The sequence below is a fragment of the Coturnix japonica genome, chromosome 1 (assembly GCF_001577835.2).
Source record: "Coturnix japonica isolate 7356 chromosome 1, Coturnix japonica 2.1, whole genome shotgun sequence".
NCBI classification, from domain to species: Eukaryota; Metazoa; Chordata; class Aves; order Galliformes; family Phasianidae; genus Coturnix; species Coturnix japonica.
The window spans coordinates 50067400-50272325 of NC_029516.1; the positions used below are offsets into that span (position 1 = coordinate 50067400).

A 204926-nucleotide genomic window follows, 5' to 3' on the forward strand; every position below is an offset into this window, starting at 1 on the left:
CTCATTACAAGGACTTGATTTCACACATGGTCCCTCAAACAATATCTGCCTTGGTAAAAGATACTCACAGGATATGTGTTAATTCTTCTTTGTCATTATTATTGTCTTCTATAAGCTATATGTTGTCTTGCGTATATTACTTTTTTTAGCAAAACAACAACAATAACAACAACAACAACAAAAGTGCAGTGACACAACCTTCACCAGGAAAATAAAGCCGAGGCAGTCTCGGAATAGGTGCATTTTAGGAGTAGACCATCTTATCACACTCTCTGCAGGATGCACATCAGTGACTCCTGAATAATTTGATCAATTCTGCAGCCAGCACAAGTCCCTGCTCTTGCCTACCTGATCACAGGAATAAATGAAAGACGTGGCTCTTCAAAAGAGCATCCAATGGCAAAACACTATGAATAGTTACTGAGACCCAAGAAAATCAGTGGAAGTTTTTCCTGCTAAATGCAGTACTTCTATCTTGAAGATTATCAACAGAGATTTCTTTGTTAAAACAACTAGGTAACTTAGTAGTTCAAGTGCAATTATTATTACTTTTTCATTTAGATCCTTTATAAAACCTTGCAGTTTATTCCTCCTGGTACACGGCACCAAGCGTACCAGGTGCAACCAAGCAACTAATACTAGCCAAAAAGTTTTCCTTCAAAGAAGCACCTTTTCTACCTGTGATCAGGCTGTGGCCTGAGGTTGTTCTTTAGCTTAGTCTGACATTTTCATTTTGCAGAAAAATAAAAGATTGGAAAAACTCTGTTTACCTGTTCAGAGCCTTGTGGCATTGCCTAAAAATATCCTGGTCAACATGCAGTTTTTCTCCACAGAAAACCAAAGCAGAAAGATGCCAAATACTACTTTAGGGAATGTACCAATTAGCAAAGAGTTCTGAAATAAGGAGGCTGTGGCACGAATGCAGAGAAGCTGATTGTTGGCTTCCCCTGTCTTCATTTGCTTGGTTATTACATGCGTTCTGCTGCCAGCTGGCTCCCATTTGGGCAACGCACGAGCTGCCTCTTGGTGGAAGCAAGGCAGCCTGCAAGCACTGGTGCGTGCTGGGGTCTCGCCTGCACTTGCATGAAAAACATCTGGATGTATGCACAGGCTGGAAGCTACAAAACTCCTTCCAGGTTCTGGAGTCTGGGTGTAGCCCAATTTAATTGGAAAGTAAAGACACAGTTATTTAAAAATCTTAGTTTCTATTCATATTATTTTAAGAGCTGCAATTAAATGTCAAATTGTCTTCCAACAAACAAAGGTTGCTGAAAATTGCTGTGGTGCATTTATCCAGGTACAACTCCTACAAAGAAAGCTGCTGCCTTTTATATCAGCAGCAGCTTACTAAATGATTAAAATTGTCCATATATAAATTGTTATATTATCAGCCTTTTCCATACAAAGTCAGAACAAACATATACCAAAAAAATGTCAGAGGAATTTCTAGAATCAGTTTACCCCAAAGCTTCTTAATTCACCTCCTTTGAGTGCTTGCTCAGTTATACATTTCTTAATTATATGATGCAAATTGGAAATCCCGTTGGAGCTCAGCCTTTCCACCAAATCTTGCCCTGAAGTATTTTGCCATTGTTGCAGATAATCTGTCTAACTAGGACATTCCTCCCTCCCAATAATGTGATGCCTAAGCCATATAGAATAATTAATATTGTATGTTAGTAATCACTGAAACATTCCTATGGACAAAGACTGCTGCTTCAGGACTAACTTTTAAACAAAATCTAGCAAAACTGAGTTATAACTACCAGCCATGACTAAGGAGCAATGCAGATGCAAAACACCTGAAAACAAAGGTAAAAATCAGCCTCTTTCTTATTTCAACCCCTCTAATGAGCTGCATGAGAGATAGTGTGTGCCAGGTACAAATGTTTTTCCCAGTACATTTGCTTGCATGAGACCTGTATCTTGTGCAGGGACAGAAACTCCTAGGGCCGTGCAAGATTTCCAGTGCAAGAAAAATGCCATCATTAGGCACTACAAGGATCACTGAAAATAGTTTTTCATACTCGTCTTCCTAGAACCAATTTTCAGTACGTTTTTGCAATCTCTCCAGACCTGTTTATGTGTGGCAAAATAATTTTATGCTGTTTCATTTAAGGGATATAGGAGCATACGATACATTGAAGAAGAGCAAAGAAGGGACACTATCCTACTGCTGAAGCATGAGTACACCTACTGTTGGTCCTTTGGTATACAGAATTCCTCAGAAAACCTGGATACAGCTCTTTGCTGAGCCTTCAGACTTCAGTAACTTCAAACAATTCCTTAAAGTGTTGAGATTTTTTAATGCAGAGAGGAAAGAGCAAAAAAACCCTTCAAAAATCGAACAAAACAAAACAAACAATACAATCACAATGTAGCCAAAAACTCAGAACCAAAACTACAAAGAACACCAAAACCAAAGCAAAGCAGCAGAATAAAAAGCCAGTTTCCCCATAAAGCAACCCCCCACAAAACAAAAACAAGACCCCAAAAGAAAAAATGAAAATAAAAAACAACCCCCAAAACAAAACAAGGAAAACAACCCAAGCAAAATCACATACGAATAAACAAAAAACAACCAAGCCCTCCAAAGCACAACAACAAAAGCCCTAGAAAAACCCCCAAATCTTCCAAAGAACCCGATATCCCCCAAAAACAAAGAAAACAAAATGAGAAAACCTGTCAAGAAACACAGAAACAAAACCCACAAAAAGCAACCACCCAAAAGACAAAAAAGCACCCCCAAAAACAAAATTAGAAATCCCCACATTTCCCCGCCAAAACACCCCACTAAACAAACAAACAAACAAAGAAAACCCAGGTTTATTTACTTCTGCGACTGAAGGCGGTTTTTTTTTATTAAGAGCTAATTGGAGTGTGGATTTAAATCCCTGAATAAAACTGCTTCCCGTTTTCTTCCACTTTGGCAATGACACACGTTCATAGAAAGATGATAGCTGTTGGTTTACCAGCAATTATTTTTCTTTAATTTAGGTCTCAAGAAAGGTGTTGTTTCAAACTTCAGTATGTATAGAAACTGTTTTACAATAATATTGTAATACTCTGAAAAAATGCACTTCTAGTCAGTCAAGGAAGGCATCTTCCCACTATCACTTTGTTCCTATAGAATTTCAAAATTGCAATAGACAGTTCATTATTTGATGTACCAACCTATCACAACTTGGAAAATACCTGACTTCTCGCATTTTCAATTGGTTCAGCACTGTCATCCAGTTCTTCAGGACAACCAAGACAATAAATACTGCTTTGATAATGGAGAAATGGACGACTTTGCATACATTTTGTATCTACCTGTTTAAAAGCCAAAAAGAAAAACACGACCTTTCAAAACAAGTGGTAATTGGGTTTTCAGCTGAAAGAAGATATGTATTTTGAGAAAAGCAAGGAGCTTTAAGCCCAACAAGACCAGAACCAACTTTTTAGCTGTGAGTGAAGCCCAGAAAGCAAAGCTCATATCTGATACCTGTATTGTGTGATTTCTGTGAATACTACAGTTCACTTTTGCTTCCATCACAATCATACCCTTGTTTTTGATCATTTGTATTTCTTGTAAAAAAAAAAAAAAAAAAGAAAAGAAAGAAATTTAAAAAAAGATATTGTGCTAAAAAGTTGACCTGCAATTATTTTTATTACTTAATTTATAGGTTATTGCTTATCTTACAATCCATCATAATTAATTAGTGGAATTATTTTCTCTGCGTGAATACAGTAATCCTCATAGTAATTAATGTTATCTTCAGAAATCTTTGAAAATTATTTTTCCTATTTGTGACAGAAAGCATGACCTCTTCTTTTCATGGTAAAATTGTCAAAGTTATTGCATATTACCACTATAGTTACATCTTATGTAAGTAAATGACTTTATCTGCTACAAAAATAAAGAAAAAACCCAACCATGCAAAAATAAAGCATAATAGCGCTGAAATATCTGAAGCTCAGAATACAGAATCCTTGAATTACTCAGAGATATTCAATGGGACTTTAGAAGGAAGACACAATAACCTTTCTGAGCAACCCTTTGTGAGGTTTGACTGTCCTCAGGATGATTTCCCCACTTCCCCCGTGTCAAGTTAGAAGCCTACCGACACGATGATCAGGAAGGGAGTTATGAGTTTTGAACCTGAAAACAAGGTGCCCTTCAAAAATCGAACAAAACAAAACAAACAATACAATCACAATGTATTGTGATTTGACCACTTGAAGAGCCAGCACCGCCAGTAGAGCGTTGGCCAACCCCAACCTCAACCCAACCATGGCCAACCAACGTCATTTAACGCAGGATTTCCTGGAAGTTCCCTTCATTTTCTCCACTGACCCCAGTGAGGTACTCAAGAAGACAAATATGCCGTCCTAAAATGACTGTCCTCCAAAATCAGGAACCCCCATACCCAGTTTTAGTTTTCGCCCCACTAGGGAAATTTTCATGCATAAGTGATGTTGTGTTTTAAGCTTAAGTTTTACATTTCTTCCACAGGATTAGTCTTACACCTTTTTGATAGTTCAAAGACACACCTAGACCATGTTTCTCTAATTGTCCTTAAGAAGCTACCCACAAGCAATGAGTTTCTCGAAATTTTTTGGTAATGTCAGGTAACCAGTAATGTAACTGGTGTTTTAACTTAGTTTAAGGAACATGAAGATGAGGTTACTTTCTGTCTTGGAAGGCAATCATTTTTACATCACATTATTTAAGGAGCACATTTTTAGTTTGGCTGGACAGTCCAGCAAAGCTTCAGTGCTTACAGAATTATATACAGCAGGGAAGAAGGTGGCTTAATGATGAAGATGGCACAAAGCCATGGAATGCACATACTCCCCACTTTATAAAATGAAATAAAAATGCATTCCTCTCACCATGGCATCCCCAGAAAAGCTAAAAGGGAAAATATCTTTGTTTCATTTGGAATCCAGCCCAGGAATCCGAATTTTTAAATACAGACATCTAGTTTGTGCCTTTTAAAGATATGCCACCCTGAAACCCACACTAAATAGCTATGTGCATCTGGAGATGGTTGTTGTACTGAAAGGCTTGTGGTTGCCATGGCAGTAATGGTAGGGTTTAGCGCTGAGGATGATAGTGGACCTCCTCTGAGCCAAACTGTCTCTCCCGTTTAGGTTCAAGAGAAAGAACAATCAAACACTTTACATAGCTGCAGATGATGATGGTGACTGCCTCAGATCTCATATTAAAGTCATGCAGATATTTGTTCACAGAAAGAGTGGCTAACATATATATATACATATATATATATACACACACACATTTATATATAGTTTGTAAAAGCCAAAGGAAGACAAAACCAGGAGTTAAGAGAGACAAAGTTACTTTGGCAAGAACCTCACAGCAACAACACACGTAAAGCTATCCAGAACTCTGCTGCTGTGGTCAGGAAAATCACATAGCAAAACTGTGTACAAGATTGTATCATAAATGAATGCTGTTTTTATAGGTTTCTCATCTTCTGGAACAAGAATGAAAACCACCAACCTGCCTCAGGAGATAAAAATATAGAATATGAATGCCAAATTTTGAACTAAGAGAATTCCTGCCTCTCCAGCTGCAGGGCAGTCACTTTTTGGCAAACATACCTCATCAGGGTGGACCTTGAGAACTAAACCTTCAAGGCTCCAGATGGCAATAAGACTCATTTGACCAAAACACTGCCCACAGCTGGGGATATTTTTCCCATGTTCAAGCATTCGATGTAGTGAGTATCTTGTGCATGGGCCTGACTCTCAGACTGTGTCTGACAGAATCATGAGAGGGAACAATATGAAGTGTCCTGTAATTTTAAATAAAGCAGAAAAGTTGTCTCTGTGCACTTACATGACTAACAGTGAAAGCAAAGTATCACATACACACGTCTATATCATATTCAGAGTGGGTGGCTTGGGCTACCTCAGTTTGGCTCCTTGCTTGGAAGCACCTCATGTGGAGCCAGTATTTACAAAATACTGGATCACTGTTCTCTAAAAGTCAGAGGGGTCTTAGATTTGTCAAATCAATCATTAAATCACTCAAAAGATGAGTACTGATTCAGTTAATAGGGATTTTAGACAATAGTTGTTGTTTTCAAAAGCAATTGGCACCTTTGGGGGCCTGATTTCCAGAAAAAGCGCAGATGAATTCTTCATAATTCTTCAAGGCCTAATAAACTGATGTTAAACAATTTAAAACAGAACCATCATCTAACAATTTTTGGTTTTGGTAAGCAGGTGACAGAGTCTTACATCAGTACTGGTATTTACAATATACTTTACTTCTGTGTTTTGTGCATGGCACTTCATAATATATTGATGCCTCCTTGTTATGCTGCAAGCACAGCTATGAGATGTTTTGGTGTTTTGGTCTGGGCATGGAACAGTAGAGAAAAACCTTCCTTCCTTCCTTCCTTCCTTCCTTCCTTCCTTCCTTCCTTCCTTCCTTCAGCGGCTTCCTTTCCTTCCTTCCTTCCTTCCTTCCTTCCTTCCTTCCTGTCCTTCATTCCTTCCTTCTTCCTTCCGTCCTTCCGGTCTTCCTTCCTTCCCTTCCTTCCCTTTTTCGCTCCTAGCTCCTTCCCTTCCTTCATTCCTTGGGCCTTCATTTCCTTCGTTCCTTCCTTCCGTGTGGTGTGGGTTCCTTCCTTTTCCTATCTTCCTTTCCTTCCTTCTTCCTTCCTTCATTCCTTCCTTCCTCCTTCCTTTCCTTCTTTCCTTCCTCCTTTCCTTCTTTTTGCCTTCCTTCCTTTCCCTTTCCTTCTTCCTTCTTCCTGTTTCTTGCATTCTTTTCTTCTTCTTCCCCTTCCTGCCTTCCTTCCGTTCCTTCCTTCTTCCTTCCTTTTTACTCCTCCTTTTCCTTCCTTCTTCCTTCCGTCGATTCTTCCTTCTTCCTTCTCTCTTTCCTCCTTCTTTCCTGCTGTCTTCTTCCTTCCTCTTTTCTCTTGTCCTTCCTCGTCTTCCTTCTTCCTTCCTTCTTCTTTCCTTCTTCCTTCCTTCCTTCCCCTCTTCCCCTTCCTTCCTTCCTGCCTTCCTTCTTCCTTCCTTCCTTCCTTCTCCTTCTTCCGGCGTCCTTCTTCTTCTTCCTTCCTTCTTCCTTCTTGCAACTTTGAAGGAACAGAAATGATCATCCTTGACTACAAAGAATGCATGGTTTAGAATGAATTTAGCCAATCAGCCAAAATATTGTTAAAGGCTTGTGACTAAGGTATCTCATTTTAGTGGCCATTTGCTGTCCACCTACACGTGCAAACTGGCTGAACTATGGTGTTGTGTGTTGATAGCAAAAAATGTGCTGTTTCATTCTTGAAGCAGAAGACTCGTGTCACAACTGAATGGTTTTTAAAATGACATTATTATTGTGGATGATATCATACTGACTATGGGTATAGGAGAGGCAGATAGTGTTCCTTAAGTTCCCTACTACCCCACTCTCAGTGGATACTGAAATAATGAGTAGCTTAAATACACTAACTACTGCTTGATTAATGAATCTCCACAATATTATTACTTTGTTTTCCATGGGATTGTGCTTATATGAAGATGAGAAATCCTAAGAAACAGCTTAATCTTTAGGTGTTGGCTTTTGCTGTTTTCATTGCTTCCATCTTATTGAATCCTTTAAGCTTTGCATTCAATTGAATGCGAAGTCAACAGGAATTTAAAGAGTTCTCAAAAGATTTCTGAAGTTATAGCATTACTAATCGCTTTTTAAAGTAAGTCCTTTTGGAGTCATTCCACCTCACAGGATAATATGCTGAGGAATTCATTTCTGTAACGTCTGTTGGGTAACTTTGCCTTCTGCATGGCTGGCGGTTGTCTCTGGCTGCTTGTCTCAGTCTCTCCTCACAAAGTTGTGTGTTGATTTATTTATCGCTCATTTACAAATGGTGCCTAATGGTCATTGTTGCCGACTGAAACTTCTGGTGCACCTTGTAACAGTAATCAGTGCACAAAAGCTGGACTGATTAGCAATAATGATTTCCAATGAGGACGGATAAATGAGCACCTCATGTTCTCCAGTGGCAGAGCAGAACAGAGTCTCAGAGATGGTCACCAGCTTGAGCTAACTACTGTAATGCCTGAATAAGCTCATTTCCCTCACCAGCTGTTCACTGAATGGAAAAGAGAGTCACAGGCTGCATGATTCTTTCATGGCCTTACATGTGAATTCAGGGAGAGTTCCAAAATGTATTTAGATTGACACTAATGCAACTGGAATTAAGTATCCAAACAATTGCTGCTTTTCCCCTCCAGATCTTGTCCCCAGTTACTGTGGATAGAAACAGTGATATATAATCCCAGAGACCATTCATTATAACAACATCAAAGAATATATCTGTATATGAGGGGAGTGGAGGGGCAGCACTGAGCTCTGCTCTCAGAGACAGGGACAGGGCCTGAGGGAACGGCATGGAGCTGTGTCAGGGGAGGGGCAGCTGGGGGTCAGGGACAGGGTCTGCACCAGAGGACAGTGGGCATGGAAAGGGCTCCCAAGGGCAATGGGCACAGCACCAAGTGCTGGAGTTCAAGGAGAGTTTGGACAGCGCTCTCAGAAATAGGTTTGGATTTTGGTTGAACTTGCAAGGAGCCAGAAGGACTGAATGATCCTTGCTGGTCCTATCCAACTCAGGATATTCTATGATTCTGTGAAACTCTGGGTAAAGTGACTTGAGTTTTCAAGCCTTACAGACAGTGGATCACTTAATTCCTGCCTGAAAAACTGTACTTGCTATTTCTCCTGCAAGATATTTATATGATGTGTCACCATCACATTGATATGAATTGTGCATAGGCCATTGCAGTCACGGAGCGTTCAGATGTGGAAAAGTTATTCCCCGCTACAACATGCTTCTTTTCTTGGAAGACAACTGATTGATAAGGATAGATGGAGAAGAACAAAGATTGTCAAAATGTCATTTTGATCACATGCAGTAGACATGACATACTTGCAGACAAACACTTGTCAAGATCATTTTCAGAGTGACAGCATGGAGGAATTTTAAGGGCTAGATGTGAAGGGGGATAATGAACTATCTTTACAGGAGCTCTTCCCAAGCATAGCATAGAGGACAGAGGAAAGAACACAGCATAGTTCCGGAGGTTTTATAAAGGTTAATGGATTTCTTAAACAATACAACAGACTTCTACAAGCAGAAGTAGTCATCAGTGAGAAATCAACATAAACGTTTTGTTTTCTTAGAAAAGAAAAATAAAAAAGATTGATTTTCTGTTAATGCAGTGGTCTGTCCAACCTGAAATGAAACATTTCATTCCCGGGTAGCTTAGAAAGAAAAGCTGAGAAAAAATAAGCATGGTGACAGTTTCTTCATCTTCACCCCTTTTTTACTTACCCTGTCTTTAGCCAGTGGTGGGTACAGGGCACCAAGACGAATTTCCCCTTTTTCACAAGGATTCCAAATCCATCTTGCCCCAAACAAGACTGTAGCCTATCAATGAAGGCCATGCTGCCTTGAGGCAGAATGCTATGATTTCATTATGTTAATGTTTTCCTGAACAAAACTAAATATTCTTTGTGGCAGGGACTGCCATGATTGCCTTCATCTTAACTGAAGAGCTGCAAGGCTGGCCCTTTCAGTCATGTCTATGGATGATCCCTGTCAGCACCCTGAATCCCCATACTGCTCCATGTCTGTGTTCAGTATCCCCACAGCACCGTCTTGTTCATGCTAGCAGCCATTTCAGGAGGGACCCAGGCTGAAATGCTTATCTGATGTTGGCCATGGCCACATTTCCACAAGACAGCGTGGAGTACATATTGCCATGCACTACTGGGCAGGTAGACATGGTCTATGCTGAAGAACAATTCACACTCAAGACTTCCTTTGCCGCGCATCCCTGAGCTCAGTTAGTCCCTAACCCCTGAGAATGGGCTAGAAACTGATCAGCTTGAGTAGGAAAGTAAATCTAGATTTGATCAGGCACAGATAATTACTCCTAATTAAAATCCAGCACAGCCATTCTCTCTCTTTAATACAAGCACAGAAGTTGTGTATATAACATAAAATAGTCACATATACCCATTTATATACTGCAGTCACTAGGATACTCATGTGAAATGGCATACCCCAACAAACCTACTGCTTGGATTCAGAATGGAAAATTGGAAAGTGGCCTCGTGCCTCTCTGGGCATGTTACAGGGTGTTCAAAGTGAATATTCTTCAGTCTTAACTTCCATGAACAGGTCTATCTTTTGTATAGAAGCTGAGCCACAATGCAAGCAAGGCCCCAGGGCTGAAAGCAGAACACTTGCCTGGGCCTGGTTCTCTGTACTAGAGATGTCCCACCCAGCCCTCATTCAGCATTTTCTGTTGGGTGGTAGTTATATTCAGAGAGAAACAAGAGAAGAGAACAAGTCTGTATCTATTACACTCTAGGTTTAAATATCCTCCAAAATCCTCTGTCATTCAGCTCCTTGAACATATTATTAATGATGGCAGCAATTACCCCTTTCATTCTCTTGATTAAACAGAGGGAAGGAGGTAGAAAAAAAGATGAGAGACGGAAAACTCCAGATGCTGTCGACACCAATATCTGGTTCCACCAGAGAATCTGAACACTGAAGCAATGATGAATTACAGTGGGGTCCCCACGGCAATCCAGATTGCAATCATAATACTGTTGAAGAAGAATAAGGGCTAGCATTCATTAACATGGATAGCAAATGAATTTATGGTAATTTCCACTGGTCTTTTCAAAGCACATGAATACATCTGTAAGAAATTAAGATGACACATCAGTGTAACTCGTTCATTAATAAAGCCTACTACTGCACATTTGTTGCAAAATTTGTTGCAACTGTTAGCAGAGGTTTTTAATTCCATTACTGTACTTTATTAAATCCATAACCCAGATCTCTCTGTTAGAAGACTATGAGTTGATCTACATAATATTACATAGGTGATTTAATTACTAGTTCAAACTTACTTTGGGGTGGAAACTGGAATTCTTTGGTTTCTTTCAGGCATATAAGTATGTTATAATTCTGAATACGTACAAGAGAATTAGACTCACCCTATTTTCTCTATGGCTATACATTAATTAATTTTCCTTTAAAAAATGCTATCAAAAGATCACTCCATGAGTGAGGGAGGAGAAAGAACAATATTAGGAAAGCAAACCTTAAACAAAGGAAAAAAAAGGACTACACTATGATGGGGTCAGTGCAGTCACTGCTGTATTCCAAATGAGTATGTAGTCACTACTTGCTCAAATTTAAAGGCAGACTGACAGGATGAAACCTAATCAGTGGCACAGATGAGCAGAATTTATGACTTCTGATGTGAGCAATAGAATCACAGAATCACAAAATGGTTTGAGTTGAAAGGGAACTTAAAGATCACCTGGTTCCAACTCCTGTGCCATGGGCAGGGCTGCCACCCAGCAGCTGAGCTGCCCAGGGCCCCATCCAAACTGGCCCTGAACACTCCAGGGATGGGGCACCACAGCTTCTCGGGGCAGCTGTGCCAGGGCCTCACTGCCCTTATAATGAAGAGTATCTTCTGTACTCCCTGTTTAAATCTCCCTACATATCTTTCCTTTAGGCCCTCTTTAAATATTGGAAGAGAACCCATTTATCTTGTATTACAAAACATGAATTTATTTGCTGCTAATCTACGTAGCATAGCTTCCATTGGACCATGCACATCAACTTTGCATGCACATGCAACGCTTTGATGTATAACTTATAAAAATCTTGCTACTGCAAAAAACCCAAGCTGTGTATTTACACATCTCTTTGCAAACATGCCAAGTGTTTGAAATAGAAGGCCTGAATCAGAAAACAGCACAGAGGCATTTCCATGTGTGAGATCCACGAGATGCTGTGAAGAGCATCCCTTGCCCCTCTCCAGTGCTCTGTTTTGGCACCTCATTAAGCCAATTGAAACAAAATGTTGAAGCCCAGATTATTCTTCTCTCTTCATGGCTGCAACGTCAATACAGGCTGTTGCAGAGCTTCAGATCAGAGACTGTTATAGCCTGAATTTCAGCAAAGTTCAGCATCTATCTGCTTGTTCTTCAGATCTCCACAAGGGCCTAAATTAATTGCACATACAACAGAAAACACAGTAATAATATATGTGAGGGATTTCATGCTTGTGATGCACAGATATTTTCCTGTGAAGTGGCACCGAGTTAGTATGGCACCAGGTTAACCTAAAGGGGAAGCTGTAGCTTCCTTAGCTGCTTCATTAAGTCTGCTCACATAAACACAAGCAAATGTTTCCAGGACTGTGGTCTCAATTACTACACTAGAAATAAACACCTACTAAACAGTAAAGCCTGTCTCTTAAAACAAAAGGGTTTAATTTTTCTTATACATAGTAAGAAAAGAGAGAAGTTATAAAGCCTTAGCACACACTCAAGAAGCATGTCATCATAAACTCAGTGTTTCATGAGCTACAAGGGAAAACATAAGCAAAGGCAACATTAATTTAAAACAGCAGGGCATTATGATGACTACAGACTAAGAACTAAGTTTGTCCATAAACCAACGACAAAGTTGCAGTTTCTTTTTATGTCACTGGATTAGCATAACCGAACAGATTTATGTACATTGCTGGAAGCCAACACAGAAACATTTGGAAGATATTCTGTGAAAACGAAGAGAAGAATCAGAATGTTTCTCTTTGAACCTTTGAGACAGCTACAAATATTTGTGTTAACTTGTTATTAGTTCTGTAGTTTTTCTAACAGTAATCAAGCACCGCCTCAGCTATCAGGAGGATGCTGGTAGAAAAGGCTGTAAGTGTAGTTGCTGGTGGTGCTGCTCAGCACAAGCATCCAGCTCTGACCAGGTGTGCATGGCTCTAGAGCAATCCTTTCTGCAGTTCTGAGTTGTTCTTCTAAAGCAGAAGCAAAGGTATTAATCCTGATCTCGATAATCCTTTACCAACTGCAGGAACCTCACTTGCTAACCAGGATAATCTGTCTCCTCACCTGTGCTGACACTGGTGTCATCTGCTCTACAGTTTGTATTCAGACGACCAAGGGTGATCAGAGAACAAAGTGACAGTGGTTTTTATAAAACTCAAGCTCCTTTGTGAAATCAGATCTTTGTCATCTTTTTCTTTCTCATGAGTCCCTTCAAACTTTATGCCCAAATCTTCTTTTAAAAGTTGTTGAAACATGCAACACTGGTAGGAAACTAAAAACTAAAACCAATGAATGTCTAAACTCATTTTAGGAAGGGAAAAAAAGCACACCCAAACCCATCAACGTTATGCATGAGGCCAGAGGAAGCAAACAGCAACGGATGTGGTCCTGAACCAGGCCTGTGTGTCTCAATAGTCCAAAACTCTGCCTGTTTGCCAGGATTGGTGTTTACTGAATTCTTATGCCCTGGCACCAGGAGACTTCATCTCAAGCAGATTGCACAGTGACTGGGATTTTTAATGACCAATAAATTATCTACTGCTTTGGAAAAGCCTGTTACCGTATTTAATTTGACAGCCCCATGCAGGGTGAATTCCATAGACGCAAAACAAATGTCAGGCCTCCAGACAAGCACACGTTTCCCCAGATGCAAAATAGACACTCACCAGTTCCTCTCTTAGGACGATGGAAAAATCTAATCCCTCTAAATGATGTAAACCAAACAAAGAATGAAGGCTTAAAGTTTCAGCGTTTATTTTTAACAAGGAAAGCACAAACCACACTCCTGCTCTCACATCTGCTTTCTAATTTTCTTTTTTGCTTTTGAATGATATGTCGTGCAACTATTTTAGGATCTGCTCCTGAGTGCCCGCAGCTGGCACAGCATGTGGGGAATGGTAGGTGCTCATTGCTCCTCAGGGCTGATGCCTCCTAAATGCTGCCTGTGCTCCTGTGTAGAGACGTGGGCTCGTCTTTTCCAACCCGACTTGTATTTACATTTGCATTGAGAAGGACAGAGGGGGGAGAGCTATTTCTTTTACTCACCTTGTATCTCATTCACACTGGGGCTGGAACAGAAACATGAGAGGAACGTCCACTGGACTTTAAGTGCTTTTGAGCTCACATTGGTTCGCAACTGTTATTCACGTACCTTAACATCGCTGCATAGTTTAATAAACGTGGAAGCAAGAGTTATCCGGTAAATTTTGTCCCGTCACTTCAGAGCTTTATCCCTGGCTCTGAGCTCTCGAGAGGACTGATGCAATGACATGCTTCATTTTCCCCGTTTGCAAATTAAAACAATGCTTTCCTTTGCCATAACGCAGGATGGGGCGCACGGAGGAAGAGCAGCGTATGAAGAAGGTTGACAGAAGGAGGTTTAAGGAAACGGCCTCACTGTCACTTTGCTGTTTTGTTGTAAGGACTGGGAGAGACTGCCTAGCTTTAGACAGTCACACAGGGTGCAGGGAGGTACTGCAGAGCAAGCGACAGGGAAGGAAAGGCAGGGCCGGAGACGCTCTCGCAGAGGCACCGCGCTGCCGGCAGGGGGCGCTGCAGCACCGCTGGCGGAGGGCACCGCGGGAGCCGCCGCCGCCGCCGTGCGGGCGGGGTGTCCGCATTGTGCGGCCGCGCCGCTGCCTCCGGCGGGTGGCCCGGGGCCGGGCCGGGCCGGGCCGCACCTCCCTCGCTCGCTGAGCGCCACGGCGCAGCCCGGCATCGCGAGGAGGTGAGCAACGAGTGGGCGGCTGCGGCGTGGGGCGCGCGGAGCTGGGGAGCGGCGGGGCCGGGCGGGGCGGCACCTGCCGGGAGCGCTGCGGGGAGCGGAGCAGCCCGGAGTCACAGGCGGGCGGTGTCGGAGCGGTGCGTGGTCGTATCGCTGTTACAGCTGCCGGCGGGGCGCGGGGAGACGTGCCGCAGCGCAGCCCGGCAGCGGCGGGTCCCGGACCCGCGCTCGGGAGAGGGAGAGCCCCGTGTCCCTTTCCCACCGCCTCGGCGCTCGGCTGTGCCTTGCTTCGGAGCAGGTAATAGTAAGCGAGAGTTTGCTTTGCCGCTGTAAGAATTAACAGCTAACGAGGGCATCCTAGCGCAGCGACAAGCCTTCGTAACGATAAAGTTCTCCGCGGTTGTAAAAGCAGCCTGAGCGCTCCAGGTTGTGCTCGGGGCTGAGGGGTCACCGTTGCCGTGTTTTGCACGATGTCGGAGAGTGCTTTACAAGGACAGGCGGCTTTAAGTGTGTTACTGCCCAGCTCTGAGAAATGAAGGCAGCGAGGAAGGAGCAGGTGACTTGCTCAAGGTCACGCAGCAAAGCCATTGATTCCCACGGGGCCCGATGGAAGCGTGTTGCCAGGTGTCTGGCATCCTCTCTAGCCCCATTTCTTTGCTGAATGTGCGTGTGTGAGCTGAGGCAGCTCAAACACTGGAGCACCGAACTCCTGGGTATGGATTTGTTTAGGAGAAGGGGCAAGGTACAAGTGCTCAGGGCTTTTAAACAACTGCTGCTGAGTAATTGAAACCTTTCTGGAATTTGAGGGCTCCAGGACAGATCAGCTGTCTGCAGGCTTTGCTAGTCAATGGTTGTAGCTTTTAAATAGAAAACTAAGTTGTCAGAGTTAAGGCAGGTACAAACAATTGATGCCTACGGGGACAAAAAGAATAAGGAGCCCTACCTGGAGCCCGGAGGCAGACACTTCGGGTTCAATAGGTACCTTTGTCAGCATTACAGTGTCAGCATGAAACAAACAGTGAGAGCTGGAAAGCTGAAGGTAGATTTTACTTAACGGTGCCAAATGTGTCAGTGGTGTTACTGCAATGCTTAAGGCTGGAGCGCAGCACCGTTGGCATGACTTATAAATCACACGGGGGAGTGGTGAGGAAGCGCCTGGCTCCTTGTAGCTCCATCCTCGTGGTGTTCATCCCCAGGCACTGCACTGACGTCAGGATGACACGGTGAGGCCGAAGACAGGATCTGGGAACGCTCCTTCTGCTTCAGTTTTGATAATCAAGTGAATTTGTTGACACTCCGTTCCTCCAGCATGGCTAAGAGCGCAGAAGTGAAGCTGGCGATCTTTGGTCGAGCCGGCGTGGGCAAATCAGGTATGTCCCCTGTCTGCTTTTTCTTCTGCTTGTCAGCAGGTAACGTTTTGCTCCATACAAAGTCTTTGTGCAGTAGGACAGCTGGGAACTTACTCTTGTCAGAGAGGGCAGGATAATGCCAGGGCTTCTCTCTTTTGCTTTCCCCTCTTTTGTCTCCAGGATTTCCAAAATTAAAGTACTTTTGTTGCTTTAACATAGAAGACTGGAAACTTCACACCCAAACTCCATCCTACTTCTCATTAAGGCAAGATTCCTCTTTTCCATGGAAACAGAGGGAATTAGTATTATTCGGGTTGTCCCTTTAGAACCTGTGCTAGATTAAGGTATTATGTTTCTTACTTACATTATTTATATAGCAATCTGCCCAAGATCAGATTCTCTGTTAAGTGTCAGATGGCTTCTGATAGGTGTTTATTGCTGTACTTTGTGTTGATTTCAGCGGAGCATTTTGAGTTCGGCACCTGAAAGGATCTTTATTTTCAGCATTCTATTGGATTTACATGTTTACCAGGAAATCAAGAAGTGTGATGTGTTAGGTTTGCTTTGAGAGAGACCTTTTGAGAAATAGGCAAAGCCTGGAGATTTCATATGATAGAAACACAAGGGGGAGGCATAAATGTTAAAAATCCTTTTGTGCTGACAGCCCTTCCCTTGGTGAGATAAATGAGAGCAGTGCTAGGGTTGCATGCTTCCTCGGGCAGTTCGATGGTGTTGCATTAACTTGGCAGCTCAAGGACCACGTTCACGTGTCCTTGCACCGAAGGATGAAGAAATAGGAAGATTCGGGCCACTCATGCTCCTGTGCCAGCTTGGGAATTGTAAGGTGTTTCTTATTGTTAGGGAAACCTGCACGAGAGAAGCCAGGAGTGGGACCTACTTTAAAAGAGCATTAGGCTGACTCCCAACTGCTGTCAGCCAGCTCCATTTCCCCAAGGTCACTTTTATGTTGGAAGTGTTGTCGAGGTTGTGTCCCACAAGCTGCTATTATGGTTTAGTTAGCTTGGGAAGCAGTTTATGAAAGTATGTTTACCCTGAAGGTCTTTTTAGCAGCAAGCTATCAGTGAAGGAGTTCTGTCAGCCTTCAGGAAAAAAGGCGTATATGAGGCAGAGGTCATTAGAGATTACACCACTTACACAAAGCCAGCACAGATTAAATTCTACCCGTTTGAATAAAATACCTGAGGGAATGCTGTTAATACACTGGGATACGTTTAAACTGTGCCTTCTCTCCTGTTGCCCTCACCCCTGCCACACCTTGTTCCCACATACTTTATGAGCTGGAAATGCTTTCATAAATCTGCTGCTGTATTTTGCTACTCCCTCCAGGTTTTGCAAGTAACTTTAGTGGTTCTTTGGTTCAACTTGTACTTGGTTGATGATTTCAGTAGTTGTCCAGTCTTTTGGATGGATTCAAAACAATGCAAGGGGACTTTGCAATGTTTTCAGGAATACTGGAACACTAAAAATGTCCCCACACCCTGATCGTAGAATCATTAGGATTGGAAAAAACCACTAGAGGTCAACTAGTTCAACCGTCCACCTACCATCAGTATTGCCCACTAAACCATGTCCCTTAATACAACATCTATCTATATGTTTCTTGGACACCTCCAGGGACCGTGACTCCACCACCCCCCTGGACAGCCTGTTCCAAGGCAACATCAGTTTCTGCGAGAAGAAATTGTTTCTAATATCCAATCTGAATCCATGGGAGCAACTTGAAGCCATTCCCTCTTGTCCTGTTGCTGTTACCTGGGAGAAGAGGCCAACCCCCACTTTGCCACAACCTCCTTTTAGAGAGCTGTAGAGGTCTCCCCTGAGCCTCCTCTTCTCCAGACTAAATCCCAGTTCCCTCAGCCACTCCTCATAGGACTTGTGCTCTGATAACCCTACCCATCTGGGAGCTTATATTTCAAAATGCAAAGCTGCCAATTAGGTTCAAGTGCCTCACCAGCAAAAGATGAACAAAAAAACATTCATTTTTTTTATGTTCAAAATGTTTTTCTGTAGTCCTGGAACTGAGTGGGAGATTAAATATCCTAGTTTCAGAGTCCTTCCTTTTTCTTTTTTTTTTTTTTTTTTTTTAGATGCAGAGAGTTATTACATAAAACATGACTAAAGTCCCCTCTTTTTGATTGTGACCACGCATGTGAAGCTGTGTGGAAATGAAGGCACAAATATGTGGGCAGCACAACAAAGGTGAATTTAAGGGGGTGGGGAAGCTCTGGAGCGTTATCAGCCACCCCTACAGAGCAGCAACTGCATCCCAGAATTTCCATCTTGCTTATGAAAAACTCTCTTGTACGTTCCCATAAAAGGATCCAGTTTCAACAGCTCAGCCAATTCCAGAGCAATAGTGGGTGGCTGGCAGTGGTGGTGTCTGAAAGTACCTATTTGGTTGTAGCCAACAGTAGCAACATGGAAGCTGTTAGACCTTCGTTGAAAGGAGAGCTGGACACTAAGTAGTCTCCAGATAGCTGGGTTTGGCAGCTAAGTATCCTACTATATTAATGCTTTTGTTTCAGAGTCCCCATGTAATTTCCTATCAATGACAGTACTTTGTAATGCATTGTAGAGATGGTGTCCTGTGGCTATAGGTTACTAGCATGGGCTTGGCTAGACAGCTGAAAGATAAGCCAGACTCTAGAAGCAAGAATGCAAGACGGGACGCTGGACCAGACTAGATATCTATTATGAAAAGGAGACTGATGAAAAGGAGACACTGGGTGATAAATAAGGTCACTGTAATTGCCAGATAGTCATGCCAAAATATGGTTGCTGGCCTGCTTTCTTGGCTCATCTTTGCTTGCTGAGGAAGAGCCAGGCATTTGGTCCTTAATCTGCAAGTGGCTTCACCACTTCAGAGCGTCTGTGAAGTTACAGACACATACTGTAATTCCTTTCCAGTTCTTGAGTAGGACTTTGGATCAGTGAATCAAAGCAGTTAACGATGAAAGAAGTACTATGCTGGGATGAGACACATGGAGAATTATAGCTGTCCTTCATGCACCACAAAAGTCAATTTAGTTGTTATCCATACTGAGGGGCAGTGAACATCCTAATCTTGTTATTAATGCTACACATCTGTTTAATAAAGTGCAAGGCTCCTTGTTCTGCTAAGAACTCCCTTCCGATTAATCCAACTCTCTCACCCGGGAGGGAGCTGCAAACCCAATGTTCCCAACCAGAATGCTGTTCACAAGTCAGAGAAGTGAGAGCATCCCAAAGAACGAATCCTGAAGTTACAGCCAAGGAAAATAAACCTTTTTTTCCCCCTACTTTCTTGTTTCTTATCAAGTTTCCATAGTTCAAAGGTTTTGAAAACAAACCAGGGAACAGCAAGTCCGAGTGTCAGCGTTTACTGTTCTCCTCCTTTTCGTTGCCTCCCCGCTGTCAGCAGCGGGCCAGTAGAATTAACTGATCAACTCAGACACCCTGCTTTTGTATTTAATGTAGACCTAAACCTTTCAAAGAGAAACAGAAGGGTGAACCAACTCAGAAGGGCAACTAAGAGTGCTCTATTAAAGCAGTCAGATCTGAATTAGACTAAGCTGGAAATCAGCTTGGGTTTCTCCTGGGTGAGTTCACCAGGTACAAGCATTCCAGCTCAACCCACTCTTTTTCAGGGGATTGGATGCTTCATTCTCCCTGTTTTTACTGTGTAAATGTTGCATAAATGTTGCTTTTAAAGGAGCTGAAAAGAACTCATGAGGAACTCTGAGCCAAGGAGCGCTTTGCTGCTGCTTCTTCACTCAGGAAGAAGGAGCAGAGCTCTGCGGTTGGGAAGGGGCATTACTTAGCCCTGCTATAGATAATGGGGTACTTCCTCCTCAATTGGGCTAGAATCAAGTGGTGCTGAGTTACTTTTTAAGTTCTTTATGACCAAGAGGAGCTCGGAGGGAGCGGAGAATTAAAACTGATGTGAATTACTTAAACACCGCTATTTAAATTGTTCTTCTATTGAATCCTACAGCTTCATTCCTATGGTAACAAAAGCTAGAATTTCCTAAATAGCTCCTTTTAAAAATACAGAAGTAACAATTAATGAAGACTTAAAGGCCTTGTTCTCTCATGTCATCACAAGGTACAGTATGTGCCCAGAAAGCTGCAGAGGAGTGAAAATGTATTAACTAGGAAAGAAAAGAAGGGCATGTACTGGATAGCAGCATGGCTGATACTTTTCCAACTCATAACTCAGTTGACTGTGAATGCTCAAAATATCACTGCTTAGAAGCCCTTATATTTTGGCCAAAAAAGAGAGAATGTCCAGCTGTGGCATGTGCTATCCAACTTGATTTTTTGCTCAGTATGTGCCAGGCTAAACACTTCAAGTCTGTGCATTGCATGAATGGTGCGGTGCACTCAGCTACGGGCTGATGCACTTCTCATCTGTCTGGGCAGTCTGTGCAGCTGCAGCTCTGCTATTTGACATGGAAATACATATGGCTTCCATGGCTGCTTGAGCAGGATGGAAAATACTAAAACCTTCACCAACTCCCTGGCAAATATGTGCCTGCTTATCTGCAGCCACAGGAACCCTTTTCTTGTGGAATAAGGTGCCTAAGACACAGGGCTGCTGTTGCGTTTAGAAGCAATAAGGGCTCAGTTCTTTCCATTTGATTGATAAAGTGGCATCAGCAAACAGCACAGTGCAAAGAGCCAGTCCCATCACAGAAATGAAGGTTTCACCTGCCTCAGTCTTTCTAGCATCTGTTGGAAATGTTGTGAACAAACAGATTTCTGTGTTGGCTTACCCTATGTTCCTTGTCTAACCCAGGATGGGGAACATACCTGGAGAAAGATACCTAGGTTTAGAAGTTCCTACAGAACAATGTGAGCAACAGCCAAGTGAGAGACACCTAAAACGAATCTGCAAGGAAAACTACCACAAAAGCTTTGAAGTTCATGCTATACCAACTGAAGGTGGTTTCTTACCATTAAGCACACAAACACATCTTTAGAAGCAGGTAACACTGCAAACAACTAGTTGCAGCAACATAAAACCTGTCTATCCTTCCATTCAGTGGATGGCACTGATGCCTGTATTGGGACGATGAGCTCTGGGTTTCTGAGTTTGTGGATCTAACATATAAGCCATTGTCACCCATGAATGTGTGTTCCTAGTCTTGCTAACAAGGACAGGACCTGCTTTTGGAGTGGCCCCAGCACATCTAGTTTGGGGGCCTGGCATTAACCAAGCGGAGGGCGCTAGTGGGATCAGCAGTAACCATGAGCACCACTAATGTGTTTCTTGGAGAAGCCACACTAGTGATACCACACAGATATGAACATTTAGTCAGCAGCTGTTCATCAGTCAGTCTGTTGTGGATTTTCTTGAAGCTGCTGTTGTTGCTGCTTCTCCATTCTCTTCAGTTCTAACACCAGCAACCTGGGCTAGATACAGACACACTTGCTGTAATGGGCAAGATGGTTTGCTTGTATCTGTTGCCGCCTCCCTTTTCTCTGCTTCTCTCTCTGTACTTCACTGTAGCCTTGTCCTTGGTGTAAGAAGCATTCATACTCTGCTTTGCTTGACTTTCAATCTCCTTTCTGGCTAACCATCAAATAATAAAACCTAGAAATTCTAACCAAAAGCCAGCATTGTTCATTCAAGCATAGCTGTGTTCCCCGTTCCATCTCATTTAACTACATCTGACATTGGCCCTACCTGCATCCCCTCAGAGCAGCTGGTGGCAGCTGTTTGAGCTAAGCCTACTCCTGCTGTTCTTTGTTTCTGCTTAGGTTGGGCTAAATATAGCCTGCAGTTTGATTGCTGGGGAGGGGATGCCAGGATTCAAGATTTATATGTGCAGCACGGCTTTCTCTCTAGGCTGCACTCAACCACCTCCTGCAGTGCTTGCCTTGGTAAGATAGCCATCTTGCCCACTTCTGTCTCCAGTAGTCATTGGCAAAGGCAACAGAAGAGCTTCCTATTGGAGTCCGAGGCATCCTTTGCCTGCTTACTGTGAAGCATGGCAGTGCTTTGATCACTCTGCAATTCACCACAGAGTCGCTAAACGCACTGACATCTCCCAGACTGCTGACCCTGATTATTTTCAGAAATTCTAAGTTCACCCTTCCCCAAATTGATTCCATATTTCTCAGTGTCTGCATTCCCTGCTTACCTCTTGCTTGGCATATACTTTTTCTTTCACTTCCCCTCAGCTGTTACCCTTTCTTCTCTTCTTGCCTGTCCTAATATCGGTTCCTTGATTCTTGTGTACAAACTCTTCTGCTTTGTACTTTTCAGTTGTCTTTTTGTGCTTACAGCTGTCTTTTCAACCTTGTGTACTGCTTCTTCCAATCTCTATTTCTTATCTCCAGCTCCTCCACTTCTGTTTACTGATGTTGCCAGTAAACAACAATGGCTCAGGGTACGAGATCCAGATGAGCAGACCTGGCAGCAGTGATGTGGCAAAGGACGACCACTCTGAAGAGGTTCCTAGAAGCCATTTTCTAGCCTGATTTTTTCTTTTTTTTTGGATGCTCCCAGCATTGACTGCTTCAGAGACTTGTAATACAAGGCCAGCTTCATGCATCTTAAAAGAGTCAAGCGTGTGACTTTACATAGCTAGCCTCAATCATAGGAGTGGGTACATCTACCTATTTTGGCTTAACAGAAGAACAATCAAAAGTCTGTATTTCCCAAGCAGACTTCATTTTTCTGCATATGTCTTTATGCCACCCTTGCACCTTTGTTTTTACAACACTCAAATATATAAGTATACTAGAAATGAACCCTGCTCAGAAGTGGGAGAATGTACAAAGTGCTTTAGGGTTCAGCTGAGCTGTGGTTGCAGTGCTACCTGCTGTTGACCGGAGTTTTACATGTTGTTAGCACACCCCTGGCAGGGGCTCCTACACTGTGGTGAACAGGAGCATAGGGAAAATAATGCAAGTCTGCTGGGGGCAGGTGAGCTGCAGCTTTGTCTGGAGCCCTGTCGGTTTGAGAGGAGGTCTGTCACTTACTTCTGTGCTCTTTGTAGCCAGCTCTCAGTGAGAGGGTCAGCTTCGCATCCATGACAGAGCTACACGTCTGCTCACCACGTCTGAAGGGACAGCTGTTTCAACCAGCGTTTCTGTCCATTTGCTTCAGATTAAGCCAGCTCCCCTAGTTGCACTGACTCATACCTCTTCCTGGGGTCAGAAAAATAACTGAGAAAGGACATCTGCTTCTATAACCTTTTCATAAAATTCTGAATGGGAAAAGTACTTTTTCTGCTTGTTTCCCACCAGGTAGAGCATTCACACTGGTGGAGTCAGTCAGAGGCTGTTAGAGTTTTTAATGGATTTGCCATGTAGGTGTTTGGAAGTGCCATACGTTACAGCAGTGATGCTGTAGATAACTCATTCTGTGCTTATAGCACGAAAAGATGAATGGCAAGAGAAACATGAAGCCCTGGGGAAGGAAGTAGTAGATATATTAAACATATGTGTGGCTTTAAAATGCCATAGAAATTGGCTGGAGTCAGAGGCTGCCTTTCCAGAAATGTTAGACAGTAGTCTGCGCGCAGGAAAGTGAGAGAATATGTTGAAAACATCAAGCCTGGCTTTGAAAGCACAAGAAGCTCTGGGTGTTCACAGGTTGTTTTGCTGCTGCCATTCAGGGGTCAGCAGAAGGGAAGCTGAAGACAAGCAAAAGCAGAAGCCTGGGGCAGTGAGGCATTATCGTATGGGAACTGTTTAGATAGACAGCTTGAAAAGTTTTCAGGCTGGGAGGATGCAGTCAGGGAGTGCATGGGATACGCTTTCCCAGGGAGTAAATTTCTTTAGCATTTGAACAGTACTTCAGCTTTCCAGCAGGCTGTGGGAACAAGGGCCGGCACTGTGACCCTCCTGCAAAGAATGCCACTATGACTATCCTCAAGTGGCCAATATAGACACTGAGGTGAAGGAAGAAGGAGCCTGATAGCCTTTAGTCACAAAGGGGATTGAGATTTTGTCCATGCGCGTTGCCAAAGCTTCCTTCTATGGTTCATCCTGTGAGCCAGGACTGCAGACACCCAGCATGTAACAGCTCCCAGGCAGGCAGCCATTCTGCAGGGCGTGAGCCCTGCTGCATCTCTGTGACCCTTGATGGCTCATCATTAATTACTGACAGCATTAAATAAGGCATTGAGAATGTGTATTTTCAAGAGGCGTATTTTAGCAAAATTGGCAATCCTGTTTTTCACTTCTTATCCAGCAAGGATTACTTTCATTTTGACCTACAGGACCACAAGCATAACCGACCTTCTCTCTACCCTTCACACAATACTTTATTTGCTATCCAGTTCTAAATATACAACTAGGATAAAATCTGTCAATGTTGGAAAACCCTACTCAGGAGACCTTCTCCTCTGTTAGAACAGCAAGGCCTACGGCATTTGTCAGCAGCTTATCCCTATGCCTGCCATGGGAAACAAAAATCCTGCTCCCCACAGCAGCGGAATCCAGTTATAGAGAGCTGTCGACTGTGATCTTTTCCTGACCCACACAGCTATTGACCCATGCCCCTGAGGAGCTTTACAAGTGAGAACTTTTGAGTCCTACATTCAGAGCAGAAAAGTGCAAGAAGGAGCATAGAAGCCAAAAAATTAGAGCAGACTATTTATTTCTTCACTGAAATAGAGCTGCAGAATAAATAAAAATGTATTGGAGAGTCACCACAGAAGAATGTGGTATTAGACCCTTGGGGAGCTGCAGCAGGAAAAAGAAACAACAAAAACCTTCACACTCTGCAAAAAAGGGGGGCATGAAGTATCACCTGCCAAAACAAACACTTTGTATTAACCAAACTCAGTGGCAGAATCAGTGACGCCAAGCACTACTGCTTAACCCAACTGGATGCTTGAGGTTACATACACTGGAATTAGTTCTGCTCCAAGCTGAATTCCAACATGAAATAATTTAACAGTGATTCACAGCCTGAGCGTGTCCCACAAGTCTGTATCTCCTAGATCAATTTCCAGGCCAAATTTTAGCAAATTTATCATCAATTAAGAAAAGTTTGCCTTATCTAAAGAGAGCATGTCGGGTCACAAAAGATTATCAAAGAGCAGTAGAGAAGAACGTCAGCATCCTTGTTTATATATATATCTGTTTAGAGAGATGTCCTTCAAGGCCTTGTGGTCTTCCACTTGTTCTGGCAGTGGATGCCTGCTTACCCCAGCTAAGGATCCACACAAGTTTGTTCACAAAGCAGGAAGTGTGAAGGGGGGCACCAACTTCTTTGCTTTGCTGTGCCCCCACAAGCACCTTTCCCCCTTTTGCCACAAAAGTTGCTGGGGAAGTGGCCTTGTTTCCTGTTTGTAGTCAGCAAATTCACTAAAATGGATTGAGAGCAATTCCTATTTGTATCTTGGCAAGTGTGCCCCACATCCATTCCTGCCATTCAGTTATTTAGGTTCACATTGCTGATTAAATGACAAGAACTGGGAAAATGGCAATTTTCCTACATGGATGCATAACCCTAAGAGCAGGAAACCCGCTTCTGAAAAGCCGTAGGCAGAAAAGTTTGAGACAAGAGGACAGTTTTATCCAGAGCACATCTTACTGGATTTCAGTTGACAGATATTCACATATTACAGAATGTCTTGGGTTGGAAAGACCACCCAGTTTCAATCCCACTGCTGTGGGCAGGGTTGCCACCCAGCAGCTCAGGCTACCCAGAGCCCCATCCAGCCTGGTCCTGAGTGCCTCCAGGGATGAGGCACCCACGGCTTCTCTGGGTAATGCAGTCATGTCCTGTTAATGACTAAAGAAATGGCTGTGAATAATCCAATCAGAGGCCAGTGAGTTGAAGTTGGACACAGAAGGAAAATAACTGAAATTGAACAGAAGGAAATCCAAGCTTTTCAGATAAGATATGGAAAACATAAATCAAAATTGCCCCATGGAAATCTCAAATATGTGCATCTCATGCAAGAAGCTTCCTTCATTAGTGTTCAGTTTAATTAAATCAGTCTCTTTCACCATCCTCTACCATGCATTCTTGATAATCACTTTGCTAAGCACGAAAATTATTATTTTAAACATACTTAGTATAACTGTTTTCTTTACAAGCTTTCTACTTATGATCTAACATGAGACTTCTGGGCTTTGACTCAGCAGCACCGAGGTGGAAAGGAGTTCATGTAGTGCTCAGGCCATGGAAAATGCAGAATGAACCTAGAAGTTTCTTAAGTTTCAGCACCTTGCAGGTAGGAAGTATCATAGTTTACCTGTGGGAAGTCTCTAGAGCCAGCTGAGCAAAGATTCGGTACCATAAAGACTATTCAGAATATTCAGTATCACAAAGACTATATGTATTCAGGCGCTGTATCTCATATCTCACCTCATATTAGGTTGTTTGCGAATTGTCACTTTCTGTTCATTACCATTAGTGCTTAGCAAAGGTTAAAATGCTTTTGTGTTTTATGGATAACAAGACACAGAACACTGAAGACAGTCTTCACAGTTTCAAGCATGGGCAGGCTGACATAATCGTGTTTTAAAAGTAATAAGTCATTATGCAATTCCAGGATTGCTCTGTTTACTTTAATAGTTGACTTTAAGGAGGTAGAGTTATGTATTTCTGTGACATTCTAAAGACTTATTTCATGTGGCACTTCAGAATAGTTTGATCCTGCTGATTGCAAAAGTACTTTCAGATCCTAAATTGTTCTGCTCAGAAAAGAGGGGTTTCCAAGGCCATGGTGAACTCAGGAAGCTCAGGGCATCAACAGTGTGCTAACTCAGCAGTAGTTTAGCACATGAGTCTCTACCATAATAGAGACCTACACAGCTTCTGAGTTGCCCTAGAGATGACCCTGAAGAAGTCTCCCATGCATTTGGGGATAAAAATAATGCAGTGGGGTTTGGTAAGTTTTTTTGCTTGTTTGCTGTGGTGTTGGATGTTTTGTTGTTGTTAGTTGTTTATTTGTTTTCTTTATTTTAAGGCTAATACATCAGTTTTTCTCTGCCTTCAGACAAATTCAAGCCTCATTTCCTACTGGGCTCTGAGTCCCTGACCAGCAAGGCCAGTGGTGGTGCTTGACCCAAGAGATCCAGGTTTAATTCCTGCAATCAGACTGCTTACACTGCTGGCCTCCAGCTTTGTTATTTAAAGAGCTGGAAGAAGTGCATGGCATTGCTGGGTCACTATGCTAGGGAGGACTACTTCTTGTACAGTAACTGTTTTATCTTTAGTTTATCCCTATACCTCTCACATAAAGGATAACCATTGCTATTAAGCTTCATCAGTTAGGGCATCTTTTTGGCACAGGATAGGAGATTGTGATGAAGGCAATGTTATTAAATGCCTTCATATACTCATCACTCAAGGATTTTGGTGATGTACTTGTACATGTTCAAATAATCTCAACCTCAGCACAATGTCCTAACTGCTAATTCTAAAAAAATAAATGAAAATAAACCCTATCATCCTGAAGATTTATGGCACACAGAAGTAGTAAAATAACAGCCAGTGTTATTTATCCACTTACTGTAGAAGAACGTCAGCCAGCTGTATCTCCAGAAGCCAAGTCATATCACTCTCTCAGCTTGTGCACTTGAAAGAACTCTGTTGCCTAAATATTGTCTCACAGGTAGTGTGTACTTGCTACAACAGCTCAGTATTAAATGACCCGGAGAAACTCTGGATGTCACAAACAAGAGATACGTATATGATGTTTCTCTACTCTTGGAAAGTCATTGCAGTGCTCCCTTGCAACAGAACTCATCCAATTTTAGGTAAGTCACGAACCTCTCAGGATTCTGTTCCCCAGTGGCAAGCATTTTATGTCCTTCGTTGCAAGGGTGTCAGTGAATGAGTGCATAACTCTTACTGAATTGAAAATTATTGTTTTGTTGATTATATTCTTTTTTTTCCTTGTGCTTAATTACATTTTTTCCTCCACTTTTCCCCTTGAGCTAAATCTCACTTCTGTAGATCACGCTCCTCCCCTCTGGACCGCTATTCTGAGTAGAGTTTGCATTCTATTTATCTCATTATTCCTATATGCGATTTAGACACATGGAGGCCTGTCTTCATTTTATAAAGCAAATGGTTTTCATAGTACAGTTCTGAAATCTTTTTATGGTATTAAGGAAAAGCAAAATTTAAATTACTTATGTTAAATAAATATGCGTAACTTCATGGCACTAAGGTGAAAACATTAGCTGAGTCAATGTTTGGATTGTGCTACCAGGGTGTTGATGAGAAATAGTGAATTTCCTGCATTTGGACTCATTAAAGTCAATAGCATAATTTGTGCAGGAGTGGCTTATTTGCAAATATAGAGATTAACAGGAGTAGGTGGAATAGCGGAATACAGATACAATCTCTTCTGTAAATTCACATTCAGATTCATGAACAAAGATACAGAGCTTTCTGCTGACTCATGCCTACATGAGTACTTTTACCTCTGGCTGGGGTGGAAGATTTGAAAGCACAGTGAAGAAGACACTAAGGACTGGCACAGAGGAGATCCTGCACACAGGAAGGACATGGGAACTTAAATGCAGAAGGTTTTGAAGGAAATTATGGGAAATTAAGGGCTTAAATTAATTCAAGATGCCACAAAATGTTGGATTAAATCTTGTACAGCGCCTTGAACAAGTGCTGTGTCCCTCAGACAGCGGGAGGCTGATAAGCAGGTAACACGTTGTTTCAGACATTCTGAACTGCTGTTTGTTGGTTCTACTGCTCCTGCACTGTTTTCTTCTCCTTCAAACAAATAATCTGCTAGGAAGGTCTCTGTTTAGAGGCGGTCCTCCAGAGTCAGAAACAGCTCTGGGAGAATTGAAAAATGGAGGTTTCAAAGCTCCATTTACTGAGGGAAGGGTGAGAAAGTAGGCATTTTCTATGTTTTGTTTGCTTATTTTTTATCTCTTGATTAAGATCATTTTACCTCAGCCTTAGCTACTCTATTGACTTGAACAAGACTTCTCATCAAGGATAACTCACAATGATTTGCAATGAAACTTTAAATTTTTTAATTTTTTAATTTTGGTCTCCTCTGAATTGCCATCTTTACTTGGTTTCCATAGCAGCACTTCCAGAATTAAGAAGTACTAACAGACATCTGGGGATCAATCCAAATGCTGTGAAAGTCAGTGGAAAAGCGCATTTTTATTTCTTTGAAGCAAGTCCTTGGAAAGCTGGGTCAGTTGTTCCTCAGATTACATCCCGCTGCCCCATTTTGGCACTTCCAAGCAGGAAAGCGGTAGCCTGGGGAGTCCACCCACCCAACCAGAACTAGTAGACTCATCCTCAGAGAGTTGTGTACCGAATTCAGAGGCAAAGGGCCATTTAAAGGCAAGTATTATAAGTGCTATGTTGTAGGCTCCAGGAAAAATGTGGCATGCTTCTCAGCCACAGGTGCTGCATTGTTTCACATGCAGAATTTAGGACATTTGCTGTAAATCTGGTGAAGTTGTAGTTCAGACCTCTTTTCTACGCCTGCCTTACAACAGCAAGACACTGCAAATAGCACAGTAGTGACATTCCTTTGCAGTAATCGTGTTCAGAAGCACGTATTTCACGTACTGAGAACAGGCATTCAAAGACATGGAGAAACTGATACCAAGCTGATAGTTGTGCTGGAGTTCAACTCAGGCATCTCCAGCTCAATCTACAGCCTGACTCCTCTAACTGAGGACTCTTCCTGCTGTTAATGTGGTTTAAGCTATCACCATCAGCACATCAGAAGTTTTTTCTGTTGCAGAAATGCAGATTTACCTTAATCTACTGGCCTTTGTATCCTGGATAAATAAGCCTCTAGTAGAGTGCTTCTTATCATGGGACCAAAAGGATATGATCAGCAAAACACGAAGTGTGAGTGACAGTGATATTGTACTTCTAGATGAGCTTGTCTCAGATAGCAGTGGAAGAAAGGGGTGGTTCATTGAGAGGTTTTGCACTTACCATAATGAGGAGACACCAAAGTTATTAGCATGCAAAACATCAGGGTCACATATTTAGTAAGCTGCTTCAACATGCTGAGCTCAGTAAGTGAAAGCGGGGCAGCTGCTGCACTGCTTTCTCAAAGGGTGTCATCTATCAAGCTGAGCCTCAGGTTTCAGTCTGACAGGTGGAGCTGGAAGCAAGACTGCTTTTGTTGTCATTGCAGTTTTTTAAATGCTTGGAGAAGTGATACTGCCATTTCCAGGAAACATAGGTTGTGTCTATATGGAAAAATATTCTTGCAGCCACTTTACACAGGTATTGTAGTATCACTATTCCTCAGAGCAGGAACTCAACACATAACAAAGAGGGTTGGCATATCAACAATGGCATGCTCTTCTATTTGGTATACTTCTGTTCAGTTGCAAGCCAGTGCCTTGAAGTCCTCAGTGGTGTTTCATGAATTGGAGCTAGGAATTAAAGTTTCCACTTGATAGGAGAAACATTCCAGCTTGTGTTACAGGACCATCTTTCTTCTTAAGGGGCCATGCAAGAAAAAAAGTGAGCATGCTGGCATTATTGCCTTTTCCTTTTTGCTGGTCCAGAAGCATTGTGAAGAGCATGGGAGGCAAAAGTCACAAGAAATAAAAAGCAAACAGCAACTTGGGATTAAAATTGCCTCTCCATTAGTTGAACTAAACCAGATTTGTCTCAGGAAATAGTTCTGGAAACTACTGCCAGCTACTGTCCCAGCCTCAAAGGTTGGTGGCAAAATTTCAGTCACTTCATCTCATCTGTCTCTTTGCACAGTAGTGCAAGCCTACACCTCTATGCTCTTCTTTTATATCCAGTGTAACCAGAATGCTAGAATGTTCTAGCACCATCAGACTGTGTAAAAAGTCAGTCTCCCTCCTGCTTAGCTCTGTTTAAGTACTAGAAGGCTGCAATGAAGTTTAATTAGAGCCTGCTCTTCTCCACATTGAAGAAGCCCATCTTCATTAACCTTTCTTTATAGGAGAGACACTCTAGGCATCCTCATATCTGAACCTGCTCCACATCTTTCTTGTGCTTGAGGCCCTAGGCCTGGACACTGTACTACAGGTAGGCAGAGTAGAGGGGGATAATTACCTCCCTTGCACTGCTGGCGACCTCTCTTTTGATGCAGCCCAGATTATAATTGGCCTTCAGGCTACAAGTGCACATTGCTGGCTCATGTCCTGCTTTACATCCACCAGAACTCCAAGTCCTCCTCTGTAGGGCTGCTCTCAATAGGTTCTCATCTCAGTCCATACACATAACTGAAATTGCTGCAACCCAAGTGCGACATCTTCCACTTGGCTTTGGTGAACCTCATTAAGTTCTTATGGGCTCACATTTCAAGCTTGTTCAAGTCCCTTTGGGGGTCATCCCCCCTTCTATTGTGTCAACTGTACAACTCAGCTTGATGTCATCAGCAAACTTGCTGAGGGTGCACTCAGTCTCACTATCTAGGTCACTGATAAATATGTTGAAGAACATTGGTCTCAAGACAGACCTCTGGGAGACACCACTCAACACCAGCTTCACCTGGGCATAGGATCATTCAGCACAACCCTCTGGCTGTGACCATTCAGCCAGTTTCTTTTCAACTGGATAGTCCAACCTTCAAATTCATCTATATCCAACCTAGAAATAAGGATGTCTCCTCGAACCATATTTTTCTACCTATTTCAATTCAGAGATCAGTTTCTTGTGGCCTTGGTGATTTTTATTTTTATTTTTTTTTAATCTGTTTATCTGAAGGAGGCTTTTTTAGTGCGAGGCTGGAATGCAACATTCAGAGGAGGTCAGAGAGCAGCCTTAAAAGTAGTTGCAAGATGCTGAAAACACACATGCAATTGCAAGCCCAGCTGCCATTTTATGGGCATTAAATTAATTCTAGGTTTTGACCCAAACTAGGTGCTTGTGATTCTTTAAGCTACCAGATAACTCAAGTGTCTCCCCCAGGATTTAGCACTAACAGCAGGGAAGGCACTTCTGTTGAGCTTCAGACTCCAGTCTGTGCTATCTCAGTCGATGAGGATAGGGCATTCAGTGCAGTCAGATCTGGCAGTCAGATCAGCTTGGCAGCACACTGTTATTTGGCTTTGGGATGATTTTATAGCCAGCTTCACAGCAGCGAGTGCAGCAATGCAATGAATCTTATAAATTAAGCTCATCTGATGGATTTTCAGTGGCTTTGTTTAGACTGGGGGTGAAAAGCATCCCACTCCCAAAACTCAATATGTTTACCACTGACACAAGGCACTATTTAACACCACTAGCACAGTTTTGACTAGGAATTTATGTAGAAAATACACATACTGTGTAGGGACACAACACAGATGGGTGTGCAACTCAACAGTGAAAAGGGGTTATATTCAGCATTAACTAACTCAAGCCAGAGCCCTACTGCATGACAGCCAGACAGGGTGTCTCTTCTGCTGTGTGTGTATTTTAACCCACATACAACCAGTGAATGAAACAAGTGTTCTGCTGTTTATTTACAGCTGAAAGAAGCTGTAGGGAAAGCAGTTCATATCACAGTGCCTTCAGTGTCATAGTCACTCAGATAGTTCAGCTCAGCTTCTTTTAAAAGTCATGTTTTCTTCTCTCTATCCTCAGTTCCACCACTCTTTAATTTCCACTTTGACAAGGTTTTTCTACCCTGCTTGAATACACTAGAAAGAAAATGTGTTGTCTTATTGTGAATAAAGCCAATTTCACAGGCCACTGAGTATCGAGTAATTTTTGGACAAAGACCTTAACTTCTAGTTTATCCAGATCATGGCTTTTGTTTGTGCAATACTCAGGGAAAAGTCATAAAAAAAAAAAAAAAAGGCATGGGTTGGTATGTAGTTCTTGATCCCATGTGCCACGATATCTTAATTAAACTGTACCTTTGTTTACTTAAGCCCTTAAATATGTGGAACTAAAAACCTGCTAAGACCTATTTATAGGGCAGCATCAGTGGTCTGTCCAAGTGTTAAGTTAATCATTCTGACTGTTGCCTAGCGTGTCTGGTATGCGAAGCAGAACTCCCCTCCAGCATTTGTCCCTGTATGCTTCAGTTGAAGGGTCCAAAATACCCTGTCTCTCGCTTAGGCTTCCTACAAGTTGTTACAAAGGAAGTTTGTGCTGTACTTATTCTTCTCACCTATTTCCTTTCACTCTTCTCTAAGGTGTCCCTCACTGAAGGGCCTTAGGGCCCTGCTGCTTTGCCTGGGAACACATCCTTCCAGAGAGGACCCCTTCATGTCAGCTTTTTCCTGCACAAAGCGCTGCTTTGCTCAGACCTGTATTGATTCAGCATTTCCACCGTGGCTTGCAGGGGTGTGAAGCCAATGTTTATATTGACCCGAGGCACCTTAATTTTGCACCGATAGTGAGTGATAACAATCTGATCTTCAGCAAAGATACAGGAGCTGTTTGCAGATCCAGAAGTGTCACGTTATTTTATGCTCTACTAACATTTGGAAGATCAGTTGCACAGACCCATGAACTAAGCACGTGAAAGCTTGAATGCTGAATTATCAGTTATTAGGCAAGACAGGCAAGATTCCTAGATTTTCCAAATCCTAGGCCTTTAAAATATTTTCACAGCAAAAAGATTGGAAGATTTTTCTTAATGCCTTTCTGTATTTAGCATTAAAAAACTAAAAATTGTGGTGGATTTGAGAAGTCCTTTCAACTTGCTGAGCCCTGTGCTTGAATTTTTTTTAGAAATGAGAGAAAGGTAATTGCTTTACTGATCTGATACAGAGTACTTACTCATTTTCTTCCTATGATCTGAGGAGAGAGCATTTGATTTGCCTTGTTTTGACTCAGAGAATCATAATCTGACTTTCATTCAGGCAAGTTTGCATATGCATGTAACTATACACCAGCAGCTAATTAGCAGCCAGCACTAATTCCATGTCTAAGCTTGAAGTCATGATGGCATAAAGCTTTGAAGTAATACTGCATTAAAATGTTAGAAAGTTCAATTACAAAATGAACCACAGTGAGCAACAAATGACAATACTTTCTTTGGTCCTAGTTTTCTAGTGTCTGTTCTTAGCTCTACCGCTACTTATCATATAACCTTGAGAAAATTTCCATCTTTCTCTGATTCTTGGCTTGTTGTCCTGTACTGAGATACAAGGAATACAAATAGCGTAATCAGTCTCAGCAAAACACTGTAGTCCTTGAACAGAAAAGCCTATATAACTACAAAACATGTAAAATCTAGGGAAAATTCCCCATGAAATTAAGGAACAAGAGAAGGGGAGGGTAGAGGGGAATTCTTTCACCCCATAAAGCATAGTTCTGCAACTGCTTATTCTGCGGGAGTGATCTCTCCTAGTAGTCCAGAGTAAAAGAGATGTTCATTTATGACTAAATTAGGCTTTGCAGTCAGGGTGGATATGAGAGGATTAGAAATCAAGGGGAAGTAACAGTAGCTTTGCAGCCAGAGACTGAAAAAAAAAAAATAAAAAAATGGAACTCCCTAATTGAAAAGGAAGTTTTAAAGGGGAGGTATGATCAAGGTTTACAAATCATGGCAACTATGGCTGTGCTGGGTACAATGAACACCAAGTTCATCGCATCTCTCTAGTATGAGAACTAGAGGCTGCTTGATAAAAATGAATGTAAGAAAGACTGGCTTCGGATACAAACATTTTTTTGACAGAACGTGTGGTGAAAACCTAGAATTTGCTGGCTGGAGTTTTAAGAAAATCAACAACTTCCAAATACCATCAGGTTGGAACTGACCTCTGCTCTGAACATAGGCTACTACTGCTGCCCCACCAAAAAAGGAGGTTTCGATTTTTAAAATTCATTTCTTTTTCAGTTAACTGCTATTAAGATTTTTTATATTTTCTTTATGGCATAGGGTTTCAGAGAACACCTGCTTTATATCTCTTTGAACTTCTTCATAATCAGACTGGCTGAATGTACACCTACAAAGGCTTTCAAACAAAGCTGAGTTTCTCAGTGTCTGCTGCCTTCAATCAGAGCTTTACCAACATGAATACACATCCTTCATAGCCTAGATACCTCTGTTAAGAGGGTTTCATTCATCCCAGTTAAAGCCAGACATTAGGTCACTCAAGCAAGAAAGTGTGCGGCCAGCTGGCACCCAGGCAAAAGGGACTTACTTATTGGAGTTCAGCTACAAGATAAACAATTTGCCTAAAACCCCGAGCACACTAAGAAGCACAGGTAACCAGGAGGTTATGTGGATGTTCAGTGAGTACATCAGTGCAGTTTCCAAGCTAAACGATGCTTTGCTTAAAGCAAGCCTGGTTTCAGTGTGAGAAGTCCAGTATCTAATGAGAGCTGCAAGAAATGGGAGCCTGAGGATTACTGATAATAGTTCAGTCCTTGTATGGCCTTGTTTGCTACCTCTACATTTCCCAGCCCCTAAAGAATTTACCTCTTTATTTCCTACTTCCTCTTTTATTGCTTAGAACCAGAAGTTTCAGCAGAGATTTGAGGATGGTATATAATATTTACTTTAAGTCAAACAAAAAAGATATGCAAGAAATCAATCGATATTTGTATACTAAAGAGTGCCTTGTTTGCAGCATAACATATGGAAGCAAAGTTTTTGTCTGGCATATTCCTACAAGCAGATGCCTAAAGGAGCAACTGCTCATCTGAATTTTTTACTAGAGGAGCCTCCCATTTCATTTATACCATAACCTCTTCCTCTTTCTCCTCCTTTTCTAACATATGGAAATTAAATATATTATGACTCAGGGGAATGTTTGTCTTAAATTGCAAAGAGCTTCCCCTGAGCATATATCCTGTGAAGAGTTTTCTTGGTTACTGTTGTATGCAAAAGTGACAAACTATATGTCTGCATAAAACTTGCTTGTATTATGAACCACTGATTTTGGAGACACGTTTGCCATCTTAGTTGAGTACAAGACCAAATCAAGGATTTGATCGAAGCTGAAGGGTTGTTGTTTTTTTTTTTCCCCCGTCCCTCTTCAAATCTACAGATAAGTTCCTGCTGAGGTGCTACACAATCAGTGAAGATGACGCAATACCTGTTTGTGGGGAAAGCACTGATTTCACATTCTATCTTCTTAGCTGCTCTGTTGCAATAGCATATGCCAGCACGTTAGCCTATGGGAGGTGCACGGTAGCTGACAGAGGGGTTTAGCCATAGAATGGATGATTTCCTAAGTCTCCAAGTGCCATAAGGAACACAAGTAACCAGGAGGTTATCTGGGTATTCATCAGTGCAGTTTCAAAGTTAAATTATGCTTTACTTAGAGTTGCTTCTTTATCTGGGAAACACTACACACGTTAAGTAGCTAGTGCAAATTAAATAAGATTGGGTAGTGCCTATCCTAACTTGCCTGACAGATATAAATAAATTGGGCCAATGGTAACACCATTACCATTCAGGGACAGATAGATACCTTGCTATGAAAGCTAGTGACCTCAGTCTCCCATCTGTTCCAGATTTGTTGTGCAACATTAGGCCAGTCACTTCACACCTCTAACACGATTATTACACTGTATCTTTATTTCAACAAAGCCTGGGGAGGGTAAATGCTTTTCTGTCTGTAAGATACCTGGATATCATAGCAGTGGGAGGCTCCACACACGAGCATTTCAGCTTGGGTTATAATTATATAGAAATGTTTTGGATAAGATAGAAGATGCATCAGCATATAGTGTGTAGAACACTGTACATTTAGTATTGCTGAGGAAATTCGTTTAGTGTGAGGAAGCAGATGAGATTACCTTTACTGCTGACTACCTCCTTGGCCATTAGTTTGTCTTTCTTAATATATTTTAATATCAAAATCATTTTCCTGAATTAAAAAAATTATCTATCTCCACTGCTGCCCATAATGCTAGGCTTATATTTAAATGCTCCTTTAAATACAGCTCCCAACTTGTTGGTACACCTCTGGCATTATCCTCAGACAAATTTCCTGTCTGTTCCCAGGGCAGAATTATGTTCTGTGGGTAGAATCTTGAAGAGACCAGGATACAAGGAGCCTTTAGATCTGATTTCTCCTTCTTAGAGCAACCAAAGGCTACTACTCAGGTGCTTTTACTACAGAACATATCACAGTGTTCCTGCAGTTCCTCACACCTTATTTGTGACCCTTTTCCCCCAAAAGCCAGATACACACCAGCCTACCTGTAGCTGGGATATGCTGACCTGAGGTAACTTCATTACAGTCCAAAGAATAACCTAGTCAAGCACCACAAATGGAGAAGCTAACTTATGCAGCTAGGAATTCTGTGCAATTCAGAGGATGGACCTCGATGCTGTCTGACATTACTTTTCTAGGAGAGAAAGATGCTGAATGCTTCCTATTCAGGAAGATTTCCACAGTGTCAGATATAGCTTGCTTGTGTTCCCTATTTGAACACATTTCTGCCAAAGAGCAGATCAGCATCCATGGATCCGTAGTGAACAGTCCAGATATTATACAATCTACTATACTACAATATTTATTTATTCATTTATTGCTGCAAAATCAGCAACACACTGAGATTTAGTAAGCCAGAACACTGGCAAGTGTAGTAATGCTCATTGGAGCTGCCTTGGAGCAGAGGGTTGAATTAGTGATGTTCAGAGTTGGCACTCTATTCCTCACCCAGGAATAGCCCAGGAGCCTTCTGGGAAGAGCTGAGCATGTTGGCTTCCACTAGAAGAACATCCTGCTCTTTACATGGCAAGGGGCAGGCTCACATGCTTGCTTAAAAAACATTGGAGGCTAGGAATTGTTTCATGATGGAATGCAGGGTACTCAGCAAGTTGATTTAAAGACAGTGCTATTTCTCTTAGTCCATTTCAAAATCTCCTTATGTTTTTCCCATTGGCACTGAAGCAGTCATCTGAAATAGCTCTCCACTGTAGCTTCTGTCCCAGAGAATGCTATGGTTGAGAGGAAAAATCTGAATGTAATTATTCCAGTGATACTTATTAGCCCTTACTTGTATACCTGTTGCCTCTTTCCTATGAAAATAAAAAGGAAGTTGTCAGATAAAGCCTGCCTGTGAGCATCAGGCAATGACAGTTAGGAATGCTTGTTCCAGGAGCCAAGACTGTGGACAAAACTAGTCAGGTCACTACAAAGCAAGAAGCAAGGAGCAAGTCCAAAAGTTTCTCTACTTTTACTCTAAGCATGAAGATCTACTAGTAACAAATGCTACATAAATACCCTGCACCAGATAGTTATTTTGTCAGTATATCATCTGGCTTAAGCTGTAATGAAATCTGTTGTGCAGGCAAAAAGATGTTCCTTACTGCATTACTGTCTGCATATGTGCTAGATTTGCAGCCATAAGTATGGTGGGGAAGACGTGCAGAATTTAAACTTATTAAAATTAATTCTTCTTCTGCTCATTGCAGTGACAGCCAGGTATGTCTGCAAAGAGTTGTGTTGACATTCCCAGAAGACAAGGAAATCATTCTGACATAAGAAGGGACAAGTGTTAACTTCAAGCTCAGTGACTACTCTAAAAAATATTTCCTTTGTTCTGAATTCAAACTGAATCTTTTATGATTTAGTTGAATTCCCTTCCAGGTATTTGTCTTTGCTCAAAGTACAACTCCAAGAACCTAAGTTGTATATCTTCTACTTCTCACATGAAGGTTCAGAAATAAAACATTAGCTTACGGTATTGCTTGTATGGTATGAAATGCTGGTCTACATGTGAAACAGTAGAAGTGAAGCCTTGCAGCTTGTTTTGTATGCTACACGATCCCATTTCCTGTTTGAAGAGGCTTCAGTCCATTACACAGTTTTTCTTGTGAGTTATACATCAAGATTTACCAAGGTGGTTCAAGGTAATGAGACAGTTTTCTTTAGCTAGACATCAGGACTATGTCCTGATGAATTATGCTTCATTGTTGCTTCCTGAAGTGTCACCAAAGCCACCATGACTGGCTCTGAAATGTGCAGTGATGACAAACATCAAGACAGCCGGTTTCTTATCTAAAGCTGATGAGAAAGAGTACTGTATGGGAAGCAAGGCAAATATGTTGTTAATCCTTCAGATGTTTTGATACCACCTTGTATTTTGTTCTACACCTTAGGTGTTTTTCTCCAGCATACATCTGACTGAATATATAATCCAACAAAGTGTTTTTGAGACAGGCTTTATGTCTTCAGAGAATTCTTGTGCTACTAAACTCAAAAGGTTGTTCATATTTTTTAGACATGAGGCGTTCACGTGCATGGCTCAAAAATATAGTAGGAATACATAGTAAGATGCCCTGGCATACAAGAAAATAGGATTATCAGATCCTGAAAAAAAGTAAAAAAGTTGTTATGTATCCCATAGAAACAGCATAACATTTTTCTTGGAGAAGGGCCACTCCAAATGAGTCAAGCCAAGAGTCTAGGAAAACAACAAAAAACCCTACTAACTAGTTCAGGCCCAAACCTTCAGTACAGAACATTTTCTCCCTAGGAAGGTTTCTCAGTGCTTTCCATTGAATACAGCCAGACACTGACTCTGTTTTCATGGTGTTATATCATTTGCACCCTTTTAAGTTACTACAGCTACGCTTGCATCAGATATACAGAGCCAGGGGTAGGAATGGCTGCATCATTCACAAACTTTCACCTCACAGTCATTGAGGCCTTCAGCCTCTTACCTTCTCTTATCTCTATGTTGGAGTTACTCGAACACTGTAATCATGCTGGTCACAAACACTGCAAAGACAGGTCAGAAATGAGTGCTTACCCACCCCTGTGTAGTTCACTTCCTGCTCATCATTTCCTGCCCTGGCTGGAAATTCTTGCACCATCACCTGTTTTCTGACACTGCCTTGCTCTGCTTGCTGTTATGTCTAGTACACAGAGAACAGGTGACACAGCCTGATCAGCCCCCAAAAAGGGGAAAAAAGGAAGCATTGCCTTGGTCTTTTAGTGCTGCAGCTCTGGCCTCTGGTCAGTTGTAGGCCCCGAACCCAGTTTTCTGCATTGTAAATCCTAAGATAAATTACTTATTTACATGTGTTTTGCCATGCAGCTTTGGCCACATGATAATTTCTGGACAACTGCTTTCTCAGGTGAGGGATCACTGTAGGGGAAGCACTACTACAAAGCACCTTGGGCTGTGGAACAGGCCTAAAGAACATGGATGCACATTTGATCCCCAGACTAGGAAATACAATAACTGAGTTCACCTCATCTCTTATGCTCTTGAGATTTCCACAATTTGGTGGTGATTGGGGCCTTTAAAGTGAGATTGTGAAAGGCCCCCCACTGTTTAAACAAGATGTTCCCATCAGATATTTACCTCAGTTTAGGATGGGAAGAATTGCTTCCCTGCAGGGCTCAGACAGTAAAGTCTGGCTGCAGGCCTCAAGGCAAAACCCCACTGAGCTCTTCTTCCATCACCAGAGAAAAGGCACCCACTGGACCCAAACTTTCTGGCCTGAATTTGCATCACATATGGCAATTGAATTCCTTTATAAAAGATATTTCAACTCAATTTAACAGTGCCCTACTTTTGAAAAATTGATTCCTTGCCCTCAAGTTAGACTAAGTTCAGAAGGAACACTTCTAGCCCAGAAGGAGATAATTGTCTTTGTTATGAAAAAACATTCCATTCTGTAGGAACTTTTTACGTTCACGCATATTTTGTACTCAAGGACAAGCAAATCTCTTAACATTTTTACAAGGTTAAAAACCAAAACAGACGCTCCTCTGCAACAACACTCAGCATCATCACCTTCCCCTCCTTGCTCCCTTCAGAAAAAAACACCAGCAAATCAAACCACTTGCGTTAATAAAAAGGAGAAACAAAACAAAACAGCATCTGAAGAATTTGAACTTGCTCAGTGTTCCCAAGCAGAGACTGCTGATTAAAACCAAAATGGATACGATACTTTTGTATTTTATCACATCAAAAGGATAAATACGTATTGCAGCATTAAGAGTTGTTCACATAACTATGAGCCTCACAGGCCACGGTTTAAGAATTATTAAAGCCACTCTACAAGACAACATGTGAAATGTAAATAATCCAATACTAATACTTGAAATGGACAGCAGCGAACTGAAGCTTTAAATAGAACTGTAGCTTCTTCTGCAGCTTGTATACTACACCTGTAGGAGAAGCATTAGCAAGAAGTTGTAGTTTTAGGCTTAGAAACAGAAAAGTGATACAAAGCTCTTCTAAACCCATCAATAACAGCAGCACACTGGTTCCTTGAATACTGCCATAGCCCTGTCTGTGTCAATTTCAGTCTCTTCCACCTACAAGATGACATTAACAACAGCAGGGGCTGCAACTTTGTATAAGGTCTGGTATTTTTAATGTACCTTATTTCCAACTCCATGCAATTCCTAAAGTCTCCCATAAAGTGTTTCTCTTGGTTTAAAAAACAAATAAATAAATAAATATCACAGTTCATTTCTTAACAACATAAAAAACTTTAAACAGGGAAAGTCTTAAAACCCTTCAAGTTCAAAATGAAGTATCAGCATATGCTCTGACCTTGTCAGCACCCATTTGATTTCTTTCTTTCTTTGTGCAGTGAAAATATATGGTAAAATAAATAAATAAAACCCCTCACCATGGAACTTGTTGATTTCTGTAAATTGACATTTCCCAGCAGAGAAATAAGAAAAGAAAAACATTATTTGGAAATTTTTCAACAAGTTCTCTGCCCAAGAAATGCAGAGCAGAAAAACCGTCCTGTGTGTTTGCATCATCATAAAGGAGCTGATATAAATAAGGGAAAAATGTGAAAGTTCCTCTTGCACACCTAGTTACCAAATCATTATGTCCTATATGGGGTCTTATTGTTGTAAGATCACTCCCTCACACTTTTCTAACCCTGCATCCCTGTGGCGGTAGTTGCAATGTATATTCATTTCAAGCCAAAGCAGAAGACCATCCTTTTGGATGGCAGTCAAACTCTAGCCCACAAGACAGGACTTTAACCACAGCAGCTCCGAAAGTCTGTACCTGCTTCAGGGGTGTAGATACTTCCTCTTCAGGTACACAACCGGATATTTATCCTTACAAACCGAAACGTCACCTCTTATCTAAGGATCAAAGTGGCAGTGGGATTTATTCAGCCTTCCAGGAGCAGCTGGAAAGCTGGAAGCACCAGAGGCAGGACAGAACTCTGAAATTTTATAGCATGTATGGCATTATACTTTCTAGCAGGCCATAAATTATTTCAAATTGCTGTCAAAGTCCTGCACCACATTAATTTCTGAGTAGCTTTCTACTCACTAAACAAACAAAACCTCGAAAGTTATTCTGACCTAAGCCTTGCAATTAAAAGGCAGTGCTTCAGTCAGCTGATTTCTCTCACCTGCTCCCCTGTTCCTGTTCAGCCACAGAATGTTTCCCATCATGGCTTTGTCCTGGGCTGCTTCCATCCCAACCTATTGGAGAGGGTGATGGAACAACAGCTACCCAAAGGCCAGCTAGTGCAAGTTACAGTGTAGATATAAAGGCAAAGTTTTCAGCTGCAGAAGCTTCCTGCATTATACTTTGCTATCTAAGCCCATTGAAATAGATAGGAAGTAAATAGCACCGTATGTGAACGTGGAATGATTTGTCAGGGGCTGTTAGCAGAGCAGATAGCTTTGATATGTGTAACAGAGGATGGTGCATTTCCAGCTGTTGAAACTGAAAGTAATATACATAGCTAGTCAGCCAGCACTCCCAAGTAAATCCCAACACTCTGCAAGAAGGAGCCTAACAAGTAGTCAGTGTGGTGTTAGTGCAAAGTTTTAAGGCTGAGATTAAATTTATCACTCTTGATGAAGAAAATGATTTATCTAAATGTAGGGTGAGTAAAAGATGAATACTGATGATTTATGGCTACATTTTATACTGGCGTTGCTAACGATGTCATATTTTTGTATGTGTAACCGATGAATTATCTAGTCAAAACACAGCAGCTGAGAGAATTACATTTATGTGCTGATAAAGAGAGAGCTTATCAGTGTCCTTTCAGTAGAACTGAGGGAAGGGGCATGCTTTCTGTTTGTGTAGAAACCCTGGGACGCCTTGTCTTCAGACACAGGCATCATGAGTGCTTGTTCCTAGTCAGCATTATTTCCAATGGGCTGGATATTTCAAAAGTGTGTTACATATTGAAAACTGAATATTGTTTTGTTTCAGTTTATCATAGAGCTTCATGATTTCATCTGTCCTGTTTTTCATTTTTCCAGACAGATGTAACAGTCTTGCAGTATGTATGGTTAAGTCCTGCTCCAGTGCATGCAAAGAGATCCACTTGGGAGAGACTGATGCTCAGATGTCATATTAAAAATGGGTCATGTGTTAAAAAAGAAAAAAAGAAGAAGGAAAAGAAAAAAATAAAAGAAATACAGAGGAAAAGAGGAGAGAAAAAGAGAGAAAGAAAATGTGAATGAGTTTAGTAGCATTTCCAAGATGGAGGTTAAGTAGTCCTTCTGTCGCTACTTTGCCTTTGCCTTGTCAGATTTGATATCTGAGCACAAAGCCTCGTAAAAAAATATTGCCATACAGCCTCTGAAGTGTTTATATAATGTATTGTTATACTGGTGATTATGATGAAGAGCTAAGGCCTTAAAATGCTCCATTGCATAGGAGTACATTTCACGTTTTGCCGTGTCTAGAAAGGAGATGCCTTATGTTTATCAGCAAGAAACCCTTTCTTGGAAACTAAAGAAATGAAATGGGGATGGTTTTTATCAAAACTTATTACAGAACTACTCTCTTGTGTAAGAAATTTTACTGGTAAAAGAACATTTCAGACAGTTCCACATAGCTTGATCAAAATAGAACAAAAATCTATTTTCCAACTCAATTTATCAAAATACCAAAGCATCCTAAAGTAGTTTGGAAGTCTTGCAAGAATACTCTTGTTAATGTGATTTGTGGGGCTTCTTGTTTCTGCTTAAACTGGAGCATAAATATACAGAAATTCTCAAGAAAAAAAAAAGCAAAAATAAAAAGCACAGAGCAGAATTTACTGAGCCTGAAATAGGTTTGGACTGAGACTGGCATATAGCTCTATCGTCATGTACATTTCCACATTTTATTAGTGACATTTGTCTTCTATATCTCTATTGCTCCGAGTATCAACGAGGTGTAGCATGTGTACGTTTCACAGTGCATTTTATTATTGTGGGTTTTTTTGATAGTATTTCGTAAAGGTTAGCACATTCAGCCTAGGTTTACATGATTCCTTTGTTACCAAGAAAGAAATGAACAGTGTTTAGCCAAGCAGATGGTGCAGCCAGGTGTGTATTTATTTAAGAATAAATCACAATGTACCACAATGCATTACCTACTACCAGTATTTAGAGGTGAGCAAGGAAAAGGGCCTTGAAATTTGTCATCTTTATCCCCTTAGAATAACCTAGCTGGAGATGCTTTTTTACATAGATGTCATATCTTAGTATGAAGAGGTCACTGCTTACACATGATTTATTGAATATCTATTTAAACAAATACTGTTATCCTTTAAAGCTTGTTTCAACAGTGCTGGAGACTGAAACCACAAAGCAAGTTTATAAGTGTAAATTTGATTTAAAACTTTGGAAATGTCAAAGCAGAATATATTGTGTTTGAGAAGACTTCAAATATCTCTTCATAATTGCCTTCTGAAGTTGGAAAGTAAATAATAAAGACTGACACTGGTTTAGGAGCTTTGATTCATATAAACACAAAACCCATCTCACCAGTTCCATATCTGTAATGGAGGTGCAAACCTAGCTGAAGCTGCTGAAAAAAATAGAAAGTAATAGTAAAACTAAATTTGATTGGAACAACGTGGCCAACATCTCTTTTCAATCATTACAATATTACATTGTCTGGTTAAAATAATGATCAAGAGCTTTGTTTCTCAGCTTTAATATATATAAAGCGATTTTGCAAAGCTGATGGATTTGGCTTTTTGTACTAAAAATTTGGCATTTGTACTAAAGTGATTAGAGGATTCTGGACTCTTAAAAATTCTTAGAGAAAGATTAAAACCTCAGTTACATATTCAAATTCTTTTACTAGCAGCCAGAGATTGTTAAGGAAAGATATTTAGAAGTATCTAAGAAGTCTCAGAGATCTGTGTGTGGAATAGTCCTGGGCAAAGAGTATGTTCTTCTAAGGACAGCAATGGGGTAGAAGTTTCTGATCCTACCCAACTTAGCTGGGGAGCAGGAGGGGATGGGAGAAATTCATTATTTTACATAATGATTTAAATTCCACATGTTGTTAAATGAACCTTTCCTAAGTAAAGGTGCGCTAATACCAGAGATGGTGCTATACAACTGAACTTGGGTTACTTGGAATGGTAATTCCTATAGAACTCTATGGAGTTTGGCTATTCTTTTGCTCAATAAAATGTGAAAGGGAACAATGCACAATTTAAAAAGGACAGAGAGTATTAGTAGAATCAAGGGTAGAATATTTTTCTTGACTTATGAGGGCACTTCACTGTAACATTTATTATTGTGACAGTATCTTAAAAATGCTTTGTGTTTACCTCAGGTTAATTTGCTGTGGTCCATCATTGCATAGACTGTAATTCTATTTTGTAAGAATTTGGGAGGTGTGACTTTACTGGCTTAAGAAACAAAAGTCTAATTGGGATGGAAAAAACAGAAAGGGGAGGTACTTCTGGAAAACTGTGTGTAAGCTGTCAGAAGAGAAGATCCACACCATGAAAAAATATCACGTGAATCTGAATGTCTCTTTTTCCTGTTGTCTTTGTGATCTTGTTTTCCTAAGGAAACCACATTTTTCTTCCAGCATGCTGTCTTGCTCTATCTTGCCATTTGTCTCTTCTTCTTAATGATTTATTTACCAAACTCCAGCCAAATTTGGCAAACAGATTGTTATCTGAAGAATATTATGTTCCAATAGTAGATATAAAGCCTCAGCTGAAGAAATGTGTGCATTGTAAACTCACCTCTTTAGACTCTCAGCTTAACATCGGGACCTACAGCTGAAAAAACTCAATTCCACAGGTGTCCCTGCTCTTGGCTGGCTGTTCCCACCTGTGTACCATTTCTGTTCTTGGGATACCAGGCTGGATTCTGTTAGGTGCCACAGAGACACGGAGCATGAAGAGAACAAAAACAAAAGCCAGCATGAGAGGACTCTCAGAGAAGAAGACTATCTAGAAAGAGTTCCCGATAGTTCCCGATACATACATCTAGACTAACAGAGAAGAAAACAGAGCAATGGCTTAGAAGAAGAACTCTGACACCTTCCCAGGGTGTTCACCCACAAACCCTCTGTATTTGAGTCATATAACATGAATTGGGTCCGCTAGTTTGAGTGTTTTGTTAGTCAGAGTTATTTGAGCCTCTCCTTACAGCTCAGTCTATTGACTGTAGGAGAAATGGTTCATTTAAGATCTTTGCCCACAGCTTCATGGACCAGTTCTGTCCCATATCTGACTTTGGCTCCTTCAGATCCCCCACCATTTTGGCATAGGCCTTCTTGGCATTCCAGCCTTACTTTGCTCTCACTCAGTTTTCATTCAGAATTCATGGTAATTAAATATACTCTAAGGTTTTGATGTCTTGTTACTGTTGATTCACAGAGTGTGGCTCATCTGTTGGTCTAGTACAGCATAGCTGCAGATGGACAGGCAGAATTCCACTTTTCTCTGGCATGCATGTGTACTCACACACAGCCATTTACTCCTCATCACTGATGTCATTCAGTGAGCATTAAGGGTCATGTCTGAGTGAACTAAAAACCTATTGAATGGGAAGGCAGAAGGAAACATTTGTAAGAATATTATGAGACTTATTCATAATAATCTTTAGGGCAAGAGGAGATGTTGCTTGTTATTTCCATGTTGATTCTTTTTGGGATTAAAAGCAATACAGTCCTCCATACCAGCAGAACTGCAGTGCAGTTCTTTATCATTTCTTATACTCCTTTCCTATACATTATCATTTCTTATACTTCTTATAAGAGGGAATTAATGTGAGAATCTGAAAATCTCTTTGGAAATGATGTTCAATTGCTGAATTTAGCAGCAGCTCAGAAGATTGAAATTATCTTTCAAATCAGATGTCTTTGATGCAGGTGACTACAGTTAATTATTTGTAGACCCTGTGCCACAATAAATTCAGACCTAGGGATGCAAAAGTGGGTTTGTGCTTGTAGGTCAGATTCACTGGCACTGAGTTGGCAGGTACTCTGAGAGAAAGAAGATCTGCCAGGTCAGATCTATCAGAATTAGATCACTGTGTAGAGTGCAGATGGCAGGGATGTGGCTTGATTGGCTTTTCATAGCAGTTCTAATGTTGTGTATAGCTATATCGTGTATTTACTACAACTTCTACATTACTACAGCTGTTCATCTATCTGGAAACAAATGCTTCCAGGCCATGGTAACAGATGATGTATAGACAGAGTGTTTTACTAGTTCCTGAAACTCTATAAATGGTAACAGCCTAAGATGCTGAAGTTCTCTGTGCCCTGCAAGAGGAATGCCATTGAGCAATATCAGCTCCTGAGAAAACACTATAGTGCCTTCTGCAGGATAAATGAAACATTTAGTCTCTGTATCCCTATGGGACACAGCTGGAGCACAGTGGGGGTGTGGAGCTCTGTTCTCAGCATGGTTCTGAGTTGGCTCCTATTGTTGGTGCTGTTCACATCCCCAGGGGCCAAGTGATCCATTAGAAACTTCTTAGTGTTCTATGTTTTTCATGTGCTCCCTCTGTGAAGAATGTTGAAGCTGAGGAGAGAGGGGCAGGAGATTGTTTAGGTTGCACAGTTAGGGATGTTAATGTTTTGCCAAGATAATTCCCTTTTGGCCTGTTTGCCATGCAGAGCAGAGCACGCTGTATTGTTCCTGCCCTGTAAAATGCGTGCAAGTCTTTTCTCTTACACCTGAAACACAGCCTTCTTGGAGGAAAGTGCAGATTCTGTTTTATAGCACAAAGCGACATTGCATTACTTTTCTGGACAGAAAATGAAGGGCTCCTATGGCTATTTCAGCTTTCAGAGTAGAGGCTTGTAGTGTGGAGGTGCCAGAAATAATACAGCTCTTCTCCTGTGAGGGTGGCCATCTGTCCTGTTCTCTCCATGCTGCCTTGGAACCATTCTGTGATCTTTGGCAACCTCCCTACTCCATTGCAAAATGGGGACTTGTAATATTGCCTCCAACTCCAAGGACTGTTACAAATCTTTAAGATGGAGATGATCTAAAAATATCAGGGCTGTTAAAATTTGGAGTGGATTTTGGATTGGAAAAGTCAGTGAGAAGCATCTAGGTTATATTCAACGTATAACAAGGTGCATTCATTTCCAGTTAGACTTGATTGTCTGGGTGGCAGTGAGTCAGTGAAAGGAGACCTTCTATTTCACGGGTGCTCTAGAAACACACTGCTTCATCATGTGTAATGCTAGTGTGGGTTGGATGATGCTCCAAACAGAACTCCTGTGTGCTTCTGGTGATGGTTCTGTGTGCATAAATGTTACTTAATAGAGAACTTAAGTGATTCAATATCTAGCATTATTCTGAGAAGGGCTATATTTTAAATTTCTCTATAAAAAGAAAGAGCCTTGGGACTAAGACTCTGGGGCAGACACCTTGGCTCTCTTCCCCAGAGGCAGTGCCATGCCAAGAGCCCAAGAAACTCAGCCCTTGTGCAGGCTGATCCCAGATCTTCCTGAATTATGAAGGAGAACTATCAAAAGCAAAGCACCTTTTTGAACATTTCAATTCTAACAAATAAACAAATGCTGCAGCAAAACCACCACCACCAACAACAAAAAACTGCTGGATTTTTTTTTTTCTCAGCACTGCTGATAAACATTAAAGTGCAGTGACTCCAGCTAAGCAAATTGGAAAGTGTGCTTGGCTAACTGTGCAACCTTGCAGTGGCAAAATAAAGACTGGTTTAAAAGTACTATGGACCACATCAACCAAGAGAGCCCCAGGTCTCTAAATAACATGTAATGGAAGATGGTGCCTCTTTATGAGGCCCTCTTAATTTTGCCTCTTCTACCCTATTTTGCCATGCAGGTAATAAAGGCTGATTTCATGACAGAGCAGTTCAGGAGAGCATACTAGAACCCACCCTTGGCCAAAATAAATAAATAATGACTTCAGGAAAAATACACATCTGTGCCTTCTGTTTCATTGGCTCAAACATCGCGGGTATTCCATACAAATCGCCTCCTTCCATACAAAATTATCCCTCAGGGTAATTATGACTGTTGTCTTTGTAAAGGGCTTTGAGTTTTGCGCAGGTACTGCTCTTTACATGAAGTACAAAATAGTGTTATTTCAACATGGTTGCTGGGATACCATTATATTGCGCATTATGGGAGTACTCTTGTTGGTGATATTGCTAGGAGGGGGTGTGAGGAAAACCAGAAATATCTTCTCCACCCACCCCTCTTATTCAGTGCAGGGGTAATTACTGTTCCCACTTTCTTAAACTTTGTAAACCTTCCAGCTGTGAAGAAGGCAGCTTTCCTGCTGCAGCTGCACAGCATCTCTCACTGTGGGGCCATGAACATGAACTGAGGGCTGTCCGGCATTCGGGAGCCCATCAATACAGTTGCTCACACCCTTGGCATTCAGCATACCCTACATCACCTGCTGGATTAGGCTCTAGTAGTGATGTATAGCTGTGATTTATCTCCCTCTGTGCCTGAAACACCTGTGTGGCATCTCATCCCATTCTCTGGGCATTTTGCAAACCACTCACCATCTAGGTCCGCAGTGATTAAAAGCATTGTTAGCTAGAGCTGCCTAATCTAAATTTCACTGCTTTCATTTTTGTTCTTTGCTTTGGGATTTGTGTTTGAAGGGCTATGACTCACTCTACTCAGGCTGTTGCTGCTTGAAATTAAAATAGGAAAGCTCCTCTCTTCACCCACCCCATTTCCTAATATGTTGCTTTCTGAAGCCATACAACACCTTATAAATGTTTAATCAGAAGGGAGATGCCAGAGCATTCCCATCTGGCACATTAACATGTGCAGATTGGAAGTATTTTTAAAAACGTGAGATATCATATGGAGGGAGGGAATGAGTAAGGAACTGCTTATATGGCCAAGAGAGTCAGAGTTAATGGGAGGCTGCTCAGTGCTGCTGCTTTGGGTTTGAGATTCTGGGCCCATCTTGAAACAGCAGCCCTGTGTTACAGATGATGGGCACCCACTACTCCCTGCCTGCACTGTAAGCCCATAGTTCAACTTCAAGTTTGGCCTCTAACATACTGCTCTGGTCACTTATAAATCGAGCCACCCTTATGAGAAGCAAAAAATTCCAGTGCTTTGCAATCTTCAGAGCTTAAATGGGAATCCTTCAAAGTTATCTCTGCCTACACTAAAATTGAGATGGATTGGAAGATATTTTAAGAATAAGCTTTGTCTCCTGTGTCTTACCAAGTGTTCATAGCACTGAACCAATTATGAAATCTTTTGTTTGAACCGAACTCCTGCCCCCACAGAATCATTCTCAGAGTAATTAACTTTACCTGTAAGCAGGGCTAGTTTTCTGGAGGTCTATGTCTGCACCTATTCTGCTACACTAAATAGACCTCAAGAGCTGTTCTTAGCACTGAGATACGGTTGCATCAAAAGGTCATGGCCAAGACCATTTGCATCAGACTTGGAAGAACCTAGCTAGTGCAGTCCAAAAGAAATCTGGGACAATCTAGTGAGTGAACAGTGTGGATCACTAAGGGCTATTGCTACATCTTGTTTTCAGTCTGTATGCCATTTAGGATTATAAACACGTCACATATCTTCTCACTCAAGGCAGGGTCTGCCTACTGGTGCTGCATGAACTTCCCCTTCTGATCAGTCCTGTGGGCTGCTGTGCTGAGTAGGATCCCTTGGCAAGTCAGGTGCATTACAAGCTCATGGAGCTACAGTGGCTGAATTTGCATCACAGTGCGTGGTATTCAAGCTGTGACCCAGAAACTATAAAAAGATGCAATCGGTGTAGAAAAGGAAAATAATTCCAGGACTCCTTTGATTCTGAGATGCAGACACAGAGACTCGGTGCGTCTTTATTTTCATCAACTCCTTTGAGTAGGAGGAGTGCAGAAAAAGAGCTATATTTCTACTTTCCAGGAAATTGCTTGATTCTGCCTCATCAGCTACGTCACACACAGCAACTCTGTCATTGTGCAGAAGGCTTCACCACTTACGTTTAGCCACTGCCCACCTCACACACTGTTGACACATGGTTCTTGCTGCAGCTGAACGCGTAGGCTGTTAAAAGCCAACCATGCTACGTGCCACTTTGTAGGAACATACACGGACAGGAATGCATGGCTTGAAAGCCTGAATCCTGGTTTCATACCCACCTGTTATGCAAATATACTATTGCAGTGGGGTCCCACTTTATCTGTCAGTTCCTCTTATGCTAAGTAGTGTTAACCTTACAATAGCAGTACAGATTTTCAAAAGATCTTGCCTCCCACTCTGGCAGCCAGACTTTACAAGGAAATCACTTCCCATTTAGGTGACAATATGTAATAATTCATATGTGGAAAAAAAAAGGCTTAGTGCATTGGATCATCAGTTTCTTACACAGTCTGGGCAGCAGGCACTGCTGAGGGTTGTTGGGAATTCTGGAAGACATCCTCATTTCAGAACCTACATGAGAACTCTTGTAAAAATCTGTGTGTGATTCTGGTGTTGAGCACTCAGAAATTCAAGTCTGAGCTCTCTGGAAAATCTGGAATCAAATGAAGCAGTCTTGCAAGGACCAGTTAATGAGTGTGTGAGATCCTGGAGTAACAGGGATAGCAGTACTAGTACACTTTGTAAAGAAGTCGGGAGCAGCTTCATGTGTTGAAGTTTCAGGGAAAATGCCTAGCAGACAAGAAACACTGACCTCCTGCCATTCTGTTTCAGCACAAGGAGAACCGCAGTTGGTTTTCGCATTGCTGTATTCTGCCAATGACAGATGGGATGCCATTGGCATACAACTTTGCAAGGTTTAAAATACTGAAGCATAGAGTTGACGAAGTGGAGAAACACATAATAAATCTTTAATGCTGACTTTTTAATCAAGAAGTGTGAAGATTATTTAAAAGCTGTGTTGCCATTAGTTTCATCAAAATATTTGTTGTCAGATGACACTAATTTCCCTACAGGAAAGGAGACAGAGATTTTGAGGTGAAGCCATGTCTTTGAAACTGCTGAGAGACTCATTTTATAGAAGAATTAGGCAATCCCGTGTTGTTCTGTTGAACAGTTCATCCAAATAGAAGGGGAAGCAGTGCACGCAGGAGGAGCCTGTTGCTCATTCTGTGTGTTCTATGGTTTCATGCAGCTCGGTGAGCAGAGCCTGAGGCTGCCCAGGGTCTTCACTTATTTCAGAGACAGCCATACAGCCCATATCTGGGGGGAGGTTTTCCTAATGAGAAGGAGTCTTATTTCTCATGTAGTTCTTTCATTTCCTGTGGTTTCTCAAACAGTGCTGCAGAAGGAGGATTGCTCTGGCACGTCATGTCTGTGTGGTGTAATCACATCTTCAGCAGAAGCTGTAGCTGAGGGGTAGCAATATTTATCTCGTAGCTTCAAGTTCCAAGGACCATTTGTCTCTCTGTTTTATGGTGACCTAAGCAGCTACGATCTAACAAATAAGTAATTCTGCTGATTTCAGCAGAGCTACTTTATTTCACGTGAGCAAAGGGGCTGATCAAGGAAATAACATTTTTGCAGATACAACAGTTATTTGTAGACACACGTACACACACAGCGCAGCACTCCAGGGGCAGCAGAAACCAGCAAGCTTGGCATTTTTGCCTATTCTTGCTTCTAACTTGCTTCTTTTCTCAAACACTTCTTTTATAAGCTTACTTTTTTGAGACTTACTCTCATGCGTGCTTCTGCTGACTTAAAAAAAAAAAAAAAAAAGTACCAGGAAAATGAAATGATTTCTGGAATGTGTCAGCAACAAGTAGAATCTCGTGGGATTGCTCAAACAATAAGTTTGAGAGAGGAAATTGGTTTCCCCATGGCTGATGGTTTTCCCTGGATTGGCTTACCCCAGTCCTGCAGTGTTGAAGCTATTGAATGCTCAATTAGTATTCCCCAGAGTGTCAAAATGAATTGAACCAACTCCAGGAATTCTCTGCTGCAGTTCATGTATCATTTCTGAGGCTTTGGAAAAAGAACCAACTGGTTTCACTGTGCGCAGCAAACAAATTCTCCCCTTTTTAATCCTGTGCCACTTTGTTGTTTTTTTTTACTTAGTTCAGGGCCACCTGCAAAAATAAACAGGAATGTGTGGAGTACTTCGGCTAACCTGTTTATAAATAGCAAGACAGATGGATATAATAACTATAGTATCTTGAAGTATTCTGGGTTGGTTTTGTTATGCTTTGGGTGATTGCTATATTACCCAGACTTATTCTGACAAAGGCAATGGATTCTCAGAGTGCGGGTGGTTGTCTGTGTCTTGAGCTGCCAGCCAAAATGATACTGCCAAGTCCAAGGACAAATAAACCCAGAGCTAGATTTCATCCCAAATAATGACATTTCTTCACCAGTTGATGGAGGTGGGTTTTTAAATTCAAAAAACAAACAAAAAAAGCAGTTTGCTTGTGTTTTATTTATATGTTTTAGTCTTTGTAATATGCTTAGCTACATTTTTGCTTAACCTTTATAAGCAAGAGTCCTAAGTTCCTTACTTAGCAATACATACAGAGGCTATAGCACGGCTCTAAGAGGCAAAACGTGGGTTTTTACTAGACATGACAAAATGGCAGAAGTGAGAAATTAACTTCTCAGGTGCAAGATGCTTCAAAGCACAACTCACTGCAAATTCCAAGAGGGTTTCATTTCAACCTAATTCACTCACTATGTACTCATGTTTGTCAGTCTCTCTAAATCTTATTTGCATTAACTTCACTAAGTTTGCTTACTGTAATTCTTCTTGACCCAGTCTCTGCTAGCGGTGATGCCTTCTTTTTTTGTTAGCCTGGCTTGTGTCTGTGGTAAAAAGAAGCAGTGAGAAATAAAAGTATGATTTGACTAAGCTAGGTGCTGGACAAAACTGAGTGCATCTCTCCCCAGGGTGCTCAGAAGAACAAAAAAGGCAGAAGTTATTTGAACTTTAAACTTCAAGTCACAGTTGTTAATTAATCTGAAGCAGAAAAGAGAATTTCAACAGCTTACCATTTTATTCTGAAACAAGTGGTTTTCAATAGTGTGGTGCTTTGCTGTGAGATCAAGGACTGTTTACAACAACTGAGATTGTTTGCCTTTGTCAGTTCATAAAGCAACAGATCTTCCCAGCTCAGCAAGGAATCAGTTATAAGAAGACCACACAACCAGGGAAGTCTCAGTGAGGATCCATTTACAGGAAGAAGTGCATGAGGTATAAGCTGGGGCGTATCAAGAATTCATAGAAGTGGAGGTTTGGATAATTTGTAGTAACATTCTTGATCTTGTTCTGGTAGTTCATATGAGCAAGTGTAGTACAGGGGATGCAAAGATTTTTTGCTAGCTTCTGACCACTGATGCCCACTGTGCAGTTTACTAATAGACAATTTTAACGATGCAAGGGAGAATATAGATATCATGCTGTCATAGACAGCAAATGTGCTAGAAGCGGAGCAGTAATTCAGAATGATCCTGATGAGTTGGAGGACGTGTCTGAAAGGACTATTCTTTTTAGGGGAAAAAATAATCTCTTTTTAGAAATATGTTGTGGTACAACATAGAAGAGTGGAAAATGTGATACATAGGCTGAAGAAATTAATGACAGGAACACAGCCTAGGGGTTGTCTGTCTTGCTTCATCCAGCATGGAATGGAGGGTTACAATGAATCAGAAGCAATGAGCATGAGTCAGTCAGCCTTAGGCAAATGAGGAAAATATTAAACAGTATGTTTAAACTAGAGTATCATTTGTAAGAGTAGTGAAATAATCCCTCTACTCTTCTTAGAGCTGCTTATGCCCAAGAAAGCAGCAAGTAGAATTCTCCAATATATAAATGTAGTTGTGGGTACAACAAAAGCAGTGTCTTTAAATTTGCAGTAAGGGGGGTTTAAAGGCAAATATTAAGCTGCAAGGATGATGGATGCCTGGGGCAGATTGCTTTGGAGAGAGAGGCTGAGCAATCATGGAAAACTTTTGCCCATTAAATAATGATATGACTTACTTTCAAAGAGATACGTTTGGTAACCTCTGGCTTATTATTTTCAATGGTGTGTTGATAAAGCTGGTGTAAAAGAGCCAGAGCTCAATAAAATGCTTTCACCATTTCTTTAACACTCTAAGCAAAAAGTAGGTAAGCAGAGGTAGTGCCTCCCTGTTGGTAGTTAGTGGTTCTGACTGAAAGGCAACAGCAGCTGTTCAGTGTATAGAGCAGCTTGCAGCAAAGTATCACAAGGGCAAGTGGAAAAGCAAGATGGGGTGCTGACCCAGGCTATACAATGCACTGACATTTGAGAGCCATTTGCTGTCTATCACAAGACGCTCAATAAAGGGATATGGTGGCATCACTGCCCATCACTGACTCACTTTCAGAGTTGGAAGCAGTGCAGCTTTGGCAATGTAAGGCCATATAAATTAGCACTGAGAGTTCAGCTCCTTCAGGCTTTATAGCACAGGTGAGAATGAGGAACTCTGGCCGAAGGAATTTATGAAAACTCCTTCATGCCTCACCTTCCCTTTGTTTATCCCTGGAAGGATACAGGAAAATATTGTGTTTGGGCTTCTGGCAAGATTCATATTGTGAGAGAAATGTCAAGTTCTACCTACTCTAGTTCTCCCTGAAACCCATTGTAGAAAATGAAATGGCTTCCTATAGTTTCAATCATTATGTACTGCAGACCTAACTTGGCTGCTTATAAAAAGTTAAGCATGGAAGAAAATACTTCAAAAATATATTTGAGCAAGTGAAGAAGAGATAGTAAGAGTAAAAAATAGATCACTTTAAGGCACTGCAAGAATGCAACACTTGAAGCTGTATTTTCACTTTAACTTTCAGCTTTCTAAGAGTGTGAGAAAGTTCTGCAAGAGTGGGAGACTGAGTGCTTTGATGTGTGCATCAAGAATTGTTCGCTGGCAGAAGAAATACTGCTGAATTTGCTACTATATCAAGAGCTTTACTACATTGACTTCAGCACATACGCAGTGTTTCCCAGAATAATGTATTTCTTATGAAATCTCCCTATCATCTCTTACTTCCATTCTGAAGCTGTATAGTCAATAAATAAAACTATAAATAGGCACCAAACCAAAGAAGAGGAATGGGCAAAGAAAGCAGTGGCAAATAATGGTAGACTGGGAAACTTCTTATATTTGAAATGCCTGTAGCATTTTGCCAGCATCAAGGTAAGAATCTTGGGATAGACATATTGGTTAGGCACCTGTGCAGCTTGTTCTGTTTTTATTACCTCCCTATGGTCTCACTTCCCCGGGATAAGCTCTTATTTATTCAGCTAGCAGGGACACAGGTCTAGCAAACAGGAGGAAAAGAAATACAGGGCATTTACACTAGGCAGACAAAGAGTCTTATGTGATCAGTCTCTCTGAAGTCACATTAATCTAAGCAACAAGCTGCTTCTGGAAAGCCAAGTGTCCAGTCTGCAGAGGGATGTTCAGGGAAAGGCAGCACAGCTGGATGGGAAAGCAAAACTTGCTTGTGAACCAGAGCCAGATTTTCACCTTTGCCAAGGCTGGTATGAGTATAGAACCCTAACTGGACTAAGGATAATCACACTTGTCACCATGTTCAACAGTCACATTTCCATCATATGTCCTCTCTGTTGTAGCTCCCCCAAGTCAGCCCCCATACCATTCAGCTCCTGCAGCAAAAAAAGTGTCTCATGTAAACCAGAGCATCTGAAATAACTGAGTGCACAACAGGTTATATGTAGTCTCACTGCAGTGAAATAAAGTTTCCATAAATAAGTCCCTAACAAGTCTGCATTATTTATTAAGGCATGATAATCTAACTAAATATAAATTGAGTGCAAGCTTGGGGACTTTAATTGAAGAGATTAACCAAAATGTTTAGCTGAATCATCATCAGTTACCATCTCTGTTTTCTCCTAACATCTGCACTATCATCTTTGCAGAGTTTAAACAGTATTCCATTAAGGGTACACATGCTTACCTTCCAGCCTCCCAGTAGTTCCAGCATTTCCAGTTAAGCTGTGTTTGGGCAGAAAGACATTACTGACTCAGAGCCAGTCCTGAGAGAGCATCCAGCACCTTCAGATGCCATCAACAACATCCGCTTTCATGTGTGTCAGACAAGTAAACATTACCAGATTTTTTTCTCCAAGATGTGTTTAGCATTGGTGACAGCTGCTGAATGTCTGTCCAGATTGAGAGCTCTTGCAGCCAGCTGCCTTGTGCAGCCACACTAACGTGTCAGTGCACAGTGGCTCCTTTTCATGGCTTATTTCCCTGTCCTGGATATCATGGCCTCCCTCCTAGCTCTGGGGTTTGTCAGTGGCCTGGTGGAAGGAATAGTGGTGGGCTGAGTGAGGCCTGCAGGGGATTGCTGCAGAGAAAGCAGCGAGGTTCCACTTCAGTCAAGGGCTGAGGTGAGATTCCAGTGTGCGCCTTGTTCTCTGCTGGTTTTGTGGACAGCTGTCTGAGTGTGCAAGTTGCTGTTTTGGCACTTACGTACCCATTGTGTGTAAAGCTGCACTGTCCATGCACTCTGCCTTGTGCACTGGGGCCTATGGGCTGGGAGAGTTTTTGAAGCTGTTTATAGAATCGCAGAATCATAGAATCATTAAGGTTAAGGAAAAGACCTCTAAGATCATCTAGATCATCCCAACTGTCCACCTACGACCAACACTGATGGCTAAACCACGTCCCACATCTAAACATGTACAACATCTAAATGCTTCTTTGGATGCCTTCAGTAGCATTGTCTCCACCTCCCTGGGCAGCCCATTCCACTGCCCAACCACTCTCAGAGAATAACTTCTTAATATCCAATCTGAACCTCCCCTGGTGCAACTTGCTACAACTCCCTCTCATCGCTGCTACCTGGGAGAAGAGGCCCACCTCCACTTTGCCATGAGCTCCTTTCAAGCAGTTGTAGAGAGCAATGAGTCTCCTCATAGCTCCTCTTCTCCAGATGGAACACTCCCAGTTGTGCAGCCATTCCCCATAAGACCTGTGCTCCAGACCCTTCACAGCTCCATTGCCCTTCTTTGGACATGCTCAATCTTACGATTGAACTCAGGCATGAGCAGCTTAATCTAGCATAATCTAATATAATCTAGCCTGAGATAGCATAAAAGGGTAAAAAGATTGGAATGCATAAGCCACCATGAAGCAGCCAGACAGCAGTTTTCCACACACTGTGGAGAGATTTAACCTGATGGTGAAGAGCTTTGTGTCCTCTTAGCTGTGCCTCAACCCTGATGACAGAAGGCTACCTGGTGTCTAGGAACTGCATTCCCAACTCACTTAAACCTGAAAACTTAATTTAATTTTATTTTTCCATTAGGACTTTTTATTGTTTCAAGACTTAAAGGGTAATTTATGCCCTGTTATTTGACTTTATTACACAAGATGCCAAGATTTATGTTAATAGAGGAAAATACATTTAAAACGTCGCCTAATATATTTCCCTTGAAATACACGAAGATTACAGCTGCTACAATAAACTCATAATCTCTGAAAGCTATAATGGAAATGTTTGACATTAACAGGCTGCTTTTAGAAATGAAATATCTGTAGTGAGGACATTGAGAACTTACAACCAACACTTAATTGTGACTGCATTTGAACTCTGAAAGTTATTTGAGATTCAGGGGGAAAAAATGTTACCTTTTTTTTTATGCATGCCTCAATACTTCCTGATGTCAACCAGAAACAGGCAGCAGAATTCCAGGGGGGAGGCTGCTCCCATGGCAATGTTGAGTTGACAGGGTCCAAGGAGCATATGAAATCCTGTGAGAAAGTCTGAGCCCTCCAATTTTCCAGCCTCAATTTCCATGGAAATGGAATTCTAAAGAACTCATAGAGAGATTTATATCTTTGCTGCACCACGGACTTTAAAAATCTGGATTGGTATGGTACAACATGGGGAATTGTTGGGTTTGAATTAGGTCTGTGTTCTTGTGTCCTGGTTAAATGTCTGTCTGAAAGTTTTTGAAAGTGGACAGAGCCATTCTGCAGCTCTTCACATGTATAATATCATAACTTTCAGAGTATGGAAACAAGCTTTTCATATTACTGTGAAATAGCAGTTAATGAAGATGTGGAAAGAGGTGGTCTCTGACCAGATTCTCTTCTCTGCCACAACAGTTTTATGCCACTGAGATTTTACTAGCTTATCTCAAATTTGATGCAGTAGGGCAGAGAATTTAGTGAGGGTTTAGAAAAATATGGGCAAGTTTGAAATTAAAATATTACAGAAGACCTGCAGTTCGTGCTACCGTTAGAAATCCTTAATGCTTAAATAAGACAAAGACCAATTCTGAACACTTGAAACTCCCACTGAACTCTGCTGATATTGACAGGGTAATGACTAAGTGCTCAAAATGAAATATGATTGCTTGATCTGAATTATTTTTCTAAGACTCTAGAGCCTTTTGATATAAATAGTGTTATTCAAATCCTCCCCTGTAGAATGAACTAAGAAGTGTGGGTCTAAGTCTAAAAAGGCAGACTTCCACTTTTGAGCTGTGAAGCCCTGTGATAACAATCACCTGGGAAGGTTTGTGTTCACATTCTAAGCATTAATTGTTCCGATTTTTGGAGAATAAATGGCGTCTTTCCCTTGTCTTGAAATACTTCATCAGGAGGAAATCAAGTTAAAGGTGGTTCTACAGCTTGAAGGAGGACAGCTATTTTTTTGCTATTCCAAGTTTCATATGCAGGTATGACCCTGCTTGTGTCACCAACGGAAGAAAAAATGACAAACCCAAAACTATATCTGCCTTAGTAGTATCAGTACTTTACTACATTTTTAAATAAAGGAGTCAGCTTAGTGTTTAATTTACGAGTCCATTCCATCCCTGCTACCCATATACCAAAACTGAAGTGTCCCATGGACCATCTGTCTTAGAACAAACTCATAGTTTCTTGTCACTTGTTCACTGAATTTAGAATGACAAAGAACATATTTCTGTTTGAGTCAAGGTCAAAGTAATTTCAAAGAAATCAATAAAATTCATCTGCAAGTATCTGTGCAACTCAAGGAGAACTTGATTCAGTAATTGTTAAATGAGCACTCTTAAAGTAGGAAGCAACAGATTCTAGACACATGTATCATCAGTTCAAATTTGATTTTATCTCTTGAGGCATCCCAGCACAATTGCAAAAAACAGTCATGGAAACGAATTGCTCAGGCAGTGAGGAGTAAGGATTCTTTCACCATTTATACTGTCTTTGCTTTGAGTTTTTCTTTCGTTCATCATCACAAAAGTTTGTAGGTTTTTAATGCAAGTATCTTTTTCTGTTTGCATTGGGCATGTTTTGTGCATCATTCTATAAGATCTGTAATGATCATTTCTGTTGTTCTGTATCATTTCTGCCTTTCTAATCATTATGGAATGTTATTATTTTATTTATTCAATGTAAGTCTCAGAACTGGGTCTTTGTATGAAAGTATATGAAAGAAGCCAAAGTCTTATTCCTAAAAGCTAAGTCCTAAAAAGCTCATGACAAAAATGCTAATAGGTTTGGGTTCATCTTTTCTCAGGAAACTATTTTTAACCTTTAATATTGATTTGTTAAAGATAAATCACACACACACACACACACAAAAAGTTTTAAATAAATTCTTAGCTAGGAGGCTTATCTCATTTTGTAGGTCTTTTGAATATGTAGTATTTTGCAGTTTGAAAAGGATAAACAGAGAAACGTTTGGCTATTCCAGTAACATTGGGAATTATGATTCTCTGCTCCTAAGCCTAAAATATCACACAGAGCCAAGCATCTGTTAATACAGTTTATCCAGTATAGCTTGAAATCTCACATCACAATTCCAATCAGATCAACAAAGCTGCTACATTAACAGTCACCAAAGAGCTGTGTAATAGCTACACTAAACAATGAAGATGCAAAGAATTGGATCCTTGGATGAGTTTTATAATTCTATTAGCTTCTTGGGGACTGTATTTTATCTTATTTTTATTTTTTAAAAAAGAAAGAAACAAACAAACAAAAAACCCACCTGTGTCTTGAAGTGTTTCATTTGGATGCACATTATGTGCAATAGAGTCAAAATTCAAAAAAAAACAACAACAAAACAAAAGGTAAGCTAGTTCAAGTGTTGGCTAATGTGGAAGCTGAAAGATAATCCTCTTTGCTGAAGCAAAGCGAGATGAAAATCTGAAGTTTTATAATATAATTTTCTATCATTAAATGAACCTGGCTATAGGGAGGAATGCTTCATAAAATTGTTTTTAATCAAAAGTCAATTTAGTATTTAATAATAATTTAGTAGTGTTGAAGAATAGTTTTGATGGCAAATTTATGACCAGCTGTTGATTGTAACCATGCTGAGCCCTTAGGTGGGAAGTAAAGACCTTTCTCTGGCAAGACCTTACTTTTACTAAGTTTATTCACTACTGCAGCATCAAACGTGTTAAAACTACTTCTTTTCCCCAGGTACAGCTTAACAGTCAGATGCAGATTTTAACCATGTTTTTCTACCTTCTCCAATCAATGAGTTTGATCTCCAATATACAGAAACTTCAGAACCAAAACTCAGCCTTCCACCTTCTGTCAAGTACATCAACTATGGCAGAGGTCTTGAAAAACTAATACACAGTCATGTAACTAGATGTTTTATAGCAGACTGAAAGTGATTAAATCAAGGTATTGTGGGCAACCTAAATGCTAAGTACTTGAAACTTGATTTTCCAAGCTAAACAAGAATGTTATTAACATTGAATGCTTCTTCTAGGTTATTTTGTCAGTATTAAAAAATGGATGTCTTGTTAATTTTATGCTCCTAAAATGCCTAAAAATTTAGATTATCTTCAATGTAAATAAAGCTTTTATGAGTAAATGGTGTAGTTAAGATACAGGAAAGAGGGTCTGATCACCGAGTCTAATTCTTCATGTCATGTATCCCCTATAAGATATTGGCTTTTTACATAGGAATAAATAAATACAGTATTTGCAGGAGATATTACACTACAAATTTGCAATTTGCAATTGTAGCAAATTGCTACAAATCAATAGCCAATTGCTTCCAGTTTTTGATGACAAAAGATATCAGAATTATGAAAAATCCCAGGAAATTAAAAAGGTCCTTTAGAAAGGGAGTAGAATATTGGCTCAACTATTGCCACGTGTTTGTCGTTGTGTTTTGAAGGTGCAGAACTGTACTGTTAATTAAATCAGTAATAAGACTTTTTAGGAGTGTTGTCATCCTTTGAATGCCTGTGTGTTGTCTGATCAACACTGAATCAAGCTGCCTCTGTATTCCTCGGCAAATATTCTTTCTTTGGCTCAGCCTGAAGGTACTTACTGTACACATAGTAATGTGGCTGTGGATTTTAAAGGGTGCTTTGCTTGAAGAAAAATTGAGGAAAGCATATGAGGATTGGCCATTATGCATATGTCAGATATTCACAGAATGATGTTAACTCATTTATCTTCATGAGTTTGACAAGCAGATCATCTAAATGTGCTGTGACACACATCTGTAACTGAATGACTAAAGTGCCCACTCTAACCTCAATTTGCTCTAATTGATTGGCTCTTCTGTCTATAATTCAAGAAAATGGCTCTGCTTTCAGGAATGACAATTGAAAACCAGAAAAGCAATCCCTATGCACCTGATTTTCAGAGTTTCTAAGCTTCAGTTCTGATGATCTCTGAGGCAAAGTAATGAACCTGCTATTTCACGGTGATGATGATGTGAACTGCAATTAATGTTGTCAGAGGAAGCAGACAGTTCTGTTCCTAGACTACCACTTAGTCATGGTGCTTTTGCAGCTGCACAGTAAATAGCTCTAAAGTGTTCTTTTGGAGGTTAATTGTCCACCACAATAATTATTCAGATATCCCATTATATACACAGTCCTTGATGCACCTAGGTCTCCATGCATGCTCAGAGATTCAGGCATACCTCTTCAGTTATAGTTGCAAAGCACTCTGATGTCAAAATGCACTATTTTCTCAGAGGGTGGGAGATTCACAACTGCACATCTTTTTTGTTGTTGTTGTTGTTTCAGTTAAAATTGCCATCCCTGACCTTGGCATACTAAACTTCTAGAAGCTCAGGGCTGCTCTAATTATGTTTCTGTTTCCCAGTTTCCAGTTCAATATCCTACATTTTTATGGAAAGCATGGGCTTAAAAATAGAACAAATGCAAGAATGAGCTTTTCCTGGTAGTTAAAGACAAACTGCATTGAACAGTAGAGTTTCAGATAATTCAGTAACAATGTTCCCATTCCTTTACTGAGCTAATACAACATAATGGGATATATCTGGTTCATTTCATGAGTGTAATGACATAAACATACGTATGTAGTTCAGTAAGATGGTTATGAAAATGCAATGCTTTGCTACAGTGATTGGCACTGTCTGGTGTTTCACTGCTCTATCTTCTTATTTGTAACAGAATTACTTCAGGAGAAGCCAATTCATACAATTTTGCAAATACCTTTGCTTAAGAGGGACATAAGGGCTTGCCAATACAGTAGAACAGGATGTATCCTGAATGACTTCAAAGAATCGAGAGCTCAAATGTGCATCACAGTAAACTCCTGCAGCTAGAAATGGGGGTGAGCTGACCAAACTGAAGGAAAGAGTGCAACTGGCATATTAGAAATTGAAACATCTGAAACATCCCATTTCCTTTTATTTTATTTTATTTTATTTTATTTTATTTTATTTTATTTTATTTTATTTTATTTTATTTTATTTTATTTCCTTTTACTTAATTATTTTATTTTATTTTATTTTATTTTATTTTATTTTATTTTATTTTATTTTATTTTTATTTTTATTTTTATTTTTATTTTTATTTTTATTTTTTTTTTCAGGTTAGAAAAGCCATATGCCATCAAATGAGCAACATGAGCAAAAGGCTTAGCACATCATGCTCCCAGTACACTGCAAATGTGTCAGGCTTAATACACTGAAGGCAGCATCTAGCTAGTTTGTCTTCACATTTGCGATGCTCTGGAGAAACACAGTCACTGTCCCCCAACCAAGTGAAATTATACTAATTGAGGGTTTTAGACTGTAAAACTGCATGCAGCATGAAGCTATGTGCTGTTTGCTCATGTTCCTCTGGGACAGACTATTGTATAAGAATGTCAGGGTGGATCTCCCAACCCTTCTGGAGGATACATCCGTCACAGTCTCATCACACAGAACCTCTTGGAAAGAGAACAGGCAGGTGGAGGGAGCAACAAATGCAGAGAACCGTGCTGCTCAAGATGGCAGCCACAGCCCAGGACATTCCTTCAGCAGCAGCCTCATGCCAGGCCTGTTCACAAGGCAAAATGTCAGCACCATGAAAGCAGAGTAGTATGAAATTAGAAAACTCGATTTTCTGAATCCATGGGTCCTGACTGCCTAGAGAAAAATAGGGAGTGAAACAAAACCTTTCCAGCCATTTCAATGGGAAATCTCCGTTGCATTCAGATATAGAAATCAGCTTTTGTTCATACCTGGGCATGAGTTACTGCACTGCTTTTTACAAAACACCAGATGTTGATCTGAATCGCTTCACAGAATCCATTAGCAATTTGGGAGATCTAGGAGGCATTGATAAGAGAAGATAGAGCAGTTCTGTAAATCGTCTCATTACACATCAATAAATGAAGCTGAAGTAAGTGGGAGTTTTCATCTGCATTTGATCTCTTCCCAAATATGTGGAATGGTTAAACACATCAATTTTGCAGAATCATAAAACTATTGGGTTAACTCTGCAAAAACCAGTAGGTTAATTAACCAACCTTCATTCTAAGAAGCAGTTGAAAAGGGATCTTTTCAAACTTTTCTGGCATCATGGCTTCGGAGGGTACTGCTGAAATTTGCTTACTGTGGTTTTAACTAGGTATTATTTACAATATACCTGAAGCTTTTGGCAGAAGTATCTTTTGATTATATTGTGTCAAGAAAACAAAGTAATAATTCCACCTGAAGCTGATAAGGCATAAGTGTAAATTTAGAGAGTCATTGTGGTTAAACTTTTTCCTCTTGTTTTTTTTAGTTACTCTCTCCTGCTTAGCAGATCCTTTCATGCTGAAGCCTTCCAACCAGGCCTTTTAGTGGGAACATTGTTGGCTCCAATTCAATGGAAGCAGCATCATGATAAAATATTTACATTAAAGTCAGAAGAGTGAAAGATGGGATGCAGAACAAGTAGGCAGGGATTGCACAGCATGGGCAGGGTGCATCAAGATTTGACTGTATTAAACTGAGTGCAGTCCTAGGAATCCTATTCAGAACTGTGTCCTTTGCAGTAAGCTTTCCATTAATCGGTGAGAGGAAGAGAGCTTGGATCAGAGATATACACAAAAGGAGGAAAAAATACTAGAAAGAGCATTTTTCAAAGAAATCACAATTGGCGGACTTGCATTTCCTGCCTTTAGGTGTAAGTTTGTAGGCTGCAAAGGTTATGGCATTTTGTGTTTTGGGGGGATATTTGATTTTTAAAAATGATGGTGGGTTTGGGTCAGCAGGCTTTTCTATGTAATTTTGTCAGCCTTATGGCAGAGGCAAACATTTACTGTTTTTTAATCGCTGAAGTGTTCCAATGTGCTTAAGTGATTTAAGTGCTTCAGAGATTGTTACCCTAATTCCTTGAAAGCAAAACTTTAAATATCACTTATAATAGAAGAAATTACAGCAAATATGCACATGAATATCATCATTTACAGTTAAAGGATAGCTAAACATTTCTAGAGATATATATAAACCAGAGCAATTGGATCCAAACATAGCAAGGCTTTCAGACAGACTGAGATCTGGTTACAATCTTTATAGCCGAAACATCTTTCTAAATATCCTTGAAAGGAATGTACAACTCTCACTGTAATATCTGAGTCATCTTTCAAAGAAGGGAGTAAACATGGAGAACTGAAAAAGTACTGAATCGATGCACTGAAAAAAAAAATTGATTAGAGATGCCCTAGGGGAATAGTCAGTGTCGGGGTAATTAATAATAATTTTTTTAAAAAGTGAATAAAAAACTCTTTAACTACGTATGTTTGGTTCTGAAGCAACAAAGGTGTTGAATTTTAGAAAATAAAAGAAACAAAAAAACGCAAGTATTTACCTCTTGTTAGTGGAAAAAGAAAACCAAATAAAAATGAACAATACCTCCTCATAAGGCATGTGGCATAAGGCCAGACTCAAGCAAGAAATCTATACAGAGTATATCAGTACTGTCAGATAACTTATGTGCTTATGTAACTTCCCTGCTCCCACATCTGCTCCTTTGGTCATCCAGAGGTTTTCTCTGCTCCCCTTCAAGAATGATTCTGGGAAGAATTTGCCCAGTGGATTGTTCTTATCCCATTACGGATGAAGAACAGGGCCTTGTTTTCCATCACCTCTCCACTAACTCTGGACTCCCAAAGACCCTTAAGCATTCTGCCATTACTCAAGCAATACCCATTTGTACTATAGAAACTGAGGAGTCCAGAAAGTAATAAAAACAGGTTAAAACAGATTTTTTTATTTTTTTTTTAAATCAAATATTTCTATTGATAAACTGCAGGAAATATGTGACCATCTGCACAGTAAAAGGTTGGTTGAGCAAACTAGAAAAAGCTTATACTTACAGATATGAGAGTGGAGATGACATGGTGGCCTTTGGACATGGAATCATACCTGTCTAGATTAGAGATAAGGTAACGATACCTATTGATTTCAGTAAGCCGGTTCTCTCCATGCATGAATTTCTGCTGATAAGTCATTAGGGTGGCTATAGTATTAATCTCTGCAGTTTTTCCTTAAGCAGGCTAATGGTATTTTGCTGTTCATTTATTTCTGTGTCTTCCCAACACTGTGCCAAATATAATAAAATGAATCTTGTGGGAGGCCAGGCGTGAAAATATTCACATCCAATGATAAACAATTGATTTAGGGTTATAGCTTGCCAGATGCCATTTCAGAAGCTTTTCTGTTTTCAGTGGCTGGTAAAGATGTTAGAGAAACAACTGCACCTCATGTCTGTGCATGGAACAGAGACCACACAGTGGCCTCAAAGATAAGACAATTAATCTGCAATGACAATGTTTATTAACAGCTGTAAATGAGCTGTGATCTCACATCAGGGAAACAAAAGGATCCTCACTGCAATTTTATCCTAATTTGGCTGAAGAGAATAAATCCATGAGATTTTAGAACACATTGATAAGCTTTAAGCAAGTGAGAGTATGGCAAGAATTGAAAGCTACATTGCCAAAAGCAGTAGTTAATCCTGTTGAAAGTAGGAAGCTTCCAAGACATCTTAGAAGGTATTATTAATCGACTGAGTTTAAGAAAGTAATAATTGGGTCTTAGGGGAAGCCTCAGGAAATAACATGACTGTTCCTATTTGTAATTCTCCTGCTGGTTTGTTTTTCTTTTATGGCAGTTTGAAAATGAAAATATTTTACTTCGTAATGGAAAATGAACATAACGAACATACTTCTATTAGGTAAAGCTTTCAGTTGTTCTGCAAAGTAATTAAAATAAGCAAAGAAAAATAACTGAGGACCAACAGACATACATTTTTCATCTCTTCTGTTGCAGAAACAACACAGAAATGTTCCCCAACATTTTGGGAGGGGGAAGGCAAAAATACTGTGGAAAACTGAGTTTGTTGTTTGTTTTTTTAGAACCCCCTTTTTTAAATGGGAAAGTTATTCTCAAGATTGTGTGCAGTTGTAGGGCATGCCTGATTTATAGCCCATGCAGGATACCGTAAGAAAGCAAGGCCAAGTTCAGAGCAAGCATAAATCAGTCTTTAGCTTAAATGGAGCTTTGGGCTAGCAGAGAAGTTCATCCTCGTTCCACTGTGTTGGTAGTGAAAGCAGCATGTCTTGTTTCTTTCTGAATTAGCGCTGATTCTTATAAATGGTCTACGCAACTTTCAAGTCCATAATTATTCCTAGATTAAAGTATTGTAACAATATATGGTATTAAAAGATAAGAGTAAAAACAATTCTGTAGGTTAGTCTGTCATTGCTTAAAAAACCACGAAGCTCATCTTCCTGGAATTTTCCTTTAGTGAAACCAGAGAAGATAGATGAGTCACTGGCGGAAGAGTTATTGTATAATAATAAATATTGTAGAAGACAGAGAATCACCTTTTTATTGAACATTTCAAAAGTGTAATGATGTATAACCCCTGCCCTGACATTTAACCAGGGCAGAGAACCCGCTTCCACTCACTTATCTGGGAAACCTCATTTAGCCAAATTCTGCTCCTTGACGCATTTCCAGCAGCTGTTGAAAGGCCATATGGATGCCTGCAGGCCTAAAGCCCTGCAAGTGCTTTACCACTAAGTAATAAACAACTCACAACATTTTGTGCAGCGTTTGAGGCACGGACTCAGATGTGAACGATCCAAAGCGTTTATTACAAGTTCTCACATCCCTTATATACCTTCACAAGTTTTTGTTTTCTAGCTTTCTCGTCCACCCTTACAACTTTCCCAGCCACCTTTACATGTCAACAAAACACTTTTCAACTGTCCATGTGGGCTCATATCCAATCAAAGCTGTGAGTCCCTTCTTCTAGAGGTGTCCTTGGTTCTCATGCTGTTTATCTTGCTCCACAGCTGCTGCTCCACAGCTGAACAGCTTTTCTTGTATTACCACAGTTTTGCACTAAGGAAATTGGGAAATGAAGTCAGAGAGATGCCACTGTTCTCTCCCACGATATGGCAAATGCAAAGATAAAAGGTGTCTAAGGTCAGAGACTGCTGTCCCACCTTAAGATTGTGCTACTAACTGTTCTTAAATATTTATTCATTTCATGCTAAAAATGTGAGATAGTGAAGACAGTGGTAACATTAATATGTATATTTTTTCATTTGCATTTTACTGCACACTAGTGATGGCAGAACAGGGAAATGAGGGAAATGCTCTGCCTTCTGTTTGATGGATTACCTCTCCCATCCTATACGGAAGCCAGACAAGTTAACAGCAACATTTGGGACTAAGCATACTTTTGCACTGTGAAAGCATTTTCAAGAGTAGTGAAAACTCCCAGGCATGGAGAAAATGCATGTAAGGGTGATTAGCTGTATATTCACATGAAGGCAGAGCATCTTTCAAGTAGTACATGCTGCCTGAGTGCTCACTTCTTTAAAAAAAACACACACACATTTGTCATTGCCCACCATGGCCATCTCAGGTTCTAATTCCCATTAACACCTGAATAAACCTGCCTATTCCGGTGCTGCGAGGTTTTTGGCTTGTTTGTTCGTTTGCTTTTAAAACTGAATAGAAAGAATGGTAACTGCAGCCTTCAAAGCACATTGCTCTCCTCAGATACAAATGATGCAATTTGACATGAGATAGAGCTGAAAAATGAATTGACTTGGCTGAAATGAATTAAAAATGTGTGTTTTCTGAGCACAGAACACTGTAGGACAGATTCCGCCCGTATTCTGTATGATAAATGATTGGTAATAGAAGCAGAGTAAAACTATAACATATCTTCATGCTTGCCAGAGTGTATGAAAGGAGATCCACTGGAAGAAAACAGTAATTGTGAAGGAAAAATGGATGAGGGAACATTATCAAAGTGGGGATACACTGGTGTAAAATTGTAGGAACTTAATGATAAAAAAGTATGATGATATCTGAAAGTACGGAAAGTATTTTTCATACAAATGCGTCTCCATTGTGTATCTCATTATGCCCCTGGGGGTTGCTTATGTATATCATCTGCATAGAACGAAATGGATTTCATATTTGGTGTGTTTTTCTGCTAACTGGGAAATCAACAAAATATTTGTAAAGAATATCTTAGAGGAGCTACTAAATGTACTTCTGATTCCCTGGAGGAAGTATTACAAGTGACAGCAGGCATGACTAGCTCTATTTTGTCTCTTGTCTAGCTTTCAGCTAAAAGTAAGCTGAAAAGTTTCTGCTAGGAACTAATGACTGGTATGTGGGAAAGCAGTAACAAGATTATGTTCATTTTCATCCTTGGTTCAGATCTATTCCACATGGCTGCTGGTCAAAAGTTTTTTCCCATCCAAATGTATCTGGAGGTAAGCCAGGATACTTGAGACTCATTACAGCTTGTAGAGATGGGTCTGCCGCCTATATTACATACTAACTTGATCCAACTGGAATTTGTGCTGTTGATTGGAACAAGGAGATTGATGTGCCTTCTCCAGGTTGCCTGGCACAATTAGTTCATTTGAGCAAACGTACCTCAAGGGAGAGTAGCCACAACGAGCAGTAGGATTAGAGACATCTCAGCAGTACTGTCTCAGTGCACCACCTCCATCCCTAGGTCCTTCAGCTGAAGGACAAAGCTTAAGCCCAGTTGCAAACCATTTCCTTCCAGCCTGAAGCCTCATTTAATTCTTGAAATCCTGACATGGAAGGCTATCAGGCCACCACTGTGACTGTGTTTGAGTCATTTTTGATGGTGCGACAGTGGCCTTGGTTGTGTCATGCAGCAGCAGCACACTGCAAGTCGGAGTGTGTGTGGCACTGCTGTGCCAGGCCTGTGGGAGAACGGTCTACCAGTTCCCTCAGGTCCAGAAAGATCCCGTGCTAGTTTGTGAGATTCAGAAGGGGATGCAGTAGAAGGCTCTTTTAAATTGTTTGTGCTCACTGTATTATAACAAATTTGAAGGCAATAATTTTTTCCCCAAGGTAATATCAACTGCCCGAACAGCATGAGAAATTTGATCTACCCATTTCCTGGTTTTGGCCGCAGCTCATGAAATCACAACTGTCATAGATACAGCCTGCATGAAAGAGGCATTCTGTTCTACCTACATGGCTGCTTTTGGTTCTTCATAACTTAAAAACAAGAAAGTCTTTGAGACTGGAATTGCTCAGGAGTTTCTTCAATCAAAGGCAAGTGCCTTTACAGCATCTGGGGAGACAGGGGAGGCAAAGACATTTTTTTGGAGCCACAACTGTATTTTTGAAATTCGTTAAACTGAAAATATGCTCCTATGAAAATAGATACACATAGACTTTGCATTTTATCCTCTCCTCAGAGAAGCATTCAGTGATTTCCATGGAGTTATGTCAAATTACACAGGCTGGATACTTGCTCTAGGCTATTATGTGATCACAAACAACAGTGACAAAAATTTTGGCATATTTCTGAAAGGAAGGCTGTCGTTACTGATAGACTGGTGGCAAAATAGCATTTGTAAATAAAAAGGTCACAGGTGACTGAAAGGAATAAAAGCACAGAATATTTCACCTCCTTTGAGCTTCATCCTGCACTCCCTCTAATTGTATTCACTAACCACGTTTTTCTAACCTTTTCAAAGGTCTTTCTCTCAGAATGAAGGCAGCTTATTTTTTACACAATTTAAGCTCTGATAAAAAAGAGCCCTTCCTTTCAGTCTGTAAGACTGGGTACTCAGTGGAAAGACAGACAGACCTAAGGACCACTGTTGCAAGAGGGAACTGAAGATTTGACAGGTGCCTCAAACCAAAGACACAGATCCAAACAGAAGATGATATAGAATAAGGGTGTAAATACAGGCAGTGCCATTGGAGCTACAAGAAGCAGTGAGCACTATCTCAGAGATTACTGTTGGAGTTATGATGTGGCACACACCTACTGTGTGAGCATATATTGACTAGAAGCATGAAACCTCGACTAGTCTAAACATAAGAGCTTCTTTGGCGGGAGGCTCCAAATAAAATTTAGGCAAAAATAAATGTAAACATCGAGCACAGAATGACCAAATACTTGACTTCATCAATCACTCCTATCTCAGTCAATGAAAACAGGCTTATACATAGGGGCCAGAAGGAAAATTATGAGAATTATGGAAACTGATTGTGATGTTTTACTCGTCCATGGGGCACAGGAATTTATCAGAATTTAGGTCTCCATTTGTTTTGGTTGATTTTTTGTTGGTTTTTTTTGGTCAGACATGAACAGGGACTTACTTAACTGAATTAAAGTGAACACTTAAATCTGGTTGCCCAGGGTAAAAATCTGTAGCACAAGTAAGAACACAGTTTTGCTTAGGGATCACAAAAATGAATCTAATCTCCTGATTTATATAGAAGTAGAGGTGAAGTTCTCTACTTTTTGCACAAAGTTTAATCCAGTTCTAAAGTAATTACAAAATACTGAAGCTTTTGTACCATGTGGCTTTTCCTCTCTCACTAAACTATTAGTGTGCTAGTATGAATGAACAGTACTGGAATCAACTAACAGTTGGGATAACCCTGAAGTATTTGTACAGTTATTCCTGTTCCCCATCTGACCCGCTCTGCTTTATATCAATGTCTATTTTAAGGGGTAGGAATTGTCTTTCTGTACTGTGGTTTATGTAGTGTCACAAATGTTGATACTGATCTCTTGCAGCAAAGGTTTCTGTTTGATCTCACCAGTACAAGAGTGTGTATGTTATTTTCATCAGGGTCTTTCCAGGCACTAGATTCATTCATTTTGCACAAAGAAGGATTGTAACCAAGCACTGAGGAGGGAAAGATTGTATGTGCAGAATCAGAGTTAGCAATTCTTTTATTTCCTGTAAGACAGAGTCTAGCTGGGGGTTGGCTTGTTATGTTTGGTCTTCTTTTACCAAAGGAAAAACTATCTATATATTTCCTACTAAACAAAGCAGAGAGCAACATCATGCAATTTTGCCATCCACCATTTGTCAAATCTTTAATAATTGGGCTTATCTTTTACTGTCTTCTCAACTTTTCCACTAATCCTGTGACAGGATAACCTTGTTCTGAGAGTGCATGCCCTTCCATCTCAGTCAGAGATAACAAATGGCCTCAACACACCAACACTTCGTCATTTTTCACACCAGCACTTCTATCCAACTAGTTGCTCAAAGAGCTGTATTAATGAGAATTGTTTTGTCTCTGAGCAATTTAAGCTGAGACAGACAAACTGCAAGTGTTGACCTCTCAGAAACTGAACAAGGTTATAACATCAGCTTTGGACAATCTATAATATCTGGTGGCATACAAACTTTCCCATAGCATCATCCATAGAAATGGTTTAGGTTTGGCTCATGCAGTAGAATTCTGAAACTGTAACACTACTACTGTCAAAGGTGAGTATTCTCCTATGTGGGCCCTGACTAGCTTGTCATTTGCATTTCTGTAAGGAGGAACCCTTAGGGATGCAAATCAAAGATATTAGTGGGAAGAGACCCATATTCTTATGGAAAGCAGGAAAAAAAGCAAAAACTTCTGTGGCCTCCTATTACATCATCTCCCTCATGGGATCATTTGAGTATTATTTTTAGGCTGTAGTTATTCCCAAGCTGTTCAGCTTCCTTTGGGTGTGAATTTAATTGCGAAGTTCCATGTTAGGTTTCCTGTGGGACAGTTGCTGAGAGACTAAAGGCAGAGCTCAAGCAGAAAGATAGATTTAACATACTTGTTTTTTCATGCTTACTTGTGAGGTCTGTATGTTCCTCACACCCAGCCAAAGCTCTACAAAGCTACTTAAGCAAAGTCCCCTGGAGCCACCTGAGAAAGCCCTAAGAGACACTGTTAGGTATGAGACAGAACCCATTAAATATCCATGCATAGGGCAGCCAGAGACACCTGAGGTACCCTTGGGGTGTCTCCTACTCTTTTCTGCACACAGCAAAGCAGTGAGCCTAGGAAGTTAAGTGGCACTGGTCACCAAATTATAGAGCCAACAGCACTGCTTCTTTTAATCTAAACATTTTCCAAAGCAGCAGTTTTCCTGACAGATTAATTGCCTCCCTTCAGTTGCCACAAACTAGAGCAGAAACAGTGCATCTCTGTGCCTTCTGCTTTTCCTGTTTTGTACACTTTTAGACTATTTCTGACACAGACAAGTCAGTGTTCAAGTCCAGTTTGAGGTCTAGAATACATGTCAATATAGTGGGATACTGAATTGTGACAACTAACCAGCTTATTTTCCTCACTCTATCCCTGTCTACAGGTCTCTTTGACTTTCTCAGGTATTATTTTGGTATCATCAGAGACTGTATTTAAGTAGCAAAGACATTTTTGACATTACTCAGGAGGAACAGCATCATTAAGCTAGTGCTTTATAGCCCGTAAGCGCTTCAGAGCCTACAGGGGTGGTTGTTTGCTGCGCAACAGGTCCCCTGTGTCTTGTCTCCTAAGTAAATATGTGACTCATTCATCCTACAACAGTGTGGAGCTATAATATCAGAAGTTTAATTGCTCAACAGAAAGCCACGCTCATGAGTGGTTGATGAAGGCAAGTCTCTAGATATTAAACACTCAGGCCCAAACAACCCAAGCCTGCAACTCACTGAAGAATTTCAAGTGACAAGGTAGACCTACTAGCCAGTATCAAGAGTAGTCCCTGCTGAGACTTAGGCTATGTAACTTTAGAAACAAAAATATATACCAAGTATCAACTAATTTTTGTTGCTGTTCTTGTCTTAGAATCCTCCTGAGGCCAAAAATATATTCACCGTGTCATGAACCGTTTCCAGTCAAAATATGTTAGACAGATTCTAATTAATACATTCAAGGGGACAGTTTTAGTACAGTTTCCCACAGTCGCTTCTATAGCAATTGTGTTTCAAGGGGGCAGTAAAACCATTGGGAGGTTTGCACTATAATAACACTTGCTGTTTATCTGAGCTTAAGGTTACTTAGGCATTACATATTCTTTCCTGGTGGAGGAAAATGAATTTAAGAAGGGGGCTGCATCATGCTGGAGATTTTTAGCAAAACAGTTCTGGTCATCTTAGCCATAGCAGAGCTAGAAAGAGTTCAAGGACACGTGCATCCTTTACACTCATGTGATTTCCACTGAAATTATTTGCTGCTGTAGTGCAAGTCAAATTCAGCACAGAGATGTCATTACATAAGTGGCACTAGGGACTCCAGCGTTAAAGGTACATTGACAGTTCCATTTAGAGCAAAATTAAAATCCTGCAAGTTCACAAATTAGTGGTAACTTTGGAAACCAAGTTCTAACACAATAACGCTTCAGGGGGCAATGCGCGGGAGGAAAAGCATTTTCATTTGGCTTTGACAGTTTCTCTTGTTTTCTTGGCCCCTATTTGCTAACAGTCACTTCAAACCTAGCACTTAGAGCATGCAGTCACAATCTGCTAGTCTCAGGATTCATGGCACATTTCAAACTTTAAATCGCAGCCACTGATCATTGTTCTTCATAACCTAATTTAGCCCTGCAAACAAAGACAATTAAAATGTCAAGCTCCATCAATTCCTTCAATTCTGCAGAGCTGCCTTACTCTTGGCTCCAGCTCTGACTGGGATGTTTCCCTACAGGCTCCTTCCTTGCACTGCTCAGCTCTCAGGACCAGGCTACAGAAGCAAAAACTCTCAGCCTCAATGATTTGTGCATGCTCTCTTGACATCTGGAGTGTGCAACAGAAATAGGTGTAACTTTCCAGCTAACCCTGAAGCTCTGCTGCTCAAGGATACAGTATCCTACTCCCACTAATGACATCAAATTGTGATCAATTTCCTGCAGTGTAGCAGCATTTTCAGCTTCAGTTTCTAGAATCTGTGCTTTAAGGGCAGGTGGAGCTGATAGCAGAAGAACCATCAGATCTATAAAGATGGACAGGGGTATTTGAAGAGAAATATTCACTTGTGCCTTAGGTTTATTAAAAATGTTTTAAAATGAGTACAATGGACAGATCTAACACAGGTACTACTGTAATAAAATTAAACTGCACAGCTCATCCTCAACATTATTTCTAAACCACAGAATCATAGAATCATCTGAACAGGAAGGGACCCTTAAAGGCCATCTGATCCAGTGAACAGGGACACCCACAGGTAGATCAGGTTGCTCAGAGCCCCGTCCAGCCTGACCTTGGGTTTCTCCAAGGTTGGGGCATCCACCATTTCTCTGGGCAACCTGCTCCAGTGCTTCACTTCCCTTACTATAAAATGTTTCTTCCTTATATCCAATGTAAATCTCCCCTCTTTTAGTGTGAAACCATTTTCTAAAGACTGAATGCTTGACGGCTTCAGCCATGCTGTACGTAATCATTGATTAAATTTTTTAAAAAAGAAAAACTTTATTTTTTTTCACTACAGAAATTTTAATGCACTACAGAAGAGCAGAATTCACACCAGAGTCCACAGAGTGTGAAATAAAATTTAATGGCAGCTGAGAAGGAAGAGAGAGCATGTAATTATGAAGGGGAAGGTAACATCTAGTCAGTACTTCCTATTTCATATTTCAGTGTTACAGCATCACTCTGGAAAGATTAATAGCTAGTACATATAATTTGGAGAAAAATAAAAAGAAATAATACTCCAAACAGCAGCTGCCTAACCTCCTTATTGCACATCCATGGAAGATCATCACATCCTTTTCTTTTTCAAAGTGGTTTACAGTGTTCAGTTAACATTCATAATTATAGGTGATAGGATGTTGGAGAGCTTTATGAAAGACTCCTGATTTATACTGTTAGAGGAGCACTGTCAAGAAGCCTGAGATCTGTTCTATCATGAATAGACATGCTGGGCTCACACTGTCAGTAATATCTAATCCATGTCTAATAAGAGATCAGAGTCTATAGCATAAAATATAACCTGGAGGACCACACTGGTGAGTCACTGGTAATTTTAGGTGCTAGAAGACAAGTAAACCGAAGAAGCCAGAATTTACAAGACTGAGTCTGTATTTACTCTTAACCTGACTCCTAAAAGAACTGGATACTATAATCACCCAAATCTGGAGAAATCTTTGAACACGCCTCATCTGGAAATTACACTGGACATCTGGTAACGCAACTTCCGTAGAATAACAACCGTCTTTCCCTTTCTCTGAGTTGAGACAACAGCCACTTCAAACCTTATCATGCCTTCCACCATCACCCCTTCCAAATTCTTTTCTATCTAAAGAATGTTAGCAGCATTATTTTTTACCCACCTGTCCTCTAAGTTTTGACATACCCTTCTTCTCATACATCTTGCGGTGTTTGTTGCATTAGATGAATATTAGTGTGAAGAGAATAATTTGATGACTGGTAGAGGGAACATTTAATCTAACCAGTTCCTGCTTTGAACTTCTGCAGTACTAGGAAAGCTTGTCAAACCACTGTGCTTCTGTAGAGAAGGTGCCATTCATTGTGTGTTATTTTCTTCTGACTGCTGGTGCCAGCATAGCTCAAGACTGTGGTTGCATGTGCAGAAATATCTTGATGCTTTGTTACCACTTTTTGATGCACAAATGAGAACAGAGGACTGTCTGCCAGGAAAGTGCACTATCAGCAGTGCGTGCTTCCAGCCCAGAAGGCCAACTATGCTCTGGGCTGCATTAAAAGAGAAGTGGCCAGCAGGGAGAGGGAGGTGATTTTCCCCCTCTATTCAGCTCTTGTGAGGCCCCATCTGGAATACTGCATCCAGGCCTGGGGCCTCCAGCACAAGAAAGACACAGAGCTCTTGGAACGGGTCCAGAGGAGGGCCACTAAGATGATCAGAGGGCTGGAGCACCTCTCCTATGAAGAAAGATTGAAGGAACTGGGCTTGTTTAGCTTGGAGAAGAGAAAATTCTGGAGAGAACTCATTCTGGCCTTCCAGTATTTGAAAGGAGCGTATAAACAGGGGAGGGAACATCTCTTTACAAGGGTGTATAGTGACAGGACAAGGGGGGAATGGTTTTAAACTGAGACAAGGGGAGGTTTAGGTAGGAAGTTTTTCACCCAGAGGGTGGTGATGCACTGGAACAGGTTGCCTAAGGAGGCTGTGGATGCCCCATCCCTGGAAGCATTCAAGGCCAGGCTGGATGTGGCTCTGGGCAGCCTGGTCTGGTGGTTGGTGACCCTGCACATAGCGGGGGGTTGAAACTAGATGGTCATTACTGTCCTTTTCAACCCAGGCAATTCTACGATTCTGTGATTCTTCTGGTCCCATTCAAAACAAACCAGAACAGAAACTCATGAAGATCTAATGGAAAAAGTAAGTTAACATTTCAAACTCAAAAGAAGTGCTGAACAATTTCAGTTTACAAGGAAACAGCCAGTAGCTGAAATAAATATACATTAATTTGGGTGAAAAAGAGATGACAGTATTCAGTGCAAATCTGAGTGCAGTTTTTCATCATAGCATTATACTTCATGGATGCTATATTCTTTAAGTCTTATGAAAAAAAAAATATAGATAATAAAGGCTTTGCTGAATAACTTCAGCATATAGAGAAAACATCACTAACAGCATTACTTGATGGAATTCAGAACTGGAGATTTCTTTACAAGTCAAAGCTGCAGCATGGCTCCCAGCAGTGGTATCTGAATATATCCGTTTATCATAAAATGGTGTAATGCGTTCTTCTAGTGAAGATGTCCCCTGAAGGTGAAAACAGAGTTGTGTATGGTTGTAACGAATGGCATTACATGGCTTGTGATTGGTGCATGGAAGTTCAGATTGGTGTAAGAGTACAAAAGCTCTTTCAGTGTCTGAAACGTGAATAGCCTATGCTAGGCTTTCTTTTATTAGATCATGCTATTCGACAAATCAAGAATAGTAGATAGATCTGGAGAATAAGCAACAAAAATGGGCGATGGCTCAGTGCATGAGTACTACCCAGCTAATAAATGAATAAATATGGAAGGAGATTAATAATCAGGAAGGCAGCAATACTGTGAAAACGTAAGCTACTGTCTAAGTTTCATTCATGCAGAAACATTGGTTTATCTTCTCTAGAAAAATATAGAGCTTTTTAATGAATATCCTAAATGCTGTTAACTATAGAACAAACACCCCGTTCTTTGTGGAAAACAAGTAAAAGCAAAGCAAATATGCATCTAATAACTAGTGTTTACTCAATTACTGTTTTTTATAAACAAGCAGAGTGTTTTAATATCAGTTTGTAAACATATCCAAACTGAACATCATCTACATGCAAATCAGTTGAAAATAAGCACATGCAATAAATAAATAAAAAAATAAACCAGCCAAAAAGAAAAAAGTCCTTCGAAGAACAATGAGTACGAGTAGAAAAGGATGAAGGAAATTATGGAAAAAATACAAAGAACTGTTCAAGCATTTTGCAGTGTTTTACTTGAAAAACAACATCGGAAAATTGACAACAGAAAGACACACACACAAAAAATACATATCTACCCCACTCATCTTGTATAAACTCAGTTGTAGAGTGGCAAATAGAAGACTTTAAACAAGGCAGTCTGCCAAGAGGAAAAGAGGAAGTCCCAGCTGTTATTAAATAGGCTGACTCGTCTTCCTTTGTAAGAGGCAGAGCAGGAGTTTTTTGATGCCCCTTCAGACTTCCCCTGTTCTGTAGCTGGTATAGTGAAGACAACCTGGCTCAAGGCAGAATGAATTAGGAACAGTGGGAGCAATGGGGATTTCTAGGATTTACAGGCTTAACACTTTTCAGGTGCTTGCATGAGGAGGTAAAGGAACTGTATGGTGGAAAGGAGCGCCCTTGCTGAGGCTCGCCCTTCCTTCCCATGCGTTCCCAGCCTCCAGGTATCCTGCAGAGAGGGGAAAGGCAGCAGCTTCCTCAGATCCCTCCCCTCTGCCAGGAGAGAGGTGCTTGTAGTTAGGACTGTTGGTTACTTTCCTATAAAGGAGGTTTAAACAGATGATAATTTGCTTTTCACATACAGTAGCTACTAGCTTTGAATAAAGCATGTAAATGGTAGATTCTAGTGAATTGTCCTCTTCACCAGATCACTCCTTGCATGGCAGGGACATGTAGATCAGGCATGAAACTGAGTTAGTGCATCCTCTACTGAAATACTATACTCTTCTCAAGATGTTTTGAGGTTTCTCAACTTTTCTGCCCCAGCTGATACTGTTCGAGCAACCATTCAGCTGTCTTATCAGGATAAGCTAAAGATGAAGCATTTCTAGGATGTGATGAAATCCCTTACATAAAGGCAATTCAGCTGAGTAGTGACTTGTTTTACAGCTTTCTTTGAGATAACCTTTTCCAGTGCTCTGTCCTCTTTCCTCTAGTGCATGCCCCCAGCAGTGAGCACACCCTGCACTGTGCCAGCTGCTTGGGCTCAGAGCTGCAGCTGCCCTTGGGATTTCCCATTCTCCCAGCTGCCCTGTTGGGGAGCTGCAGATGTTGAGCTATCCCATGCCTCAACAAGCAGCATCACAGAGGAATCCAGACTCTTCTTTCCAATCTACCTTGTTTTGGAAAACTTTGGAGCGTTATTAGACTCCATAAAACTTGACCTTTAAAAGTCAGGGGTGCAATTAACCAATCTGGCCAGCTCTGCATCAGCAGCTCATGCTAACGGGGAAGATGCAGGCACCAGACAGCTCACTTCTGACTAATGTTATTAAAGAGGAACAGGAGGTGGACCCAGACGCTTTAATTAAACTGCAGCAGGTCTGCTCAGCAGGCTGTTATGATTGAGTGCAAAGCAGAGATACCATGCAAAGCATGCTAGAAACACAAGGCCTTGGCTGATTATGGGGCTTGGTAATTTCTGTGTTGATTTGCTGGCAGATGCCAGTAACCCAGCTGGCGAAAGTAGGGGAAGCTGTCCAGAGGTGGAATCCGCTGCTGCTATCACTGCTCCAGAGTCCCCCATACTAACTCACTTTATCAAAACTGGTAGGTAAAAGCATGGCTTGAACAGAGCATAATTAAGCATGGCTCGAACAGAGCATAATTATAGATTTTTGAATTGCGTTATGGAGGAAACTTTCCTGTGTCAGCTAGAAGGAGACCTTGGAGAAATTAGTCCTGGAAGGGTAAAGCCAGCTGTTCTACATGTCCCTAATACAGTTTAGATCTTTTTTTTCCTGCTTTTAGCTGATTGTACAAGAGAGCAGCCAAACATTACATTTCTGCTAAGCAAGCTGGGTGCAAGAGCTTGGATATTGCTTTGTTTAGACCTAAGAACCTAATCCAAAGTCATTTGAAGTTCCCTAATGGTTTCTCTACTGATCCTTTGTATTGACTACTACTTGAGTACTGTTGGTAGAATTACCTGCCTAAAACAAAATACTTTGACTTGCACAAAACCACTGTTAGTGGGACTGCTTCTGAGCCACAAAACAACCTTACAGCTTCCAATTTACATCCATGGTTTTTCACCTCAACTTTGCTGTCCTATGTGCTGTAGTACTGTTCACTAGGTTCCATATTAATGCAGAAATCTTTCAATGGTGTCAGAGTAGAAACTATTAAGACTAATTGTATATATTGCTGGAATAACCTATACAGCAAATTCTAAACTGGCAGAGATGTGCTAATACTTAGAAAGCTTGTAGGGATTGTAACTCTTCTTGGAATAAATGAAAATGGCAGAGTTGTGAGTTAAAAACAGGGACTGAGGACCAAACTTCCATAAAGCTGCAGATAAATCCCATGAGATGATGCTTCTGGAAAATCAAATTCTGATGCACATCACTATTATTTTAAGAGCTGAAATAAACTTACAGTGATGGTAAATTTGAACTTCTACGAAGACTGATGTTGGATCTAAGCCTTTGGAAAAAATAAATAAGTAAATGTCTCATCTCACTGAAGTGACTGGGAAATCTTTAAAAGGCATTTGAAAGATTTCCCAATCTTTTAAGTTAGGGTCATCCAAAATTTTGACAATCAGAGACCAAATGTTATTATAGGAAATTGCTCAGATTGGTCTTTTGGAGACAAATGCACTTTATGATCTTACATAATAGTGGAAAAAAACATTTTGCCAGGACCTAGTGGAAAAGGCCCATGGGCCATCAGCTGTGCAGCCATGCACCAAGGCTATGAAGGGATCAGTTACTCATTAACCCTCTTCTGGATACTTGGTTTTCTGATGTTCTCATCAGCCCTATAAAACCAGACTGAGTTTTCTTGTTCTACAGAACAGGGAACGTGAGGATTTTTCTTTTGTAAAGGTCTTCAAATGAAATGTTTGAAAAAAGGAAAGTGATTTGTTTTAATAGTTTGATTGGCAAGTGTTTGTAAAAAGAATGTAAGCACACTGCTACAGAATTTACATAGAATTGCTGGTAATGGCAAGCAATACCATCATGCCAGTTTGCTAATGCATCAGCTGATAGATTTATGATCTTCTCAGATTCAAAATAGGTATCTTATGTCATTATTTATTTATTTTTTTGCAAACCAAAGAGAAGAAGACAAGATCCATGAAAATGTATTATGTTGACAACTGTAATCCTAAGAATTAGCTTTGTATTATGACTATTTGCATCCTAGGAATTATTTATCAGAACTAGTTCAAAACATAGCTAGCTGAGAAGTTGTCACATTTTTGTCTTACAATCTTCTTACTTAAAAAAACAAAACAAAACAAAACATTTTTTTACTTCTGAAAAGGGCAGGAAAAGAAAAAGGGGGGTGATCAAGCAAGAGGGTAGGGAAACCTACCTTGAAATTGAACCAAAATTTGAAGTGTTTCAAGTTTCCTTCCAGAGGGTAGGAGTTGGGGATCAGATGAGCAATAGCCTAAAATGGCAACATTTTCATTAAAAAGTTCCATTAAAAACTCTTCTGATAAGGGCAGTGTGTGATAGTTGTAATGATACTGGTTTTTCTATATGTACTTTCTGTACTCGACAAAAACTTAACTGTATCTAAGCCCTCCCTCAGGCATATGATCACACTGAACCAATGTTTTTACCATGACCCCTTTGGGACACAACCATGCCATACCCCTTTAAATTCATTCATTAGTTGGCTGTTGTAGTTTATAGCACATCCATCTGCCATTTATTAGGCAGTCTCCTGACAGCTAATGGGAGGATAGCTCAAGTTTGATGGCGCAAGAACATAACAAAGCAACAGCTGAACCTAATCCAAGCCAGCAGTTATTGTTCATATTTCATTAGCTGTATATTTACAGACATCCATGGGATGTTCTTTTCCTCTTCTATGAGGCTGCATGCTTATTTTAGTATTATTATAGAGTAGTTCCTTTGGAAGGGACTATTCAGGGCCATCCAAAAGTTTACATATGTTACTCAGGGCATTGTTCGAACCTCTTGATCTCTGACAGGCATGGGACATTAGCCGCCTCTCTAGGAAGCCTGTTCCACTGTTTGACCAACCTCACGGTACATAAACTTTTCTTAATGTCCTCTCTGAACTTCCCCTGGCACAGCTTTGTGCTGTTCCTGCAAATCCTGCTATTGGATCCCAGGGAGAAGAGACCAGAGACCCTCTGCACTTCCCTGCTCAGGGAGTTGCTGCAAACATATTTGACAGTCTTTGCCTAACTTCTCTGGCAATAGCTCATGCATGGCTGCAGTGCTTCTCTCTGGGTCGGTCTGGACAGCTGTGCAAAGCCCAAAGCTGAGAAGGTGCGCAATTAAATACCAGAGAGAAAAAGGTAGCCAGCTAGTTTTAGAGGAGTTCCTTGTCTAATCAAGACAGAATTTGGCCTAACAGTTATTTTCACAGTGATTCTTGAAATCAGTTTAGTTTAATCAGCTTTCACCAGAGAAGGACCAGGATTAAGCCTATCTACGTAAAAGCTGTTGAGGAATTGTAGTTGTATTTCATTCCACACGTGAGATGATTTTCCCATGCAGACAAGGTTTTCAGAGCACTGAATAGCAAAACAAGCACTCCAATCTTAAGATCAGTATCTACTGTAATGTTTGCGTTAACTCCCACACAGAAGATACTGGAGAGATCAGAAGATCTCTTTAAGCAACCGCTCTATGATGCAGGAATTTAGCCTAAGTCTCCTTTTTTTCATTGCATGTGCTGTGGTTTCTCCTTCTTGCAGGGGTGAGGCTGCTGCTGGTACCAATTTGAGAACATTACTTATCACACCTAAACAGCTCCCTGGGGGCACAGGCTCCAGCCTACAAAGAGAGAGGCAAAGCTGCTGATGACTTGAGTGGGTTGCGCCTCAGGCTCCATTCAAAGAAGGAAGAATTTGGTTCAAAAGTCATTGCAGAAATATATAGTTACATTGAGCAATGGCAGAGTGCTTCCCAGCTGTTGAACAATTTAACAGTGCAATCAAAAGCAGCCTCCTGATCCTCTAGGAATAACTGTGGCATGTGAGTTTTCTGCCCTTTCATTATCAGCTTCTTTCCAGGAATGTTTTTCTCTTTTCTAGCCAACGCTTGCTGCAAAAGTGGCTTATCTGACAGTAAGTTACAATGATTACCACTGCTTCTCTGCTTTCCTAAACACAGTCGCAGCCTTCTTATCTTCTATATCACTGTGTGACATGCCTTTAAAAGTTGTTCTTTGCCTTATTAAAATGACTGCATAACTTTTTCTAACCAGACTGCTCATTCATTTAGAGCAGTGAATTATTTTGTGCCACCTGTGGTGCTTTCTTTGGACTAAACTCGGAAAAATGGGTGAACAAGGAACTGAGAGAAGGAGGAGGAACAATACCATTCCTCTTCCAGCTACCAGTTTGGTAGCAGTGTGGAGAGCAGCAGTTGCTACCTTGACTGTACCTCCTCTGGGACAACAGGTATAGCAGACAGACAGAGCAGGTAGGCCCACTTGGAGCAGAAGCTGTTATGGAGTAGGAACAGGATCACTGTGGGTGTTATTGCCCCCTGAAGGCTCCATGTCACTGGGGCTTGGACACTTAGTCCCAGGTGGATTGACAGGAGGTGACACAGCCCTCCCAAGTGCTCCACTATCTGACATTGAGCCCACGGGGCACACCTTGGGGCTGAAAGACCGTATCTTTTCTTCTGTGTGAAAACATAACAATAAAGAGGGGATTTGACTACTTGAAAAACAACCCTTGCTCCCACAAAGAAAGTGAGCAAGAAGCTCAGATCTGTCTGAGTCTGCTGGGGTTGCAGAGTTCATCTACTCTCTACAGTGGGTTCATTGGTCAGACTACAAGTCTCACCTTTAGCTCCTGGGAAGGGTAGTTGGCCCCTCACTTCAAAAAAGACACTGAGGCCCAGGTACATGTACAGAGAAGGGCAATGAAGCTGTGAAGGGTCTGGAGTACAAGTCTTATGGGGAATAGCTGAGGGAGCTGGGATTGTTCAGTCTGGAGAAGAGGAGGCTCTCCATAATTACCTGAAAAAAAGCTTGTGCACAGCTGGCTGTTGGTCTCTTCTCCCAGGTAACAGTGATAGAACAGGAGGGACTGAAGTTGTGTCAGGAGAGGTTCAGGTTGGGTATTAGGAAGAACTTACCAGAAAGAGTCATGAGGCATTGGAACGGGCCACATGGGGATTGGGGGGAGATTGGTGATCATGGTGGTGGATCATTTCCAGGATCACTGGAACAATCAGGCCTAAGACAAGAAGTTACTGGGGAAAGAGCATTGCTTTAATAAAGGTGATTGAACTGATTCCACATGGTGCTCATCCCCACAGCCACACGGATCATCAGGACTGGGTGGGTGCACTTGGGCAGCTGTAAATTGGAGAGTGACAAGAGACTCACTGGGGATGGACTGACAGAACAGCATGCAGTGGCATCCTCTAGAGACCAGTACCATCTAATGGCTATTGGACTGTTGCTGGCCTCTCTGCCCTGCTAGGCACACTAACAGCTTTGAATATGTAATCACCCATTAATCCATTTTAAACCAAAGAAAAGCATGGTGGAGCAAGGAATGTAAACCTCATCTCAGATCAGCTCCAAAGGTGCTGTATCAGCCTTCATTACATGCAAATGGAGGTTTTCTTGCTTGTCAAATTGTAGATTCCCAGGGCTGTGTTTCCTTATGGTTTGTATGATGTCATCACCAAGAGCTAAGCAAATGCAGATTGCTGCAGTCAGGTTACAGCACTCTATAGGGCAGTAATTGCTTTATTCAACTGCTGGCGGAGAAAGTGGAATCATTTATATTCGCTCTGCTCACTCTAAAATGACAATGGGGTGAAACTGAGAAAGTGTTCTTAAGAAAAGCATTAAAAGAAAAACTCAGCAATGAGCAGTTTATCAGATTAGCCTGAGAAAATAATAGAAGTCGATACCACAAACTTCCTTAGTCCTGAAGGGTCTCTGAGCATCTGACACTTCAATCCACAGGATGACACACAACTTCCAACCCTCAGGACTGAGGATAAGATGCTAGCAAGAAAAGATGACATAACACTCTTGCAAAACTGCTATGGGATCTTTAACATCCCATTAGAACAAACAGGAACTTGGTGTTTTCAGCCTCATGTAAAAGGAATGAAGAAAATCCCATTGCTAAGGTCACTTTAAACTGGGTAAACCACTGAATGAGATAATGACTGGAAGAGCCCTGAGTATCCAACTTGTTATCTTTGCATCTGTGTGATTTCTGCAGATCAAAACTGTGCAAAAGAATCTCATACAAATAGAACTACAGCACTGAGGGGAACTAACTCATTGCTTATAGCGAGTTTAATGTGGCTGAACTTCCTCTTAATATATAATTTTAACTAAGCATAGCTAATTAGCTAGCTGAGACCAGAACACTCTCTGTATCTGTTGCACTCTGGAAGGGCAGGACCAGGTCTCTTGGCAGCTGTGATGACCACTATAAACTAAGTTATGTTAAACCTCCAAGGCTGAGGCTTGAGATAAATCAGAGCTTTCACAACATCTGTTATCTGCTACTGTGTTTTTTACTTCGTTTGAAGTCATATGATGTTTATTAGCTGAATGCCCTTAAGTATTGAAAATGAAAGCAGAAATTTACCATTTAAATTTGGGAGTTTGAAGTTTAATCCGAACAATTCCCTTGATAGCATGTCCAAATTCCAAGCAGAAGGCTAATAATAGCCCCTACATTATTGTAGGCACCAAATGAGTGCTTATAAAATTGCAGTTGCAGTCAGAGATAGGAGATTAGAGTTATTTATCAAAGCAGTGGATTAGTTTAAATTCATTAAGAGCTGTTACTGGGAACCAAGCACACCACACTGTAGTGTATTGGCTGGACCGCTCAGCAGTGTTTATTGTCACCCATCCTAATATGCTGTAGCTCTGATGGGCACTTGTTACTTCAGAGTCAGATGTCAAACTTCCTGCTGGCAGTGGTTGTATGGGATGAGCAGTATATGTGATCACTCAGACTACCCTTAAGGTTACAGACTTAAACAGGCTTTGGTTGCCAGTGATTTATGAAAAACTGCTGTCCACCCACGCCTGCTCTTCCATCTTTCTCCACAAAAGAAAAGAGATGATACTGCCAGTGATGCTATTAGATACCACTTGGTGCCTATCAGTCCAATCTCTCTTGGGATTCTCTATCTACAACATGTTAGAGAAGCTAAAGTCTGAGTTTTCCACCTCAGCTCATCATTTCTCCACTTTGTAACATTCTTGTTTGTACTGTGACAAAGAAACATATGGTCCATAGTATTTAAATTATGTTTTATTTTAACTGTTAAACACAGCCTATCACTTACTGTTTTTGTTCTCCAGTATTGTGAACCCCACTGTGGAAATGATACCTTTTCTCTTAGAGATTCTCTGCTCTTGCTGCTGTGCCTCTTAATCTCCCCCATGTAATGGAGAAGTTGTTTACCATAAAAAATGCTGGCACAAACAGAACTGCAGGATTCCAGGTGGCAAGCAAGTAACAGGAGCAGATGTCTTAACAATGCAGAGAAANGGGGGGGGGGAAGGCAAACATAAAATGTGAGAGCAGCCATTAAGACATTTGCCACTGCTTTCAGTGAGATGCCTGAGGCATTTTGAATATTATACACCATGGTGACAGTAACCAGTTACAGAAGCCTGAATACCTGAAAGCCTGAAAGTTCATTGTCGCTCTCTGATGTCTTTGCTCTCACGTGTCTCTCCTTTCTTCTTTCTTTCTTTCTTTTTTCCCCATGCGTCTGGTTCAGGTATTTGGCAATGAGCTCAACAGAAAGAAAGAAATTCTTTATCTTCTGCCTTTAAAACACCAGGTAGCCAGGGAGCTGCAGTGCAAAGCCAACTACTTGCACAGTTTGAAAACAGTAGGTTCAAAGAAAAGTACTACTGTGAACCATATTAAGAAGATGTAACATTTATTAATGCTTATATCATTAACCTTATTAAGAAAAAAAAAAAAAAAAGGAAATTACATGAGGCTTTTTTTCAGTGTATTTGTTTGCCCTAAATGTGCATCCCCCTGTGACACAGGCACCTTACAGGCATGTATCTGTTGATTGCTGATCCTACTGACCAGTCCTGACAAACCTGTAGTATTCCTCTGTTTGCCTAAGCTCCTTTCTCAGACAAAGCTGGAAATTGCAAAGGACAGATGGTCTTTGAAGGTATGAGCTGCAGTCACATCTGATAAAACATGCACACAGTTAACATGCAACAGGAGAGTTAATATGGTCAGACTTGAGAGAAGGATGATAGATATTCTGATCATACTGCGGCCACACAGACGGAGGCTGTGACATCTAACAAAATGACATAGCAAGCTCTGTGTGCCATTACATCACTGTGTTTCTGGGGCAAAGGAGAAAAGGTGCAGTTTGTGTCATTTCTAGATACTGCTTGTCCTGATATGTACAGACAAAGAAACAGCATGCTGCTTCCATGAAGGTACTTTATGCTGTCCTGAAGGTTGCAGATACTCAGGTCACTCTGAAAGTGATGCCTCTTCTTTATTTTCATAAAAGCTACGTATATAATAATATAATATAGTCCAATACATCCCTCTGGTGTATTACAAAAAAAAAAAAAAAAAAAAAAAAAAGAACAAATGGAGGTAGTGAGCTTTGAGCTTTGTTGCTTTGTTTAATCTGGCTTTGCTTTTTTAAAAATATCTGCATTTCCTTAATTACAGGTTTTTCAGGAATAATTAAAAAAAAAAAAAAAAAGGTGTTCAGGCATTCCCTTTGAAAGTGAAATCTAAAATATTCTCTTCCTTCATAGATTAAAAAATGGCCTTTCTACTCACAGTGCAGTTTCCATTAAAAATTCATTCATACAAAAACATTTTGACAAGAACCAGAAGTCCATTCTGCCATCTAGAGTATTAAAAAAATCCCTCTTATTTCTTCCCTTTCTTTTTTTCCCTTGTAAAGATGACAGGAGAAACACGACCAAAGAACAGAGTGAGGTGTTTTCTGAAGTCAGCAATGGGGGAAATTTAAGGGGTAATAAATAGAAGCCCCTGCAAACCTTGCGGTCTTGCCACTCTAGTATGGAAAACTTAATCCTATTCCTTTTTGTCCGGTGTCTTTCAAAAGAGCACACAAATTCAAAGCGTACCCATGTCAGTTACCTAGGAAAGTCACGGTTGTTTGTGTGATTTCACTTGTAGGACTTGCTTTACAGCCCAATCACAGATATGTTCTGTCTTGCACACACAAACATCTGGAGGTGTTATCATTAACTGTGTTTTGGAAAGCCATATGTGTTAGTAATAGCACACCAGAAAGTTTAGTCTTCATGAAGCAGCGACATAACAAGCTATACAATGAAGTCAAGAGAGGAGAAATGGTAGAGTTATAGATACTGCACGCTATGTTTCTTAAATGATCGAAACCATTAGACAGGCCAGTCTCACCATTTGTCTTTTATATGAAGGGAGTCCTGTAAAATAAACAACCCTATGTTGGAACAGTTTGTTATGGAATGGGATAACAAGATAAATTAAGCCTCCTGCTTATGTGCCACATGTGGTAAGCATTGGAAAGAAAATACTTCCAGTATAACAAACAGTGGGCAGTACCTTAGTATGAAAATGTCCTGGATAAGCGGTGATGGGATGAATGACCATCACGATGCATCTTTTGCAAAATTTGTGGTAAGCTATTTCAGAAGAATATATGGAATTCTTTCTGTCATGAAATTACCACACCAGGAGCAAAGCAGAAACCACTTCCTGATGTTAATATTTGGATGTGGTTAATAACATTTTGTTGAACAGCTCTTGCATTTTCTGTATTCAGCACTGAATAAGGAAGGCTTTCAGTTTGCTAACATGTCAGTGCTGAGATTGCTTTCTACTCAGTGGCAAACTTTGCCTCTCACTTTAAGACTTTAAGTCTCAAGACTATATCTCCATCCATGAAGGGAGGTACCAACTAATCCACAGCATCCAATTTAGAAGTTGTTCAGAGGGCCAGCCTACAAGAACAGGATTGGGCACAGCTAGAAATGGCACAAGAGCTAGAGAGACCTTAAAAGCCCATGCCTGAGTATATGGGGCCAGTACACACCTGGAAGTTTGTACAGCCTACATGGTCTGACCAAGGCAGAAGAAGCAAGGGAAGTGGAGCAGTCATCCTGGAGATAAGTGTGGTTTTGAGCACTGGTTTCATTACACTGATGTCAATGACTTCTACATTCATTGTCAGCACAGGCAAAAGTAAACCACTGTGCATGCTCTGATAAATGCACAACTTACTTTTTCCTTGCTTCATTCCCTGCAATTAAGAAGTGCTTGTAAAATCTGATACGGTGCTTCCTTCCAGTACTCTATTCAGACAGTGGAGAAAAGATTATAAAATAAACAGTACTTATGGACTGATAGTTTCAGATGAGCTCCTTGAAACAAGTCACTTTTCTCTAGATGCTTCCCTCTCATAAGTTCCTAAAAGCAGGTACTTTCCACAACAATGAAATGCAGTTACATCTGAGAGAAAATGAAATTGTCACTGACAAAATAAACTCTATCCAAGACTTTACAGTGACAGTGATTTTAAAATGAAACATCGATTACTTTGTTATTTGGCCAGATCCAAAGAATAAATATCCTTTGGAATACAGTTAAAAGACATAGTTGATTATGGACTGTGAGTAGGAAATTGGCACTGTCCTTCCAAGCAACTTGCCAAAAGAAGGCCAGTTATTGACTTCTAAGCAAACAACCTACTGAATTAGTGTTTAAAATAGGGATTGTTCAGATTAGGCTCCACAGCACCAAAGCCTATATCATTTTGATTGGGGAAATTCCCTTAGATAACACTGAAGAAAATAACCTTTTGAAATGAAAGAATAACACTTTTTTTTTTTTCTTTCTTTTTTTTTTTTTTTTTTTCCCACACGTGTTCAATCCTAGTTTGTATTAAGTTACAAATAATATAAGCTTTTGTTCTGTACTTAAACTTCATCAGTGGAACTCACCATACTGTCACACAAGAAAATACAAGCACACACAGTAACTATTCTGAAGAGTTTAGTGCTTAAGACATGGATTAAAATACCCATGAAATGTGCATAGTATGAGACAGCAAGGTAGTCAACAAGTGACCAAAAGACGGTTGGACTAGATGATCTTAGTGGCCTTTTCCAATTGTTGTGATTTTATGATTTTTATACTTGGTACAGTTTTCCCTTCCTTGTTCCCAATTGATCTGTCTTTGTTCCATTACATTTTATTTCTAGTTTAATGCAAGCACATTAGATCTCAGTGTCAGCAGCAATCACAGTGAACAAGCCAGGAGAGTAGGGAATGCAGAGAAATCCTGTTGATGTCCAGCTCACCACTCACCCAGCCTTGCTAAATTAATTGAGACATTGTCAAAACTAAGTCAAATCCAAGCCCGCAAGCGCAGAGCCAGAAGCCACGACTGCATGTCTACACTTATGATGCAGCCAGGATCAGAAGGCAGTGCCACACCACAAGTTCACATTTTTCTCCCTCCCTGGAAGACCTGCACATTCTGAAGCAAATTAGAAGTCTCATGGTAGAGGTTTTAAAACAAACCATCACCTCCCAAAGCTGGTCACAGAGCTCCCACGCCAGTGTGCTGTATTGCTGCCCTCCAAGCCCACTGAAATTCACAATCACGATGGGCCTCCAGGAGAGAGTTTGAATCCCGTTTGCTCTAACAAAAATACACATTTTTTTAAAATGAAATAATTTTCCTGTGAAAGTGCCTTTTGATCACTGTAACAACTAGTTTCAACCACTCCGCTTTCTCCAGCCAAATATGATTTACTGATGACACATCATCACAACACCAGGAATGGACTTGTTGATATGTTAAATGATGGGACTTCTTTCAGATAATTTTTATAGCTCAAAATTCTCATGGCATAAAAGAGTCATCATACAGTTATTTAACTGTAGAGAAATGTTGCTTTTCTTAGAATAACTTTGAACTTTGTCTCTTTTGGGGAGAAGGAGGCATTTTTCAAATAAAATCCAGCTTCCATTCTTCCTGCCCCAAAAGCTTCATCTGTATTAGCTGGAACAGTAACAAAACCATGAAGATATGTATTCAGGCAGACTGTAAATTTTACCAAGGCCATTTATGTTACTAAATCCAAACAAAGCTCTAAACCAAAACTCAATGGTGTGTATACATATAAATGTTCCAAAAAGATATGGACTGAGATTTTTAAAGCTGGGTAAGGACCTTAGCCATACGAGTCCTAAAGAAACTGATTAATTATGTGGTTGACAATCTCAGTTTATAAACGAAGTTAACTCTTGGTGTAATTTCATTGTCTTCAGTGGAGTTACAGTGGAAATGTATTTGACAGATAGTCATGTTTCCTCTCCAAGAATAACTCTGAAGGCAGAAGGTTTAAACATGAGTGAATGAAAGTGAACTTCTACCCTAATTTAAGCCCTGTACAAAACAGCTGACTTGGAAATGAAGGTGTAAGGAGAGGCAAAAAGAGACATGAGCCTATTCTTCCTTTGCTGGGACATTACATCAATTTCCTTAGGTAACGGTCATGTCTCCAAAACACAGCGGGAATCCAAATTGCAGTTTCTTAGAGATTATTTCCATCAAAGCCTGAAATTTCATGCATTTCACAAGCAGTAAGCGTTGGGGGAGCGCCTGGTCTCCTCTCAGCAGAGAACAATGAAATTCACTAATGTTCAGTACTGTATCAATTCAAATCTTACCTGCTTCAAAATGCATTTTATTGTTTCCTATAACAAACATTAGGAATGTTGATTATAATATGAATACCTGAATTATTCATCTAGTTTTATGAGAAAATAATGTTTCATACATTTTCAGTCTCTGAATTATTTAAAATAAAAATCCAGGATTCAGATTATTATTGTTACTATTACTTTGAAGTGTTGGGCTATTTTTGGCTTATTTTCAGCATCAGAGCAATTATGGCTAACAGGTGAAGTGCTTCTTTCTCACCTTAGCGAAGGTCTGTGCAACTCCAACCTCAGCTTTTTATCTGTAGCATTGCTAAGGCTATGAGGAAGATTTATATCATTGCCTGAAATGTCCTTTTTGCCAGAAGCAAAAATCTGAGCACCACAACACTAATTTCTGATGTCTTTGTTTCTGATTCTTCTGCTGGCAGAAGATATTTTACTAAAACAAAAGTGATGTAATCTGGCAGTAGCTGAGCTCAACATAAACAAAATGGCTCCACTGTAATATTCCTGGTCTAGAGAGATCATTTCTAGGGCAGGCAACATAAGCCAGCAACTGGTCTAGGCTGAGCACTTGCATTCCCCTCCCAACTCTCCTCTCACTGACTCTCTTCTGTCAAACCAGATAAAGTCACACACTGCAGTAATATCCAATTGTACATCAGAGGCCCATTTGCTGAGCACTCCTTATGAGAGGACAGTGGAGATGCTTCCTATCCAAAACATATTGTGATCATTTAGAAACAGGATAGATACTGGATCAAGCATCTTGTGTTTCCCATCTGTAAAATGCAGCTGATAAGCCTCAGCCTGGTAGTGTGGAAGCCAGTACTAGTGTACACACCTGTAACCCTGTTCTCTTAGGGTAACCTGAGCAGACATGGTACAGTTTTGTCTTCTGTTTTTCACTTGGCCTCACCTCCTTCATTTTGGCTATGTCTGAAATAAGCTCTACTCCCTCAGAGCTGCACATTGTATGGCCTTTCTCAGACATGAGTGCTTAACAGATTTTCTTCCAGTCCCCTTCATCTCTTTGACCCTCCTTCTCCAGCAATTTCCATCTACAAATACAAGGTGGCTGTGCTTTACCTGCTTCTTTGCCATTGCACACAGCGTGCCCAAGCATCCCCGCTGCAGTTCCAGCAAGCAGAGCGCTGTTGCTGACCACTTTGTGAGCCAGCATCCCAAAAGGCCTCTTCAGTCATAAGACAGAAGAGTGCACTGTGCTGCCATAAAAGCCAGCCCATGGGGTTTTCTTCTCTTTGCCAGCATTTTACAGCATCTATGTATGCGTGGGTGGTGTTCATTATGAACAGTGACATAGTGATAAGCTGAGAAGCAAGAAAAAACATGATTATACCCATGGAAATTCTGTGAATTCTTATTATGTCACTAAAATAAATGATACTTTTCCACCTTTAGAGTCCATCTGAGAACCCACTCTATGAAACTATGAACCCACTGCAATGAAACTGCTCCAAACCACCTTCTCTGAAAGGGTGGAGGCACACCTTGAGGTTCTCAGCATCTGAGAAAATGATATGCAGCAGGCTTGAGGCAGGATAAAGCAAATGCTATTTCTTCTGAGTGCCCAAGCACACAGGCTTTTCACTTTACTGGGCCGCAGAGTTTCTGGAAGCATTTTTAAAGTCTGTTCTTGAAAAGTAGCATGGTAAGGAGCTTCAAAAAGCAGATCAGGAGAATTTCTACTCTGCATCACTTCCCCAGTCAAAATAGAACATGCCATCTATTTTACCAGCAATTAGAGAACCAATTACTAGCAATTAGAGAAGAGTCATGACCAAACTTTTAGAATGTCAAGATGTTTAAACTACACCAGCTGAGGTAAAATGTGGGGGGTGAAGGGGGAAGGCACTGGTTCATTGTGGTTGGAAAATAAGCTACACAGAGATCTTATTGTTCCATGATGACATCCACGTTAGGACTATGACTTGAAAAGTACTTTAAGTGTTGCCACATTCACTCAGAGAGCCAAGGAGAGCCTTGCTGCAAAGACTTAAAATTCCTAAGGTATAAAAGAATCTTAAAATAACAGCAATTTAAAATTGCATCTTGTCTAGTGATCTCATTTCCTTAGGATCAGATTCTTATTACTCTCCAAGTGTGAAGCATAGTTAATTCTTCCTGAAAACTAAGGTTCGTTCTGACTCTGTTAAATAAAATAAGTTCCAAGTGACCAAAGCTGAATTAATGAAGTTTGTTCTGTAGTGTTGGCCCTGGAGCACCTCCGATAAGAGGAAAGGCTGAGTAAGCTGGGTCTGTTCAGCCTGGGGAAAAGGAAGACTGAAGGGAGATCTGATTAATGTTTATAAATATCTAAGGGAGGTGGGAGACAAATAAATGGGTGAGGCCAGGCTCTTCTCAGTGATGTATAGCAATAGAACATGTAATGGCCTAAAACTTGAACATAGGAAGTTCCATACTAACATGTGGAAGAACTTATGGTAAAGGTGACTGAGCACAGGAACTGCTGCCCAGAGAGGTTGTGGAGTCTTCTTCTATGGAGATATTCGAGACTCATCTGGATGCCTACCTGTGTGACCTATTGTAGGGTACTGCAGGGTCCCTTCCAACCCTGCAATTCTGTGATTCCTATTGCTTTGATTTTGAAAAAAGACAGAATTCAGCTTAGATGTCACTTTTTGCTGTCTGCCTGCCACTGAAGGAAAAATAGAACAAAGCTGTAGAGCTGTCAAGAAAACCTTCTCCTATAGCTAAAGTAACTGACATCTTTCCTAGTGCAGGGATACTTCTTTCTCCAGTCTGAAAACACAGAGAGGATTTTGAATATTTGACAGCGGTGAATGCTTTGTTTACAGAATCACAGAATTACAGCACTAGAAGTACAAGACAGAGCTTAGCTTTAAGATTGATAGCTAGAACATAATCAGAATCTTGGCAAAGCATTTGTAGGATGTCTTTAAACGGGATGGAGAGAGAGAAAAAAAAAATAGATATAAGAATATAAGTAGCAAGATCTTAGACTATAACTTGCAGTTGAGAACTAATTATTCTGTGCTCCAAAATCCAAAACATTGTTTTTATTTCTGCAAATTGATTAAGTGCATTTGTTGGTCATGAGTTTGAAGTATAGCTGATTGCTTCCAGTGGCAAGTAGGCAAAATACTGAAGGCAAGTTATTGCAAGGAAAGCGTGTCAAGCTAAGGAGGAAGCAATTTAGCCAATTATATTTACCTTCTGAGGTTTCACATCTGAAGGGAAAGTTTTTCAGGAATTACAAGGGCTGCTCTGAAAGTGATGCTTTCAATTTTATGATATTGGTTCATGATGTCAGAGGCAAATGTTGGTGATATGACAGTAGGGGATGAACCTTGCGGACAATATTTCATTACATTTTGTTGTCATTTGACAGAGGGCAGAAGGGGGGGGGTAGTCTGACAAAATGTCATCTGACATGGAAGTCTGGTACAGAAAAAAATGGCACCCATTGGCATTTATCAGTACTTTCTGGATGTCGATGGAGACTAAACAGTGGATGTGAGCACAGTGAGGAAGTGGACGATGCATTTCAGTGGTGGTGATGTGAAGGACAACCCATGTTTTGGGTGACCGTGGAGATTTTGACAAGCATGGCATACAGGCTCTTGTTCATCACTGGTAAAAGGCATAGCTAATGGGGGTGACTATGGTGAAAAATAGTGGTTTGTAGCTGAGAATTTACTGTATCAAGTCATGTTATTTTGCTCTTTATGTCTGTTGTAGTTTCAATATAAATAAGTAGGAGGCATTACTTTTGGAGCAACCTACATAAATGATAATGAGCACCTCTGGCTTTGAAGCTGCAAAGCATTCTGGCTCAAAACCTGCCAGCCCTTATCCCATTGGTTATGGGTAATCTAAAGCAGCAAAAGCAATGTGGGTGTTTTATCCCCACAAAGGTCATCAGATCATCCAACCAAAAGCACTCCAAATAAGGTTCTCATTTGTCTTTCTAACAGTAAAGCTATTGTGAGAAGAAAACAACATGAAAGAAAGTTAGACACCATTGAAAGCCTCTTGGCATTCTTTTCCCAGCATTGTTACAGGGGTAAATGATTAATGCTATAATATATCTTTTTCCTATTTCGTTTCCCACCTCTGAATGTTAGAAGTGGTCCACAGTGAGAAGGTCTTGACTGCCCCCATAAGCAAAGCTGAGCTGCTACACAAGCATTCATGCAGTTTTTGGTAGAATTTTATAAACTGGGCAAGCTGATGGTTTGTGCATCTTTTCATTCTTCCAGCTCTCGTCGTACGCTTCCTGACCAAACGGTTTATCTGGGAGTATGACCCGACTCTAGGTAGGTGATATGTTCTTCCATCTACGTAGTATGTTGTATATACTAGCACGTCTGAGGTATTGGATAATCATAAAGTCTCAAGCTCATTTGCTGTAGAAAGGTTCTCGATGGTCACTTACAGCTGGAACAAATATTACTTAAGATGGCAGAATAGAAATCTAGTAATGCACTTAAATGAAAGCAGAATTAAAAACAAGGCACAGCTCTTCCTACACAGAGGTCAGTGGGAATTCTGCCACTGAAGGTGATTGCATTATTGTTTCACTCCAAAAATTAAAGCACTAAGCATGGGATCTGTTTTCAGCTTTGGGTTAACACAACCAGCAATTGCTGGAGAATAGGGTGGCTTGAATACACATCTCAAAAATTCAAGGGACAAACAAGCACAGGTATTAACACTTTGCCTACACTAAGTATGTAGTCTTCACCTGTCAAGCACATGTAGTATTTCACTTTTAGGATGACCAGATAGGGACACAAGTCATCAGAAGAGCATCAGCATGTTCCCTGCACAACTCCAGCTCAGCTGAGTTTGGTCTGGCACTGTTGAGAAGCTAATACACATAACTCACAAAGATTTCAAACAGTTTTCTGAATTAGAAGCCTCTTGAAAATATAGGCCAACATTAGAATTGTTACTATTTCTGAAGTTATTATTATATTCTGAAGTTACTATTTCTGATGTTTGAACGCTCAGCACCAGAGAAAGTCCAGGCCAAGAAGTCTGAGATGAGGTGTGAAGTAACGAGCCAGGAAATTTCCTTTTCTTCTAGAGTCTGCTGCCATCTCCTTAACCTCCCTTTGGAGACCTGAATAAACACTGTCCAGTTAAAAAACTCTTTCTTAGGGATCTTCCTTTAAGAGAACACATTAAAGAAATAGAGAACAATATAAGCTTGCACAGCAGAAACAAACAAGATGAAAATTTAATACACTTTAATGCAAAACCCAGCAGCCCTTTCAAGAAAGGAAAGTTTCCAGTTTCATTCTGCACATTTTTGACTGTTAAGAGGAAGGATGATGAAGGATTAACAGATATTAGAACTCTTGTTGGAAAGTAATTCTCAGAGCAACCTGAACACAAATACATTCTTTTATCTGCTAATACAATTCACTGATGAATGTATTGATATATGTCACCTGTCCTGCATAATAGGATGTTCAATATAATGTTTAATTAAATTTCACACTTCTATTATTAATAAATCACTTTCAGAATTTGGCAATAGAACAATATATTGATAAAAAAGGCTTTACATACCAAGTTCATTAATGTCTTGTAGGGATACTCCATACAAGAATATCCTAGCTCTGTTGTTTAAGCACACAACCTAAAATGTAAGCATGCTGCAAGATTCATTATTTTTTGTCCCATTTTGGAGGCTGTGTGTCCTTTACAGTGTACCAGCCTTGATGTTTGTTTCTCCTTTTACAAATTAATACAACTGCAGTCCAGCAGGATTGTCTTCCATTAGGAACATCAAAGCTTTAATGCAGACAGTACTCCTATCTCAATAAAATAAAAGTTAAATCTCTTCTGACTGACTGAATTCTCCATTCTCATCCAGTTTAGAGGTTGACAGCTTAGGCTGTGTATTACAGCTATTGTGAAGCTAAGCGTTTTAGCCTGCCCAGAGGAAAAGGTTTCAGAAATGCATAAACCAATAAATTATTGTCAATGATCTGTTTCTTAATCATAGAAATCTCTGACAGGAGATGTGCACTATAAACTTTTTTTGAAGTACTGTTTTTCAAACTATGTATCACAACAGGATTCCAAGGAGGTTCTGAAGCATTAGAAAACATATCTCAGGAAATTCTAATCATTACTCAGGCCTTCAGAGATCAGTCAAAAGGATTGTACTTTCAAAAGCTTTGAGAAACAGTGCTTTGAAGAATGCATTCCTGGCTTTATCATGGTCATCCTGGGGTGACTTAGTGTCCAGTTACCTGTAAATACTGCTGAACTGAATTCACTGAGAAGTTTTTTTTTTCAGATTTGTTTCTTCTTAGCAATAATAGACTTGCAGTTGGGTGGAAAGAGTGACATCTATATATTCCACCAATTTAAACAGATGCAAACCATTCAGCTACTAAGCAGCAGGAGGTTTTGCCAAAAACCACTGGGTCTGTGACAAAAGTGTCATTTTTATAGTTTATTTCTTATGTCAAATTCTCAATCCTGCACTAGAACAGATAATTCCTATTTTTAGGAAAGCTTTCACTAAGCTGTACTAGGCCTGATGGAAATTCAGCAGCGTCCTAAGCTAAGTATCAAGGTTAAATAAATAGACTCTTGTGCTCTAATTCAAGGGTGGCATATTTTAACTGGAAAGAAAAAAAGCAATACATTATAGATATTTTTTTTACTACTCTAACCTGCCAGAAGAAAATGAAGGACAATATTTTTAGCAGTGTCTGGACATGCTGCTGCATCTCCAGGAGCCAAATTAAAAGCCACGAAATAACATTTTCTGGCGAGAGCAACACCACTGAATCTTGCAAGTCTCGGCACGTGGAGCTGCCAAGGAAGTCAAGACTTTGCATTTCTGCCACTTCTGTTCATGGTACTGGATCTGTAGAGGCACTGATATGGTAGCTGCATCTTCACCAAAAGTACATATCACTGTGCTTTTTATTTTATCATTCTCAGCCAAAGGATAAGAATTGCAGCAAAGGTCATTTTGTGGGGAGTGTTAACTGTCAGCCTTGACTTGTCATTTCTGCTTAGCTGGAAAGTCACTGTCACCATCACGGCATGTTCTTATTTTTCTCTTAATTTACTTGGTTGTTTTTTGAAAAGGTGCCTAGTCACTCAAAATATGTGGTTACTTGGCACTGTCAAGGTGAATGAGCTTCCTCTTCCAATATTTATCATAAATTATGCTAGTATCCCTTGTGTGCAACAGAACTAGAAGGTCCAAAGAAGGAACTCTGAGAAGAAATAGGCTGGAACTGCATATTTTAAAGAACACATGTGCAGTTGTTTTCTAAAATATGAAGTATATGAATTCAGCATTAAACCTTGTCATTTTTAGTTAGTTAAATATGTGCTGAGAAACAGGCTTGGGCCACCACATGAATTTCATCAAAAATTCACTGAGTGTCTTTAAATAGACTGTAACTTGCCAGTTAACAAGCAGATTCACTGTGGTGTTAGAAAGCCTGAAAACCACCTTGGCTTACTTAGGGCACCATTTAACCCACAGCCTAAGAGCATTTTCACAAACATAAGCAACATCTCTGCGGTGGATTGAGTACAGAACTGGAAATCTGTGTTATATTTCAGTTTGGCTGTGTTGACAGATTCATGAAAACAAAGTATGAAAACAAGCATTGCTCTGTGCCATTTCAGCAGGGCTTGCCAGGCAGCAGTCTGATGGTTGGCCTGCCAGCATGGTGGCTCGGCTACTAGAGCAACCCACAAGCAATAAGCAGCCACCCTCACAGCTCTCTTAGGGTTCAATCATCACTGCCAGTTGCTACAAAAACAGATGTGCATAAATGCATAGCATGCACCAGATGGCATCTTCTCAGGGATAGACATTTTCTGTGGGGAAGTGTTTCAAGGTGGAGGTATGAAGGCCTTCATATCACTACCTGCCTTCTGTGAGTAATGTCTTGGGCTGAATTTGGGAATCTCAGTCATCCAGGACTTCATGTCAGGGTTGTAAAGCATGTTGTGAATAGCTGTTCTTCTCAGCCCCAGTAATTAGGAGTAAGAGTCCAGATCTCAACAGTTTCCTCCATGAAACTGCAAGTGCTACTGGCACTACCTAGAATTTAGTGTGTCTCCTAGGGGCAACCTGGTGTGGTGGTGGGAGGCGTCCCCACCTATAGCAGGGGAGTTGGAACTAGATGATCTTTCTAACCCAAACCATTCAATGATTCTGTGATTTGCCTGCCCTCAAAGATGGAGAAGTACTGTTGTTCGTGATATTTAATTGGTTCAGCATCCCCAGTTATAAAATCAGAAGGGAAACAGGCCAGTTCATTTTTTCCTGGAGGCCAGGAAAGGAGGAAGAATCTTAAAGACTTCTCACATCAGCAGGCGGACAACAGTGATGCTTGAAAAATACTTAATAAGCAGCAGCAAATGACCTGCCTGCATCATCCTTGACAGGCAGGGAGAATCTTCTTGGTCCAATGATGAAAAAAGAAAATTCATCAGTTATGCCTAAATGAGTGCTTTTAAAATCCAGTTTTGTAGTATTTCACTGAAAATCCATCTGCTGCTCTAACTTATCAGGACAATTCACTCAGCTAGAAGCAGAGTTGGGATAACCAACTCTAAGAAGAAATTATTTAAAAAGGAGGAAAAAAAAGGGGGGTAGAGGTTATTATGAACTCAGCTTATGTCATTTGTTCTACTTTAGAACATGTGTACAGATAAGAGAATGAGGTGTTATGAGGTGCAGAGACATGCAACATCCATTTTTGCCATATAAGGAGGAAAACCACGCAAATAAAACCCCAAGGAAGTGCAGGAGACATATTCCTCAGTTCTTTCTTTGATTCTGTCACTGATTTTTTTCCTGCAGTCTCTCTGCCTCTACTTCTCACCTATAAAATCCTTCATCTCATAGCAGAATTGTAAATTCTTTAACTCTTCAAGTACTGATCCCTTAAAGACTCTCATGTTAAAGGTACACAGAAATACCAAATATTTCTGCAAAGACTGAATTTTAAACCAAAAAAACAAAACCCCAGCAAATAAAGAGTTAACATTCTTGTTGACCTTTCTAAAACTCAGTTGGCTTTCTCACACTATCCCTAGATGTCTTTCTCTAGCTGTTCACATATTTCATACAACTTTGCTAATCCTCTGAAAGGAAAACTGTCTCTGTGCAGACAACCAGCCGCACAGAGCATGACAGCCTGGCCCATCTATGAAGCTGAAGAGACAGAAAATGTAAGAGTTTATTTAATTTGAATGTGATAGAGAAAAGACTGTTCATTACTTTGATGGAGAAAAGGTAACTATATGGAAACACGTCTGAAGAAAAATAATTTTGCTAGGGTAACTAGATTAATAGTGACATTTTTAGGAGTATTTTCTCCCTTTTAACTATTTCAGTATTTCTTTAAGTTGCTTAGGTTTTTGTTCACTCTTTCAGTTGGGGAAGAAAAAACCACTGAGTTGGTGTTCAACCTAGAAGACAACATTAAATATACATAAAATATATGGGACAGCAATTTATATCACTTTATCTCCTATTAGTTTGTGAAAGGCCCATGATAACACTTTTGTTCTTCAGCTGAACATGAAATGGCCAAAGGATTGCACAAAGTTGCTAGTTCTTGATGGAGGGACAGAGGTACTTCTGTTAATGCTTTGAGTTATCCAGAGAGCTTTGAGCTACTACTTAAAACTTTCAAAACCATGGCAGTAACAGCAGAAATCACTTTGTGCAGATACTGTTTACCTTGGCAAGAAGGTTTTTCCCAATGGAAAACTTGTTGTAAGAAAGATTTTTTTTGTTTAGGAAAAAGAAAAATCAAATCAAACAAACACCTTAAAAGGGCAGTTTTGCCTATATAACATGTGTAGCTGGGGAGCTCTGGTGACAAAATGGAATGTTCAGAGATCACAGGGGCAGTCTGCAGATATGATAAAGTAATTAGCATTATAACCCCTGCAAGTATTTCTAGACTGGACCAGGCATCTGAATTTCTTTTCTGTACCCTAAGAAGGACAGATTCGTACAAACAGCATAAACAGAGTAGACTGTGAATATATCCCAACTAGCTTCCATCAAAATTGTTGAGAACCAGAAAAGAGCTTAGCTGTGGCAGCCAAGGCCTCAGTAAAAATAGTTTATCAAGATAAAGATGCAAAAACTATCTTTCTGGACTAACTTTGTCCCAATCCAGCCATGAAAAAGAAAGACAAATCCTCAGATTCATAGACACTTCTCAAGGAATGCCTTTGCTCTCTGGCTTACTCAGCTAACACATTCTCTGGGCAGCTGGAATACAGTTTGAATACAGAGTCTTTGTCCCCAGGATTGCTTTCACTGCTGCAGATTGCAAGTTGAAGAAATGCATGTGTTTGTATACTGCAGATTTCTAGCTTTCTTGACTTTTGGCTCACTCGGCAAGTTTGTCTTAACACTCCTGAAGGCTTACTGCCCGCCTCTACCATAAAATCAGTAATTCCCAGCAGTGCAACGAAGAGACAAGCTGCTTAGACAGCAAGCTGAACTTTTAACAAACAAGCCCACTCTAACGTCAGTGTTAATAAATCGTTAACTGATGGCCCATACTGGTATGGGGTATAGAGGTTGATAGAACAGTATCCCTAGAGGGACCAGCCTGGGGAGGTCACCCCTCTCAGCCCCTTCCTCCTTCTGCTATCCAACAGTCTTCAGAGTGCCATAGACCAGATCACTGGTATGCTAATGAAAATACCCATGTTCCATAGCAAGATAAAGAGAGGGGAGAGAAGGAGGCCATAATCTTGCAAAACTTTGCCTTTTGCGTATTTCATCTGAACACCCATGTTGACAACTATGGCTTATCCAAGTGCCTAGAAAGAAATAATGTATGTTGTTCATTACTGGCTTTTGGCCAAAATGAAACATAATGGTAACCAACCGTTGGAGGCTGGGAGGAATGGCTGCCAGTCTGTGTTTCAGGAAATATCCTGAAAAATGTGTATGCGTTTAATACTTTGCTGGAAAACGGCCTTATTTTTGAGCAATACTCTAGCCAATAACATCGTTAACTTCTCTTCAAAAATTACATGTTCCTTATGCTTCAGTACTTAACAGGTTCAGTCCATTAATAATCCAGATTATGCCTTGCTACCTATCTTCCCTTTTGTTTTTTTCCCCCAGTTCAGTACATTAGAAATATTACTTAACTTGATATAAATTCAATGCACATTATATCATTATTACTACGCTTCTTTCTAGTAGGAGTTTATACTGAATGTATTACGGAAATGAAACATGAGAATAATTCCAATTTCTTTAAGGCGTCTGTAATAAAATGGATCGGTATGACATAGAGCACCTTAAACCCCTGACACTGGCTTCTAAGATGCTCAAAGACTTGAAACAATGAAATTGCAATTGGGAGCAGCAGATGAAGATGTTTAAAATAACATGGGAAGCAGTTACCCAAAAATGTGGTTTGTTTTTTTCATATGGGTCTCAAGATGAAGATATTCCTGATGCCAGTGAAAAAATAAAAATACTGCATTTTCACTGTTGCTGCACACACAGTAAAATCAGGAATGGAAATGGCTCTTCTTGTTGCAGCTACAGCAAAATATTTTGCCCCCAGTTTTCTTGCTCATCATATTCCAAAATATTCTCCAGATGAGAAGAAGTTTCCAGTGCTTGCTTTTGGACCTTCAGGAGCAAAGGATTTATTTTGCTTGTTTTAGGTGTGAGAAGAGGCTCACCAGTTAGTCTTCATTTATATTGGCAGAAATAAGGTGCAATGCACAGAGCTTTGCTGAAAGGCTTTTTGCCACGGTCAAAAGAATCCAGCCAGAAACGGTTTATTTAGATTTAGACAGGCATAATTCCCACCAGGAACTCTCTGCTTGGTGTTGGTGGGAAAGTTGAATCAGACAATTAGAAAAACAGTTGAGGTCTTGAAGTTTGCTCCCTACTAGTTAGTGCTGCCTCAGTTTTGTTGGTTTTGCTTTAACTTGCCTTAATGAATCCAGTTCCCAAGTACTTGTACACATTTTCTCTGCCTATCTCAGCAAAAAGTGAGCAAGGATGGGACATATAGGAAAGGAACAGTAACACCATTCTCATCAAAGAAACCCAGTGCTAGCGCCAACAAGAAGATTAAGTGCAGCACAATCCAACAGAGATATATTTTTGTTCAAGAAAACTATTCTAGGCTTCCTATTTTGAGGCAAAAATGTTATTTATTGAAAATAATATTAAGTCAAGAAATGAGACTTCTTTATAGGCTAGTTTTTTGTATCCCTCCTGCTCTACCTAGATAGCAAATTTTGATAATGCAATGTAGATCCTTAACAACAAGAACTTCATAGTTAGTGTGGCGGTGTATACATTACCAATTCATTTTGCTTCCCAAAAATGTAAACATGATAAATCCAAAGAGCTTATTGAGCAGCAGACTTAACTGAGGCTCATTTGTTCTGAATTTGTTCTCCCTGCTTCATACTGCAGTAGATTCTGTCTTTCTTAAAACATGCTCTCTTGCTTCACAGAGCATCATGTTGTGTCCTCTTTATTTATCCAGTCTACCCTGATGTCTTTAAACGTCTGCATGGAGTATGAGTAGCCACATTCTGGCTTGTACATGTGCCTGCTGAGTACCCAGTGAAGATGCCGGATCTTCCTGTGAATCTGAAGCGGGTTTGACAAGGGTTTTACCCTCAGCCTAGTTCTTATTTTAGCAAAACCTACAAGATAGAGAGCATTGGCTTGGACTGAAAGCAGCAAGTAAAAGCAGCTTGACATGCAAGGACTCCCACTGGCTGCAGTGTCTGCCACAAGACTTTCTGTGCTCAGCTCTAGTCTAGCTGGTTTGGGAAAGCTTGCTGTACTGCAGTCACATCTCTGATAGCAACAAATGTAGCTTCATAGAAGGAAGCCAAAAAAGCCAAAATGGAAGTAAAAAAGAAACTCCTTTGCATGTCAACATATCAATTCCAAAAGCAGCATTCACAGTGATAGAATGCGTGTGACGCAGGGTAGAGGGCCTAGAATCAAATTAAACATAACTGCAAAAAAAAGCCTTATTTCATATAGACATTCTAGTTTAAAACTGTGCTTTGACATGAGTGTATGCATGTTGTACAATAATCATAACATATAAGGCACATCACAGGTGCTGTATATGCTTCTGAAACTTCTGCCTCTGCATGTGTCAAGTCTTGGGGCTGCATGTACCAAAACACATAAAACATTGATGAGTGCAAGCCCAACTTTCAGTGCTGTCAGACCCATGTGACTGGCTTGCTTTCTGTAACTTTCTACTGCTTTTACATGTGATAATGAAGATAAAATGACAGATTGCATATAATTTGATGATTTTTTGGTAAATAGTAAATAACCCAACTATGCTTATTAAGAGTTTCATAGTATCTGTTAGTAATGAGACATATGGAGGTACACAGCAGTGGATACATTCTAAGTACACAAGGTCTGAGCTCTGGTTGCTGTAAAATCACTGATGGCTGCAGAATAAAAGCACTCCTACAAGGTAAATAACAGATGGAGGAAGTAACAGATGCAAGCAAAAATGCATTCAACCGAGTTTCAGGAAGAGCTAGTATGGAGGAAGAAGGCAAGAGAGACTTGACCAGTGAGGAGGACACATTCAAGTTACAAGAGCTTTATAAAAGGCACTAAGTTCCTAAAGCAACAAGGAAAGGCAGAGGAGGGCAAGTTTCACAAAGGCAGACTGAGACAAGGCTCTGGAGAGCATCCTCAAACAGCACCTCGGATAGTAATGGAAGTAAATTGCTTTCCCAGTGACTGTCAAATCACTTTGTTTTTTGTTTTGTTTTTTTAACTATGATAGAGACAGATGCCATACTGATGGATGCCAAGGATCACAGATGTACAAATGATGAGGGAGTTTATTCTTTTTAAAAAACAACAAACAGGAATTTGTATCATGTAATCAGAAAGAATTATGGGAAATTTTAGTCTTTTGAACATACTTCTGCATCACCATCAATCAACATTTTTACCATAACTTAGAAGATAACTATTAGCTACAGCCTTTTGATCTGGAAACTCAACTATAATTATTTCACAGAAGCTGTTTGTAGGTCTCTTGCAGTTCTCAGATCCAACCGGCTGAAAGCCACCAGGAAGGAGACCAAATTTTTTAACAGTATTCTTTGTATGTACTTATTTTATTAACCTTTCTTGACAAAATTGAACTAGAATTCTGAATGGGAACAAAGCCTGTGTCTCTCTGTACTAAGGAGCAAACAAACCAAACAAAAGAAAACCAGTAAGCTGTTCTTTAAATTTACATGTAAAATAGCATATGTCACTGTTCTGTCTTAACTGAACCTACTCCTACTGCAAGTTGGTGGGTTTTTTTCCCTAAAAGCAATAAAACCCTGCAATGCAAATATTTGCTTCTAGAGCAGTAGCAAGCTCCTGTTATGTACTGCCTGCTCATAGCAAGCAAGTATTGAAAACAAAATACGTAAATTGCTGCAAATATAAATGCTGCAAATAAATTGTTTGAGTTGGACAGGACCTTTAGAGGTCATCCAGTCTAACTCCCCTGCAATGAACAGGGACACCCACAGGTAGAGCAGACTGCTCAGAGCCCTGTCCAGTCTGATCCTGGGTGTCTTCAGGGGTGGGGCATCTGCCACTTCTCTGTGCAGCCTCTCCTTATTTTTACAATAAGGCCACTACCCTTGCTTTAAAAAACTTCTTTTTTTTTCATGCAATCTAAATCTCTCCTCTTTTAGTTTGAAATCATTTCCCCTTGTCCTATTACAACAGACCTCGCTGAAGAGTTTGTCCTTTCTTACAGCTCCCTGTTAGATATTGAAAGGCCACCCTCAGGTCTCCCCACAGCCTTCCCTCCAGGTTGAACAGCCTTGTCTCTCAGCCTGTCCGCATAGGAGAGTTGTTTCATTTCTTGAAGCACTTCTGTGACACTCCTCTGGACACACTCAAACAGGTCCACATCTCCCCTGTTCTCTCAGCCTGTCTGCATAGGAGAGTTGTTTCATTTCTTGAAGCACTTCTGTGACACTCCTCTGGACACACTCAAACAGGTCCACATCTCCCCTGTACTGAGGATTCCACATCTGGACACACTATTCCAGGTGAAGTCTCTCACCAGTGCAGAGTAGGGGGGCCTCACTCACCCCGCAGGACATGCTGCTTTTGTTGCAGCCCAGGATACTGTTGGCTTTCTGGGCCACAAGGGAACATTGTTTGCTCATGTACAGCTTGCCATCTGTCAGTATCTCCAAGTCCTTTACAGAAGAGCAGTGCTCTATCCTTTAGTTTGCCTAAGTTATGTTGATTGTTGGGGTTGACATGACACAGGTGCCAAACCTTGCAGTTGGATTTGTTGAACCTCATGAGATTCACCTGGGCCCACTTCTCAACCCTGTCCAGGTTCCTCTGAATGTCATCCCATCTTTTGGGTGTACTGACCACACCACACAGCTTTCTGTCATTTGCAGACTTGAAGAGGGTGCACTCAATCCCACTGTTAAGTGTCGTTGAAGATGCTGAAAGCATATGTCCCAGTATTGAACTCTGAGGGACACCACCCATCACTGATCTCCATCTGGTTGTTGAACCATTGACCACCACTCTCTGGATGCAATCATGCAACCAGTTCCTCATCCTTTGAACATTTTGCCTATCAGATCCATATTTTTCCAATTTGGAGATAAGGGCATCATGGTGTCCATGTCAAAGGCCTTACTGAAGTCCAAACGTGATATCAGTGGCTTTTCCCTTGTTCATTGACACAGTTACACCAGTATAAGAGGCCATGAGGTTGGTCAGGCAGGACCTACACTTAGTGAAGCTGTACTAGTCATCCTACATCACTTCCCTCTCTTCTATATGCCTTAACATATCTTTCAGGAGCATATAAACCAGCATAGAAGTGAGACTGACACCTTCTTACCCATATTGAAAGTGGATGTGATGTTGCCCTTTTTTCAGTCACCAGGGACTTCACCTGACCACCATGGCTTTCCAGATATTGAGGGTGGCTTGGTGGCTACATCAACCAGTTCCCTCAGAGCTCTGAGATGCATCTCTTAGACTATTTATTGTTGGATTGGCTTTTTTTTTTTTTTCCTCTTTCCCAAATTTATCATTTCATAGAATCATAGCGCTGTTTGGGTTGGAAAGGACCTTTAAAGTTTATATAGTCCCACTCCCCTGCAATGAACAGGAACACTTACAGCTAGATCAGATTTCCAAAGCTATTTCCACAGCTGCAGAATTTTAAAGAATTATCCAATCCCTATTAATGAATTAATGTGGCAATATATTATGTATTGAAGAACAAACCAGTTGTGACAGTCATGTTTCTCAGGCCTTTCAACAGACCTACACATTCTTGGAATGAGTTTTAATTTTTAAACAAAGTAACTATGAGAACCAGTTCTTTGTACAGAAAAAGCTCTGTGAGATTTCAGTTTTATAAGCAAAAGAGGACCTTGAGAGTTGACACTGGCTTCCAGAGCCATACAATAGCAACCTCTTGAATCTAGTTATTTGGAATATGAACAGAAACGTAGGACAGCCCCAAACAAACAATAACAGGTCAGGATTGCTTATAACAAAGCAGAAATTAATATGACTACTGTATTTCCACAGTGCTGTTATCTGGCACACTATTACTCCATCAACATGAGCTGTCTGCTTCTGCTTTAAGACTGGCAGTTCTGACATGGAGTCTACAGCGAAATACAGCTCTGTTTTCTATCAGTGGGATATTAGCTGTATAACTATAAATATAAAATATAGACGTCACCTGGTGTAAATGATATTTTGGAGCTCAGAAAATTGCCTGGTATCATCTTGGTAGCCTTTATCACAAAGGCTGCTGGTACTATGCTGTACACTTTACTCTTTCTACTTGATCACTATAATGCAAGGATTATAAGACTTTTACATCCTGGATTTGTCTGTCCGATTTTAGACTTGTGAGTGCTTCTGAGGTATGATTCATCCCAGGAAGGAGATCAGACAAACTATATCCAGCATGTATTTTACTTCATCCACTCCAATAGGAGTCACAGTACTTAGGTGAGACACAGATGCTTGTATTGTGGATGGTTTCAGTTAGAGAATCTCAAGTCATCTTTCTCTCCAGCTGTGTGTCTCAATATAAAGAGTAGCACAGAGAAAATAACATTAATAAAACCCAAAGCAAGGCCACTTATCTGTAAAGCATCATGGGATCTTAAGGCTTTAGGGTTCTCAGTGTGAACAGATTGGAAATCACAACTTCAGGGCTCGTAACATCCAACCAGATTCTTCAGATGTTTCTGTTCCCTTGAAAAAAAAACCATGTCTGCTATTACACCAAAAATGCTTTAAAGATCCAGCTGTTTTACACTCCTCGCTGAAAATCACCCAGCTACTGCACATTCCAAAGCAGGGGAACAGACTCACTTCTACTAAGTTGTATTTACACTAATCTGACCCCAAACAATTCTACTTAGTCAGAATCAAATTCCACCCTAAAGAAGACAGATAAAGCAAGTTAAAGGTGCAACATGAAACACAGCCAAAGTACTGTTTCAAGAATTCAAATATCTTTTAAGAATCACACTTCTTTTCTGCAGCAGGCAGAATTTTGCTCCTTGAGATTCATTCTGCAGTTTTGTGGAGAAGACCTCTATGAGCTACTGCACTCTGCTTCCTGTGAAAATTTCTTCCAGGTTTGCTGGAAACATGGGCAGATACATTTCTTTCAGGGCTTGTGTGGACCAATTATTAACAGCTATTGGTCAGGCAGGGCCAGCTGATTGAAGGCGTGTAAGCATTGCAAGACCTAAATGAGTGAAGAGCTAATATCACATTACTCACTTGAAAAATCTCCTTTTCTTACCACCCTCCTCCCAGGAAATGAAATCTGAGATGCTAAATCACAGAATTACAGAACTGCAGGGGTTGGAAGGGACCTTAAGAGATCACTGAGTCCAACCCCCTGCTAAAGCAGGTTCTTTACATAGGTAGGTGTTCAGACAGGTCTTGAATGTCTCCATCAGAGGAGACTCCACAGTCTCTCTGGGCAGCCTGTTCCAGTGCTCTGTCAACCATAAGGAAGTTATTTCACATGTTTGCCTGGAACTTTGTATGTTCAAGTTTTAGGCCATTGCTCCTTGTCCTATTGGTATACACCACCAAGAAGAGCCTGGCCTCATCCATTTACATCTCACCTCCCTTTAGATATTTATAAACATTAATCAGATCCCCCCTCAGTCTTCTTTTTCCCCATGCTGAACAGATCCAGGTTTCTCAGCCTTTCCACTTATGGGAGATGTTCCAGTCCTTTTATCATCTTTCTGACTCTCCGCTGTACTCCTCCTTTCCCTGTCATTTTTGAACTGGTGAGCCCAAAACTGGGCACAGTAGCCTAAATGTGTCCATGAACAGGGAGTACTGCACAGGGAGTCCCAACTTAGCACTGGGCTTTTTCTTCACTTAACTGGTTTTCTAAAGCAGTATCACTTTATCTTCTGCACCAAAGCAGAGCTTTTGCTTAGCAGCATTCCCTTGCAGGAAGTGGTATGGGTAAAACATGCTGAGATTCTTAGATATGTCTTACTCTATTCTGTAGGAACAGTTTCAAGATCACAAAGGTGGATCATCAACATCTTTAACAGCCTTACAATAATAAGGAGCAGTGTGTGTGCTGGGGAGGGGGGAAGGGTTCTGCCTTGAAAAGAAAGAGAAAAAAAAACAACACAAAAAAACCCCACAAGAGCATTCATTGCCTGCAGCCCTATGCAAGATTGGTTACCATCTGCCTAATTAAATTGACCATTTGTCCCTATTAGAGGCAGCTGTGCTATATAAAGCAATTAAGGTGGCACTGGGCAGGGGGTATGGGTAGGGAAGTGACAGTTTTTGGTGTGGGAAGGGGGTATTTGAAGTGCTGACATCACTGAAACATTCTCAACTATGAAGAGGTGATACATTCAAGTGTATAACCAAAAAAAGACACGCACCAAACATGAGCCCTTTCAGAAGCGGTAACTCAAGAAATGTCCTTCCTTTAACATATCCTGCATTCCTTCTGGGGAGATTTACACCAAATAAAAGCACTGTGTCTCTGACAACGCAAAGCATTCATAGTAATGGGCCACAGTTTTACAGCATACGCATTTGCCTTTTGATATAGGACATCTGTGAGCCAACGACAGCAATAAATCTCAGTGTTACCATAGATGAGTTTCCAAATTTTGGTTCAAACACTATCAAATTTAACTTATCAGCTCATTAAGATAAAACAAGCTCTTTTGTCATGAGGTTTCTGATTTGTTATGCAGTTCCAGAACCTGGGACACAGCAAATAAGTTCCATTTTCCCTTTACTATAGTGTGAATGCTTAATACCACTGGCTATCCTTATAAATCACGTAAGGGGAAATTACTACTTGAGCCCTTGTTATAAGAGGGGAATGTGATGATTTCAGTATGTTTCAAAGAGACATTCCTAAAATACCTAACTCTTCTGTCATTTTATCATTCTGTAAGGCCTGAGCGTAGCAGTTATGTCCCTAATCTACAAGCATGCTGATTTTATTTGTCAGACTTCAGGCTCAACAGTGACAGGCTTTTAAGCTGGATACAGCCAGAGTAGCAGAATTTGTGTTTTAGAAGTGGCAGCCTTCACTTGAGCAAACATGAAAAACTGTCTGCAGTCTTGCAGAGCACTTTGCTGCAGGAGACTCAGTCCTTTTATTAGGGGCAGAGTGTAGTGTTCACAGGTACAGCCTTCCATAAGGATAAGACACTGGAAAGAAAGATACAGAGTGAGAGAATATTGTCGCAGATGTAGAAAGGAAGATTTGAGTGTGCTCCAGACTAGCTGGAACATCTCCAACAAATAAAATCTAGTGAAGTCATGTGTCGTGTATGTCAGGGGTAGCTGCAAGGAAGATAGAAAAAGTTAACTCTTTTTTAATGCATTTCACAAAATGTGTTCTTATTTTAGAGTCTACATATCGTCACCAAGCTACCATTGATGATGAAGTGGTTTCCATGGAGATACTAGATACAGCTGGTCAGGTGCGTGAGTGCATGTGCCAACATTCAGTGCCTTGGCTTAGATGGGGAACAGCGAAGGGGAATGCGGTGGTGGCAGTGTGGTGGGTGGTAAATGTACTCTGCTCCCAGGGACTGAGATATGCTTCTGAACAGAGCTCTCTCTCCTCCCTCCATCACAAGGTTGCTGCCAGACCCAGTGTGCTAGATCCAGACCTTTCTGCAGGAGACCCTGCGTACAGTTTTCAAACACTATAAGAGCAAAGTCAGGATTTACACTGGGATTAAAATTATTTCTGCTTCATTCCTTGACTCAGGACCAACCGTACAGGGTGTTATTACTATTCAGAAAGCCATAGTCAATTTCTCTGGTCAAGTGATGAGGCTCAACAAACAGTGATTCTCAACATTCTGTAAAACAGTTTTGTCATAGCAAGGATCCCCTACCTTTCAAAACATCAGGCATTCAAGCTGCACATTCCCATGCATTCTGTGTGCTGGGTATTCTTCAACAGAGACCCTGTTATGGTTGCCTGCTATTAGCCTGCCTGTGACAGGCAGCCCATGACAGCTTGTCATGGTAGGTCTATGTATTGGGCTTACTTGACAAGGTTTTGTTAGCAGTGGGGCTTCAGGGATGACCTCTGTGAGCAGAACCCCATGTCACATCAAAGCCAACCCCAGCTGTTCCAAAAGGGACCCTCTGCTGCCAGAGCTGAGCTATAAGCAACATTGGGTATGTGCTCTGAAACATATTTAAGAAAGGGTTAAAACACTAATATACAGCAACTGGGAAAGAAGAGTGAAAAATGAGAGAGAAGCAGCTCTGCAGCCACCAAGGTCAGTGCAGAAGGAGGGCAGGAGATGCTCCAAGCATGGAACAGAAGTTCTCCGCAGCCCATGGAGAGGTGCCTAGGGTGGAGCAGGAGGTCTGCAGAGCTGCTGCCTGTGGGGTTCCATGATAGAGCAGTGTGCTGATAAAAGATGGGCCCCATGGTACAGAGCTGTGTTGGAGCAGTGAGCTGCAGTCTATGGGAAGCCCAGGAAGGATCAGTTCAGGAAGGATGGCATCCCATGGGAGGGACCCCACATGGAGCAGGGGCAGAGAGTGACTGTTTAGGAGAGGCAGAGATGGACTGACTACAGCCTGCATTCCCTGGTGCTGCACATGGGGAAGAGGTAGAAGAGGGTGCATAGGGGGATGGTAGTTTTAATTTGCCATGAGTTCTCACTAATTTAGTCTGTTAGTAATAGGCAATAAGTTATGTTAATCTCCCTATATTGAATCTTCTCTCTCCATGACAGAGTCCTTGAGCCCTTTTTCATCACTTTTTCTCCCATATCCATCCCATTGAGTACTGGAGGAGAAAGAGCAGTTGTGGTGCTGTTTACCTGCCCATCGTGGTGAAACCACCACAGTCTCCTATGCTATACAATAAAGAGAGCGATGTATATTAAGTACAGAAACAGGCAGATGTATGTGGCTTTCCAGGCTTTGGGGAAGCAGTGTCTGTCTGAATGAAGGCTTGGCCTGGCGTCTTTCCCAAAAATCATATTCCTAATGCTGGTGTCTGTCTTTTCAAAACAGGAGGATGCTATTCAGAAAGAAGGACATGTGCGATGGGGTGAAGGCTTCGTCCTGGTCTATGACATCACGGACAGAGGCAGCTTTGAGGAAGTTTTACCACTGAAGAACTTGTTGGATGAAGTTAAAAAACCCAAAAATGTCACTCTGATCCTGGTGGGGAACAAAGCAGACTTGGATCACTCCAGGCAGGTCAGCACAGAGGAAGGTGAAAAGCTGGCCACAGAACTAGCATGTGCGTTTTATGAGTGCTCTGCTTGCACAGGAGAGGGCAATATTATGGAGGCCTTCTATGAGCTCTGTCGTGAGGTACGGCGTCGAAAGATGGTCCAGGGCAAGACTCGGAGACGAAGCTCCACCACGCACGTCAAGCAGGCTATTAATAAGATGCTTACCAAAATCAGCAGCTAAAAAAATCTGTACTAAGCCAGAAAAGCATTATAGAGCATATTAGCTTGTGGTAGGGACAAGGCAGGCAGAGCACATTTAATAAAAAATGGTCAAAGCTTTGCTATTAAAAAAATAGAAAACTGAAACCACACCACTTTTTGAGTAGCATGGAATCAGACTTCTTCCTGTTTCAAAATGTATTATAGCCACACTACTTTGGGCTAACGTGGAAAAAACAAACAAACAAAAAAACTGCAAAGGACTAAATGATTGTGGGGGTTGGCACTTACAGAGTATTTTCTGCTTCTACAAGGCTGGCTCCAATCCCCTGCAAGTCAGTAGTGCCTAAACATCATTCCCAGCCAGCCAACTCCTCAGTAGCCACTTAGTTGGAGAGTAAGAGTCGGTCTTCAGTCCAGCAACAACCATCACAACTGGTAATCTCGAGACTGAGGCTGCTGTGTTGTACCAGAAGGTTCATCTGACACCTTTCACCAGCTCTAAATTGGCGCATTGTGTGCTTTTACTCTAAACAGTCCTTCCTTGTTGTCATTTTGTCAGATCTATGAGCGCCGATGTTCTTAGCGAGTTATGCAAAAAATACAGTAAAGGTCTTTTTCATGGAATGTTTAGCTAGTAAGACAAATATTTCAATGGAGCTGAAGTTCAGCTGCTTTTTGAGATCCTCTAAAACTACAGAATTTATCAAGAAATAATCAGCTAGTCCAGTGGCATTTCAGCGTTTCCTCCTTGACGTACAGTATTGTACTCGGGGAAATGGGAGTGTATGCATTGGGAAATTAAACTTTAAAAATAACCACATTTCTTTTGATTTCGTTATGGGTAGTTTTTAGCTTGTGTTTATAATTTTGTTTTGGATTTGTTTCAATTCAAGTAGTTTTCCTTATTCTGTCTTCTCCTGAAGAAAAGCTTTAACCATAGGAAGGCAAATGTTTAAATTCTGAGCCCAAATGTATGTAGGCTGCTCTGAAATTATTGCCTCCTGTTTTGTTTTGTTTTGTTTTTTTCCCATGTAAAGCTGCAAAAACTACAAAGAGCACAATAGCACTATTTGGTAGAGAAAATTCTTAGCTACATAACGCTATTTTTCAACACAGTCACCACCATCAGCCAATTTGTGCAGATGAGCTGATTGAGACACTCTTCATTTCATGGTGTAACAACTGTGCATGGCCATCTGAAACATGGCTTGTATTTCATGTCACTGTCACCACTGCAGAAACACACCACCCACTGCATCATTGTGCTGACACCCACTGTTTGGTCTCCAGAAACATTCAGCAAGTGTCCATGAATATCATTTGGTGCCGTTTTTTCCACGTGAAGGAATTCACTGACACATCTTTGCTTCATACACACTTCCATGTCAGATGCCATTCTGTCAGACTGCCCCTCTGCTGCCATCTGTCACACAGCAACAAAATGTAACAGAATATTGGTGGGAAGGTTCAACCACTACTCCCATACCACCACCACCCGCCTCTGAGACATTGTGGCCAACATAATAGAATAAGCAGCATTACTATTGGAGCAGCCCTTGTAATTCAGTTGTTAATGGGCTTCACCATATCAAAAGGCCATAATTTCCAGTTGTTTAACTTGCAGATGTTGTTTGAAGCACTCTGTGGTTTAAACCAGCATGGTTTTTGTGGTTTTACCTGGCATTTTCAAGTGAAAGTGCATTTTATCATATTTTTGGTTCCTGGGATAAAAGGCATCCAGGTTTTTTTCTCCTGCTCTTCCGTCATGTCTCACATTGAAGCCAGCTATCAAGTTTTGCTCCTGTCTACTTGTCCTATTAACTGTACCGGTGAAGTCTTCTAGAAGAAGTAAGAGATACAACAGCTTACACTGGAAGACTTTCTGACAGTGCTTGCCTCACAAATTATGCTGCATCCCTTTAGGCATCTTCGTGTGCAGCTTAAACTGACATCATGTAGAACCACAGCCAAAGGGTAGGGTGACAAATGAGATTATTAGCAGTACTTGCTTCTGAAGAATAGTCCTCTTATAGCATCTGCTTACAACTTTATTCTCCTCTTTATTCTCCTCTGCTTTGCACTTCATATGGTTGTTCACCTTTGTGAGGAAATAACACCGAAAGGCCATCAAATCCAATTTGCTATAGATGTACAAGAGGAGGATATCTAGTAAGACAGTACTTCGTACAGTTGTAGGTAGCCATATAAATGATGGAGCAGGCTGGAGAACCAAATCTGTATATCCCCACATACAGAGAAATGTCCCAAGTCAGGACTTCTCAAAGCACTGGCTTAAAGATATTTATGAAAGTGATTTAAAAAAACAAACAACAAACACCCAGTTTGCATCAATGAAAATCACATTCAAATGTGTACTATATTTTTGCTGTTATTTTCTGTTTCCCCCATTGTAGATAGTGAAAACTCATTCCAGTCTTTCAGAATCAATATTTCTATTTTGGTCCTCATATTCAGGCACGTCGCCATACATCAGCCACACACCCTGCAGTCAAAACCATCGTGTGCTTCTGGGCAGGTGGTTTTGGCAACAGATTACATCACCGTCTCCATGACACATTTGTTCCCCAACTATCGGTCATGCCTCTAACTGTTGTTAAGTAAATAAATAAAGAGGAAGAGAGGTTTAGCCATCTTTTAGTCCTGTTAGTAATACGGAATCAACATGAGTGTAAGAGTGTTAGATTAATGCACTGACAGTCATTAACTGAGGGTCTGAACTTGCAGACATGTACATTACAATGTTAGGAGAAAGAGTTAACATTTGCAATTTCAGGCATTAAATCAGTCTGCTGTCTTTCAAATCAGTGTTGCATGAATCCACAGCAAACAAAATCCTTACCTGCAATCCCATAGGAACGCAGCTGATGAGGAAAATCATCATGTTGGTATTCTAAGCAATGATTTATGCCTCTCTAAGACAACATCAACAGTTATTTTCTCTGTAATCCTTTCTTAGACTTCAGAGTAGAGCAGGATTTAAAATTAAAAAAATTAAAAATAAAATAAAAAATTATTATTTTTTTAAAGTAATAAATGAATTACAAGAGAAAATAAATAAATCATATTTGTATTAAGAGAACTGAAAGGAAGGAAAGCCTAAGGTATGGCCATAATACTTTCCAAAAGAAACCCAGCAAATTATATCTTCTTTATAGCGCAATGGGGAAGCTATAAAATCTTCATGAAAGAAAATATTCCACTGTGCAAACATCACTTGTTACATAAAGAACCTCTAATAAAAATAGTAACATTCCTTTGAAAAGACTGAATTTGGAAACTGCCGAACCTGATAAACATTCAGTCAGAAAGGAGGCTGCTATTTTATGACCTTTCCTCCCACACAAATACAAATTTCTTTACTTAATTGCTCATTTCTTTTTTTCTCAGTGTAAGAGGCTGCTTGACAAGCCAACTATGATAGAGTATATTATAATCTATTGATACATACTACATAGTATTAAATGCAATTTGATCTACTGTTCCTCACAATGTAGCAACATATTATTGGCTATGCTATAAATGCGTCATATTTCTACAGTGTGCAAATTGAGCCCCGAAGAGGCCACGCACTGTAAAGACCAAATGCAACATGAATTTGCATTCAGTAGCCATTTTGCAGCAGATACCAACAGCGTAAATTCTGTTTTTAATGCTGCTATTTACACATACAATGCTAACAATCGGTTCCTCTCCTCTGCCCTTTCCATTTCTGCAAAGGGAGGACAGGAAGGAAGAAAAACAAAAAGGGGGAGGAAAGGTGAAATGGACACTTGTTACCTACAAGTTGATTGTCATTTATGAAGTTTTTAAATATTTATCTTCAATTGATGAAGAGTTAGTTTTGCCCATGTTGCAAGACCTGGATCAGGAACCAATACTTCCCTAGAACTTTGATAATCTTCATATCTGGGGGTTCGGTGCAACCAAGGATGGAAGTGGGGGTCAGCCATTGAATTTGCACCTGGATCCAGACACATTGTCCCCAAACCTGGGGATGGTTGCATCTGGCAGTTTGCTACAAGGCTAGTTGATTTTTATATATATAATGATCTGTATGCATTTTTACATTAAAAATATGAAAGCTTGTGCTTGTAGATAATATATAAGAAAATAATAATAATAATAATAAAAATGTGCTGTCTGTACTGAACTCTTATGCTTTCATTTTCTGTTAGTTATCTCCAAAACACTGTCATGTAGCTTTTAAGTGATCAGTTCCAGAATTCCTGATTCAGGGTTTTTATCCTTTATCTTAGGAAAACAAACAGTGAATTTTGCCTGAATAAGCACTTCAGCATTTTGATCAGTTTATTTGATCTTATTTGTCTGCTAAGCCTAGAATCAAGTGATCAAACAGAATCTACAGTGAAACACAGCCCAGAGAAGCTGTGGATGCCCCATCCCTAGAGGCATTCAAGGTCAGGTTGGATGGGGGCCTGGGCAGCCTGAGCTGGTGGTTGGCAGCCCTGCCCATGGCAGGGGTTTGGAAATGAATGATCTTTAAGGTCCCTTCTAACCCAATCCATTTTTTGGTAACCAGTTCAAAGCTGATCAAAAGTTCCACAGTGCCACAGTTACTGAATGACCTCAGTGAAGCACAGTGGAAACCTTTCAGACTCCTGCTGACTTCATAACATGGGTCTTTATCCCAGGCTTCTCAGGTAAAATCCCAGGGTGAGAGGTCTGGGAGATTTATGCCACAGATTTGGGTGCAGCCAAACACCTGCCAACAGCTATGTTCATTTTCCAAGGACATGCACAATCTCTTGTGATTCTGAAGAGAAGGTACATTATAAGTAGCTTATACAAAGTATAGTAATTGATCACACACAGTTTGGGTGCTAGGCTATAGTGGAGAAAGCCTCATCACAGCTATGGATAATTAGCAGTAAATCACTTCCTTATTTTCCTCCAAACCTGGGCCAATGAAGTAATCCCAAGCTTGATCTTGAATAGGTGAATGTCAGTGAGGATGTAAGCATGCCACCTCTGACAGAGCAGTGTGTGATATCCAGATGCAGGATCTATGCATTAAGGTAAAGGCTTCCCAAGCTAGGTAAGGCATTTTTCCATTCTTAGTCTCAGTGGCACTGCAGAGCAGCTCTGAGTTATGTCAGTCTGCCCTGTAACTTGCTACAGTTAAAGTAATGCGAAGTAGATGCAGTCACAATAGCTATATATAAACAGTGCTTGGGATTCCTTTTATCTTAGTTTTAATGTCTCAAACTATTTGCGTATCTTGACAAGAAAAGAAAAATGGAGGCTTTAATTAAAGAGTTCCTTGGCAGTTTGATGCATCTGCCTTTATGTTCTTTGAAAAATGATATATATGATGAAAACAGTGTCATCTTAGAAACTCTGATGTTACTCACTTTGGTTCCATTACAGATGCAAGGCACTAATTACTGCAGGGTTATGACAATACAGAGAAGCAGTTTGTCACCCCTTACTTTGCAAGGTTACCAGGAGGCGATAATGATGGTCTGTGTGAGGCTGATTCAGCCTGCTTTCTGTAATTACATTTGCACAGGAGAAAAGCTATTAGCACAGCTCACATCAGAGACAGTCCAAGTTCCTGGGGCAGGACCCCAGTGACACTAGTGACTGAAACCATGGATAAGTCAGGACTTTGGTTCACAGCCTTAGTGGCCAGCACATGGAGAAAGCACAGCCAGGCTGGCCCCTGCACTTGAAAAATGTCTCCTCCATTTCTAGTCCACTGTACAGTGATAGGAAATTTAGAGATAAGTTCACACTGCTGACAGACATTTAATAAATCAGAGAATAGGATGGAAATTGATCTTCTAACTTTTTCAGACTGGTCTCTTTCACCTCTGCTATATTTTCCAAAGCAGAAGTAGCTCTGTTTTGTTTTTCCAATGTCATTGTCCTAATATAAGATTTTTTTATATGGTAGGTGTCCATTCACTTTGGTATTCGGGGATGTTGTACGGACAAAGAGGCTGTGTAACAGCTCAGAGGTTTCTGTTCAGGAATGCAATATTTACAAATACCTCTGGATGTGAATTCTTAAAGCTGAACACAGCTGTTCTGAAGAGATGGAAAGCTGTTTTTATAGGATTTGTCTTGTAGATAAAGTATAGAACTGTTTATCAGCTATGACGGTCCTAATCCTGACAGAAACATTCTGCATCATGAGGATCTTTACCTTCCATCATGAAATATTAAGCTGCATAGGAATAGCAGATCTCAAATTATATATGTCAGATCTGTTTCCCATTTAGGTGTCACAGAGATGATGAGGTGCTGGAACAGGCTGCCCAGAGAAGCTGTGGATGCCCTGTCCCTGGAGCTGTTGAAGGCCAGGCTGGATGGGGCCCTGGTCAGCCTGATCTAGTATTAGATATGAAGGTTGGCAGCCCTGCCTGTTGCAGGGGTGTTGAAGCTTCATGATCTTTGAGGTCCCTTCCAACCTGGGCTATTCTCTGATTCTATGATGATTCTATGATACAATCTATACATTATTTTTTTTCAATTATATAAATTCAAATAATTCTATATAGATACTTACATACATAGATTTAGTACACTAACACTGTAATAAAATAGGTGACTGAGTTTTAGATTTTCTTTTATATTTGCAAGTCTAACTGGAAAGAAGTTAAACTTATTATGATGTAACAGACATTAAGTCTGGAATTTGCAATTAATGCCAGGTTTTCGATATCCTGCTTTATTTTAATAAAGTTTCAGGATTGTTCACTATTTCAGTTAGTTTTTAAGCTATGGGAAATATAACAGCTCTAAATAACTTTATTCAGTAATGCTATCGCTGTCTTATTCATGATTCACTTTCAACACAATCAGCTGCAAACATAGATTTACAATTTTGTGTTTGAGAAATTTGGAAGCACAGTCTTTTCTGAAATCTTAACAAGTGAAGCATGATAAGAGAATATACTGAGTTGTGCAAGATAAATATTGGACCAAGAAGCTCTCAAACTCTGGGTAAGCCATCGAAGAACATCTATGCTGTTGCTACAATATTTCCCCCCAGAATTACATCTGAGAATAACATCTCAGGATTATCAGAGTGAAGAGCGTGTACGTTCAAAGTAATAATTAAACAAGTGTTATTTTCTGATGTCAATAAGAAGTTCAGTCACTGAGAGCATTTACTGCTGCAAGATGTGATGTCTCCTACACACAGACCTGGCATGCTATATCAACATTCCATTTTATTCACTTAGTTTTGTGCTGCTCCTCACTTTAACAGGTGAGAACTGCATAATTATGAGCTTAATCTGACGCCCAAGAAAATCAGTTGTTAACCCAAAAATCTCTCACAGTACCCATTCCTCAACTGCCAAGAGCAGCAGTAGAGCAGTGAGAAAGGTTTTGTAACAAGCAGAGAAAACATAAAAATTATATCTTCTAAACTGCTTTTTCTTTTCAATAAAGGAGGAAATTGGCCATAGAAAAAGTGAATCAATAGTCTGAAGCCATCATGATTGCTTGTAAAATGCCAGTGACAAAACACAGCAGCTCAGTCTTCCATTTCTGCTTTCAAAAACTCAGAAAATTCATTTGGAGCTTTAATTTCCATTCAGTTTCTGCTTAGAGAGAAACAAACAAGCAGAAAGCAGCTTTAAAAATAAAACCAATATGTTTCTTTTTTTTCTTAGGGTTTCTCTGTGCTGAGCTTTATCTATTTAATGTCATCCCACAGATAACTCCAAATCTATCCTTCTGACTTGAAGTTATAGAGATCTCTTTGCCTGGTAGGAAAAGGCAGACAAGGATCTGCAGTTCCACACAAAAGCCTTTGACTGTACACTGAGGATATACAAATGATATCTAAAAATCTTGTACCTCATAAGGATACACATAATATCAACCAGATTTGTAAGAAGGATTCCACTCAGTTTAGTGCAAGTCTGAGACAGAAGTTTATATCTACTCCCAATTATTTCATTTTCATGCTCCAAAACTGGTGTATATTTCTCCTTGTTGGAGTACTATTCAAACCAGAGCAGTGAGTGCTATTAACAATATTCGATACACATCGTTTTGTTGTACCAAAATATATATGTACCAATAGGACCAAGTGTTGGGTCCTGCATTTTGTTCACAACAACCCCAGGCAACCCTACAGGCTTGGGGAGGTGAGGCTAGAAAGCTGCCTGATGGAAAGGAACCTTGGTGTGCTAATGGACAGTTGGCTGAATATGAGCCAGCAGTGTGCCCAAGTGGCCAGGAAGGCTGATGGCATCCTGGCTTGTATCAGGAATGGTGTGGTGAGCAGGACTAGGGAAGTCATCCTGCCCCTATATTCAGCATTGGTGAGGCCTCACCTCAAGTACTGTGTTCGGTTTTGAGCATCTCATCACAAAAAAGACATGGAGGTGCTGGAGCAGGTCCAGAGAAGGGCAACAAGGCTTGTGAAAGGCTTGGAAAATCAGCCCTACGAGGAGAGGCTGAGGGAGCTGGGGCTGTTTAGTCTGGGGAAAAGGAGGCTGAGGGGAGACCTTATTGCTCTCTTCCAGTATCTGAAAGGTGCTTACAGTGAGAGCAGGGCAAGTCTCTTCTCACTGGTGACAGGTGACAGGACGAGGGGAAATGGCCTCAAGTTGCACCAAGGTAAGTTTAGGTTGGACATTAGGAAACACTTCTTTACAGAATGGGTAGTTAAGCACTGGAATAGGCTCCCCAGGGAGGTGATTGAATCACCATCCCTGGTTGTGTTTGGATGTGGTGCTCAGAGATATGATTTAGCAGACGGTTGTTAGAGTTAGGGTACTATGGTTACATTGTGGTTGGACTTGATGATCTTCGAGGTCTTTTCCAACCTGAGTAATTCTACAATTCTATGATTCTATATTTAACACAAATCTGTAAATAAAATAATGATAAGTCTATGTGATCTGCTAAAAGCAAACATACGGTGGAAAGGTTCTACAAATACTTTATCTTTTTTAGCCACGTGAGTTGCCTTTTCTCCTTTTCTCTGTTTTTCATTATTTGAAATAACCATAATAAATGTGAAAAGCCTGCAGCTTCCTTTGGGACTTTCTCTGAAGGACATCACTTCTTCAGTGTGCAGCTAAAATATCACTAACAAACACAACGAGAAGCATTTTAGGAATAGTATTACAAAAAGTAATTTTAGAGAATGACGAAGGTAAGGGTAAGATCTTCAGACTTCCTAGAAAAGAAGCTAATTAAAGCTCCCTGAAGGGTTCTGACATTTATTCATAGTGATGAGATGCTATTTAATCTCAGATTCTTTTGAAATAATTATTACTGCAGGGAGAAAAGAGATGGATGAGATAGGATGTTCTGAGTAGCAAGCTATCAGGTGTTCACTTCCAGGCTATGTTATTGTTCTGAAGCAAAAGGTTAGTTATCAGACTGGCACCAGAATTTTCCCAATGACAACCAGTGCCACTCCACATTTTTCACACTGATGTGAATAGAAAACAGAGCTTACAACTGAAAGATCACAGTGAGATGAAATGACCCTTGTGGGTCCCTTCCAACTCAGGATATTCTATGATTCCATGATTCCAAATTTACCTTCATAGCTTTTTAGCATTTGGGGATCTTTTAGCAGTGGCCCAGGACAGAAAACTGTAAGTTACCAAACACATCAGTAACATGACAATAAGGATGTTCTGCTACACTTTGCCCACATGTTGGCCCAAATTTTCACCAGGTCTTCCTCCTTTTTTAGCAAAAATCTTCCAACAAGTATCTGATGCAAAAAGTTAATGACTGCTGAGTGTTTTCTACTTTTTAACTGAAACATTTAGAAAACATTTAGGAAGAGCAATCCCACTGCATTTTACTTTAGGTATTACTGTCATGAGCTCAGTGAAAATACCTAAATAGCTGTCTAAGACTGCTATTTCTCACAAACATGTTGAAAAGAAAATATGTACAGGACAGCCATTCTGACCCTTCCTCTGAGCTCATTCAGTGTGCCCTGTGTTCTCTTGCTCAGAGGCTACAAACCATGGGGTCTGTGGGAGGTACTCTCTATACTTTGCTGAGAAACATTAATACTGCAGCATCTAGCTCCTGCCAGTCCCCTTGCTTTGCACTGGTATGCACAATTCCTCCCTCCTGAAATCTCTTGTCTAGCCTCATTACCAGACCTCCTATTCTCTTGTCAGGCTTGTTCTTGCTTCCTCCCTCGCCTCATGTCTATGTAAAACTCTTCCATAGCTTCTGTCAATGCCTGGCTTGGTCTGTGCCTTCCTTCAATGACTAAATTATCTTATTAATGACTCTGTCTCAAATCCTCTGCAAGACTTACAATGTGTTTCTTTTACAATTAAGTATGTCAGTCTAGGTTTTCATGCTGTAGTACTAGGTTGCTGCCAGAGACAATATGCAAGTAGAGGGAAAATGATGGGATTTAATCCAGCTTCTCCCAAACTTTTGTTCAGTAGAACTCTTTTTCTCAGAAATTCTCATGAACTCCAATATATTTTTATTAACGTAAGTTGCTTTATTAAAATAGTTGCATAGAGCACGTCATAGTCTCACAGAGATTGTGCGAGTCGTTTGAGGTTAGTAACTGCCAGTTCTCTCAGTTGTCTAGATTTAAGGATGAGTAAAGGGAACAACAGTTCTCAAATCAAGGCAAAAACAATTCAAAACATTATTAACATTATTTTTTGTTTAAGAGCCTGAGGATTAACATTTTTTCCCTTATTACCCTGAAACAACTCCTTTAAGGTAAAGATGGCTACGGAGACTTGTAGAATGTGTGTAATTTAACTTGCAGAAAGACTAAGTGAAATGCAGAGGTTAAAGCCAACATAATACTCTGACAGCTTCTACCATTCTCACGGTGATGAGGAACTGAAAAGAGCGCAGACACACTTCCAAAATAGTCAGTATATTTCAAATGAAAAAGTGTCATATGCTTTAGGTTCCCTAGGCTGTTACTTCTGCCTGTCTAGCCCAGGTCTTCAGTCAGAAAATAATGTCTATATTGTCCAAATCTCATTTACATCCATTCACGGATTCAAATGCCTGTTTCTCACTTAGGTGGCATAGAGATCCTTAGGGCTCTGTCTCACCCTCTCCTTACTTGGGGATCCAGCAGGGAAAGTTCACTGCTGACCTCTCCATCACCCTTCTCAGCATACCCAGTGTTTTCTTGTTTCTGCTCCAAGGCTGGGCTCCCCACATCACTTGTCACTGAGAGGGAAGTGGAACAGCACCTTGAGGCTACTGAAAGACACTTCACAGAACCAGTCCCTGGTTCTGCCTCAAGGAAAAATCCCTGATGCAAACACTTTCTGAGAAGCAACACACCACCTAGGAGGGGTCTGCAAGCCTCAGATTCACAGCATCCCAGGACTTTCATGTGGCTTGATGAGACATTGGCCACACCATTCAGCTGACCAACAACTCCAGCTGCAGATGATGACTCTTCATCTATCATCTGTACTCGATTTACAGCCACAGCATGTGTTTCAGCTTAGAGGCAGAAAGGCTCTGCACTTTTCACACATGGCTCTTCGTGGAATTGATCCAGTTGCTTCTGTGACCCAATCCGAACTTTGAACACAAAAAGCCCAAAGTGTGGTGTTTTCAACATGCAATTATTGCGTCTGTGAGGCTCCAAGAATGAAATAAGCTGCTTATAATTATGTGAACTGAATGTGCATTGATGACAAACTTCAGTAGTACTCAAGGAGTTTTCAGAAACTCCCAGAGAACAGTAAGTGTACAATTAAGACTGCTGAGAAGCATTTTTTCTGATTTTTTTTTCTCTCAAAGATATACATCTGGGCAGGACTAGAACACACAGCAGCACATAAGGACCAGCACCAAAACGAAGTATGGTTTTCAGACTGCCCTTTTTTGATGCTGAGTAAACTAGGTAAGAACTGTTTCAGAGTTCAGTTAAGTCAACAAAAAGCATTCTCTACATTTTCAGGAACTTTGGGATGTGAATCTTTATCCTCACAGTTCCCTTAACTGTGTACAAGTGACAAATAAGCTGATTCCTAATATCCCTTTCAATATTTCTATGGCATACCATGGTGAATACGCACTTAGCTACTGGCACAGTGAGAACCTGAACTCCACATCTGGCAGACTAGTCATGATACATGCTATCTTACTGCTCCACTGTCTTAAAAGAATTGCTGGCTTTATATTATTAATGGATAGGCAGGGATTTGCCAGAGTTGTCACTAAGTCCATACAAGAACAGTTTCCTATCATTCCCATGACAGCAGTGGGACAGCATTCTTCCTGACACCGCTCATTTCCTGGATGTAAAAAAAGTAATACTTAAAGATAAATCTTTCATTATCAGAAGCTTTAACTCAGAGAGAGAGAAGGAGATAATATACATTTCCATGAAACCACACAATAAAACTGTCAAGGTGATTCATACAATTACCAAGGTTGGAAAAGACCTCTAAGATCATCCAGTCCAACTATTCACCTATCATCAATATTTCCCACTAAACCATGTCCCTCAGTACAACACCTAAGAACTTCTTGAACATCTCCAGGGAGAGTGACTCCACCATCTCCCTGGGCAGCACGTTCCAGCAGCCAGCCACTCTTTTGGAGAAGAAATTTTTCCTGATACCCAATACTGATATTTGCAGGACACACTAAAATTTAGCGATTCATTTCAGGTAGAGATGTAGTTTCAGAACTTGAGAATAAATCTTGAATTTTGTACGCCACCACTTCTCACCACATAAAATGGCAGTGTTGCATCATTTAAACACATAGAGACAGAAGCAGTAGCTGGTAAAACATTTTAAACCGGTTCCTTTAGTTTTCATGACTGAAGTATTTCTTGAAGAAAGTTAGCTTGTAGCGCAAGGAACTTCCTTTTCAGGAATGTTATCTTAGCTCATCCTCCTCTGAAAAGGACAGATAACATAGACAGGTCCTATTCAGCACAAGTTCTCTCTTAGTTCAACAAGAAATTTTAAAGAATTATTTGCGCAACCCTTCTCACACAGATCCTGTGTGCATACTCTCCCTAAAAGAGTGAATAACTTCTGTGAAGATGCTTGTTCGGAAGTAACCACAAATTTCCTCCAATTTTGTTGACTAAAAGTTTTCAATATCATTAACAACAATGTGAGATGATTTGGGGGGGGGGAGGGGAGGGAAAGTGAGAGGAGAGATGTGTTAAGTCATTAAAGATTTAATAAAAAACCCCACAACAACAAAACACAACAAAAACATAAACAAAACTTCTTGCATTTGTTCTTCCTTGTTCAAACATCCCAAAGACAAATCCACACTGCAGACATTTCTAGCTTTCAGGCACAGCAGATTAGGAACTAAAAATGCCGTGCTCAACCATTCCTTCAGACCAATCACATTCTTTTTTAAAACTCATTTGTAAACTTTTAATCAAGTAAAACAACAGAAGTTACCAACACTGCTTTCAAAGGCTTCGATGGCTCATGTTGAGCCACTTTTCCCCAAAGTCTGCTGCCATCTTGGGTCCATCAACCCATCTTGCACTCTTCTAACTCAACTAATGACACCATCTGAGGCCTGCTTACTTTCTTCCTCTACCCCTCTGTGTAGGTAACTTCTCCTTTTCAGTTCAGTAAAAAAACACCTTCTTTGCCAAGATGACAACATTTATTTACAAGATACTTACCAGAAGAGTTCAAAGTATGTTACTTAATCTTTGGAGATGAGAGATTTACTTTTTCTTCCATATATCCTGGCCAGTGCCAAGCAATTTGTTAACACCAGATAGGATTAGAGTAGTGATACTTGGCATACTTCACATTTTGGCTTTCATGCAGAGAAAATTCTAAAATAAAATCTCCCTGTCAGTTTTTACTTCACTTTTCATCTGGAGAATTTTCCTATGATGGTAGTACAATGATGCATGAATTTGCATCATTGCATAAGGACTTTCCTTATTTTCACTCACAAGGAGAATTTATGACAGAAAAGACTTAAGAAAAAGTGCCACAGTGAGCATCTTTTTAGCAGTATAAGTTGAAAAAGTTTCAGTAGATAGAAAAGGGAAATTATAATGTCAACTGTTGCTGGTAAATGGGAAAGGTAAGAGCATGCAGACCTTATTGGACACAGTCATTAACTTTACTACTTCTGCAATTGTTTCTTGTCAATAGGAAATCAGTTATCCTTTCTTTAAGGATCACATTATATTATGTTTAATATAATTTCACACTGATACAAACTTATTTCATACTTTGGGGAAAAAAAATAATTAACTGGTGATGAGATGAGTGCATGACAATTCCATTTTAATATATAGCATTCTGAATGTAAGCTTTGTAGCTTTCTCACTGAGTTCACAGTTGTTCCAGTGTTTTGTTTTGTTTTTCCTTTCCTGGATGTTTACTCTAGAAATCTTCTCCCAGACATGATGCACACACAGAACAGAAAATACACCCAGGGGCTGCTATCATTTCTTTGTACTAGTTGGCAGTGGTGGAAGTAATCTTGAACTGAGTCCACAAATTCACCTATTTATGAAATCATGAGTGTGTACAGTGATGGCTTTTTTTTCCTACACAATGCCTGATGTTTCCTCTTTCTTTCTTTCTTTTTTTAAAGTTTGCAGATATAGTATGATCTAGTACAGGAACTATGCCAGTAAGGGTTTGCAGGGACAATATCTCAGTGGAAGGGAATGGACCTCTATTCAAGTTCATCTAAACCCACACAGAAACATTAAGAGCTGAACATAAGGATTGAAAATTTGCTTTGGGCTCTGCTAGAAAAATCCTGGCATCAGGCTCTGATTGCTCATTTGAAGAGAAAAGGCTGCAATGCTTATTGACCCCATCAGGATTCCTGAGCCTTAATTTATTAATGGAGCTGACTCGCTTGTTTCATGTACACCTCAATCACATCCTCTGACATCTTCTGCTATTTATTGGAAATGGACTCTTTCCATCCAGGGAATTTTACCCTGGACAGCTGAGTCTACATAGTTATTACACATTGAAAAGAGACTACTCAAACAGATCCAGACTGTTAGAATGAAGAAAACATAACCGGAGACAGAATGGTTTGCTGCGGTTCTTCTCAACCACAGAGCTAGGTCACCAGAGGTGAAGGTAAATGTGTCTGTGTTGTAGTTACTCTGGCAGCTCTTTGCAGTACACAAGGCCTTGAAAATTTTGTTAGACAATAAAAGAAAGATAAAAATAGTTCCTTCCTCTTACTCTTCAAAGTTGAGCTTTCTTAACTAATTAAATCCCACAGAAAACTCTACCATAAACTTGTCTCCCCACTTGCTTTTCCTCCCTGTGTATTATTTCCTCCCTCCCTTCTATTATGAATGTGAAAATACAGTGACATTTTTGGATCATTAATAGGAGATAACTAGCTAATAAGGGGGAAAGAAGAAATGAAAACCAATGCATTGCTGTGCGTGTGTTCTGGACACTGTACAGTTGAGTTCTGGAGTCTTTTTCCTACAATTTGACTTCAGTAAAGTCACTTCAGCATTCCCTGAGCCTGTCTTTTCTTTGTAAATGGGAGAAATGACATATTTACTTTTTGAGATTCAAATGTGAAATGCATTTAATGACAGGTTAGAAGCACTGATCAGAGCAACACAGCAAAGACAAGAACTATGCCAAAGAGAAATGGTGGATTATAACTAGAAGAATGACAACTTCAGAAATCTGCTTTTCCACATAAGATCTTGTCTGCCAGATGTTTTTCTAGAAAATTTTCATTTTATGATGCCATTTTAAATTGAATAATCTGAATTTAAGATACTCACCCCAAAAAGTCCCTATGACCTTGGCACTTCTTGGTGCAGAATTTTTCTCATAGCTAGTTTTACTATGATTACATTTTTAAGATAGTAGACTAACATGGCTAATGCTTTGATATGTGGTGAAACAAAATTTAGAAGAATTTCTATGTTGAATTTTTTCTAAAGGAAGCAGTAGGAAGAACTATGGCTTGAAGAAGATGCTGGCACAATCAGCCATAGCTCTTGAATCTCATGAGAACAATGAACAGAGTCTTTGGGGACAGCATTCTCCTTGTTGTAAATGCACTGAGGTCCAGCGTGCTGAATATTCAGAATTTGGCCACAAACATTGAACAACGCATGGGTTAGTGACTTAGAGAAGTTTTTGGTTTTCCATCAGTGCAAGGACTATGTACAGAGTATTCTTCTGCTTATCTGGTAGCAAGGTGCCTAAAGAAATAAAGGGATCTAGAGATTATAATGATTCTGTTCCAAAACTTCTATTTGATTATTGTTAGAAAAAGGTTCAAAATTGTGGAAAGAAAGCGGAATATAAGTTCCAAACTTCACAGCTGGAACATATATTTCCCACAAGCTGATCTGAAACACTAAGTCTACGTATCTCTCTAATTTGGATGTTATTCAGACTTGCATTATGTAGTAAGATCCAGACTGAGCTATACTGATGTCTAGATTCACGTGACAGTAAACATGTAAACTAAGCTGAGTTCGAAGTCCAGGTCAGAAAATTTCCACAGTCCCAACATAAGCAACTCCCTTCACTTTGAGAAACTCTGAAGGGTTTTACATCCTGCTGAAGTACAGAGAGATAAAAGAATCATGGTTAGGGTCAATGGGATTATTCCTGATTTTTAAAAAAAGGCTATAGAAGGAGTGCAGAAAAGGCAAGTCCCAAAGAAAATAATTAGTCAAATAAAAACATTTATACTGGATTGTGGGAACAACCTGAAATGATTTTCCCTTTGGGACCTCAGTTGCAGAGACTTTGCTGGCTGCCCCAGAGACTCCTACTGTCTTTGGATCATGAAGCTCCACAGCTGCCCTCTGGGAAGAAAACCACTGGAACTAGGGGAGAGTGAACCATGAGAAGGAGGAAGGTGGCTTAACAGCCTGCTTGCAATGGAGGAGGTCATCTTATGTAGTAAATCACAATGGAGGATAGCAGGCCATATAAATTCAAAACCTGCTACTTTCTGGAAATAAGATATCACAGTACATGAAGATTAGCAACAAGAGACAATGAAGCACTGCACTGAATGCAAACAGAATGGAAAACAGTTAAGCCTTCTAGACAGTGTTTAGAAATGAAATACAAATTTTACATTTTTTGATAAATGAACTCAAGCCTTAAGATGCCCTTGGTTTTGGTTTTAGTTTATTTGTTTAGCCAAAAGATGCAATCCATTTCCCTACAAGATTAATTTTGGAAAATACGTAGAAAACCCATGCAAATGTCCTGTAGCTTCTCCCTTCAGAGCTGGTTCTCAGTGAAGAATTGATTGGAACAATCTTTCTCCGGTATGCACCCAAAGAAGTCAATAAAACAACCCAAAAGAAGAAAAATTTTCCATTTTGTGTAATCTGAAATATGTGAAAGGGTTTTTATTAGAGAAAATGGAAACAGAGGAAAGATCACCCTTCAGCTTAGATGTAGATTCTCTCAACAAATATTTGAATACTTGCCAGCATAGCTCCTGGACATATAAATAACTAAACTTAGTACAAATCATAAAATAAAACTGGGGGACAGAGTAATGTTTTGTATCAATTGTTTCTTATGTTATGGTGTCTGAGAAAGCATATATATCTACTTACATTTCACTAGATATACATTTTGAAGGTTCAAAATATCACTGCAAAATTTCATTGGGCTTCCAAAATATAAATCCATAAAACATATGGTTTTATGTCCACATATTTCTGGGACAAAGTACATTTGTGCTGTATTAAAGAGAGTTTGTTTTGTTCAAAAAATGTGTAAAATACAAATGTACAAGTGTGACATAATGTTCACCAAACATACATTTGAGCGGGTTTCCCACAGACTCGTTCCTACAGTGGATGGAACAAGAAGACAGGGTTACATTACTTGATTTTTTCAGATCAGTTTCCAGCTTCAAAATGCTTCTGAATGTAAAATTGACTCTTTGCTACCCCCTTGCCAATGGCTGTCAGCACCCGCCAGCAGGGCTGAGCAGCACTACCACCTAGTGGCACAGCCTTCCCTAGAGGTGGCCAGCCACCAAAATCTCACAGACCAAATGCTCCCCTCACTGATGTTGTCACATTTTGGGGTACCCAGAAGACACCTTACCATGCTACCAAAGGAAATGTAATTACAGAGCTTTCTGTAACTCTCCACAAAACTTGCGCGCCTTTCTAAATAGGTATACAACTTCAGCAAGAAAGACTTAGATGGGGGAATTCACTACCCAAACTATACAAAGGCAACGAAGCCCAAATTGCAAACAAATCTGAGATTAATGGCACCCTGATGATTCATAACCCAAGAAAGGCTAGTCCCATGTGTGAGGTGACACCCTGCAAGGGACTGTTGCCAGTGAGACATCCTCACTAAAGAGGGGGAAAGAAGTTTGATAGTCTGCTGCTAGAAGTATTGTAGATGGAGCGAAGTAATGCATACAATTGAATTCTATTTATCTTCTGTTGCCATTTCTACTATCTTTTCTAAGATCCAACCTTATGACTGCATTTCTTTCCCCCAAGACAAGTTTTCTCCTTTGTAACACAGCTTCCTACATACCTGGCAATGAAGAAGTTCTGCATGATGGAGGCTCTCTATAAGACTACAGGTCATGAGACTGAGTTAGTTTCAGAGCACAGCAGAATTAGCTGTTCCCTTTTCAAGGGCACTATGGACTAGTTAAACACATTTTTTTTTGTTGGGTTTAAGCAACTCAGAAGACTGATAGTCTGTGACATAACACACACAAACAGTAAGACTAAGACTCACATTTTGCCAAAAGTATGTCAGATATCCTAGAACTGGTCACTATAGGATAAGACAGACAAGAGAAATAGTCCCACGAGTAATTCAGAGAGCAATCAAGAGGATATGGGAGTTACAGAAAGAATTTATTCCACTGCTGGCAACAAGGGCCAGTAATGTCAAGTTGCAACCAACAAGAAACAAGAGTAGCAGAAAAAATGAGCTGAGGTAGTTGAAATAAACTGAGCAGCAGGACATAACCTAAGCTTGAAGGAGAAACAGAACTGAGGCTGTTAGTCAATGCTCAGTTGAACATGAACCAGCAGAGTGCCCAAGTAGCCAATAAGGCCAATGGCATCCTGGTGTGAAACAGTGTGGTCAGCAGGAGAAGTGATAGCCTCTCTGTACCTAGCTCTGTTGAGGCCACACCTTGAGTACCGAGTTCAGTTTGGGGCCCTTTCTTCACTAGAAGAAAGACATTGAGGCCCTGGAATCAGTCCAGAGAAGGGCAACAAAGCTGTGAGGGACCTGGACCAAAAGCCTTATGGAGGCTGAGGTAACTGGGATTTGTTCAGTCTGGAGGAGTTCAGGTGAGACTTTATCTATCTATCTCTACAGCTACCTTAATAAGGTTGTGGTGAAGTAGGGATCAGCATCTTCTCCCACGTAAGAAGCGAGAAGACGAGAGGGAATGACCACAAGTTACACCAGAGGAGGTTCAGGTTGAGTATCAGGAGAAACAACTTCTCCAAAAGAGTGATTGGGTGCTGGAATGGGCTGTCTAGATAGTCACCATCCCCGGAGGTGTTCAATAAATGTTTAGATGTAGTACTGAGAGACATGGTTTAGTGGGGAAATATTGGTGGTAGGTGGATAGTTGGACTAGATGACCTTGGTGGGCTTTTTCAGCCTTGGTGATTCCATGATCTCAGCAGTTTCCAAATGATAATTGAGGTCATGTCTAGTCAGTGTGTGAATAAAATAAGCTAGTGAAGAAAAGGGATGAAGCTTCTGTAACTTACTTTATGTTGGGAAATATACAGTAGAGGCTGCTTTCTAGCAGATCTCAAGAGGGCTAGTGACTGAGATGAGGGGTCAAACAGCAGTCTGCCTTTTTCTCTTGGCATCCTCAAGAAGGGCAGCTACTTTGCCAGGCTTTTCCCTTTCATATCCATAGTTTATACTGCACATCCGCAGTCTGTGTCTTAACAGACACATTTTACTCCACAGTTCCTACTGTATGAGAGCTCAGAAAGTAGTTCTGCTGAGAAGACAGTCTAATGAAACACTCTCTGGAGAGTTGAGGAACAGTGACAAAACTGGTTAAATGAAGGGTTGCCACACATCTACAAAATAAGAAGTCAGGCTCATCAATCTTTTGCTATCAAAACACTCTCTCATACATGCAAATATCTCTGCTTGCTTTTGTGAAGCTGTTTCAGTGAAGCATGATAAATGCTAGAAAGTAAATGAGGATAGCAGAAGATAATCAGTGAATTCAAGTGGTGCAAATCCCATATATAAAGCAGAGACCCAGGAATATAGCTGCAATACAGTCTGCAGATAGATACCCTGAGATACTGATATTGTGGATGCAGCTCATCCTCATTCTGTGCCCTTAATATAAAGGAAGAAACTGAATACCTCACCATTTTTTAGCTGCATAGTTCAGCCTCTTACAAAAAGCATTATCTACTTGTTTTGCTTCAGAGGCTTTGGCTGTGGATTGCCTTCAGAGAACCAAATCTATTTCAGCTAGAAGCACATGCTAGAAGAAACAGTTTAGTTTTTACTAAGGAACAGAATAGCTAGCACACCAAGCAGACTCAGCTCTGAGCATAGAAAGACATGTTAGATGGTCAAATCCACTTTTTTTCCCAGCACATCAGAGGTTTTACCTTCCAGTTGTGGATTGAACCAGCCCTCTGCTACCTTATAAGGCATGATGAATTCTCCTGAAGTACAGTCTGACTTCTGGCCAGTAATGCTCTGCAGTTCTGTAATTCAGTTGTGCTCTTCCAATGTATGGGGATTATAGGAAAATCAACAAAGTGGGTCCCAATGAACTCCCATTCAGAAGGCAGACTGCAGGGAGAAAATGCTGCAGAACTAAACAACTGAAAAACAGAAGAACAAGGGAGCATCGCTAAGTAATCCTGACATGCAACCACTTTACGTAGTGCTTTAATATAGATGTAATTTTTCTTTTTTTTTTTTTGCATTTCTACTTACAGATACATACATACATACAAATGAGTTTATACACAAAAACACCCATACAAGGAATATTAGGAAAAAAAACTCTGCTTCTCCTAAAAAAAAGGACAGGCAAGTCCAACTATGGAAAATTTTTCATATATATAAAATTCATGAAGACTAAAGTACTGTTATAACAGCAATATACTTGATTCATTTTGAGAAAAGGAATCACTGGGGAGTCAGCTTAACTCTGGCTAAAAGAAAAATAAGCAGCTTTTTACACAAGATTGCTTGTGCTGTATCTCCAACTGTATTAAAGAAAAGGTGCAAAGCAACAAAAGCCCTTTATTTATTTATGTATTTGTAACCTGTGGATGTTAGATGGAGAAATCATGCAGAGCTAGAAGCACCTAACTGCTGCATGTAGTTACGTACAAAGCCAGATTTTGTTAGTTCAACCCTAATTGTGCAGCCCAGATGATATAGAATAACTTCAGTCCCTGTGTGTCCTGACACTGGGTCATTGTCAAGTTGTTAAAGAAATACTATGTGGGAAACAAAGCCAAATGTTCTTCAGCAGTTTTATCATGCCTCAAGAGCTCAAGTCAAGCTAAAGAGGGATGAGAGAACCAGGAATCATCTGTGCAGGAGGAGATCAACTCACTACATGAGCAGCAGTCACACCAGGCCAGTAAAAACAGCATCATCCTCCACTCCTCCCCTTTTGTCTGCTGCACTGTGCATGTAAAACAGGTCAAGGAATATGCGAGTGGAGGGCTGAGCATGAGTCCAGTTACAGCTCCTGCCTCACACAACATATAGCTTCCACGACTTTCATAACATCTCTTGCAAATATTAGTCTAAAATAGACAGTCATCTTTATTCCACAAGTATTGTGCATTTCTGAAATAACATCTTTTATGGGAAGAGATAGAAGCTATATAATACCTACAATTATTTTGTTTTGGACAAATTCTAATGAAATATTGAGCAAATCAACCATCCTTGAATGACTCACCTCCATATAGACAGACACCAATTTTCTGCCTTCACAAAGCGGGCAGCAGCAAGCTCTGTCATCAAATGACTCAAGCAAGAAGCAATTCCATCATTTCTGTTTGGAATCTGTTTCTCGACATCACTCTCCATTCACCTTTTTTCAATGCTTCATACCATCATGTGAAGGCCCACCCTTCAAGACCACCTCAGTCCTCTCTTCTGTTTTCTCAGATTTTGTCTTAATCACCACCTCTGTTACGTACTTGAGAAGAACAGCCCTGATCTAAGGGAGCTCCCATCCTGTTTCCCAGACACTGTGGAAAAGTCAGATTTCCTTTCTAAAACACATCATCTGTAATTTCAGCCTGAACGTGAACAGATTTATTTATCTACTCCTACAACCGAGGACTCCCTTTAAGGAGAAATCCAACATTTTCTGTCCAAGACAGTCTGTAATTACATACAGTCCAAACATGTTCTGCAGCATCTTCAAAGTTATTTTTGTCCCAGAAAAGGATTAGGTTGGGTGCAGCACCATACAACATCTTCCAACAAATACAGAGAATAGGGTCAGAACCAAAAGAAAAAGAAAATGATGACTGCTCTCAGCATTAACCCTACACTAGGGTCATAGAATCACAGAATCATAGAAAGGCCTGGGTTGAAAAGGGCCATAATGACCATCTAGTTTCAACCCCACTGCTATGTGCAGGGTTGCCAAGCACCAGACCAGGCTGACCAGAGCCACATCCAGCCTGGCCTTGAATGTCTCCAGGGATGGGGCATCCACAACCTCCTTGGTCAACCTGTTCCAGTGCATCACCATCCTCTGAGTGAAAAATCTGCCGTCGTTGTTTAAAACCATTCCCCCTTATCTTATTACTATCCAGCCTCGTAAACAACCATTGCCACTCCTGTTTATATGTTCCCTTCAATAAGGTCCCCCTGGAGCCTTCTCTTCTCCAAGCTAAACAATCCCAGTTCCTTCAGCCTTTCCTCATAGGAGAGGTGCTCCAGCCCTCTGATCACCTTAGCAGCCCTCCTCTGGACCTGTTCCAAGAACTCCACATCCATCTTGTGCTGGAGTCCCTAGGCCTGGACTCGGTGTTCCAGATGGGGCCTCACAAGAGCTGAGTAGAGGGGGACAATCACCTCCTTTTCCCTGCTGGCCACTCATCTTTTAATGCAGCCCAGAACACAGTTGGCCTTCTGGGCTGCAAGCACACACTGCTGGTTCATGTCCAGCTTCTCATCTACCAGGACCCCCAAGTCCTTCTCCACAGGGGTTCATTGGCTCTTTTGTTGTACTTTTGACTTGAGTCATCTGGGTGCCCTAAACCATTATACACTACTTGGAGCTTCCCAGTGAGATTGGAACTATTGAAATATGAGAAGCCAAGACTCAGAATGAGATCTCTCCATGAAACCAAACGTTGATTTCTTTACCCTTAATAAAGCATAGCTGGAGTTAAAGACTAAGTGCTTCAACCACAGAGTGTGTTGCCTATGAAAGAACGAAACAAACTAGCCACTTCCCTCTCCCCTCTCCCTGAGATGACTAATAGAACAGAAGAATGCATGTGTACAAGGGAGCGTGTATATTGTATTCTTCTCTGAGCCGAGATCTGAAGCAGTTCAGTCTGTGAACAGGGTCTCAAAATGAAATCTTAACATAAAGGCTAAACCTGTGTCAAGCAACTGTTAAAAGCAAATTGTTAAGTAAGCACACATGGATTGCCCAAAGTATGAGAACCTCTGTATTTCCTGTATTCTCAGCTGTTCAGAAGCTTTCCCATCTCCCACTCTTTCTGCTTTTGTCATGTATTTTCCATTTAATCAGTCCCAAAATGTTACGTCTTCCCAGATATTCTAAAATAACTTTATATTTCTTAATATAACTCTTGATATTAAGAACTTGAGATGGGCACTGGCACCAGGAATATTAAATCAACCCATTACCACTCTGGTGTTCACGGATGTCATGACTGGAAAATCAGTGGTTGTGTTTTTAGATTACATCCTCATTTGAAATGAAAGAACTATGAAGTTAAAGTAAAACCAAATTTCTTCTGCAAAATGTCTGGGAATCTGAACAAAGTTTCTGGGGAAACTCAGCTTTTGGGAAGATGTCTGCAGAACTGGCAACAGGGACAATTGATCCTGGCAGAGAGGATAAGGCTAATAAATACATATTTCTGGTCATAATTCATAACTATCTGACCAAGCAGCAGCTTCACAATGACATGACCATATGCTAACCTGGATTTAAACAAGTGAAGCCAGTGCTCCATAGATGGCTGCAGATACCAGGCTTTCACTGCTCTGAAGTTGCTCAGGAGGAGATCAGCCTCTTCACTCAGTAGGGGAATCCAGTTGCACATAGGCTTCCTGCACACTGAACTACCAGTTTCAGCAACATCATGCCTCAGTTTGTACTTCTATAAGTTGTTGTCTTCCCCTCTACAACCTTCTTCCCCTGCATCTCTTATCCATCCTACCTTCTTCCTGTCTCCTGTCTTCCCACACCCTCCCAGATATCAAAGCACCATTTAAGACCACCTCCGCTTTTTATGACCACCTCAGTTTATCACTTCCTCTTGAGCTGCAGTCCCAAGACTGCTTTCATCCAGCAGACAGAAAGAGGTCTGTTAGACCAGAGGTTGTTTTTCCAAAAGCAGTGTAGCTGGTATGTTTATCTCACCAGGGGAAATGCTTCCTAAGAGTAATTTCCATAAAACATTTCAAGTGAATCCTAGATAACCCTCCTAGACTGAAGCAGCTCTGTGATAGAGTCAAGTGGAAACCATCCAAGCAAAACTAAATAGGAGTCATTTGAGAATACTTTATATACATACATACATATATATATATATATATATACACACACACACACACAGTAGCATTTATTCATATATTCAACAGAAGTAAATATTAGAGCAAAGTAGCTGCTAAGCCCTGAAGGCATTTTAAGTAACAACCTGCCTTTAACTTCTGGCTCAGAGCAACAACACTTTCAGAAAGAAAAAAAAGGTATTTAAAAAAAGACTGTGTGAGGGTTTTAGAATTTGTTCCACACCAAGTCTGAACTACAGCTCCAGACCCAAGTATCCAAAACTGCTATATTAACAGCTTCTTGTTGGTGTGAAGAATGGAGAGAAAGGAGTGTCTTCTCTAATCTGAACATTTGTGCTAGTACCAAGGATGAACTGTAAGGAGCCACAATAGAGCTTGGTGGTTGGTGACTTCTGTCCCTGAATGAAAAATAAAGCACTTAAGAAATTAAAACACTTTCCGGGTGCCTTTGCTGCTGCCTGTTGGCAGTCAGCAGCAAGAGTACTGAACTGACAGTAAGAAATGTCCAGAACAGCTTTACAGAGTCCTTGATGAAGCACTAATTGCTCCACATAAGCAGTGATCCAGCCTCAAATGGGCTTGGAAGTACAATGTGAATCCCATAAAGCTTGCTGCTACCAGGAGATATCCCCTATAACCTGGAGAAATAAGCCGCCTACTGTGTATCCTGGGAATCTGTTCAAATGTAACAGCTGCTGCTGTAATGAAGTCTTGGTAGTTCACTGAGGGGTTTAGACTGATCACTCACCCAAACTATGCAATAAATAGAAGAACATACTAAAATGAATATCTCGTGCTCTCTTATTTATTAGCATTTAATTCAGATTCCCAGCATAGCCAAGCCTGCCACACCATTTTACTTTCATCAGCATTTTCTGCATAATATATAATGCAAGCCTTATCACACTCAATGATTGCTATTAGTGACATCAGGATGAAAGAGCTAAAACACTGGATCTTGTCTTGTGCAGAAGAACAGGTCTGTTGGTGGCTGTGAGCTTCCAGATTTTATTCTGAGACTTGTCACAGTTTCCAATACTATCAGCATAACTACCAGAAAAAAATACCAAATTCTTCTTTGGATAGGAAATATTACTACTTTGTTTTAAACAAGGCTACCATTCTTCCTTGGAATTTGAAACAAAATGTTTGGTATATGTTCTCAAATTAAATGTACAGCATAGATAAAACTATTGTTTTGATCTATCCCAAGCATGTTGCAAAGGATCACATCCACTGTATTGTCACATCAGCTTTCAGTGCACCTCCTCCTCCTCAGCTCCTCCAGGTAGGAAAGAAATAAGGATAAAAATATTTGCAAATATTGGCACCTCTGGAATAATGTTCCCAGTCAAAAACTGTTCAATAATTTTGCAGTTTGACCATGTCTGGAGCATCAAGTAGTGAGATAGCATCAGGGAAATCTGATTATTTTCAAAGTCACCTATACATATTATTTGTCACAGGAGGGGCCACATCTAGGTAGACCAGGCTGTGTAATGCTACCTGACAGAATAGTAGTGGAGTCAAAATGGCCCTGAAAAGATCGATCCAAGTTTCACTGAAATTGATGCAGACAGTTTAAGAAACATGGGAATCATAGTCTGCTCCCACTCAAGGTTAAGGGACGTTATGTTCTGAATTCCTGATATTCTTAACTTTTTAAGCACCTGTGGCATTCAACATGGGTTAGAAACACAAAATCTCAGGGGCACTCTTTTTCATTAAAGCCCAGACCATTGCTGTCACTCGGCAGCAAAGATAGCGCTTCCTGCGGTTCTCATGGTAGGTCCCAAGTCTGCCTGACCCGAGATAATTTCAGACTTTGTTTTCTGCTCATGCCAGAACTGTGTTTCGATCAGGTCAGTAGAAAATCAATGGCCTCTTTTATACACTAAATGCCACGACTCACTGTGTGTCATCTTAATTATAAGAGGCTCTCCAAGGAACCTGCTAAGAAGAAGCAATTCTAATTATTTACTCTGCATGCTCTCTAAAGGGAGTTTATGAGGAGAAAAATGCAATTTAAAAAGCTGGTTGATAAAGTCATTCCTTCCAGTTACTAGCAGAGAAACCTTTATCCTCCGGGTACAGCAGGTGCTGAACAGGGACAGGATTTTTTTCTCATACATATATCCATCCCATCTGCCCAGAGCACAATGGAACAGTTCCATGAATTTCCCCATGGAATCTCTACTACTGCACTGCTACCAAAATCACAAAAAGGAGCTTTAATGCATTTCATACAGAATAGATAGAAATAAGACATTTTCATCACTTGCCTAACTTCAGTAAGATAAAGGCCAGAATGAACATCCAAAGAAATGAAGCTCCTGCTGAGGGAAAAAAAAAGCTTACTTTGAAATGAGATGGAAAGATTATTGCTAGACTTACAAAGACTGACAACATAAATAATCAGAGATGTGAAAATAATAAAATGCCCTTCTGCGCAAACAAACTCTGGCATAAAGAATTAAACTGGTATTAAGACAGAGTAAGCATTGCTGAGCAACCTTGATGACTCTTACATCAGTCACTTAAGTACCCAGGCAAAGCCAAAAATGAAGTTGTATTTCACCACAATGCCACGTGAAATCCTATAGTTTGTCTGCAAATTACCATTATGGTTAAAAGATAATGGTAAACTTTGTTCTTCATGTAATATGCCACTTATATAATTTCAGATTTAAGGACTAAATACGTCAGTGGCTTGCAACAGCAATTACTAAGGTTCTATATATGGTTCAATCTGTGGGTTTCTCTTCTTCCTTCAGAAGCATTACTACTTCAACAGCAGTTGCTGCCAGAACCCAGCCTAAACCATGCAAACATCAATCTCCCTTCAGGAACATGTTTCTTTTCCTGCAAACAGAACAATCAACCACCAACCCACTAAGTGTAAAGAAAAAATAAATTAATTTTCTGATTCAAATTTTCACTCATGCCACCATGGCAGAAATAAAACACCTAAGCAGTCTGACCATGCATGTTACTAAAACATGCTGCAGCCAACAAATCCAGCTGACAGAGGGAACTGGTTTTAGTATTAGAACGGTGTATGTTTAGAATCTTTAAAATATGTAGATGCTAGGTATGACTTAACAGTCGTGATATATACAAAGATCTCTCTCTGCAGTTTTTGCACAACTTAATTCTGTACTCATATGCCAAATCAGGTCACACTGATGAAGAGTCTGTGATAAATCAAAGAATCATGGAATAGTAGGGTTTGGAAGGGACCTCTAGAGATCATCGGTGATCTCTCCATCCTTCTCCCTGCCCATCTTCACTAACTTTTCACATACTCTTACTGCATTTGTGAGGAGATAATGTTGGATACAAGACTAAGTGAATAATTTTTATATGTTAAAAGAAGCTTAAGTTGTGAATGCTAAGAGGCAGTAGATGGGTTTGTGTAGGTGGGTAGATGGGTGAACATCCAACAGTGAACTTTTGAATTCTCCAGCAGAAGCCTGCTACTTGCTAAGGATGCAGACTGGTTGTATGTTTTGAAAACACCTGTTATAAATGAAAGTGGCATGTTGCATATCCATCAATTAAGGAAGAGGCATGAAACAGAACCACCAACTGGAAGGTTGATCAGAGGTTATGACTGATTCTTCACAGACACTATTTAGATTGGCAAAATTAGGTTTCAGAAAGAAGTCTGACAAGAATTCCCACATAGAAGCAGTGGTGTCGGAAAGTAGAAAAGGTCCTGGAAAGAAGAATGTGAAGACCCTGTGGTGCTGACCTGTTGCAGCTAAGACTGGTATCTGCAAGCAACAGTAACACGAGGCAATATGATTTTCTGCCCAACCTTCCCAGATCAACAGCAATGTCCCTGAAGGGAGAGAAACTTAAGGCCTTGTGAACACAACACTGAAGGGGAACATGAGAGAGAAAAGCAGGAAGTATAAAAACCCTGATCACAATTTTTCTTAAAATCCTCATACCCAGCTCTGCTGCGGATGTTGCTAACATGGTCTCAATTGTGTCAGTATTGTTCAGTGCTCACTGGAATACAGAAGAGATTCATCCATCACAGCATCTCATATTGAATACACAGGCTGTACCACATGGCTGCCAGAGGTAATGTCATCAGTACCTGCAGTGCTACAGAGAGCTTAATATCATTTACCTTCCCTCATCCTGCTCTGCTATTCTCAAGGAATCATAGAATGGCCTGGGTTGAAAAGGACCCTAATCATCATTTAGTTTCAATTCCCTTGCTATTTGCAAGGTCACCAACCACTAGGCCAGGCTGCTCAGAGATTTTCCCCCCATGTCAGCCGATCAAGACACATGCCACCATCCAAAGTAATGGCATGTGAACAGGGAGAAAAGGGAGGGCAGGAAACTGCCACTATGATGGGATCACTGCTTCATCTCTGGTACTAGAGGTAACCAAGAAAGCATAGGACTAGAGAGGTGTAGGTACATGGGGAGTTAGCCACTGGAGAGACACTCCAAAAGCCTGTGCATAACCCCATCTTCTCTGATGTGAGAAGAAAAAGGCAATCTTCAGTTCGACCCGTATACTTTGTTATCAATATGGCAAAGGAACAGTAAACATGAAAATTACCCACCTTTTCTTTCCCTCCCTTTCCTCACTGAGTCTGTAGCCAGGAATGATCAATTTGTCCGTTATCATGAGGATAAATGATATGTTGAATGAATGGGCCACAACAAGAAGGATGCAGTAACAGAAATGTGAACAGCTCTTGGGAGATGGAATGCCTGGTTTCCTCCTCCAGCACTACACTTTCTTTCTTGGAAAAGCAGACATGATCCCAAAACTACTTAGATATGAGCAATTCTCAGACTCCTACAATAAACCTTTTCTCGGCTCAGCTGGAAGAGAAAATAGACAAAACCAATCCATTTGTAGTGAATCATCAAGTTTCTAGTCACTATTGTATGACATAATTTGCATGGTATTCATAAACTGCTTTTTGCTCTTCAGTGTTCCAAACCAACACATTTACAACAAGCAAACCTTCCACACAAACCCTTCAGGGAGAAAGCTCGTGGGATTTTTGCCTCAGTGTACTGATTTGAACGCACAAGCCAGGCTGCCTGCATGTATGCATAAAGATTACTAAAGCAGGGCATACACAAATCCAGTCCACAAATACAAAGAACTTATGGAAAACCCTATAGCCCACAGTATGAGCTTCCAAAATTCATCAGTCCACCAGAGATTGTACTAGACAGTGAGCTCCTGTTTGCTGGATCCAATAGTTACTGATCACTGTCCCAATCTCAGTGCCTGAGTCTCTAAGCACAATAGTTATGTACTCTACACTGGCCCCAGACATAGCCCACAACCAACATTTTTGCTGGCACCTGAGGCTAATCAGCCACAATTCAGCTAGCAACTGTTCCTACCTAAGCTTGCTTTTTAACCTGACAAAAATACTGATGCCAAAAATATAAGCATATCCCATAGCTTGCCCTTCTAATGAAGCTTAGAAGTACACGCTTTTTTAAAGTTGTTTGTATGCTGACAGTAATGAGGTTGAGAAATAAGAAAGGGTTCTTCTTGCTGAGAATCAAATTAGTAAGAAACCCACTTCTGAGTTCATTGTGACTGCCAGCTATTTACTTTCATATAGCTTCTTTTTTTAAAGAAAAGCAGCACTTGAATGTTGAAAAAGTATATATTAACATGACTTTAGGATTACAAGCAGTATACTAACCTCATAAAGTTTTACAGATTAACTACAGTTTCCTTCACTGAAAAGCTATTTTAGAACAAGGAAATAAACTGATAAGTAGGGATAGATTTTAAATTTAATACTATGATACAGAACCAATGACTGGTAAACTGAATTTTGTTGTTAAAACTTAGGTTACTTAAACCCTCAGTTGAAAAAGGGAAAAAGTAATTGGGTCAGTTGAATTTCTTAATAGTCCAATACACCTTTTTTATATAAATGCCTTGAGACAAAATAATTCTTACTTTTACAGGAGAAGTCACAAGCCAGTATTTTTATAAACTTGCCTTTTTTTTTCTTTTTATGGAAAAAGAACTGCTATTTTAATTTCTTAAATACTATTGTATCACTGTTGGTTTGTGTTCTAGTTTCCTTAGGAAAGCTGTAGCAGTCAGTGCGGAATTTTGCTCCAACCTGATACTTGCCTAGGTTCAATTCTTAGGACAGTGTCTATAAATAAACTGCTAAATATGGCATGATCATGGACTGAAGAAAGACAAAGAAGAACTTTCTGACTTCCACTCATTCTGTGCAGGGTGAATCCACTGTACCATAGAGTTATCTGCAATAGTGCTAAGTGGGACAGTCCAAAACAGGGCCATTAAGAGATATAGTAGCCAAGGAGTACTGGTAGGGCCAGGAAAATAATCCTTTCTACACCTATTGTTTGAAAGTATATACATACTCATATCACACAGTCTTTGAGGTTGGAAGGGACCTCTGAAAATCTGGTCCACCCTCCCTGCTCAAGCAGGTCCCCTAGAGCACATTATCCAGGAGTGTGTCTAGACTGCTTCTGTGTACCACCAGGGAAGGAGACTCCACATCTTGGGGAACGTGTTCCAGTGGTCATTCACTCTCAAAGTAAATAAAAAAAATTCTCTTCACATTCACACGTAACTTTCCGTGTTGCAGTTTGTGCCTGCTCCCACTTGTCCTGTTGCTGGACATAGCTGAGAAGAGTCTGTTTCTATCTTTTATCCCTTCAGATACTTGAACACACTGATTAGATCCCAGATACCCCTTGAGTCTTTTCCTTTCCAGTATGAACATGCCCAGCTCCCTTCTCCCTCTCCTATACCAAAGATGCTCCAATTGCTTAATCATTTTGGTAGCCCTTCACTTGGACTCACTCCAGGAGCTCTATGTCTCTCTTGTTCTAGGGAACCCTACACTGGACCCAGCAGTCCAGGTGATGCCTCAGCAGAAAAGAATCACAGAAACATCAAGTTTGGAAAATACCTCCAAGGTCATCTAGTTTAACTGTCCACCTACCTCCAATATTTCCCCACCAAACCACATCCCTCAGTAACACATCTAAATGTTTATTGAACATCTCCAGGGATTGTGACTCAACCACCTATGTGAGAAGCCCGTTCTAACACCTGAACTCTTTTGGAGAGTAAATTTTACCAAACTGAACCTCCCCTGACGCATTTTGAGACCACAATCTTTCAGGCATTTTTAGCGGGCAATAAGGTCTTCTCTGAGCTCCTCTTCTCCAAACTGAACAATCCCGGGTTCCTCAGCCACTCTCCATAAGCCTTGTGCTCCAGATCTCTCACTAGTTTTGTTGCCCTTCTCTGGATACAGATACCTCTGTGTCTTTCCTGTTGTGAGGGGCCTAAAACCAAACACAGTACTCAAGGTGAAGCCTCACCGGGCTGAGTATGATCACTTCCCTGCTAGATTCCTACTGGCAACGTTATTTCTTAAACAAGCCGGGATGTCATTGTTCTTTTTTGTCTACACTGCTGGCTCCCGTTTAGCTGACTGTGGACCAGCAGCCCCAGGTTCTATTTCTCCACAGTTTTCCAGCCAATCTGCCCCAAGCCTGTAGTGTTGCCCAGGGTTATTGTGGCCAAAGTATAGGACTTGGCCCTTGGTCTTGTTGAACTTCATCCCACTGGCCTCAGACCAGAAATCAGGTCTGTCCAGATTGCCCTGATGGTCCTTCCCAACCTCATGCAGATCAAAACTTCACCCCAGCTAGGAGTTACCTGCAAACTTGTTGAAGGTGCACTTAATCCATTTGTGCACATCATCAATAAAGATATCATCAGGATCAACCACCAATACTGACCCCTGGGGAACACAATTTGTGACTGGTCACCAGGTGGATTTATCTCTATTCATTGCCACTTTCTGGGCCAAGCTATCCAGCCAGTTCTTTACCTAACAAAGAGTGCTATCTGTCCAAGCCATGGGCTGCCAGCTCCTCCAAGAGAAGACTATGGGAGATGGTGTCAAGTGTCTTTCCCTCGTCTACCAAGTGGGTCACTCAATCACAGAAGGAGATCAGGTTGGTTGATCAGGACCTGCCTTTCATGAATCAGTGCTGGCTGGGCCCAATCCTCCAGCTGTACCACACACACTGTGTTATCTCATTCAAGATGATTGGTTCCATAACCTCTCCTGGCACTGAGGTCAGGTTGACAGGCCTGTAGTTCCTGGATTCTGAAGTTTTCTATTCATCCATGCTGGTCTTCTTCCCTGCTGGCTCATCTTACAGCACAAGGGTATAGTCTGCTCCTGTGCCTCTAAAGCTTCTTCTTGACTAGTGTTTAGCCTTCCTGGAGCTCAAGGTTATCTTGTTGTCCACCAGGACCCCCACAGAAGCCTTTGTTGAATTTCAAATAGGTTGCTTGCCTATATTTCACTGACTATTCTTTCACCAGAAATCACATAAATAAATTCAGTTTGATTTTCTTTCAATACAAACCAAGTTATACTATCAACCATTTCCAGGAGACAGTAACTGCTGCAGAGAAGAATGATGAATCAATATATTAAACTGCCCAGGGTATTTACATTGTGTGTGCTGAGCATATTAGCAGAATAACCAATTTTGTAGAATGCCTTCAAGTAACAAGCTGAACTGGCACTAAAAATTTAATCTCCATGCTATAGCAGGGAAGGTGAGCGCAGCTGCACAGTCATCCCAGTGAAGTAAGAATCTTTCACACTAGGAGTTAAATGTTATGAAACTACATGTAAGTCATTTTACAAGAATATTTTAAGACCTCTATTTGGAGAGTTAAAACCAAAGCAGTATGTAAAACAAACAACAACAAAAAAGTCATGTTCTTCCATTTTTACCCTTTCCAATAACCAGAGCATGACATAGTAGCAACCCTGTGAATAATTCCACTTTATGTTTCATGCATCCACTCATACTCTTTTTTAGAGAGCACAAGGAAGGAAGGACTTCTACAAAGTAGTCACTTCAGAGCTGCTAGATTTGCACAGCTAGTGTGAGAATGGTATTCTTTTCAGCTGCAGACCTTTACTACTGTGATCAGCAGTGATTTCTTTAACTAGGCAGCTACAAACTTTAGTGTTCACTTGTGCTTCAAACACAGACCAGGGAAAGAATGTCACTGACTTTCCAGAGAACAAAAGAACCCCTAAAAAAATGCATGTTACAGCTGACATAAATACTGTGTTCCTGCTAGGTGAAGTTCCTTGGAGGCCATCACAAATTAAAACACTTAGAAATGCTCAACAGCAATCAGCCCTAAATCCATTAAACAAAAAAGTGATGCACTTGCTATAAACATACAGGGAACAGCTTCTGCAAGCTGTTTCCAAGCAGAATTTCTACACAAGATATCAACAAATACACTGATTTACCCAAAATGTGGCACTAATACTCTCTGTTGTCTTTCTTAGATGCTTCTGAGACCGCTGTCTGTAACATATTGAACACTAAATGCTTACTCACATGTTGTCCTCTTGAAATATTATAGTGTATACAATATTTATGTATAATATAATAATATAATATAATATAATATAATATAATATAATATAATATAATATAATATAATATAATATAATATAATATAATATATATTATAATATATATTATAATATATATTATAATATATAAAATAAAATATAATATATATAATATTATATTTTCTTAAAGCTACAGCAGTATGAGTCAAAACATCAGATTTTAATTTCTATTCATTTTTATTCTAGAATAATTTAGTACTTTTGGTTCTTGAATGAAAGGGGGAAATACATCACCAAATTGAACTCTTTTAATAAATTGAAATGAATACAATACCCTGAGTTCTACCTGTTTCTGGAGGTCACATACTTCACCAATCATTGCATAGGTGAAACTCATCCTACCATGTCTTTAGCATTTCTTACTTCAGTAACCACTGTTTATAACTCTGTGTGTGTGAGAGAGAGTGCAAGAGCAGTTGCATGCAAATACATATGCCTTCATTTCTTCTTGCCCCCCAAATGTTTTGGTATTTAGACATTTTTGGGAGTGAGCAGAGCAAATAGGAGTTATCTAGCTGTAAATGCATATGTATAAACAGAAATTTTTATGTATAAATAGAAATAGACAGATAGATAAAAAACTAGGCAGAACAGCAGCACTATTGCTGTTCCTGCCATGGCATGTAGCACGTGCTCACTCAGAGAATCTCTTAGACACATCCTCTTCACCTCTGTAACACAGTTCTCCCTAGATCCACAGCTCTCATACATCTTGTTTGATTTATAAATGTAGCACTCAGTTCATCTCCAAAACAGTCACTTGGCTATCTGCATCTAAACTTTGGATTGTTGTTTGTTGTTGGATTTTTTTGAGTAAACTACTCCTTTCATCTATTCCTTCCTAACACATGCTGTCCTCCCAACTCGAGATTCCAAACGAATTCCAATCTGCCATTCCCAAAAAACATATCGTTCTTTCTGGATGCCTTTCTGTAACATAACTCAAACAGAAGCTGAGTCAGATGCCATGATTAGTGGCTGGATTCTTTGGCTTGAGCTATGCGGAGGATCTGATTAAATTATTATAATGGCCACTTTTGGCCTTAAAAGAAAAACTCTACAAAACAACATATAATATCTAATTCCCCTTTTCCCCTTCCAAAGACCACAAATATCCGGGACTGACTTTCTTCTACTGAGTGAAATCCAACAACCGTATACATTGTGGGTATGCCAATCCATGTCAGTGAAGTAATCTGATTTGTATCATTCCTGTAGTGATTGCATAGCATTTTTGGGAAGCAGAGCTCTTGGCTCACAACTCAAGACCCACAAATGTTATTCTTACTATTGCATTAAGCTCTGTGTAGCATGCAATGCTAACAGCATGGAGAAGATGGTGCCTGCATACTGGTTTGCGGGTTGTACCTGCACTTTCCCTTCCTTGGGAGGATCTGAGCCAGTCCAGGGCTGCTCTCAGGTCTAACTCCAATACTAGAGATGGATTTTGGTATTTAGTCCTTCAGGAATAACCAGATTTTGGAAGGCAGGAGAAGTTTTTGCAAGATGCTCTGTATCTCAGGAAAACTGACAGAAACCAGGCACATTCCAGATTCAAACTCTAACCTGCAATAATTAATAGCAACCTTTACTGTTAGTAGCTGTATTCCTTATTTTTTCTGTCAAGTACAACATAGCAAGGAATTTTGGGAGTAGGTGCAAATACAGTGTCAAAAACTTTGGAAGGGGGCACCTGGGAGTCACTGGCTACCATTATGTAGCGTCAGCAGCATCATTTTGCATGGCAGTTGTGCTACTGAGGGAATAAAATAGAATTTGGAGCCTTAATGCATGCAATATACACATTCTTTTCCATCCAGAAGAAGTATAGGAAACTCTGGAGGAAGAACCAAGCAGTGCAAAATGCTGCTAAAAGCAGCAAGCCAAGCTTTACAGAGCAAAGGAAAATTAAGACTTGGTGTAGTTCAGCTGATTTTTTAATTTTAATTTTAATTTTAATTTTAATTTTAATTTTAATTTTAATTTTAATTTTAATTTTAATTTTAATAACCAGATTCAGATTGGGTAAAAATCAATTAAATTCAGCTTTCTGGTCCAAAAAATCTTGACAACCAGCTCCCTGACTTTATTAAGAGACTTGTTTCATTATGGGAGTGAAAAATGCATCCCTCCACCTGCAATGCTGGGAGAGCAGCGAGCAAACTTTCTTGCTCCCATTCCAATTTACTCCAGATGCTGCACTTACTAATTAATGTCACTCAACTTTAAACTAATATCCCAGGTAATCTTTGTGATTTCTTTTGCAAAAGACCCTCCTTTCAAATCCTTTGCATGCATAGAATGGCTTCAGATTATGAAATTTATAACAGCATAAAGACATAGCCAGCCATTTATTTTGTTTTGCCAAGTGTGTAATAAAACATTTCTTGCCCAAAGTCAAAGCATATAGCTGTGTGTTTTCAGTATCTTGCATCTGATTTTGATTTTGCTAAATCTTATGATGACAACCAGCAAGAGAAAATTTATTACTAAAATTTACACCACCGGGTACATTTCCTTCTTCAAAAAGAGCTGCTGATTGAAGGAGGCATGGGGCAAAGTTAGGAGTGGAAATGTTACTATTTGTAATGCCTTTGGATCCAGCAGAATCATTTGGCTGACAAACACAAACAACTCTTTTTTTTTCAGTTGGGTCTCAACTCTGAGAAAAAAAAAAAAGAAAAAAGCTTTGCGTGAGCTGTCAGGAGAATGGATTTACTTTACGAACATTTCTAAAGGAAAAACTCTTCTTGCTGTTCTTCTCTGTTTTCTATGCCAGCTATTGCCTGTTAAACAGATTTCTCAAGTTGAACAAAATTTACTAAAGACTGAAGGAGTAGAAGAATGCCTTTTATGTGCAAAGGTGATGGTGGATGTTGTGCCAGATGGAACCACAGATAATCAAACACAATTCTTAGGAGGAGAATGAAGACTTCATTCATTCCGTTGCTTTGAGAAAGACATACAGTCTTCTCTTTCTTTTGGGGGAATGCCTTTCCCAGATAGAACAACCAGACAGATAGGGAAATTAAGCGGACAGTAGCTAAGCTCTGTACACTGACAAACTGGAATCAAAAAAGGGAAATGTTATTACCATTCTTGGCATTAGCTGTGCAGATGCAATTAGATACAATATCCTTCAGTGGCTATGCATATTTTAGCAATTCATGCTGCCAATTTAAATCAAATTGAGCTTGCTTGCTCAATTCTTACATAGGATTAGTTGTGTGCCAAAACAGAAAATCTCTAAACCCTCTTTCACCTGAAGTTCCCAGGTAGCTTTACATAACATACAGACATAAGATTAACTCTCTGCATATAGATCATCTTGTTGGTTACAGATCTCTTTGTAGACTAGATGGCCTCTACAAAATCCGTCAATAATTTTATCTTGGCTAGATTCCTTCCAGATAGTATTAATATCCTCAGTCTGTCCTAAGCCCAAGTGCCTATTTACGTTCTGTGTTACGCTTACCGGTTCAGCTGACATTGCAGCTAGAAGAAGCAGCCATCTGCTACCAAAAAGATAATAAACTTGAAGATTTAGCAAGGTCTTAGGAATGGGTGAACCTAACAAGATAAATCCACAATTGATCCATTGTTTTTTTCACCTCTTTCATTAACTCCAAGATGACACTTCATGGTTTGTTAACAGGGACTTCATTATCCCTCCATGCACCACTGCCATTTTCACGTGCATCTTTTATTTCTTGACAGTGGACCAGAAACAAGGGTAGGATGTTTTCACCTTTCCAACCTGTCTAGAAAAGGGAAGTATCTGAAATCTACTTAAAAGTATGGCCTCTGGAATTTCCAAACCAGTTCTGCAGATGCAGCTGTAGTTGAGATAAGCAAGAAGACCTCTGGGTAATTACATGAAAGGAATCATTTTCTTGCTCTACAACACTAGCTAAAGCATCCGAGGGACAGGGTTTTTGGTGGAGATTAGTAGACTCTGTAGCTACCTAAAAACTCTTACTGTCAGCTCAATTTTATGTGGTACTTGAGCTCAACATACTGAAGCTCTCGACTCTTGCCAGCATCACATTTTCTAAATGGTCTGACCCCCAGAGAGCAGCACTTAAGCAGTTTTCTTTGCTTACATAGACCACCACAACCACAAGAAAGCTGTTCAGTAGGCATTCGGCCTAAACTATCCTGCTTTTGCTTTGCTACATTTTTCTACTTTCCTGACCCTTCTACTAATGCCAGCTTGAGTACCACATTGCCTGGATACATTGCGCAACATAAACCAGCATCTGAGCTGTCTCTAGTAGACGACATTTCTTTCCCACCGAAAAAGTCTGCAGTTCAGTCAGAGAAATATCAGTTGCAAAGTCTATGGCTGCAACATAAAGAGGGTTTCTACTGATGTCAGGACATGCACTAAAAACACAGTGCTGAACGGAGTGGAGAATTTTGCCCTTATTTAGTGAAAATAGCTTGGACACATGTTGAACTGATGAGCTCAACTGGGTGTATAGCAAATAGACACAGTGATTTGCCAAGCTTTATGTAACACTCCTAAATAGGTTTATTTTGTTAGAGCTGAGCCATTCTAAAGTCTTTGGACTTTGGATTCAGCATCCAAAATAACATTAAGTAGAGGAATGTGTGAAGGGAAATCCATACAAAGATAGCAGAGATCTGAATGTTATCCATTTAAGGATACTCTAACACATTATTGCCTGGAAACATTAACTATTGTTGTTACTCTGTTATGTCGCAGTTGCTGGCCATATGGCTGCTCCCCCATTTTTTGGAGCATATATTATTATTATTTAATTCAGTGTGGAACATACATTACGTGATAAATTATCCATGTACTATCTTAATAAACTGATATTTAGGTCTTGCCAATGCATTAATTTCGTTAGTTAATATGTGCCCAAGAGTGTAGCTCTTGAGCATCATAAATGTCACAAATTAGCAAACTGACAGTGTCATTTACAACAATACTGGCTGGCACACACTACAATCAAACTCTGCCATGGATCTCCTGTGACACAGCTGGAGCAGAGAGGAAACAGAGCAGGGAGTTTGGGTAACTGGTGGGATCTGTTGGCATTACTTTAAATGCAAAGGAAGAAGCTTTGGAAGCATGCACCTACGGTATGTTGCATATGCTCTTTCCTCCCCTGCTATTCCCTGCCAGTCATCTGTGTCGCCAGCTGTGGCAAGCAGAGAAAGGAGCCAAAAGTTTGAATGCAAACGTGCTGTTAGAGGATGTCACCTTTGAGCTCAGGGAAATCAGTTGGTGAGACTATCTATCATTAAGGGGCTCACTAAGGGTTGTTAAGGGTCTATCATTAAGGGTCCCTTACCAAAGCCATCAATCTTATTCTTAGTGAGCTTGAATTATTGTTTTCATTCTGTTGTTCTGAATGCTTCTGACAGAGCCAGGTCTGCAGCTAATAGCAAAGCTGATTCTGTCCTTCCTTCCTCTGAGCAAGGGCAGGAATTTTCCAACCAGAATTCTGTTACCTTGCACACAGAAATCCAAATAACAACTGCTATTTCTGTTATACTCTTTGCTCCAGAAATTCTTCTGTCTCATCATCCAGAGATCACCATCCCCGTGGGGCAATACAGATACAAGACTTTCTTAAACTTCTTTTCATACCCCTTAGTTTTCAGCTGTCTGGATCCACTGATGTTAAATCTCATCATTTTAATTCCAGTCCATGATGCAGCTCCAGAGAAACGAAGTTCAGTTGCTAAATCTGATGCAGTAAATTGATTCAGGGACCTATTTGCCTACTCTGTGGTGTTATTGACCCCATTTATTTTCTACTGCCACTACTGCTGAATTCTGGGGTTTGTTTTTCAACCTTCATTGTATCTGTAAAATATTACCTATTACATTTATCTATTTATTTATTTTAATAGACTTGCATAATAATCCTTTCAAGAAAACATAACTTCAGGCTGTAACTGCAAGCAGTTCTGAAGCCTTTCAATTCAGATTAATTCTGAAGGAAACCTAGCACCTGAAAAGGCAGTCAGAAGTCACACGCTATGGGGTGACCGGAGTTTGGATTTGTAATTGCCCCATGCAAAGCTGCTGTACACTGCCACCTTGTGACACAGCTTCGTGAGCAGATCCATCACAGCAGCAGCAGTGAGGAGAGAAAAGATGGATAGCCGCTGTGAAAATCTCAAACCGAACAATTTTTTGTGTGTTTTGACTATAAATGTCTTTAAATACTGCAAGGAGAGACATCGTTTTTTCAGTGTAGTACAGCCTTTCAAAAGTGCTACTGTTCCCTTGGCTCCTCCTTCTGATATTGCTATTAACTACTATCAGTTTATGCATACCATTCCCTCAACTGTTGCCTAATGCTGTGGAAATGCGATTCTTTAAGCTGAAAGCTCTGTGCCTTCCCAAAGGCATTTTGTCTGCTTAGTTTGTACCCACACATGTAAAAACCACGTTGGCATGTGTAGAACAGGTTTTCTTCCACCCATTTGCCTGGTACCCCACTGGTTTTTGAAGAACACACAAAAAGAGAGTGAGTTGTTCTCCAACTAGTTTTGGGAACAGGGAAAACTTAATATTCTCCCTCTCATCCCAAAATGAGAGGGGAAATTCATTACCTTCTTTTAAGGCTTTTTATCTCAGCACATTTTTTTTCCAGTATTTGTTGACCTAAAGGAGAGAACGAACAGAACTTTTATCCTGTGTTTAGAAAACTTGCTTGGCACAGAGGAGAGCTGTGCTGTAGTTTCTTGTTTCACTGAATAATTGTCACAAAATAGCAGCACCAGAACTCTGAGAGAATCACTCAAGCAAAACAGAAATTCAATTATTTTTCTCATGGCTACTAAGAGGAATACAAAAAAGAAATCATTTCTCTAACCCTTCTGTAGAACTATTTCTTCTTCTTCTTCTTTTATTTTATTTTATTTTATTTTATTTTATTTTATTTTATTTTATTTTATTTTATTTTATTTTTTAATTTTTTTTTAAAGAAACCTACCCAAATCCAAGAGAACACGGGAAAGGGAAGAGAAAAGGAAAGGAATGAGGGGAAATAAAAAAGCCCTAACCTTCTCAAAAATCTTTTAAGAAAACACACAACACACACACACATACTAAAACCAACCCCACGTAGTTTCTTTTAATAAATAACCAATGTTCTAATGCATTAAAGAATCTGAAACATCTAATTCTGATTTGTGGGAATTCTTCATACTTAATTCTGGACTACACATTCTGCTAGACAGCCAGATGACTAAGCAGGGACCATCTCAGCTCTTTACCATTTTTCTGACCTTTGCCAACTTTCCCCATCTATAGAAAAGAACAAGTAATATTTTCTAACCACATAGGAGTATAATGAAAGTCATGACCTCACTCTATCTATAAACAGGTTTTTAAGACTTCAGTGAAAAGCACTGTTTAAATGCAAGTCACTCTGCGGTGTCTGAAATCAAAATTAGATTTTATTAGGAATGATGCTGAGGGGAAATATTTGAGAGAAACTCTTTACTGATTGTCTCAAACAAAACGATAGGGAAACATTTAAGGTTTGGCCTTTGGAATGCCTTCCTCAGAGGAATCAATCTACAACAATGAGGTCTATTATTAATATTCAATTCATTCTAGGATAAATATTAATTAACATTAATTTCCATGTTATTATAGTTATAGTTTAATAGTTCCTCTTTTCAAGAGCAAAAATCAAAAAGCTCCTTCTTTGTCAGAAGTATCTGAACAAATATAACTAGCCATCTGTGCTCTAGAGAGAGAGAGATCTATGATGGTGATGCCAACACCCTTAAAATGAAATAAAATAGGAGCTGCAAGCCTGACACTACATTTGTTGGAAGAACATTTTTACTAGAAACCTGAGTCCACATCAAGGAACCCTACTGCAAATCATCAATGCATATTATTTCTGGTCAAGTCTGACAGACAAGTAGCCAGCTACCTGTTCTATCTCATGGAAAACCTGAAACCAGAAGTATAATTCCTTCCAGACAAAACCCTTTAGATTGAGTGCACATAGTTTTCAAGGGACTGCTTAATATTGTCTTATTACTCAGCTCTACAAATATGCATAACAGAGTTCACAATTCAGATGTATTACTCATAGTGCATTGGGGGTTACGTTGCTCCTAATGCACAAGCCGTCCTTCAGTATATGCATTAGCTTCCCACAGAACTAAATGCCAACTGTTTTGGTTACCATTGCCAGAATAAATGCAGACCTTTTTTCTTAATTTCCTTAATTCCTACAAAATCTCAAGAGGAATTACTCAAAGAAACTATTCAGCTTTTGATTTATTTATTTTTGCATGTAAGAAAGAACAGCTCTCAGTTCATCTAAAGAGAAGTGTTTCTCTAAGCAGAAACATTTCTTCTTAAACAGGTGAAAATGTAAAATTTGCATGACCTTCTCTGGCAGTTTTATGTTTAGTTACCTTGAGCATAAAACATTACTCAGTCTGTAAGTTTATATTCTTCTATGAAGGCCCAGACATTTCTGGAATCTTAAGTTCAACTCCTCGCACAAGTTTGATAGTCTTAAGCAAGCAAAGCATCACATAAGAGTAGAGTTGGATATAGTAACCACGATTTGTGATATTTTACTATGCATATGTCAGAACTATCGAGGGTGGCCAAAAACAGCTTGCCAAACAGTAAAATATAACTTCCAACTTCTCTTTACTTGTAACAAAAGGGCAAAGTTGAAGTTATGCAAAATTTATTTGAGTTCTTACTATTTTACAAGAAAAGAACAGTTATTTCGCATTTTAAGCTGCGTGGACAATCTAAAATCCATATGTATATGCAAACAGAGACATAAACTACCTTAGATTTGACTCAGAGAACCCAGCAGCAGCATGGTACATGCAAAAGAGCTAATTAGAGATTCCTGCAGCCCTCCACCACAGCCTCATCTCACTTCTCTGCTCTGTGGAATTTCCTTTCCCTTCTGAACTTGGAAGAGGATAGAGATTCCTATAGATGAACAATAAATGATACTGAAAACTTGTAAGCCCAGTAATGAGTGAGCTTGGTGTCTCCTCTATTATCAGCCAATCTGGAACACAAGCTCCCACATGGATCCCAAATAAGAAACTAAATAAGGATGGCACTTTGACAGGGGATTGTGCACCTATATAGGAATATAAAGCCAGTTCATGCTTAACTTAAACAGACTCATCTAAGGCACATGTTGTAGAGAAATCATCTCTAACATACCTGTAGACATTCCCAACATATATTTTCATCAGTTGCTATGAATAATTAAATATATACATATATGGGTGTTTCGTTTTTTTTTTTTTTCTCTTTAAATTATAAATCTCAGCTATTCTTGTCTCCTGCTCAACACAGTAAACTATTTAAATCAGAGAACTGGTGAGATACTTAGTACCTTTTAAAAGCAACCTTTAGGAGAGGTCTAAGAATAAGCTTCTACATCTTGACAGTCAAAACAAATAAGGTAGATGAACAAGACTTCTTAATTTTGACAGTATTTTTTTTTCTTTTTTTTTTCTTTTCATTTTCCAGTGAGATCTTGTCAAATATAGCCTGATTTAAAACTACCAAATCACAGACGTAGTGAGGCTGATGCAGATTGCTTTTGTTGTTATTGTTTTTACTCTAAAATCTTCAGTAATGTAAAAGTGGTAACAAGTCTTTTAAAACCATTAAGAGGAGAAAACTACAGGGCACCTAGATATGATACGTTCTCCTTTTTCCTCCTCCTCCATTTTTGAATTTAATTCAACATGGCTTTGAAAAATCGGCTCAACTTTTTTTATAGGCATATTTAAATTCAGTCTTTCTCACAAGAACACAATCTGTGCAGGCCATTATTTTATACATAACTTCTGGCTGCTGTGCCTGAGAGACGCAGTTATTTTATTTAACTTTATTAGCGAGCACTCCCATTTAGCACCAGGTCAGCATGGTGCTAATCTTCTGCTAAGGAGCTTTGCGCCAGGAAGGAGTTTCTCATGAGTAGTTACTGTGAGAATTACTTTGCATACTAAGTGTCAGCTGCTGGAGATGTGTGATCAGCAGCCTGAATGTCTGCTGCCTTTTTCCTGAGGAAACTGCTTTAGTTTTAGTTTGAAAGTGGGAGGAGAGAAAAATGCCTCCGACTGTAGGTAAAAAGTTCTAGAGATGCTTAATACAAACCTGAAACAATGAGAGGCAGGTGGGAATTAGGAAAAGGTGGTGGGCATGGCACTGATCTAGCTGGAATTCCCTAAGTGTTTGGACACACAGTCTGATTTTGGGGCTGTCCTGTGGGGAACCAAGAGTTGGACTCAATGATCCTTATGGGCCCATTCTAGCTTGGGATATTCTATGATTCTACATTATCCTTTGGCTTTGTCTGAATTTGCTCTTCTCAGAAAACCCTTCCCAGAGCTACAGCCACTGGTTCTGACATCTGCAGCAGGAGCCCCTGCTGATGCCTTCACTGCCCTCCTCCCTTACCGGCAGCTCCATCTTCCTGCTGATGCTTAGGACTGTTTCAAGAAGTAGTAAGGCCCACTGTATGTTATACGTTAAGCCTGACAAAAGGGCAAAGATAACTAGAATTCCTTTTCTATCTAGCTTGCTATTACTTTACTTATAGGAAATAATACCCTTTTCTGACATTAAAAATTATGCATGATGTGCAGGCACTTTGCACTTAACAGCTTCTGGAACAGGCAGTGACACAGATTGAGTTAATGTACACACAGGTGGTGTCTGTGACTTGGGAAACTAGCATTCATTATCTCTTTTATTTCACTAACTCCTTTCTTTGTGAAAAATTAATACATACTTCATTAGACCAGGAAGAAATATCTGCAGAGGGAATGCTTACTGAGATTAGTTTTTAAAAAGGGTGTTTTGAGGCACATAATGGGGAATTTCACAAATAAAAATGTAAAGGAACGTGTGCAGAATTATTGCCATTAGTGAACAACATCCCTATGGAAACACTTCACGAGGATGGGGTAAAATGCCCTTTTGCTTTGTGAAAGTTTGTAGGCAAGGGATTTTCTTCCCTGTGACTTCTGGAACATACTGTGTGACTTACGTACATCAGTTTGGAGGCCTTTATGTGGTGTGTGCAATTGCCATGAGCTTCAAAAAGTAATTTCTATACTCTCCTGGGGCTCAATGTTTGACACAAGCTCATCTGTAACTGAATTTGCTCCAAAACATAGTGAGGTGAATTTGCAATTGTTTTTAAGGAGTTGGGAATCAAAATCTGTCATAAGTTCTAAAAAAAGTGAAAACAATGTTCAAAATTAAAAACTTCAGAAATAATTGTGCATCATAAATTACCTGGTAAGTACTCAAACCACACTGATTTTGTCCCCACATCTTGTGGTATTTCAACATTCCTCGGAAGAATATAACAATGGAAAGTCTTTCTTTAAACTTCTGCTATGATAACTAGTGTCACTGGAGAACACATTTTTCTCTTAGAAGATGGCACCATGATATGGCCTGTCTCTACACTTCTGTATTTGCATTTTTAAGGTTCTGAAAACATATCTTCTGAAGAGCATCAGGAGAGGATGAATTATAACCTCTGGTGGAATATTGTCAAATTCTGAAAACAATTTGGAGCTAAAAATATAAAACACGTTGTTGGAAAAGAAAGTATCTGACCATAAAATTAACATGAAAGAGACAAGCTGAACAAAACCAAATCCATAGGCCTTCTGAGATGAAAACCTTCTTTCTAAGCAAGACAGTAAGGATCTAAGGGAAAAGGGAGGGAGAAGAAAGGAGGAAGGAGATCGAGGTGCCCTGTAATTTTCTTTTCTTAACAGTTTTAGGAACTTGTTATCACTTTGACATTACTGAAAATTTTAGAGTTAAAAACAATATAAGCAAATGGCAGTCTGCATCTATCCTATTAACTCTTTGATTTGGTACAAGACCTCACTGGAACCTGAAAAGACTTGTTCATCCTCTCTATTTTGCTGTCCTGAAACCTATGTATAATTGTAGAAAAGTCAGTCATATTTTTAGCAAAGAAAATAATCTTCCTTGTAGGCTTTTCTTTTCCTTGTTTTTCAAGATGTGAGAACAGCATTAGATATTGTCAGATATAATTCTGAACTATTTTTTAGCCACAGCAAAAAACAGAAGTAGCAGTCACACACAGAGCTCTAATCCAAAATTAAAACAGAAAAAAGGTAAATAAATCAATACAGTGCCCACCTAAACAGCAGCATTCCTAAAAAACGTTTAGCAAACAGCAACTGAAATCCAGCAAGACACATCTATGAAGAACTCAAAGATGATCCTTTTTGCTAGAGAACTTCAAGAATAATCGCATAGAATTTTAACCACATTTTCCAGCCACTCCTCACCCTTATCACACTAAAAGCAACCGCAACTTTTCAAAGGAATGTAATATCTTATGTCTCGGGATTCCTTTCCATATTGCATTGCCTTCTGATTAAAACACTTTTAGTGCTTTTTCTCTTGTCTGCTTCCTGCCTAATACAGAGAAACATCATTTTACAACAGAAGTGAGAATAATTGTTCTTACCCATTTGATAAAGAGCTGAAGGATAGATAAAGAGAGGCTCACTTATATGTGGGTGTATACTTAAATACGCAGACATAAGACCTTGTCATCTGTACCTTGCATCCAAATTCTTGACATTTCCTCCTCCTACATGTGTGCAGTACTAGGTCCATGGCTCATTTTATCTTAGTTAAAGTGAATTGGTCTAGAAGTAAGTCTTGGCAGCAATAGCTTGTTTGAAATATATTAGGGGAACTCACATGAGCCACTTCACTCACATCAGGCAATGGGCAACTGGGGTTGTGATGACTTCTGCAAGCACAGCCAGGCCCTGAAAGAAGCTTTTGTCCACAGCAGAAGCCCTGCAACGAACAGATATCAGGCTGGTGTGCAGACAGTTTGTAGGGTCAAAGAAGCTATTGGCTTTTCCTGCCCCATACTGTTAGAGAAACCATGATAAGGCTCAATTGAAATCTGATGAACAGCTCCAAAAAGCTGAAGGATGCTTATGTTAAATAGCAGCAGAATGGAATTAGTACTGCCTACTAAGTGTGAGGTTAAAAGGTTCTGGTAATTGAAAGCATGAAGTGACATACTACAACTGTGATTTGCCCAAGAACTGGGCAACAAAAGGATGGCCAAGAAGAATCTCTATCCCTGACTGGATGCAGTGGGGTACATTATTACAATGGAGGAGGAAAAGATTAAGGTTCTCAATACCTTTTATTCTGTCTTTAATAAGATAGAACAGGGTACTCATCCCCCTGAGCTGGAAGACAGGGATGGGGAGCTCAATAAATCTTCCATAATTCAGGAGGACACAGCTACTCCACCTGGACAGTCACAAGTCCACGCAGCTACAAGGGATCCACCCAAGGGTGCTTTGGGAGCTAGGAGAAGTGCTCACCAAGCCGCTTTCCATCATTTATCAGCAGCCCTTGTCAACCAGGGAGGCCCCAGATGACTGTGACACCACACTGCAAGACGGGTCAGAAGGAAGATCTAGGAAACTACCAGTCTGTTAGACTTACGGCTGTACTGGGGAAGGTTATGGAGCAGATCACTCTGAGCATAATCACACAGTGTATGGGACATATGGGAGCACCAGAGGATCAGACCCAGCCAGCATGGGTTCATGAAAGACAGGTCCTGCTTAACCAACATGATTTCCTTCTATTAGAAGGGTGACTAGCCTGACTGATGAGGGAAAGGCTGAGGACATAATCTACCTGGACTTTTGTAAAGCCTTTGACTCTCTCCCACAGAATTCTCCTAGAAAAGAAGGTAGCTTGGACAGGTGTACTGGATAAAAACCTGAATGGCAGGATCCAGAGAGTGGTGGTGAATGGAGATAAATCCAGCTAGTGACTGGTCATGAATGGTGCTCTTCAGGATTTAGTAATATATCCACCTAAGGCAATGCACAAATATGGTCTCCCTGAACTGCAAAATAAGGAGCAGACTAAAAAGCAGGGCCCAGCATTCATTTGTTTCAACTGCTAATTCCTCATGTAGTTCTCTGTTCTTTAATGGATGCTGCATAGGAGGCAGGCAGTTTACTTTTTTTTCTCTCCTTAAATTTACAGCCTCAGGTTGGAGAAAGACATAATATAAGGAGTGTATTACTTGTCTGAAACACTAAACATTCACTCAACATTCAGATATTCCCATTTCATGGGAGATGGGGGGATTGGAACAAGTGTTGTTGGTTTTGAATATTAGTACAACTGGCATGGCTTTTATTCCTAGAATAGGGTAATAGTTTGTGCTTCATTTAAAGAAGAGGTAGAGGACAATCACACTGTATTGAAAGTGCCAAATGTACAGCATTCTAGAATCTGTTTTTCTGTTTCCCAGCTCCTGAAAAGTTTTTATCCACATAAGATGCAATCAGTTAGAAAACTGTCCCTGAAAATTTCCTTATTGAAAGGGAAATACCAAGCTATTCCTTCCCAGAAATACAGACTTCACATTTTCAGTAGTGTTATCCCTACTGAGAGATGACACACTGAAGAAAAACATTTCTAGAGATTAATGTTGAGAAATATGAAGAATCACAAGCGGGTATTTTAAACAGAAGAATGTTTGTAAATCCTTTAGGATACTGACCAGCAAAAATCATGATGGTGTTGGTTTGCCATTTCTTGCATACTTCAAACACAAAAGCAGCTCAAACACTGACATTTCACACACCAATCTATTATAAATGTGTATCGCCCTACTAAAGGTCGTGGAAATTTGCTTATCTGTTTCCACTACTGAAAGCCTGATTCTCAGCTTCTGGAAAGGTTTTCTAAAAACTTGTTCTGAATTTGGTTCCAATTCATTACAAAAACCGCAGCCAACTGAAGTTAGCATATGTTTGAGGTCTTACATCTTCAGGTTAAAGATTATTTAATCTCACTTAGACTCAACTTTGATGCGTATGATTTTTAATTAAACATTATGCATTTTCATGCAATATTTTCCACTTTATGTGCAATGTCAGAAAGCAAGTCTGCACCAACTACTTACAAGTGGTACAAGAGATCTGAGCAATACCAAGAAGAAAGGCAGTAGAGGATAATGAAAAGGAAGGAAAGAGCTTTGTAGCCATTGGGGATATATAAATTACAGGAATAGTACCCGACTCTTTCTTAGTAAAAGCACATTTGTATCTCTAAAAATAGACTGAAAATAGGGAATTATAAGGATTCAGCGTAAGGCTCTGTCCTACTGATGACAATTACACCTGAGATTAAAGCTTACTTTGTATTTTCCCGTCTCCCATTCTTAAAGATCTACTTATACTTTTCTTTCTACAAAATAGTAGCAATGAACACAAATCTTTCCAAGTTCAGCATCATACAGAAAAAATGTCATTCCCATTTAAAATAACTGGCCAAGTAAAGAAGCTCGGAGATACATGTCTGGATAGGAAACAGAAGAGGAACTTACTGTGCTATTGTATCAATTTCTAGTAAATAAAAACAACTGTGGGGCAGATTTACAGCACTCCCCAGATCAGGATGTAAGGGGACTGGTTTTCTCTTGACGGAGATGCTCTTATGCTAGTGACCAAGACCTCAATTCAATACAAAGGAAGCACATGGTGTTATTGGTGGTAAGGAGTTTCTACAACTGTGTTCCAATCCTTCTTGCTTACAGAGGTCATCACTGCCTATCTGCTAAGCTCTGATTTGTATGCTAACATCACTGGACTTTGCTAACATTTTGTTTCCCTTCACTTTGCTTTCTGCAAAATGAGACCTTAAACATTTCCCCTGTTTATTCCTGCTTCTTTCTGCAGTAAAAACAGCTCTTGTACTCCACTTGTAGGGAATATCCCAGCGGGAAATCAGTATAAGCTTTGATCATGAAATCCATTCATTGACGGACAATTTTTTTTCCTCTAAAATGCCTACCTAAAAAAATCTGCATGTTTAGAAAAGTTTCTGCCTGGACTTAAATTTCAGGTAAGAGCATTTAATTTGGAGATCTATTTGAAAACTAAAGAGTGAGTGCAGATCTTTACTCAATTCAAATCTGTATTAACTTTAATGCTCCTGGAGCAATACAAATTGATGAAAGCTGGTTAGTGGTGCTGAAAAGAAATCAAGGAGAATATTCTAATCAGTCTGCCGTCTACAAGTTAAATTTGGTATTTCAACTGTAGGTAGCATCACAGGAACACAGTGCCTTGTTACACAGCACTAGGCACTCAGCTCAGCACTTACTTGGAGAACAATGAAAGTGGAAGAGAAAAGGGCAAGAGGAAAATAATTACTTCAAGACAATTAGTGGCATGCATTATTGGCTTAAAAAAAAAAAAAATATATATATATTAACAGGTCTTTTTTAACGTTCTCTTTGTCTAGCTGTGAAAAACCCAAAGCACTTCATGAACTGCTTAATACAAAGAATGTTCTTTGCCTTTAATGTGGCCCAGATCCCCAGTGGCATCCTGTTTAAGCATGGACAGAGTTTTGTTTTGAGAGTTCTGATCTCGGTGACATTTTTGAGGTCTGTCTTACTTCTTCAGCTATGCTCCAAAGCATGCCTAGGTTTTGGTGGTGAGATTATAAGGTCTGCAAATATGAACAGTCAGCTGTGGAAGAAAAGAAAAAAAAAGAAAGAGAGAATTAGCTATAGCAGTGACTCTGCAAACTGATACCCTGCTGCGATCCAGCATCAGGGGAAAGAAAATTAGACTGGAAAAGGGAGCAACAGGAGATCTGCATCCAACCTAGGAAAATTTTTTTGCTTATTGAAATAAAAACTAGGAGGGACAAAGAGGTAGACTTTTTTTTCTGCAGAGAAATTAAAATAAGGAATTTTTCTCCATGTCAGAGGGAAAAAAAAAAAACCAAAAACAAAAACATGTGGGAGTTGTGAATGGTATTTCTCTCCATTGCTTTAGCCATATGTCTTTTTTTTTCCCCCAGGACAGCAAAGTGTTTACCCTTTAAAGGCCTCATTCCCATGGCATCTCTACTCTTGGGTGTTTTTCAATAGTGCCACAAAATTTTGAATTATTTGGAGAGACAGAGAGGGGAGAAAGGCAGCAGTTTTGAAAGTACTGTCATAATTCCCTGATTTTGAGTACTAACAAATCACCACCAAAAGCATTCACTGAGGTATTTTGGAATGAGCAACTTGATGAGCCAATATCTGGGTCTGATCAGAAAACTGAATGAGCACTGAAGGAGGTTCAACAAGGCCAAGCGCAAGGAGTTGCAGTTGGACCATGGCAGTCTCAGGTATTTATACAGATTGGGAGAAGATCTCCATAAAAGCAGCCCTGTGAAGAAGGACTTGAAGGTCTTCATGGACAAAAAGCTGGACATAAGCCAGCAGAGTGCACTTGCAGCCCAAAGGGCTAAGTATATTCTGGGCTGCCTTAAAAGATGGGTGGGCCAGCAGGGAGAAGGAGATGATTATCCACTTCTACTCAGCTCTTGTGTGGCCCCATCTGGAATACTGTGCCGGCCCCCAGCATAAGAAGAACAAATTGCTCTTAGAATGGGTCCAGAGGAGGGCCACTAAGATCGATGATCAGAGGGCTGGAGCACCTCTCCTATGGAAACAGCTTGAGGGAATTGGGCTTGTTTATCTTGGAGAAGGCTCCAGGGAGAACTTATTGTGGCCTTACAGTACTCAAAGGGAACATACAAACAGGAGGGGGTTGTTTACGAGGGTGGATAGTGACAGGACAAGGGGGAATGGTTTTAAACTGAGACAGAGAACATTTAGGTTGTATATTAGGAAGAAGCTTTTCACACAGAGGGTGGTGATGCACTGAAATGGGTTGCCCAAGAAGGCTGGGGATGCCTCATCCCTGGAAGCATTCAAGGCCAGGCTGGATGTGGCTCTGGGCACCCTGGTCTGGTGGCTGGCAACCCAGCCCATGGCAGGGGGGTTGGAATTAGGTGATCTTTGAGGTCCTTCTCAACCCTGACCATTCTATGATTCTGTGATCCTTAGTTAAATTTGTGTTAGCACATTAGTTGTTAATTAGGAGATAAATGTCACTAGTGTCAACAACAATACATAGTACACTGTATGTATCTCAGAAGATTTACTTCAGAGTAGCTCTAGTCTGGCTCCTGAATCATACTGAACATGTTGTTCAGAGGATAATCACGCTGTAAACCTTTATTTTCTGGAATAAAAGCCCCTTCATGGTTTATTCTAGGAAGTGCCACAGTCGTCTTGTCTGTCTCATACAGAGAAGACAGCATACCATTCAGGCCCTGACATCACCACCCATCTAATACCTCACACACATGCAGATCTCATTTCTGTTCCTGCTTTTGCACCTGCTCTACTTGCCTCCCACTTTCTTCCAGCTCATCTACAAGTGACAACGTGTTGCCTGGTGCCCAAATCTCTGCTTGACACTTAATCAGTCACTGGCAAAAGGGGAAAAAATAAAGGAAAAAGGAAGGGAAAAAGAAAGGGAAAAGGAAAGGAAAAAAAGAAAGAAAAAAAGAAAGGAAAAAAGAAAAAAAAAAAGAAAGGAAAAAAGAAAAAAGACAGCACAACAAGGTGGAGAAACAGTGGGTTTAACCCTGTGTTGAGGGTCTTCTGTTATGTGATTGGGGAGGGCAGGAGGAGGAAGGTAGGTCTTGCTTCCAACCTTTCCTCTGCAGGAAACTAGCAGAGAAAGAAGTGGGAAGGAGAAGCTTGATTGAAATAACAAGAAAAGAATTTACTAGAAATGGTAAAGGAACATGAGATAATTAAAGGACTAATGAAGATAACATATAAATAAAAGGGATCGAGGGTAATAAATCAAACTAATAGGAGAGAGATGCCTTCTCACCATGCTGTGGCTTGGCAGTATGGCTGGAAGAAGGCCATGGTTAAGTCACCTTCTTCTCTTTCAGAAACCATATGGGAATGACTGGAGCTGCTGGAACCACAGCTCCCCATCACTTACTCCTTAGGGCATCTACCATCACTCTACTCATTACATAATCTGAACTCAATAGATGTTCCATCACATTTAAGTTGTTTCAAACAGATACCAAATGAAATAAGACCGTTTACTCTCATTTGGTGGAGATGTTACCTAGATGAAAAGTCTTCTGAGATTTGCTTCCTGATTATCTCAGCATAACCATTTTATTCATGTTTTACCAGGCAGTAACCTATAGAGAAAACTATAGAGAAAAACAGCATGTAAGGAGTTGACTTTTCCATCTGAAGTCTTGGTGGTAATTCATCAAAACTCCCACGTTTCACAGAAGAGGAGGGAGATCCAGATAGCATTTCCCGGCTAATAAAAGCCAGGAGTATAACAACTCCAGGTTAATAATGCCAGGTAGTTTAACAGCAACAAGAGAAGCCTCTTTTAATCTTGCACAGCAAGAAACTGCTCTGCTTCCCTCCTCACATTGTTTCATACACAAGGTTAAGCCCTTCCTCGGAAATGCCAGTTCACCTGCTGCCTCAGCCATCTCCTCAGCAGAGGCTTCTAAGGCTGTGGCAGGTTGGACAAGCCACACCAAACATCTTCCTGCTATAGAGCAGGAGCAGGAACAAGATCACTTCAGGAAACATGAGCCCCTTGCCTGCCCAGAGTATGGTCAGCGGGGACTTAGTTGAGCGCACCACACTGGCAGCAGTGCCATGGAGATGGTGAGCTGTATCCATTAGCTATTCCTGCTGCACCACACAGTCACTCTTCTGCAGATTTGTTTCATTTATAAAAAATCTTTGTGTTGATATGCTTACCTTTGCAAAGCTGTCCCTGCTGAGGGTGACCTGCTGCCCACACAGGGATTTGGCTCAAGCACACACTCCATGATGGGAGGAAGCTGATGGATCCACTGGCAGCAGCACAACACCGGCTGTGCAGCAAAGGCTCTTGGTGCGTTGCTCCTGGCTGGCCAGGAAGGGAGCCAATTCCCACACCCTGCTAGACAATGTGATGGCCAGGCTGCCCTGTAAGCACACAGCAAGGAAGTTAAGATGAAGCATCTCTACAAGAAAATAGATTTAACGATTAATTTCAAACTCCTTGGAGGAAGTAAACTTGAGAACACAGATTCTAATACACTCTATCAATTCACTTGAAGAGCCTCAAGGGAATTGATGGACAACAGATGGCAATATGTATTCTTGTAATGTTAAAAACATGACTTTTCTTCCCTGCATTTTGTCCCCTAGAGCATAACCATGCATTAGTATAGATACTGATGCAAGTCAGTCCAAAGGAGTTTGCAAAAAGAAGTGAATTAAAGAAGTACAAGTAACATTTACCAACAGCTTTTTAAATTATTACTATATACATATATATATAGTAATCATGATCATGAACAACATAGCTACTTAAATTCAATAGAAGAGCAGAAGGAAACACCACACAGAGGTATTAACTGATAGGTTGCAATAATTCAAGTTGTCATTGTTTCATCAGAAATACATTGAAAATAGTGCAGGTAAGTTAAGTCTGCTTGCTCTGGTTATTGAGATTTGGCTTCTGATAAAGCACATCTTAAAAACAGATTTGTTATTTGTTTTTTTTTTTTTCCTCCTCTATATAAGCAACAAGATCTGCTGTAGATATAGACAAGGTTGATTCTACAAAAAGTAGTAACCTGCTAGGGGCAACAAAACAGATATGGCTTTGGCACCAGTTATGTCTTCTTCAGAAAGTAAGCTTGCTCTGGCTGCCATGGTGCAAAGGTCAGAGCAAATATGTCGCTGGTATGGCTCAAGAGTAGCTATTTCACCTAGAAGCACTATCGCCAAACTGAGTATTTGAGGTACCGTGGCTTTGCACCTGACAGTTATAGGACCTTCCTGCAGAAGACAACTCTGAAATCCCAGATGTCCTTCTGCTCCTTACAAGCCTGGTATGTCCATAGCTGGATTATTAGTATTATTATTTGTTGTTTTGAAGAGTACAATAGAAACCCTGTCCGTTTGCAGATAGGGTTAGTAGACTGACTTTAAAGCTCTCCATTAACCTGGAATAGCAAATAAAAGAAGGTATTCAGAGAGTCACATCAGAATTTAACTGTGTAGGGCTTCATGTGCACAGACATGTCACATATTTTCTCTCAAAAATAGAAGGATGATTGTATAGAAAAAAATAAATGACAAAGTTTTTGTGCTGAGAAGCACTGCAAATTAACAGTTTGAAGCTGGCAGTCACCTCTTTGATGACATTCAAATTTCTCAGCCCCCGTGTTTCAGTTCTTTGCCTTTCAAAGCACTATTTTGCATGAAAAAAAAAAAAAAAAGTCGAACCTCAATTTGTTACATTGTATTTTAACTGAATGGAAAATTAGTCCTGAATAGTAGTGGAACTTCATCTCATATTGCATCCAATCTTAATAAAAACAGCATAAACTCAGGCTGGCTTTTTTCAATTGCTGGCCACTTAAAGCCTTCTTTGAGCCTAAATAAATCTGTGCTACTTAATCATATTCTCCATGCATAGCAGGAAATTACTGCAGGTATCTCAGAGCACAAAAATCAAACAGCATTAGGACAGGAGCATTCAAGGTCACACTTCTAACTTCAGTTGAAAGAGAAGAAATCTTACCTATCCAAAACCAAAATATTTTACTGCATGTTGTCAGTTCTGCACTGAATGTATTTCTGTTCATTAAGGTTATAAGTAATGACCTCTCCTTCCTTTTTCTGAAAGCAAGTCTCTCTTCTTTCCTATCAGAACTAATTGCTACCATAGCTGTACAATAAAACTACAAGAAAAAACTACCCTGCCACTGCTATCCCCACAATTCTTCTCCATTTGCAAAGTATCTCTTCAGTTCAACCTCACTCTTAGCTAAGAGATAACAACATCTTTTTTTGTTCAGAATCTTAACAGGTAACTGAAGAGGGAAATAGTAGTTACGCTGGCATTTATGCCTACTTTACAAGAAGGAGGAATGTCAAGGCTCTCCTGTCCAGCAGACATATTTTCCATGTGGAAGGGAGTACGCACCATCCTTCTTCTTTATGGCAACATTCACACAAAATCCCACACTCTTCCCTGGTTTCCATATTAGAGGTTCAAGTTCAAGTGAAGCTGATTTAGCTGCAGAAAAGTAGATCAGCTCAGGTCATTGAAAAACAGAGGGATGATGATGAGAGTTCTGAGAGTTGTTCCAAGTGAATGATATGTTGTGAACAAAAATGGTAGAAAACCTAAGTCAGGGCTGACTGAAGGGTGTTAACAGCGTTTAAACAGTGAAATAGCCTTCATGACTCATTTTCTGCATTATTGTCAAAGCTCTTTTGTATCTTCAAAGACAGAACATCTTCAACTCTGAGTGAGCATGTGAAGGGAAAAAAATATTTTATCTTAAATACTAAGATTTAAAAATATCAGAATGCCAAGATTTATTTAATGTTTCCTTATACCAGGAAATTTGCTAAGAACACAGGGACTATGTACTTCTTCACTTCAGTGAACACTCAAAGCTTTTTTTTCCCCCTCCAAAAACATTTTCTCCTTTTTATCCCAGTAGTAGACTCACACCGACAATTCTGAACTTGAAAAAATCTCTCATTCCCAGCACCTTGGTGTATAGTCCAAATCTAAACCAAGAGCAGGCAAGGATTTAAAGAAGTTCAACTATATCTTTTCTTTCAATTTTCTCCTCTGAAACATCAGAATTTTTTTATTTTTTTATTTTTTTTTTTTAATATTGCAATAACAATAGAGCTGTTGGAGAGAGTGAAGGAATGAGGGAAGAGAAAAAGACAAAGTAAATGTAAGTACATTCTCTCTCACATTTGTAAGCCTGGATCTACTCTCAGGAGTAAAGACTATGAGAAAGACTATCCACAGCTATGCCAGAAGATTATCTGACTTAGGCTAGACCACAGGATTCTCAAAATCAGTCCTTTAACAAAGTTGGTATCTTTCTGTTGACTGTAAAGAGAGCTAAGTAAGGGTGTCACAGCTGACCATGGCATTCAGTCCATGTTGCTGGAGGTATTCAAGCAAGAAGCTAAGCTAACTGCAGCCTCCAATTACTCCGCATTAACTTGACTCAATATTTTTGCTTAAATTTGACTCGGTGTCACATTTTCTTAGCAACCACTGTATTTCATTTGCATCAACAAGTGTCTGCCTTTCAACATTTGCTCAGTAATTTTCATGACAAAGTGTCATTTACTTTGAGCAACATCTCAAACTCAAGCACTACATGAGTAAGTCTATTTCACCAAGTCTCCTATGGGGGGTTCCAAAGACAAAAGCTGTCACATCATGCAACATTTTTATAGGTGCCTCCACTGGACATTTCAGTGCAGTTCTATTTTGTACATCTGTGTAACAGATTTGGATTCATTCTACTCTACTGCAAAACAAACTTGTTGAAACCATTCGATACATCCAGTCCCCAGGTGGTTAGTCCTGAGGCCATGACAGCGCCAATAAACAGCATGTACCTGGAATGATTTTTACTAAAGTGTTAACACTGAGTACAGCAACATCCAGTCTAGATGACACCCAGCAGTTCAGATTGTTATCTTTTACCCTCACATGATCCTTAGGCTTCAGTAACAATCTACTTCCATTTTTTACTCCACTGCAAAGATAGAGTATAGGAAGATGCATCTGAAAGACAAGATTAAAAAGCAGAAGATCAAATAGCAAAACAAACAACAGCATTCTACACCTTACAAATCAAACAGCAGCAGAAGCATACTGAAGCAGCACTCTGGTTATTATATCATCTGCAGAAAGCAAATCCCTCCCTGGTCCAAATTAGGCTGTCAGAAAGGTTTGACACAGGTATCCAACTGATTTGAAACACATATGATTGAGATGGATATTTGAATAAGATATAGAACAAGTATCAATCTTCACTCGGATTTTTTCAGTCTTTCTCTGAATTTATGGCACACACCACCTGATATATGGTGAACACCACAAAGCAAAGCAACCCAGGGAGCAGCTTGCTCAGCAGTGCAGATTTCTCCTTCTCTTGCATAACCCCAGTTCCCAGAGCATAGTAGTAACCTTTTCACTCCAAGTTTAGAGGGTTCTGGGTTTTTTTGCAGCTGCAGAAACGAGGAGAATAAACATTTTACACCCTTTTCACACACACACACAAAAAGACCAGTATCCCCCCTACACACTGTCAATTACATGTATACTAAATAAGGAAACTGCTCAAGTGGTTCTTGTTATGAAAGCCAAATATAACAGCCCCTTTAATTACAAATTTAACATGGTGAAATCCACTGCTGACAGATGAACTCAAAAGTATTGTAAAACACTGAGACAACAAGGAGAGTCATGATATTTTATAGAAATGCCATTTTGAGAATAATAAGAGAAAAATGGGAATTAAAAAAAAAAAGAAAAAGGAAAGAAGATGGAAGTACTGAAATAACAGCATACCAACAAGATGAGCTGAGGGATTGACAGGGAAAAATCCCAGAGACTGGAGGAGTAAATAAAAAAACATTAACTCCTCACATGACTTAACACTTGTCCAGCTCAAACTGATTTCCAGAAGTCCTACATTCATCTAAATCATGCTGATGTCCTGCTGTATTGCCTATATACACAGTATACGTAACTACATACTAAGATATGCTTGCTAATTTGTAGTTTATCCTGGTGTCTTACAAACAGCAGACACTGATGGAGCAGCACTGAATAATATCCTAGGTGAACTGCTTTCCATGATTTACACCTAACGGTGACCTGTCACAATTCAGGCACTTGCAAATAATGACTGAGTCATAGGAACTATTTGTAACCAGGCAGAAATACAGAGTATGAGTCACACTCAGCATGATACCTTAGTGTAATCCTGCTTAACCTTTAACCCAACTCTACCCAACCTAGGTGATTTTGAAGGTGATTGCTCTGCAATGGTTTGCCTGGATGCATGTCTAGTCATAGGCAGAAATTAATGCTCATACTTTAAAGTAAACAGAATTATCTATCAAGTTTCATAGGAAAAAAACTAAATCAGAGGTCACCAGAAGAAGCTGTGGAATTGTACCTAATGCAAAGTAAGACTACTTAAAAATTGCCAGTGAGATTCCACATGGACAGTTGTATTTAAGCTCAGTGATTTATTCTTAAGTTAATAAGTTTGGTCAAAACCAGAGGCAGGACAATACTTGTAGTTTAAAGGACTAATTGATACTGAAAAAAGACAACACATATGTGGAAAAAATATTCAAGTTTCCAGGTATGCAACAAGCCTTGCTTCTTTTGCAAAACATGAGGAGCAGCGTTTAAAGCTAAATGCAAGCAGAGAAATGTATTGCTCTGTGTTTAGCTAGAAAGATAACCATAAGGTGTTGTTTTTGTGTGGTGTTGTTGTTTTGTGAACAGAGTAATAAAGTGAAGATGGTGAGTAAGACAGAACTGAAAAGGAAACTTCACCCTTGAGAGAACAACTGAATTTGTGACTGGACACAATGAAAAATAATGTATCTCCTGTGGGCCACATAGACTCAAATGTGTCATAAACTGAGTTTATATTGCTGGCATCCATTAGCATCATGAGTTTTAGTTTCTAGGTTTATCCTTGGATGTTTTTATAGTAATGGGCCTACAGGTCTGGGGATTAGAATCATAGAATCATTAATGTTGGAAAGACACTGAGATCATCCAGTCCAACCATCAACCCCTGCCTGTGGCTGCTGTAGACCATGTAACTCAGTACCACAACCACGCACTTCTTGAATGCCTCCTGGTGACTCCACCACCTCCCTATACAGCCTGTTCTAACATCTTACCACTCTTTCTGAGAAATGTTTTTTTCCTCATATCCAACCCGAACCAGCCTAACACAACTTCAGGCCATTAAGAACCAGAAAAATCAATTGCTTTTTATAAAATGTTTACTCACGGTTAATAGGCATCCTTGCCTTTTACATAACATCCTTAAGAGTTCATTCTACTGCAAAACCATTTCTCTGCTTCACAATCACTACAAGTGCAGAATTTATAAAATCATAAAATCACTAAGACTGGAAAAGACCCACAAGATCCAGTCCAACACTCCACCCATCACCAGTAGTTCTCACTAAACCATGCCCTTCAACACAATGGACAATTATTTCTGACAGACCCCCAACAATATCATTATTTACAGGTATGAGCCCAGGGTGACTACACCGGTTCTAGTCATGTAGGAAACACATATGCAAACAGTTTGTCTGTGCTCCCTGGATGCCCCTTCAGCAGGTGCTTGATCACTGATTCAAGCTGTGACCTAACAGTTTCCCTTACAGGCACATTCTTGAAAGGGCAGATACAGAATCAGGGAGTGCCAATAGTATCTCTATAGATACATATGCTATCATAAAACAGCAGATATGAATGGGCTAGCTGTGTATGTTTTTCTCAGGCATATTTTAGGTGTGTTAGAGGGTATATAGAGTTCTGCTTTTGCTGAGATTAATGCAAATTGGGATGCATATGAAGCTCAGAACAGATGGTTTTGAAAAAGTTTGTTTTCTTTTCCCAACAAACAGATTACTCTAGTACATTTGAAAGTGTAATGAATTTCCATTCAAGTCTCAGTGAAGGATGGTATATTACAGCCTGAGTTATAACAGTAGAAGAGCTTGTGTACTGACCTAGTTTTTCTATAATGTTCTAACAGTTCTCTCCAAAACACACATCTTCCTCTAGGGAAACACCGCTTCTTGGTAAAAATTCCCTCCCAGTTACATCCTGAAAGCTTTCCTTAGAGCAGACACAAGGCACCCATACTTCAGCTGTATTCTGGTGCTTGTCATTATGGTTATCTAATCTAATCTAATCGCATCAGGAAGGCTAGTAGCCAACCTTCCTTATGGGTAGTAAGCTATATTTATATGTAATTTGCTGTATCAAGGAAAGTGACATTTTATCACAGACAGCAGTAAAGAAGTTACAGTGATTTTTTTCATTCTCAAAAAAACCATTATCAGTTACTCTTCAAAAGAGGGAGGCTTGTAGAGATGCTCCTATCCTCTTCAGACAGATGAAGAGGTTCCAGGATATTTTGTCATGTTAGTCCTGCCCTTGAATTTCCAAATTTTCTAGCAGAAAGGGTCTAAAACTCAGGTGAGAGTGAAGGCACCTCCATGTAAAGGCACAAAAAGGGGAGTTAAATAGAGCCTACTTAACAGTAAAGTGCTGTTTGCTTTAATAACATGCAAGTTTAAGTTTCAGGGGAAAATGGCCTGAGAAGTTTATCTGCTTAAATGCTACTAATAGTTTACCTAATAATTTAGAGGCTACTGGTTTCTACCACCTGATACATTCACTGGCATCATGCAAAACTGAAGGCATTTGTGTCTAAGTGAAAATGGTTACCAGAAGACATATTTTAATCCATCATTTGGGTATATATACATTTTCATAGCAGCATTCAACCTCAAAAGAAATTATTATTATCTGAGCTAGAAGCAGGGTTTTTTTGATCATGATTAAAGTCCGTGAAGGTGAATGGCCTCTTTTACTGAATCCATATTGGGATTGGCTGAAAAAAATGAGATGATAGTATTATCTTTCCCTCTATAAAGACATCCCCTTGTCAAACTAAAACTGTTACAGGAATGGCCCACCATCTTTACAGCACCTGCTGTGAGGGTCCAACACAGAGCCTTAGAGCACCATCTAGATTCCCTCAGACAAGGAGATTAGTTGCAGTTAGCCTATAGAATTTAAATAGTATCTCACCATACAGAGGTAATGTTTATTTCCTCCCAAAGGACAGCAAAATGCAAAAGTTAAAAGCCATGTTAAAATATAAACTGAATCATAGCCACTACCAGAAGTAGTATTTTAAGAGTAAACTTCCAGTTACAGCATTTAATTTGCATAATTGCTGTCAACAAAGTGAAGGAAATTACCTTGTCAGTTCTTTGCTGATGAACTGGAAAGTTCTCCTGTTTAGCTTGATGAAAGCTAAACTGTACTCAATTTCCATGGTAACACAAGCAACTGAATATCCTCAGAAAGGGATGGACAGTCTACTGCCATACAAATCAGATTCAGTTTATATCCACATTGTAGAAACATTTCAGTGCTGGCCAAGTCACAGCTGGGCAACAGCAGCTAGAAGCCTCTGTCCTTGAATTGTACACTGCCATTCACTTAGATATTGTACTGAAGGACATGGTTTTACTGGGAAATATTGATGATATGTGGACAGTTGGACTTGATGATCTTGGAGGATGGTGATTTCCAACGTTGGTGATCCTACGATTCTATTATACTACCTAAACTATAATGCTGTTTTTACAGACAATTGTGTCTTAATATATCCCACATCCTGGAAGACTGGTAAGACTAGAAACTCAGCAACAAATTTCTATGGTAATTTAAGATATTAATTTAATTACACAGAACAAGAAAAACATACCAGGAAAACACTTCTTAGTGCAGGACAAATAGTCAACAGATTAATACTACTGTCTGGCCTGTGCATGCAGTAAGTGCAAGAAAGAGCACTCATCTGTTGCATCTGTCCTGCATTCTCAAAGGATGCTACATACATTTCTTGTTCAGTAGAGTTCATTTTATAGCATAGATGAAACAGATTAAAAAGGGAAGCTGAAATAATATTCTGCAGCCTTAACTGCAAGGGCACAGTACCACCCAGTAAGGGCACAAGCTGTACAAGCTCCTTTCATCATATACACGTTTAGAGAAGATTATTTTTAAAGAAGAAAATGCACCATAATTTTTGGATCTTTCACCCTTGATCTTTCATTAAAGTCAAAGGTGTTGGAGTTAAAGGGGAAGTAGGAAAGACTTGAGAAAAAATAAAGAATACAGAAACAAATTAGAGGTCTTAGTGCTTTTCCAGGAAAAAGAAGCAGAATAAATAATCAAAATGACAACAAAGCAATGAGTGATAAGTTTGTATTCATTATTCACAAACAGGTCATATACTGTCATATCATATGTACTCTGGGAAATTTCCACTTCTCTATTTCTCTGTATTCCACTATCAAAATGGGTATAATTGTACTGCCTTGATTCGTGAGCTTAGAGTAAAGACAGATCTACTTCCAAATGTGGACAAGCTGTGAAGGCTTTGGTCGTAAACCATAAGACAGTGCTAAATGAAATGCTAAATGCTAAAGATTTTGTTGGCAGATGAGAGAATTAGAAGCAAGGTGGTAAAAGAGACCCGATAACTTGGCCCTGGCACCCCCTCATAATGAACCAACCAGTGAAGAGAGGTAGGTTATGATAGGCACACAATGAAGATGCCTGAATTCCAGGAATGCAACAATGTCAAATTTAGACTGCATATAAAAACAAATTTAGAAAGAAATTCAAGTGGAAAAAAGAAATCATGCGTAGAATGAAGTTTAGCTGCAACAGTACCATTTGCCCATTGCCTGTAATGGAAGCAAGGTGTACTGAAGCCCCAGGATATTTCCAGCCCACCCCCACCATCTGTGAGCTCACAACCCTGCAGAGTTAAAGACCTACTTTGCTTTACACAAAGGCTAAAGCAGACTCAGGGATTATTAAAGTGGCCAGGCCAACAGGGAGTAACAAAATGCAATGATGTGCTGGCATGGATTACTCTTTCAAACTGAAGGTGATTTTATTCAACCTGTTAATTACCTAGATTGATGCAATCAAACGACATTCAGTGATGGAAATGCTATAAATATTCCCAAAGTACAAAATCTTCAGTGAAATCCCAGAACTTCATTGTGGGCTGAAGGAAGATACTGTAATGTGAGTTACGCATCATTTTTCCACAGTTGGCAGCTTCTTTAATTCAGTTCTCTTTGCAATTAGATTTATTTGAACTTAGAACTGGCTGAGCATCAGTGGCATTTCACTCATGGCCTCTCCACCTTCTGTTGCTCAAACAAACACAGATTTGATATATGAGCACTGCAATTTATTTATAGGAAACAAAGTGACAGACAGAGCTGATGGAGACCATTCACTCCCTTCAAGTTGTCCAGCTAGGCAGAGCAAAACAATATCCCATTGCAGTATCTGGGAAAAGGAAAGGATGGTGTGAAATGGTATTATCTTAGGCCACTAGAAGATACTAGTGTATTTCCAGAGCAATAACCAAACACGTCCACCTATCCATCATGTACCTGACAAGTCTTTAGAAAAGACCAGGATGAAAAAACATGCTCCTCCAGGTTCTGCACATAGCCCACATGACTGGACAGTTTGTCTGCTAGAGTCAGTTACTGGGTCTTCATAGGAGCTAATAGCTGATGCCTGCTTTCTGCTAAGTGGATAGCTTAAAATATATGCTCAACTTTCTTCCATTTGGAGCTCGTTTCAGAAGCAATATTTAAAATATTCTGTATTTGACTTGTTAGGAATTGCCAGTGCAAACCAGAGTGCTGGGGCTGAGCCTCATCCCCTACAGGATGTGGCTATTTGCTTCTCCTGCCCTCAGAGTCAGTGGAAGCCACTGAGGTCTGTCTTGATAGAAGACTGTAATAGTCATTCATAATTAGAAGTGAGAGGGGAAATATTGGGTACAGTTTGATTAGCCAATTAATGAGATTAGGTAAAAGAAAGAATACACATCCTGCAGTGAATTACAGTATAAAATTGCTATTATGGAGTCAGATCCTGATCTTAATTTCAACAGTAAAATCAGAATAACTTTAAACAGTTCACAAACTCCTCCTTCCAAGGAGCAATGATACAGAAGGAAGACAAACAACCTCACCTCTATTTACAGGACCATCCCTGTTAACACCCTCCTCAGGTCCTGCTCCCACAGCAGTTCCTGACACCTTCCTCCAGCCCTCCACGTTCCAATCTCTGCTAGCACCACAGCTCTGTCGTGGGTCCCCTGACACCACTGCCTCTGTCTGGGCCACAGTTTGACCAATGTGATTATGGCTGATCAGGTGTCCTTGGGTAGCATGGATGTAATGGCACTACATCCCAAAGGCTACTGTCAAACCTAATTCAACAGGGTGCAGGCACTGCTTCAGTGGGGGAGGTCATATTTTAATTTTACTGTTTCTCAAGCAATTTTTTTCACTGTCAGCTTAGGAAACTTTTCACTTTCCTTCAAAACAGGTAAACGTTCCTCTGGTTCTTCTTTGAATTGAAGGTTGACAGTATATGTTGAATCTGAGTGATTCCAGTCAAATGAACCAACACATCTATACAGAAAATAAATATAACCTCACTGTTTAGAAATCCTAATTCCTATCTCACACCTAACTCACTGGTAAATTACTTCAGAGAATAGGGACTTAATTTTTGCTTATAAAAGGCCATGCATATTCCTGAAGAAATGCTTTTATTTATGTTGCCCATTTGAAAAGTCAGAATGTACTGCACTTTGTTGAAATGATCCATACTTACTGTTTAAGAAAACAGTGTTTGAAATAGATCTAAGTTAAGTTTAATCATCCCTCACGCATCCCAGTCTGAAGGAGCACCCTAGCAAGAACATTTAGCATTTTGCAAACATTTGCTACTAATTATGGGTTCCTAGAACAATAATACATAGCTTCATGCTTTCAGGAAAGAGGCCAAAAGCAGCCTCAAAAGCAAGCCTTAACTTTTAATTTAAACCAGTGCCACACAAATTCTCAAATATACATTGCAAAATTTTCTCAAAACATTGCTCTGATTAATGGCTCTGAAAACTTGTAAAAGCTCAGCTGCCAAGCATTGAAATGTAGGCAGAGAAAAAACTCATGTAGAGAAGCTAAATGAAAATCCTTTGAAACAGCTTTTCCCTGTACCCTAAAGAACAGCAGCACACAAGAAAAGTCCCAAGAGCCATAGGACTCACTCAGTATCAGTTCAAGGTCTCCCATACCTGTTTCTAGCAAGTAATTCAGCCCCCATGGCAGGGTACTCTGATCTTATCTCTGAAAAATCCATCATCATCCCATAATCAATCTGCTCAAATTCCTGTATACACAACTGTCCTCTCTAGCATAAAAAAACCCCTATTACTGCTTGAGTGTCTTTTAGCCTTCAAGTGCTCCTTCATTCCTTGACAATAAGCAGACAAAAGAGACAAAATGAAGCAGGCACAGAAGAAACATTATCCTTTCTTGATTCCTGCTGTTCTCATCACCAGATCATCATACCCTAACAGGCATCTGAGCTATACTTGAGCCCATCTGCCCTAGATGACATTGCATGAGTGGGAGAGTTGATTAAGATGATTTGTAGAGGTCCCCTCCAATCTTAGCTGTTTTGTGTGTTTTTTTGTTTGTTTGTTTCAAAGCAGGTGTAAGTACAAAAAAACTTCAGCAAGGGTAAGCCTTAACTGAGAAGCAGAGTCAGGTATCCCCAGCCATATCCCTGTGATGATCAGCTAGCATACTTCTAGCAAGATACTCTGGAAGATGCATCATCTGTTGAAGAGCTATCAGCCCATAGGAAGGTCCCCAGCTAAGAAATATTAGAGCATCTTGTGCTTTTGTTGTTGTTCTGTTTTGTTTTTCATTTCCTTCTCTTATCAGTCAGTAATAGTTAACATTTCCTAGATTACCTTTAGTAACTTGAATCTGTGGATCCAATGTGATACCCTTTTAATTTTATTGGGGAAAAAAGGCAGGCATTACAGAATTATTTTCTTTCTCTTTAGTGCAAGAATTGCACTGGCTTAGAAACTATTAATCTCATAGTAGGGAAGAATGACAAAAATAAGTAAAGTTACCAGATTATTGTCACACAGACTCCCGAAAATTTCAATTATGATAGCACAATTCTTTTTACTCACCAAAAAACCAAACCAAAACAAAAACAAAAAACAAAAAACCACAAAAAAAACCCAAAAAAAAAACAACCAACAAAACAAGAGAGAGAGTATGAGAATTGTCAAGGAAGTTAAAAAGCTCTATTGTTTGCTGAGGCTGGAGCCTGCTTCTATGAGATGTAACAGTGGATTCCAGCATCACAGACATTATAGTTCTCTGTGTGTTTAAAAGCAGAAAAAAAAAAAAGAGAAAAAAAAAAGAAAGTAATGAAGCTTTTATAATGTGTTGGAAAATGGATGTTCTTTTCAGGGAAACAGCTCCTCTGTCCCATGCCATGCCATGAGATTGAAGCCTGTTCATACACCTTCAAAACTATCCCTAGAATAGAAAAAAAAAAACACCATTGAGCTTCCCTGGGCTTGGTGACTGATTTACTGCTCTACATACAGCATGACTCTTGCAGTTTCCATCAGTCTGTGCTAACCTGTCAAAGCACAGTGATTCTAGTATCCTATAAAACTGAGGGCTTAAGTCCTGTATCTTCCAGAGCCAAGTACCATGTTGCAAAGCACTGCCCCATATACTTCAAAAAGGTCACTGTAAATCCTCTGAATGCATGAAGGGTAGATGGGTGGAGGAGAGGACAGGAGGATCTAGGGGCCAAGAGACCCAGCTTTTGGACCCGTGTAAAATAAAGCCCAGGCTTTTGTACTTTAGATCAAAATCTCAAATAAGTACTAAACCTGTAACTGTTTGACAATTGTACTGCTGCATCTTCTCATTTAGAGGATTCAGTTAACTGTAGATAAGAAGGAAAACAAACATACAAACAAACGAGTGAAACAACCTCCTGCATCTGGTCTTCCCCTAAGCAAAACAAAAACTTGGATGTGAGTCTTCTGGAGCTTTGGGAAAATCTGGACTGCAATCCAAGTGCTGCAGTTTTGGCCAGCTCTCACCTAGAGGAAGCATTAACCTTCAGTCTCGTGAGGTCTGGGATACCATGGGGTCATATAGATATTGAATTAAAAATTGATGGGTTTAAATAACCATGCTGATGGAAAACTAATGTTTTCCTTGTGCTTAAAGAAAATATGTACTGAAGAAACCAGACTTCTAACCAAAGGAATCTTAAGATTACATGAAATCATAGGCTTTGTTTTATGAAACAAAAAGTATGGTTTTAAATGACAAATATTTGTACTTCTATAGCATACCGCAAAGTTGGCACAGATATTGTACAACTAAAGTTTCTCTCCATAGCATTTGAAAATTATTGGTACGTCTAACCTTTTACAAGATGATGTTGATAAACTATTCAAGTCATGATCTTCCTGACAGTCAGAGAAGTGACCTTTTCAGACCCAGATTTTAACAAATGCCACCAGTAAATGTACTGTGTACAATTATTAAATCGTTAGGCAAAGCAAAGGCTGAGAAAGCACAGCTGTTAACAACAGTGAAATATCCAGTGAGAAATACATAAAGGGATAAAGTTTGCGATCAGATCTTAATGATGATGATAATAATAATGATAATCAGATTTTAAACATGCCTGATAGTACTCATTCTTTCAGATGGGTTCATACTTTTATACTTCGGCCCTTTTTTTGGTTAAGCAAAAGCAGAGCTTCTGCTATACTATGTGCTCTGTTGTTAATGCATACAGCAACTTGCAGTTTACGAAGAACTGTTTCTTCTCCTGATAGTCTTCATCCTCTGTGGTTAAGAAAATAGTAGTTCCAAACAGTTGGGGTCAGTATTCAAGCTGTGATACTTCCTGTTATTTGTAGCTCATCAGATGTCTATTCCACTGTTTCCAGGGACTTTTTTTTTAATTAACCAAATCCCATACCCAGTCAGGAGTAAGGACCAGTATGTGTTTTCCTGGTGTAATTCATGTGTGATCAGTTTTGCAGACAATATTAACACTGGAAATACAGACACACATAAGGCTAAAGGCAACTGCAAAGCAAGCAGGTACCAATAATGCTGTGGGGGCAAAGAGTCAGTAGAGATGGGATACTATTGGCTGCAAGACCTTTCCCTTGGAGGGAATAAAAATAAACAGCTCTGAGACAAAATACATGGGAGATAAAAACAGGCAAATGCACTAAATACTTTTAAAGGAATTGATTTCTAACCTGTCTCCTTCTTTCTGTCCTTGGTCTGGTGTTCTTTTCTGCTGTTTTTTTCTTCCTCCCAGAGCAAAGGGTGTAATGTTGCTGTAATGCAGAAGACAAAGAATGAGAGGAGATGTTTTTCTGTTTGAAATAATTAACTACTCTTTTGTCCTGCAAGGTGGGCTAGGGTACAAACCAGAATTAGTTTATTGTTTTTTGGGACAAGCACCAGTTTGAAGTATCATTCAATTTACAGAAAAGGTTAAATTTCACACCCCTGTACAAATGAAGTGGTATTTTGCTAAGAAGGTGTATTTCTAGAGGAGGAGAATCAGCATTAAACAACACCATTCACTGCTGCTTGCTGTGTCTGATTACCACTCAGTACCATGTTCTCATTTTCTTTTGTGAAAGTGTGTACCGAAAGAAGAAAGAGCAGGATTAGCAGATGACTTATGTAAACGATCTGCATTAAGGTGTAGGGCATGTCTCGGAGCTTTTAAATGTCAAGAGCTCTCATGTTTTATTTATAAAGCAGTTTTAATAAGTATTTTAGAACTCCATGGAAGTATGGTCCCAAAGCAACATAATCTTTCCTAATTTAGTTCTCTGCACAGTTGACACGTTCCATAAGCCCCAAAGAATTAAATGGCACCCAAGTCCTTATCAGAACATCCAAGGCATCATAAGGTTTTGTGGTTCAGTATGCATAGTTGGCAATGCATAGCTCTGCAAGTTGGCTCTGCAAGTAATCTGTTAAGTATTTTGAAAAGGAAGTAGGTTGAGGAAGTGGTTGAGGAACAAAACATGTTAATCCCCCCAAAATTCAATACTAGCAGTAAACAGTTAGGAAAGGAAGAAAAACTAAACAATATACTCTTATCAATGGAAGAATGCGAAGAGGAACATTCTGTATTTAAGATTGGTTTTACATTACTAGCAGTAACTACCTGTGAGCGAAAAAGGTTTATCCACTAGAAGGTCTGAAGATACTATAAGCTGAGCACCCCAGGGAGTATGAGAATAAATGCATTGAGATTACAGGGTAGACTGTTAAATAATATATGCTGGTTGAATTTTCCCCTGGGAACATGTATCTGTTCAGGGTGAAACACTTCTCAAAAATATATTCCCACACTATTTTTTTACCAGGTTTGTGGTGAGGAATATTTTTTCCCACATCTTTCAAGAGAAGTAAGAAATTCATTTAATAAATCTTCTGAAGCAAATGTTTTAGTTTTATTAGTTGGAATGTGTTTCTTTATTTTTCTGATTTTTATAACTTTTTTTTACACAACAATATTGAAAGGGCAGAAGAAAACATCTCACTGTTAATTTACCTGATGTTACCATGGAATCTTATCTGAAGTATTTTGTTTTGTGGTTATGTTAAAAAGAAAGAAAACAACAACGACAACAACAAACAAAACCTTGATTTTCCCCTGCCTATTGGAGAACTTCAGTTGTCAGTACTTTGGATGATTTACATAAAGTGATCTTGACCCAGCATAGTTCTGTGTTCTGAGTGAACTGTTGAATTTCAAGTTTTTTGGTATTTGATTTCAGCCTATGTATGCTAATCTGCACGTTTAATTTCTAGAAATCTACTCCATTTGAACTCTAGAATGAAGTTAATGGAAACAGGACAATGACTATAAAACACATTTAAAGAAAAACAAACAAAAAAACCCAGTTTGAAGCTGCATATAGTAAAGTATACACAAGTTCGTTCTTTGATTATTTCCTATAACAACATTTCAACTATGACTTACACTTGTCTGCATGTTTTCACCATTCTAGTTAGTATCTTACTGTTATATTGTGAAATATTTGTTGGTAATTCTAAAGGTAGGTCAGCTCATTTCTGTTCCTTCAGCAATTTCTGCACAGGTAATGACCATTCTTTTGTCTTCCTTGAACTCCCAGCATGCCAGAACCTACACAAGGTCACAAGAGGGCTGACGCTTATTACTGGGGGGAGTCAAGGATCCAGAGGTGATCTGGGACCCATGAATTCAAAGATTATAAATTAATTCACACTTCTCAAAGCCCTTGTTCAAAGGGCAGAGCAAACCAAACTTATAAATCCCCAGTAATGCTCATTTTGGTTCCCTCACCTACTTCCATCTTTTTACAACAGTATTTAGTATACATTTATCCCTACGGAGTTCCTCACATTATTTTAATGTGTTTTTCTTCATAAGTCACAAATAATTAAATAATTCACCCATTGGATTCCTTAATAAATAGCCCATCAACAACACTTAATCTCCCCTTTGAGAGGTAAATTTCAAATAAATGACGATATGAAAGCTTACAAGTAAAATTAGTATTTTGTAATTTTCCCTTCCAATTGCAGTAACAAAGCTGCATTTTTTCCTGCTGCAAGGTACTGCACTAAGCTGTGAATCTGCAACGCTCTCAAACTGCTCACTTGGGAAGTGAACCAGTCTGCTGACATGACTTTGAGGCTTCCATTAGCTTCAGTCCCGTGAGTCAAAGATTCTGTCTTCGAGGAGATCTCTGACAACCTTTTTCTAAACAGAGTATGAAGAAAAGCTGAATATAGAAATTAAAGTTTTTCAAAGAGAAGTGAAGAGACTGTGTATGAGCACTTTTCCAAAATAGGATGGGTGAACAGAAGAAATAACCTTTTCAGCATGTTTCCTCTGGATGTCAGATTTTTTTCTCTATTTTCCTTTGTACATTATAGTTAAGTTTACAGAATGAGACAAGGTAGATTACGTTGGATCCCTTTGGTGTAATTTCTTGTACCTCAGCAGCTCAGTTTCTGTCACAAAGAGCACTGGCTTGATCCACTGCAACAGTAGGCAGTTACTGCTTGTATCTTTATCTCCAGAACAGTAAATACCAAAGCAGTATAACAACACAGTTTTAATTTTAAAAGGGCTCCAGAAACAGCATCTTTATAGGATAACAATAACTCACCCATTTGTACATTCTTCAAATCTTAATTAGCAAGTCTGAGCAGAGAGATTGTCATTGTGTAGAAAATAATATTTTTAAAGAAAATCTGATGAAAGCCTCCTGCAGAAACGGCCTCTAAAAGTTCCTGCTTCCAGGACTCCTCAACTCAAATTCTACACCTTACATTCATAAAGAAGAATTACTTTTGCTGATTTGAATATCACCTCTTTCAGGGGTCACCAGGATCAAGAATTCATGTAGTTCAGACATCGCCAGCACACAAAAGAAACCCAGAAGAAACAGAACATCAGATTATGTAGCAATCAACCTGAGAAAATCTGACTAACACAGGAAAAGATGACAGAACAAACTAGCGTATGCATTTTGTGAATCTGCAATGAGAGACAATAAAAACATCAGTGCAGTTTCAGAGTGTTTGGTGCTTTGGCTACAAGGAATAGAGGGAGGGGGCAGAAGAACAAAGGTCATTTATCACAGTTTTTCCAGCAAGCTCCAGCCAAATGGCCTGCTCTGTGGGAAATCTTTCTGAATATGTGAGAACTATCAGTGATAGGTGGATGGTTGGACTCCATGATCTTAGAGATCTTTTCCAACTTTGGTAGTTCTATCACTCTATGGCAGACTGCAAGCACAGGCAATGGTATGCTCCCACAGATGCTATTGTAAGACTTTGAGACATGACTGTTATAGACAAACTTGGCGCTAAGTGTTCAATTCCAAGAACCTCACTTGCAATTCAGAAATAAGCTGAAAGAAGAGTGAAATAACTCTAGACAAGTTTGAAGTTAAAGAAGGGAGAATGCGATGAACGCTTACGTGACCCTGGGATGAGGTACTGGGAAGAATATTGTCACATGCACAGCAGCTCAGAATGAATGAAAAATAAGGTCCCTTCTCTGTAATTTCTCTGAAGCAGTCAGAAAACCTCTGAGCTTGGGAAATAATATTATTCCATGAAAGCTGTGAAAAGAGGAAGTTGCAAAACAGGTCTTTCTCACAGTGATAAGGAAAGAGCTACTGGATAGCAGGACACAGCACAGTTTTGGATGAGAAGAATGAGCTATTTATTGTTTAAAAATAAATTAAGAATCACCTTAATAGCTAAAGGGAAGTAACTGAGCAAAGATTAGTTAAGGATAAATAGAAGGAGGATAGAATAAAAGGGGATCAATAGTCTGAAGAAAATAAAGCTGATGGAATGTTCTTGTGTAAAAGAAGAAATGCTTAATGGCTTTATAGACTTGTGCATCTTAAAAAGGGACTGAAGTATATGCTTCTGATGAATTGGTACTTCCCCTCCCTCAGCCCCTGTAGACCAATGGTTAAACTCTTAATAGAGTAGTAAACTGAGAAACTTCTGAGCCATGTGTTGCCATTCCTGCAAAATGCAATAACAAATTTGAATTAATTTTAAACAATTTATTGCGGAGCTACTAACATCAAATACAAATCATTAAATGAGCAAAGACTAAAACATCTGCAAATGTCTTTCTGTGTAGCAATGCCTTTTCAATTAGTGCCCAGGACAGAAAGAAAAGCAATGTGATGATGTTCATCTAGAGACATATCAAGCTGCTCCTTGCACAGTTGAGCCCCAGCATTCCCATAATTTAGAGATCAGAGCTAACCTCAGATGTGTTCTAGCCTATTGTTATGTTTTATTCTGGCTCACATAAATATCAGGCAACTGAGTAACTACTTTACCATAAGTTTAACCTCTACTGGAAATACTGAAGAAAACTGCAATGGCTTGAAACAACTGTTTTAATCAGCCACAGGCAGATGAGGATTTGGATTATGGAAAACATCCAAATGGTACTGGTTGATTCCAGCAAAACTCTTTTTAGTTGGAAAGCTCTCTAGTGTTAATTTTAATTTCAGAGTTGCTGTGCATAAAAGCAATGTGATGACTGGACTAGAAGCTAATGCAGTGTATTGTGGAGAAGAGACATAATGATATTTGCATGATAAACAGGTGCACGGAGGGAACAACTTAGCTGAAAGTAATAAGGACTCCTGAGAACACCAGGTTTTTATGGGAGTATCAAACTGAAATCTCATCTTGCCTGCTGCTTTTTTGCAAGAGGAAAAAATAAATACAATTATCTGTCCTCCTTTAATACACATCATCTTGCAGGCCCTGTTTCCCCCTGTTTATCCTGTGGGTCTTGATTTAAGCACCTGAAATACTTGTATGAATCTGGCTGGAGTCAGTGATATTTACTAATGGACTTTGTTGTTTAGAAATAACCAACAACATTCATTACAAATATGCACCCTCAAAAAAACAACATATGACACTGATGGAGAATCTGTGCCAGCTTTCTGAGAGCACTCCAGAAATATCTATTCTGACATTCTTTCCTAGGAGTAGCATTCACAGGAACCGGGCTATCTCAAAGTCTGCAAAAGTTTTCTTTGAGTAATGTGCTGCAGCTGTTGACTCAGGTGCTGTCCTTTGCCTGGTCTCCCACCTACTGAGATCCTGAGCAGACACAGGTGGTAATCAGGAATGGATGAGATGCTGGCAACAAGAGTATTCATCACTTAGAAAAAAGAGGAGCTTCATCATTGACTCACCAAGAAAATTGACTTCTTTTTTTCCCTTTCTTTCTTTTAAAATACATTTTTGCCATCAGTCCTGTTTTTAGAAGAGTAAAACAGTTTGGCTGCTTTCTTTGTAGTTACAGATATATTCCCCAAAATAAAACATCTTAGAGAATGACATGGATGCTTTATTGTGAAATGCCGTGATGCAAAGAGTCTAGATGTTGATTGAAAATGAGAACTCCAAGACCTCAGCTGTTGCTGGTTGGGCCGCATCATTGCTATTTTTCATTTTTCTCAGTCATAAAATGGGAAACTACAGTCCCAGCTTCAGATCTGTTGCAATTTGGAATGTTCACAGAGTTCAGCTTAACTACAAGATAGAGCTTGACTCAGTGTTCTACTCTGAGATGCTGAGGGTGCTGAGCATCACTTTTACTTTCAGCAGAAATACATATACTGGGTCTATCCTGAGACTCCCACCCAGCCATTAGCAGGATGAGCTGAATGCAGACTCTCCTCACATCAGATTAAGTTTGTGAAATATGACATGGGTTTCTTTAATATTCAAATAAAGTGGTATGTTACAAATCATAAAGCATATGCTGTAAAAGAAATAAAACAACAAAACATGTAAAAAACTACTTTCTAAAAGTTAATGTGTGTGCCATGTTACAGTGATGACATCAGTATTTTAATATTGTAGCTGCATCAATTTTTTCAGTTTATTTTATTTCAGGAGTTTCGTAGTACAAACAGCAAGTATAACATAATCTGTCCATGCTCCATTTGGCCTTTAAAAGATTATTCCCCTTAAGAGGAAATGTTTGAGATCTGCCATAAAAATATTCACAGCACAGGGTAATTATAAAATGCCTGGACAGAGTGAAACATAGGGCTGTTTTCTTTGCACAGCTAGATCAGAGGTCAACAGTAATCCATAACTTGGAAATACATGAACGGTTGAAAGAAGAGGGAGGAGGGCGCTGGAAGGGAGGTTGTTTGGTTTTCTTTGCACAGGACATGCATTATTAAATTTGAATCCTTAGAAATATGCAAGATGTATTTCAATACTCTGGGTAGATTTATAAACCGGGTTACTCTATCTGAAATCTAATAGTCACAGCTACTTTGCTCCAAATGCTAGCTCAGAGATAAAGCATTGGAATAGTGATTACAGAGTTTATGCTACAAGCAGGTCATACTATGCGCAGACATCGTAAAACCACATGGCATGGCTGCTACTTTAATTCTGGTGAACGCATCTTTCAATCACTGATGCAGTTTCCAGATGCCATCACAGTCAGCTCATTTCTTATTCCCTCCATTCCTTCACCCCGGCCTTGTCTGAATGGTTCTTTTTTTAATATTGTCAGGGGATTTCTAGTAATTCAGAAGTATGCACACACCACACATGCTCCCGGAGCTCTGCTATACCTGAACAGCTGCTCCCAGAGATGTAGAATAGGGGATGCATAAGGGCAACATTGGCCTCTGCAACAAAGCAAGCCAGATTGCTTCACTTCAGTAACGTCAGCTCAGCACTATTTGCAACCACTTTCTAATGGTGAAAACTGGAGGAAGGACAGTAGAGACAGTGTAAGAAAGAGGCCCACTGGGTCTCACAGAGGAAATTATCACCTTCCAATTCCTTTCATTTCATTCTGGGGGGGGTTGGAAGGTATCAGTGTAAACAATGGAAACAAAATCCCATTTGAATACAGCCTGGCTCCATTGTAAATTCAATGAAAAAGTACATTTCTGAGCAGAATCTAAAATGACCGTCTGTAAGCAGCATCTGTAATCAGCCACAGACCGCAGCAAATGACATGCATATGCAGATCAAGTATTACCAAGTAGCCACGTGTGATCTCTGTTGACACTTCTTTTAATTGCCAGCGTGTAGTGCCAGAACTGTACAGCACTGCTGTATGCCCATATCAAAGGTGCTCCAGGTCCTAAGATTTTGTTGAAAAGTTAATTTTATGGTATCTGTATTTACCAGAACAACTCTCCAAAAACAGAGCATATCCAAATCAAAGAACTCCACTTCACTATTTACCTCAGCACTGAGGAATTCTGAAGAGATTATATATAGATGAATATACTTTATTACTATTACTATCATTCAGCATTTTTGCAATCCAAACTTTCTCTGGTGGTATCTTGGCCTCCAAAATCCAAAACGCCAAACTCAGAACTACATTTTTTGACAAACAGTACCATGTAATTATGTGCTGGCAGTTATTCCAAAGTATTCTAAGTACCAGGAAATGTAGGAACAACATAAATACAAAAGAAAAATAGCATGAATCACCCAGTGCATTTTTCATGTTAGCTATGTGAAAGTGCTCCAGGGTTAAGTTAAACTGAAGCTGCTGCAAGACCTTCATTTAACTGATATGGAGTGCCATCAACGATAACATCTTTTTACAGAACAGCAGTTGAGTTGAGACAAATGATGCACAAACTTAGATGTTATTCCTCTCTGTGACTGCCCAGTTCCTCTTTTCATCTTCTGCCTTTTGGATGCAGAGGGTTTGTTCTGGACAAGCAAGTTCTCTTTTCCCACAGCCTGCATTACTTGGGTGGAGACTGCAAAGTTCTTGCCAACCGCCTTGAACTCCAGGGATTTGCTCCAAGTGCACCAGGGTTTTCCAGGAGTACATCACCTCACCACGGAGCTGTTTCCAGAATCCTGTAGCAGCGTGAGATAAGAGGGTCTCCCACAACTGCTCCTTCAGCTTCTAAATATGGTTTGAAACAAGCTGGCTTTGTTCCAGAAGCCAAACCATCTGAATTTAGAATATTATCAGTAATTACGCTGTTAGACATTTATCCTAGGATTTTTTTTTTATACATACATTAAAAACTACTTAAGATAACAGTAACTATATTTGGAGTTGGTGGAAGAACAGATACTTCAGAAAACGAGGAAACTGTCCAAATGGTTAAGAAGCATTTGGCTTTGTGTCACAGTGGCAAACATGACAAAAACTGTAATTGTTGATGATGGAGAAGAGTTGAAATCTTGCAAGAATGTTCTTCCATACTTTAAATCACAGGGAGCATGGACCAGTGTTATACCTTTCCTTTTTTCACTATTTCCTCTGCATTTTACAAGAAGTTCTATGTACCAAAGCCAACCCCCGCCTCCTGCCGACCCTGACACAGGCATAATCTCTTGGGCATTTTGAAAGTCAGAATACCTACCTAGTTTAGGGAGACTTGAATCATGAGGCAAAGAGATGAAAGAAATCTCCAGGCAACTCAGCTTTTCAGCATGGTTGATTATCTTTAGTGGTGCTCAAAAATAATATAGAGAGACTTGAAGTTGTAGAAGAATAGAAGGAAGAAGAAAGAATGTGTATCCTGTAACTTATATTTTGCCATGTAGATATTCAGCCTGCATATTAACTTTGTTCATGGTCTGTCTCCATTACTGTATGGGTATGGCTTTCTTTAATTACTTGCAAGTACTACAAGCTATAGAAAATCATCGGATATTAGAACACTGAAATAAAATGTCAAGATTTTCTATTCTATTCTGTCCTCCTCTGGCTGCTGTGATAATGCTTTATCAGCAGTACTTAAATACTTAGAGAAATTAATCTGAAGAACTTGTGATCAGGTCTCATCCATTCAAGAATGGAAGAGCAATGTTAGCCTATGTGGCACCTTCTGCTTATTTCAGACCACTCACAGAAACACAGAAACACAGAAGGAGCTTCTTCTGACAACAAGGAACATCACACATGCCAGGTGGCTTATAGCTACTCCTGGTCCTCCCACTCACACAGAAGCAGATTAATAGAGGGTAAAGCTTGGCAGTGTCCAGGATTTATTTCCTAGCATCATGATAAGTCAGAAGACAGACAAACAGGCTCTTGTGCTTGCTACAGTGATAAATGCCACAGACAGTCTGAGTAAATAGTGACAGGTAAGGAATTCTGGATATAAGGCCTTCTCTTCCTCAGTTTACAGATTAAGAGCAGAGTCAATCCAGAGCAGCTCTGAGCAGCTTAGGACTGTAAAATCTCCCACACCAGCTCTTCAGCCACCCATGAAGTACCTAACAGGATTCTTCTCAAAATTTCCATCACAAAAGAACCTTCCATAAAACTGCCCTTTTCAGTAAAACACAAATTAACAAACTTCATCATTTCATCACAAGATGCGTGATGTCTCTGTATCTCTCTATCTCCTGGTATGTGGAAAACTTCTTATTTTCTCTATGTTCTTTACCCATCCCTGACTGAAACAAAAACACTCAGTCCTCTGGAAAAGATAAAATGAAAAGTTCTGTGTTTCCCCGGGGAAATAAAAACCAACACAATATACGTGTGTTTTAAAAAATTACAGTGGTACTTTCTTTGAAGTTCTGCAGAACAATGAGCTAAAAAGAGAAGGAAGACAGCCAAGTTTTCTTAGATGTTTATTCTAACTCGTGAACAAAGTGGGGTAAACTGTACATTCTCTAGAGACACCCAAACATGTCAAATATAAAATGTAAGATAAAACATTAACTTCAACAATTTTAATATTCCCAACGCAAACAGTTCTGAGTGGTACTAAAAAACTCCCATCTTTGAGAAAAACTGTTGTTCATACAGGGCAGTTGCACAACACTGAAGTATCCCTTGTCTTTCTTTTGGTTATTTGATTAAAACTAAAGCATACAAATCTTCATGTTTCAGGTGAGACCTGCGTTTTAACCCTCCATGGCTGGGCACTGCTTCATTAGCACACATTTCTGTGGAACCCAAAGAAGACTCTACCAACACCTGTAACACTGTACAAGAGGATGCATGCAGGAGACCAAGGCACAGAAAAACATAAATGTTTCTTCGTGCATATATGGTAGTAACCAAATGCAAAAATAAAGAAGATTATTTGATCTGCTCAATGTTCTTGAATTAAAAGCATCTCTGGATTCAGAATTTGACTTACAGAATGACATTCAAGGATGCTCAGACAGTGGATTAATTTTAAAGCTTTTGCAGAAAGGTAAGATGGAAAAAAAAATCTTGAAAGAGAGGAAGTCAAAACATGTTGAATGTTGAATTAAAGATCTAAGCTGGGGAAAGGAAGAAAGCAATTTTAAATTTTAGTATAGTGATTAAGTGTCAATCTAAACTGTGAACACTTAAAGAATACCTAAAGTGCCAAACAGCATCAGGACTGTGGGCAAAGAAGTTAAAAAAAAAAAAAAAAAAAAAGAGGTGTATGGACAATAAATGCTACAGAGCACACAAAAACCTTAAAGAGAAAGATCCCAGAAAGCCGAGAAATCATTTTGAGCCAAACTAATAGTATTCGTTTGGCAAACTGGTTACTCTAGATGACTTTCTGATAAAAAGTTAATATTCCGTCACACTTTTTGCAGGATCTCTTTGCAAAGTGAGATGTATACAGATGGAAAAAGAGAATTCACCTTACCTGACTACACCTGTAAAGATCTTAGTAGCTTTGACTCCATTTAAGGACCAGAGAGGAACAAACTTGCACAGGGCTTTACCTGCAGGACAGTGTCCAGGCACCTGCACTTGGGTGGGTTGAGTCACTCATCGCACCTTTGCTTGCAGAAGTCTGTATTAGCAGGTGACATGTGTGATGTCTCAAAACCAGGAGCACCATTGTGTACTGTTAATCTGTGCAGTAATTGAGCGGTATCAGCAGCATGAATAGCCAGCATATGTAGGACTTTTGTTTTCCTGTTTAGGGCCAGGAGCCAGATCCCACTCCAGCCAACAAGTGTAGCTGTGAACTGCAGAAATACAGAACTAAAGCAGGCTTAAAATAACACCCCTCCTCTCAGGAGCTGGTGCAACATCATTCCCCACTCAAAAGCTGTTCGTGAGCTTTGAGAAAAGAGCAAAGAGTGTTTGTATGAACATATTGAATTTATTTAATGCTTTGACAACCTTCCTGAGAGGAAAGGTTGCAGAGTTCTGGAAGTGTTTCACTATATGCTTCATGTTGGGGGTAAGCATAAGGAAAAGCTCTTCTTTGAAGACATCTTTCTTTTGTCTGGGGATATCTTTGATCCATAATTCTTGGGGAGAAAAAGATACGAAAAGACACAAGGCATTCTTCTCCCTAAAGAAACCTTTCAACACATTGTTTCAAAACTTTCTTCATAGCTTACTGCAAGTCTGATAATGTCTGGGTTTAAAATAAATACAAGAAACAATCAATATATCTCCTTTTTGTACTTGCCTCTACTCTGTACACCCCTGAAATGCATGAAGATGTGCCAAAATAACACAGAATGACTGTTCTTCATCTCATGCTCCCAGAAAGACAGGAAACAGTGTGGTCTCATGAGAAGATTTTTTAAAAAACAACTGTGGCTTATCCTGCAAAGAGCTCCATGGAAACGTCAATGGAACTCATTGCTGGAGTGCAGCCTAAAGCTGGGGTTTAGCTTTCTTTTTATTTATTTATTTATTTTTTATTTAAAGTTTGTTCTTGTTTTGTCCAAAACAGCCTACACATCTCTAGTACAGCTCTGTTGGCCTGTCAGGAGCAAAGCTGAGCTCTTCAGCTTCTTTTAAAACAAGATACCAAGCAGCCATGAAATGGTAATGACTTTCAGTATTTGACCCAGTAACCTACAGGAGGAATGTAGGTAAAACTTTGTTGACTGATGCTGCATTATGTAAAGCCAGGATCAGATAAGTGCTGGTATTTTTTTCTATGCTTGCCATGATGAATAAAATCACACAAAGCCTTATTTCAAGATATAAACGAAGCTGGATTGAACAATTCTTGTAGCTCTTTTAAAAATTACACAGTTGGAAAAGAATTGTCAATCAATTCTGTAGGGAACAATGAATGTTAAACCTCATTCAAGGCTGTTTCTGTACTGGCCTTATTTTCTAAGCTTAGAGCACATTCTAGTGCTTCACATATCAGGTGGTATATTTATGCACAGTGCTTTGAATGATTTCATCTCTTATGCACAAAGTCACAAGAGAATCCTGAAAACCTTTTCAACTTGTTGATCTGAAAGAGTGTTTGAAAACTGGAGAAGCCTAGGTATTTCATACCCATGGCTTCATTACTTTACAAAGTACAGCTACATGTGTTCTGTTTTAACCAATAAGTAGGCCTGGAAAAGTATAAATATGCCACTCAGTATGCAGGGTTTTTTTCCCTGTCTGCAACAAGATGTTCTGCCAACTAATTCACATTTGCATGACATTGTAATATTTCCATTAGCTTGGCTGATAAATGTTATGAGAGACTGAATTTGTTGGCAACATCCAAAATTTTTAAGAAACTTTGGCCTGCATTGTTCTGGGGGGAAAGTAAGAAGACAAAACAACAACAAAATATTCAAGGACAGAGGATGGATCTAAAGCAAACCAGCATGACTTCAAAAAATGTGAATTTTAGTCTAGTTGGCCTCATGTTTGCTTTAGATATGAGAGCAATTCATTTTATTTTGCTTTTTTTTTTCCCTTCTTCATGTTCAGCTGTTCTAAATGTTTTGAAGAAATTAACATTAGAAATGAAAAGGACATTCAGTAAAACTCAAACATCAGACCAGAAGAGTTGGTCACAGTCAATGCGAGTCCAAAACTCTATCACAGTTACTAATACAAATGAGATGTCAAACACTGCAAGCAGCCAAAGGCTAGAAGGACAAGATAAGAGACAATTCTGAGGAATTCCTACTTTTTAAATCCTAAGATTAGCTGGGAGACTTTGTCCACAGAAATCCTACTCTAGGTGAGCAAATAGGGTCCACAAAAACAAGCCTCATCTCTCAAATGATGAGATACCGAAGAACCATACAGTAGAGAGACAAGAAATAAGGAAACATATATCTCCTAGACTGAAGTAAACAGGATACTCAAAGCCCCTCCTGCTCAGATTAACAGGGACCAGAGAAATCGCATGCCATCAAGAGCAACAGTATCAAGAGCAACAGTGCCTTTCTGTTTGTACCCTCAGACACCCATTGGAAATTCACCTGTTGGTGACCCTGAGATTCACTGATGCTGGAATCAGAAAATTTCCTTTAGTTTGTCTTTTTTCTTCTTCACTTAAAATAACAAACAACAACAACAACAACAAAAACCACCACATTTAACTCAAATGCAAAACATGGGTTAAAAGGATAGATAAAATCATAAGTTCAGGACAAGGAAAAGGATCTGGTCTGCCAAGGCACCCCACTTCCTCCTCACTCACAGCTCCAGAGTCCATTGTTGGAAGGGAGAACAACCCTCTCACTTACATGTCCTGCTGTTGTTAGGCAACACTCCTACTCATTTTAATGCACTGATTAAACACTGATTAAGAACCTCACAACTTAACCTTTAATTAGACCATCATCATCTTGCAATCAGCAATGTGCAGCATTCACAGTTCTAATCCTGCTCTGCACAAAGCTATCTTGGTCCTGCAGAGTATTTTATGCATCAGTATTTGTAAGCGTGGGATGTTCTCAAAATTAATAAGTCTTACTTCGTGGGAGAGCTGTTTTATGTTTCTTTTGTAGGATTACTCTGGAGTAACTCTTGTGGCTTCCAGAAATGTTATACAGATGAGGAATTCAGCCTACCCTGTCTCTTAACAGGGGTTTTTTTAATTTGGTTGGTTTTGTTTCTCTTAACACAAGGAACTGAATACTGATGCACATTCATAAAAAGTCTGTTCTTAAAAGCCCAAGCGTACAGTGCTGCAGTACATAACTTTACCTGCAAATTCCTGTGCCCGTGCACTGCTCCATGTAACACTGCAGAATTTCCTCAAGCACAACTAACCCTACCAAGCAGCTAGATCTTTTATAAGGCAATTTGTTGGAGCTGGAAGCCACATTTTAAGCTAAGTATGAATTTTAACGATCTATAAAGGTCTCTTCCCACTAAAAGAAAGACTTATTTACCTCCTTTCTACTTAATCTTCAGAGACTTTGCAGCCATTGTTACAGTAGATGGCAATGGGACGTATCTGCTGCTACTGCACCAAATGCACCCTTCCTTACTTAAGGAGAAGGAATAAACATGTGGCCTTAACATGGCTTAAAATACCACTCAGAATAAACAAGCTCAAGAAGAACTCTCGTTCTTCAACTTTTGTGATTATGCAGAAAATTCTATAGGATGCAGATTAGAGGCTCATATACTCGTTGCTGTAGGGCAATATGATGTCCCTGTTAATTTAAGCCACTTAACCATTTGAGTTTGCAGTTCTTCATGATCTTGCTGCTAATTTGTTCACACTGGTGTTAAGAATTGAAAAGAAGCCTATCAGGAACCATTTAAAAGATCTTAACATTGTCATACCGTTAACTCAGAGCAAGTATAGTTCCAATCTAAGTGTTTAAAATCTATAACAACAGTGGGTGAGAAAAAGCTATGCCTAATGAACCTCAGCCCACTCAAACATATGTTTGTTCGTAATACAGAGTAAGTGCCAGAATTTATTAAGTAAATTATTGTCAAGACATTTCTTGAGTATACAATAGTAATGAGTTGGTGTGAAAGCAAATTATATGTAGAAAAGAAAATCAAGAAAGAAATCATGTTATTCATATCTGACTGTTTTTGTTTGTGCTATCAACCAACCATTCTTCAGCATCAGCCAGGCTGTTTTTTGAGATAAACCTTTTAATCCAAGACAGACTGCCACTGAGGTTCTGTGTTTGTGTCTGCCAAGGGGTGTAATAAGAGTAGAGGCATTTTGGTGCATGCTGTAAACCAGAAGGAGAAAATAAAAGAGCTTGCAACCCAAAAGAGCATCTTACTTTATACCCTTTACATTCAATACCAAATTATTTTTAGACGGAAGATCCCAACTAACGATTTTCCAAATAAGATGTAAATTAATTCACCAGACTACCCACAGCATTGCACCATGGCCTGATGTTTCACTGGATGTTCAGAAACTACTCTCCTGTAGTACAAATTTAACATCTTCTTGAAAGGATTTGCCTGAAATGTGGTTACAGCAGCACCCTTTTCAGAGGGATGTAAAACCTAACAGGGAAACAAAAAGAAGCAACATGTACAAAAGTGGAAAGAACACCTTATAGCACTAGATCTTCTTGGTGTGGAGCCCAAATTATCATAGTCATAATTCAACAAGCACCTACAATCTAAGACCTTCATATTTCTTTAGCTTTCATATTTCTTTAGCTTTATACTCAGAGGCTGAGTATCTGCTGCAAGAAGAATTTGATCTGTCTCTTTCTTAGTTTAAAAATCACCCTAGCTGCTATTGGAAATAAATGTTTTCAAGTTAACTAGTTACCTTTCAAAACCATCCCACTGCAATCTTAAAAGTGATTTACAGACAGGTAGTCCCAGCTCCCTGTGTGCTAATTTAAAGCATTTAGCTAGAGTTACTTTCACGTATCCTAGGAGATAATAAGGTACCTGCTGACAGCAGTTGAGATCTTAGTGGTACGAACAACTTTTCTCCTTTTCTGATTACAGTGAAGACTTAGGACAATTATGCTCCTAAATGAAGTACATCAATTATGTACCTAAAGTTGGACAAGATGAATGCAGGCCTACAGAACCTATCATTTATAGAGAATCAGTGCACCTAAGGTGCTTCTATGGACAGGTTGTTCTTGAAAAAAGGCTTTTAGGCCCCATGGTGGCACTTCAGGTAGCCAATTCCCACCAAATTCACTGGAAGTTGGTCATTAAGTACCTTTAAATACCTTTCCCCTATAGCACATTTGAAAAGTTTTCCTCTGATTTTCACCTGCTTGGAGTGACTTTGCACAGCAACAGAGCAACTGTCTATCAAAGGATAACAGCCAAGATATTACAGAGGGAGATGCAACCGGAGAACAGAGAAAGCTGCCCTCCTTTGTCAGATTTTCTAGCACATCAGATGGCCCTGGAGAATCCTGCTGGCTTTATGTGATTGACATGATTTATGAAGGTCAAGGAGCTGTGAACAGCAGCCCTGGGTAGGTGCTATAGCTGACAGGCGTATCTTTTCAGTGGGAATGAAGTGGGGCACAAGGCAATAACAATATGCAAGCCATGTCTTCACAAGACACAGAACTTGAGCCCTTTCTTAAAGAATGTTTGATAAGGGCTTTGTATTTACAAAAGATTTTGTAATACAATTATGTAATACAATTTTGTAATACAATTATTTTGTAATACAAAGAATCTGCCTCAGTCCCAACAAAACCTTTCTAAAAGGAAACCAAAACAAAAAGCTCATAGGGGAAAGCTGGAAAAAAGCACAAAGTTGGTTGTTATTATTTGGCATGCACAGAGAATTTACCAGAGCGCATCAGACCAGAGGACCAAGAGAAAGTGCCCGTCTCTGATTTTCTCCCATGTGTAATCAGAGAAGAAACATAAAGAAGCCCTGCACCATGTTTAACCTAGCGGATCTCCATTGCTGCATGCTATGGGAAGAGGTAGAATTACTTTCTCTCCCAAGATAGACAGCTTAGACCTGAAATATTTCAAGTTAGTTTAAAATGCATGTTTTCACAAACAGGAGGACATATTCAGTAAGGAACATCAAACTCCAAACTTTGTGTTGCCTTCATCATGAAAAGAAGAAAAGATCTGTAGCACCGATACTGATCCCCTTCTCATTACTACTGTTCAGAAAATATTTCCCCACTGATATGAATTTCTACACAATCTTCCCCTTTGCTCTAAAATGTCAAACACCAGACTCTTCACTTCAGACAAGTCCAACAAACTGAAAGATTTTCATTAGTACCAGACCCTTATCCCCTCTTACCAACTGTAACGCTATCTGACTACAAGCCATTCCTATGCCACGTCATTCATCTGATGGACTTTTATCCAGGTAGTGACATGGAAAAGTTGCAACAGCTCCCCTTCACAATAGGAAAAGACATCAATCTGTTTGGAGAAGGGTCTTTCAACCTTAAACACTCAAGTCAGTGGGAGTTTCAGCAACAACAGCAGAGATGGGAGTGAAAAAAAATAGGCCAAATATGCTGAAGTCAACAACTTCTTTCTCTGTCCACCAACTAACCATTTTGCTATCCGGTACAATTGTTATATCATTGGTCATAGTATCATAGTCTCGTGCGGGTTGGAAGGGACCTTAGAGATCATTACCTCCTTTTGGTATTTTCTACCACATAACTCCCTTTCTGATTGCAGAAGTACCTCCCAAATCATCGCTTCTACAGGCCTTTGTCAACTGAGTTGCCAGTGAAGGATTTGTATATTCAGAATGTCCCACAAGAAATGTCAAACATGGAGAATGAGAAGAAGAAATGATTACTACTAGCATCAAAAACATGCATTACTTATTCAGACCACCAGTGTTACTTACTTTTTAGTAAGAATCTGTGCCTACCTAGCACGGTATTGATGCGTGATTGTGCCTAGGCTGCTCACTACTAGTGAATGTAGTACAAATCTGGACTGGAGCTCTACTGGGTTATGTGTCCTAGGATCCACTGCAAGGAAATGTGAAAAGCTGACATGACAACTTTGGGTAGTCTCTGCCAATACTTTTGCGAATACTTTTGCGGAAGTAGTAGATGCCTTTCTAAGGAAAAAATCTAACTTTACACAAAACAATTTTCCACAAACTTGAAAATTATGTTTCTTCTTATCCAACACAGCAAAATACGTTGCACTGGAAAAAATCCTAAATGGAAAATGAAGGTGAAATGGGCTTCCCTTAAGACATGCTTCCAGTTTAGTATTTATTAAATAATGTTCTTTATTCTGGCTGAGTCAAATTCCTGCATTCAGCCATGAAAAATTCTGTAGCAGGCTTTCTAATCCTACAGCTGCAGTGTTAAAGGGTACCATGGTTTGCAAGAGCATAGAATATTAGGAAATGTATTAGACTTATTTTATTCACAGTGGTGCCAGCAGTAATGTTTAGAAAAGTCAGCACTTCAGTGCAAACCTATTGACTGTATTAAACAAGTACTGAATTTTAGGACTGTGGTCCATTTTTATTTTTTATTTTTATTACAACATCTGATATCTGAGCCAAGCAAACAAGAATACTATAAAGAATCTATGGTCCAGAGCAGATTATGCTTCTACTGCAAGAATTAATAAAAATACCTAATGCCCTGGGCAGCTCTTTTAACCTCTCTGAACCTAATATTTCCCTTATATAAAGCAGAGATAGTATGTATTAGCTTTGCAAAGATCATTACAATAATGAAAAAAAATATATTTTCCATTCCTAATCCCTCCTCCCAGTCAATATTTAGGAAAAATGAAAATAAATAAAAATAGAAACTTAGAGGATAAACAAGCTCAATATAGGCTCAGAAACACTTTCTTTCATTATGGAGCACATAAAACATAAGCTCATGTGGGACACAGGTTATGGCCTTGCTTCTGGTTTCTTTCTGTAAATGTACATTGTATTATAAATTAAAGGAGGTTTGGCTCTTTCTTGAGGTTTGTGGTGGCCTCTAGCGGTGGCTTTGTGAACGAAACATTTCCCCCTCCAGAATGCTCAAGAACTGAACGATGGCTGTAAAAGAAGAATTTGTATTATAAATTGTGTCTCCCAGTCTCTCACTCAGGAAAGGTGGGAAAGAGCAAACCAGCAGCACTTTCGTGTAGCTCACACTTTGTAATGAGAAATATAAACTCTTTGAAGGTGAAGAAATACTGGGGGGAAGAGATTTCATCCATAGAGATCTCTGAACACGATTGAGAAGTGGGCCCATGCTAACATCATGAAGATCAGCAAGGCCAGCACAAGGTATTGCACCTGCATCAGAGGAATCCCAAACATGAATAAAGGATGGACAATAAGTGGATTGAGAGAAGCCCTAAGGAGAAGGATTCAGGGGTGTTGGTGGATGAAAAGCTTTACATGACCTGGAAATGCTTATTTGCAGCCCAGAAGGCCAACAGTATCCAGGGCTGCATCAAAAGAAGGGTGGCCAACAGGACAGGGGATGCGATTCTCCACCTCTGCTCCGCCCTTGTGAGTCTCCATGTGGAGGACTGCATCCAAGGTTAGGGTCCCCAGAACAAGAAGGATGTGGATCTTCCAGAACAGGTCCAGAAGAGGGCAATAAGGATGATCAAAGGGCTGGAGCATTTCTGCTATGAAGAAAGGTTGAGGAAGATATGCTTGTTCATAGCATCGTAGAACAACATCATTTGTCTTGGAAGGGATCTTTAAATGTCATCTAATCCAGTGACCAGAGCCCAGTAAGCCTGACCTTGAATGTTTCCAGGGATGAGGTATTCACCACCTCTCTGGGAAATCTTTCAATCTTTTCCAATACTTAACCTCCCTTATTATAAAAAAAACTTCTTCCTTATATCCAGTCTAAATCACTCCTCTTTTAGTTTGAAATCATTTCCCTTTGTTGTGTCAAAGCAGACCTTGTTCAGCTTAGAGAAGGCACAAGGGAAATCTCATTGTAGCCTTCCAGAACCTGAAGGGAGTTTATAAGAAAAACAGAAAGAGGCTTTTTACTAGGGTTTGTGGTGAGAAGAACAGGGAGCAATGGTTTTAAAGTAAAATTGGGTAGATTTAGACTAGATATTCTGAAGAAACTCTTTTACTCAGAGGGTGATGAGGCCCTGGTACAGGCCACCCTGAGAAGCTGTAGATGCCACATCCCTGGAGAAATTCAAGGCCAGGTTGGATGGGGCCCTGGGCAGCCCTAGCTGGTGGGAGAGGTCCTTGCCCATGGCAAGGTGTTGGAAATAGATTATCTTCAAGGTCCCTTCCAAAGCAAATTGCTCTACAATTATGTGTAACAACTTCATCCATTCTTTGTCCTTTGCAAGAACTTCTAAGCCCTTTCCTAATATTTCTTAAAATTTCATCAAAGTAACAAAAAATGACCCTCCTTTCCCACAGCCTTCAAGAAGACTTCTCAAAGCCTTCAGGATCTAGTGTTGGATTTTTAAGGTGAAATTTGCTCTGGAAACATTATTTAAAGATGAACTTCAATATTGAAACACTGGGAATGACACAATACAGAGCAGCCAGAAAAAAGTGGTTTCAATATCCAATTTTCTTCACAGAAGAAATACTTTGACCTTCAGTCTTTATCCCAACTTCTGAACAATTATCAGGTTGGTTTCAAAACCATGGCACTGCCCTTTGTTGCTAGAAGTATGTTCATCTTCCCCTAAAACGTAAGGAAAATCTTTGCATACACTGCCAGACTTTAATGGCTTCTTTGCCAGATGCTTTTAATCCTTTCACTACTAGATCTTATCCTCTAAACCACTACAGATGTAATGGTTTCTTCTTCTGTTCTTCCTGCTCCTTTCTTCCTCCCAACCTCAAGGCCAAAAGAAAGACCTCAGTTCCATGAGAAGCCCTAAAAGTAGCAGAGTGCTGATGTGAAGACATAGCAATAACATGAGCAATTATTTCAGATGCCATGTTATCTGTGTTCAAGGGATCAGACAGAATCGATTCTTGACACACTTGTCTACAGATATCAAGCTTTAAGAGTGCTTAAAGCTCATCAAAGGTGTTTGAACTAGACATGATCAGAAAGGACCTCTTGAACATGGAATATATTTGAAACATGGAGAAGTGTTTTTTCTTCTCCTTACTTCAATGGCTGCTTCAGAATTCTCACTCTACTACAATTTTTAGTTTTAAATCTTAAACAGTTAACACTTAACACTCAATTAAGATAATGATATCTTTTCACTCATCTTTTTAGCTGAGCTCAACAAAGAGGCTAAAGCCTCAAAGGTGGAGTCTACAGAACAGTTTTAAAGGGAGAGGTTATGTGGACTGGGAAACTGAGGCACAGAGAGACAATCACAGA

At 39.9% G+C, this 204926-nt stretch overlaps 1 protein-coding gene across 3 annotated transcripts; it reads left to right on the plus strand.

Annotated features, from left to right (window-relative positions):
- Positions 1-14507: 14507 nt before the first annotated feature.
- RERG (RAS like estrogen regulated growth inhibitor) lies at positions 14508-117920 on the plus strand. Of its 3 annotated transcripts, none has more exons than XM_015864681.2 (5): positions 14508-14624; positions 15818-15991; positions 96863-96919; positions 112591-112664; positions 114229-117920. In XM_015864681.2, exons 2-5 carry the CDS (start codon positions 15931-15933, stop codon positions 114634-114636), a joined length of 600 nt encoding a protein of 199 aa, XP_015720167.1. In that variant the 5' UTR covers positions 14508-14624; positions 15818-15930; the 3' UTR covers positions 114637-117920. The 3 variants fall into 3 exon arrangements, with proteins under 3 accessions (XP_015720167.1, XP_032301122.1, XP_015720177.1); XM_015864691.2 differs by lacking the exon at positions 14508-14624 and adding an exon at positions 14769-14919; XM_032445231.1 differs by lacking the exon at positions 96863-96919.
- Positions 117921-204926: the final 87006 nt, after the last annotated feature.

What these genes read in the sequence shown, in the direction of transcription:
- RERG (XM_015864681.2), top strand. Translation starts at nt 15,931, where the DNA reads ATGGCTAAGAGCGCAGAAGTGAAGCTGGCGATCTTTGGTCGAGCCGGC. An exon ending in AGCCGGCGTGGGCAAATCAG is followed by an intron (nt 15,992 to 96,862) that starts GTATGTCCCCTG and finishes TCATTCTTCCAG; the next exon opens with CTCTCGTCGTACGCTTCCTG. An exon ending in GGAGTATGACCCGACTCTAG is followed by an intron (nt 96,920 to 112,590) that starts GTAGGTGATATG and finishes TTCTTATTTTAG; the next exon opens with AGTCTACATATCGTCACCAA.